At 32.4% G+C, this 279,724-nt stretch overlaps 13 protein-coding genes across 15 annotated transcripts; 8 read left to right on the forward strand and 5 right to left on the reverse strand.

Annotated features, from left to right (window-relative positions):
• Window positions 1–5,875: 5,875 nt before the first annotated feature.
• Window positions 5,876–7,898, reverse strand: LOC132722368 (UDP-GalNAc:beta-1,3-N-acetylgalactosaminyltransferase 1-like). The gene has a single exon (XM_060706864.1). The coding sequence runs from the start codon at window positions 7,555–7,557 to the stop codon at window positions 6,166–6,168; it is 1,392 nt and encodes a 463-aa protein (XP_060562847.1). The 5' UTR covers window positions 7,558–7,898; the 3' UTR covers window positions 5,876–6,165.
• An 18,918-nt stretch (window positions 7,899–26,816) lies between these two features.
• On the forward strand, window positions 26,817–46,964 carry LOC132722370 (TRPL translocation defect protein 14-like). Its single transcript, XM_060706865.1, has 12 exons — window positions 26,817–27,016; window positions 29,022–29,089; window positions 30,165–30,202; window positions 35,660–35,697; window positions 37,128–37,256; window positions 39,777–39,976; window positions 40,247–40,324; window positions 41,615–41,710; window positions 42,345–42,441; window positions 42,571–42,662; window positions 42,984–43,099; window positions 43,713–46,964. Exons 1-12 carry the CDS (start codon window positions 26,833–26,835, stop codon window positions 43,948–43,950), a joined length of 1,374 nt encoding a protein of 457 aa, XP_060562848.1. The 5' UTR covers window positions 26,817–26,832; the 3' UTR covers window positions 43,951–46,964.
• Window positions 46,965–50,333: 3,369 nt separating this feature from the next.
• Window positions 50,334–56,131, reverse strand: LOC132722371 (leucine-rich repeat-containing protein 47-like). Its single transcript, XM_060706866.1, has 5 exons — window positions 55,132–56,131; window positions 54,597–54,713; window positions 53,592–53,710; window positions 52,990–53,092; window positions 50,334–51,649 (listed from the first exon to the last, which is right to left on the reverse strand). Exons 1-5 carry the CDS (start codon window positions 56,104–56,106, stop codon window positions 51,311–51,313), a joined length of 1,653 nt encoding a protein of 550 aa, XP_060562849.1. The 5' UTR covers window positions 56,107–56,131; the 3' UTR covers window positions 50,334–51,310.
• A 1,712-nt stretch (window positions 56,132–57,843) lies between these two features.
• Window positions 57,844–61,542, forward strand: LOC132722372 (ADP-ribosylation factor-like protein 6-interacting protein 4). Its single transcript, XM_060706867.1, has 5 exons — window positions 57,844–58,166; window positions 58,959–59,167; window positions 59,614–59,728; window positions 60,437–60,506; window positions 60,827–61,542. Exons 1-5 carry the CDS (start codon window positions 58,003–58,005, stop codon window positions 60,884–60,886), a joined length of 618 nt encoding a protein of 205 aa, XP_060562850.1. The 5' UTR covers window positions 57,844–58,002; the 3' UTR covers window positions 60,887–61,542.
• A 3,159-nt stretch (window positions 61,543–64,701) lies between these two features.
• On the reverse strand, window positions 64,702–102,425 carry LOC132722373 (mediator of RNA polymerase II transcription subunit 13-like). Its single transcript, XM_060706868.1, has 29 exons — window positions 102,218–102,425; window positions 100,321–100,573; window positions 91,860–91,950; window positions 91,322–91,402; window positions 90,475–90,620; window positions 88,789–88,959; window positions 86,957–87,230; window positions 86,401–86,487; window positions 84,398–85,186; window positions 83,024–83,267; window positions 81,858–81,933; window positions 81,097–81,236; window positions 79,830–79,920; window positions 79,470–79,654; window positions 78,927–79,090; window positions 77,380–78,104; window positions 76,623–76,745; window positions 75,462–75,632; window positions 74,708–74,805; window positions 73,933–74,242; window positions 73,586–73,714; window positions 72,983–73,209; window positions 72,194–72,379; window positions 71,697–71,926; window positions 70,976–71,118; window positions 70,046–70,578; window positions 69,564–69,731; window positions 69,085–69,191; window positions 64,702–68,691 (listed from the first exon to the last, which is right to left on the reverse strand). Exons 1-29 carry the CDS (start codon window positions 102,284–102,286, stop codon window positions 68,559–68,561), a joined length of 6,144 nt encoding a protein of 2,047 aa, XP_060562851.1. The 5' UTR covers window positions 102,287–102,425; the 3' UTR covers window positions 64,702–68,558.
• Window positions 102,426–102,467: 42 nt separating this feature from the next.
• Window positions 102,468–148,868, forward strand: LOC132722380 (protein hobbit-like). Its single transcript, XM_060706877.1, is given in 52 exon segments — window positions 102,468–102,664; window positions 103,491–103,614; window positions 104,371–104,420; window positions 108,397–108,541; window positions 108,757–108,875; window positions 109,497–109,557; window positions 110,330–110,425; window positions 111,214–111,259; window positions 112,133–112,216; window positions 112,623–112,737; window positions 113,371–113,468; window positions 114,773–114,837; window positions 115,340–115,512; window positions 116,138–116,295; window positions 116,817–116,980; window positions 117,495–117,774; window positions 118,134–118,237; window positions 120,303–120,498; window positions 121,041–121,173; window positions 122,114–122,225; window positions 122,957–123,045; window positions 123,400–123,469; window positions 124,036–124,137; window positions 124,759–124,912; window positions 125,552–125,762; window positions 126,747–126,919; window positions 127,617–127,715; window positions 128,359–128,625; window positions 129,633–129,729; window positions 130,029–130,148; window positions 130,665–130,776; window positions 131,369–131,710; window positions 132,073–132,131; window positions 132,848–132,914; window positions 133,430–133,609; window positions 134,049–134,201; window positions 134,866–134,944; window positions 136,321–136,490; window positions 136,892–137,062; window positions 137,656–137,766; window positions 138,489–138,578; window positions 139,785–139,850; window positions 140,258–140,355; window positions 140,575–140,656; window positions 140,836–140,870; window positions 141,215–141,548; window positions 141,550–141,679; window positions 142,283–142,345; window positions 142,619–142,746; window positions 146,707–146,778; window positions 147,065–147,205; window positions 148,815–148,868. Coding segments are annotated over 52 exon segments (6,507 nt in total). The 5' UTR covers window positions 102,468–102,599.
• Window positions 148,869–153,949: 5,081 nt separating this feature from the next.
• On the reverse strand, window positions 153,950–170,429 carry LOC132722374 (cell division control protein 45 homolog). The gene is made up of 17 exons (XM_060706869.1): window positions 170,284–170,429; window positions 168,835–168,894; window positions 168,135–168,227; window positions 167,378–167,472; window positions 166,537–166,654; window positions 165,854–165,975; window positions 165,309–165,357; window positions 164,391–164,563; window positions 161,366–161,551; window positions 160,818–160,916; window positions 160,059–160,170; window positions 159,443–159,498; window positions 158,381–158,519; window positions 157,719–157,802; window positions 157,011–157,129; window positions 156,453–156,529; window positions 153,950–155,685 (listed from the first exon to the last, which is right to left on the reverse strand). Exons 1-17 carry the CDS (start codon window positions 170,332–170,334, stop codon window positions 155,621–155,623), a joined length of 1,698 nt encoding a protein of 565 aa, XP_060562852.1. The 5' UTR covers window positions 170,335–170,429; the 3' UTR covers window positions 153,950–155,620.
• A 52-nt stretch (window positions 170,430–170,481) lies between these two features.
• Window positions 170,482–182,245, forward strand: LOC132722375 (ubiquitin recognition factor in ER-associated degradation protein 1-like). Its single transcript, XM_060706870.1, has 12 exons — window positions 170,482–170,592; window positions 176,624–176,738; window positions 177,192–177,224; window positions 177,403–177,524; window positions 178,012–178,142; window positions 178,536–178,608; window positions 179,258–179,326; window positions 180,181–180,255; window positions 180,559–180,594; window positions 181,059–181,147; window positions 181,499–181,583; window positions 181,903–182,245. The coding sequence occupies exons 1-12, from the start codon at window positions 170,590–170,592 to the stop codon at window positions 181,978–181,980; spliced, it is 909 nt and encodes a 302-aa protein (XP_060562853.1). The 5' UTR covers window positions 170,482–170,589; the 3' UTR covers window positions 181,981–182,245.
• Window positions 182,246–188,063: 5,818 nt separating this feature from the next.
• Window positions 188,064–211,200, reverse strand: LOC132722377 (dentin sialophosphoprotein-like). 3 transcript variants are annotated; one of them, XM_060706871.1, is made up of 3 exons: window positions 210,906–211,200; window positions 205,800–207,458; window positions 188,064–189,888 (listed from the first exon to the last, which is right to left on the reverse strand). In XM_060706871.1, exons 2-3 carry the CDS (start codon window positions 207,301–207,303, stop codon window positions 189,521–189,523), a joined length of 1,872 nt encoding a protein of 623 aa, XP_060562854.1. In that variant the 5' UTR covers window positions 207,304–207,458; window positions 210,906–211,200; the 3' UTR covers window positions 188,064–189,520. The 3 variants fall into 3 exon arrangements, with proteins under 3 accessions (XP_060562854.1, XP_060562856.1, XP_060562855.1); XM_060706873.1 differs by lacking the exon at window positions 210,906–211,200 and adding an exon at window positions 210,759–210,899; XM_060706872.1 differs by lacking the exon at window positions 210,906–211,200 and adding an exon at window positions 208,032–208,537.
• A 15,220-nt stretch (window positions 211,201–226,420) lies between these two features.
• Window positions 226,421–230,691, forward strand: LOC132722378 (uncharacterized). The gene is made up of 2 exons (XM_060706874.1): window positions 226,421–226,700; window positions 227,632–230,691. Exons 1-2 carry the CDS (start codon window positions 226,618–226,620, stop codon window positions 230,474–230,476), a joined length of 2,928 nt encoding a protein of 975 aa, XP_060562857.1. The 5' UTR covers window positions 226,421–226,617; the 3' UTR covers window positions 230,477–230,691.
• A 4,926-nt stretch (window positions 230,692–235,617) lies between these two features.
• On the forward strand, window positions 235,618–240,544 carry LOC132722379 (uncharacterized). The gene has a single exon (XM_060706876.1). The coding sequence runs from the start codon at window positions 235,892–235,894 to the stop codon at window positions 238,787–238,789; it is 2,898 nt and encodes a 965-aa protein (XP_060562859.1). The 5' UTR covers window positions 235,618–235,891; the 3' UTR covers window positions 238,790–240,544.
• Window positions 240,545–246,246: 5,702 nt separating this feature from the next.
• Window positions 246,247–258,508, forward strand: LOC132722360 (uncharacterized). Its single transcript, XM_060706857.1, has 8 exons — window positions 246,247–246,450; window positions 252,334–252,555; window positions 252,861–253,064; window positions 253,564–253,707; window positions 254,020–254,154; window positions 254,500–254,637; window positions 255,342–255,462; window positions 258,221–258,508. The coding sequence occupies exons 1-8, from the start codon at window positions 246,393–246,395 to the stop codon at window positions 258,471–258,473; spliced, it is 1,275 nt and encodes a 424-aa protein (XP_060562840.1). The 5' UTR covers window positions 246,247–246,392; the 3' UTR covers window positions 258,474–258,508.
• A 2,622-nt stretch (window positions 258,509–261,130) lies between these two features.
• Window positions 261,131–275,047, forward strand: LOC132722381 (ephexin-1-like). Its single transcript, XM_060706878.1, has 12 exons — window positions 261,131–261,305; window positions 261,709–261,812; window positions 262,304–262,390; window positions 264,211–264,386; window positions 265,025–265,177; window positions 267,097–267,313; window positions 267,531–267,620; window positions 268,609–268,766; window positions 269,211–269,399; window positions 269,904–269,968; window positions 270,759–270,860; window positions 272,899–275,047. Exons 1-12 carry the CDS (start codon window positions 261,131–261,133, stop codon window positions 273,039–273,041), a joined length of 1,659 nt encoding a protein of 552 aa, XP_060562861.1. The 3' UTR covers window positions 273,042–275,047.
• Window positions 275,048–279,724: the final 4,677 nt, after the last annotated feature.

A 279,724-nucleotide genomic window follows, 5' to 3' on the forward strand; every position in this document is an offset into this window, starting at 1 on the left:
TAGTTATTTGTTTGTTGTAATATTTGGCAAATGTTTTAGCATTACTCCAACCGGCGTTTTTCACAATATCTGTTAACAACGCGCCTTTGCTATACGCATAAGATGTAGAAGCTGATCTGGTACTATGTGGCTTAAATGTCTCTGAAATACCGGCTGTTTCTCATTATGAGTTTGACCCAGCGGTGCAACAGTTTGCTTAGATATTGAGCCATGCGGTTTAACCGTGGAAATTAGCAATGAATCTGTACCATTTCTAAGTGGCTGGGTTCTGTCAATGTATTCCTTGACTGTTTCTATTATACAGAGTTTTTTATTTTGATAGTATGCTTTTAATATTATTGGATCTAAATGCACGCCTGGTCGTGTCTGTTTCAAAACGCTAGATATATTAATCACAAGTTTGTCCGTATAAATGTTAATATCTGAGATTTTGAGCGCATGTAAAGTCTGGCATCTCTGTGCTGTAGTTAGTAAAAACAACAAACACAATTTTCCGGACAATAATAACAATGATGACGTATCTATGTTTTCCAGGTATTTCAAAACAACTTGAACGTCCCAAATTGCGTTATACCGGGGCAGTGCAGGCCGCTCGTTGAATATACCTCTCATAAACCTGCTAATTATCTCATCAGAGTGTATATCCACTTTACCCGTTATCTTCACGAAGGTGCTAATTGCCGACCTTGCGGTATTAATTGCCGTATAACTTAAACCTCGCGAGAATAGCTGAGCGAGAAATTGTACTACTGTTTGTATATTATTCTGGTTCCCGGCATCTAACAAGTATTATATTGCGTAGCGAAAGGGGAAGGAACTCCAGACTATTTGTATATTAGGTTTAAAGGGATTTGTTTGCCGTTCGCAAGAATGAAGCCATTTCGTAATGTACGTATTATATTGTTTTCTTGTGCTGTCCCGCCAAGATTTAATAATGAGTTCTTGAGCGACTTGTGGTATTCCTTGCTTTCGAAGGGCTGCCCTGATATATCGAAAGCAATCAGATTTGTTTTTGTCAACGGATATTTCATTTCTGGTTTGTGTTCCAGTTTTAATATGTTTTTTGGTTGTGGTAGGAGATAGCACGGTCCTCTTACTAAGTTTATCAGAGTTGGCCACCATGCCTGTGTAGGCCAAACTGGTGCTATGATGACTGCCTGCGTTTTGTCTTCCTCTATCTTTTGTAGGATGCGCCCCATCAAACTGAAAAGGAGCAAATATGTAAAATAATTGACCTGTCCATGTCATGGAAAACGCGTCCACGGCGTATGCATCTGGGTCCGGATATCTAGAAACGTAAAAAGTTTAGTTTTTTATTTAACCTGGATGCAAATAAATCAATTTTCATACCGGGAAATTTATTGAACAGACTCGAAAAAAATATAAGGATCGAGCGACCATTCGATGTCATCATTTCCAGTTCTACTGAGTCTGTCAGCGCGTGTGTTTGCAATTCCAGCTATATTGGAAGCTGACACATGAATGTTTTTATTGATGCACCAAAACCATAGCCGTTGTGCTAATTTGTCAAGCGACTCAATTCTTCCCCCATAATTGTTGATATATGCGCAACTAGTTGTATTATCGGTATATATTCTGACATGTGAATTAGAAATATTCTGACAGAAAGTGTGTAAACCTATTTCACAAGCTCGTAATTCTAATTCATTGATATGTAATTGTTGTTCCTTTGTTGACCAAAAACCATTGGTTTCAATATTGTGAGTTTTATTGTAAATCCGTACATTTTCTGAGAAGCAATCAGTATATATAACCATGGAAGGAGTCTCCACTGAAACAGGTTTACAACTATTTTTAGCATTAGTGATCCACCAGTGTAATTTGTGTATTTAAAAGTTGTGGTATAGTCATAAAACTATCAAAATTTCCGTGATGTAATTTTAATTGATACTCTTTTACCTTTTCAAACGGTCTTATATACAACGGAGCATGTTTAACCCCCGGTTCTGCTGCATTAAGTTTTTCCAATCAATTTTGCGAACCGGCGAATAGTTATTCTTCTGTTATGCAGTATGTCTGTGCACAGTGAAACGATATCGTTTATCTTTTCCACTGTAAGTCGAACAGTCATACTTACTGAGCACAAGATAAACCCTAAAAATGTAATTTTTGTACAGGGAATAAAAACCGATTTGCTCAAATTAACTGTTAGTCCTAATTGGTCCATTAATGTTTTACCGTTTCCCGGACATTTTTTCAATCATGAATGGAAATTATCAGCAAATAACCAAGAAATCATCAATAAAGTATACACTCGTGTGACCTATTGACCTTAGATAAGCAAACACTGGTTTCATTAATTTAGTCCAGAATTCTGGGCTGCAGGAATAACCCATTACTAATACAGTAAATTGGTACTTTATACCATTGAATAGAAACCTAAAGTATTTACGATCAGTTCCCGGATTTTGATAGAATAATAGGCGTCCGAAATGTCAATTGAAGCCATATATCCGTCTTTCCGCATAGCATTAACTGCCGATCTCAATGATTCCATTTTAAAATGAAGTTTGCTAACATACCGTTCATTAAATTGTCGGAGATTCAATATAATACGCACGCGTCCGTCTTTCTTTGGTCTAAATAAAAAATGTAGAAATAAATTCGTTACGCGTATTGCTTGGTGCCTGTTCGATAATGCCGCATTTTAAAAACCGATTTAGTTCATTTCGTATTTTCTCTGTTTCGTCTTTTGAAAATTTTATTGGAGTCGGAATTAAAATTTGTTTAGGTTTTTCTGTTATTTCGGCACTGCAGCCCTTAATAGTGTTTAAAATCCAATCATCTGTCGTAAGTGTCTCCCAAAAAGAAATATTATCAGCTGTTTTACCCGCTTTCTTTTATCTTTTAATTGCTGCACGTAAATGAAATACAACTTCATACTAACCCTGTTTAGCCCTGACAATGCCTCCGAGCCATATACTACTCATTGATTGTTCGGGAGTATCAAGTAGAAGTTAGGGTCAGATCATAACATAGCCAAATGGTCATGACGTAATCGCATAAATTGTAAAAACAGACGACATTTCATATGAAAAAATACAAAGATTAATGTAAAGTAACCCGTACTTGATTGTGCTATGCACCATTATAAACTCATTAAGTTAATGCTCATTTCCGATTCCTCGTAGGCAAGACTTGTTTTATTGCGAAAATATCTCGTAAATTAAATGTTTAAAGGCATAGACAATATTATGTAAGTAATATATATTGTCCGCCTAAATGACACATACTTTATCACTGTAAAAATGCAACCCAACGAATATATGTATATATAATTCTTATGATCCTCATGCCAACTTTTTTACTAATGATTAAATTGCTTTTATGTTGAAAATGAAATGACGAATTCCAGTTTGATATAAAAGGAAAAATATTTGTTGTTTTTTTATATTCCATCGAAAATCATAGCGACGCAATCCCGTTTTGTGGTCAGCAAAGATTTAGTGATATGGATTTAGTGATGATTGATTTCGTGACTATTGCAATCTTACATTGTTCAATGAGCGTTTACATGACGAGATGTTTTCCTTACTCCAGGCCATTATGATGCAATAAAGGTGTCGGCCAGGTGAATTTTCGTATTCTTTGTTCTATAGTAAATCAGTCACATTTGTGGCTTAATTCTGGATTCCACTGTTCTTGATGAATTATATACTGTCTTCAACTTTAAACATCAACACTATCTAAGTCAAATGGGGCCCGAAATATAATAGGTTAGCCATCTACTTTTTTTCCAGAAATCTTCATTCTGTTTTACACTGTTTAAATTCGCCACTTTGAAAACTCCTGACTGCTGGTTGGAAGTACATATTTAAGCCTTCCGCCAACAAATGAGTTCCTGGAGAATACACAAAAAACAACTTTTAAAGTCACCATATAACACACAAAAATTATACACACATGCAATAAATACACTTTAATTATGACCAATCTAACTAGAGATGACTTAAATTGTTTTAAAGAACTATTTTCGAGACTACAACGGTTTGGGTCTAATTCCGTACCGGGTTGAGACCTTAAATCATTTGCATAAGACACGGAAAGTGCTAATATAAATTGTTATGAACGCGTACCCCGCGTATTGATACAAAGTATCAATCTCCCACGCAGTAATTTTCCTTTAAAAGATTTGATCTCTGCCATCTCAAGATTTTTGACAATATCAATTTTTTTCAATTTTGATATTTATTTTCAAAAGTAAAGACGGTTTTGCAATGGTTCAAGACCGTTAGGTTTTAGATGTGAAGTAAAATAAAAATAATTTCGGAAACATAAATATTATGAAAATAATTTTTTAACATCGCATCGTTTATTTCCAAAACAACAAGAGATAATACATATAAATTACAGTTCAGTGTGTAGTGGCCGTAGCGTAACCGGTGTGCGGAGTTTGACAAAATGTAACAATGATATGAGTCTATCGCAAGAACCGATACAATGTTTGTAATATATACCTCATACTTTACAAAAGACTGATTTACCAAAATAAGAAATATATATAGAATTTTTTGTATGAACCGTGTAAACGGAAGTGAATGCAGTTAGTCCGCTGACATCCGCCTTTTAAATTGTCAGAATTATCACATCATGTATTCGTTGGCTTTCACCATGAATAAAATGTTCCATATTTTTCCCATTATAATAAAAAATGTCAACTTCTTTGGACGAATAATTGGAATCAGTGATAAAGGAAGTGCAAAATGCTCATAACATACTTATATTGTATAGATTAATATCGTCCCCTAGAATTCGCTCGTATGCCAATTGCTTGATGGATAAATGGATGATATTTATGTTTAATGAGGGTCCATCCGCCCGTTAATGCACAAAAAGAAGCCTTTGCTATCTCACATGTCACCAGTCATTCCCATAAGTTTAATTTTAAAGCGCCTGATGGTGATTATTAACCTCCGTGCAATTTCAACGGAATATTAGACCCTTCCTCGTCGTCCCCTTCCAACTGTAAAGTCCTTCTCTCCTCGGCTTCAATATGGACATTGGCAGCTGGTTCGTACAATGTGGTACACAATGTGGTGGTAGGATCTGCCCTCTGTGTACAAAAACAACGCTCGGATCTTAACCGGTCAGGGTGTCCTTGGTCCAATATCGAAATCTTTTGCCGATGTCCACGACGTGCATGCACCGATGGGTGAGAGAAATGCTAAATTGTCACGTAAAAGAGATTTATAAAGATATCTTGTTACTATAAATAGGTCATTATCAATCACGCAAAGCAGTGAACCTGTGGTATATTATTACATATCACCGCGACAAAGAGGAAGTATGAGGAAATTACACCTAACACAGGTAATTAATAATATTATGTTAAAATGTTTATTTAATTTAAATAATTGCCATGGTGGGCTGTAAGTGCCATTTCCGTCATAAATTCTTTTACCTTGAACGTTAGGCAGATTCGTATTTTTTGTTATAATTTTTGTTTTAATTGGTTTTCATTTTGCTTAATTGTCTAGTGTATTATCATAACAATATGATGTCTGTATTCAGTCTAACTTTGATATTGTGCATAATTGCACTCGCCCAGCATTGTTCGTCTTAATTGCATATAAACGCCCAAACAATTTAAGTTCAAAACATTTTACAACTCCCAATTGTAAAATAAATGCCATGTTTTTAAAGAAAAAAAACGTATGATCCTTGCTTGAAGGTAAATGATTTACAGATCTTGTTCATGATAGGGATGCTTTAATTTATGAGAGCAATGTCACTCAATACTGAATATATATGAAACATAGTGATATTTAATAGCATCCGCAGATGGTAATGAATAAAACGATGACCTCTCTTATGCAACATATTCGTATTATTTTGTAATAAGACAAACAGCGACTTTTTTTTAGAATCAAAATATTTTTATTACAACGTGTATTCACTTGTAAGGACAACTAACGAACAATATATAAATATGGCATGACAAGAAATAAATAACACGTGACATAAGTAACAAGCAGATGAGAAATAAAATAAATCATTCCGGTAAAACATTCTATTATGTATTTAACAAATTTAACAAGAATGCTGAAGTTGAGCTAATGATATTAATAAAATGGTTTTGCAAGAGACACTAAATTCATTCTGAAACATTGTCGTCTGTATATAGGCCTACTTACACGCCGAGTATCATATATTTCCGTTTCCGGTTTCTAATTTATTTACCAGCTTTCCTACAATAAGTTGTTTACCTTTCATTATGAGATCGAGTTTAGCTTTTTCATCTGAAATTTGTTTCACAGATTTATTATTTTCAAATGAACTAGAAGCTGTGCTTGTATCATACTGAAAAGTTGTTTGCTCCGTCGTCAGTAGTCTCTTTTCCATGAGATATTTTTGGTGAAGATTGACCATATTTGACCAAATCTCCACCATAACTTCACGTTTTCCAGCACCTGCTACCAGAAAGTCACAAGCCCGAGAAGCGTTTCTATAGCATTTAATTGCACTTTGGCCATTTAACTGATGGCTCCCTTTCTTTAAACCATTATAATGTATCCCCGGTACATTTCCGGGAGCCAGCCCATATAAATAGACATCGTCAACCCAAAAAAATGGCGTCAGTGACGCAGATCTATAAATGGCCGGTATGACGTCATTTGTAAACATAACCATAAAACCGCTGCAATACCTGGGGTAGAACTTCTGTCCTTTAAAATGGCTTTCGTCGACATACCATTTACTCTTTCGTTCTCTAATGATTAACATTGTTCCTGGGTAAATATGATTACATAATATTTGTTTTGTTTTGCCTTTATACTTCGGCAGATATTCTATGAAAAACTTAAACATATTTACTATCACATCATCGTCTACTTTAAGGATATATTTTGCATTTCTACATTTCTCTGATATCCATTTGAATCCCATAACACCCTTGTGTGTCAAATTTCTATATGCATCAATAAAGTCACCTTGAAGTAAATCCCGATGCGCTTTATATTCCATTTCTAATTTCATCTGAAGCTCCTTGTTTTTAACACGTCCTAGCAAGAAGAGGACGCGCGCACTGCCCAAATGCGAATAGTACGTGTCGTTCAGCCACGTGTCCCTCATAGCTTGTCTTCTTTCAAAATGATCTGGTGCCGTGTGCACAATCACTAGAACTGATAAATTCCGAACTGACGTACAAAGTTCCGGATTTTCCATCATGTACGGAGCGTTCACAGTTAATGGATATTTGGTTTTAGTAGCATTTATGAGACGTTTTAAATTTGGTTTAGGAGTTATTTTAGATACGAACGAGCTTGTAACGACCTTGACCTTTAGCTGTTCGGTCGGTGCTCTATATACTGGGTTTACTCTGGACAGCACTCCATTGTTTGCGGTTGTAATACTAGCTATTTTTCTTGAGTTGAAGATTAAAATCTGTCTTTTCTGGGTTTCATTTATATATTGTATCATTAACACCATAGCAAACATTGCCAGAAAGCCGACAACAATTACACATTTCTTAGAATTGCGTTTAAAGGTAGACAATAAACACGAAATATTCGACACTGTGTTAATCTTGCCCTGCATTTGTTCGTTTAATATCGAGTTGTTTTGCTTATTTAATCAACATGGTGAATTAGGAAATAGTTCTGCGTCAGCTCCTTGAAAAACAATGTGGAAACGTTTGTTCTTTTAACCACCTACAGTTGTCGGGAATTGATTCGAAAGTCGGCGGTTATTTTGCTATACACCTATTTACCAATGTCTTACTGTGTACCGAGAAGTTTGGTAGGTTTGTTGTTTGGATAGGTCAGAATCTGAAAAATACAAGACATTTTTATATTAAATTCGTCATGTACATGTATAAGGATTTTTTAGGAAATATGGTTTAAAGGCCCATTGTGCTTTTACTTTTATTTTTCAAAAGCTTTCTTTATTTTTAATGTCCTGTTATATTTTCTAATTAACTGAATCATCTTTTGCTTCTTGATACTTTTTGGCAAAATTAATTAAGTACAGTTATAAAAACTTAGTATTTTGTTTGGAAGTCAAACTACTACTTCATTACATTTTGCTACTTTTATGACAAATTATTTCTTATTCAGCGTCACTTTCTTCATTTGAAAATCATCTAACACACTCTAAAAACCATTATTTAACAGTTATAAAACTCATATTTGCCCTTCCTAAAGAAGTAAGATTTTACACACAACAAAATAAAAAGTTTATGAGAAATAAAGGTAAAAGCATTATGAGCATTTAAAACCTTAGCGTGCTGAATTTGTGTAAAGATTTGTCCTGCTTACATGTATTTGATTCGGTCCATTCCAGGTTTCAGAGAATACTAAAAATATCAGGAACAGTATCTATAGAGCCCGGTCAGACTTCATCGATGAGATAAGCTTAAATTTGTATCACTACTCACCAGTTATAATTTATCAAACCAGAATACAAGATCTTGAGATTTTTATGATGATGATGATGATGATGATGATGATGATGATGATGATGATTACTTTTTTTATTGTTATTATTTTTATGTATTTATTTATTTATTTTTTTATTCATTCATTCATTCATTCATTCATTCATTCATTCATTCATTCATTAAAAATTCTGTTTTTATTTGTTTGGGTCGTCAGACCAAACAAATAATGGTAGCGAAATTTCAGACTCTAATGCTGTTTATTGCAAATGCCGAAAGTAGTCCGCTTTTTTAAGCGGTTACTTCCCTTTATATGTACACTAACGCCGAAAAAATCAGGGGAGATCACTGCGTGAAGATGGTCAAATGACAGGCGCATTAATTTTCAAGCAAAATAATTCCCGAATAATCGAAGATTTCTAATATTGTTTTATTCTTTATAGATATACATGCTTATAGTAAGCTCCATGATTATTTACATCTGTGTTAGGAAGCGAGAGGTCTGGAGTTCAAATCCCAGTTAAGGCAACTCTTTTTTTTTTCAAATTGTTTAAGTCAAATAAACACTGGATTGAATATCAGTGTTGCAATTAGTCTTATAGCCAATTTACTACAATTAAAACGCTGGAAAGCATTGGTGGCACTATACAAAAACAAATTGGTTTATAATCTCACAACCTGCACCTTTCTTACATTCTGAGACCCAAACAAATTCAGCGCCTTCTGTGCTTTGATTTGTAATTGCGGTTGTATACCACACTTAAGTGAAAGTATACATATATGTATATAATTATGCTTATAAAACAATTTTCAAACATCGAGGAATATGTAAAATATGTACTGCAAATATATACATATTATATGTAATCATTAAAATATATGCATTCATTTCTTATTGAAAAATTTGACTTAGACTTTATAGAAATAATTTTTTTTATTACCTCCCTTTATTTACATGAAATGTTAAATTCGGTAATATCTTTATAAATAATGCTTTTTATAACTTACAAAATTGATAAATCTTAATTTGAACATCATATTTGTGATATAAAAGCATAAAAAAATTTGTGTAACAGGATCTTTAATTTATTTATTAATTAAATCATTTATTTATAAATTAATTAATTAATTTATTTATTTATTATTAATTAATTAATTTATTTATTTATTTATTTATTTATTTATTTATTTATTTATTTATTTATTATAATTATCTTTATTAATATATTATTATTATTATTTTATTTATCATTATTATTATTATTATTATTATTATTATTTATTTATTTATTTATTTTCTTGACGGAGTTTAGAAAAAATAAAACGGTATAGGTTATAAAACATTGATGAAAGTATTATATTATGAACATGGATTTAAATTACCCAACAACCATTTGACACGTTTAAGACATTATTAACAATGTCTAGCCGTGACAATTCCGTCAATATAGACTTTAGAGCTGTCATTACTTGTCATCTGAACATATGTTAATCAGCGTGTATACCTTCACAATGTTATAACATATTCTTCTTCTATGTGATTGATGTATCGTATCGTATAATAATAAAACCATCATATGAGCTGATATCTACGTCTATATTTAAATATTTAGCTGAAAAAGCCATTAAGCGTTATATATCCCCTTTTCATATAGAACTTGGATGGAATTCCTTTTTCCCCCATTTTCCCTCATTTTGGACACTGACATTTTTAAATTTTGGAAGGTGTTTGAGTCTCTTACTTTAAAGACAAAAAACCTGTTGCCTTAGAATTGTGTCAATGTTAATGAAATGGAATTAAGTCATTAAAAACGTACTGTGTCATTCGGCTGTTTTTGCCCCATCTTTTCATCGATTGTTTTATTAGTATTTATTTAGAGTCACATTAAATTCCGAAATCGGTTGTCGTAAATGTTCCGTTATGACATTCGGTAACTTCCTTAAGAATGATTATTATTATTAGATCTATGACTATTTTTCCTGTTACGTTAATCGACGATATTTGTGCCGCGTCATGACAAAACCAACATAATGGGTTTGCGACCAGCATGGATCCTGACCAGCCTGCGCATCCGCGCAGTCTGATCAGGATCCATGCTGTTCGCTATCAGTTTCTCTACTTGTTATACGGTTTGTTAGCGAACAGCATGGATCCTGAGCTGGATTCATGCTGGTCGCAAACCCATTATGTTGGTTTTGTCGTGACGCGGCTCATTTATATTTTTCATTTTTGTCACACCCACATGTGCATCATATATGTAGGTTTAAAAAGTTGCCCCTTTCTTCACTTCAGTGTTATAATATTTTTTCTGGTCCTTCCAGTACATTGAATATCGCTTTAGCCGGTGCTAGGGTGCGTGGGAGATGTCGCACTTTTTCATTATCTCATGTACAGACTCAATCAAACCGAGTCTGCAATTTTCATATAATTGTATTGTTTTCAGTGATCCGAGAGATCCCCTCTTTTCTAGATTTTAGAGGTGTTTAAACAATACTTCACCCACTGAGTAAAGAAAATAAAAATGTTTATTGAAATTTAACAAAAAATTCTCATTTTGTCTCTTATTAAATAAAAAAAACTCTGTCATATAGGTTGTAATTTTCTAAAGATAAATAAATAAATCAACCACAAAATTCGAGACTACAAATAATTTTGCACATTATTAATTAATATTTACAATAGGTTTTATATATAATAAAAAAATAACGTAACTTCGGTTTACGGCATTTTCCGTCGTACGGTGTTATATTGTATACGGAAATAATTTCGTATAAATATATGCGTGTGTAGCAATTAAAACTGTTCTCATATAAAATCATTGTCATGAAACGCCTAGAAATCGTAAATTAATTCAGACTCATAAAAGTAAAAATTCGTTACAGTTTTATTTTCTTTGAATTCAGTTATGCATATGGTTTACTTTAGATATTAAACCATTTCTAGTTTTAATGATGCATTGCAAATTTGTCATTTATTACAATGTTTAAGTGTATGGCTAAGAAAATTACATTATTTAGCGTGCAATTTAATTAAATTTATGTCATAGCAACGACCATATAAATATTAATACCAACAGGCACTTCATCATAATAATATGACTTTTATAGCTTATTGTGGCCAACTGAAAATCTATCTAAATTGAAATGCGTTAAATACTTTTTTATTCTGGATTATTTTCAAATAAAATGAATAAATATAGTAAAAATTAGTAGTAAAATATATAATGTGTGAAAAGGTTTTATCTTCGTCATATCTGGTGCCTACCATATTGTCGCTGTTGATATTTATTTACTTGAACAACTTACTTAATTAATCAGAAGTTTAATTAATGTCACAATTAAACGTGTACCTCTGTTTATTTACTAAGACTTTAACTCAACTGTATAGGATTAGAACGTCAAACACTTTAAGACAAATTTTAAATGTATGCAATGTTCTTTCTGGTGATTTGATTTAAACCCCTGTTAAATGGATGTTCCTCGAGAACACAGAAAAATTGTAGACTCGGTTTAAAAATTTATGTTCATGAGAGATAATTAAATTGCACAAGCATCTGGCATGCCCCCTAGCACCGGCTACGGTATTAATCAATCTTCAGCATTATAATTATTGGAATCAATGCTGAAGGGCTAGAAAATTGTAACAACATCATGAAAGAGATTTTTAAAGGGACTCTACTGAGGTTTTTTTGGCATGAAATATTTTACCAAGATTTGTGTACATTTTAATGTCGGTTTAGACCAATAACTTGTGTGCAAGTTTTCAGATTATTCCTTTAACTTTTTTTTTCCAGAATCATTTATGGTGCAAAATGTCTCCAAAATGAAAATCAATGCTTTTTGTTGCTTTTCATTCAAATCGAATTAAGAATCTCACGAAATGTCGATATTCGATTTAATTTTGAGCATATTTTCATCATCCTTTACTTTAAATGCTTCACTTGATCTGAGTAAGAACTAAAAACATGTTTTAAGGTTTTATGACCTCAGTGAAGTTCCTTTAAGCATACATAAACTAATATAGACAAACAGATGTGCCTTTGTTTAACGATCCTGTGACGACTGTATCATTTTAAAGCGATATAAATAATATTACTTCTGTCAAAACAAGCTTCCAGGCGACAACAAAACAAATATTTTAAAAACAAGCTCTATATATCAAGATTTAGAGAAATGTATTTACGCTTTATACATGCTATATGTATATGCAAAAACTTGATTTACTGTTTATATATTTATTTAGTTATAACCAAAAGGAACACCTTTGCATATTCAATATGCAAATATTAAAGTGGATCGATCTATACAATGGGCACATTTTCCATAAGTATTTCATTGGAAATGTATCATTCTTTCAAAATATTTCTTGAAAAAAATATTAAAGGAGTTCGAAGTGATTCAGTATAAAAAATTTTATGATAAGTAATACAATTGTGTCCGGGAACAATTCATTATCTGCAATATTTTATATCGGATCATGTATCTCACACTTTCCAAAAATAATCCATGTATGATTCGTTCGTGGTTTGATTTCATGTATGTTACCAAATACTATCAACATATTTATTAAGCATTTCAGATCATCCATTACATATAGACCAATTCACTTTAACGGATAATTTTACAAACATGAGTGTAACAAATATACGTAATGTTTTCCGTTCAACATTTTTATGAATCAGTTTATAATATGACCTTTTCCTGTAAATGCATAACCTGTCTGTGAAAATAATGTTTTTTATTATATACTTATCAATGAAATATTGAGAAATATTGATGAAATAAAATGCGTATTTTCATTTTCCGTATTTTCACTGTAATAAATTATTTTTCACTGCAGTGAAACATATTTTCCGTATTTTCACTGGCGTTTTGCCGGACTACTTTTTCTGAATTCAGCCAATACACAAGATTTTAAGGGAAATCTTACAAATTGTAATATCAAAAAGAAAAATGTATATAATAAACAGAAAATTCAAGTTTTTTTTCTATAAATACAGGATTTATTTTCATCTTGTGGTATGAAAATTTTCATATTTCACTCGTGGCTACTGCCACTCATGAAATATTTATTTTCATACCACTCGATGAAAATAAATCATGTATTTATAGAAAAACTTGAATATCCTCTATGTATATTACGTTATGAATGGGCTTGAAAGACTTATTTGATTGAAAAATATTGGCATTTAATTGCCATGGACAATATACTTGACTTTATGTACTATATTCTCCCTTTATTTTTTTGTATTTAATTTATTTATTTAATTAATTATCTATCTTCTTTCTTTCTTCTATAACATTACATTTTCACACATGTCCTTAATGTATTGTGTATGTCAAACGAATAAGAAAAGAAAAGCGTACTTACTTACATAATGAATGCATATTTTATTTATTTGTTCAGTAACGTTCGCAGAACCTTACGTTCAAGAAGTAAGGATGTGTGTATAAATTGACATTACGAAGTTCATTCCGTACACAGCGTGCGTGATGGTTGGGTTAAAAAGTGAATTATGGTATTAAAAATAAATGTATGTCCGGTAAAATGTCCGCACCCCAATGGCTGCTCTCCGTTTCAGCATCGCTCAATTACGCAGAAAATGCTTATTTTTATGAATAGAAAAAATATAATAATAAAACATCGAGCATTCTTATTTGTCAAATAGATTTGGAGATGTCAGCTTGTTTAACATATGTATATTTATGCTGGTGTGTTGAAAAGTGTTACTTTAACGTATAAATTATGGTTAAGTCAAACTGTCCAGAAAACAGGTCAAAAATTGTATTAAACCGGACGGCAAACTAATTCATTCATTCATTCATTCATCCGTCCATCCGTCAGTGCGTGCCAACATTTGGGGTCTATGTGCTTTTTCTTTGATTTTGTGTGGCACTTTACCACATAACCCAGTAAACTTACCGGTTTACTTTCGTTTTATGCAATGTCCTTCCTTTTTAACTAAGATTATGAACGGAATAATGCTCATAGACCATTGGATGTTTGCCCATCCATCCATCTATTCCATTCTATTCTATTCTATTCCATTCCATTCCATTCTATTCTATTCTATTCTATTCTATTCTATTCTATTCTATTCTATGCTTTCTTAAAAAGGAGTGACTCCGAGGTTCCTTACGTTATATATACGTAACTTGTTGACATTTATTTACACATCATGTCAGATAAAACAATACAGAAGTCGATGTATGATAATTTATATGATTTTTAATGAATACTACATCATCGTCGGTAAACATTATCATAACAAGTCAAAGTTAATTACTCATACATTGCACAGACGTTATAAACAATGCAATCACTCCCACTTACATATGTACATAAAAATACATTCAAATAATTCGTTAAACATAATGACTAAAATAATTACGTAGAAATGTGAGGTGTGGTCATTTCGCGTATTAATAATCACGTTCGAGTTTTTGTCTAAGGTTTCTTCCGGTTCGGATATTTTAGTTAAAGGCACATTATGCCTCCGAAATTAATATATTTTTTCTTCTTAAGAAGGGATTATCATATGTTAAGCAGTGTTTTAAAGGCCATTATGCCCGCGAAATGCTTTCATTTTTATTTCTCAAAATATGTTTATTTTTGGTGTACTTTTAAAGTTTCCATGGTCATTTACCTTAACTGTCTTCTTTTTCTGTTGCTTTTTTGACAAATGTTGTACTATATTTATATTGACTTAGTATTTTGTATGAAGGTCAAAATACTACTTTGTTTACATTTTGCTATTTCTATGATTTACTGCTATTTCCTTTAGGTAAAAAGCATCTAACATGCTCTAAAACCATTATTTAAACGTTATAATACTCAAAAATAGTAAATAATTATTCATTACTGAGACAAAATGTTCCTTTTGTAACAGATTTAAAGCATACTAGATGGAAGGAGCGCTGAATGTGAATAATTTATCATAAGGGTAACAAAACGCAAACAAAGTGTTATTTTGACTTACATACAAAATACTAATTAACTAATAACAAAAAGCAAATGGTACAGTTATATGGTATAATGAGTATTTTTTCAGAACGTGTAATAGTACAGCAAAAAATAGAAGTTTTGAGGAATGAAAATAATAACATATTTGGCCTTAATCAGCCTTTGAAATTAGTTTCAAATTATTCTTACTGATTTGCGTTGTTATATAAACGCCCATATTACACAATTACATAATTTGTTACAGTTGTTAAACAAATACTATACCAACATGCGTTAAGGCAATCAAATGGCCGACGTTTGAATAATTTCCATGCCTAATAAACAATATATGTTTCAGACGATGAACTGTATTGACCTTTGATATTTTGATTCATGTAGTCTAAAATGTTTGCAGAAGATATTTTTGAGAGCTCTTTAGCTAAACTACAGAACTAACAAACAGATTTGTTCGCTGATATCACAATAGATAACGATGATAAGAACGATAATAGTTTTTAATGATAATATGATGATGATGATAATAATAATAATAATGATCGTCGTCGTCGTCGTCGTCATCATCAATTTAAGAATTAAAAAAATAGTAATGATAATAATATAAAATCATCATCATTATCATAAACATAATTATAATAGTAACGATTATCATCATAATGGTAATTATTATAACAAGCAATAAATCACTCAACAACTTCTAACGCTGAGCCCCTCCTTCCTATGTTCAGCAATGACTTACGTTTTGTAACATTATATTTTCTATTCTTATTTTACTTCTTAAGCATAGATTTTTCTATCTACAGATATTACCATTTTTTGGGGTCATAACATAAAAAGTTATGCTAATATGACCCCCAAAAATGGTGGTCTTAAAAATGAAATGGACTTTTTTGTTCCATATTTTTTATAAGAAAAAAAAAAGAAATCTACCATTTACATCATTTTAAAATTTTAAAGAGATGTAAGTTAACAACACTTTGACAATATTTAACAGAAACAATTTTACGACACCAGGAAGCTGACTAGTATGCCCACGGAGTTAACCGTTCGAACGGTTTTGAAATTAACGGAATTACATGAGATGTAAGTCAGCATGTTAAAGAATTTTACCCAAAATGTATTTAAATATTTCTTTTATTTCTTCTTTCTTTTCAGTAAAAAAAACCCTCACAGTTCTTCAAGCATCAGTGCATGGCTTATTATAAACTGACCAAACATACCCACGATTAAAATATGTCCGTTTTGTAATATTAACATTTGAAATCTTATAAGTAATATGTTTCATTTATTTTAAAACAAACAATTCTGAATTCATACGATTACTTTAAAAACTCAAAATGTTAGTACTTAAGATTTTCTTGGTGTTTAATTAATTTCTTACTCAGGTGCGATTATAATTATACTGTAAGCACTATGCGATTTAAGTTTTTTACTCACAAAATTTAAAAAAGCTAATATTATATGTATCATTTAGTTATATTATATTATATATCGGATCAAATCATAATATAGAGCATTATCAAATTAAGATAATCCCAAAACAGAATTCATTTAAATTGAAAACAATGATTTAATGAATTAAGATAGGTTACCCCGGTGTTGTTTTTCTCGGTTAAATCCCGTTCATAAATTGTAGTAAAATTTCAGAAAGCACCAAGGAGAACATTCCGTGTTTTAACCTAACGTTATAATACTGAAATGGTCGCGCTAAATAATGCATTCAGTTATTCATGTAATAAAGAATAGCTCGGTGAGTAGGACAGTCGTATGTCAAAACGGTGATGACAGCAGAATTCGCCTCGAGCCATACCTTGTAACAAGTTTTCTTGTGTTTTTTTCTCTATATTCAAATATACCTGACGATGATGTTTATTAAATATGATATGATTTATGAATAATTTCCTATTGAAAGACAATTCTTTGGGGCTTTTTTAAAACCAATTTTTTAATAGTTTATATGATTAGAAGCTGGAAGCTATTAACATCACCAAAGGCACCTTTTTTTCAAAGAAAATCGGAACATTGATGGTCAATATTTGTAAGACAAATAATAATTATCATGTCAGTTTGCCGGTACCTAAACGTATCAAATTTATGATTTTTTTAAGGAAAATGTTACTTAAAAGTAAGCGAAATGTAATCGGTAAAAATAATGAGAAGCCAGAGATTGGTTTAACTTCAGACACAAAGGTTATAGATTTTTACAAGTGATCCAGACTACGCGCCCGACGCCCCATATATCACAACCGTAGACACTGAAAGTATTGTAAGGAAGGAGAGATAACTGGTTTAATAATTTATCTACCCCTAAGGTCAGATTGATTCCCCTGAATCCGGGAAAATTCTGCATGGGGAACTTGTCAATGTCATTTAATACACTGTAATATAACAACACGGGTTTTACATAATTACTTTTACATGTAACATGGAACATGTATTAAACTGGTAGTTTTGAAACTGTTTTGGCGTCACAAAATTCAATATCTTCTTAAGGAAACAAACTTAAGGAAACGTTTGTTTTGATCATTGTTCAACTTTTGAAAGACAACGTGTCTTCTCGATACACTTATTTCTATCATGGTTCAGCAATTTCGAAAACTAAAAACAAAAGATGCCACGGTGAGGTGTGTCACGCTCATCAATAAGAACATCAACAATTTCTCTGTAGAGGCGAGGGAACCTTCAATTAGTCTTCGTTCACCAATAAAAATTTAAAAAATATCATTTTAGGTTTAAATCCCGCTAGGGACTTTGGATAAGGTCATGACCACGTGTCCTCATATTAAAACAGTTTTGGGCAGTTCCAGGAAGTAATGTTTAACATAAATAAATACATTCTAAAAAAGATGAACCATGGATAAACCACGTGTGTACATGTTTTAATATTGTTTAAAGGATTTTTTTAAAGACTCGTCTCAGCTCTGCGAAACAACTTTATTTTTTACAATAAAGCCAGACAGCCATTTATTATAAGTTATTTGATGTTTCCGAAAAACGTTTGCTCAAATCCACAAAATTTCACTTCCAGCCTCATTGCGTCATAATGTGGGCATGATGTCAAAACGGCAATGTCTGCATGTCAACAGTCAATTTGTATATAAATAACGATGTTCAAAATATTTGCTAAAACAGGGACATATTTAGTAAGTTATATTAATAGAGTAGTGTTCAACGGCTAATGTTCACTATGCAAGTGGGGTTTAGTGGGTAATGTTCACTATGTGAGTCGTAAAAAATTGATAATATTCACTATGTAAGTCATAATAAATGGCAATATTCATTATGTGACTCGTGTTTAGTGGCTAATGTTCACTTTATGTGTTATAATAAATGGGTAATGTTCACTATGTGTGTCTTGTTTAGTTGGTAATTATCACTATGTGTGTCGTGTCAGTGGGTAATGTTCACTATGTGAGTCGTGTTCAGTTAGTGATGTTCATTATGTTAGCCGTGTTCAGTGAGTCACATTCATTATGTGAGCCGTGTTCAGCTAGTTATGCTCATTATGTGAGCCGTGTTCAGCAAGTAATGTTCATTAAGTGAGCCGTGTTCAGCGAGTTATATTCACTATGTGAGCCGTATTCTGTTAGTATTGTTCAATATGTGAGCCATATTCAGTGAGTAATGTTCACTAGGTGAGTCTTTTTCAGCGAGTTATGCTCACTATGTGAGCCGCGTGTTCATCGAGTAATGTTTACTATGTACATGAGCCGTGTTCAGCGAGTTATGCTCACTATGTGAGTCGTGTTCAACGAGTAATGTACATAATGTGATCGCTTTCATTAGCCGTGTTCAGCGAGTTATCTCACTATGTGAGTCGTGTTCAACGAGTAATGTACATTATGTGATCGCTTTCATTAGCCGTGTTCAGCGAGTTATCTCACTATGTGAGTCGTGTTCAACGAGTAATGTACATTATGTGATCGCTTTCATTAGCCGTGTTCAGCGAGTTATCTCACTATGTGAGTCGTGTTCAACGAGTAATGTACATTATGTGATCGCTTTCATTAGCCGTGTTCAGCGAGTTTATCTCACTATGTGAGTCGTGTTCAACGAGTAATGTACATTATGTGATCGCTTTCATTAGCCGTGTTCAGCGAGTTATCTCACTATGTGAGTCGTGTTCAACGAGTAATGTACATTATGTGATCGCTTTCATTAGCCGTGTTCAGCGAGTTATCTCACTATGTGAGTCGTGTTCAACGAGTAATGTACATTATGTGATCGCTTTCATTAGCCGTGTTCAGCGAGTTATCTCACTATGTGAGTCGTGTTCAACGAGTAATGTACATTATGTGATCGCTTTCATTAGCCGTGTTCAGCGAGTTATCTCACTATGTGAGTCGTGTTCAACGAGTAATGTACATTATGTGATCGCTTTCATTAGCCGTGTTCAGCGAGTTTATCTCACTATGTGAGTCGTGTTTCAACGAGTAATGTACATTATGTGATCGCTTTCATTAGCCGTGTTCAGCGAGTTATCTCACTATGTGAGTCGTGTTCAACGAGTAATGTACATTATGTGATCGCTTTCATTAGCCGTGTTCAGCGAGTTATCTCACTATGTGAGTCGTGTTCAACGAGTAATGTACATTATGTGATCGCTTTCATTAGCCGTGTTCAGCGAGTTATCTCACTATGTGAGTCGTGTTCAACGAGTAATGTTCATTATGTGATCGCTTTCATTAGCCGTGTTCAGCGAGTTATCTCACCATGTGAGGCGTGTTCAATGAGTAATGTTCATTATGTGATCGCTTTCATTATAGATGCAGTTCTAAGGACAAACAGTTTAGACTATAACCGACCAACAAAAATGCCTTGTCACATTAAAAAACAAAAATTCAAGTTTTGGCAATTGGTTAGTTGTTTGTTATTAATACATGAAGGTTTCAGTGAAGCCCATTGGCCGAAATCAGGTGAAAAAGAACATCTAAATCATTCTGTTGCTGGTAGTTCCTCTTGATAAATCAACTTTAAGGAACTGTTCGTTTGATAATTTTCTGTCCAAAATTAAACAGTTGATTAGTAAAATATAAAGAGGGGGGGAAAAGTCGTTAATATATTTTGAATTTATCAAAATGAAGAAGACTGAATATTGAATAAGTTTCTTGGATGATCTTTTTATGAACAACAAAAATTCTCAAGATTTTTTAAACAAACATTGTAAAAGTTTAAGGTTAAAATTTCTATGACTATGGGAATTAAGCAAGTTACGGGTCGGAAAGGTTATAGACATATAAATGTCAAAGAGGAATTACAATATGTATATATACTTACTAATATTTTGAGACAACAACTGCAGCATCCAGTATAGTCAAATTGGTAGTTTGAAATCTATTAGATGGGGATCAATACTAGTATTATGCAGGTTTCTGAGAGAGGGTTTCATTTTTCTTTAAGGGAAGATAGTAGTCTATAGAAAATGGGTTGACTTTGCTGTAGAATGGTCACCGGGGTATCATTATTCTACGGTATTCACTTTACTTCGTTTGTGAAAATAGCAGCGTAAATACAGCATAAGGGGCGGGGCATTTAGCGGGATTTTAACCATCTGACTAACTGTCCTGCCAGAATGGTGCCTTTACATATGAGCTAGAAAATACAATACCCGCTATTCCCCGGGTTTGGGGCCGTTCTACTTTTGATAGTGAAATTTTGAATGGCTTATTTCTTCTTGCTGACGTTACTGCACACTTGACGAATGATGTCGTAAATTTGTATTTCTCCGTTTAACATGACTTCCTGGCAATACGCTTGTCACCTGTTTGCAAGGGAAGACTTGTCCAGTACACTATGTTTAAAGTACCATTCACTACACCTTATCGCATTTACTGATATAAATCATAAAGCTAAGTGTATTTTATTAGACGGTATACGTATATAATGGTTTTCATGGCTGGGAATCAAAACTGCGTCGTATCCTACAAAATGTAAACAAACGCCGCCATCTTTGAACGAAAAATGTATGTTTTTGTTTATAACTCTTTTTGTTGGAAATGACTGAAAACCAGATATATGTATTAACACGCTACACTATTTTCCGCTTCGTTCGGTATATGTTGCTTGCACAACTATTTTGTAAAACAAAAGTTATAGCGAACTTGCAACTCGAAGCGGGGCAGAATTTTTATTAAAATGTGTGGATACGACGCAGTTCATATTGTTTTATCTATCGTTTTTTTCCTTCAAATCAATTATATATTTGTTTCCGAGTCACCATAAACTTTGAAATATAAATTTGCATCATTTACTACAATTTCATTAAAAAGAGATGTTTATTTTCTAAGAAAATAATGATTTTTACGAAATGATACGACGCAGTTGATAATAAAATATGATACGACGCAGTTGTATTTTCATTGCAGGCTGCATATTGGTTAAACTATTTTAAATTATGTGCTAGGTATGCTAATAACGTCCAACAACATTATTTGTTTACGACTTAAGTCCAAAAGATGAGGTCACTCATTGGTTTCATAAAAATGGAAATGTAATACTATTCTATTAAGGCTGCATTTTTCGTCGCATTTTAGTACCTATCATAAAGCATCTACAAATTCTTAAAAGCTGTATCAAATGCAATATACATTGAAACACGTGATCGCACACACCATATGACAACGTGTTCTAGTGTTGCCTTAGCATGCTTATATAAACTTGTTCCCATGAGTTCGAAAATGAGAGTGATTACTATTTTTGATACAAAATTCAATATTCCAGTGTAACTCTCCTGGACCCTGTAATTAATCAGGAATGACCTTCTTTTTTAAAAAAGAGAAAGAATTACAAATTTTGAAAAGGTCTCTAGCTATCGGGAAATTGCATGCCTACCTTTGTTACTTGTAATTAGCAATTATTTCCGTCAATTCCGTTATTACTTATGTGTCTTTTACGTGCCGATTTTATTGTATTCATTTTCTAAATAATCGGTACAGGACAGATGAGATTTATTGTTTGAAACTGAACAATAAATTTTTAAAGTTATATTATAAATGGTTCAGCTACAATATATTTTTGCAAGTTGGTTATGCGTTCCGTTTAGTCATTTTATGTTCAGCGCCGAGAACTTTACCGCTGATATTGTCGTATTGCATTTCTTTATCGCCGTTGGGAAAGGTCTACGGAATGTATTTTTATATTTGCACTTAAGTATCATTCTTCTCCATCAAAAACTTTAAATTTTCAAAATCGTGTTACATATGATACAACTACAAATTATTTTGTAAAGAAGGTGTCCGTTTTGCAAAGGTATTTTTAAGCTGTGCACCGATAAATTTGATACAGATATAGGCAGACATGATCTTTCAACAGTATTGTAGAAGGTTTTCACAATATTGAACAGAAAATTTAGGTCAGATTATCGCAACCGAATTTTCAACAGACTAAAGACATGACATCTTAACATACCTAAAGTGTGATTTTTATTTGATAATGAATTGCCTGAAAACTTAAACAAAAAGTTTTCAGAAAATGACTTCACAGAGGATTACCCCCTGTTTACATGGAAACATACTCTGTTAGTCATACCGAAATAAGAAATTTAAATGTTATTCTCTTTATAATTAATTTCAAATATGTATAATCTTAAAACTTCACGCAAGAAGTTAATAAAAAAGCTGCTTATTTGTACAGCTGACGTTAAACAAATTTTGTTGAAAAAACAAATCAGACAGGTGTGTCCGACCGAGGCCGAGCTGTTTATGTTTACTGAATTCAAATCACTTGAACTGAATTGCTATGAATTCGAAAACCACCAGGGACTTTTTATTCTTTCATGTGGAAAACCTATCAAGCTAGTTTCAAAATGTCGATGGTTCTCTGCAGGTGCAGCATTTTGCCTGAAATAATGCACAAGGCGCACCTGAGGTCCTCGCCCCTAGTAAAGCTAATGTGTAGAGTGAAAGTTTGAAAAGAAACCACAAAAAAGCAGTCATTACCCAGAACATGCAGAACCACAGTTAACTTAGAGCGTAGCTAGCCAAAATGAATTCAAGTTAATAGATTTCTACATATTTTTGCGAAAAAAATTAGGGATAATATTGAACATACAGGAAAATATAAGAAATTATTTCAGATATTATGATCAATTAGGTAACATGTTCATGTTTAACTGAAAAGTAGCTTCCGCAATGTAAACTTTCAAATTATATGTTATATTGGACATGACACTATGTATTCTTAATAATCAAAAGCAAAAGAACATTGCTATACACTGCAAATGATCTGGTGTTTTTTATCTAGCGCAAGTGATTATTCCATAAAATAGAAATATATTGCCAAAATTATCCCTGTTGAAAAGACTGCCAAAAATACAACTGCGTCGTATCATATTTTATTTTCAACTGCGTCGTATCATTTCGTAAAATCATTATTTTCTTAGAAAATAAACATCTCTTTTTAATGAAATTGTAGTAAATGATGCAAATTTATATTTCAAAGTTTATGGTGACTCGGAAACAAATATATAATTGATTTGAAGGAAAAAAAACGATAGATAAAACAATATGAACTGCGTCGTATCCACACATTTTAATAAAAATTCTGCCCCGCTTCGAGTTGCAAGTTCGCTATAACTTTTGTTTTACAAAATAGTTGTGCAAGCAACATATACCGAACGAAGCGGAAAATAGTGTAGCATGTTAATACATATATCTGGTTTTCAGTCATTTCCAACAAAAAGAGTTATAAACAAAAACATACATTTTTCGTTCCAAGATGGCGGCGTTTGTTTACATTTTGTAGGATACGACGCAGTTTTGATTCCCAGCCCTGGTTTTGGCCAAAGGTCCTGTCTACAATAATTCCATATGTCAATTAATCAACGCTTTTAATATCTATGCTACTTACCTTTTTTATTTAACCAGCTAACCTCTCAAGACGAATTAATACATCATAATCTTATATTAAACCATTTACAGTCGGACAAATTTCAAATTGGGCACCTACTTTTTATCATTTTAAAAATTAATTTATGACCGATTTGAAATAATATTATATGTTTCAAAGGAATTGAGGTGTTTTTCACATAACGGCACTGGAAACATTTTTCGAGATTTGTGTACCATTTTATCAAAGCCTGAATACAGCTTGTGTGCAAAATTTCAGTCCATTCGCTTGCTCTATTTTTGCAGTTAATATTTTTTGTCAAAAAGTATCTCAAAAATAAAAAGCGTTATTTCAAAATCGGGCAGCTAAGAATGGCGCAAGTTACGATTTTAATTGAAATAGTTGTGTATTCTAGCCGTTTGCATATTTTTCCGTTACCCTAGTATATTTATGTAAGAAATTTAAAATTTATGTTTTTAGACGGAGTTCCTTTATATGATATATTGTTTCACTTCAGTTTATGAACGGGGAACAAAAAACAAAAAGAAAGATGGTTCATATGGTAATCCTTAAAGGTCTCTGGCCAAGAAATAGGGATGCTTTTCTGTTTGCCATAGATTTTGATACGTAGTTAAATTTAACAAACTTTAAAAATATACGATTTTTGATTAAAAAAAATTAACGGCTGATCAGATTTCAACGACTTTTTACACCGGCACAAATAATTCCGACGTTTCAGGGTTTACCGTAATGTTCATTCTTCATAAAAGATAATCAACAAAGAACAGATATACCAATTACAACAACTACCACGCTGTGCACGGGGAACGTGAGCAGTAAGGCTACTTTCTCATGTTTTTTCTTCTTCTTTACATGGTGTTTGCTATTCTTCACCTTTATTGATGATGGATTTGCTGGATTGGTTGTTTCGTCTGTATAATATAAGTCTCTGGTTATGTGCGATACTAAAATGTCACACCTCTACTGTAGTTAATGCATTTATCATATTATTTTATATATTTTCGGCTTAAACCTACTTTTAATCTTAATTCTAAATGTTGGGTATAAATGTTGCAGGAACCAATATCATTGTAGTTGTACGGAAATTTGTCTGGGTCCCTGTCTACTATATCGTATGGTGGCTGATTTGTGCCATTCGTGTTTTCGCCCCGCGACCCCGCCAAGCGAAAAGTCGAAAATTAACAAGTTAAAATGGCGGGACGCGCAGCGAAAACACACTAATTAGCGGGGGCGCGGGCGAAGTTTAATAATACAATACAATACAGTTTATTTGCTTTAAACATTATAACAACGTTTCTAGCATAATAATAGACAGGTAACATAGTTATTAGCAACAATATGCAGATTTCAGATTTTATTTTCAATATATGCAAAAGTCCCACAATAGCGGGAAACATAAGCAAATTGTGACATACATAAATGCATATATACATACATAGAATCACATAACATAATGTAGTAGAAAACGGCTATTGAGATTTCCAAGAACAGAGCCTAACACATTCATATTTATTTATTAATAAGCGAATTTTGATCTTGTTTTAATATGTGTACCCAATACTTAAGCATATTTATTTTTCTATTACATTCCATCGGTAATCGTCCAGTTTCACCATATAGTGCACATAAATTGGTTGACTTTTTGACGCAAAGAACCCGTCTTAAAAATTTTGTGTGTACAGCTTCGATATCTGGTGCTTTATGACTGCCCCATATTTGTGAATCAAAGTTAAGAACGGAACCGACAAGAGTATCAAATAACGAAAGCTTTTGGGACATTGAAAATTCGGCGTAATTAAGTATTTTAAATAAATTAAATAAAGAAAATGAAGCATGTTGCGAAATACTTTTTTGGGTACGAAACCAGTTACCATTTTTAAACAAAGTTATTCCTAGATATTTAAAAGAGGGAACTATTTCAATTAGAGTGTTGTCAATGTAAAAATCAAATGTCGTATGTCTGCCACGTTCAAAAATCATAGCTTTTGTTTTAGAAGTATTAATCTTTAATCCCCAAATATTACAATAATTAACGACATCGTTTAACATTAACTGTAAGGAAATTGGCGAAGAAGAAAATAGTGCCTGGTCGTCGGCATATAGAAGTAAAAACAGTTTAAGCTCGTTTAAAGTGAAAATCCCATCAAGGTCTGAATTAATATATTGTGTTATGTCGTTGACGAACAGCATAAAAAGAAGAGATGAATAAATAAAACTAATTTTAACACGTTAATTATCGACTTTTCGCTTGGCGGGGTCGCGGGACGAAAACACGCTAATTTTCGAGGGCGCGCGGCGATGTTTTATTTATTTAACTTCGCCCCGCGCCCCCGCTAATTATCGTGTTTTCGTCCCGCGACCCCGACGTTTTATTTCTTAAATCTCGCTCCGCGGCCTCGCGGGCGAGGTTTTATTTATTAAACTTCGCCCCGCGCCCTCGCTTATTAGCGTGGTTTCGCTGCGCGCCCCCGCCATTTTAACTTGCTAATTTTCGACTTTTCGCTTGGCGGGGTCGCGGGCGAAAACAAGAATGGCACAAATCAGCCACCATGATATCGAAACAAAATGTCAAAAATATTTCGTTTAATCCGATTCTTAATTTATTTTGTGCAACATTCGGATTACTTCTATGTTTATGGTTCATTTGCTATGCTATATATTTATGCATTTTCGGTGGCTATTACCGCTTAGAAATGCTCTGTGGAACACACGAGGTACTACAAAGGTGACACGTGCAGGTACAAAGAAACCAAGAATGTCGCAGAACATTGGTGACAACAAGAACAAAGTGTTCAAGGTCGTTTTGACGGGAGGTAAGGCCACTAAGGGTCATTCTTTACTTATCATAATGATAATCTATTTTTGTTTTGCACATGTGTTTGTTTACATTTTAGTTTACAACCACTGCCGATGATGCAATGGCATATGATCAAAATGAAAAACAAATACCTATGTTTTAGGTTTTATTCGTTTGATTATGCCTTGATACTTACCAACAATGTATCATTTTGATAGATTTGCCAAAAAAATTCAAAAGAGTTTTTCAATCGGATTTTTTTTTATTTTAATTTATAATAACTTCAACTGGCATGGTGTAGCTTGATCTAAATAACTGATTAAAGTAGATCTAAATAATGTGTACAGTCAGTAAGTCGATGTCCGTATAGGGTTGGGTGTATAAATTTACCCAGAAAGAAATTGTTTTTGCCAAGGAAAGTCAGAAGTAGATCTATGGTTTTAAGTTTATAATTAATTATTTGATTATTTAGTAGATCTTTATACCTGTTCATTGGATTATTACTATTAGTCTGAATATTATTATATTTTGACTGCAAGACTGACCAGTTTTACAAAATGATATTACAGCATGGCTCCCATTTACTGGTACATAAACTCTCAAGACATGTAGACTCTACATGAGTGATTTTATGCCCCCAAAGGATGGCATAATATAATCGCACCGTCTGTCTGTCTGTGCGTCCCCACTTCATTTGTGTCCAGACTGTAACTTTGTCATACATTGAGGGATTTTGAAATAACTTTGCAAAAATGTCTACCACATCAGACGATGTGGTGTGTCCTAGAACCACGTCCCTACCTCAAAGGTCAAGGTCACACTATCATTTTGAAGTTTCACATTATTGCAATCAGAATTAATAGGTACACACAATCGTGTCCGGGCTGTAACTTTGTCATGCATTGAATGATTTTAGAATAATTTGGCATAAATGTCTTCAACACCAAGACGATGTGTCGTGTCCAATAATCTTCTTCCTACCTCAAAGGTCAAGGTCACACTTTCACTTTATCACAATAAGAATTTATAGGTACACACATTTGTGTCTGGATTGTAACTTTGTCATGCATGGAAGGATTTTAATATAACTTTGCATAAATGTCTACAACATCAAGAGGATGTGTCACGTTCAATAATCACGTCCCTACCTCAAAGGTCAAGGTCACGCTACCATTTGAATTTCATTTTATAACAATTAGAGTTGATATGTACACACATTCGTGTCTGGGCTGTAACTTTGTCATGCATCGAAGGATTTTAAAATAACTAGGCATAAATGTCTACCACATCAAGATGATATGTCGCGACAAAGACCCATGTCCCAACCTTCAAGGTCAAGGTCACACTAAGACTTATAGTTTTGAAGGTACCCATTCTCTCGAGAAGGGTTTGAAGATACACATTCATGTCTGGACTGTAACTTTGTCATGCATGGAAGGATTTTAAAATAACTTGGCACAATTGTCTACCACATCAAGACAATGTGTTGCGTCTAAGGCTCATGTCTGTCTGTCTGTGTGTCCCCACTTACACAACAATCATGTCCAGACTGTAACATTGTCATACATTGAGGGATTTTGAAATAATTTGGCACAAATGTCTATCTCATAACAACATTTTGTCGTGTCCAGGAACCACGTCCCTTCTTCAAAGGTCAAGGTCACACTTATATTTTGAAGGTTCATGCTATCACAATTAGAGATAACAGGTACAATCATACAAAGAACAATATTCAGCAATAAGTTACTTTCATACATTTTTCATAATACCTGCATGCTTAAGAAACCTTTTCGGGGGCATTTGTCACTTGGATGACAGCTCTTGTTCCTCCCTAAAGTACATAACATGGTTTGACACTTCAGAGCACAAATAATACCAATCTCATCACCAGACCCACTTACAATTGATATTTCATGCCCCAATTTACATAATTATACATGTACCAAAGTGTCAGTACCTTGAAAAGTTATCAAAAAAGAGTGAAGAGAAATCTTGTTTACAGTTTTTTTTATACTTTTCAGGACCATGTGGTGGAAAAACAACTGGACAAGCTAGACTGAGCACATTCTTTGAAAATTTAGGATGGAAGGTATGTGACAATGCTTAATAATGGCACCAAAGATTTTAACATTAGATAAAGGAAACATTTGATTATTTATTTACTTGTCTTAATGCAAACTTTAAGATGCTTTGGAAAAAAATATATATGATTTTGATAAGGAAGAGTCTGTTTACTGCACCGAAATAAAAAAGAGAAACAATGTTATTGAAAGTTTCAAAGTCAGTTTTTAAATCATTAACATGGGACATATAAGTAGACTTGTCAGTTTATTATTAAGGGCTGTTAGAAAACCCTGTACCATTGAGATGATTATTTTTATGCAAGAATATCGGGCTCCGGCTTTAAATGTGTCCACAGCCTCTGCAGATGTTAATGCATGAAAAGAACTACATTAACCCACTATTGAAAAAAAGCATTCAAAATGAATGAAATATGCTTATTTTGTATCCCACTGAAAAAATCTTATTTTCCCATTTCCAAAAGAAAGTACATGAAATCAGTTTTTAGTCGCTTTTCCCATGAAATATTCAACACTGGATTCAATATCACTGATGAAGCTTGTTCAATTACCATTTATATTTGTATGTTAGATATATTTGGTGTTAAGGGTGTAACGGTTTACCGGTATACCGATATATTGCAATATGAAAAAATGAATTTCGAACCGCGGTACGATTTTTGGAAAACCGGTATTTTATAAAAATCATAATTTTCAATTAATTGCCTTCTAATTTTGTACAAATTTCACATAAAATCTTTAATTGGCAAATTTTGTTGGCACCAACGTAAGATAAAAGTATCCGACAACTAGTACACTTAAAAGTCAATAAGCGGCCCAGATGTGAAAGGTTACACTCGACTAGTTTTGTTTATCAAATTGTGTGACACTACTTTCTATTTATTCCTTACATTTTTATTAAGTTTCTACTAAAAATATATACATATAATAATAATATATAAATTTACTCCATCTTTACATCAAAACATATACACGACAATACGTATTGCAATATATTGCAATACGCTTCAGCAAAATGGCAATTATTTGGTATTAAGTGTGTTTATGTTTTATTTTGGGTATAATATATGTTAATTTTCACAGGTTTACCGAGCCCAAGAAACAGCTTTGGTTTTAATGAGGTAAGGAATTGCTATTATAGAAAGAAAGAAAAAAGAAAAGGTGTGTACATGTATATACTTTTCTGGTATGGACCTTTTCTGTTATACCAATTTTAAAATACATGTATACATTGTACCAGTATTAGAAATACATTGGTGTTCCAGTGTTGATACTTATCAATAATAAAATACAATAATAATAAGTTTTACAGGAAGGTAAACAATGAATTTCGAAGACCAAGTCCCAATGTTTTGTGAAATCTGTTTTGAAATTGTGAATTTCTTTCGCCATTTTGTTAAAAAAGGTGCAATTTTGAATTGTGAAGGGTCCAAACATCAGTCCCTGTTATAGAAGGAAAAAATGCCCTGTAATGGATTTACACATTAAACCTTTATACCTGGACCAGTATATACTGTTTTATTGAAAATTTATTTCATTTTACCATCTGGAGGCCTTAGCTTACTGGTGGCAACATATTTTACCTATGTAAAACAATATACGGAGAAACACATGTAGTATTATTACCCTTCCAGATTTTTTTCCGCCTTTTTGATTGGATATTGATCACCCGAAAGAAATTGATATAACCGAGCCAGACGGGTAATATACACACTAAATTTCCCCGTTTGGTACCCAACGTTGAAAACAATATGCGCTGAGGTGATGCGCGTACGGTTCGATTTTACGCGGTGTAAATTCCGATTTAAAAGCACTTTTTAACTGTCAAATGATAAATATTTACCAAAGTTGAGTAATGATACATATAACCATCAGTATCGAAAACAAATATGACCTTGTGAAAGCTTGATATTAATTACAAAAAAGTGCGTTCAACAGACTACTCCTATTCTATTGTTTACTTTCGTAAGGTACGGGAAAAATACGTCATGTATTTATGTGACGTCATGTTGTGACGAAGAGGTATCCTAAAGGGACTCTTATTTCGACGTTTCATTTGAAACAGCAATGATTTTTTAAAAAATCGTCTAAACTCGGCAGGGGAAGGATAATAAAATTATTATTTTGGTTTTGGAGTGATATATGTGGATATATTACCTGTCAGGATAAAATATCACCCGAGCCGTTAGGCGAGGGTGATATAAAATCTTAACAGGTAATATATCCACATATATCACTCCAAAACCAAAATAACATATATTGTCAGTGTATTGTCTGAAGAGATTTACTTTAAAACTAAACAGTGAAAGGTCAAAACATAACAGAAACATTTTGGGCTAGAATGTAGGCTAGAATATACATGTAAATGAAATGTTCATTTCTAAACATGTCTGTGTTACATTTAAATGTCATCATTTATTGTTATGTAACTATGTAAGGCTTTTGTAAAGTGTAGAGCATTCCAACATGATGTAGGTGTACCGGTACACTAACATTGCTTTTTTTCTAAAGAGAAAATAAATGATATTTTATTGCCGTCTGGTTTGATTAGTTATTTTTTTTATACATGTATGTTTTGCATTTTAATGTTGTGTGACTGTCATGCTAGTACTTACAAAATTTAATTAAGATATAATGTAATAAATGTTATTAAAATGTAATACATTTACATTTATGTATATTGAACATTTTTGAAAATTATTCTAAAATGCCAGAAAGCAATTTATGACAGCTGTTTGTTTTTCATGCCAGACTTTTCGTGCTGTTTTATTTTATGAGTACATTGCCAGCCAATAAGGTAATTTTTCAAGTGGCCAGGGTAAACAATCCTAACACACACATGGAGGAGGCAGGACTTCTTTCAAGCAATCTTTAAGAAACACAAAAATAAAATATTTGGATTTGTCGGTATCAATAATGAAAAAAGGGAAAGAAACTATATACTTTTCAATGTCCTTTGGCCCTTTTTGAACTTTGCAAATTCTTGGTTCAAGTTTTTCCTGCAACATTAATCCCTAAAGCAACTTAAGGTATTTTATTTTAAACTTAATACATATATGTGGGATCATAATTGCAGGTCATTGTCCAAATCTCATAACTCTCACACAGATTTTGACTGAATTATGACCCTTTTTAAACTTTGAACACTCTTGTTGCAACCCTAATCATCATACCTATTGAAGGTATTTATATGAAATTTAAATAAATGTCTTTAGGATCATAAATGGAGGTCACTATCCAAGGCCCATATTGAAATTGACATGGATTTTTACTGATTTTTGGCCCATTTTTGAATTTAGAAAGTTTTGGCTTATGTTTTACTTGCAACCCTAATATTTAAAAAAAACTTCTGATTGTAAACTTGATTCATGCTTTTGAATTTCAATTCAAGATTACTTTCCAAGACCCAAAATTATGATATGGATTTTGAATGAATGAAGGCCATTAATTTTGTAGACTTAACAGAATTCATCGGTCTATATCCTCAAAGACTGATAACTATTTTTCCTCTGTTCATTCTTCCATCATCCAGGCTCTTGTTTCACACAACAAGCACTGAAAGTAGTCATGTGCTTTTTTTCCTGTATAACATTGTACATTGTTATACTGCATACATGTACAAAGTAAAGCTAGCACAAAATCCATGAAAAGAGGCCATAAAAAAGAAATTAGTCTGCCTATAAAATGATCACATTTTATAGGCAGTCTGTGGATTGTATGGGAAACCTTTGAACTGATATTGTGAGTGCTCCATGTTACAGTGTTTTTGAGAATAATTGTTTGGGTTTTTTTTGCATGCTGCTCCATGTTATACTGTATCTTTATGGTGATGAATACAATTGTTGTTTTGCCTGTTACTCTATGTTAAAGTGTAACAACTTTCAGGACATACTAACTATAGTACTTGTTGCTCCATGTTATAGTATATCTGAGTATTGCCTGTTGTTCCATGTAATATTGTATCTTTATGGTTTTCTTAAAAAAAGTTGTTTACCAGTTACTCCATGTTATATTGTATCTTTATGATGATGTTGAATTTGTCTCTTGCACCATGTTGTAGTTTCGTGTTTTAGGAGATATTGAATATAATTGTTGTTGCCTGTTGCTCCATGTTATAATATATCTCTGTTGAGAGACTAAAATATAATTGTTGTTTTGCTTGCCTGTTTTAGGAATCAATACTAACCATATTAAGTCAAATGTCAACAACACTTGATGCTGTTAAAGTCAGATATTGCCTTGCTCTTTCATTCTCACTTTCCAGTATTGTTTTTCCAGGAGAAAACTGTCATATGTTGAAGGTTATTCTGTCTGGGAAATGTTTTTTTAGACAAACTAAATTTATTATGTTAGATATTATATTATGTCACATAATGTTTATTATATTATATGTAACTGTCCTAATAGCTTGAAATAATAGTTTTACTTCTGTAAAGTTTCATTAATTTTCATGTTAAAGAAATAGAGGGGTAGGGGCTTGTGGGGTGGGATGGGGTTAGAATTCTTACTGATTCAGTTATATGAAAGATCTATATCTTGTTACATAAGGAGTTTACTCATGGAAATTGGGGATGGGGGATCTTGATATGAAAAGGCCCGCAGTATGCTATTTTATCCAAAGCATATCTTCCATTTGCATAAGGGTTTTCAAAGTATTACATTATATTTATGTTCACCCTTATGTTGCATGCATGAACCAGGCCTCTAAATCAAAGGTCAAGGTTACACTTAGAAGTCAGAGGAAAAAACATGTCCGGAGCAAACTTCTACATGCATTAAGGGATTTTAATAGAACTTGGCACAAAAGTTCACCAGTTTAAATCGGTGTTGCAGACAAATTTATCTCCCTGTGGCATAGGTCAAAATTACACATGGAGGTCAAAGGTCAGATACAAAATATGAAAATGCTTAAAATTAGAGATTTAATATAAAAAGATGTTAACAGTCATGAGATTGAGTATTGCTAGCGTTTTTAACATATATATTTAATTCAGCCATATTTTGTTAAAAAAGGAAAGCTTTTCATATTTATCAATTCCATAATCGCATGATATGCTTTTCTTAAGTTTGTTTACACCTCACTCTACAGTATGTAGCCTTAAAGTTACCATTTGTTATATAAAAGACATGTGACAGGAGTTTCTTTTGTCCGTGTTTGAACTGTGTGAAGATTGGTTTTATCATATAGATAACATGTTAATAATAGATGGGGTAAATTTATGGTTCTGCCTGACTTAAATATACATGTATACACTGGTATGAAAGTAAAATGGGATACTGTTATTAAAGTAAAGATTAATGGGCCATCATTTACTGAATTTCTCCCCATTTTAATCTTTGTTAAAGACCCTGAATCAGAGGTCTTTTGTTGTTTACATTTTATTGAAAGATTCATGACACCAACTGGTAATAACTGGTATTTTTGTCTGATGAATGGTCATTCTGTGGGAAAAAAATGCTGTAGACAAGATGTGAAGTTTATAGTATAAGTCATGAAAGTGATTTGTCACATTTAGCATTCCTAAAAAGTCTTAAATAAAATAAAATCATCCTTAACCCATTACTTCATGAGCATTTTGTGAAAAATGGCTGTTTTCATTGAAAAGTCTCCCGTTACAAGTTCAAATTGCTATAATACTATAAAAACTGCTTCAATACTAATCAAACTTGGCACAAATGTTGACTGGACCATTGCCCTTGCAACAACATGCTCAGGCTTAAATTTTCTGTTACCATGGCAACGAGGGGACATCTCAAAATTGCCAAAAATCACTATTTTGCGTTGATTTTTTCCATCATAATTGATTTCAAAGTGCTCCAACTTCTCAATGGATTGAGATAGAGTCAAATGCCTTTCAGCGTTGGTTACACGTTACCTTATGATCAATCTGAGGTCATTTATAGCCTCTCACAAGTCCAAAATTTTTCTTGGCGATGAGGGGGACTCCGCCCCCCTTCAAACCCCCCAAACAGAAGGGGGCACGTCCCCCTTCTGGCAACCCCCTGATGTATCTTTTGGTTGGGGGGCCGCGCCGAAAAAGTGGTCACTTTTTTTAACAACATTTCTCAAACAAAAACAAGTGTTGGGGGCCTAAATAAGGCATTTTTTCACCATTTGAGACAACAAAAAGGGGGGGGTGAAAAAGGCGTTAAAAGGCGTGTATATGAAGTAATGGGTTAAACATTGGTGGATTGATAGCTCAGCTTCTGGATTTTTCCAGTTAAATATATATTACAATTGAACTGTGTAGAGATATCACCTCTGTACAACAATAGTAACAAATCTTCTCACAATAAATTTAACCTCTGTAGAACAACACCCATAAGTCACAACTAAAATCTTTGTCTTTCAAAGGGAGTTGTTTTGCATAGGTAGTAATGTACTTTGTGTTTCTTATTAAATTGTCTTTCAGCGCTATTCTAAAACGTATTAAAGTACAATGACTTGATTAGTTGTTCAACGTTTTTGAGGTCAGCCTTTTTTCGATGATTATTGGTTTTAAAAAGAAATGTATAGTAGTTAATTAATGTAAATTTATTGAGTGAATTTACTGTAAACTACTGTGTTTTATTTTCAGTGGTGGTGTCAAGTTTTCAGAGCTGTCACAAGAACAAGGTACATGATTTAATTTTACTGTAATAAAATACCATTTTACTCTTTTTCTTGCTGAGCTTTAGAGATAGTCTTGTCCGGTATTTCTTTTTGAACACTTTAAATTTATGGATGGAAAGATAGTCAGCCAGCAGTATTGAGAAAATTTAGGTTTGATGGCAGAGGTCACCTAAGGTGTCACATGAAAACTGACCACAATTGCTGTCAGTGAACATCATTTCAGTGACTCAAGTATTCAATACAGTTAGACCTGTCCATTTAGACTTTGTTCAGGTATAAAAAGAATGTTCTTCAGGTTCAGTAAAAGTGGAGGTTGAAAAAAAGATTATTGTGGCATGTTTTTTGATGGACATTAAACATTTTCTTACTAGTTGTCAAGAATGTATCAAGAAAGATGAATCATTTAATAGCAGTCTATGATATACAATGTACACCATTATTTCAAACTTTTTGAAATTAAACTTCAAAAACAAGTATATACATGTATGTTTATAATTAATAGTAATGAAAGCCTTTTTAGGCGTTTTTACAAGGACTCGTATAACAATAGGCCACAAACTTTTTGTTCTTTTTTTTTATATGCATTCTTTTTCAAAAATATACCTAAAAATGGCTTAGATTAATGCATATTCATGTATAACCTTTAATAAATAGTTTTTTTCTGTAAAATTATACATATGTACTTAAATGCTGGACAAATGAACACTTTGCTTACATTATAAATGATTAATTAAGCGAGATTTACCTTTGGTATAATGAACTTATAATGACCATTCACTGGGGTTTATATAGTTACTATGTACTAAGAGTGGTGTTCACACAGAACTGTGTGTTTAGTATGCAATAATCTTAGAGCAAGGTATATTGTTAAAGGTATACTAAATTTATCTCTATTTTGTTGTTAGAAGTGTTTATGTCCATGTTGTTTTGATTGCTAACAGTAACATAACTTGCCACATCCACTGTGGGTTCAAATCCAACAAAATCCTGGATTCTTTAATGTGAGGAAGTTATTCCATTTATTATTCTATTAACTATTCCATTGGCTTATAGTAAGCTATTCCATTGACTTACAGGGAGCTATTCTGTTGGCTTATAGGAAGCTATTCCATTGACTTACAGGAAGCTATTCTGTTGGCTTATAGGAAGCTATTCCATTGACTTACAGGAAGCTATTCTGTTGGCTTATAGGAAGTTATTCCATTGACTTACAGGAAGCTATTCTGTTGACTTATAGGAAGCTATTCCATTGGCTTATAGACTATAGACTGGAGTTTCTACTTAATATGTGTTAGTTTGTACTGTAAGTTTTAGATTATTAAATAATGTGAAAAGAAAGTTTGCAGTGTTGTTGGTGTGCCTTAAAACCCAACTAAAGAAACATAAATGTTTGTCAGTTAAAGATATTGTATAATTTCTGTTGGGTTTTTCAGCTTATGTCTTTCAAGAGAATCTCATTAAAACAATGATGCAAGTAGAAAACACATACTTTGATTTGGCTCAAAGTTGTCCACAGAATTGTCTGGTTATTTGTGATAGAGGACTGATGGACGGTTCAGCATGTAAGTTAAAAACATAGCATTTTATTTATGTTGTCATAAAGAAATCAACATTTTTAGCTCGACTATTCGAAGAATATGAGAGCTATTGTAGTCGCCCCGGCGTTGGCGTCCGCGTCTGCGTTGGTTAAAGTTTTTTGTAAAGTCAAATATCTCAATCATTACTTGAGATATTCAATTGAAACTTACAATACTTATTTATAGTAACAAGGTACATCAGATTGACAAGTTGGATAACTCTGCCTACAATATTGACAGAATTATGCCCCTTTTTAACTTAGAAATTTTGGTTAAAGTTTTTTGTAAAGTCAAATATCTCAATAATTACTTGAGATATTCAATTGAAACTTACAATACTTATTTATAGTAACAAGGTACATCAGATTGACAAGTTAGATAACTCTGCCTACAATATTGACAGAATTATGCCCCTTTTTAACTTAGAAATTTTGGTTAAAGTTTTTTGTAAAGTCAAATATCTCAATTATTGCTTGAGATATTCAATTGAAACTTACAATACTTATTTATAGTAACAAGGTACATCAGATTGACAAGTTGGATAACTCTGCCTACAATATTGACAGAATTATGCCCCTTTGGAACTTAGAAATTTTGGTTAAAGTTTTTTTGTAAAGTCAAATATCTCAATTATTGCTTGAGATATTCAATTGAAATTTAAAATAATTTTTTATAGTAACAATGTACATCAGTTTGCAAAATTGCATAACTCTGCCTGCAAAATTTGAAGAATTATTTGCCCCTTTGAAACTTAGAAATTTTGGTTAAAGGTTAAAGGTCTTCAAAGATATTTACTTGAAACTTTACACATGCACTTAGGGTCATAATTGGAGGGTCATAATTGTATGTCACTGACCAAGTTCCATAACTCTATCTTGCATTGAGGCTGATTCATATCCCCTTTTCTACTTGGTCTCTTGGTTAATGTTTACATGCAAGTTTTACATATCTCAATAACTATTAAAGATTTTTATTTAAAACTTCACATATGCATTTAGGGTCATAATTGTAGGTCACTGACAAAGATCCATAATTCTATCTTGCATTTAGGCTGATTTTTCTCCCCTTTTTCAACTTAGAAATTCATGGTAAAGTTTTGCTTGTAAGCTGTTATCTCAATTACTACTGAAGGGTTTGTGCCTTTTTTTGGGACAATTTTATGCATTCATAATAATAAAGCAGTGATTTACTTGATAAAACATCTTAATTAGAAGCCTTTGTACCTTTTCTGTCAAATTTATGTATTCATAGGTAATAAGTATTATTATACTCAATAAAACAACCTTGTGACATTACCTTCCGAATAGTCAAGCCAATACTGTATAATTAGACTCTCTCTAAGGCCTATAACATGAATTTATTAAAAAAAAATTAGACCTTTTGTGATCATAAAAAATTTAACATTATCAAAGCTCTTTTACTATCAAGCACTTAGAATAGTCGAGCGTGCTGTCCTACCGACAGCTCTTGTTTACTGTCATGGTGGTTGTTGCTATGAACTTGACTGCTAGTTAAAAAAATGTGAAAGACTGCTTGTTAAATGTTAAAAGAACGTACTAGAAGTACATATGCAGGGTTGGAGTTTCATAGCCAAGTGCTTTCCCACCAAGGCCATAATTTGACTCTTCTTGTGGGGAAGCTATTTAGCTATCTTAAGGCATGTCAGTGGTTCTACTCAGGTGCCCATTCATGCTTGAAATAAGGCACAGAGGGGCTACTATGGTCATGCTCCACTAGAGTAAAGCTAGAAAGTTGCTATAAGTCTATTACAGTGTTGATGTGACTTAAACCCCGACAAACAAAAAATATGCATGGCTTAGGTGTAACTGTGTTTATGTTTCTGAGACAGATTTTTTTCACATATTAAGCAATTTATCCTGAACTGCATATTCATTATGTATGTGGATAACTTGTTAAGAAAACAGTCGAGAACTGATATATAGTTAAAGAATACATTATAGATAATTACTAGACAGTACATTACTGAAATATTATGTAAAACAATCACTTAAGCCAAACTATTCTTTCCATAACTCATTGTTCTGCGGTGCCTAATGGTGAACTATTTATCTTCCCCAATAAAGCTGGCGTGTCAACATATGACATTGACAGTTTCATTGTTATTTAGAACACAACCAAAACAAAAATTCAATCTTCGTAAAAAGTTTAATTTCAAAAGCTTGGTTTTTAGCTTGAATATTCGAAGAATATGGAGAGCTATTGTGCTCACCTCAATGTCAGCATTGCATTCATACTTTGGTAAAGTTTTTGTGCGCAAGTTGGGATCTCCAAAATTGATGAAAAGAATGGATTGAAACTTCACACACTTGTTTTCTGTTTCTTAGTTATGCCCCTTTTCTTACTGCCAAGCACTGAGAATAGTCTAGTGAGCTGTCTTATGGACAGCTCTTGTTTTATGGCAGACATAAGACGTTATAAATTTATCAACTTTGTTTTATGGCAGACATAAGATGTTATAAATTTATCAACTTTATTTCATGGCAGACTTGCCACCAGATGATTGGGAGAGAATGAAGCGGGACAATGGTTGGAGTGAAGTAAATTTACGAGATAATAGGTATAACCAGGTGTTACATATGGTGTCTGCTGCCAGTGGTGCCGAGTCTTTCTACACATGTGCGGGACATAAAACACGTAGTGAAGATCTAGGTGTGGCACGGCATTTAGATGATTACACATCTCGGGTAAGGTGTTTTATTCCTAGAATATTTACCCTTAGTTTGAAATTTCCTGAGTGGTTAAATTTATTTTTTTAACTTTTAGAAAATCAAAAATTGAAATTGATGCAGGCTTGGCTGTCAACAGTTTGTCTTCTGTAGATGAAAACTGTTGAATTGTGTTATGTAAGAAATTTACACTTAATACCATTGTTTATTAATTTAATCAGTATATGATTAATTTGATGCATGTTTACAAACCTTGCCATCCTATACATGATGTGTATTTTATTTCAGGCCTGGGTAGGACATCCATACTATGATGTCATAGACAACTCAACTGACTTTGAAGAAAAAATAACAAAGATGATACATGTAAGTGTCCGTTATAAAGATAAAACTCCTATTTTCTCAATCCAGTTCCTCTGTGGCTGTGTAGTTAAGGTCACTGACTTCAAATTATCTTGCATCTCACTACGTTTGGTTCATAATCATACCCCATCTGTGATTTAGGAAAAAGTTATCAATTCTGAGTGCATTTTTGTAGAATAATGCACGGTTTGAGTTCAAATGCGTAGTAATATAATCACGAAGGCCGATAGGCCTGAGTGATTAATTACAAAGCATTTGAACGAAAAACGTGCATTATTATACAATAATGCACAAAGTATTGATACCTATTTCCATTCTAATACGTCAAGAAAAAATATTATTATTATTATAAAGTTGGACTTTATGTTTGGTGATTAAATTTGTTTTCGCCGCAGAGTTTCCAATAGAAACGTTCTTTAAAGGCTGTTCCAGTGGGTTGAAAAAAATCTGTTGTTAAATCTACCGTGTGTAGAAACATTTTGAGAATAACGAATTTTGAAAACGTTGATAAAACTTTGTTTATTTATTTTATTTCACTCTATAATTTTTCAAGCGAAATACAAATTATTAAAAGTGAAATAAATGTAAAACTTAACTCGTTTGCGACATTAAAATAGCATACTTGACTTGATTGTTTTGCACGTGCTGTTTGGCGCTACATTGTGACGTCACGTAAACAACACTTTAAACGTCTGTACAGCGTTAACGACTGAATTAAAGATATTGGTGTTCGGATTCATTTTCTTAGTTAGACCATTTTCTTTCATTCTAGATAGTTTTCACAACAAAATTCGACAAAAAAATTGTTTTTTATTTATCAGATTTTCAAACAAAATGGCGCCCTCAATGTGAAAATACACAGGGAGATAATAAGAACGGCGAGTGCATTGTTGTAGAATAATGCACGCTTCGGGCCTTCTTTGTTTATATAGAAAAATTTCCGATAGTGTTAGAATTTTTATTCTCTCATATGAGGGAACTATCCCAATAAGCTTAAGGGAAGGTCAGTTATTCTGCTTTGTTACAAACATATGACTGCAATAATACACAGAAAGGCATTTTAACTCTTCCTCATCACTAAAACCATATGACTATATACATGTACATACTATTGCAATGATTTGCCATCTACATAGTTATTCTGGAGTAAATATCAAATTCTTAGAAACCTAATGTATGACATGTAACTTTAAGAAATAATACCCTAATACCTTACATGAAAAAAATCTCTCCTAAATATATACATGAATGAAATGTCAAAGGTAAATGTAAGAAGTTACTATCTGGTTTCAGGCAGTATGTAACAGATTAGGAATAGATGCCGGTGACAGATTAGAAACTAACACAACCAAGAGGAAATTCCTCGTTCAAAGTCTGCCATCAGAAGATGTAAGTATAGTTACATGTACAATGTAAGTATTTTTACATGTAGACTTGATCAAAAATTTATTTTCTTCAATTCAATGCTTAAAGCTGCATGCCACCAGATTAGTAAAAATATTTCAATAACATCAAACTTGAGAAATATGTACTGAAATTTTAGGAAAAAGTAAAGTGATTCAAGATTCAAGTAATATTTTACGTTATGTGTTATTAATGACTGATTTTTCAGTATTTACAACTATATTTCTACTGCTTTACTATGGCAGTACTTAGTACATTTTTGTCATGTGAGAGGGTGATTCCCACTGTGACATCATTATTTCAGAGAATGCCAATATGGTTGCTTGTGTAAATGCTCAATAGTGTTGTAATCGGTAAATCCTTAAATAGGATTGTTTTTTTCATGGTTTTTGGAATTGGTCTGGATCAGTAAAGTTGGGTCATTTCTGAAGTAAAGAAATGTATGTAAATTGAATAACAATAAAAATTAGAAACAGCAGAGAAGTTTTTAACAATTCTGGAGAAAAAGTTATTTATAGCAATTAGGAATGGATCCATTTACTTTTACAGATATGAAAAAAGCCTTTTTAGGGAGGTTCTTTTCACATTTTAATAAAATATTTTCTATTACTTTTTGTAGAAATTTCCACCATTCCAAGATTTCACTGTCATCCACGATTACTTGGTTACACCAAGCAGGAAAATGCAGGCAAGGCTCAGGAAACGAGGCCAACACGGTGAGACTATTTCAATATTCATGTCTGGTCTGAACTCTAAGATTTCTTCATTTTAGTTTTGTTTAAACAAAAGTGAAAAATCAGAAAATTGTATATTGTTCCTTTTAACATTTTGACTGTTACTTACAGGTGTATGGACATATACTCATACTATAAGGAGACCAGAGATTAACAAACAGAGTGTTGAGTTGAGAATGGCAATACATTTCAAAGATTACAGCGTATGACGATTATTGATTTTATATACCAAGTTTTACATGCTAATATTGATTTTATATACCAAGTTTTACAAGCTTATATTGATTTTATATACCAAGTTTTATGAGCTGATATTGATTTTATATACCAAGTTTTACAAATTGATATTGATTTTATTTACCAAGTTTTAAGAGCTTAAATATTGATTTTATATACCAAGTTTTACAAGCTTATATTGATTTTATATACCACATTCTAGAGCTTGTGTTGAAGTAATATAAGTATCGGGGAGTTTATATTTTAACCATATAAATAATTGAGTTCTGCTTCTATTAAACTTTCAGATTTTGTTGATGCAGCGTGATGAAAATCATGACACTATAAATAAACTACGACGGTGCTTTCTATGGAAGAATCAGTACTTCCAGATGGATATTTACACAGAACCTTGTCCCGACAAGTTAGTAGAAAACGAAACGTTTATCCTACTTTACCCTATGCTGCATAATGCACATGTGAACACTACCCAAATTTCCATGAGCTCTGCACTCGCCTTTAAGGTCATTCATATCTTGCCGTATGCTCAACTCCTGTGTATGATACGCAAGAGCTTTATCATACTGAGTCAGCACCCTGTGGGCTGACCCCAGCGCGCCATTGGCAGATGCCATCATTATTCATATCTTTGCTGTTACACTGCTTTTCTTTAAGAAACCATCCAGCTAATTATGGAAAAGTATGATTCTCCTTGGGTGGGATAATGCTTGGAGGAACAACTGAGGTTAACGTAAACAAGTAAAACTTATTTGAAAAAGTGATCATATGCCATTGACTGTGTAGGTGTGACTTAAATTCTTAATGAAAACCACAGCATAATTCTGTCACTTTGTATCTCGTTATAGAATGAATTTTCCAGCGTACAATTTTTTATAGCAAGGGAAATTTTGTCTCAATACATCATTAACATTCTTTGATTTTTGGGAAGATATTTTTAATGCCATGTAAAATCATGAGATCATTCATATGTGTAGAAAAGAGAATATATAAATTGAATTTTATAAATTTTCTTACAGGTGTAGAGGTCTGATTTTACTCGAGACCTACACAACAAAGACAGCTGACGAGCTACATTTACCCGATTTTCTACACATTGTAAAAGAAGTCACGGAGGATCCAAACTATTCCATGTTCAACCTGTCCCTGAAAGACAGTTTTATTGGCTCCCCATCACGCGTCAAATCACTTCCAAACAACATTATGAACAACTCTCACGAGCTCACTAATTCTCACGATGTGACTGGCGATAAATAGTCCATTCCTGATCTTTATAACCCTTACCCTGTTTGATATTGATAATGGACTCACCTAAATTTAAATTTGGAACAGAACATTGCTACTTAAAGGGATTACAATATCAAAATATGATATATAAAATCAAATCACCAACACTTTTGTCGTGCAGCACGGATGTGCTTACTGGCTGGATTCTATTTTTGTGGTTAGTTCATGTATGAGTCGAGATTTGTCACTTTATTTGAAAAGTGTGCCCTCACTTGGTTGGGTTCCAAAATGGCTGGGGACATTTGTATCAGAAATGTGAGTAGGCTATTCAGCAGCCTTCCTCAAATTTGATGGTTTTGTTCAGGTTCTACTCACACTGTAAAGTATGGATTCGAAATGACAGCCACAATTTAACGTTAGCAGTGTGACTTAAGAAATCCAATCAAACTTCCGGTAAAACATTTTCGCCGGAATAGGTGAGCCGTTACCAACAGCAGACTATTTACAGGGTTAAGGAAGATATAAATATACCAGTGCTTTGTTTCTTTGTAAATAATATGTACATGTATATGTATGTCAAATTATGTGTGTTAGTGTTTGTGACATAATTTAAGTTTTTTTTTGTAAATGGATATATCAACAAGGTGCTTTTACATTTTTGATGAAGTAAGCATGAATAATGTCAACAAATTTGTGATGTGAAGTAAAAGATTGTTAGAAGAAAAATATTTTCACTACTGTGCCGGTAAATTTGAATTTTCTTTATTAACTAAATGAATTTGTAATTCTAAAGCACTGCCAAGTGGGATGTAATGTGTCAGTTGTCAAGGCATATATTCCCAAGTTTATTAAATACTGGTATTTTAAGTATTCTTTTTTAGGATAAGTGTACATTGTTTTTTGCTGGCCTAATATAGCAAGTTCCACATTTATCGGGTTTTGTTGCACTATACATTAAGATTTTTTGTTTTTAGTAGGAAAAACAAAGGGTATATGATGTTGCTTTCTTAAACGTAGATTGTTTTTTAGCTCACCTGTCACAGAGTGACAGGGTGAGCTTTTGTGATCGCTTTTCGTCCGGCGTCCGTCCGTCCGTCCATCGTCCGTCCGTAAACTTTTACTTTAAATGACATCTCCTCATAAACCACTAAGCCAATTTCATCCAAACTTCACAGGAATGTTCCTTTGGTGGTCACCTTTAAAAATTGTTCAAAGAATTTAATTCCATGCAGAACTCTGGTTGCCATGGCAACCGAAAGAAAAAACTTTAAATATCTTCTTTTTAAAAACCATAAGAGCTAGAGCTTAGATATTTGGCATGAAACATCTTCTAGTGAGTGTCTACCAAGTTTGTTCAAATAAAAGCCCCGGGGTCAAAATTGGCCCCGCCCCAGGGGGTCATTGATTTTCCCTATATGCATATAGTAAAAACTTAAAAAATCTTCTTTTAAAGAACTCAAAGAGCTATGGCTAAGATATTGAGCATCAAACATGTTCTAATAGGTGTCTACCAAGTTTGTTCAAATAAAAGCCCTGGGGTCAAAATTGGCCCCGCCCCAGGGGGTCATTGATTTTCCCTATATGCATATAGTAAAAACTTATAAAATCTTCTTTTAAAGAACTCAAAGAGCTATGGCTAAGATATTTAGCATCAAACATGTTCTAATAGGTGTCTACCAAGTTTGTTCAAATAAAAGCCCTGGGGTCAAAATTGGCACTGCCCTTGGGGTCATTGATTTTCCTTATATGTGTATAGCAAAAACTTAAAATCTTCTTTGAAAAAACCCAAATAGATAGAGTTTAGATATTAAGCATGAAACATCTTCTAGTTAGTGTCTACAAAGTTTGTTCAAATAAAAGCCCTGGGGTCAAAACTGGCCCGGCCCCAGGGGTGTCATTGTTTTTAACTATATGTGTATAGTAAAAACTTTAAAAAAATCTTCTTTTAAAAAGCCCAATGAGCTAGAGCTTAGATGTTTAGCATGAAACATCTTATGGTAGTCTACCAATTTTGTGCAAATAAAAGCCCTTGGGTTAAAATTGGCCCTGCAACGTTGGGGGGGGGGGGGGGGCTATATACAGGTGAGCGACCTCAGGGCCATCATGGCCCTCTTGTTGTTTTTTTTTATAGGAAAAACATGTTTTATTGAAAAGAATAATGCCAAAACAATGCAAGTTATCAGTATGTGTAGTATACATTAAAACTCATTTTATGTACACTTGTTCAAGTAAGTTAGTTATAAATATGTATATTGAGATTTACATTTAATCATTTCATCTTTGTTTCTTTTTAGGGATGACAATGAGTAACCTGTTAATTGAGTACTTGATCAAACGTCCATGTATTGGTTAACAAAATTGATTATTTAGTATACCAAAGAAAAAAAAAGAAAAGAGTCCTATAAAATAAAATAGAATTTCTGAATTTTCCCCAAGTTTATTCTGAGGTACTTGTAAGGTCTTTTGAGCTTTTCTAGTACTAGTCAATTCTATATATCAAAATAGAGAACGAAAGTAAATCGCTGACATTGTCATTCTTATATTTATGCTGCCGTCTTCATTCTTGTGACTGGTTTTGACCAAAATGGAAAAATAGGATGTAATTGTTATGCATTTTACAAGAACTAAGAAATCTTCAGAGTAACCCCATGTATTTAATTGAAAGGATGCCCAAGTACTGATACTGGTATTTGTTGCTATTTCGAGCTTTTGTCATACATAATTATATTTGTCAAGTATCTTCATGTAGAATGTTTTGCAAGGGTATATTTACATGTATCTATAATCAATTATTGTTTTGTATGCTATAACCCATCCAACCTTACACAAGCTATATATTTACTGGATTGAAAATGGACACACTATTATTTATTTATTGGAAACTTCAACTTTAGGAAATCCACGTTACCCGGTCTAATTATCAATACATGTATTTCATTCATTGCCATCTAACTGATAGCAGGCTGTCGTAGACTGAGACAAATCTCATTATTGAAAGTTCTTACGATCTTCTTTTAAACTGTCACATTTTCATTTTCTTTTTTTTCTTAAATAGTATTATATTGTTTTACATATCATTATTCAAAATGGACGTACTCTAAAATTGTTGCCTCTGCTTGGAGATTCGGTTGCCGAGACTAAAAATATATTAGTAAGGCAACATTTTTAGCTTTGTCGAGGCAATGTCAGGGAGCATGTATCATTGTTACAGATATTTTTGTTTTATCTTTAAGTCATATTTGTCACAGATCGTGAAATTCATTTATTTTGACAGATCATCGATAACTTGTGACATAGCTTTTATTTTGTTATATCTAGGAATCTCGCGTAATGATTTTGGCATTTACTTTGTGAGATTATTTATGTTTCGTATGAAATTATTTTAGGGTAAAATACTGTTTATATACTTTTGATTTCTCTTATGTTTTTTTTTTATTATAGAGATTCATGTACATGTATTTTGGTATTTCTGGTCTAATGTTGTAAAAACACACAACAACAACAATTTTGTCCAAATATGAGCTTGTAATGTAAGTTCTACAATAGGTCTGTGCCTATGTAAATTGTGTAACTTTTAAAGAGAATGTATAATGAAATACTTCTACATGCTTAACTAGTCAGATTAAAAGTGTTACTTTTAGCTCTTCGATTCTTATAAAAATTGTCAGTTTATTATAAAAGTGATTTTGGTTGTATTTAGCAGTTGTTTTTATGTCTTACAAAGGACCATAGTGTGGTTTACAACTACCGGCATAATACAGTGTTACAACACAGTAGGATCAGGATGTCTCTCGGATTGGTTAATACAAATTTGAAATTGACCAATGATCAGACTTATATTGTTGAATCATCTGATTGGCTGATTCAGATATGAAGTTGACTAATGATTAGACTTGTATTATTGAGTCTGTTCAAATGACTACACTTGTATTAAAGAAAGTTTGGATGATACTTAAAGGCCCAATATGTCTTAGAAATGCTGTAATTTTTATTTCTCAAAAAATATCTATCTTTAGTATCTTGCCACATTTTCTAAAAAATACTTATTTGCCATATACATAAACTATTCTTTGCTTATTTTGCTCTTTTTGCAAATGGTATATTTAGTGAATTAGTTTTTTATACGCAAGTCAAAATACTAATTTGTTTGCATTTTGCTTCCTTTATGACAACATAATTGCATTGTTCAGTGCTACATTTTTTCAGTTGTTGAATATCTATAATGCTCTTAATTCATAATTAAAATATTATCAAACACATGTTTGGCATTTCTAAAGAATTACAAAAATATGGATTTCTGAGGCATAATGTGCCTTTTATTGTAGTTTTTGCATTACTGAGAATTAGTTCTTCTTTTAAGTGTACATTTACTAATTATACATGCATGTATTATTTTACGTACTTTTTTGACCTCTTTTGTATTTTTATTTGTTGTTTATGTTTGTTTTTGATTGAATGTGTTCATAAAAGTGGAAAGTTGATTTTAAGCAGTAAGTTTTTTAACATGTACAGCTAGCTCTTCAAAAAATTGTCAAAATTTGACTTTTAACCAATTTTGATCATTTGACTTTTTGAACTGTACAATAAGACTGTTTAAAATGGAAGGAGAAATTGTTTGCAACTATATATAAGTCAAACAGTTAATACTGTCAATAACCATTATGAAAGGAGTTAATAATCAGCTTCACTTTTCGAAGAAAGAAAGTGGTACAATTCTCAAAAAATTTCTAAGATTTTCACTTTAAACTTAGAATACTTGTTCACTATCAAATTTGAAATACATTTCAAAGTGGCATATAATCCTGAAAGCCATTTTTGCATAATTATTTACCTTTTCAGACTTGGAATATTTTGCCTTTTGCTCAAAAACTGTCAAAGGTATTCACTTCAAACTTGAAATACTTGTTGACTAACTAGGGTTGTTTAATCTGCTATTTATGTTTGCAGAACTATTTCCCGTTTTCTATGTTGCTTGTATTTTCTATCCAGCACTGAGAGAAATGGAGCAAACTGTCTGTAAACAAGAACTAGTCTTGTTTTACAGAATGGGGTCAAATCTGTTGTACAGATAAATAAGAAACAAAATCAGTTTATTGCCTTTCCTTTTGAGTGTTGCAAAGATTTAGTCAGTAAAGGGGAGATAATCTAGTTTGAGATGTTTTTATCTTACTGTTAGCCCGTGTATTTTTAGTGCAGCTTACTTTCTGAAAGGAATCTCAGAAGTTTTATCCAAAAAAGTGTCAAGTGTTTAGAGCAAAACAGTTATTTTTGGAGTAAAGAAACAAGATATAAAGGTTTTGCTCTTAGACTGTAGTATGAATATATATACATTTGACTGTTTTCTCATGAGCGGTCGTTATACACATATAGTGAAGTATTTGTTTTAGAATGCTCCAAGTAAAATTGACATTTTAAGTGATTTTTGTATTGTATTAAATTCTATGTAACTTCTATAATGAATTTTTATTTGTGGTAAAATAAAATACTGAAAAAAAAAGAAAATAATTTGTTATAGTTTCACTTGGTTAGTAATTGTCCAGTAATGTAAGTGGCAACATTTTTGAGGGAAAAAAGTAGTGTTTAGCAGAGGATGAAGAATATGTAATACAGTTACTGTACTGCATATAACGGATGGGTTTTAGCTCCACTTTTCAAAGAAAATTCTTGAGCTTATATGTTGGCTTTGGTTAAGTTTTCATATACAGTATGGCCATTAGCTTCTATACTTACAAAGCTAGAGCATTCAGAACTTTATATGTCAAGGGTGTACCTAGATGAATTCCACCTGCCACACACATTTTCAGGTCAAAAAGTAAAGGTTAAATCAAAGAGCATTAACCAATCGGCTTCAACTTGGTTTAAATATGTACATTGATCCTTACTCATTTTCAGGTCAAACTGAAAGGTCACTGTAATTACAAAACTAAAACTGACCATTAAATCAAAATGCCTCAACTGCGGGAGTTCAATTTTTGTACATAGATGCACTGATTAATTTCTACCCGGGTTTACAGGTCAAGATCAAGTAACACGTTGAATATTTTCATGTAGTTTTTGTTCATGGTAAATAACTTATTTGAAAACTTGATAATTATTTAGATACATCTAGCTCTGCATGACATGCCTATTTAAAAGTCAATATGTCGAAGGTCAAGATAACCAATCCCATCCAGTCATGTTACTGCTTAAAGCTAAATTCTAAATTTAGGATTATTTGATTTTATTAAGGCTTTCTTTATTTAACTTTCCCCGAGATGCAATGGTATTCACAAAGTCATTAAAATGAAAGTTTATAAATAGGCATATCACAATGAACCATCTTGTAATTCTTTAATACACTTTTCATTTGAATGCTTGCCAAAGTGTCAGCTTTATAGCAATATTTATTTGGGAAAAAACAACATAAAATAAAATTGTGATATTGCAGAAGAATTTATTTTAAAGACCGACACATAGCAAGTTGTAGGAATAATACGACATACATACAATTTCAGTTGAAAAAAAAATCACTAACATAAAATTTTTAGTAGCAGATATTTTTGTGAGGTCAAAATTTAGCAAAATTAACATCTTTGAAATTAAATATTTATGAATTTCTAATTTTAAGTTCTGTAAAATTTCTTGGATACATGATAAAAATTTATATTCATAGAAATCTTCAATTGGTAAAATAAGTGAAATTTACTTGAAAACTTCAAAATCGAATTGCAATTACTCACATAATTGTCAAGGACTTGAAACATAAAAGCTTCTGGACTTTATCTAATAAGGTTATTAATCAAGGCATTTCCAACACATTATTTCAACCTTTTCCCCATTTAGTAGCTAAATTTTAACAGTATGATTACTATGATATAGGTCTGCCTATATTTATAAATAATGGCAATACCGTGCCTAAAGTTCCCTGGACCCATTCACAAAAGACTGGGATTTATGGGTTAAAGAGATTTAGAAGTTAAGAACCAATATGGAATTTGTCCAGAAATTGTGCAGCTTAAGACACTGAGATTGCCTGTCTGCATGTCCTCAAAATGTGACAATCATTATATTTTAAACATAAATATCCTTCAATGAATTTAGGAGAGATGTGCAGCAGAATGGAAATATTAACCAAACCCAAAAAAAAGCTCTTTTACTTTAATAGCACATTAACAGTTCAATGTTTACAAGTTATGGGTTTGTAAAAGTGGGAAGTTTTTGCATTACAATAGTTATTACAACAATCAATATTTTACCAATAACATGTATATATGCATCTTAGCATTCATTTGAAAATTCTTGTATTCAAGATTACATTGAAATAAATGATAACCTTAATAAGTCTTAACCAAAGAAGTAGTTCTTTTCCATTATTACTGTTTCATGTTTAATTTTGATTTTCCTATTTGTTTTATTCACGTACAACCTCAATCAAATCCGAGGAAAGATCAGTTCTTGATGGGTACAGCACTTTTAACGTATCCTCTGAATCTACGACTTTGACCTGCTCGACAATCAGCGTCTTAATTGCCGAGGTCAACCTCAGGTTCTGGAACACCACTCCCTCGTCGCTGTCCTCACTTTCAGAGTCGCCTCCCTTGGCCGTGGCACCAGCTGCCTTTGGTATGGTTTTACTGGCTATTCCGGCAGCTAACATTTTATAGAGCAACTCATCCATGATCTTTTTACAAGTGTCGAGACTTGTGGAGCTCGTTACTTCAACCAGTATATCTGTGGTCTCCATACAGATCTATATTATAAAAATTTATAGAGTTAGAAACTTTTCTTTGTCAACATTTTAGTAAAATCAATAGAAATTTTCACCTCTCAAATAAGTAAAAAATGTTGACTGTGAAACATTGTCTACAAAAATATCTCTGATTTAATATTACATGTATGTAACAAAGTCCAGCTATGATAAGCTTATACTGCACCATGTTTTCAATATTTAAAAGCTCAAAATATTGTCTCGGGATTCTAGAGCAAGGGATATAATATCCAAGCAAATGATGAAATTTTGAAATCTATAGTCATGTTGACTTAAACCATTGAAACTTAACAAGACCAAAAATATTCATATGTAATATATAACATAATGTTAAGAATATACAAGAGCGATCAGTAATCACATGTGTCGCCTCATAATGGCCAATTTCATGTTGGGACAAATTTTGTGACAGACGGACAGACAGACGGACAGTGCACAACTAGACTTGGTACTGATCAATCATGTAAAGTTTGGATAAAATTGCACCAGTAGCTTTTGAGGAGTAGTCCGGACAAGCTTTTGCGTATCTGGCAACACACAGAAAAAAACACCTTTTTATCAAAGGGCCATAACTCAGCCAAAAATCATTCAACCGGAAAACCCGTGCAATATGCGCAAGGACTTGAGCTACAGATCAATCCTGTAAAGTTTCATTGAAATTGCATAAGTGGTATAAGAGAACTAGTCCGGACAAACTTTAAAAATAAAAATTATTAAAGGGCCATAACTCTGACAAAAATCATTGAACCGGAAAATGCTGACAATATGCACAACTACACTTGGTACTGATCATTCCTGTAAAATTTGGATGAAATTGCACCAGTAGTTTATGAGGAGTAGTCCGGACAAGCTATTGTGTATCTGGCAACACACAGAAAAAAACACCTTTTTATCAAAGGGCCATAACTCGGCCAAAAATCATTCAACCGGAAAACCCTTGCAATATGCGGAAGGACTTGAGCTACAGATCAATCCTGTAAAGTTTCATTGAAATTGCATTAGTGGTATAAGAGAAGTAGTCCGGACAACTTTTAAAATTAAAAATTATTAAAGGGCCATAACTCTGACAAAAATCATTGAACCGGAAAATGCTGACAATATGCACAACTAGACTTGATACTGATCATTCCTGTAAAGTTTGAATGAAATTGCACCAGTAGTTTATGAGGGGTAGTCCGGACAAGTTTTGTGACGGACGGACGGACAGACAGACAGACAGACGACGGAGAAGTGATCCCTATATGTCGCCACTACTCCGTAGAGGCGACACAAAAATACAAGCATAATATTTTTACATGTATAATAAAACTGTTTTCACTCACCTTAGTTTTATCGCTGTTAGTTATTGGTGGGAATGAAATAACGATAGCTTCTTTGTCAACCAGGCAAGGGTATTGAGTTTTGTCTGCCAATAGATCCAAATACCTGTAAAGTAAAATAAAAATAAAATCAGACCTTAGTTTATATGTCATGCATGTAGAATTATGCATTATGAAAGTCTTTAACATCTGAATTATTTATTACACATACTACTGATGCATATTAACAAGGAGAACAACCATTGCTTCATGATAATATGTTTAAAAGTTATTGTCTATTTACCTCTGTTGGTCATTAAAAAGGTCAGATTAGTATACATTCACAAAGTAACAAAAAAAAATTTGAAGTACAATTGACTAAAACATTTACACAGACAATTGTTACGCTGAACACCATAGTTGCAACCACCAATACAGCTCATCCCGAATTTCACTTCAAGAAAACTAAATCTCATTACAATAATCCTAAATTTTCACTAACTTCTGAGACATTATTGATGAATAAGATCTTACATGTTTTGTTTTCCTGTCACAAATGCAACTCTAGTTACTTAGTTCATATAGCAAATACCAGTTCTACATTGGTTAATTAAATGAGTGCATACTTGTGTATTCCAGAAAAAGTGTTCCTCTTCTTTTCCTTTCTTAATTCTTCAGCCTCTTTTCTTAAATCTTCAACTAACTTCTCTCCAGAGACTTCCTTATGTTTGAACAATGGTACAATCTGCAGCACAAAACAAAACCTTTATCCATCAAAAATTCTAAATTTTTACATCATGTTCAGACAAGTTAAATAAAACTTAAAAACAAATTTAGGTTTGAGAAAACTATATGCATAGTTCTTAAAATGATTTAAGAAATGTATATATTCATAATATTGGAAAAAAATTGAGTATGTTAGTATAGTATGTTAATATGAAAATATAACAGAATTAACTATATATCTGTCACTAAAATAATACCCTGTAAGGCTGTGACTAAAAACAGTCTGCACGAAAAACTTCTTATGGTCATAGACATTCAGGCTTTGTCCATCAAAATATCATATAGCCCAAACCAATTTTAACTAGCCCAAAAACTCTAACAAAGTTTGATGCCAATTTACTTAAATCTGGAGAAAATAATGCAAAGTGATATCACTTGATTAACATTTATCCTGATATTCTTAGACAAGGTTTACAGTAGACTGAAACTCAAGGGTCAATGATTTCATTTAGCTTATGGCGTCGTAGCTTATCCAAAAAAAAAAAAAATCAATATGTGTATCCCTCTTGGTCATTATAAATACAACAGGTGTAAATGATTCTATATAATAATCAATCTGGAAAATTTTGGGCTAATAGTAATACCTTAAAAAAAATCAACATTTCCCTAAGTCATTGCATATGTATTTTTGTGGATCTCAAAACATTGCTAGACTGTTGGACTAAGCGCCCTACATTTTATGCTATCCCAAACAGAATTTTACTAGACTGGGGCTTGGGCTATGTCTATTTTTCGCAGACTGTAAAAAGGTATGAAAAAAAAGATATCTCTCAATTTTTTTAATGTTATAAAGCAACTATTCATCTTTATACAGGAGGAGGTTTAATCTACTGTGTAGTGTATACCTTTAACAGTTGAGGATACATTGCATTGTATGTCAATGGTAATTTGACATTTTTCAGGTCATGTGTTGCAATTGTTGCTGCCTGTCGCTTCTGGCACACTGTATCATGAAGTTTTGTCTGCAATGAAAGTATTTAAACTACAGACTTTTTAATCATGTTATTGTCTAGGTAAATTACAATTTACATGTATCTTCATAAGAACTAATAATAAATAGAAATAATAACTTTAAAAATTTCAAATTCAATCCATCTAATTTTAAGTAATGCACATTCAATAAACCAAATTATGGGCTAGCCAAATTATGAAATAATCTCTGAAAAGTTTCTTTTAAAAAATACTAAAAACTTCACATTAGTACATGACAATTCTTTATTTAAATGAATTTACATTAACAAATTATAAATTATATTTCATTTATGACTTAACTATGTTGCTTTAAACTTTGACAGTATTTTATTGAACATTTAAATGAATGGTATAAATTTTCAACAGTCAAACATAAAAATTCTACAGACTTGTTAGTTATAAATCTACCTGTAATGTTATAAATTCTTTGAACTTGCTGGAAAGATCAAGATTTCTTATCACACAGCACACTATGTATGGACGCACACTTGAAACAGCTGGTAACACCTTTATTTCAACTCCAGTGTCATCCTTCGGGTAAGATTTTACAGATATTGAATCTTTTTCTACATCTTCAGTCTCCTCATTCTTTTTGCCTTTCTTCTTCTTTTTCTTCTCATTATCTTTAGCACCTTTACCAGCTTTCTGGTTTTCCTTTTTCCATTGATTATGGAGATATTCCAAACAGGCTTTGGTTTGACATTGCTCAACCATTTTACCAAACCTTCTATCCTTCAGTTTGTTACCTTTAAGATTCAAATCCTTCAGTTTCGGGCATATACTCAATGATGTGGATACAACAGTTAATTTGTTATTAGAAAGATCTAAAACATTTAAATGTGGCAAGTCTGAAACTTCTGGTGCTAAATCTGTGATTTCATTATCACTCGCTAAAATCTGACTTAGATGGACAAGCTCTGAATCAAAGAGACCCTCAGGGAGGGATGTTAGTTTGTTGTTTGCTGCGTTAAATACATGAAGACACTTCAATTTTTCTACTGAGGGAATTTCTGTCAATCTGTTCATGCTAACATTCAAAGTATCCAACTCTGACAGCGTACTTATTTCAGGAGGTATATTCTCTAAATGGTTATTTGAAAGATTGAGTATCTTCAATTTCACAAGTTTGCCAATGTCTGCTGGAAGAGATGTCAACTTGTTATTGCACAACAGCAGTGATGTCAAGCTGGTCAATTCGCCGACACCAGATTCCAGACTTGACAGCGTAGTTCCTGATATTTCAAGGTAATTAAGGGTGGTCAATTTGAATATATTAGTATCAAGACCTTTCTTGTCTATTCTTTCACTAATTGTCTTTCCCTGTAGAACAAGCTCCCGGCGTTTTTCATTTTTCGCTACAGAAACTTCTTCCCATGCGGCCATCTTGTGCAATAATTGAAGAGTATTCAATGAATTGACCCAAAGAATTGAGACTGTCGAAAAGAATAATTCGTTGGTTACTGGACTATGATCTGAATTCAGATGTACATCGCCCTATTGAATTTTGCATTGACTCACGCAATTCTATTTCAAGTTTGTCAAATGTTATATATAAAGATGTAGAAATTGTTGATGAGGATCAAGGCGTTAAATCTATGTGGGTTAAAAGAAGAGCTCCAAAATTTATGAAAGAATTTGAGAATGATGTCATAGATGATATTCATGTATATCTGTCTGACTTACATGTATATATTAGAAAAATTATAGTGAAGTTATTGTTAATGACTTAACTGAAAAATGTTCAAGAATAATTTATGATGCTGCTAATAAATGTGGTTTTACATGTTCCCAATTTTGTATTTTATGTCACATGCATGTTCTTATGAAACATGGCAGTATTGAATAAATCTTGAAAAATCTTAGGCAAAACTCACAATTTGATTACAGAACATTTATTGTAAACGTAGTTCTAACTACTGAAAAGAACATTTAAAAAGCGTTCTGGCTTTAATCTAAGATATAAAATGACGTATGTCCCGGCTTAGATATTATATTTATTTTATTTTTCCCATGCAATATTTTGATAAGATTGACATTATTAAAGTGAAAAATGAATTGAAATATTTTGTTTTGAAATGTCTAAATTAACAAGTGTTGCTGACTTCCAATATTTCTTTTTATCCAAATGTTTGATAGCTTTCATTCGCTCCTCAAATGATAAATTACCGGTCCTCCAACGATGACAGGTTTCACTTAACAATACTTTGAATACAATTTCAATATTTTCGCAGGAAATCCTCACTATTTTTTTCAGTTATAAGTGATATCATGATTGAAATTCTAATACATCTAATTTTTGAATTTCGTTGATAACAGCTGTTGAGACACGACAGTCAACACAGGTCTACAAAGTCTTTTCACAAAATGCATGTTGTACGACAAGTGGAAAATTTTAAGAATTTACTGTATAGATGTTATACGGACAAGTTTCGGTATTTTAGACAGTTACTGGCCGTTTATCTATTACACATGTAGTTTTGACATTAATTTGTGTTCAAGGCGCGGGAAAATTATAGCTATTTTGTGCGCATGCGTTATTTTGACAATTATGTCTCGTCTGCTTTGTTACTGTATCGGATCTTTCCTCTACTCACTCTTATAAGCGGGAATTGATGGACATATCCGACACAGCCTATGAATATTTCCCGTGCATGCATATATCTATGATATATGTTCCTATATGTCATTTTAGTTATGACGGTGTATTAAAAATATATGAGAAAATTTTAGAATGAACTTTTATTATGAATCTAAATCTCAACTGAAGCCTGCGATTTTATTTCATAAAATATCAAATTTTATAACATTAAGTTAATTTTTTTTTTAAGTTATTTTCAAATATATATTAAGATCCTGGGTGATATTTAATATATGTTTCATTAATTAATTGAAACTGAAATTTGTTTTCTGAACATTGTAAATGTTATATTTTTGTGTATGGATTTTATTGTGTTTTAGGTTTTCTGTGCAGTGTGCACAGGTCCCATGTCACACTCAAAAAAGGAAAAAAAAATCGATGGCCTATAATAACTTTGTGCTTATGTTGATAATCCAATGACTTGAATTATTTGTTTTATTTATTTTCAATATCTACTTTTTGGGGGTAATTTTGCCGATGTGCGTCTACCGCCGAAAATCCGTTATTGGAAATAATTTCGTTTAAAATGAATTGTGACTATTGATAAATCAACATGTCAGCCTCCATGAATTAACATTTTACAATTTTATAAATATTTCAAGTAATTGTTCGAGTTTAACTTGACATTGAATACAGACATTATGACGAAAAGAAAGAGGAGTAAATCCAGGTCTAGAGAAAGAAGAAAGTCGTCAGATCGCAAACGCGAAAGATCAGAGTCTGGAAATAAAAAGAAAGAAAGACGAGAATCAAGCGAGCAGAGCCACAAGAAACGGAAACACAGAAAAGAACACAAAAGAAGAAGGTACCTTTAAAAAATAAGTTTACAGTTTATATTTCTGTTATGTCAATAGGTAAAACGTTGTACTGTCATTAAGGCGACGCGAGTTCAATCATGGACGGTGCAGGTCAGTTTTGTTGTGATTTATCATGAAATCCTAAGGGTGATTGCAATGTATCTCTGCTCTGGCATGTGCCAAAGTTATCAGTACCTTTATAAAAAAATGAAGGCAACTAGTTGTTCACAAACAGAAGTTTTGTTTTGTAATTTATTAAAGATTTATTGTTACTCTATAGAAAGATATTTATTAGATTAGTTATCAATAGTTTGATTTATTTCCAATAAATTATTTCCAATCACAAAAGTAATATTTGTAATTGATTGGTTCCAAATGTGGCAATTATAATATCATTTTATGATTTTGTTCACTTTGTCCGTTCTCTCTGAAATCTCGTTTAAATTTTCTCTTATATATGCGTATTTCAACTGTTACAGCATTTGCTTTTATTGTTCTTTGGTTTAAGTTTTGCATGCAACATCGATCTACAAAACAACTGAATTCACTTAAAATTTAATACATGTATCAAAGGTCACTGTCTAAGCCCAATAAATCTAGCATAGATTTTGATTGAAATACATGTAGTTAATTAAATAGCTCTTTGTGATCTGAGAAAATTCTTGTTTAATCTTCAAAACTACTGAAGGTAATTATCTACTAATACATGCCTATGGGATCATAATACGAAGCCTAGTAGGTAATGAAGCTTGAATAAGCTGTAGAACATTATTTTATCACATTTTGTTTCTTCATCACAGATCTTCAAGTTCGTCCTCAACAAGTTCTTCTTCTTCTTCTTCTTCATCATCAACGTCCTCATCATCATCATCGTCAAGAGAGAGAAAAAGAAAGGAAAAGAAAAGAAAGAAGAAGAAGTTAAAGAAAAAGATGAAGAAGAAAGCAAAAGGAGAAAAATCAAACCTAGCTGGGCCATCTCCTGCTTCTACGTCAGGCAGTGTTCAAGACGGTAATAGGTATTATTCAAGACCGAGAAAAGTTTTGATTTCAATTATACTCATAGAAATTTTTTTATTAACATCTTATTTTCTTTTCGCAAGAAAAAAAGGCATGTTAACTAGTAGGCAAGAAGTCATCCCTTGAGGTGATTATTTTAAGAAATCAAAATTGAACTTTATTGAAGTGATATTGATGATTTACTTGAAACACTGGATTTTTTCTGGAATATTCTATAAATCATTCCATACAATGATAAAAACTTGTAGTACGTTGTGTCATACGGTACTTCATTGTATCCAAACAATAAGAAAACTTCTCATCAATTACTTTTATTAGAATCAAATACAATGTATCAGATTCTTGGTCTTATATTTTCAATCATGTATATTGCTTTCTTGAAGCTCTACCTCTTTTTATCTACTTTGACAATTTTTTCATTGTTAAGCTGTATTTCAGAGAACCGTGAAGCCCAGGCACGTGCAGCTGCGATGAGACCAATGACCAAAGAGGAATGGGAAAAAAAGCAGAACACAATACGCAGAGTGTACGATCCAGAAACTGGGAGAAACAGGTCAAGTATTCTAGGATCTTTTTGTAGATTTCTTTTAACATATTGAGGAGTCTAACTTAGAAATTCCTATTTCTCAAAAGTCATGAAGACTATAAATGTGATATATATAATATTTGGCATGAAAGATTGTCTTGTGGACCTCTTCCACGTTTGTTCAAATTATAGCATTGCGGTTTAATTTTAAGTTCAATTTTTGACCTAGATTTTGACATATTGACCTACTTTTTGTATTGAAAGCTACAGCATTGAAAATTGATTTACTGCTGACAGATTCAGGAGCAGATTTGAACTTTGATATCAGTTGACCTAGAATTTGACCCACTGACCTACTTTTTGTAGCTGGAGCTCTGTGTATGAAATTTTTACAACATGAACAGTTCCAGATGCAGATTTGAACTTTGATAGCAGTTGACCTAGCTTTTGACATAATGCCTATCTTTCATCTAGTTAACAATATCATCAGTCCTCTGTTATTTTGAGCCTTTACACTTGTGTGAGGGATACAGTGCCATCATGGATGTCTTGTTACTATATTCGATGGGTTGCAGTTTTTATGTAAAAATATCTTTTATAAAAACAAAAAGGAAACTGCAATTGGAACAGCATCTTTAATTAATCGTTAACATCACAGAGCTTTATTTAAAAATGTAATAACTAGGTTTCAAATTACATGTAGATAGAGTCTCAATTTCTATTGTCTTTTGGTAGATTGGTGAGAGGTGATGGTGAAATTATTGAAGAAATTGTCAGCAAGGACAGACACAAAGAAATTAACCAGGTATTTAACTACTATACTGTAAGCAAGTCAAGTCTTGTCAAAAAGTACATTGCCATATTCATGATGCATAGCAATATGATTATTTATTTTGATATATTTTAACTGGACATTTCAAAGAATAGAAGGGTTATCCTTCAAACCCAGGCATCGGCTAAACACTGTGGTTAAAGTTTTGCATGCAACATCATATCTCATCAACCACTGATGAGGTTTGTTTATATCTTCACACATGGAATGTTATTTAAAACCGTATTATTATTGTATCATGTACTTATCTTATGTAATATGTAGTGTAATATAATATTGACTTGATTTTTCAGCAATCAACCAGAGGTGATGCAGCTTACTATGCAATGAAGATGGGAACACTTGATAAATGACCTTGTATATTGTGTTACTTTATGAGGAAAGAAAAATCCTTTATCATTTATCACATAGTATTATAAAATATATATCAATCTCGACAGAGCTTTCAACAACTGTTCCTTTATTGCAATTCCAAATTTGTTATTTTGAAATGTAAATGTTTTTTATTTGCAAACTGGCATTTATGGTTCATGTTTCAAATAAATCACAATCTATATAGACTGTGTAGTATGGGGAAGCAGGAAATGAAGGTGTCAGATTTTACCAGGTAAAACGGGAAATTGATTTTGTATCCTATTGTAGCAGGTGCCCTACACAAAGGTGATATTCCCAAGTTTTATTATAAAACTTGGTTAATCACCTTTCTAATTTGTTGTACTGAATAACTATGCAACCTGATTGTAAACCTTTTTTTCTTGTATTTTGTTTGTTAAGCTTGAATGCAGTTATTACTATTTGTTACATTTATTGGGTATTGGGTGTCATTACTTATCTTTAACTTCATTACAATAAAGAAAGGAAATAATGGCGAGGGTGTATTCTTATCATTATTACATAGAATATATAGATCAGTTTTGAAGACCTACATGTATTTGCTTTTGATATTGCTATCAGATTATGTTTTTATATTTTAAGTGTATTTTACACCCGAATAAATTTTTGGAAATTACCGGTGTCTTCTTTAATTTCCTTTCAGTACAGTAAACATTTACATGGGTGCAAGTTGAAAATATGGAAAAACCTGAAAACTGTAATTTAAAACCATTTTCCTTAAAACATGGTGAAATTTGTCACCCAAAATAAAAATCTGAACTTATATGCCTGTAATCTTGCATCCATGCAGGTAAAAACATTTATATGAAGAATTTTGTCCAACATCATGCATTTAGTTTAAAGTAGCATTATGCCCATCCAAGTGTAAATGTTACAGGTAAAAGTCAACATAACATTACAATATATGTTTCAAATTTCATAATGTACTTTTACAGAATGTTCAAAAACCCACATAGTACTAAGAAAATTTCTATAAATATTAGTAACACTCAGTTGATTGAAGGAGCAGGACAGTCTATATATTTTATGATGTTTTTATATTTTAACCTAAATATGTGTAGTCAGTCACCGTTTAAATTGGGGATACGGACAAAAGCCCCCCGGACGAAAGCCCCCCCCCCCCCCCCCCCGTCTAAAAATGACAAGGTGGACAAAAGCCCCACCATGAAATTTACACATAGGACAAAAGCCCCCCCCATAAAAAGTAAAGGTAGGACAAAAGCCCCCCCCCCCACCCATGGTCGATCAAATTTACATATAGTGTATTAAAGTTGTGTTTTTTATGTGTTTAAAAGATATGTATGGACATCACATGTAGGTGACATAGTGCTAAGGATATTAATTTGATCCCTTTACAAAAGTGATTAAACATTACTACTCTTCTGACCCTTGTTGTGTATATGAAAAGCTATGAATTCAGTATCGCATGCATGCATTATTTCATCTGTTATCATATACTTTGTTATCACTTCAATATATACATTATAAATAAACATTAAAACAAATTCTTTTCATTTTTATTTAAAAGTTTGGGTGAAATTTGATGAATTTGAGCACCTGTGCAAGTGAAAAAAGATGGGGGGGGGGGGGCTTTTGTCCTACCTGTATTTTTGATGGGGGGCTTTTGTCCTATGTGTAAATTTCATGGGGGGGGGCTTTTGTCCACCTTGTCATTTTTAGACGGGGGGCTTTCGTCCTACACTCTTTAAATTGTCAATCTTTTGAAATGTATATCTATCTCATCACTAGAACTCCGCGAGTCGGATGTGTCGCCTTGTGAACAATGTAGTTTAGGGGAAATGGCCAGGACAAAAATGAAATATAAAAAATAACAAAGGGCAATAACTAACAAAATAATAAGTGCAGAGCAGCAGTTTCCGGACACTGCACTTCTTATCAATAAGATCTATCATTCTATGATGTTTCAAGTCCATAGCTTTCATACTTGAGGAAAAATGACCAGGACAAAAATAAAGTAATAAAAGCAACAAAGGGCAATAACTCAAAAATAAGAAATGCTGAGTATCAGTTCTTATGCACTGCACTTCTTTTTAATGAGATCTATCATCCTATGAAGTTTCAAGTCCATAATTTTTATACTTTCAGAGAAATGGCCTGGACAAAAATTAAGTATGAAAATAAACAAAGGGCAATAACTCAAAAAAAAAGAAATGCAGAGTACCAGTTCTTGTGCACTGCACTTCTTCTTAATGAGACCTATCATCCTATGAAGTTTCAAGTCCATGGCTTTTATACATTAGGAGAAATGGCCCGGACAAAAATAAAGTATGAAAATTAACAAAGGGCAATAACTCAAAAATTAGGAAGTGCAGAGTACTGGTTCTTGTGCACTGCATTTCTTCTTAATTAGATCTATCATCCTATGAAGTTTCAAGTCCATAGCTTTTTTAGTTGAAGAGAAATGGCCCGGACAAAATTAAAGTATGAAAATTAACAAAGGGCAATAACTCAAAAAATAAGAACTGAAGAGTACCGGTCCTTGTGCACTGCACTTCGGGTTATTGAAAGAAGCATGCATACCAAGTTTGAAGTCAATCAGACTTATAGTGACTGAGTTATGCTCCGGACAAGCTTTAGCGGACGCCGACAACGACGCCGACACAGACGCCGCCGCCGCCGCCGACATAAGTAACCCCTATATGTCACCTTTTCAAGGCGACACAAAAACTTGACAACAAAGAAATGTGCATGTCACTTTATTGACTTTAGGCCTAGCCAAGGATTTATAGTGAGTGAACCTGTGAAAGTCTGATTAGGTTTACATTTTGATAATTCCTTTCAATTTTATTATTGACTTCACATTAACGATAAACAACTTGCATGACCCGAGGAAATTTCTGTAAAAATACATTGGAAATTACCTATAAAGTTGAATTTATAGAGTTGGGTAGATATGTTTTATCCTAAACATTTTCCAAAAGCAACTGTTGGTCAATCACCATTATAACAGTCGATCTTTTTAATATAGTCATTTCAGCTCAACAAAGAAATGAGCATAATCAAATGTTACTTTCAGATGCACTCTTTACATGTACAAGAGTTCCTTTAAAACTTACAACTCAACCAAACAGGAGTATGTGCAACATTATTCGACGATTCCTGCATGTTTCTTTTAAAAGTTATTAACAAGCTTTGATCAGAAACTGTTTTTTAGCCAGTGACCTCGACTCCATTTACCTGAATTTCCACCCCAAAGTTAAAGGTGTCAATATAATAAATGATAGAAAATGTTCCAAACCAGCAATACATGCTCCATTGAAAGATTTTGTGGATCACAACACTTCTACGGCAAAAACTTTTGGGTAAATACTGACAAATGCCTAGGAATAAATAACATTTTAAGTGTTGTCTTCCGAATTCCATTAATTAAATTATCTTGCCTATGTTCTATTTGGGACATTTACTATATTGGTTTACACACTAGATGCTTGACATACTTTAAGGTGTTTTTGAACAGTTGACTTCTTGAATGTGTTTCATTGTAGTGTATAAATGTTGAATACTGTTTAAGATGTGCAAGGGGTTGTTGACTGTAACTTGCAGTTAAACCACTACCATCTTTAACAGGCTCAAACTGAACCTGCAACATTTTCAATTTCGCTTTCTTGGGCATTCCTTAAGGATCCCTTTTTTTTCCGCCTATTTGTAAGGTATTCTTTTGAGGCAATAGTTGGTCTACTTGACACATCATCAACGTGATTACATGAACAACACATATATGGTGATTTAGGAGAGAAAGAAGCAACAAAAATCGTTTTCAACTTACTTCACATTTTATTCATCATTAGCCAGTGAAAGGTTATTTTTACCAGCATGATTAAAATGTGTAAATTTCATGGTTTAGTTACATATGACTGCAGTAGTATCTCACAACATTTTTTGTTTTCTAAACTAATATATACAAATACTTACTTTCTTATATACATAACAGTTATCTCTCCCTTATTTTCAAAGGGACACTAACAACTAACGATTTGTTTAACAATTGATATTGACTATTTAGCTGCTATGTTGACAAAAAAAAAGTGCTTTGGTATGAAATAAAAGGGAACTGAACAGTGCAAGGGTTCAATAAAATGGTGAACACTTTTAAAAGTGTGTTTAACTTGGAAAGAAAAAAAAGAGAGTAAATTTAAAATGCTTTTCAGTACTATGAAGACCATCCATTTTTTATTACAAACAGACGATGGACTACTGGCACACATCTATAGGCAAAAATATAAAATGACAATGAGAAAATGTACAATGTTTGATCATAAATGCTTATTCCTTGAATACTTTAGACCAGATTTCAAGTTCATTCAATAAATCTAGTCTTATAGAAGGTCAAAGATAACAATATTGCTTCTGTACTGATGTAGTTTGACAATTTTATTACCAGATCAATGATAATACCTGTAGATGCAAAGGTGCACAATGTGTTAACCACAGTAGCTTTTTAGATCAGTAAAATTACACTGTAAATTCAACAATTTAAGGTGTCTTTTTGTAATCTTATAGTGATATACATGTCATGGCTTTCAACATTAATTCATTCAGAGAGCCTCTTAAACACAAAAAGTATGAATTTCAGACATATTCAATAGATAGTTACGATAACTAATAATAATCAGTTACCCTAAATCTTTCTTTTTTTACTGCATAAAAAAATTACTTTGAGACATAATTGTTCCATTCAAACAAAATTGTGACCCTGTTAACAAGGCAAAAAATAATAATACAAATCACACAACTTAAAAGGTTTGTTTTTCAATTGCAGTTCTACCCAAACACAAGCTTGAATTGGAAATCTCATTATCAGACTAGAGGTAATTTAAATCACAAGCAATCTGGAAGCAACAGCCATTTTAAACAACACATGTGACTCTCAACCTTAGGAATATATAGTCCTAGACTTTACTTCATAGTTGCCCACCTACAAGGCCGATATTTTACTTAAAGACTTGTGCTACTAGTCTTTCTTTATTGACCCAAAAATAATTAAATTTTAACAGTACTCTCCGTAAGTCGACGACAGGTTTTTTTGGGGGGGTCCTATAAAGAGACCAAACTTTTACATGAGAAAATATGACAAGAAACCCCGACTTGTAAGTGAGTAAATATGACAGATGACAACTTCAGTCAACACAAAGAGAAACTGATCAATACATACATAAACAAGTTCATTTTTTTGATAATATATACTCTTGATTTAATTATGAACTGTACAATATAATAAAATATGTATAATTTATTTACAATAAGTGCTTAATAAAGGAATGAGAACAACTCAATGATATATATACAACAACAAATAGGTTTTCCATTTTCTTTAGCAAAACTATTTAAAGTTAAAAAACACACACACACACAGTACTTATGTCAAAGGTGTGCTTTCCAATAAATACATATTTCTCAACACTTTCTTACATATATATAAAATATAAAGTCTTTATGGCAATGTTAAAACTATGTAGCACTTGTCTATATATAAACATGTCCATCATATACATTCAATGCATGCCATACAGCAACCTGTGTGAATAATTTCACAGAAATCGTATTAAAAAGTTTTATTTCAGAAAAAAATTGATGTCAACAATCAAAATAAATCTGAAATTCATCAAGACTAATGCCATTATCTTCATATTATATTGGTAGCAATAATACAGTTTTCAATTACAACCCAATATTTGCTCATTAAACAGTACGTATTGAAGCCTACAAGAAAAAAAAACTTGTTTGAATTTTTTTTGACAAACATAAATCTTTTGTAAAAGAAAAGCATAATTTCTGCCGATATAACAATTTAGATCCCCCCACCCCCAATTTTTAGTATAATCATAATCCTTCTTTCAATCTGGACAAAACCAGTCATTATTCTTAGGAATTTTCTTCTTCAAAAAATTTACTGACATGATTAACAAACAGAGCTGACCATAATCAAACAACATCAAAGTGCTGGCTAATAGTCGGCACTGGTTGTATGGGTAAATTCAGTTGCCACAGAAGTTAAAGGTTTAATCAAATAATTGGTTAAACAAGACCATATTCCATTCCTATCCACCAACATGCATCATTTTTGGACAGTAGAAAGGCTTACAATTAATATACACATTTTATGTACAGAAAATTGATCATACTGTAATAAATACTTGCAAAAATAAATACTTAAATACATCGTTCAAATACAAAGTTACTAATGACTTTTATAGATAAGTAAAGCAGATTCATCATTTACAAAAGGATATCAATGATTCTAATTAAATTATGACACAACCACTTTCAGTATGTGTTCCAAAGTACCAAACGGTGATTTTCCAAGCTTAAAGTTTCAAAAAGTCCCAAACCCCCCACCAAAAAAAAAAAAAAACCTTTTAAACTTTTCATGCTGGTTCTTTATTATGTAAAACATGAGCCCTGACTTAAAATACATTATGACATAAATATGTAATTTCATCTTGTTTATTAAAATCATCAAATAAAGGTTTATTTTATACAGATTGGCATAATTGCTATTAGAATCATCCACACCCCTTTGTTTATACTGTTCTAGGTTTTGGCTTTATCTGGTCAATACATTTCTATAAATAAACATTTACAAAAAGTTAAATTTATTAAACAATTCACAATTAAATATGTCAGTGTCATACAACAATGCCATCAGTAATTTCAGAAAACTGGTTCCATTTATAATGGAAGTAAGAATCATTGGTTGATCACAAGTTCAGATCTGCCATTATAAATAGATCTAGACATTTAATACATAGACAAAATTATATTTATGCCAACAATGCCCTATCAAAGTTTTAACATACAAAAATCTTACAGGCAAGATTCTTATTTTCAGACTTCACTAAATGGAATTTTTATTCTGGTCTTATCTCCCCTTAAATTGTTTCAACAGAAACCTTGGTGTACCTCTGAACTTTTTTTAACATTTCAAAAAATATTTGATATTAAAATAAAATCTCCAAATACTTGCAATAAATTAATGTTCATCAATGAAAACTTGTAGCTTTATTAACATAACTCTGTTAACATCTCATTCTTTTTTTTTAAAACAAATACATGATATAAAAATTTCAAGTAATTGTGTATACAATCATCAGAACCAGTTCTGACAAGAAAACTAAACAAATCACAGGCATGTTAATTATTATACACAGTTTTTATATATGACTTAAAAACAAAATAACCCTTACAGATACATGTATGAACAGATAATACTAACAATGAACCTTGCGGACTACCCAGTTAAGTTTTCAAGGTATTTATATCCATTGTTTAATTTAACCCATAACCTGTTTGGACTGAAAGTCACCAGTCTTTGGCATATCTATGCAGTCTGAGCAAGTTCTACAGTGTAGGTAGCTTTAATTTTTGTATTTTGATATTGAAATCCCTTATAACTTAAAATGAACTGTTCCAGATTCACTGCAGGGCAATTCCATTACAATAATTCAGCAGGTCAAATGGGTTAAAATATGAAAATACTAAAACTGAACAGCTGTTCGGAATAAAGATTGATCAGACTGTAGAATGGCCCAACTCAGTACAGGAAGCTCAGGCCTATGTGTAATTGTTTGCCTCTAGTGTTCTTACATTACAATGGTTGCTTAAGGTTCAGAACTAAACATAAGCATTCATGGCATGGTACAGCTGCATTAAGACACTGAAATGTAACGGAAAACAAGACTGGCGATCATTCTTTACTGGGTCAAACGTGAGCCATGACAATGAGTTGTATTTCTCTAACACATATCTGAAAACAGAAAATTATATGAATGTGTTCATTTTCAGACAACAACAAACTTTTTATTCCACTCTTCTTTAAATTAAAAAAAAAAAAAATCTTAATCATTAAATTGATGTACTTTTAAGTAGTGATGGAAGACGATTTTATTTTAGCTTAAACTTATTTGTCCAGATATTTAAACAGAAGTAATTTCATTAACTGTTTATCTTTATTCACACTAGATAAATTGGTCTATGCTGATGATCTAAACAGTAACATTAAAAGGCAATCTAATCACCCATCAAAAGTAAACAGGTCATCTTAATGTAATTTATTAACTTATTCAGCATTTCAAAAACTTGCAGTCCTTTCATGCAAAGAAACACCTTAGTCATATTATTTTCCTATTTCTTTTCTTACCTGAGCACATCACAGGTGAGATTTGAGTCGAGGGGATGCGTGTTTCTAGAGGATGTCTGATGCATAAAGTCATCCATGTTTGTTGACACATGAATATGTAGAGCCGACTGAAATATACATATGGAAATATATAGTACCTAAAGACCTTAGATACAAAAACAACAATTGAAATAAGTTATGACTTAACACAAAAGTAGGAAAATTGTTTTTTCTAACCTAATAATTTCTTTTTAGTTTTGTTTGGTTTTACTTCACTCTAAACAGGTAGGTCATATGGCAACTTTCCAGGTGGAGGAAGACCTCAGATGCCCTGTGCATTTCAGGCCCGTACGGGCACCTGAGTAGAACCACCGATTCCGTTAAGCTAGCTGGATAGATCTAACATAAATGAAAGAACCTAAAGTCCCTGTCAGGATTCGAACCCACAATGGTGAGGGGCTGATAATAATTAAACAAGATCTATGAAGTAATATCCATACCTTGAAGCATTTAACAGGTGAGAATTCATTTTCTGAGCAGGCTGACCAGAACCAGCGTGGAAGTGGTCCAGTATCAGCTGTGGAAATGTAGTATCCCATAGCGAGGGGCTGCTGGAGTAAATTAGGGGCATCATCTTGAGGGTCACTGGTTGTACTGCTGTTGTTGGTCTGTAATTCATAATTATCATTAATATAAAATTATTATTTTACCACTTTAAAGTTGGAAATTAAGAGTAAGGTGTGGTTTTAATCTCCTTAAATAAACTGTAGCCCAAGCAATGCATTAAGTGCATGGGTAGAAGTGGACTTTTTCCGAAATGTTGTATGTTAAGGAAAAGAAGTCGAGAGTCAGCAAATGTTTGTTTAGGATACCCTATTAAAATGAAACATAACCTTGGTCTTAGCATACTCAGAGAGGTACAAATAACATAGTGGTTTATGACAAGAGATTCACTAACTGCCAATTAATTTTTATCACTCACCACAGATGCACCGTTCAGTTTGTTTGGAGATGTTCTGCCAAGGTCCATCAGTCCTGGTGATCCTGGATTATCTTGTCTCGGCGAACCTGGTGGAGAATTCTCTGTCATTGATACAAATACATCCATTAAACTGCCAAAATCATCAGTATTATCACCAAAATCATTGATAATATTTGTGTCAGAAAGATCTACGCCAAACTCTAGATTATGACCTCCAAGATCAATTCCTCCTGTCGAATCAAGCTGTATTTGATGCATATTTGCCTGCGCTGTTGCCGATGTTGGGAAAACTAATATGTGCGAACAAGACGCGTCACGCGGAGTTTGTAATGGACAGTTGCTACGCTGCTTCTCCTCTGACTTGACACAGTCAGGCATTATACTGAAGCTGCGGTGCTGTTCGAAGGAAATCAGACAAGCACTGACTATGGTAGGATGCTCGCCTTCAGACTGGTACGAACACTGTGAGCACATGTCCCGCATTCTTCTGCTACAGCGCTGAATATTTTTCTTGCTCAGTAAACCAGACCATCCTGAATGTGACAAAATTTAAAACACACCTTTAAAATTCAGTTTAATAAAATCTATTTATTTTGAAAATGACCAACTAAAAATGTTTCTGTATTAAGTATAGCAAAAGAATGTCAAAATTGATTTTTGTGGGTCAAACACTAACATAGGACTACTATTAACATTTTTAATTTCTTAGTTTGAGCAAGTACTTTTTTTTCCATGTTAACATACAGTAAATCAAATCTGTGACTATGGTATTACAATACAGCAACACACATTAAACATATAGCTATATTTATAACCCTTTCACTTAATAACCCTTTTACTGTCAGTTCCAATTTAATTTCCAGAAATTCCTGTTACATATATATATTATTTTTTTTCTATCTGCTTGAAGTCATGGTGCTTTCGACATACCTTTTAGTTCTCCGTGCCCCATTCTGCCAAACCGGCCAATTACTATTCTACAAGGCTTTGATGACATTGATATAACACCAAGTATGAACTCCCACAATTTACCAAGACCAATTTTCCGTGCAGATGTTTTCTTTCGCCGGTGTCTGAAACAAACAAAAGAATCACTATATTGTCTTAAGTATGTAAAAACAATGCAAATGTATTATGCTAAACTATATCACAAAACAACAACTCTTTATTAAACTTGTGTGCTGCAACTGTGAGGCTTTCACTTCATATTTTTTATTAAATGTTGATTGGTCGTTATTTAAGTGAAAATGACTCTCATATGGTCATGCGCCTACTTTTCATCTTACACTGGGACAGGGAGACTAACTCTTCTCTCTGTGTTACAAGTAAATACTGGAGAATGAGCAAATCTCTAACAGACTGAATAGCCTCCTTACAAGAAATTGTTCAATATCAAGTCACTTAATTATACAGTCTATACTAGAACAAATAGTATTTTCCCACCATTTCTGAGGAAGCAAGATCACAAATCACTCTTTAAACTTTCAGGTTAGAACCAAACTTTCTGTAAGCTGACCGCTTTGTGATCTCACTCTAAGACTTATGTTCCTTTTAAAAATCATAATGAAATGCAGCATTAAGCTTGAAAGAATTCTGTTCCCTTTCAAGAATTGACAGACAATGGCCGTAATTACAATTTTTGTTTACATACCTATTTGGAATATCTATATTAATTGTGCAAGTTTCCACAGTCTCCCCTCTATCGTCCGTGCAGGTTGCTAACAACCATCTCTGATCCTCGGACAAGCAATAAACACACATCAGTATGGTACTGTTTTCTCGTTTCTCACTACACGACTCAGCCAGCTGCTCCTGTTTATCTTTCAACGGTGCCAGGACAAATGGAGGATTGTACAGCTTGTACTGGCCCATTACATCATTCTACAAACAAATCATATCCTATCAAAACATTGCTTTATTTTTTATAGAATTGCCACTGAATCGTCTAACTTAAGTGTTGTACTATTAAAGTAATCACAGTATACAGAAGTAACTTCGGCACATTCAAGAAATAAATTGTACAACTAAGCCAGTATCTCTTAATTTTGCTTGTAACTTGTGAAAATTACCAAATAAATCATCATAATCATAAAACAGGCCATAAATAAAACAACTGAACCATTCAGTTTTACACTTCAAATCACTTACCGGATCTTTCTTCTTCATGAGTATTTCGGCTGCTGCTGCCGGACCAAACCCAGTTAGTGACCGACCAAGAACAGAATGGGAGAGATTCCATCTACAGCTTGTGAATACAGAAAATGCGATGTTCTTTAGTAGCTGGAACTGATTGTTACTTTCCAGTGCATCAATCACTGTCTGTACTGGTATAATCTGTAAAATATACACAATATCTCACATATTCTTTTATTTATTTCATTACATCTTCCAAATGTGTTGTCTAAGTATACTCTATATACTACAATTTGTTTACAGTTCAGACTCATTTATTGTATTTTCTGACGACAATAAAAATACTGTTCTTATCCACCCATTTTGGACCAAGTATGTAATTTTATGTTCATGAAATGAACAAGAACTCCGGTCCAATTTGTCAACAAGGAATAATCATTGACACTATTTTGTGAAAAAAATATTCCTTTTAAGTATCTTAATTTTATGAACTGTACTATCATTTGTCTTTCAAATGCATATGAATATTTAAGAAGCAAAGTGTCTATGATAATAAATACCTACAATATTTGTCACATTATGCATTATAATTTAGTTGGAAATATTTTTTTCGCTAATACTGATGTCTGACTTGCTATCTAAAATAGGGATTAGCAATGATTCTTCATATACAACACTTTCATTTACTAATTCAAATTTAGGTACATTGGTATGATTCTAATGATAAAATATGACTACACTGCCAGTTTAAAAACATTCTATATAGCTTAACCAATGATGTGAAGAGAAAGGTACAATAATTACCTGCAAATAAACATTCTTCTGCATGTGTTCAGGTAGTTTCTGTACAATTTCCTGGTAACATTTTAGAAGACCAATCATTGCTAATCTGTTCAGATCATCCCAGTCCTGATGGCCGTACGTGAACGGGTTAACGATATATATCACGATAGCTGGACCATCCCCATTCGTGCTCATGTCTGGGATGTCTTCATGAGTATCACGCTGGGTACCGTCACCATGAGATCCTTCTGTTGATATAAATAAATATGTATGCTTCTTATGATAAATCGTTATTTAAACTTGTTGGTACCAGGCTGTTTTTACCCTTGTTGGTACCAGATCATTTTTTCCCTTCCAAGTATAGGGTCTTATTTCATCTTGTTTTTACCAGGCCATATTTACTACACACACATATCAGAAAACAATTGTTTTGTTTACAAATTATAATGGCTGTCCACTTAATTTAGGAGATTGGAATTTGAAAATGTCTACAATGAAGTAGCCAATAGTAAAATCATGTCTTGTTGTCTACCTTTAACAAAGTGCAGGTAGATTGGCCATACAGTGACAACATATATCATTCATAGTAATTATAAGCATATGAATCAGAATACATTGTTATACCTCTTTCCTCTGATTGTGAATTGAGATTCTCCGTTGGCGCCTCAGGAGGTCTGTGATTTGAAGGCCGTTGACTAGCTGCACTCGCTGCAAACATTGTCTTAAAGTCGGTCTGTTGTGCCAGGAATGGAACTGGAATAAGAAACATCAAATATATTAACTGTCATTAAAAACAAACATAGATAGAAGTGAAAAGTTGAACAATATTAATATACACTAAAGAAATTTTTTGGGTGTATAACAAGCAACAATCATTTAGCAGATGTACTATGAAAATCACTAAAATTTCAACTGATCACACAAACCAAACAGACAATTTGTTTTTAAGTTATCAAAACTTTTTTGCTTACCTAAATAATGCTTGCATGTCTGTGCGTATAGTTTCAATTTTGATGCAACTGGACTTTCACCTAGTAATCTGAACCAATCATCTACGTCCTGATCACCAAGTTTCTGCAACATTGTCCGACCAACACGCAGTATACCATCCCGTAACTTTTCTGATATGGGGCAGTGTCTACCAAGTTTGAGCCATTCATACATTGTACTTAGCTCTTTGAAGAATGGTTTCACAAGGCTCATGATAAAATCATTTTCTGGCGTCACAATAACATAGGCGACATCTCTCCTGTGTCCATATGGCTCAAATATGTTCTTATCCTGCAAATACGATCAACAAAATCACCAATTAATGAATGCACATCTAACTGTAATTTAAGGCTCCAATCAATTGTCTGACTTAATTTCTAATTAAGCTTTAACATACTAAATATCATAAATATACTTGTCTGTTTTTCAATCTTGACAGAATCATTTATCAATTTTAGGCAAAATCCAAGATACTAACAACTAAATGAATAGCAAACAGTGCAGACCATCATTAGGCTGCAAGGATGTGACAGCTGATCTTTGTCTGCACTGATCACTTGGGTCGAATCTGTCACAACTTTCCAACTAACCACTACTTGGATCATGTCAGGAACCATGTTTGTTGTCTTAATGACCTCTAACCCGTAATCTCTGGACTGGGAAGCATACAACCAGCTCCCCCTGCAGACTTTACAAAAAATTAATATGCTTGATTCTGTAATTGGAAACCAAGAAAATCATTCCAACATTACTTACCCAAAACCTGAGAGCATAAGGCGAGACATTTGCTGCATCTTTCTCACAACCCAGCAACAATGAGGGAATAGGCTGAGGCTCACTGTTCTCATCTGAACCTATAAATTTATCATACAATTCAGTAACAAAATAATATGCCTCTTTACAACATCAATATTGTGAATAAGGTATTACTAAATAACTGCAATTCTTCCAGGACACTTGTCAATACACTGATATATGTAAATTAATTTGTAAAACAGTATAGTACCTAAAACTTAAAAATGCCGTTGTAAATATATCTTTATTCTATTAGCTTGTAACTTAAACATGAATTGATCCAAAGATTTCACCATCTTACAATAAGTATGACAGGTGCCAAATCATTCTATAAACAACAATTGTAATTTATAAATCTGTTGAACGTAATTTTATGCTCTATTTCATAAACCTCCATGATAATCGTAAGGGAATAATAACAACTACCCTACTTTATTTGTTATCAATGTTTTTTCTTGCTTAATTGGGAAGAGGCCTTAGCCTCTTGATCTTGGGAAAAATTATCGCTAAAATTGCTAACTTGGGAAGTAAAAAAGCTGAGGCAAGTTAAGATTTTTGAGAAAATTTCAATTTGGAAGAAGCCTTTTATAGGCCCTTTTATATAATATAAGGAGGAAAATCACTGATTATATTCAGCGAATTAATAAATTATTAAACACAGTGGATTTTAATGTAGACCTATCTGAAATGTGAGCATGACAAAACAATACCATACCTCTGCCAGCTAACTGATGAAATTCTATCCAGGTTAGGGGTCCCTGTAGCTTATATGTATGTTCCCACAACCTGGTGACTCTTTTGTTCTGAATGGCATCTTGTAATAATGGCTGTAAACCTTTCAGTAGCCGCACACACTCCAGAGAATTCTGCGGTATCTGAGTAGCACCTACAACATTTAAATCAATCAAATTATTTCTTTTTAAGTTTGGTTTCAAGTCATAAAAACTTCAAAATGGCTACATTCTATGCAATATTTCAGCCACAAGCTGGCATCTAAGTAAACCATTAACATTCCATAGTAAGCAAATTTAATGTTTTGAGTTTAACTTTCTTCTCATTTCATATCTCCCCCCTCTTAACCCCGGCCCCTTTTCTTCCTCAATATTTTGGAACGTGACCCCCTACCCTTAGATTGGGAATTTTGACGTTACTTATAGAAAGTTTGAAATTGACATTATGGGTGGGTGTCTAGATTATTTCAAAGTATTAAATATTTTCTAACCTGCAGATGGCACAACAAGTTTTATCCAATATTTAAGATATTATGTATTTTCAACTGATATGTATAGGACACCATATTGGCTTAAAAATCAGTCATTCTAAATAAACTTTGACAAGCAGTTACTGGAGTATCTGCCCTTGAATCAATGCAAATGATAGAATAGCAACATTTTGTGGGCTTAGCAGAAACAAAGCTGTATCTCCAGTACAAGATTGACAACTGTTTTGTACTTTCTGTGATACATGAAATCAACTTTTCAGTTGCATCATTCTTTTCAAGTTTATAAAAAAAGGCAACTTGTGTTATTAATACACAATTGTTTACTACAACACTGCCACAAAATACCACACTAACATTATCAGATTGTATAATAAACAAGCCAGCTTGTGGGTGTAGGAAAATATGCACAGCTATAAACATAGGGCAGGAATGCCAAACATGCATCTTTCAAGTGCATTGGCCTAAATAAATATAAACAACTGTTCAGGAACCATTTTAAACTGAAAGCAATGAATTATTATGACTTTACTATAAAATATGTGCTAAATATAGCAGTCTGACTACACAGATGAGCAGTCAGGACTGATATTATAATGTTGGCCACAAAATATTTGCTAGTTTTCAAACTATAAAAGGATTCATTCGAAAACATACCCTGTAAGAAAGTCCAATTATGTAAACATGTAGACTTCATTCTATTATCTTCTAGTTTGTTCGGACAGTGCTCCATGGCTTGTCGACCTTGATCGAGGGCTAAATAGGTCACATCATTCCCATCTGAAACACAAACATATATTATATAGTCATCATTTATAACACCTTTATAATGAAGAAACATCCGAGTTATGGATTATTGATATTAACATTATTTTTAAGCCTAAAAATTCAATAGTGACAATTTCAATTACTTTTTCTATATCAAGGTTTAAGACTGTTTCAAACTGCATTTAAGAATACAAGACCAGTCTTGAAACCTAATAGTTTTAAAATTCTACTATTCTAATACTGAAGTGCTGTCCGAGAAAATTATATTTACTTCTGTTCTAGTAAGTCAGTCAGCTGATTCTAGAGCTACAATACATAGTTTTTATCATTTCAAAGGCAAAATTTGTTAATCTCTGAATATCTGTCAGTCTGTCACCTTCAAAATCTTATCTTGATTAACTAACAAAGTTCAAACGGACAATCAATGCTAAAATTCAAGCATGTTTTCAGACAAATTTAAGCACTTTTTAAGATAGTTACCATATTCAAGGACTTTTAAGGTCTATTTTGGTTGTTTGTTAGCATTTTTTAAGAGAGGGACTCAAATTAAAGCATTTTTAAAGACATTACAAACCCTGACAAACTATCAAAAGTATACCTTTCCTATTATAAAAAAAATGGAGATTCAAATATACAAAATAATCACCTTGCACATGCATAATATTCACAGGATCACTAGCAAATGTTTTCGACCTGAAACTCAGTTTTTGCAGAAGTTTCACTGTAGAACAGGTCGGATATGGAACACAGAATTGACCGATAAGTAACTGAATCACAGCTTGAGACACTTCCTCCACATTTGGCATCACTTTCACGCCATTTTCATCCACTTTATTTGGATCTAACGTCAACAAATTTGATTTGCGCCTTTCAAAACGATTGTCTGGTACACCAGTGATTTCTATTTCGTCCTCATAAAACAAGCCGGCCAAATGACCGAACCTTTTGTTCATCACAGCACTAAAACCACATGTGCACTTATATTCCTGTTCACCCGTTGGGTTTGGAATATACACACCTAGATCCGACCCTTTAATTGTCATATTACACACACAAATATTGCAACTATCAAAATTATGATCCTTGAATAAGTTAAGAATAGAATCTGAGAGCACTATGTTCACAAGTAAGCTATGGGCTTCCGGTATTTGATTATTTGTTCCTATATTATGATTCATGTTCGAGTTTGGCGTTTTGTTGAGGTACGAAGATGCATTTGAAGCAGGAGATTGCAGTTCATAGCTCATCGGCGTCTTTTGTTGTCCGACACTGTTCTGAAACATGGCTGGTGAAGCCTCTATTGTACTGGAAGGCATTCGTGTTGATGGAATACTTGGCAGATTCTCAACTGAGGGGATATTGATGTAATGGCTGCAAATCAGAACAATACACATGTAATTAATATAAATGTAAGAAATTCAAAAGAATCTCAATATGTTTCTCTAGTATATATAATTGCTGAAATGAAAGAATTCGAAAGTATAAATGTCAAAATGGAATCGAACACACAATAACCCGATCTTAAACAAAAAATTTGAACAGAAGCATCACAAAGCTTATGTATGCCATATAACTGACCTGAAATATGCAATGAGGACAAAAGATCAATTGCAAAAACCTTATCTTATTTATTGCTGCAATTAAAAAATAGACACAAAAGTTTACTAAAATTCTATATCAAATTGCTTTTAAACTAATAATTATGACCCCTATAAAATTGACAAATGATTAGAACTAGCTTCTTTTGTTGTCCGATAATAAAGCTGTTTTATTTCATTAAGATGTGCACACAAAAAAATATATAGTACACAGGGGTTTAATTAAATAATTATTACAAAGGTGGGTAAATTTCCAAACTCCATATGGCTACAATTAGCAATTCCTTTACATTCCTTCCCACTTAGTTTAACTACATCCTCCTAGTTAATTAAAAATAAGCCAGCATATTTCAAACATAATGAAAATCCCAAATACATCAGTTTAGCAGAAACATTTTTTTCTTCTACATTTTTACTGCTGTTTTTTTTTGTTTTGGGTTTTACCTCACATTGACACAGTATAGGTCATATCGCGACGTTTCAGCTTTACTGGTGGAGGAAGACCTCAGGTGCTCTTCCATGCATTATTTCAGGCACGAATGGCACCTGAGTAGAACCACAGACGTTCCGTAAATTACTGGGATACACTACACACCTGACATGTTTATCTGGCATTGACATATGATACTGCCATGAAGGTTTATATTCTGGCACATGAGGGGGAGGAGACATCTGGGAACTGTATAATTCTACTGGCGCGTATTTTGTTGAACTAGGAAACTGAGCCCGCTCATCTGGTGTGTACACTGACAGTCCATCCTGCAAGAAACAAACAATTAGTTACTCAGTGCAGTCTATTACCTTATTCAAAATATTCAATAATGGGATCAGAAATCTGTATTACAAGCTAAATGTAAGTAAAGTCATCTGAAGGTCTATCCATGAAAGAACTCCAATACTTTTATTAACAGTTAAAAAGTAAAAACACCATTGCTTTGAGGGTTGCTTTATCTATGGAATGGTGTTTCTGCATATTTCTACCTTTTGGCATTTTAGCGTCTTCAAGATTGACACAAAAATCAAAGTTAATAAGATTCAAATTTTCAAAATTTGTCACTAAAACCTTGTTTTTCCTAGAGCTGTACTATATATGTTTAAAATACAGTAAGAAATGAATGTTCTTATATTATGCCCCCACCTTGCTGAGCTGTTCCACGAGTGAGTTGGCCGCTACAACCTCTGTTTTAATGCTGCTGATACTGATGCCCTCCATGGTCATGGTGTGAGACTCCACCTGACTCTCCGCACTTGTCATGGGTGACAAACCTTGATTGTTCTCCAGGGAAGGTGGTGTGGGATACATTCGCGCTAACTCTGATGGAGCTATAAAAAGAAATCAGGTTCATAGCATATAGATATTTAATTTGTAATTACCAAGATATAAATATATTATCAAGTTTGTTCTTAATTTAGCAATAATGTAATTCATATATCATGATACATGCAGATTTTCAATTTAAGAAAGAACAGAAATATTTGTAAGATGATAGAAGATTACCTATTATTTCAATTGCATCAACAGGTGTGGTGTTAGGAAGTTTAGTAGACTTCAGATCTTCTACACTCTTTGGAGGACTTTGAGGAACAAACTGCAAAAAAATCAAACAAACATATACACACGTTTTTGTTTTGAAATGTGGGCATTTGGATTGATATGGCAAAGATTTACGGCCTATTTTAGAGCTGTTGTAAGGCTCCACCCCTCGAACATTTTGAAAGAAAAAATATCAATTTAATTCAAAGGCCCCTGGGTAAGAAAAATGAAAGACATGGTGTATGGTATAAGCAAACCATTTTATATATAAGAATATGAGATCTTATTATCAAAAATCTGTTATCTGAATTTTTTTCTCAACAGTGGACCTGGTTACCAAAATGTTGTAAAAAACACCCTTTACATGGAAACTTGGAAGTTTTACTGGCAAATGAAGACCCAAGATAGATGATACACCCAACATTTATTCAGCTTAAAGGTAGATCGTGGGTAGAACTTTTTCTTTTCAAGATAATTACTTTAAAATATTCCATCAATAAAAGGCCCCCAACCAAGATAATAACCTGCCGAGTTTTTTCATATGGAAATTTAAGCAAATTATGCTTAGAATTTTACATCTTAAAATATGTTTGAAGATGTCCTTCATTACATATAACCTACAATCATTCATTTTCAAGAAAGGCAAATAAAACCCAGCACAAGTGGAATTTTCACATTAATCTAAATTGACTGAGAAATAATACCAAAGTAAAATTTCAAACTGTCACGCAACAGGCGACCAAACTATTGATTTTCGTTATTCTAGCACACAAATTACATTAAACACTAAGTAATTTTCTTTATTCAAGCAAACATTTCCCATTTACTGCTAAGTGTTCTAGTCAAAATTGTAAGTACAATATGCAATTCATTATTTATGTGAGAACATTTGTCAGACTCTCAAAGGACTAGGCAGGTATAAGTTACATTACTTACCTACAGAAAAACAGCTCTTTCTAATAGCCCAAAACTTGTTCCAAAATGAAGGGTGATAAATTCAACAGTTACGTAAAGTTGTTTACTCTCACTCCCCAATGTGACCCCTATCCCACCAAAAACTAATCTTACCATTAGACAGATGGACCTTTGAAAATGTTTTTTCCCCTTTTTATATACTAAGTTCATGGCCATTGTTTTTAAATTTTTTACCATACTGATCCACATTAATGAAAATTTTACCACCAAAATGATGAAAAATCCTACTTGACCTAAAGAAACTTTATTCACTTACAGCATCATCATTAGAATCAGAATCTGACTCAAACAGATTGTCCAGATCGGAGAACTGTGGTTTCAGATCAACTTCTCTCGTGAGACTACCTCCCATTTGGGTTCCTGGTGTAGTCGGTGGGGATGTTATCGAGTTAAAATCTGCAAGGAACATGTTTAAATTTTAAAATAGCTAATTATAAAACAGTCAAAATCAACATGCACAATAGATGTGATTTATTTTATTTGAAAGAAAAGGCGTCATTTCTTAAAGCAGCACGCCTCCAGATTCATGATAATTTTCATGAAAATTTGAAAATGTATTTAACAGTATAATATTTTGAAGTTAACAAAAGAATGCAGTTTACACATTATCAATGGCACTTACAACCCATGTAAATTGCCATAAAGAGGTCAAATTATGCAAAAATAGCATTTACTGCGTTAGTAACGCAGTAGAAATATAGTTATAAATTTTGAAAAATCAGTCATTAATCGTACATAACATGTAAATTATTACTAGAATTTTGAATCTTTATACTTTAACTAAAATCTTAGTACATTTTTCTCAGGTATGATTTTATCGAAATATTTTTGTTCATCTGGAGGCGTGCAGCTTTAAAATTCGAACAGCCATAGACGAATGTTAAAGAATATTACCAAAAGTAGCCATGTGACTTACTACATGTTGCTACGTCTTGGTTATAATGGGTTGTATAGAATCAAAATCATATTTTACTGACAATCTACTATTTGATTACTGAATATATATATTAAATATACCTGTGTTCCCACGCTCTTCCTTGAATCCAAAACTTTCTCCTGTTCCACTTCTTATCAAGTCTGGTTTTTCATCTTCCTATAAGTGAAACAAAACATGCCAACATATGTTTTGTGTTTTGGTAGGTAGCAAAAACCATTGAGTTATTACACTGTTAAAATTAGAATTATTAAAATTCACAACATTGAATAATGAAAAATACTGAATTCAACATCTTTAAAAATAGCCTTTCTGTTAAGAGGGAAGGGGGAGGGAGTTGGGAGTGGATGTCACACCAACACTTACACTTTCAATCCATATACAAATATTAAACATGATTACAAGTATAAAGTCATTCAAGTTTGAATTCTTGAGAAAATATTTATCATTTACAATTATAAAATATGGTTACAATTATAATTAAAACTGTCATAAACCCTTGAGGCTTGTGAAATGTGCTGAACATATTAATTTTCATTAAGTTAAGAAATTCAAATTGGGTTAAAACATTGAAATCAGTTATAAGAATACAATGTGCTATCAAGTTCTTTAGTACTTAGACAACTATTAGACTTGGTTACAATTAAAAATGTAGACAAAAGTCCTTGAAGTTTGAATTATGTCAGCTTATTTATACAGATCAATAGAAATTCTCAGCATTACCATATAAAGGCAAACATTCACCTCTACTTTACCACAAAGGAGACAGCTTCATAATGCCAGACTGATAAATTATTTAATCTTTCTCGGAACGTTCTCGTGCAAAAGCGAGTGTTTTAATTTAATATGTGCTAATAATCTCTCACAAATAATTATAAAACAAAGTAATAATCTGCCTTTTAATATCATATGACATAGATTGGTGTTTTAACTAGTGATTTCAGAGAGAAAATTGACTAAAATTTTATCTATAATAGCACAAATATTGATCATATCCTCCACAGCTAATTGTGAAATTAATTGAATGTAAGAAATCCACTAACAGCAAAAAACATATTCTTTTGTGGAAGACAAATACAATGTAACATAAACTGCTGTTGTTTTTTTTTAGTCTTTTAACTGTTTTTTTTTTACCCCAAAGCAAACCCGGTCTGGAAAGAATTTATAAAACATTAAAAACAGTCTGTTTGCACTTAAAACACACAAACCAGCAGTAAAGACATTTTAAAATTAAACCTATCTTACTAACCTTGAAAGGTGAATGTCGTTGGAATAAATCGTCTCGACTATTCCTCATGGAACCACGTGATATTGTTGCTGGAGTGCTTGACGATTCATCTGAGAATGCGTAAGGGTCTGGGGCGGGAGGCTGTGGGGACACCGATCTTAATGGACGATGATTTTGTCCAGAATTAGAACTTGATCTCAAGTCTTGTATGCCGTTCATCATTTCGGACCTGTCATAACACACTTTCTTCAATGGAAAATCTGACCTGAAGAAGGATTTAAACAATATTATTTATGTTTCTTATATTATCTTTGCTCTGGATAGTTATGAAATTTACAATACACTTATGCAAGTCAATTGTATCTGCCATTTAACTACCAGGGCATATGAAAATGAACTGAGTTTTTAACTTCTGCCTGTATGGTTTTCAAGTTCTGCAGAGCAGTGCTTGGATAATGTGCAGGTTTTGTACTGCTGTCATATTTAGTGGAGCATATACCTAAAATGCAATCAGAGCAGTCAATGAATGTAAGATTTTGAATTTACTAGCCCAAATTCCAATTTTGAATTTATTCTACTATATATTTAACTAAATTTTCACTGGCGATGGGCCACCGGGCCAGTACTAAATTCGATGACTGTCGGAGTGTGGTTGCATTTAGCAATAACTTTACCATCTGGCTGTCCCTGCAAAACCAAGCTTTTTTGAAAATCTAAGTCGCCTTTTCCCATGGCTAAAATACTGCCTAGGGTGCAATTGATTGGAGCATTACCATCACCCCAAATTTTATATGTTTATAGACCAAATATTTCTGTTTTGCTGACAATGCACCTATCATTTTTCAAACCATGTTATTCAAAATTTACCATCATAAAGTTACTGTCATATATACTAAGAACAAGAACACCAATAACATGTTAGTGCAGTACAGAAAATTAGTCTACTCAGTCAGATATAGGCAGTTTCCTGCTATAATTATGGAATATGATTCTTAAGTAGACAATAAATGAACAAGTCCAATATCCCTCTTGTATTTATCATGTAAGTAATATTTCATACTAATTATCTTAAATCTTGATAAACAACTTAGGATATCAAAGAAGTATATTTTGCTTAAAATACAGACTGAATATTATATGGGCATTTTCCCATTTGGTTACAATGATGAATCTTGAAAATTACAAAAATATTTCCAAAATCACCTGAACATTTTTTTTTTGTAAATGAAAAACACAAATTACACAATCACAATGTTATGATCTTAACCAAGAATGTTATATAATTTTTTTAGGGTCAAATTTCCCCCAATTTCCTTATGTTAACTACACTTAAATTTCCCAATTTGATGTTGCTAAGAGTAAAGAATCACATTTGAAATAGATTTATTTACTCACCAGTTTGATACACTATCAAAATTGTAGAGAGAATCTGTAATGAGCTCGTCCTGATCCTCACCTGTGGTCGGCAAACATGGCCGCTTAAAAGATTTGTGATCTACTTGCTTTTGTTGTGATCGCAACCAACTGTTTATGTTTGCCTTCGTACTTTCCAAAGACTGATGATTCCATGCTAATGGATGATTTAATGTATTATTTTCATGTTTTAACACAGTATGAGGTTTATGAAATGATATTGATTCACTAGTCACTCCATTCACTAGCACATTGCTGTTACTATTATTCACATTTTGGCTTGTATTTGGGTCACTTTGTGGTATTTTTGGTACTAACTGATCCTTTTCAGTGTTTTTCAAAACTGGCGGATGCGGACTTAAGGTTGGCATGGTTGGGTCCATGCTGGCCACGTTGTCCATATGTGCATGGTTATGAGAATCCTCAAGTGGCGATGGAGCATTAGAAGCCGGAGACTCGATACTTGTACTACTTACATTCGCACCCTCAGTGCCAGCACTATTTTGAGACTGGGGCTGCTGCCCCTGTGTAGTTCCTGCCCCAGATACCTGAACCCCAGGTGCATTTAAAACTCCACTGTTACTGGTGGGCACCCGGGGCATAAACATATCCATGTCATAATGAACATAGTCTTCTATTGTTTGATTTCTACGATGGAATGGTGTAGTGCGTGATAATCTAGACTGCTGTCTCTCCAGTAGTTTATCTCCCTTTTTCTTCTCCAGTTGTTTGCCGGATAGATTTGAGCTTGACTTGTTCTTACCACGTAATCTGTAAGGAAAAGAAGAATGTACATAATATGACCACTAGGACTCTCTGTCAGCATTCCTTTAATGCTTCTGTTCTCAGATTTTTTTTTTCAAAAACCCCTTCCACTGATAGGCATATGATAATGATATCATGTAAGTGACTCATTCAGTTTAACACTGCTTTACAGTAAGGACACATTCCCTGATAATTGAATCTGGGTAAAATATATAGATATGACACCCATGGACACTTATAAATAGTTACCACAAAAGTAGAAAAACAATGCCCAAGTCACAATAACTTTGACTGCCATCAACTTTACAAAAAACACTAAGGTAGATTCATTGTACAACAAATATCTAAGATACTTGTTAATACAAGAGCACCGCATGCTGTGTTAATGTTAAGGGCAAGGACTATTATATTGCCAATTATTATTTTTTTCTTTAAAAAAAAAAAATTAAAAGGGGGCATAATCCTGTAAATATAGCTTTTAGAATTATGTCCCATTGTCTTACTGCACAATTAGCAAGTATTCCAAGTTTTGTGTCGATACCTTTTAAAATGTATTTTTAATCTTTTTTTTTTTTTTTTTCGTCATTCACTAGAGAAACAGAGTGACAGAAAAACTTAAGTAATTCTACATTAATGTGCCTTAATGCTCATGAAACATAAAAAGCCAGTCAAATACTAATGATATTCAGTTAATGATTAATGCTACAACAATTAATATGTCTTTGCTCATTGGCAAACTTGACAGTCTATACAACAAAAGCAACCTTGAGAAGACCCCCAGATTAGAAACATGGCTAGCATTCCTGATTTGCAAAAAAGTAAACAAAGGAAACTTGCATGATTAGCTCTCTTACACAGATAACTGATAAAACATTCTAATTGATAGAAATGGAAAAATCAATTCTAACTGATTGGATGATCAATTAATTTCTTTAACACAGTTATCTTAATTACTTCATTTGTGATCATAAAAATAACTATCATTTTCAAAAAATAAAAAAAAATTAATTATGCAAGAACAAATCCAGACCTAAATTCTGTCTAGAAAGTTTTAAAAGTACGAAAACACAATGATTAAAATCAAGAGCTTGCACAGACAAAATTTAACTTTTTGTACAAGTTTTCTATTCCAAATTTTAATCAACCAATTCTGTAACAATGAAACAGTAACAAGTTACCCAAAGAAAAAGTTCTTGAATCAGAGCATGTTAACAAGTTACCTTGAACAGTTACAAGAAGTTCTGGCAGTAGGATCTGAGAAATCCCATGTCCCTGTTAGTAGCTCCTCTGTCATATTCTCTGCATGCCTATGTATGAACAATTATGTGTAAATTATGTATATTCTGTTAACATGATGAAGAATAATAACAGTATTACATGTACTTCTGATTATAATCTTTAAGACAAATTTCTTAAGGCATTTTCATCACTGTATTTCACAAGAATCCAAAAAGATATACAAATTAAAATTTCAGGAAATAAGACATTTTCAAAGTATGCCTTTTTATTTTAAATGAAACTGTGATTTTATCCTACACTTTTCCCTCTCCATGATCATGTAACTATTCCCTGAACAGCAAAAGAAAATTCACTGTAAGTTAATTCAAAGTGCTCTCTTCATTGGGCTGTCCCTCTGTGCAATTGATAAGAAGAATGTAGAAATGCCTTAAAAGACAACTCAAATGCTCAAATGGCCTATTTCCTATAATGAAGAGCATAATTTAATGCAAATGAATGAAAAAATCACTGCATGCACAATACCAAATGTACACTCACTTTTTTGACAGGCCAGCAGTCAAACAATTATCCTGACCAATCCGATCTATTAGTTTGGAACTGAAAGCCCTGTTGGTTTTTGACGTCAGATCTGAAACTGGTTCTAAGGTTCGACCTCTTGTGTCTCCAAGCAGAGCAGCTTCCTCGTGCAGCCCTGTAGAGCCGAGTAGCCCGCCATGATGCATATTGTTCGGTCTGGGCATTCCTGTATCTAGGACAGGCCTATCATCCACTAATAACACAAAACATGATGGGTACTTCATACGTACCCCAGCTGAAAAAAAAAATTATGATAAAATGTCTTAGACCCATTTCATAACAATAAATCTTTTTTGAAATCGTACCTCTAACTAAACTAGAAATGTGTCCATAGGACACGGATGCCCCCGCACGCCACTGTTCTGTCAATCTTATGACTCTAGGTCAAATATTTTTTGGTCTAAATGTGCCACAAGTTGAAAACTAAAAATCAACAAAGGGCCATAATTCTGTTAAATTTGGTTGCAGCAAAAATTCCTTCCTTTACTGCCATCTACACATTAAGGTTGTTCATCCCTGGAAGTTTAAGCAAAATCTGCCATCAGGTTTAAGAGGAGTTGCATTCACAAAATTTCTACATAGTATATAGTGAAACTAGAAATGTGTCCATAGGACACGGATGCCCCCACACGCCACTGTTCTGTCAATCTTATGACTCTAGGTCAAATATTTTTTGGACTACATGTGCCACAAGTTGAAAACTAAAAATCAACAAAGGGCCATAATTCTGTTAAATTTGGTCGCAGCAAAAATTCCTTCCTTTACTACCATCTACACATTAAGGTTGTAAATCCCTGGAAGTTCAAGCAAAATCTGCCATCCGATTTAAGAGGAGTTGCATTCACAAAATTTCTACATCAAAGTATATAGTGAAAAAATCATCAAAGGGCCATAATTCTGTAAAATTTGGTCACAGCAAAAAATTCCTTCCTTTACTACCATCTACACCTTAAGGTTGTTCATCCCTGTAAGTTTAAGCAAAATCTGCCATCCGGTTTAAGAGGAGTTGCGTTCACAAAATTTCTACATAGTATATAATGAAAAAATCAACAAAGGGCCATAATTCTGTTAAATTTGGTCGCAACAAAAATTCCTTCCTTTACTACCATCTACACATTAAGGTTGTTCATCCCTGTAAGTTTAAGCAAAATCTCCCAACAGGTTTAAGAGGAGTTGCGTTCACAAAATTTCTACATAGTATCTAGTGAAAAAATCAACAAAGGGCCATAATTCTGTTAAATTTGGTCACAGCGAAAATTCCTTCCTTTACTACCATCTACACATTAAGGTTGTTCATCCCTGTAAGTTTAAGCAAAATCTGCCATCCGGTTTAAGAGGAGTTGCGTTCACAAGATTTCGGGACGTACGGACGGACGGACGGACTGACTGACTGATGGATTGACGGACGGACGGACAAGTGCAACGCTATATGCTCCCACATTGTGGGGGCATAAAAATGAACTAAATTAAGTGTTCTAAAAATCTGCTTCATATCTTCCTATATATATTAAAGTTTCAAAAGAATGGTACAGCTTTTTATGCATTATCCATATTCGATCACCCCGACTTTAAACATTTTTAAGAGTCATTTTAAAAATTGTCATAGAATAAGAACTTCACAAAGCAAAAATTTAGTTCATCTTGAGCAAGTTCACAATTTTTTGAGCTTTCATCAAGTGATTAGGGGGCTATGTGATTCAGGTTTTGTGAGGAAGTAGTGGTTTAACAACATGTATCAAAAAATTCATTTTGATCTAAGTAGAACAACATGACTGTATTATAGTTAGTCATACCAACAACAACTTCAACAACATTTGGCAGTTTATTTATATCTTCTTTGGCATCATCTACTCGAACTGGATAGAACTGTTTCCATTCATCTAAGTGTTTTCGGGTTGTCGGGTCCGTATCTCTATATGTTACACCAGTTAATGTGCCATTCAAACCATACGGAGCCAATATTACTGGAATAAATAACATCCAAGAATGTACAAAATTGTATATATTTTTTTTTGCTTTTGAAAAATAACATATCATATGACCAATTTGAAATGAAAGTCAAAGACTAGTTACTTCTAAATGTCTTCAATAAGCTAAAAAAAATTGTGCAGCCTTATGTATGTCCTGCATATTTGCTATTTTCAAAAGTTATAAATATGAATTAATAATATGTAATTAAAATATTATTTGTTTGGAATGCCATTATCCCATCTCAAGCAGATTTCTTTAAGTATAAAGTTACTTTCAACAAATGACCTTATTTAATACATTTTTTTCCTCTTTTAATAATTTCTTTACTGCCACTAGGAAAGCATAGTGCAGTATTATGTAATATAATATGAGAAAGATACATCATTTACGCTACATTTACTTGCTCAATAGATCATTCTCCTTACATAGAACCAAAACATAAATCTTGTACAGACAGAATGGAAATTTCTATGTCTCAAGTTCTTTGTCTTTTAATTTAAAATGCTAAGAACTATACTATATATGTCAATAAATCTAAATTCACTATAAATCATTTATTATTTCAGATATTTTAACTAAGTAAACACTTTGATGCAAGAGGGAACCTGAATGAAGTCAATAACTTTAAAGACAGCTGATTTTGCATTATTTAATATAACTAATCCAGGGGTGTGGAAATCCCATGCCCGACTTGTCCGACTCGGGACTTTATGCCTGCGGACAAGTACATTTTTCCAAAGAACTTGTCCGTGGACAAGTGAAAGTCTGAGCCAGTAGGAAAAACAAAATACTGTATTTTTGTTGCTTATCAATGGGGAACATTTATTGTAGTAAGTTTAAAGTTATGATTCTTGGTTAACTACGAGGAAATACACTTTTTCATCCCATGGAGGAACTCTTGTAGGAAAGCAAGCTCCTTGATACATGCAGGCCATATGGTGGCAAAACCACTCTTTAAAGTAAATTTTAAAATGCACGTTTGGTAACAATTGTAAAGTTGTTTTGGTTCAAATTTTATCAAAAGGATAATTGTTTGGACATCATTCATTGCTTTATAAGAGTTGTAGATTATTTCCTTAAACTACAGAAATGATGTCTGGCTTTTACTCAGCAAATCTGTTCACATCTTTCTGTATGGAAGGACACTGCTACCTCTAATTAACTTTTGTTTAAACACATGGCCAATGTTTTGTTGTTTTTTTTGGGAAAGTACATTTAAGCTGCGGACAAGTAAAAATTTCTGGCCAACTTGTCCGTGGGCAAGTGGCAAAATTTCAAATTTCCAATGGTGTAGCCCATAGAGGCATTATTTGTATACAATACAAACTCTGTTCAGCAACAGCCTTTGGAAGACAAAGATATTGGAAGTTGCTGAATTGGGTTGCTCTTTCGAGGTTAAGTATAATATGAAGTCTCAGTTTATGAAGAATTAATACTTTTGTTAAAAGAATTTTGTTCCACAGTGGTCTCACTGTAGTTAGGTTTCATAATATACTAGATACACTTACCACTGAGCTGTGAGCCATTTTCCTGAGCATGGGTAAGGTGATGAACATTCAAGAACGTAACAGGGGGATGCTGTTTAACCTCAATACTTGCACACACCGTACTCTCACCATGTAGGAAAAAGTTAAAACAGAATGACAAGTTCACCCTGGAAAAAAATAACCACATTTTTAAATTTATATACAATCTGCAGTCATGACTGAAAGTTTTCTTATAGACAGTATATGATTTTTTTCAAATTGGGTAAAGTTTCCCTCGCAATGCTGATGAACCTTTTAATTCTTAGCCTGCTTGTGCGATAGATTCTACCAATGTGAAAATGAGGCAACTAAAGTCAGCCAGCACATCTGTGGTGCTAATCATGGTCTCATTGGTTTGCACTGTACCTATTGTTAAAGTTTTCTTACAACTGAATGATTTTGCTGAATTAAAAGATGGACAAGTCCACTTAAGATATTTGGCATGGTAAGACTTAAGCAATATGATACTAAACATATTCTGTGATCACATTGTAATAGCTTCTTTTTACAATAACATGATTACATTTATATTAGGTATGGCAATGAGTACCAATTTCAGTACTTCAGATTTTTAAAGACTTTTAAAATGTTTCATCATTTTCTAACTACTTAGTATCTTCCATTTCTGTCAAATCAGTCACAAGAAATTAGACGGTTATTTGTTTATAAGAATGACTACATCAGGGTGGGTTTGATTACACAAGTTTTGACTAATACTCGAAAATGTAAAGAATATACCTCATATATATTTTTTAATTTGTTTCAAGGGTCAATTACACAAATCTAAATCTAATCATATCAGATTTAGCACGTTGAAACGATCACTTACCCCTGTTCAGCACCAGAAAGAGGATCATGAGGCTGTACAAACCATCGCCCTAGTCGAATAAAATTCTTGCCCAGCAAACATCTAAAACAAAACATAAAATGTATATATAAAACAAATTATTATAACTTTAAAGAGGACCAAATTAAATTTTGTATGTTGACAATTACAACAAAGATGATCATCAATTGAACAACAGTTTGCACTTCACTTTTTAAACATATAAACATCACATAAATTCATAAGTAAGGTATTGATTACCATATTCATAATATTAATGCCTTTACATTAAATGTTTTCCTGGCCTAATATATTAGTGGTTTGCAACAGATGGGGGAAATATGTCCGACAACAGATTTCTTATTTTAAATGCTACGTGTACAATGGTCTAACAAACATTGTTATATTCCTTTCTTTGCGTGAATATCTAAATCTCAATTTTTAGTTTAATAACTGTTAAATTACACCAAGATTTATCTATTTTACACGATATAGATTGTAACCATGATAACAAACATAGATATAAATTTAAATAAACTACCTCTCAATTAGGTTGTGTAAGGCCTTGAAGAGAAGAGTCCTGCACTCGTATGACATAACACTGTCCTTTTCCCAGGAGCCATACTCATTTTCTGAAAATACAAAAATAATTGGTCACAGTACATCTGCAAAAGAAAGTTGATTACTAACTTATGTTAGTTTATATACCGATTATACCCCACATCCCCATGCTTGGGTTTGAATCATACCAAAGCAGCCAGTTATTAATTTTGTATGACAACTGGCAGAGGAACACAACAAGTGCCCTCTGTGCATTACTTTAATCAAAAGTGGGCTCTACCAATGGCCTGTATGCATAAATAGCTTTCTCACAGTCCCTCCAGATTGAACTACTTACCATACAGAGCCTAGTCAGACTGCGCTTAAGTGCAGGCTGGCCTGGCTCTATACTGGTGCCAAAGACCAATAACTTTTGATTCTTGCAGGTTAAGGGTTAACTGAATGTTTACGATAGCTAGCTGTTTATGATAGCTAGCATACCTATTCTCTCTCTCTATAAACTCTAAGGAGACATTACAGTAACATTATGGCATAAAATGACAAAATACATTGTTTATTAATCTTCAACCTGAACGAAACCTGAAACCTGTCTGGGTCTGTTCCATTGGGAAAAGTTTTGAGTAATGAATTAGGTAAACAAACATGCAAAACAGTGTAAAATAATGAATTCTAACCAAACAGGAATTTCCTGCAACTTGAGAACAACATTGAACTGGTTTTAAGATTTGTCCTTAAATAGGAATATTATAGTAATATTAATACAAAAACACGCACAAATTCACTCAAAGTTTACAATAATTCATGATTTTTCAGGTCACCATATGTTCGCTCAGTAATTATAAAATATGCACAGGTAGACAATAAAGCATTACTCTATATCAAACAGACTATATCATATCATGCTATAAAAGATGAATATTAATGAGACAGGTTGTTACAGTTAACATGTTAATTAACATATTTAACTGTTCATTTGTAACGCCATTTGCCTACCACATAATCTGTCTCTTGTTACAGGAAGAATTCTCCCCTCAATACACAACTATTCAGAAATAGATTGCGATTGATTTTTAAAATAAATTTGTTTTACAGTGAACACAGTTCTAGACAACAAGTATTGTTAAGTAACATCTGTACCAGTGGCAGTACCAGTAGATAAAATACTGGCAATCATCATTTAGTAAAACCTGAACATTATTTTTTTTATACACAAGCCTGGGGCAGTGTGGGGTATAGTGGGGGAAAATGCATATGTTTTGAAGGGACAGCATGTCCAACTTACTGTGTGGGGTCATTTCAAGAGATTTTACCATATGACTCTAGTCACATTATATAAGTATGTTGCTTTATAAGTACTTAGCCAAATCATTAAAATTACAAACATTACTGACATGAACTTCTTGATGGGTCTTTAAACAACTCCTGATAATAATCAAATCCGCATTTTGCAGCTTTAACATCTAATAATTACCACTTTATAACTCTTGTGTTTAAAAGCAGAAAGCATTTTTACAATTCTGTGTATCATTCTATTTATTCATATTTTACAGACCTGTATATTAATAATATCTTCAAAACCAATGTTGTAACCTGACACTTCAATAAAGTTGCAACACATTTCTTCGATGAATACCATATGTATGATGTCTACTGTCTAGTGGGTTTTCACGTAATTTAGATGCCAGAATAAGCATGTTGTGAATGTTAATATTTTACTTTTTTTACCCAAGCTTTATTGTGAACTACGCACAAACTTTAAGTGGGCAACAGACAGTTTAAATACTGTTTAAAATGTCACTAGTATTATTGTAAGTGTAAATATCATACATCATACATTTTACAATTAAGTGTTTGGTTAAGTAGGTCACGATTAACCTATCCTACTTGTGTACACTCTGAATCTTGCCAGCTACAACTAACTACTAGCTTGTTGAATGAAAGGCTAACAACCCTAAAATAACAATGATAAAAATAAGCTGACAAATCCCAATAGATTTCAAATCAACAGAAATACTAAGTTCGGATGAAATAAGATAGTATGTCAATGGGTTTTATGTACAAGTAATTAATTATCAGGGATAACTTCCCCCACCAAAGATGTTTTGCTACTTGTCATCTAAGAGAAAAGTAATGGGCACTGGCTTTCCCCAGAAATGCTGAAAATCAATGCTTGAAAACTCAATTAGCTGAATGGGTTCTATCCGAGAACAAACTACGATTCTTTCATATGTTAATGTCGGCAACTTTTCTGTGTTTTCCATCATCAGCCGACTAAGAGGCATGTACATATAACACCTACACGATAGATATGTTTCATGTACAGTACAGCCAGACATCAATTAAAATGTCACCCAAAATGTCTAGATTGTAAGTTATACAATTATAAGTCAATGGATACATATGTCGCTTTTTTAACTTTTTCAATTTAATTCAATTATAAAAAGATTCTCTTAAGAACCATAAAACTATTGAATAAAAGCAGCAATAAATGTAGTCTAAGCTGTTTTTAGATGAAAAACATATTAATGAAAACATTTTTACACTGATATACTCAAGTATTTCCTCTTCAAAATGTAGTTAAATCTATGGAGGCTTTTAATAAAGACAAACACTTGTGTTAGGCCATCCTTAAAAAAATGTTTGTTTGCAGTAACGCGACCGACTCACAAAATATGCCCCTACTCAAATTTTTTTTTCATGGTCAGGATAAAATTTTATTTTTTTTTAATCAGAAAATTATGCCTTGTGCTTTGTTTTGTTCTTTTAAAGGTTAATAGAAGAAATAAAATGTAGGTCTTATTAAATTAGAATTCAGTTATCAATTTATTAATTGTTACCAGATAAACAAAGCATATATTGTCCAGCATTTTGAAATTCCATGTTTATTTTGAAGTACAGTTCAATAAAAAAAAAAAAAAAAAAAAAAATCGACCTACCTACCCACCTTGAAAATTCTGGGTCGGGTTACTGCAAACAAACATTTTTTTAAGGATGGCCTTATAAAAAGCAATGTACATTTTTGGGGTCATATTTTTGTAAACATTAAGCAATGCCCTTTACCTACATGAACTTGTGGACTGGGTAATGGTTAAAAAGCTATTGTTTCTTTTATTTTAATTTGACTCAATCACAGACAACCTTTGATAATGAGGTATTTTGGAAAAGCTGACAAAGAAGTTTTATTATAATGAAAATGTTGCCCCTGGAACACACTCTGAAATCATTTTTATACATTTGGCAAGTTCCAGTATTTAATTACTCTCTTATACACTAAATTGAGGTGGGACAAAGTTGCCCGTACAGACAAAGTGGACCTGACATATATATGCTCATTTATATAGGAAACGTGAATACATTCCACTCCAAAACAAAAGGCTTACAGATTAACCGGCCATAATTATTAGAATATATATAGGCTCTCAAGTATTAACAGAACTTTACTACTGGATTATAATTACGTTGTTTACCTTCCGACTGATTACCTGCGTAAAAACTGTACTGCAGTTTTTGCCCCAGATTTACACTAAGCTTATTGGCCAGACAATCAATTATAATCAATTAAGACACTAGTAATATTCAGTAAAACAGAAATGAATAACTTCACTGTAATCTGACAACAGGTATAGATAAGTTGGACACTAACACACACTCTTATCTACATAATTGATGAACAACATAAACAGTGGCTGAGAAATACTCAAGTAAAGGTGAAAGCTTGCAAGTGTGTTACACATCATAAACAGTAGTCTGTCTACATTCTTTATCATGCAAGGGAAAATATCAAAGTTTTAACTCTTCCTGCTTATTTTGTAAGATAAAAGAATTACAAAGTAGTTCTTTTTACCCCCTTTATAAAGGTAGAATGTTTGCCACTCCAATCAAATATTTGTTTTATTACAGTAGCCTAAATGAACAGGTCTAGTCTATTGCCAGATTAATGCATGATGCAACCATATGTGTTTGATGTGTCAATTGGTGTATTTGATGTGTAACAATCTATCATAACATGAATCTTTGAAGACCAATTACTTGAAATGTATAGAATGGTGAAGTGTGGCACCTATACATGTAACATTCCTAGAAGTATCCTGAAATCAAAATGTTGATGTAGACACTGGTTATTCTTGTATATTTTACATTTATGCCCGAAATTTTCAAATTTTCAGTGGTACAGAAAGGAGAAAAATCTCTGCTCTTGATGTTCATAATCTTTCAACCTCTGTTGATGAAACAGACTATTACCAAAGTTATGCAACATGCACTAAATATCAGGCATTATACTAGACCTTAATACCTAGATCTCAATACAGTGTTTTTTTCACCAAAATATTTGGCGAAATTCTCCCTATTCCCCCCTCAAAATAGTATGTTTTTTCCCCCCCTCAAAGCTGAAATTTCCCCCTATAATATGGCAGCCCAAATCTGCCTGCAATGAATATCATTTTTTTGCAACTTGCTGCAGAAAAATGCTTTATTTTATGCCTGTAAGACTTACTGTTAAGCAAGGTTTTTCATATAGGTAAGGGGAGCTACTCCTGGTATCCCAACAAGTTTATCATGTGACACATCAATATTTTAGATCCGTATAAAAATCCCCTTCCTATTGCATTTTTCCCCCTCCAATGGGCACCGACCCCCTTCCCCCAAAAGTGAAAAAAAACACTGCAATACTGTATCAGCATTTTTATTGCCTTGTATGATGGGTACAAGGGGTCCCATTCCAAACTTTATACAAAATATTAATAATTATGTTCTCACAATTCAATTTAAATTGAATTTAAATTTCATTAAAAACCTTGGGTGAAAAACATCAGGAAAATGTTCATGAATAATATAAATTTATATTATCAGAAAACTTTTTCATTTAACAACTGTTAAATTATCTATGACCCTTTCTTTCACTTCAGATCATAGAAAGTACTTTATATATAATCTCTAAAATAACTCGGGGAATCTGAAATCAGTGGATGTGATTTATCAAATGAAAGCCCTGTATGTAATAAGGAAATTTTTTGTTTGAAAACAACCAAACTTTCAACAAAAACCCCCCAATAAAACTGCTACAGTTTTTGCAGTATAAACTTTCACACATAAAATATCTTAGTTATCCATCTTTTCACTTTATCAAATGAAAAAGTCACTTGCTATTGTTAAACTTTAACTACTGATTCAGTGTAAACTCTTCATTCATCGGACTTAAAAATCTGATTTAAAAAATCAATACCAAACAATTTCATACCCTTGTTATCTTAAGAAATAATCTGAAATTCAGTCCACTGTTTACAAGTCAGGTGAGAGGGCCCTTTATTTGTTGGGGCATCAATCGTTCATGCTATTTATACAGTTAACAAACAGTATAATAATTATATTGCCAAAAAGAAATCCTATACCGATTCTGATTTGTTTGTCTTTTTTAACACTGCCAGTCTTCAACTGACTTTGGCGAATACTCCTGCACTGTGGTTTTTTGCATAAAATAAATAATATCACTATTTTATCATAATTTATGGAAAACACCCCCTTAAACAAGTATGTTGGTTATTTACAGCAACTATTTCCAGCTGTTGAATAAAGTTAAGTTATGGTTCGTTAAAGGATAGTACTACCTGTACCTTTTTTTTTGTTTTGGTGAACATCCATGGTATTAAATCAAGGGTGGGAAGTTCATAATGAATTACTTTCATTAACATATAAAATACAATTAAATCAAAATTATACTATCAATACTATATGATAGTGCTGTGCTGTCCAAATATATGGTTACATTTTAATAATATGACCTGCATAAGAGGTCAACAATTTAAGCTCTCAAGACATTGTATTATATTCATAACCATATTGTGTCAATATCTGAAAGCTCTAGCTCAGTAGCTGTACTACAAAAGATGTTGTGTTCAGTATTTACAAAATACATCAGGCACATTGGACATTACCAGTATATTTTGAAAGCTGTCAGCATGCAGGATTAAAACAACATGCCAATATTTAATTGAATGGTAATTAATGACATAACTTTTAAACTGCTAGGATTACTCCCTGATGTAATGGTTATGTCACGACAAAGTATTTAACAATAAATTGATGTGATGGATCGTCTCATGCAAAGTAATTAATCATAAATGGCTATGAAAACAATAGTGTAAATTTGCCTACAAAGGACACTTTGTTAAATGATAACGCTAATAAACATACCTGCTTTTTTAAGATGGAAAATAATGATCTAGAACTGTACATCAAGAATAAACCTGGTAAACAGTATTTAGCTGTATCCCTTGGAGACAGTTTTTGCATAAACCTTAAAAATGTACCTCTTGACTTACAGTTAGGCCACAGAAAATTAATTTTTAGACTCTCATCCCCGCCCGCCCGTATCAAAATCTTTCCGCCCCAAAATAATTTATTTTCATAAAAAAAAAATTTTTTCATTTCCAGGGTTCCCTCTGGGTCAAAATTAGTTTCATCTTCACATGTTCCCGAAGTCAGGGTTGTCATTAACATTTTCTGAAGAAGGTTTGTTTTGAATTTGAGGCGGTCATTTCTGTCTTTATCATGCATAACAAAGAGTGTTTTCTTAATTTTGAGGCGGCCCATAATGCATTTGAGACAGGCATTTTGGCCTCCTGCCGCCTCTTAATGACAACCCTGCGAAGTGTCACACAATTGATAATTGATTATACGGTACCCGATTATACAGTTTGATAAACAAACTAATAGTGCGTGACCTTTCACATTTGGGCCGCTTATGTAATTGACGCGGCCGCTTATGACATTTAAGTGTACTAGTTGTCGGATGCTTTTATCTTACGTTAGCGCCAGTTAAATTCGCAAATTAAAGATTTTATGCGCCAGAATTAATATTTTGTCGCATTTGAAGCCATTGGCGATCAACAGCGGGAACCCTGCATGTCGCAGACGTCTGTGGACGAAAATTCGTCCGAAAATCGTGGTTGAATATTCGCAGGAGGGGCGGGACGAACACATAAAAATCAGACTGAGGTTTACAGCGTCTAGTGATCAAGATTTTAAATACGTTTGTTTTCGATCAGTAAAATTGTCAAAATGTTCGTCATATGTGAAATATATGATGAAGTAAACAAGAAAACTGTTTGTGATTGGTTTGGGTTTAGTTTTGATCAAAATCTGGGTGGAAATGATGCGACGTTCATCAATATATTCATACATTTCTGTTTTTTTTCCAGGTCTTAAAAGTGATGGATAAAATAAATTATAAATTCCACCCACCCGCCCCAATTATTTCTTGAACTTGGATGAGAGTCTAAAGATTAATTTTCTATGGCCTTATAGAAAATATAGTTGACTACAGTGAGACTGAGGTCTCATCATTGCTTATTTGTTATTTTAATCAATCTTAAATAAAGCTTTTATACATATATATTACATTAAATATTATACATTACAATCTAACTTAGGCTTTGCCTATTTTTGGCAGACTGCAGTACAAAAAGTGCAATTATTACTTTGTTTTTACTCTGCTTACTTTCACCAAAACTTATAAACAATGTAATAATTTATCCTTTTTTCAATGTTTTTTTAACGTGTGTGTCCCACCATTATTTAGCTAGCTGTATATCTTCCACATGTTTGAATCCTAACTAAGTCTCTGACGGGATTGGAACTTACAGAAATAAAGAATAATTAAAGTGGCTAAATAATTAAAGAGGCTGAAGTTTTTGAGAATATGCTTAAATTTTTTTTCCAAGAATGTTATTTGCCAACCTTTAGTGAGGCCAATCAAAAAGTTTGTAAGTGAAAGTTGTTCAGCTTCTTTTATTTCATTTCAAACTAGCCATTCTTGATTTTGACACTACCCCCCCCCCCCTTGCTAATGACAATTAAATATCATTAAATATCAAAGGACACTGTTTACCAGGTCTTGTGGTACTGCAGCAATTTTATTTTACTCCACACTTTTTTTATTACTTTAAGCATAAGGCTTGGTAAACCTTAACATGCACCAAATATCCTTTGATGACCAAAGCTATTTGAACCAATCTCTGATCAATGTCATATTGCCAGAGAGCTGTTACTTACTATAAAGACAAGCCCCTTAAAGTTCCAGGTATAATCCCCCTACCCTAATGCTGGTAAAATCATTAAAATGTATTTATTTCCCTCTTAACTTCTCAAGACATAGTTTGATGTTCATCTCTGTTACCAGTTTCTACTTAAAATATGATCTCAATTATACTCATCCTAAACAGATAGTGTTCATATGCCTATGCTTAACAATTGCAAAATAAATCATTCTGAAAACAATATTATTTCAGTAAATTGCACATACAAGCAAATGTTGTCCCTTGAATGAATCATAAAATGGTTTAACAAGATTTTAAACTATAGTCATTATCGGGGGTTATCTAAATTATAAAATATAAAAATATTAAAGTTCTACATAATACAAAATGACAATTGAATCTTACCTTTCAAGTCTGGTGACAAGATACTATCCAATACAGAGGGTCTATCCCCATACCAGAATATCCACAGTTCCTTTCCAAATGAAATATCAGTTGGTCTGGACTCTGAATGTTTTGCCACTCTTCTCCATACACAGAGTATATCTTCTTTAAGACATTTTGCATATGAACTCAACACTGGGTCCTCAAGTGGATCAATGTGGGTCTGCAACGGATCTATACACAACTTCCGCCATTTAATCCCACAAATGTCCGTCTGAAAAGAAAGGGATAGTAAGATATAAATACTAGAGGTACAAAGTTTCCAAAAATGTGATGTGATTTTCTTTCCTTTCCCAACTGAATTATTTCATGCATTTAATCCAATGACAAGTGATTACCTTAGTACCTACATATCTTATAAAATAAAGATTAAGGAACCCAAACCACTGGCTCAATCATGGTTGTTGCCAGTACTTGGGTATCATGAAAAATAAATCACTAAAAGAAAGATTATCAGAGGTGCATTACCCTGTACTGAATTGTATATATTACATATGATTCACATTTAATTTTTTACCACTATTCCAATTCTAATATGTAAAGTAAACCTAATGACACTACATTTGTGGCTGATTTTTTTACTTTGCAGAACTTATCAACATGATGCAGTCATGCCCCTCCTTTCTTTGACTCATCCGAACCAACATATATAAAGGTGTAAGAACTTTGTCATCATAAATTAATAAGAGAAGCAATGTAGTTACTTTTGCCATTACTTTGAAAGTTATGTACAACAAAAACTCTTGGGCACCAATCCAAAACAAAAACTCATTTAAGCCATAAATATGCACATTGACTTGTCCCAATAAATATTTAAGTTCAAATGGCAACCCAATGAATAACTACACAAGAACCTCAGCACCATAGACTAGTTATCTGATGTTGAATTGGTAAAAGAATTCTAGTTTTCATGTTACCCGTAAGTGTCACATTAAACTTCTGATGATAAGAAATTAGAAAGGAATAAATTTTATTTCGATTCAACTTTTTCAAGTGCCCTTTAGGGCATAAACTCAATGTCAATATGTATTAAGGAATCATTCTTCTGTGCAAGTTTACATGAAAATCAAATAACATCTTATACAAAATAACAAAGTTAAGTGTGCTGTTAACAGAGCAAAAGTTCATGATGTAAAGATACATATATTATATTTAGCTTGGGACCCTTAAGTCTAAATGTTTTGATGTGTTTTTTTGTTGGAAACATTCCTGTGTCTACTTTTTTCCTAAATTTAAATTTTTTGTTTCTTCCAATGAACACATGTAGTTATATGATGTAGACTATTATGGGGAAAGCACACATGGATATTTTATTTTAGACTCTTCGGTACAGATCTGTAGTACATATATTTCATTCATCAAATTTGTAGGAAATACTGCCAATTTATACAAAAGTAAACATTACTGACTACCTAGTGATAAACAAACATTTTTCCCTTCCTACATAATCAAAACTTGTTCTGTAAATTACTAAATCTAAAACAAATTATCATAATAATAAATTATTATATCCTGATTATGCTGCTGTCATTTTCAATTTCAACCTTATGGACTGCTACTTATGTATGCAACATAACCTTCAATACATAATCTGTGAAAGTGCAAAAAATATATGTCACTGCTCTAAACAATTGACAGCAACACATGTGTGCACCAAAACGAGGTCAACCTCAGTTCACACTACAAACTTTTTTTGAAATATCAACACCGTGATGTCTGATTAACATAAAACGCATATACACTGGTTGCCAACTATATCAAATGGCTTATATACTACTTATCTACAAACTGTACCATAAACATATCATATAACAATAGAAAATTATGAAATTCATGAAAGGTTTTGAAAAATACCGACCAGGGCAAAAATATTTGTGTAACAGTCTTCTAGCGTGCAACTGTTGCCGGTAGGAGTCGGCCCGCTCATCTTTAATCCATTATCTTTCACCAAAGCACCGAACTTTACCTCTACAACCCTTCAGTAGCACAAGCTAGCCTGTAATTTTAATTTCTTCCATTAATTGTTAAAAACCACCATAATATGGCGACAATGATGGCGACTTCTGGGAACAACAAGGCGGCAAGGGAAGCCGAATCTGATTGGTCAACTCAGGTCACATGAACATTGACCTACTAATCATGATCATGGTGGCAGCTAGGTGCTTGCAGTGGGTGGAAATTCCAAACGTTTCCAGCTATTTATTTTTCTGACACTGTTTATTCCATTTGATATAACAGATATGTATATTCCGTCGATAATATGGACCATTCTTTACATCATTGTTGGTCTATGGCTCTCAATGAGGTATGACAATCTGACATTGCTTGTTTCCGTACCTGGGGACAATCTCAAAATTATTGAAACCGTTTCTAAAAATAGTAACACATTGAACATGAAAATGATAGTAAGATTTTTTAAAAGTTAAGCATACAGATTCTTATAACTTATTATTGATCAAGTAAAAATCATTAGAATGTTGTATATTTTTCTTGTCTAATTGCCTCGTAAATTATTTCAATCAATGATAATTTGTTGAACTTGAATATTGCAAAGCAGCAATACCAAATGGTCTGACATGCAGATGAATTTATATATTTCAGCAATAAGATTTTTTAACTGTTTCTTTAAATGAAACCAGAGATCTAGCTTGATATTCAAAGGACACTTTCGTGTGTGAAAGTCTGGTAAATGACATTATCATGAAGATATTTTGCATGCATGGATTTACTCCACTTTCAATTTTGACAAGTTTGTCAAAAAGACATCCATATTTTTTTTAACGCGCAAACCAATGGTCAGACAGTAGAAAATAAAAGTTAAATGGGCCAAATCTTCTTTAGTTAGGCTTAAAGGGGGTCCAATCAATAATTCATGGTGTTTGACTGATTTCTCTCTACTGCTTTAATGTACTAGATGTGCTAAACTAGTCGTACATGTAATTAAGTGTTTTACTCTTACTTTATCTTACTCATGTATATATAACAAAAAATTATGTACTGCAAGGGTTTTGACTCTTGTTATATTATTAAGCAAGATTTGTTAAGCTAGCATTTTATATTTTATGCATCCATTTGGATGCAAGAGCTTGAGCATGTTACATAATTATTTTATATTCTTGCTATTTTTGTAGGGTCCTGGCCTTGATTCTTCAATTTGTCATCAAAAGAAAGACCGGTATACTTGTCAGAATTGCTCGTACAGGTTTTGGAGCCTTTCACAATATTCACATCACAATAAGGGAAGGTCTACAAGTGGTAATTAATTTCTCTGTTAAATTTTGTTTCCTATGAAGTTGATTTATCATCGCATACACATAGACATATTAATATTTAAAAATAATTCTACAATTCTAAAAACATGTATAAACTGTTAAGTTTTTTTCTTTTAGAGTGGTATTGAAATAATTATTCAATTTGTTATTTGAAGAGGCCACCATTATCTGCCCATTTGCAATACATATCAGTGAGGAATAAATGTTGCTTTATTTAAAGACGTTGCTGTTCAGTAAATGTGTGAAAGATTGAGGTATATCAATGTATCTAATGGATTAGAAATACCGCCTCCGTGGTCGAGGGGTTAGAGTCGATGACTTCTAATCCGGTTACCTCTCTGGCGTGGGTTTGATCCCCGGGAGATGCTTTGGTAGTTTAGCACGGAGGAAGGTAGTCTAGTACTGGTGTAACTCTCCAGGATGATGGTTAGGAAACTACCCGCCTATATGACTGAAATACTGTTGGGAAAAGGCGTAAAATGACAAACAAGACAAGGATTAGAAATCTTTAATTATTTAAGTCAGAGACACTATAAACCATTAGTATTATATGTCTCTGTTAAAGTGAATAATCAATTAACAATTTGTCACCTTAGTGCAGTAATGGGTTAACTCTTATTAAATTATATAAGGAGTTTATTTGTTACTGCAAAAAGGTGACAAATTCAATGTTTTGTGTTTTTAGTTTTATAGTCACATATGCCAGATAAATAAAGTTTTCAATATACATGTATTACAGGAAATTGACAAGGTTTGGTTATCTAGCTGTTATGTCAATGAGGAAATTAGGTAAGTATATTTTTTACCTTTATTATTTGAAAAATAGGGAGAGCTATTGATCTCGCGTTGGTGTCGCTGTCACACTTAAATTTGGTTAAGTTTTTGCATTCAAGTTGCCTTGGTATCTCCAAAAAAACTAATAAAGGGAATGGGTTGAAACTTCACACTGTCACACTTGTTTTCTGTAATTATAAAACATGATGAGCATAGGTCCCATAACTCTGAGTTACCTTTTAAAAGAGTTATGTCCCTTTTCTTAATTGTCCACCTGTAACACATCAGTAAGGCTCATGTTATGCCCTTACACTGCTGGAACTGAAAGTGAATAGCCTTTGCCAACAATATAGAGCCAGGCCAGTCTGTATATCCATGCAGTCTGCCAAGGCTCTTTTATATTGATGTCCCCAACTTTGATAAAAATGGACATTTCCAAAAATAGAAGATAGACATGTCCATTTTAAGAAGTTTAGCAGATCCAGGGTGAGAATGTTAGTGAAAAAAATGACAGTTCAATGTCTGTGTTATTGTTACTTGTATAGAGCCATGTCAGCCATTAGGCCCTGGGAGTCTCCCCTCACTCTGTTGTCTGCTTATATTTTAAATTTCAGTATCAAAATCGATGATGATTTTTTTGTTATGGATTACCCTGCTTTGAATCTGGAACATTCCATTCAAAGTTAAAGTTATTTGAATATCAAAATTCAAAAATTGTGCTACCAACAGTTTAGAGCCAAGTCATACTGCATGACTGTGCAGACTGACCTGGTTCTAACTTCTATACTGGTGGCAAAGGCTAATAAGTATTGGTGCTAGCACTGACACCAGATACAGATACAGTTGCAAATCCAAAGCAGTGCATATCATTTACACAATTCAGAAGCAATAAACTTTAAATGTTAAGATGATATTATACTAAAGAAATTTGAAATTTTGCTAAATTTTCTGATGATCAACATTTTACTAGAACTTATTTTCTTCTTTAACAATCTTTCATTTATATGGCAACAATATAACAGTATATCAGTTTGAAGCAGGGTGCACAATATCCATCTTTATATTGACGTATTACTGATAAATCTCTCATTACATTATATATAGGCATGCAGTAATTTGTTCATGAAGCAGTATGCCCAACTTTATCATGAGACAACTAGTTCTTAAATTAGCTTGTAATAAACACAACTTTATAATGTCACTGAAAAATCACTGCTGATATATATCTAGGCATTTATTTGAGCTTAAAGTAGTGAGGGCTATGCCCCTCTTTATAGAATTATGTTACAGGAAGATCACTTTATAGACACATTGATATACCATTGGCTTGCATTAAATGGATATCAGACTTAGTCCACAAAGAAACCCTTGCCATGAAAAGAATTGTTGACTATTGCTTGAATGATATTGTAACAAATCTTAAGAGATGAAAAAGATTCTCTTTCTCAAAGAAAACAAAAAGATAACTTGTGACAGTGTCTGTGCCTGGTAGTACAAACAATTTGGCAAAATGATATCTGATTGTTAACCTGATAACAATAATGTTAATTGTGAAGGAGGAAGTAAACTGCCTACAATATTCTAAATTGAGGGAGAAACCCGATATACAACTTGGTGTATGCAATCAATGAATTTATCAGGTTTTAGTGCACTGAATATATTTTAGGGGAAAATCAAATCTGTCTTTTTGATTTTTGATTGCCAGTGGCAATAATATTACAAACTTGCACTAGAAATAGATCCAGGCTTTCTCCTACATCTTTTTGAACGGACCAGTCTCTGTATTGAAATTCTTTCTACTAATCATCTTTTGTGCAATGTTAAACCCAACAAAAGAAAATAGATGGACTGATCCAAAGTCATAGCAAGACTAGTTCATTATAGAAATTAAGTAAACTGAGGGTTAATAAATGTTTTAATAATTTACACTACAACTGGAAGCTATTTTCTTCTGCTCTTGGGTGTGGATGAGGTGGGGGATACAGTTTCTTTGAAACACTTTCAATTTGTTACACTCTTGTGATCTGTTTTTAGCTCACCTGTCACAAAGTGACAGGGTGAGCTTTTGTGATCGCTTTTCGTCCGGCGTCCGTCCGTCCGTCGTCCGTCCGTCGTCCGTCTGTAAACTTTTGCTTTAAATGACATCTCCTCATAAACCACTGAGCCAATTTCATCCAAACTTCACAGGAATGTTCCTTTGGTGGTCACCTTTAAAAATTGTTCAAAGAATTTAATTCCATGCAGAACTCTGGTTGCCATGGCAACTGAAAGAAAAATCTTTAAATATCTTCTTTTAAACAACCCTAAGAGCTAGAGCTTAGATATTTGGCATGAAACATCTTCTAGTGAGTGTCTACCAAGTTTGTTCAAATAAAAGCCCTGGGGTCAAAATTGGCCCCGCCCCAGGGGGTCATTGATTTTCCCTATATGCATATAGTAAAAACTTAAAAAATCTTCTTTTAAAGAACCCAAAGTGCTAGAGCTAAGATATTTGGCATGAAACATCTTCTAGTGAGTGTCTACCAAGTTTGTTCAAATAAAAGCCTTAGGGTCAAAATTGGCCCCGCCCCAGGGGGTCATTGATTTTCCCTATATGCATATAGTAAAAACTTAAAAAATCTTCTTTTAAAGAACCGTAAGAGCTAGAGCTTAGATATTTGGCATGAAACATCTTCTAGTGAATGTCTACCAAGTTTGTTCAAATAAAAGCCCTGCGGTCAAAATTGGCCCCGCCCAAGGGGGTCATTCATTTTCCCTATATGCATATAGTAAAAACTTAAAAAATCTTCTTTTAAAGAACCCAAAGAGCTAGAGCTAAGATATTTAGCATGAAACATCTTCTAATGAGTGTCTACCAAGTTTGTTCAAATAAAAGCCCTGGGGTCAAAATTGGCCCCGCCCCAGGGGGTCATTGATTTTCCCTATATGCATATAGTAAAAACTTAAAAAATCTTCTTTTAAAGAACTCAAAGAGCTAGAGCTAAGATATTTAGCATGAAACATGTTCTAATGAGTGTCTACCAAGTTTGTTCAAATAAAAGCCCAAGGGTCAAAATTGGCCCCGCCCCGGGGGTCATTGATTTTCCCTATATGCATATAGTAAAAACTTAAAAAATCTTCTTTTAAAGAACCGTAAGAGCTAGAGCTTAGATATTTGGCATGAAACATCTTCTAGTGAATGTCTACCAAGTTTGTTCAAATAAAAGCCCTGGGGTCAAAATTGACCCCGCCCCAGGGGGTCATAGATTTTCCCTATATGCATATAGTAAAAACTTAAAAAATCTTCTTTTAAAGAACCCAAAGAGCTAGAGCTAAGATATTTAGCATGAAACATCTTCTAATGAGTGTCTACCAAGTTTGTTCAAATAAAAGCCCTTGGGTCAAAATTGGCCCCGCCCCAGGGGGTCATTGATTTTCCCTATATGCATATAGTAAAAACTTAAAAAATCTTCTTTTAAAGAACTCAAAGAGCTAGAGCTAAGATATTTAGCATGAAACATGTTCTAATGGGTGTCTACCAAGTATGTTCAAATAAAAGCCCTGGGGTCAAAACTGGCCTCGCCCGGGGGGGGGGGGTCATTGATTTTCCTTATAAGTGTATAGCAAAAACTTAAAAATCTTCTTTGAAAAAACCCAAATAGCTAGAGTTAAGATATTAAGCATGAAACATCTTTAAGTAAATATCTACAAAGTTTGTTCAAATAAAAGCCCGGGGGTCAAAAGTGGCCCTGCCCCAGGGGTGTCATTGTTTTTTACTATATGTGTATAGTAAAAACTTTAAAAATCTTCTTTTAAAAAACCCAATGAGCTAGAACTTAGATGTTTAGCATGAAACATCTTCTTATGGGTGTCTACCAAGTCTGTTCAAATAAACAAATAAAAGCCCTTGGGTAAAAATTGGCCCGGGGTGGGGGGGTCCTATATACAGGTGAGCGACCTCAGGGCCATCATGGCCCTCTTGTTATGTAAAGGTTTATGTTTTCACTTGCAGGCAGCCAGTTGTGTTGTGTATGGGAGAGGTCAGGATTCAGGCCAACACAGATGGGTCACATGACAGAAAAAAGAAGACAGCTCCTCATCCCTCAAGTGTACCATCAAAACAATTTGCTCTTCCAAAATTTGCTGCATACCTCCAAGTTAGATTTATTAACTATTTGCTTCTTTTTCACCATTTAATACTTAATATTAGGCTAGATAATATAAGATTGTTAAATGTTAAACCTTTAGACATTCGCGATTGATAAAGAAAGGATTTTCATTTTGTCACTGTCAGGCACTTTTGGTTAGAGATTAAAAGATTTGTTACTTGCAGCATTTTGGGTCAGAGATTAAATTATTTTCTTTCTTTCAGCACTTTGGTTTAAAGATTCAGAGCTTGACAGTAATGCTGTTAAAGACAATGGTAGCAGACTGTCTTATTCATATTGAGGGAAATGAACTTGGTCTAGATATCTCATGCATTGAGGACAGGTATGTTAAGGAAATGAACCAGGTTCATATAAAATAAATCTTTAGATGCAGTAGTTTAAAAGAAATTAATCATAAAATTCTAAACATGTTCTTGAAGGCAAGGATTTATGATTTGAACATACATTGTAGCAATGCATTTGTAACAGATTGGGGAGAAATTAAATAGGCTTAGGAATATTATAATTAATGTTAGGGACAGAATGGTTGAGGGAAGTTTCAGAAATTTAAACATTTCATGTAGTTTGGTTAATCTAATGCATTTGAAATATATTTATTGAACGATAAAGAGTCTTGGTAATGGGTGTGTTTTGGTCAGATAGGTATTAAAAGGAAAATACATCAGAGGTTGTCATGTTTATTTAGGGAAAAGTGCCTCATAAACTTGAAACTGGCTTGATAATTATAGACATTATACTCTGTCTTATATCAGTTGACTTACAATGACAATAAACTCTAATTATAATTATGCATATTGAGATAAAAAAAAAGAACAACCACAAACAATTTGGTATAAAAGTCATATAATGTCATTAGAAAGTAAACAATGCCTTTCATATTTCTCACATTTGATAAATTTATTACAAATACATGAAAGATTAAATTTGAATATTATATTTTTAGTTTGCAGTTTATTATCAATGCTGGAAGTGTAAACAGTAAGGCCTTGAAAAGTGTTTCTCAGGTAAGCTCAGAAATGATTTCTTGTTTTGTCTGAATGTGTTTGAATTGTTATTTATTATGATTGCAAGTCTTGTGCAAGCAATATTTTATTGTACTTTTTATTGATTTTATAAATAGTTGGGTATTGTACTCAATTTTTGTGCAAGGCTCTTGATATGCCATCAGGCACAAGGAATTTCCATGTCTTAAAGCTCTTGCTTGTAAACTTTTTTTTTTAAATATTTTTTAGTAGTTTACTTACAAGGAGATTTTGAGTATAGCCTTGTCAGGGTCAAAACATAATGGTATTACAGTTAAATCATGACAATCAAAATGAAATATGTTTAAATTAAACATGGTATTTATATAATAAGTGCCCTAACCTTATGGGTACAAGTAGTATTCCTTACATTTATGGAAGCAAGCATGGCTCTATTTCTGGCATAAATTTGTTGATCATCACCCACTGGCAATCAGAAATATAGATTTAACCATGCAGTGCATAACCTGGTGAACTTGCCTGATTCACCAGCATATGCAGTGCATAACCTGGTGAACTTGCCTGATTCACCAGCATATGCAGTGCATAACCTGGTGAACTTGCCTGATTCACCAGCATAATATCTGTACATGTGACCTGTCTGTTTACTGTCGTCTGCTCATTTGAAGTACTTTGATACTAAATCACTTTAACCTGCTAATGGACTGTTCCAAATTCAAAGCAGGGCTAGTCCATTATACAAATTGAGCACAATAAAGGTTAAAAGAGCAAAAAAAATATTTTGTTTTTTTAGACAAATGCGGAGGCAGAAGGTCAGCATCTGGCAGAAATGTCGTTCAGCTTGTATGTTGATCTCAGTGTATATAGAGACAATATTAAAAGAGTCAAGGTAAGCTGTTGTTTAGGACAGAAAAAAAATCAAAAGTTAAATTTTGTGTTACAGTAATGCTTGGTCATTATTTTGTTTATTTGTTTTGAAGGAAAAGTCAAGCTATTATGAAATCTGCAGTGTCAACACCATTGTTGTCACCATGCTAAAATGTAGCACATTACTCGAACCCTTTACAAGGTATCAACATGAAACTCAGAATACTTGGATTATCATAAGGCTTAGTTGTAAGACAAGGGACATTATTCTGACAGCTGTGTTTATGGAGCAATGCCCCTTTTTAACTTTGTTAAATATATAGGGTTATCACTTTGACAGGTAAAGATTGTTTACTTCAAATCACTTGTCCCTCACCACTTTAGGTTCGAATCACACCAGGGACTTTGAAAGAAGCTATTCAGCTAGTTTATTGAACATCATTGGTTCTACTCAGGTGGATGTTTGTGCCTGACATAATGCATGGAGTGGCACCTGAGGTCTTGTTCCACCAGTTAAGCTGGAAGTCACCATATATGACCTTTGCTGTGTTGGTGTGACCTTACACCAACCCAAACCCCCCCCCCCCCCCCCCCCAAAAAAAAACAAAAAAAAAAAAAAACCACACTTTGAGAGCTATAAATTTTTTTCTTACATAAATCAATGATTTATTACCTCATATATAATTGTTAATGTGTAAAAGTCTTCCATTTATACTTTATCACTGTATGTTTACCGGAGGTGCACTATTGTTTTCATAAAAAAAACAAAATTTGCAGTTTTACCACTAATTATCTATAACTGTATTTCAGGGATCAAGATTACTGATAAATAAACCACAAGTGATGCTAACAGAAGGTAAGGTCAATGATTTCTTGCATGTAAGACTTGATTTTCTAGTGTTGTGACTGTTTCTGGAACATTTCATCATTCACTCCTGTGTATGATAAGTCTTGTGTTATTCTGGTGTTTTTGTATGTCCCAACTTAGGTGTCGAGGGGGGCATATAGAATTACCCTCATCAAGTAACCCTGCTATCACACTCTTTGTCCTTAGACTGACAAATCATTGGACTGTCATGGCGTCTTTGTCTTAGGCAAAAGAATCAAAGGCTTTGGCCACAGATAGGAATGTCTGTCTCTCGGGTAACTGTTGAGTGGGAACTTCATTAATGTCATAAACAGTTACACTCATTATAGTCATGCCAGATATTTCAAACAGTATTGGAAGCCAGTATCAAATTATTTATCCCCCTAAATTTTGGTTTCAAAGTTATACCTAGGCACATTATGCTTCAGAAATCCATATTTAGAAATTTCAAACATGTGTTTAATGATGTTTAAATAATGCATTTAGAGCATGCAAGATGTTTTACAACTGAAGAAAGTAGCCCTGAATGTGAAGTATTATGTCATAAAGGTAGCAAAATGTAAACAAAATAGTAGTTTGACTTCCATTCAAAATACTTATTCATTATAATTATACAAATTACCAACAGAGCAAAGAAAGCAAAAGATTGTGCATCTATGTGGCAAATGAGTATTGTTTTGAAACTGTAACAAGATACCAAATATAAGAGGGTTTTGAGAGATAAAAAATTACAGCCTTTCTGAGGCATAGTGGGCCTTTTGTTATATGATTGGAATACTATTTTTTTAAAGCAAATTTTTAGGAAATTAAAACATGATTATTATTATATCTGAAATACATGTATATATTTTGTTTTACTAGGATTACTATCGGGGGCCTATAATCTGCAGGAAAATAAATCTTCTCCACCACAACAGCAACAGCAGCAGCAACAACAGCAGCCAGGTTTGTAAAAAATGCAGAATTATAAATGCTCCTGTTGATTGAGTTTACTGGTGCAGTGCTTTATCAGAATAAAAACAGACGTTTAGTTTTAACTATTTAAACAGATCTTTCATATTTATTTTTTCGTTTTTGATTTATTTTAAATCACAAAAACACTGTTGCACAAAACATAAAGAAAACATCCAGAGAAGGAAAACCCCAGATGTTTTTTTCACAATTTATTACTAGGCATGATAGGGCTCATTGATTAAGTCTTTTAGGTTTGTATTGGTAGGAGAAATACCACTTTTGGTATAATTTTACAGATATATGATGGTGCCTGTTTTATGTTTTAGGCTTTTGGAGTTCAGTGGAGCCCCTTTAAAAGTTTCATATTATGTAAGGATAGGTTTTTATATATTTCCAGGAGCAGATACATCTACATCAAAACCGGAGTATAACTTGAAGGAGATTTTACCTCAAGAACTTGGTGTTGATATCACTGAAGTGGATATAAAAATTGTACGAGAAACTAAACAGAGGTTTGTTTATATATGTACATGTATTATGTGTTTCCAAATTTACGATAACTGTATTTTCTCTTGAAAAAAAAAAGTGATTTTGGTAATAATATTTCAAAGATAAGTATTTTTGATAAATCACTTACTTTTGAACTTATGACTGCTGTTGATTTGAATCATCCAGGGACTTTCATCTTTCATTTGGGGGAGAAAACTATCTAGCCAGCTTACTGAAGATTAAGTTGCTCTTAAGTTGTGCTGGCTTATATTTGATCATCCACCAGTAAAGTTTAAAATTTATCATAATTATGATCTGTAGAGTGACTTTTAACGTGACTTTAAGAAAAATTATATAAAATATCAAACCATTAAAATAGCACACACAAAAATTCACATAGCCATTTCTCAGTATTTGCATATACAACATTTGCTCACTGAAATTATTATTTGTCCATCCTGCTGTCACACTGTCTGTCCATAGACCGTCAAAACAGTTAAATGTGGGGACGTCCGTGTCCTACAGACACATTTTTAGTTTCAGATGGCCGTTTTCTTTTGTCTATCCTTTGTGATGATGGATAATTATTTCACATTAGATTGTAGGTAGTTAATAATTCATTTGAATAATTTTTGCTAAATGTTATTTTCTTTCAGGTCACTTGGCGTTGGAATAAAGAATTTCCATGTAGATATGATTAACCAAACAAATGAAGACAACTCTCATGAAATTACCTGCACTCTTCTTTTAGAAGGTAAAAAAAAATAGTGGGTGCTCTCCAAAACAGAAGATATAAATGATGTTACTATTAATAGCATTTAAACTCCAGGTCGCGTGTATAAGTCTAACTTGCCCATGCGACCACATGTATTAAGCGACTTTTGTCTTATGCGGCCACTTTCAATTCCCCCCGTTCATTTTCTCTCTATATCTTTAATGTATTAAGCGACTTTTGCTCAACGCGACCAACAACCACTAATTAGTCAGCTTATTGAGATCAATCTTTTTATTAAACAATCACTTTTACCTGTCAAGTAATTGTGTTTTTAGAGAACGCCGCCTCGTAATGGCATAAGTGTCGACAATCAAAACACAATATATAAACGTGTGAAAAACTATGCCAAACCGTTATAGTGAATGCAAATAAAGGTAAGTATACGTGTGACGTGTATTATCCAATAATATCGATAAAACAATGCAACACTCCGCCCCTACTCAGATGGTTTATACGCTTAGCTGTTGATATTTAGACCTCATTGCATTGACCTTGAACTTGATCAGAAATTAAATTTATCGTTACAATCAGATGTAGTTTGTTGATTTCAAATGAAAAATGCACAACAGAAAAAGCTTCACTTATCAGGGTTTTCGTGTTGGAGACAAGGAAATACAACGGAGAAGTTTAAAAATTCTGGAAAAATGTCAAACATGTACGACGTAATGGATCAAAACTGATTTGTATATAATTATCTGAAAGTTATTTTTTTACATTACGTCATTAGCATCCATTTAGATTATCGGAGCGTTCTAATTATTAAACATTTATATAAGTGAAGTTGAAAAACATTCCCACCGCAAAAGAAAGATGTCATGTATAAATTTTGACTTTTAATCATGCTTTGTCTTAAGAGACCGTTTCATTAAGCGACTGTTTTGGGTGTTTCCCTTGCGCGGTCGCTTAATACAAGTTTGACTGTACAAGGATAAAAGATCAGAATCAAAATTCACATTTCAGCATTTTTCCACTTGTTTATACTTAAACATTTATACTCAGTTTCAAAACTGAAATGTCATATAAGTAATATATGATTTTAAACACTAAGCTGATTGATTAATTATCTGTCATTTAGACACCAACATAAGACCTCTTTATCTAGTCGGAAAATGTTTGTTCGATTAAATTTTGTCCCAGTTTTTATTCATTTTTTTATGAGAAACTGAAATGGAAGCAAGGGTAGCATATACATCAAAATTTGTCTTTTTGTTCTTAAAACATTTATGAAACTTTTTTTTGGATTATAATGCCTGTAAATCATAAATATTTGGCATTGTTTTCAGATTTTAGTACAAAATCTCAACAAGCAAGATTTGCTGATCTGTTAAAACTAGAAGTCAAATCCATGGTAAGGGATGTTTATATGTAAATTATCTATATACAGATATAACTATATTTAAACTGTATTTTCATCATCATACAAATTTCGCATCATTATACTAATTTACAAATAAACATCAGGCCTTTTGTTCAGCTTGTTGCATGCAAGTTTACAAGAATACTGTCAGCAAGAGATTCTACCAATGCGACCAGTGCGGCTGAGCTTTGTTGGCACATCTGTGCCCTGCACAGTTTGCTCTTAGTACAAATATTCCCCAAAAAAGTCAGCAATTGTTATACATTTATACAGATTGAAAGATAGGCAAGTCTGTTTAGTATGTTAAGTGTAAAAGCCAAATCACAAGGACAATAACAAAAGAGTTTACAATAAAAATGATACTGGTATTTAATCTTTACAGTTCTGACATGGTGTATAAAACAATGATAGGGTTTTTGTTGATGTGACTGTTTTTAATTTGATCATTATTATTATTTAACTTTTTACATAGGATTATGTTAACTTTATTTAGATGTCAAATGAAGAAATAAAGATGAAAACATTGATACAGAATGCCTACTTTCACTATCATCATGACGAAGTCCAGTACTGGATGTTAGTCATGGCTCAATTCTCACAAGGAAAAGATAATCAAACAGTCAACTCAGAGTTGTCTCCAGTTGAGAATAAGGAGAATGATGAAAGGTAAGGGACACAACTCCTGTCAGATTGTTTTAAAACTTTTTATGGCCCTCTCTGACATTACTTGTTACGATGACCAAAATTTTGGGGTGTAGCAGCTGCACAATGTTGCTATTTTGTTCCTCATCCGTTTTGTCACACCAAGTTACTATCAACAATAACAACAACAACAAAATTACATTTATTTAACCCAAATCAAGGGGACAATGATACAAAAGTGTACAATAATGAGTGTGTTTTATCTTTGTAATTGTGAAATGGTGTCAACATTTGTTAATATTTAAAAAAAGAGATGAAAAAAAAGTATTACATTAGTAGTAAAAATTGCTCGTAATGACTGATGTTAGATATTAGATTTGTTGGTACCTATAATGGACCTCTAATAGACCTTTACCCTTTATTAGTGTTTTAGTTTGATTTTGGCAAAAGTCATGGTCACCGAGGCTAAAAATAGATTTTTTTTTACCTTTCAAAGGTCAAGGCCATAAGAAAAGATAAAAGAATAGCAGAGCAGTTATCAAAATTAAATTCACTGAAAACAAGGAACTTATATTTCCACACATTTCCACCCAAATTGAAATGATCTCAAAAATAGTCTTTTCACACAGTCTATGGATTTATTTTACAGTAGACTATCAAAGCTATTACAGGAGAGGAAGTTAACGATTGACACAGAATTATTGAACATATCCACATCATTTTCTACAGCATCTTGTCCCGGGCTGGTCCTCGGCGTGTCACGAGTCAGGAAACATTTTATGCTGAAGAGAAGTGTACATGAAATAGGTGAGATGATACACTTTGCAAGGGCTTCTTTTATTTGATTAAATTCTAACATGACTCATGTGTTTAGTGCGGTACACAAATAAAGAAGAAAGCATGATATACCTAGCAATAAATTTTCACTCCCTGTGAGAAAATGTATAAGGAAACTGTGGACACAATAATTAAAATTTTATGTTTTGAAGTTTTAATCAATTGGAAGAACTTGAAGAGGTTTTATCATTAAGGAAGTATACAGTTACTAAAGTTCTTATATTCTTTATAAATTTGAAAAAGATAAGCACTGTTTAAACACTGTTTTCAGAATTTAATTTTTTTGTGGAGCTTTTAACAATATGTAAATAAGCAGCAATAGTTTTATAGGCTTTAAAAAAATCAACATATTGCAATCTGTATTGCAATAAGATTGTATTTATTGCAATATATCAATATTTGTTTGATTATGTTTGGCACCCCTATTTGATAGGTTATTAGCGTTTTATTATCACAGCTATAAAACATGCACAATTATTATAAATTTTCAGAGAGTGGCTGGTTGCCATGGTTAGAGTCACATGACATGTCAGTAGAGATGGAGTTAGACACGCTATATTGTACACAATCAGAAGCCCAGATACCTGTATCAGAACTGAATGGAAACAAACATTTCTGGAATCATGTTCTCTATATGAACATACTTATGATAAAGGTATAGTACTTCCCTAACATTCCTGCACACACTGTGGTTATCTGAACATGTGCTAATTTGCATACATAACTCCACCTACAAACATGGCAGACTTAACCTAGATGTTATTGTTTTAAATCATTGACTGCAACTTTGAAACAGAGTCACATCACACGTTTGAAACAGTGAAATTTATAAGTTTAGTTCCCATCCTATACATTGGAAGGCTTAATAGGGCTCAATGTATGAAGAAAAAAAAGATTTTGTTTATCTAAGTGACACAGTGAAACAAGAAAAAAAAATGTTTATATAATAAATTGTCAATATTTCTACCACTGTTACTAACTGAGTATTTCTGAATATTTAAATGATTTTTTGGGTTTCTGTGTAGAAAGTATGTTTGTAAGTATGGCTAAAATTATGATATTTAAACATATGGTAAACATTTTTATGCACTCTTTTATACAAATAAGTATGAATCCCAAGCTCTGTGTACTGTTTTAACAGTTAATCTTCTTTAATTTATATATTTCAGATAAACAAACTTGGGGACGAGTTACGTGTACAAGGGATGGAAGATCATTTACATATAGAGTGGTCATCCAGTACAATTAGCATAATTACCTCCCTTCTTCTGACACTGTCCAAGGCAAAGTTATCTGCCCCTAGGAGGATCTCGAATGCAGCTTTGAGACCTGTGCGCAAGAGAAACAGACAAGTTCACTTCGAACACAACAGAAGGGAGACAACTTTATCATTGTTGTTAAAATTTGATATCACCAATACAAACATTTTCATGTGCAATAATTATAATGGTAGGTAAAGTTAGATTCAAATTGATATGTAGCTCTCCTAAACAATTTAAATTCAACTTAAATGTAACTTAAATTCTCAATTTACTTGTAGCTTTCCTAAACTAAACTATACTGCACCTGCATGTAGCATCTTAATTCATAATAGACCTTACTGTGCATAAGAAATAGCCTGATGTGTATTTACTGTCATTTAAAGGATACTTGAATAATTTGAATAACAGTATTTTTATCAGAACTTGGTAAGGCAATGATTCTTTTGCAGCAACAATAAAAAACTCAAGTTTTTTATGCATGATGAAGTTTTCTGTACATATCTGCATGTTTGTTATCATTCTTAAGTGAATTCATTTGTATTTCAGTTGGTTTAATGTTGCGGATAGATTCAGCAGGTGTTCTGTACAGACAAAATCTTGAGATAACTATAGAAGGGACAAAACTGAAGTACATGCACATTACTGATAAGGTATGGTCTTCTTTGCTTACAGTCAGAGCTGCATTACTGGTACTGGTACTGGTACTGCAGTACGTACTGCAGCGATTTTGCAAGTACTGGTACTGATACTGAATTACTCTTACAAAATTTTGCTACTACTGGTACTGGTACTGCATTACTGTCTTAAAAAGTGGTACTGCTACTGCATTACCCAGTACTTTTGGTTTTGAAATTAAAAATAACATCAATTTTTCTCATAAAATAAAGCTGTAAAATACATTAACTATATTTTATTTTTGTGAAAAAGTAAGTTATCAAATCTAAAGATAATTTGCTGCAATATTCCTTCAAATGTTAACATAGTATTCATCATAAAAAGCACCAAAGACTTTAAGTAAAAATTAAATTAAGATAAACAGACTCAATAACTCTTTTAATTTCACTCTTTACCCTAAAATATCCTTATTAAAATCTTTTATTACTTTGTATTTATTAGTAAAAGAGCAAAATAAACACTTATTAATTTCTTCTATTCTAAAAAATCCCATTTCAAGTTAAAAAAGTGATATTGTTAGCACCATAAAAAGTTGTTATTTACTTTGGTTTAAATTGAACAGAGGTGTGAAGGTGTGAAAGGCAACAAAAGACTGTTGTGTTTTAAATGAAAGATGTTTCCATTGTATTTATACAGTTGACTGGTTACTAAACAATTAGATATGACATGAATATATGTTGTAAATATTGTTTGTAAAAAGTATGTTAAAACTATAAAGTTGTAAATCTGTTATGTTAACTTTAAAGCAGCACGCCTCCAGATTCATCCTAATTTTCATGAAAATTTTGAAAATGTATTTAAATAAATGAACAAAGAAAGTACTTGACACCTTACAATCGGCACTTAAAGTCCATGTAAATTACCAAAAAAAGTCAAAACATGCATAAATAGCCCCTACTGCGTTAGTAACGCAGTAGAAATATGGTGATAAATACTACAAAATACAGTCATTAATTGCACATAGGATATAATTTATCACTTGAATCTTTAATTTGTTTACTTTTCTCAAAGTTTTAGTAATTTTTTTCCAAGTTTAATTTTCTTGAAATATTTTGGGTCATCTGGAGGCATGCAGCTTTAAAGTAAATAATGATTTTATTTCTTTGCTGAATAATATTTGCTATTATTTGTTTGACACTGTATTTATTCAAACTTTGATGAATATATAAAAGTAATGGTACTGATACTTAATTACTTCACCAAAAAAAGTACTGGTACTGCAGTACCGAGCTAAAATCTAGTACTGGTACTGGTAATGGTACTGCATAATTTGCCAAGTACTGGTACTGGTACTTAAGTACTACACCCTTAGTACTGATGCAGCTCTGCTTACAGTATCCATTAATTTTGTTCATTGTCTTTTTGGCTTACAGTATTTGTACCATTTATGCATTACAGTATTTGTATCATTGTCCAGTACAGTATTTGTACCATTGTCCACTGTCTGTCCATTGTCTTTTATGCTTTTGTACAGTATTTGAACAATTTGTCTATCTATCAATCCTTCCTTTTTTGTGGGGTTTCAATATTTGAATGATATACATCTGTCCATCCATCTCTTTTTGACTTTCATTATTTCAATTATTTGTCTTTTTGTCTGACAGAACCTTTTTTCCATCATTGTCTTTTAGGCATACAGTATTTAAACTATTTGTTATTTAAACTATTTGTCCATCTGTCTATCTAATGTCTGTTTAGCTAACAGTACTTAAACCATCTGTCCATCTATTGTCTGTTTCGCTTATGGTACTTAAACCATCTGTCCATCTATTGTCTGTTTTGCTAACAGTACTTAAACCATCTGTCCATCTGTGGTCTTTTTTGGCTTACAGTATTTTAACCATATGTCCATCAGTCCAACCATTGTCTGTTTGACTTTGTTTCTGAATAACCCTCATCATAAGTTTTATGACTTCGGGGGCATGTATGTTTAACACAAAAACATTTTGTTATTACATTATAGATGTAATTTCATGCTATAATAAAAAACATGTACTGTATGGTATAAATATTACATTTGTTCTACCTTTTCTTCTTCAGTTTACACCCATTGCAAGATCTTGTGAGCTGGATCACCCAGTTGCAAACCTTGAAGACATCAAAATGAATTGTAATGTCAAGGAGAAGACATTTAATATTCAGTTATTTAAAAAGCTATATTTTGATTGGTCGACATCATGTCACATGTGTATAATACAGGCAATAGAGGATGTGAAAGAGATGAATAACAAAATAAGTAAGTTTTTATTCTCAAAATAATCAAAATTTGAAGGTTTTTTTTGACACCACGTTGTTTTTCAGCTTGACTATTCGAAAGTAGTTGGCTAACCTACTTACCCTGGTATCGGCTATGTTATTATAATTGGATCTACCTATGTCTGTAATGATGAATATATTAGAGCACCTATATGGTCTTTTATAAGAAAAATGTGACTGGCAACACATTCTAAATTTATATATATGATCAATGTGACTTTAGAAGATATAAAAAAAATTAAAAATATGTTGGTTTTTTATTTCAACCTTTATCTTCCTGGAATAATAAGTGATTAAACTTTCAGTATAGAGACAGGCCAGTCTGCACATGCTTTCGGACCAGGTTGTTTAATGTGGTTAGTCTAACTATTGTATTTAGTTATTAAAATCACTAAAACTATGAATGGACTGTTCTAATTGTAGCCATTTAATACCAAAAAATCAACAAGTTAAGAGTTAACATATTTGTGCCTGATGTATCATGATTCCAACTTGTAGTTGTTTTGTTAATGATTTTACTAGGAGGTGAAGTTGTTGGCCAGGAACCAAACATTCCTGTGAGGAAAGCTTCTGTCGAGGAAAATGTCGGAATGTCTGTTAATGTCATGGTAATGACACAACTCACGGTCAAGTTACACCTGTCGTCAAATCACAGGTAAGACTATTATGCTGGGTGAGATTAGGCCATTCTATTCTATTGTTATATAACTTTTTAACCAAGTTTTTGAAAGAAGATACTAGCTCTTTAATTAGTGGATATCAGCAAGCTGTGTACAACTACTCCAGAGTGGTTAAAGGGTCATAGTTTTCATCAAACAAACCTATTTAGTACCAAAATTAGTATAATGCCTATAGCCATATTGTAAAATATCACATAATGTGTGTTGTATACATGTTAATAAAAGTAGTTAAGTAGTCAAATTAAAGTCTTCACTATTATTATTATTATTATTATATACCACATTTCTATAGCACTCTTTTCATAAATAATAAATGTTCAAGAGTGCTTTACATAAATCCGATAAAACATAATCATATATATATAAGAGATAATGTACAACATTAATTATGTAAACCTATTAAACAATAATGATAATCTAAAACCAGTAAAGGATGGTAAGAAATACAGACACATTTAGTTTAAAATCAAGGCACTATATAATCATTTTGACTGAGTTACTTAATCATCAAGGGCTGAATAGCTTAGGTCGTTGACTTCAAACCACATGCCCTTCATGGGTCTGTGTTTCTACTCAGATGCCTGTTTGTGCCTGGAAGAGCACCTTCGGTCTTCCTCCACCAGTAAAGCTGGTCTTGTAGTTAAGTATTGGAAGGTTAACTTCGAGATCATGGCTTTGATGGGGCATTTACAATGTTGACATGTGATACCAGTATTGGGCAAATCAGTAGACAGACTTGTAAAAGTGATTTGAATAATTTTACAGTCTTCATCATGATCCTGATATTGACCTCCACTGTCAGGTAATCAAACCTGAGTTGCCCTATTCACAGTCCAACACTCTATCTATTGACCTAAAAGGACGGCTCAACAAAAATACATTTAAATCATATTGTAATATATATTTATATTTCAGTGTAACACTAATAGGAGATAAAGTTCTACTGGCCCTCTCTCCACATGAGATTGTGGCAGAACTACCAACATTAAACATATTCTGTGATGAAGAAAAAGTTTTTACCTTTGAGGTATGACTCTTAACTTACTTAATTTTTAACTATATTCATTCCTCCTTATATTTTAACATCATTGAATCTTGTTTGCTAAACAGTATTGAGGATGGTTCTGGCTTGTACTGTAGTTTTGGGCAATATGGTAGACTAGATAGTATTAATAACTTACCTTTATTATTACAGTCTAATTGCCCATGTGACCATGTGTATTAAGTGACTTTTGTCTTATGTGACCCATTTCAGAAAATTTTAGCAGCTATTTAGATTATGAGATGAATAATTGTTATACATTTATAGAAATGAACTGGAAAAACTCCCCTGCCACAAAGAAAAGATAAGAATAAATTTGAACTTTTTCTCATGCTTTGTTTAAAGAGACTGTTGTATTCAGCAACAATTTGTGTGGTCTCTTAATACAAGTTTTACTGTATTATTATTATTTATCTGTTTAGTATCAATTCATTATATTGTGATTAAATCATTGCTTTCAGGACACATGGCAACAAAGTTTAAGTAAATTATTTAAGACAGTAACACCTACTTCCATTGGTTAGTCTTAAAGTTTATAAGTGGCACTAAATATGGTAATAAGTACATTTTGATTTACTTAGTATCATCATAGACATGGTACCAGACAGGACAATCTTATAGTATTATACAAACATAAGTTAGGGAAATATTTTTTTTTTAAAGTTTTCTGGAAATGTTGTTGGTTTTAATATACATGTATATTATTTTTATTCCAGCGTGTGGTTATTGATAGCCTTCATGATCATACACTTAAAGAGGAAAGAAAATTCTTTAAAACTTTGACTTTGAAAACAAATAGACTATGGTAAGTACAAAAAAATCTATAAATGCTTTTGACAGTTTATATATTACAGGTTATTTACTGTATAACTTTTTACTGGTTACTGTTAGGTTATATTAGCTTACAAGCATTTATACTGGGCCATTAAACCTTTCAAAATTATATTAGTTGACAGTTATAGTGCCTTTAGATATATCAATATTGTTTAATAGTTTGGCAATTTACTGTCATATTTAAACTGTAATCTGCAATGTTTCTATTCCATCATTAAGAATGAGATACATATTTGAAAATTTAGTTAATAAGCATGGATGTATTGATAAAACCAAATAAAGCATGAACATTCTAACTTATAAATGTTCATATATATATATTCAGGAGGGTTTCTGTTGATCTATTATCCATTGTGTTTCCATTCAACTTTGACTTTGCTGCTTGCTTTGAAGAGGTATGTATTTGATTGTTAACTGTCATTTCTCACCCATATGGTCATTTTTCTGAAGGCGAGGGTAAACAAACCCAAACACACACACATATGAGCCACGTCACGACAAAACCAACATAATGGGTTTGCGACCAGCATGGATCCAGACCAGCCTGTGCATGCGCAAACCCATTATGTTGGTTTTGTCGTGACGCGGCTCATATTATACGTGCCTGTGAAAGGAGACATATAATGATTGAATCATCTGTCTGTGTTACCTTATATCTGCTGTGTTTATGTTTAATGTAGGACACATGTTGGCTTCTTTAAAAAATGTCAATATTGAAATGGTCATAAGTGGTTATTTAAGTAATAGTGCTGAAAATTCATTGGAATATATAAAAACAATTATTGGAATATGGTGAAAGTTAGTATTGATATGTTATTAATATGGAGAAAACTGACTTTTGGTTGCTTTTAATTTTGTAATGTTTGCAGATCATAACTTTTCTGTAATACATACCGTAACATAAATACTTGTCATTTAATCTGTCTTAAATAAACATAATGTATGTATTTGTTATTTTCAGTTTGTTAATTTTCAAAAATGGCTCAAACTTGTACATAAAGTTAAAAAGAAGGCATTTACAGTTGACAGCAAACTACCTCCAGATTTGGATATTAGAGTAAAGGTAACACAATAATGGTCAACATTGATTTAGTTTTATATTGTTTTAGTGTACACACAATATTCAGTTTTTCATAAAAATACAACATTATTATGGGCTAACCCCTTTTATTGATACAGTCAGTGAAATGTACACTTATATAATTTGTTTGTTTGTTTGTTTCATTTTACGCCTTTGCCCAACAGTATTTCAGTCATACAGGCAGGTACCATTGTTCCTGGAGAATTACACCAGTACTAGACTGCCTTCCTCCGGGCTTAACTACCGAAGCATCTCCAGGGGATCGAACCCACATAAAAATACTTATAAATGGCCCATACATTTTGTGGTGAAGCAGGTCTCTGACTCATTTGCTCCTTTTCACTTTGGGTATAAATCCCACTAGGGGGATATTTAATTTTATCTCTTTGACAGTGTTTTTCTGCTCAGGTTCCAAGTCATGTCTGAAATATTGCATGATTCTTAGCTAGTAAGTTTTGTTTTAAGAGACTTTAATAGTGTTGGTTTGACTTAAATTACAACTTTCACTGTCCCTCCGCCCTCAAAGAAAAATTGTCTTGCAAAGAAAAAAAGGAAAAACAAGATTCTTCAATGAATGAAATGGGATGTTGTTTGTGGTTTCAGACATTTAAGTTAGAGATAGGAGATGATCCGTTTGAAGTTAAACTTGGTGACAACTATGAACTGATGAAAGATGAATACATGGAAAGTGAAAAAAGACGTACAGTGCTGGACCAGAAAGTTCAAAATTTAAAGAAAGGCTATGGAATCATACCAGGTAATTATGTTAGTTATTTAACAAAAAGAAAATTATGTAGAGTTTTTATTAGACAAAGTATCATGCAAGTGAGACTTCTGTATCTGACATGCCACATATAAAATGTCAAAATTTCCCATAAAAACTGATACCCAATGCTTTATGCACATGAAATTATATAAAAAAAAAAGTTATATTGAACAATCACACAAGTCAGTTGGAAGCTAACTATTTAGCTCTCGGAAGATCAGTGGTTCCACTCAAGTGCCTGCATGTTCCTGAAATGATGCTCAAATGGACAGTTGAGGTCTTATTCAATTAAAGTTGGGAATACACCATATGACATGACAGTGTTTGTTTGACTTTAAACTCAACAAAATATTTTCATTATCACAAACTTTTTAACTTGTTTTTGATGTATGACCAAGCAACAGTGATTCTACTTCCATGTAATGGCCCTGATATTGCTATTTCATGCATCAATGAAATTCAACATTTTATTGATATTAGATAAGCCTAAAATAAAAAGATTTCAGGTTTAAATCTAGTAACATGTAAATGGTTTGTCTACTGTCCAAACTCAGACTTGCAAGTGAAGTATATGTATGTTTAATTTAAAAGTAACATAATCGTTTAAACAATCTTTTGTTCACATTTCAGCACATAAGATAGACGAAGTGTACGCTTCTCTTGCGAAGAGTAGCAGTGACATATACATACAGAGATCCCGTCAGTTGTACCAGATCACTCCGCTACGTACCAAACTGTTTACCTGGAGTATGGAAAACCTCGAAATAACGGCCATGGCTGATACATCCATACACGGAAAAGACAATGTGATTACCCATATGAAAGAGATTGATAAAGACAGGTTTTAAAATTAATTGATTATAATGTATGATATTACTGAGTATTAAGATTATTCAGTGAGGAAATGTTAAAATTGTTACGTTACTAAGTAAGCAGTTGGTTACTTGCGGAGAAATCAGTAGTTACTGGTTAGTTAACCAGGAAAGTAAGTGCGGTGGACTTACAGCAGAGATATAACCAATTATGTGTTGAAAATTTGAAATCCCTATAAACCAGAAAAACAAAATGTGTTGAAAATTTTGAAATCACCGCATAAGCCAGACAAAAACAAGTACTAAAGTTAATTAAGTTACTGTGTATTAAAATTACATTGTATTAGGTAAGAAGGAATCAATAGATCTCATATGATGTTTGCATGGTGAAATATACATGTATTGAGATTTACATTGAAACTAACAAATATTCTCTGTATCTAATAGAAATTTACACATTTGTTCAACATTGAGTAAATGTTTGCTAGTACAATGATGATCATTTGTAGCTGATAGCTATCCAGCTAGCTGGTAGAATTTCAGTGATTCTACTCAGGAGCCTGCTCATGCTAGAAATAATACACAAAGGGGCACTGGAGGTCTTTGGGAACCAGTAAAGATGAAAAGTCTCCACATTACTTAAATAGTGTTGATATTACTTAGAATTAAAAAAAAAGATATGTATCTGATAAGTTAGACTGTTTAACATGATGTTACAGTATATGTAATAATTAGATTGTTTTGCATGGTGTTAAATTATAAGCAATGGTTATATTGCTAGGAATATATGATTAAATAAGGTTGTCTTATGTGGCAAGTATCATTTATGAATGATGAAATTTAATTCATTGTAATGTATTGATGAGATGGATTTTTTTTTCACTTATTATGGTTAGACCTATTGTCAGACGTCTTTGTTTTTTGCTTTGAACTCCAGCTTCTCTCAAGTTGTATTTTCTCTATTTTTTTTCCCTAATATGCTGCTAGAAAGTCATTAATGTTTTCTTTTTCAGTCCATATCCAGAAGAACCAGTGGAGTACTCCACACTATGGTGCAGGTATATAAATGTAAATGTTAAATCATGGACTATAAAGTTCCGAGACTTTCCTCAGCTAGCCCTTGATGTAGCAGATATGGCATTGTGGGGGCGATTGATTGGCGCAGAGATAGAAGGGGCTAAAAGAGGTATAAATTAATGATGTGAATATGATTATAGACTAAATATCATTCAGTGTTAGCTTAAGAACAATCTATAGTAAAGTAGTTATGATAACTATTTTTTGATTTCTTATCCAGCATAAATATTGGTTGAAATATTGTTTAAAATATTGAACAATTTCTTCAATGATTTCCAGTTTCTGATTATTAAAATTTTTAGCTTTGTTGACAGACAGGTAGTAGTCAAAACTTAAGTTACTATTAATTTTGCACGAAGAATGATGAAAGTGTGCAGTAGTGACTTTAAGTGATATTTGAAGAATGGTGAGAGTTATCATACTTGTTTGTATGTAGGCAGTGGAGTGTCTGCACGAATATCTGGACCAAATTTTGTTCAACCTACATATTCAATACTGCTTTGAGATATTGCTCTGCAATCTTGAATGTTTATCTATGTGTTTAGTACAACCATTTTAGAGCAACTCCCATTTGGAGACACTGATTTTAGTTGCTCTTGAGACATATTACTCTTAAGAGGGGCTAAAGTTATTGTGAAGTCAAACTTTTGGAAAAATTGTCACTCTTGCAGAGAGGTTATTACCAAACAACTATGTAGAGATTTTACTGTATTATTTATTAATGAATAACTTAATCAAATACTGATGTTTATGAAGTCTGTATAGGTAAATATTTACCTGTTACTTATTGCCTTTAATAATTGCAGCTAAACGTTCATGTACAGTAGAAGTAGCACAGCCTTGGGGTGATCAAACAGTACAGAGAAATCTCCCGGCACTCAAGTTCTTCCATGACTTTAGCGCTGGTACGTTGAAACTTCAGAAAATACATCAATTCTAATATTTTTTGCTTAAATTGTTATTAAGAAAAATATTTTTTTTTGCTCTGAAAAAGCTCTTTGTTAAATGAATTGTGTGACAATTTTTGCAGTTTATACATGTAAGTCTGTCAATTTTTGGGGGCATGGAAATAGAGGTTTTCATTGACACTTGTTTTCTTAACCTTTACCACACTTAACATCTTAAATGGACTTGTCCATCTTTTTATCTGGACAAAACTATTCAACATTTTTAGGGAAAATCTTAAAATAAGTTCTGACTGAATAACAAGCAGTTCAGATGGCTAAATGGATTTATTTGCCATTAGCAGGCTAAGAGTTAATACAAATTCATTTCATGTGCATTCTGGTTTGCGTCTGAAATAGGTGAGAATACCAGCAAGGTAATCTTAATGAAGCTAAATTCTGACCAAGTCAGAGGGAAATAAAATGACATAAAACCTAATTTCTGTTACTGTTATGCACTATGTGAAAAAAAAATGTAAAATACATTTTATTGCAGCAGTTAATGTTGTTTTGTGGAGACTTATTATTGTATGTTTGTTTTGATTGTTGCAGAAAAATTCATTTGAAATTGTTTTTTTTCCTTATCATTGTCTATTTGTTGCAGATGTGGATTCCTTTGAAATGGCACATGGTGCATGCTGGGAACCTGTAGTAGCTCAGTTCAACCTTGCCCTTGACCTCATCAACAAACCATCAATTGACCCCAGTCGACCTTTACCATGGTGGGACAAGGCACGTCTGCTGTTTCACGGTCGACTGACTATGACTGTGGTGAGAATGAGCTGGTTATATCATGCTTCACTGGATCCGTACAATGCTACAGAAATAATGGACTGGACCTGGACTGACCTAATTTTAGACTGGACCAATAGTAAGTAATGGTCTTTATTTTCACCATGAAAATATGGTCATTTTCATTAGACTAATGCATACAAACACATACAGATCAAATTCCTGAATTTCACACTCTGTGTTCGAGTCGTCACATTGGGACTGCATATAATCTTTATATTCCAACTCCAGGCATATATTTTCATGTCAGTAAAGACAAGCTGTCTTAGCTCTTGAGCACTGGAAAATGGTTATTGCTACTTAGCATTTAAATGATTAAACCAATTTTGAAGACTTCTGTTACGCTGAATCCTCATGATTCAACAAAGAGAGAACTCTCTTTAGAAATGTTACAGAAATTGGTTATAAGTTCTCTGAATTGTACTGTTTAAAGGCTGTGAGATGCAGAAATACAGTTTCTTCATTAACCCTTTACCTACTGAAATAATGCAATGGATTTTCCCATGCTTTGAATTTGGAACAGTCCATCTAAGATTTAAGGGATTTCAAAATCAATAAACAAAAATTGAGTTGCGCTCAGTTTAGAGCGTGGTCAGACTTCATTGATGTGCTGTTCTGGCTCTATGCTAGTGGTAAAGGCTGCCGGTAGTCACATTTGGTTCTAGCAGTTTAATGGTTATATGCTTTTTGCAGCATTAACTGTTAATATTTTTGAAGTCTTAACATTTAACCTTTTCAAAGAATGAGACCTATACAATTTAATGTAAACTCTAGCACCTTTTAAGAATTTACTTTCAGCATGATTTTATTACAAAATGCTGATATAGTCTTGATTTTTTGGTCTGGTTTACTTGGTTGATATCAGCCATTCATAGCCACTATTGTTAATATTAGCTAAATGTCTAAATATGATTATTGTACTGGAAAATTTGCCTATCCAGCATGATTACAGAACATCAGCAGTTTACAGAAAGTCACTTTTTGACATTTACAGTGTTCAACTATTGGTGTGACTCTAGATCCAATAAAGTAATTAATCAGTTTGAAAAAGGTGGCAAATTTGTTAATGTTATCTCATTATTTCAGTGAACTTTCTACTAAAAGGTGACCTAGATATATATGTGAGGACAGCTTCTAAATATGATGATGCTAGAATACTGAAACTGCCAAATCTTCAGTTTAAGTAAGTTGTTTGTACTATGATTATGTTCTTTATACAAATATTATTTATAGTAAATAGTCATGATATTAGATGCTTTTCATAATATATGTACTTGATAATTTATGTTCTTTATAGTTTATGTTCTTTTTTCAGAATATGATACATTCCTCATACAGTATGTAACGTTCTTTATGATCTATATTCTTTATACAACTGGTTACATCTGAATTATGATTCTGGAATTTTCTTATGTCATGTCATAATAATAAAATAGACTGGTTCTGTCTAGGTTATAATATTGATTTTTTTAATCATTTCAGTGCAAAAATAGACTGGTTATGTCTAGGTGATCCCAATGACCATCATCAGGTGATGCCATGTGCTCCAGATAAAGTACCAGACTATTCCTTGGAGGAACATGACTCATTCAGGGCATTTAGGTATGTGAAAGGGAAATTGATGCACTATATTTTGCAAATCTTATTAAATTTTGCCATGTATTATTTACACCTCTCGATAATTTTAAAATCAAACCAAATTAGGAAGAATAGCAATCACTCATAACAAAAGCTTTTTGAGTTTTACACTTTGATTATTATCATTAACAGCTGTTGAGCAGAACTAGATGTAAACAGTATTATTACCACTAATGTACATGTATTTGCAACATTTCATATTTACAGCATTTGAGCCGCGTCATGACAAAACCAGCATAATGGGTTTGCTACCAGCATGGATCCAGACCAGCCTGCGCATCTGCGCAGTCTGATCAGGATCCATGCTGTTCACTATCAGTTTCTCTGCTTGTAATAGGGTTTGCAAGCAAACAGCATGGATCCTGATCAGACTGTGTGGATGCGCAGGCTGGTCTGGATCCATGCTGGTTGCAAACGCATTAAGTTGGTTTTGTCATGATGCAGCTCATTTGTTTTTACTACATGAATTTCTTTTCACAGATCTCAGAATTTTAGCTTGAGTATCACATTGGAGACACAGAAATCAAAATCTTCTAATCATCCAGAGTTTGAGTTTTATGCAAGTACTTTAAAGTTCCTTGATAAGATAAAGGTAAGTTTCTCTTGTTTGATTGTTTTTCTCTAACATAACAGTTTAAAGTCTATTGCCTTCCTTTCTATTTAGGATGTCATTGAGTGAGTGGTTTAATGGAAAATAGATGTTCAAATGCATGTAGTGTATTGTCAATAACATATTGGCATTAATGTCTTATTCTAGATTTGAGAATATTTTGTATCACTCTTAATTTTCCAGTAAATCAATGCAATAGTACTGTCTTATAATACGGACTGCACTTCTTACCCACATTATCCAGTATTAAGCTTAGAGGTCTCTGTGGCAATTTTGTTGACCTGAATTTGAATTTCCCTATGTTAAGAAGCTATCAGGCTAGCTGTCAAACGGTTGATGGTTCAGACGGTTGATGGTTCAACTGCAGTAGCTCACTCATGTCTGAAAACAATGCACAGCTGCAAACCTAATTGTGCCCCTGCAGCAGAATAGAGATAGTCGCCATTTTACATTTTCATGACTTTAAAGTCAGTTGAACATAATAACCTTGCATAGCATATTATAAGACTGCCTCAAAGGACTTGGATGACATTCATGTCTAAGAAGTAACCATATATTTCCTATATGTCTGTAGATGTGCCTCGGAAATGTAACTCGACCAATCAGACGAGGGCAAGTGTTTCAGAATTTGAAAATAAGAAAACCACAGCTCAGTCGCCATTACAAATATGCTCAACTGTCTGTGAACTTTAACCAGTTTGATATCTCATACTGGATGTCATTCTCCATGCAACATGGAACAACTTTGGAAGGAAACTCTTTCATGTTAGAGTTAAAAAATGAGTTAACTCTACGACCAATAAATGATGGACTGATTCACAGACCGGATGCTGACTGGAGTGTTATATACCTGAATTGTATTTTGACTGGTACAAAAATATGGCTGTGTAGCTCACAAGTGCGGCACGAAGATGAGGTGAATTGTTTTTAAAGTATTTATAAGAGACTCCCACTTTCTGCAGGAGTATTTTCACAAATTAAAAAAATCTCCCTTTTTTTGATGTCAGAACTTTCTTCTTTGTTTATTGCAAATTCTAAAATCTCCCATTTTGAAGAAAAATCTCCCACTTGATCATAGAAAAAAAGTTCACATGTATGTATTTGTAGAGATGTGTTGATCTTTCTCCACCAGTAAAGCAAAAATAGTGTCATATATCATTTAAAAGGTCGGTGTAATTTATGATGCAAATACAGTAGTAGTTACAGCAGCTTTTAAATGTAAATAGATGTACATCATTGTATGATTCATAGTATTAATACTTTTATATAATTTTCTAGTTGGATGTTTCAACTACAGGAAGACCTGTGTTGACGAGCTTTTTTCTCAGTCTCTCAAAGTAAGTAAGCGTATCTTATAGCTCATGATTTTGCTTATTTTTACTGTAATGTTGTACCTTTTAAGTATTAGTTTTGAGTGCATTGTTGTAGAATGATGCATGGTAAAAGTTGATGCCCAGTTACACATGTACATATATAATCATTACTTACAGTAGGTGTGATTGATTAATTACATAGCATTTGAACGATCGTCCATACATTACTGTACTACACAGCAATAAAATTTTCCAAAATTTTCATTTTTGACATTTAGCAGAAAAGTAGTTCACTTTACAACATTTGCCTTATTAACATCAAATCTGACGTCATAGGGCATGATAATATTCTCTATTTTGTGAAAGATCACTTACTTGAAGAAAAAGAGAGCAAAACTTATTTCATTACTTTAGAGTTAAACATGTATCTTAAAAGTTAATATTTATTAAACAATATATCTTTAAAGTTGATATTTATTTAACAATATATCTTTAAAGTTGATATTTATTTAACAATATATCTTTAAAGTTGATATTTACGTAACAATATATCTTTAAAGTTGATATTTACGTAACAATATATCTTTAAAGTTGATATTTACGTAACAATATATCTTTAAAGTTGATATTTACGTAACAATATATCTTTAAAGTTGATATTTACGTAACAATATATCTTTAAAGTTATAAAGTTATAAAACAATGTAAAGAAGTGGTAATCACTTTGTTACTTTAAACAGAGTATCATATCAAAGATCTGCTACAAAGAAGTCAGATGGGATAATGGAGGAAGATAAATCTGAAAGTGTAAGTATTAATAAAACTTTGACCCACCCTTATTTGTTACTCTGAGTTTGAATATTTTAAGAGAAATTGAATTTTTGAAGGAAGTGCCTTTTCAGCTATTTTACAGAAGGTCCGAAGTTTAGATTACTGTCTCTCAGGAATAGTTATAGAAATGATGTGAATGTTCTGATAATGAGAAAAATAGTTGTTAATGGATTTATAACTCCAAAGGGAATAGTTTGAAATTAAAAAAAAAAAATCCCCTACAAAATGTATGCCATGAGATTGGGTTAAACCAAAAAATATGTAACTGTATACCTCCCATAGATGTTCTCTATAAATTCTGCTGACTTTTAATTACAGGGTGACATTTTAAATTTGAAGGGGAGATATTTTTTAACTTTTTCAGTTAGATTTGAATTTGGAATACTGAAATTAAATTTGCAGTCTGAAAATTATTTTTATTTTACGCATTTATGAGCAACATAAATGCCCGAAAGGAAGTTTGAAACAATTTTGTATTTTAATTATTTCAGAAAACTCCTATCCACAACTTACAGGTATATGATTTAAGGGGATCTTGGAACAATCAGAATAGAACAGTTCTGATTGGTCTGTATGACAGTTACATGAAGGCGCAGTCACTGAAGCGTAACTTGTCCTCAGAGGCCCTGAAAGGGTTTAAAGTGGAGGGGAGTGGAAATGCCTCAAGCAGTGTAAGTTATTTTTCAGACAATACAGTGAGCAGATTAGAGTGGGCTTGGTATATATTTTTAATTATAAAATATTTTTTTATTCCGATTCATGTCATAAGATTGGTCATAATATTGTATATTTTGATTTGATATTTTGTATTATGAAAAAAAACAACAACAAAAAACAGAAAGTGAGATTGACAGGCTTGATCACTCATGTCTCAGTGTAATTGTTCACCTAAATGCTGGGGTTTACATGTATAACTGTATGTCAATAATGGAAATATACAATCTTGCTGAGTTTAACTATTGGAATTTCTTCTTGTCTTCTATTAATAACATATTTTGCATTGAAGCCTAGTTTGATCTTATTGTTTAGAGGAAGGAACATTATAATTGTAAAACAAAGTTTTAGAAAGATTAGAAAGATTTCTAACATTTATGTTATATCTATTAACAGAAATCCAATATAAAAGGCTCAAACTTATCAATAGATGCTCAAGAGGTAGCCACACCCAGTCCCTCAACCAAGATGCAGACCAGCCACGCCCACTCCATGCTCCTGAAACTAGTAGCCGAGTCTGACAGTAAATCTGTTGCCTTTACTGAAGAGGTAAGTGCTTAAAAGTTAATTTTTTCATTGCATACAAGCATATAAATACACATCTCCACTCACCACTCATGGTTCCGCTGGTTTACTTTTAATATACTGTTTATGTAGAGTCCACCCACTAGCTCAATAGGGAGAGCATCAGATAAGCAATTCAGTGAATGCTGGTTAAATCCTCTGGCATAATTTTTCTGTGACAATCTGTCCCGGATATTGAGTCTATCTCACTGCTGATCCAAAAATCATTTGGGATTAGTTGTCAGTCACTTGCAGAGGAATTGGCAATTACTGGTTAGTTATCCAGGAAAGTTGATCAGGTGGATTGATCACCAAGATATGACCAAAAAATTGTGTTATAATCAGCCAAGACACAGAAAACATACAATGCAGTATGACAAAACACTGCATTGCCTCTCAAACAATACAGTATGACAAAACACTGCATTGCCTCTCAATTATTTAATTTTGACACTTAAAATTCCTCATACTATTTATGGATGTTCTTCATTCAGTAGATTAATTATGATATTATAAATAACCTTTTCTGAGCTCAGAATGAAATATTAATTTTAAGAAGCGTTTTTATCAATATGCAGTATATGTTTGATGATGTAGAAAATATAAATATATAATTTAGAGTCAAATTGTTATTTGGTTTTTATTTCAGCCATCCAGTACAAACATGGACCAGCTACAGGGCGTGGCTGCCTGTCAAACTGATGATGTCATACAGAAAAAATGGCTGAGTAAGCATATTTTCTATTTAGAAATTTTAGCTCAAATAGAATTTAATTCCTGCTATTTCATATCAGTGTTGCATTCATTTTCTCATTTGTTGATTCAATCACATTTACCGATGAAGACAGAATATTGCTTTATTCTGTTGACTTAGATAAATGTATTTTGCTTTTACAAATACAGTTGATAGATAAATTTTATTATATAGATTGTCTGCAATTTTCACTCCTTGCTTTGTCTTCACAGCTCTCTATGTTTCTTTTCAGAATTGGTTGAAACTTCACACACTTATTAAAGAGCACAATTTGAGGTCCATTATATATAAGCCCATAACTCTAACATTATTTTGAGTGAACTATGGCCCATGTTGAACTTAGAAATTTCTGCATTATCCAGACTCTTGTTTAAATATCAAGCACTTCTACATTATCAAGGCTCTTCTTTAACTATCAAGCACTGAGAATAGTCAAGCATGTCATAGACAGCTCTTGATTTTATTGTAAGGTGCACTGACAGTTTACTATAATGATTATTTTACAGCCAAAAGAATAGACAAAACACATGCCTTGGAACAAATTCATGTAAAATATACAGTAGAACTTCTATGAGTCGAACTTCGATAAGTCGATTTTCTCGATGTGTCGAAGAAAAATTAAAGTCCTGACTTTTCCCCCTATATATTCCTTATAAAAACCTATTTATGAGTCGAGATTTTATGTGTCGAATTTTTCGATGTGTCGAGGTTTTTTCGTGGTCCGTGTTAAGTAAATCTAGTGCAATTTACCACAAATAAGTCGAAGTTGTTCGATTATTTTGACACCGTCGATCTCGAGACATTTTTCACACCTTATCTGGCTGCGAAGACGATTTCCAATCAACTTGTGTGACAGGTGTTAATTACACAGCCGTGTGTTCAAACAGCCTTTGTTTGCGATAAAATGTGTGATAAAATGCTTTAATCGTTACTATTTTAATTGCCGTAGTGGTATTTGAAAGTAAACAGTAAGAACTACTTTCATTTGATTACATCCTTGACCCGGTGTCGCGTGAGAATAACACGCGAAATATATACTATAAGTTGGTTATGTTATCGCCCTTTCGTATTGTTACGCCTTTTGTAACTCTATTGTATACGTCAACGGGTAGTCCAAATAATTAGCCGTGAAAAACGTTATTTAACATGCTATATTTATCATTGTAAAATGTGAATATCAGATTAATGATGGAAAAAACATGAAATAGGTTTCGTTATAGACTAGTCACGGGTCGAAATTTTGTCATGGAATTGAGAGCGATTCATGAGTCGAAGTCCCGATGTGTCGAAGTTTTTACGCAAGTCCCATCAACTTCGACTTACCGAAGTTCTACTGTATTTGTTTTTCAGTTGAGCTTCACAACAGTCAGCTTATAGTACAAGGTTGTGAGACACAAGGGTTTGTTATCGTGGCTGCAGCCAAAGCAAAAATTCTCTCCTGCGATCATGCACCTATCTGGGTGCGGGACAATCAGCTCCGAAGCAAGGATACCTGGGTCGGGTCTTTAGATTGTATGCAGGTAAACAAAAATAATAAAAAAATAGTTTTTGTCAATGACTTGAATAGTCTGAGAAGATTTGTTTCAAATTTACACAACTATTAGCATTGATCAGAAATTGTCTAGCTTTTCTGTAAGAAAATGACTGAATGTGCCTCTGATGGAATAGTTTTTCTAAATGGTGAGAACTTACAACCGTCTGTAGGTTAGCTAGATACCATGATCCTGTCAATTTGAAGATAACATATCCATATAAGGGTTTGAACCCACAATAATTAAAGGCTATTTTGAAACCTTGACCTTAGACTTTGAATAGACTATTGCTAGATTTAACTTGCTTGTGATATGAATTGTGTTAATGTATAAACATGTATTTTTAATTTTTATGAAATGTATAAAAACGTTATTTTGTATAATTTTAGTATTATGCAACAGTTGATCCAGGTCATGAATTCAGTGATGAAAATATACCCTGGTTATCAAAAACTCATGTCGAGGACCGGGCAGAACCTGATCTGTCCAGTCTGCAGGAAATGGCAGGTAGCGGACACAGTGTGGGCGGAATTGTCAACATCAGTTACAGTGGAAACGATGTAAATAAAACTCTGATTCAATTGAAATATTAATATAATAGTTTTCTTCTTGGCAGCATTGATAGGCTATATTTTATGCCTTTATTCAAATTTATTTTTAATCAGTTTTAATTTTTCAAAGTTACATTCTGTAATAGATGTTAAAAATAAATGTACACATATACTGTTACAGGTAATTTTAATACCTGTATCAATATATTGAATGTCATGTAGTTGTATGGAAGGGAAAAACTTGGGTTTGTATGACACATAAGATTATCCCTGTCAAACCATTAAAGGCAAAAACAACATTCTAAGTGAGGCTACTTTTATGAATTCCCTATGAAGTTCAGTTGATAGGACCACTGGAATATTTCAAAATAATGCGAATTATATAAATTTTGTAGAACTGAAAACTGAATTATGTGCAAAAATAGTCATTAATAAAGACCATCTCACAATAGAGGCCACCTTTTTATGTGGCCAGCCAACTTTTTAATTAGTCAGCCATCCACCAGTTTATATGGCCAGCCACCATTTATGTTTTCAGCCACCATTATATGTAACCTAATCAGTAGAACTTAACTGTATAAAATGGTACCTTGTATTTACAGAAAAACCAGACAGTTCAGATGCAGAGAATCATATCAAGATGTAAATGTCAGTTTTTCTATGTGAACTATGGTGAGGCTGATCCATCTTTATTACAAGAAGTTCCTCCTCCTGTAAGTTTATTTTTGTAATGATGCTTATTTGTAATGTCGCTTTTCATTGGATAATCATAACGTTTATATAATCTATATACCCAGCTGCTGTCAAGTTATGAAATAATTTAATATTTTCTCAAATTTGTTGTATAAGTTTGCTGTATTATAAATTTGATATAAAGATTCTTGACAGGTTATATGGCCAAATATAAATGGTTGTTTTCAATATAACCCTTGCACAAATAGCCATTAATATAGGGCCATATAACCTTTCAAAAATCTTAATAACTTATAATATAAACTTTGATTGTCAAAATACAGTATATGGTTAAATTACAGAAGTAATATCTGTCATATATGTCAATAGGGGATACACCAAGGAGTAAATAACAACTAACCTGTATGCACAAGTTTTAATTAGCTTTGATTAATTTTTAAATTTGTAAATATGAACAAATTGATAATAGCTGTTTGATTTACTTTCCATTTCGTCCATATATATTGAGGTACAGTAATAAATGTTTTAGAAGTAGTAAAAATACATTGTATGTCAAGTCCTGCAAAGCAATTTTCCAAGTGGCGTAACAATATTTATGAATAGCCACTGTATAAGTTATGACTAATAAAGTTATTATTTGCTGAAGAATATTATCTCTTTTTTATTGGAACATTTACAATAATGTTTCTAGTATTATCTATGTAGATTATTTTAACCCGTTTATTCTGTCTAATTTTTCTAGCCGTCTGATGATTCTGATATGATGCAGAGAGACGAGGGTGTTGATACATTTACACTGTTACATCATGATCTCAATGTTGTCACTAACCATGTAAGTTATATAACATTTTATATTACCATGGTGCAAGAGTGTAATAAAGTCATTTATCACATAAACCGTGGGGCGGAGTGTAATAAAGCCAGTAAAAAACGCCAATATTACTCTAGTGTAATAACACTTTGAAGTAGCGTCATTTGCATTATATATTAATGTAGTGTTAAATCGTGCTGATGTTAGCATTACATTATAGCCGCGTCAATTAAAAATTACACTTTTTCATTGTAAACTGTTCTTAAATTTTTTATATATGTGATAAAAAGAATATTATATTTGTGTAGATTCAATACTAGATTTATGGAACTCTTTCAATGAAACAATTTTACGCTCGCCAGTAACATTTCATTAAGTACATTGAATTTTAAAATTACATTAAATACATTTAATTTTTAAATTACATTAAGTACATTAAATTTTTAATGTACATTGAATTTTTGAATTACATTAAGTACATTGAATTACATTAAGTATATTGAATTTTTTAATGTTCATTGTAATTTTGAATTACATTAAGTACATTGAATTTTTAAATTACATTAAGTACATTGAATTTTTAATGTACATTAAGTTCATTGAATTTTTAAATTACATTAAGTTCATTGAATTTTTGAATTTCATTAAGTACATTGAATTTTTTAATGTACATTGAATTTTTGAATTACATTAAGTTCATTGAATTTTTAATGTACATTAAGTTCATTGAATTTTTAAATTACATGAAGTTCATTGAATTTCATTAAGTACATTGAATTTTTAATGTACATTGAATTTTTGAATTACATTAAGTACATTGAATTTTTGAATTACATTAAGTACATTGAATTTTTAATGTACGTTCATTGAATTTTTAAATTACATTAAGTTCATTGAATTTTTGAATTACATTAAGTACATTGAATTTTTGAATTACATTAAGTACATTGAATTTTTGAATTACATTAAGTACGTTGAATTTTTTATTACATTAAGTACATTGAATTTTTAATGTAAATTAAGTACATTGAATTTTTAAATTACATTAAGTTCAATTTTTTTTTAATTTGAATTGTGTTAAGTGTAGGTATTGTCGGAAACATTTCATATGTTTAAATTTACTCAGCTTGCTATCTCAAACAACAGAATTTGATGGAAAAAAAAAACAAAAACAACAACAACAAACAGACCAATAAATCATTTTAATGAACATTCTCTCTCTTTCAGTTACAGTATTCAATGATTTTAGACATAGTAAACAATCTTTTACTACATGTAGAGTTGAAGAAAAGGGTAAGTGGATATGTTTTTGTGTTAAATCCTTTTTATCATACAATATTTTTAAAGCCAGAAAACAGCAATACATGTAAATGGTAAAATCTCTTTTTGACACCATTTTTATTCCATTGGAAGTTATATAGATGATGCCAAAATATAATATCATTGACTTTCACTCAGAATATTCATATTGACATATGCATTATAAATACATGTACAAGAAGTGTAAAGGAAGCTTTTAATTGGTAATGGTATATTTTGCAATTAACAGGTTTAGCCATGCAATTCCTGTTGAGAAGTGATTTGTCCATCATTAGCAATTGTTAATCATTTGTATATGGTTGTTATAGCTTGAAAATATCTATACATGTATGATACTGAAAATAAACAAATGTTATGTGATAAAATTCTATGTTTCACAGGAAGCTACAGAAAAGTTACAGAGTATGAGATTTCAGCTGCAGTTATCAAGAGTTGAAGATCAGAAAACACCTATTCTAAATCTACAGGAAAATGTGAGGTAAATATGAACACATTTTGTCAGGCATCAAACATCAGTAGTGAAGTATTATGGTATGAATTCACTGCACCATTTCTATGGTGAATAAATGGTCCATTTTAGATGCAGCAGACTTTCTTAATATAATTTTCATGAACACAATTGGTAAACATTTATATCAAGTAACAACTGCTATCATATAGAATATGTATGATGATTTATTTATTAATGTGGTTTCAGAAAACAAACAGAGAAGTTTAGATTCTATGAGAGGGAATTATTTCATGTTATAAAAGCAAGGGAAGAAGAAAGGAAAAGAAAGGTAAAATAATGTTAACAGTAAATGTTTTCTAAAACGTTTTTGGAATGTCAACAAAAATTTCTTCTCCGGGTTGCTTCTCCCCCAAAATTATTTCCCCAACCTTTTCCAAAATTTCAGCTGAAAAAGTTGCCTAATGACCCTTTTTTTTTAAATACCTGTTTCGGACCTCTTGAATTCAGTCAGCTTTTATAATTAAGGATAAAAAATGTGAAAAGTTATATTTTAGACTTTTAACAATGTCAAATATTTTAAAGGTACATTAAAGCCTCAAAGGAAAATTTTTTGAAATAGAAAAGGCTAAAATATGTTTCATTCATGTTGGGTTATTAGGATTTAGAAAAATATTTTTTCGACATGGCTAATGTGGTCAAAAGTGCTTAAAGGGTTGTTGAACTTCAAAACCCATTTCCCCTTGCCAAATGTACCTTTGAAATCCCACAATATGACTTCTACTGTGTTGGTGTGAAATAGATTTTGCTGTTAAGGCTAGTAGATTACCATGATTATATCTTTATTATATTTTTCATAAATAAACTTTCTTTTCATTTGTCTATAAAGTTACATCGAAGAATTAGATGAAGATCGAGAAGCCCTAGAATCCAAGTTACGACAATGCAAGGAACGCATGAACATTTTAAACGAGGAATTGTCAATACGTATCAGTTGCTTCAAGGAAAGTCAGTTACAAGTTCAGTCAACGTTACAAACAAAGCAGACGCAACAAGCCTACGTTATCAGGAGAAACGAAGTTTGCTTCAAATTTGCTCAGTGGCGTTTAACCGAACCAGACGGACAAGTAGGAATTGCTGATATAGCTTTACGAAATTTTGTTTACACAAAAGTGAATCGGAATAACGATAACCTGGAGTCATCAAAAGTGGATTTGGGCTGGGGTCAAGGCCACTAATTTACTGCCAAATTCAATATATAAAGATGTACTTGCACCTCGTGACCCACCTGGGCGGGATAATAACAGACAAATGACCTTGAGAGTGCTTTGTACTGAACGACCTCCAGGTAGATGTTCTAAAATTGTTTTGAAGCTTTGAATTTAATGATTTGAGTACAAAATGTATATTTCCTGTAATAAACTGTTAATAGCTATTAAAAAAGCATTTATGTATGTACAACTTTCATACAAGAACTTTCGTCTATATATCTGACACTTTTTTATTCCTTTGATGTCTTAATACATGTATACCGGTATACAAATGTACATGTAGGTGCTTCATACAAGGTTTATCAATTTTAGTACTTGATGAACATCATAAATATTAAATGTGAATGAATACTTATTTATCTATAACTCAATTCAACACATCATTCACAAAAATGTTAATCTCAAGTTAATATAGAAAGTGAGAATGTCTCTGTTAGATACCTCATTGCCTTGCATATTCAAAAACCCACAAATAGTCGTGTTTGATAGAAAAATTCAAGATAATATTATTAATTATTGATTTTTATTTTCAAGTTCTTTCGTGGTATAAAATTGGCGTAAGAATTGAAATGATTTTAACCTATTAATCAATTTCAGTGGGCGGTAATAGCAAGTGAAAGGAAACCATTTTTGAAGTGAATTTGGTTATCCCACATCACTAAACGCAGATTCAACATGACATTCAGCGTTTTTAAAGAAAGTCATGGAGTTCTTCTTCCCTGATAAAAACATTGATAATGAAGACCAAGGTTAGTAATTCACTGAGTTCTTCTTCCCATATATAGCTATATAGATATAGGGATACAATAAGGCCAGTTGAGTAATTCATAGATTTCTTCTTTGATTTATTCAAGAATTTTTTTTTGAAGAATTTAACAATTTGAAGGCCAGATATATAATATGTTTTTAAATAACAACAATACCAGAAATAGTTTTTGCCTTCATTAAAATATTTAGGCCACAGACAATATAAATCCCTTATAGTTTGATGCCTTTAGCATATGAATAGTTTTTTTTTACAGAGGAAGAAATGGAAGGTGCTTGCGCAGCCCAAAAAACATTCTCCAGGTCAGAGAAAAGGTCATCACAGAAAAAGGAGCTGAAGAGATCCCCATCTTTCACAGCCACTGATGATATAGATAAAATGAAGGTATGATAATATGAATAGATAATTAGATAATAGTTTTCATCACAGAAAAAGATTTTATTATTTTAAATCTTTTTGAGCAAATTTTAATTTGTGAATGTAATCAGCCAGATAAATTGATCGAACCTCCATCAGAGGTCTTTTAACTGTTCCTTTTCTGACTGATCAATCACTATAAATAAAGGGTGAGTATACTCACATTTTATGATTGTCATAATTTGTTGACAAGTAACCTATTATGATTGGTCGGTTGTATTTCATCTGATGTCCATATACATGTATGGTTGTTGACATTCTAGAGGTCTCATTTCCAACCGGATCTTCATTAAACTGTGTATGATTGTTTGCTTTAATGATATTTTAAACATAAGTAAATATTGATGGTCTTAGCATCAAAATTTAGGTCACTAGTTAAAATGAGAAGAAAGCTTTGTTTAATTAAGGAGAAATCTGTAGCTAATAATTTGTACATGTTTTTAAAATTTGTTTTCACATTTTCCGCCTGTAGATTGCACTTCTTTTATCGCAAATTAGTCATAATGTCATAACAAAAAGCTTGTAGAATTCAGCAATTGCATTTTGTGTGGGCTTACTCCAAATTAAAAATATCAAGGGTTTTCCCCCCGCTTAAAATGTGGGGGGAGGGGGGGTTTCAAAAAAAGTTAAAAAAGTTTAAAATTTTTACAAAAAGTGAAAAGGTGGGTTGATCTATTTTTGAACTGTAGTGCACTATAAACTATAAAGGGTAAACTTTTTGTACTAGATAATTAGCTTGAAAAACCCCACATTGGTTGAGTTTTGGATATTTCTTTTTGAATTTTTTTGACTTTGTTGCATTTTTAGGTTGCTACACTTAGATTAGATTTGCTTGTTTACTAATGCTATTTGAGCCGCGTCACGACAAAACCAACATAGTGCGTTTGCGACCAGCATGGATCCAAACCAGCCTGCGCATTCGCGCAGACTGATCAGGATCCATGCCGTTTGCTATCAGTTTTGCTACTTGTAATAGGATTGGTAAGCGAACAGCATGGATCCTGATCAGACTGCGCGTATGTTGGTTTTGTCATGAAGCGGCTCATTTTAATTTACATTGATTCTGCGTGTTACTATTTTATTTGCATTTTTATTATACAATCCATCAAATAATTCTACATGACTTAGAAATAGCTATTTGCAGAGATAATGTACATGTTTGTTCTAGCAGCAGTATTACATTTATATAGCAATACGTGATTGAAGTCTTGGCTTAATATTATTTTACAGTTTCTTTATATTGTTTTTGTGCATTCGTGAATTTAGTGATACAGTACACTAAAATATGTCTTTTATCTCATCTATTGTTAGTAATAAAATGCTTCTTAAAAACATGTATTTGCAAAAAAATGAAACAATCGGCACCCCATATTATATACAGGTGCAGCTTATGGACAAATATTTTATAATGATTTGAGCCGCGTCACGACAAAACCAACATAGTGCGTTTGTGACCAGCCTGGATCCAGACCAGCCTGCGCTTCTGCGCAGTCTGATCAGGATCCATGCTGTTCCCTATCAGTTTCTCTACTTGTAAAAGGGTTGGTAAGCAAACAGTATGGATCCTGATCAGACTGCGCGGATGCGCAGGCTGGTCTGGATCCATGCTGGGCGCAAACCCATTATGTTGGTTTTGTCATGACGCAGCTCAAATATTTAATAATGATTTATCTATAATCTAACCTAATTTGCTTTCTCACCTGTCAGAGAAAGCCTTTGTACCTGCGACGTTACTCTACCGTATCTTTAAGGAGTGGAAAACATTGCTATATCTCTACAATGAAGGTTTGGAGACGTCCCCCCACCCCTTAAATTATATATATGTATATTTATATATTGATTTGTTATAGATGTCCATTCTTTGTCAACTTTATACAAAAACTATTCTTTTTTGTACTCTTATTTGCATGTGGTATTTCCTTTGAAAAAAAAATGAAATAAAAAGGTTATGTCTCTTAAAGTATTTTTATGTAATGACAATGTTTTAAAACTTATATGGTAATGCATCAGTCATTTGTAAACAAGCCCACCTGTCAGTCATTAAGTAAACCCTGTTTTTACCCTCCCACACTGGCTTGTGCTGCCTGCTGTAATGTAATAGCAGTGTTGCAAGTGATTGATGTAATCTCTCTCAAGGAGTGCATTTAGCAGCTTCTTTCAGTTTAACAACAAGTTTTGTATGCGCTTTTGTTTATTATTTGAAAAAAATGTTGGGAAATTCTAAAGAGTAATGGAAACAAAAAAAAGATATAATACTTCCTATGGGTGACACATTTCTGCCAATATCAGTTATTGCCACCTATAAATATGGCAGATTGACCTAGTATGATTGCTTTTTATTGTTGACAAGTTTTATGGACACATATAATGAAATGTAAAGATAAAACAGTTTGATACCAGGTAAAATAAGTTGATGAAAGAAAGTCCTTTCAATTATTAAAAATTTACAGAGATTTTAAGTACCTGTGTTATTTGGTTTGTTCATATCGATAATTTTACTTATACTAGTTTAGGCATAGTGGAAATACATGTTAACTTCCAAACATGCATGGTTTTTTGCTAGTTGTAGTGAAGGATATGACGTGTTTTGTGTCCCATTAGAACGCTTGCATGACAATATTTATCCTTCCATTTTTCTTATTATTATACAATGAAAATAACAAACAAACAATAAAACATTGCTTCTGGTTATTTTTTGTTATTCACTCTTCTAGCTGAAATGTTTGTCTAAAATTATTACTCCATGTTGATGTTTAATTGGCTTGTCTGTGACTTTTAAACAATACATTTGAAACAGCCTTTCTTACAGGCATGAATTAGTGTAAGTGTGCTTGTTTTTGAATTTGCTCGGCAAAATCTTTTGTTCAGATTTAGTTATTTCTATAATATACTTGACATTGGATGGTGTCTGAATAAGGCCTAGTTTTAATCCACTTGTAGGTCAAACGAAAAACTTAGAGAAAAGGCACATGTACTTTTTGCTGACTTGCTTGGATATGTCATACTAGAGATGTCTGAAATTACAGAACCAGTCAATATGGCAACCTGTCAATCTATTTTGTTCCAACTACCATAGTATCTGAAATTTTGAGATGGCAAAAATCACATGAAAGTAACTCTCGTAAAAACAACACCCAAATAATGTTGTCTCCCTTTTCACTGTGTGTATGTGTTTACCCATCTTATTTTCAAAACATTATCTAAAAAAGTATTATAAGAAAATGATAATTAAATAGATAAATTTGGAGGGATGGTTAAAACATTTTATGATAGATCTATTTAAAAAATTAGAAAAGATCAAGAAAATGATTTTCTTTAAGTAAATAAAGTTTAAAATTTTTACATTTGTTGTATTGGCTATATTCAGTGAATTGAATATTTTGGAAAAAAAGTGTGCACATACCCACGTACCTAATATGAATACATAAAGCATATACATTTAACATCAGAAGCAAGTATTGTATCAATATCTTTATGTCTCAAACTAAAATCTTTACATATATGTGCATTATAGTAATTTATTAGTGACATAGACTAATATTGTTGCTCTTTACTCAGAAGGAAGGGTCATGTATATCAAAGAAAACTAGTATTTGGTCATATTATTAAGTAAACTTTCTGTAGCTCTTCAGAACTTGAATATCAATTAAAGGTTGAAGTGAACAGTACCTTATAGTGGTTAAGGGCCAACCTCTCAACTTTGGGATTAAGGGTTTGAGCCCTACTTGTGTCAGGGCCATGTTTCTTCATATGACACCAGTACTGATTAGTTCAAGAAAGCTGACTTGAGAGTGATTAATGTACTAGTATATTGTGAGAATTTGTTTCAGAATCGAGACTAAATAGATATGAATAAAATACTAATTAAAAGTACTCATTTTCTTTACACTGTTTGATATTTATCTCTATTTGTTTTTTTTCTTTCAGGAGAGAGCTGCAAACAACAATACATTCTTGTATATAAAGATACCAGAAGTGTCATTAAGAGTTTCTTACAAGGTATGTCTGGAACCATTTACGTTGCTAAGATACCAGATCACAAATTTTGACATTGATTATAATAATAGAATAAAATTTATTGTGGCTATATTGTTTATAGGGGCTCCACTGGGTTTTTTGACACAATAATCACAATATAATCAAAATAATTACAATATAGTCACAACAATTACTGGTAGATGAAATTTTGTCAGTTTTGATAATATTGTACTGAAGTAAATGTACATATTATTGCATTATATTACAGGTTTTATTAACATGATTATATATTGATTTTGTTATACAGGGAGAGAAGGAGAAGAATATAGAAGATGTACATGACTTTAGTCTAATATTACCTACGTTAGAATATCATAACTGTATATGGACATGGTTTGATCTTCTCATGGCAATGAAAAATGACAGCAAGAGAGTGCTCATATCCCAGGTAACACTTATTAACTCCTTGAAAGCTAGTGGCAATCAGGGATTTTTATGCTCCCCGAAAAATTTCGGGGCAGCATATAGTCGTCGGGTTGTCTGTCCGTCCGTCAGTTCCTCCGTACGTCCCGAATCAGTTTCCGATTAAAGGGTAAAGGTCACATTGACCTTGTAGGTAAAAACGGTTTCCGATCAATAACTAAAGAACGCTTATGCCTAGGAACTTCAAATTTGGTATGGTGATTGGTCATGACCAGCAGATGAATCCTATTGATTTTGGGGTCGAGTGGTCAAAGGTCAAGGTTACATTGACCTTGTAGGTAAAAACGTTTTCCGATCAAAAACTAAAGAACGCTTAGGCCTAGGAACTTCAAACTTGGTATGGTGATTGGTCATGACCAGCAGATGACCCCTATGGATTTTGGGGTCAAGGGGTCAAAGGTCAAGGTCACATTGACCTTGTAGGTAAAAACGGTTTCCCATCAATAACTAAAGAACGCTTAGGCCTAGGAACTTCAAACTTGGTATGGTGATTTGGGTTGTTTGTACAATTTGAACTTTGTCTGTGACATAACTCTGACACTACAAGCGGTATAGCTTCCTGTGTCCAAAACCTATTCGGGGAGCATCACCCTGTTCAACCAGCTCTTGTTTTCTTTTATTGCAGATGCTGCTTAAGGGCTGCTCAATGGGAAAATTCTTTCAAATCATGCAGTTTCCTTAACCATCCCCTTTAGCAAAAATTTTGTGTTATCCCCCCATCATCCCCTCCAAATTTATGGGAGGGCCCCTTCTCCCACCTGTGAAATAAAAAAACCCTGGTTAAAATAGGTATTTGCATATGCCAACAGTATAGATTGCGGTCAGCCAGCAAATTCTTATTTCTGACCAGACTCTGTACTGCTGGCTGGCCAATATCGATTTCCTTAAAATAATCAATTTAAATTGTGCAAAATTAAAAACAGTAAAGAACCATGATATAAAGTTGGCATTGGTTACAGGCCCATAACGACTGTTTTGTTGTCCACTGCTGATGACATGACAGGGAGATAATCAAATGAAGTTTAACAAATTTGTCCTATTTAGAAATTTGGGTTTTTCCCGTTTTTATACATGTATAGAAAAGATAAATAAGGCCCAAAAAAGTCCATTTTTGCTTTCTTAATGAACAAAAACCTGATTATTTAAAATATGTTTTATTAGTTCTAATTAAAAAAAATTGATAATCTTTTGCTATTTTAGGCAAAAAAAAGCAGAAATTACACATGGGAAACGTCTGATTTAAGATCCCCCTGTAAAAAATTACAAAAGGAAAGAGCAAGGGGTAAAATGTACTGGGTCTAAAATTCTGGGAGCATTGTCATCTATCTTTGAAGTAGATTATATTTGGGAAATTTTTTTTAACCATTAGTACATTTGCAATGTACATTGAAGTGACCAAAATTAAACCATTCCTTTTTAGTAATGTAAAAAGATTTTTTATCCTTTATTTTCACCATTAGAGTTTGAAGTATCTATACAACCTTCATCAACATGGTGTGAATAAAAATAACATCACCAAGTAAAAGATTATAAATGAAGTTTATAATGATAAAATTTTTATTTTTTGTCTTCAGGCACCCCAAGAAAAACCTGCGAAGAAAACATTGTTTGGCAAGTCTACAAAATAGTTATTAACAATACATATAGCAGTCTATTATTAGGCACTTAAAGCTGGTCAATGCCAGTTGAGGAAAGTTAAACTTTAGAAAGTACATTATGTGCTAAAGAGATGTATAAATATTAACAGTGTAATAAATGCCGCTTCTCTAATACCCCCCCCCCCCCCCCTGGAAAAAGTAACACCCCTATAGTTTATTAGAGTATATATGGTATGATACTTTGAATGTTTAAAGCATAATATTGCAGAGAATTTGATAACTATTTCACTACTCGTTTTAGTTTCTAAGTTATTGTTTTACTTATTTGTGAATGGTTAACTGTAAACACTGTGTTTAGGAAATAGATATCAATTTTGAGTGCATTGTTGTAGAATAATGCAGAATTTGATTTCAAATGCGTAGGAATATAATTACAAAGTATTTGAATGATAAACTGTGCTTATTATTCTATAATGCACTTGATTGCCCTATCTGTTTGGTGAAGCAAGTTAGAATTGAAATTTTCTGATGTAGATATGCATTTAAATACATGTTCAGATTATGGGTAATATTTAAAACATCATTTTTTGCATTTGTTCATGTAAATTACTTGACACCTATTTCTTATAACAATTCCTGTAAAATATTACAGGTATTTTGTTACTTGCATTTATATACATCAATAATACATTTTTTTCCTTTTGCCATAAAATTTAGTATAAATAAGAATTCTGATACTTGTGAGTTGTTATAAGAATAAGTTCATATTTTGGCAGTGCAGAAATTAATATTCAAAAGTTTTGTTTTTGTTTTTTTTTGTTTGTTTGCTAATACTTATTTATTGCTTAATTGTGATACTTAAGAATAACTTATCTACATGTATGTATAATTTCAAACTTACAATTACCTAAACCTTCGTGTACGGTAGTTAATTAAGGTGTTGCTATGTGAAAGGCACACAGAGTTACCAATATTTTAACATACAGCAGTAGATAAAAGATTTAACTTTCAAATTGTGTATAATATAAAAGGGTCAAATGTACATCCATTAAGTTTTATTTGCTACAAAATGCCTAATTTTTCACTTTTTGATAGGCATGAGTGATTTTTCAATGGAGTACATATATAGAAGCTGCTTATCTCTGTTATCTACATCTCTGATAAAAACCCTGGAATAATTTCATAGCAGAATTTATTAAATAACTTGTATATTGTTGCATTAATTTGTCTTTCATTGTAACATTGTTTAACCTATAATCACCTGAATTTGTGTAATGGTATTTGCCCAGCTATGAAATTTTAGAATAGCCCATTAAAGTTTAGGGGATTTCAATGTCAAAATACAATATTTGCAAAATACAAAACTTGAGTATTCAACAGACCTCACAAGCTGGCCTGACTCTTTACTGGTGGCAAAGGCAGTGATTTTTTAAATTTCAAAACAGCCTGTGTCTTAAGGGGAAAATATAGAGTGATACTAAGTAAATCATAAAATGGGGAACTCAAATTCCAATAACTAAGAATGGAATTTAACCCACACCTTTTATAAAATTTTCAATTTCAATTCCATTTAGAATGCATGGTTCAAGGAGAGGCTATCTATTGGGGCAGCTTTCTGTTTTCTAGCTGATATAAGTCAGCTTCTGATAAGTCATGGTTCTGGTACAGGGCATTTTAGGGATTTAGCTTTTTTTTGGGAATATATACCTATTTTGGGCTAGGGGAAACGGCCTTTATTCGGCTGTAAAATACAGGAAAAGATCACTGAAAGGGAAATCAGTTTTATGTTTTGGCAAGCTGGCATGGCTCTGTACTGGTGGCAAATGGGTTCTGGCAGGTATAGAGTTAAATATACTATGACTTTTACATATCATACTTTATCACATACCCGTGCCACTTTTGCGGCTCCGTAAAAACTTTGTACGGTTGTGCATATTTTGGCATTAGGTCATTTGAGTTATACATATACATAGCATAAAGACGTGCCAAATGAGACTAAAGTCTCACTCTATATGTGCATCAATAAAAAAGTGATTCTTTTTCACTGTAAACAGTTCTTATTTTGGGTATGTGATAAATAGAATATTATATTCGTGTAGTTTCAATACTAAATTTATATAACCTGTTGGATAAAAATTATGTTTGCCTAATAAGACAATATTATGCTCGCCTCTTATTTTATTAAACTTGTTCAATAAATTTAGTATTAAACCACACTTGTTCAATATCCTCTATGGGATGATATTTCACTAAATTTACATATTTATTAACTTTATGGGTATTAAAAGTTGATGTATTATCTTGGGCTATTATGTTTGCATGAACTTGTATAATTGACTGTATAGCTATCTGTATTAATATATATTCCATGATTAAATGTGCAATATGTTTCCTTTGTTATTTTCAAGATTTGTCACATGTATATTTTTACATGTAGTTTAGAAATGAATGGCAAGAGTTGTCTCCCTATTTGGTAGTGCAATCACTAAAGGCATTGCTTATTCATTGATTTTACATTATACATTAGTTTTTATAACATTTAGTGATGATTTATATGCCCTTTTTAAGTAACAGATAAATATGATTTTGATAATCTTGTATATTGTTTCTTGTTAAATGATTTTGCCAAAAGAAAATGTGTTATACTTAATGTTAATATACAAAGCATATATTATTTATTAATACAGATTAAAACTTTAAACTGAAAATATTCGTTTCCTTTTATTTGGACATGTCATTCTTATGAACTTCAATTGTAACAAGCCCACCCCAATCATAGGGTAGTGTGAGAATTGAGAAGTTTTCTGTCTGTCCTCATTCTGCCTTGTCAATGACGTAATTATATTTTGCACTGTCAGTGAGGGGATTTTACAGTCAGACGGTCCCGGCAAGGATGAACTTTTACCGGGAATTTGAAAATCCAAAAGACAAAATATCCTTTTGCCAAAGTTTACGATTAACTGGTACATCAGTATAATGTGCTTAAATAACTCTAGTCAGGCTTGCTAGGCTAGTAACTTGTCAAGTTTTAAGTAATTAAGAAATTGATTTAATCCTTTGGACACAAATCAGAATGAATCATCTTGCATATCAGACTGGTGTTTCTGTAAGTATTACCCATGCAGGAAATTTCATCAGGCATGGAGGTGACAGATGAGTTGCCTGCTATACAATTGCGTCATTTTGTGAGTGAACCGCGTTAAAATGACATTTTGGCGTATTTAAGAATGAAACTGCATGCCTAGGATGATGTCATTTCGTCGTTATGAATGAAGTTGTAATGTAAGAAAATAGTTACGGATGAAATGACATGAAAAATTGTTTGAGGTAAAGAATTTAAAATATGATAGAATACAGTACAATATGCAAGAAAAAATATCTGTTTGCGGTTCACATCAGAATATCCATCCCGAGGGAACCCATCCATTGGACGAGAATGAGGCTTGGCAGGATAAGACATTATTAGAAAAAATTGATATTTTATCCATGGAAGTAACCGAAGTAAACCACTAATTCAATTTTCAGAACAAGAATTATTTATGTGTCACAAATGCATTTTGTCTTAGCAATATAAAGGGATTTTATATACATTTTTCATGAAGGGGTAAATGTTTCACAAACTGTAGCGGTTATATGATATGGCAACTTTCCTGCTGGAGGAAGACCTCAAGTGCCCCTTTGTGCAAATTTTTCAGGCACCGATGTTCTGTAAGCCAGCTAGATAGCTTCCTCACGAACCCGTAAGTGATTCGAAGTCAGGACCTTAACCACTTGACCAGGGACAGCCATTTTACATACATTATTTTTTTTTAACTTAATTGAGCTTTCCAGGAAATTGTGCATTGTGAAAAGTATTTTTTATATAAAGCATCATAACCCATAGTGTTCTTTTAGTGAAACTTGGTGGAAATAGTTTCTTTTTATATCACAAATAGAGCAATTATTCAAACAACATGCTCAATTGTTCTTAAAGCTGGATAGGAAAGCTAGAACCTAGATAAAACATCAATCTTTTTATACCTCCTTTTGTATATAAATTGAATAAATGTTCGTAAAACTACACAATCTTTACATCTGGCATATAGGTTGATCATGACCATAAGGTGACCCCTATTGATTTTGAATTCACTGGATCAAAGGTCAAGGTCAAAGGGGCCTTTAGTTCAAAAAGCTTGTGCTCTCAATTGTTTCCGAATGCTTTGGTCATCAGTCTTCATATTAATGGTACCTAGGTTGGTTATTACTACTAGATAACCCCTTTTGATTTTATGTGACTATGTCGAAGGTCACGGTCAAGGGGGCTTTTACTACAAAGCTTGTCTGCTTAAATGCTTAAGGATGCCTGTCCAGTGTATTGAGTTTGACATTTCACATTTGAAGCCTATAATTATGTTCTCATAAATTCATCATAAAACACCCCCAGGCAAAGCTGGGGTGGGGGGGATTTAATATTCAAGTCATGCAGTGGCAGTTACAGTTTTGAGGTCAGTAGAACCTATAGAATACAAAACAGCTCTAAATGACCTCTGTTGATTCTGACAAAGTGGTATGGGGGTATTCATACCATGACACTGACAGTTCTAGTTATATTAATGAAGTGGGATATTTTTGTGAATATGGCAGCTGGTGCTAATGTCAATGCTTGCATTCCTTATAGGCACGTTATTATTCCCCAATAATGCTTTTATTTTTAAAAAGCTTTTTATTTTTGGCATAGTTGTAGTTTCCATAAAGGGACTCATTGACCAATTACCTGAACCATCTTACTTTTGATGCTTCTTGACAATTAGTACAATTATAGTTAGTATTTTGTATAGAAATCAAAATTCTGCTTTGTTTACTTTTTGCCACTTTTGTGAGATATTTCATATTAAAAACTACTCTCTTCAAGTAACAAGCATCTAACATGCTTCAAAATTATAATTTAAATATTATAAATCATGTTTTTTCTTCTAAAGAAGTAAAAATTTATTCATTTCTGAGGCATAATGTGCTTTGTGACACCAAAAACAAATAATAATGTTATTTCAAGTATGTCCCTTCTGTGGTTAATGAGGTAAGGTGTACACAATCCCCACTTTTTTCTTCAAGTAGTCAGTTTAAAAACAAACTGCAAGTTATACAAATTTTATTCAATAAATCAGCAATTCAGTATTATAATATAGTACTTTGCACAATTCATAACTTACAAATTTACATACATTCATTTAATATAATACAAATATATTTTCAATATCACTTTGCAGCACTTCATGATGAAAATTAAATATTGTTGTAAACATATGAAAAACATGAACACAATGTTTGGTAAAATTATCAAAATTGTCAATAAATGAACAAAGAGAAAAATAATTTCAAATAATGGGTAGTAATGAAAAGTATCTGGGAAAACAATGCCTGGTGAAGAATAATAAATAAAAATTCATTACAATTTATCACTATTATAAATCAAATAGTCACTCGCCAAATAATGACTTCGTGAAATATAGGAAATCGGGCTTTAAAAACGAATATTTTACTTTCCTAATAGAACACATATAGGGCAAAATTACCCGAGCGTAGGACCCACTTTTGTACAAAGACTTGATAAAAGGTATAACATGCATGAAAGGTAGTGACAATGTACCGGTATATTGTAATGTAGGGCCACTGTCAGGAAATAAGTATCACAGTACCCTTGTACAATAACTGATAAAAAAATATACTAACAAGTACTTTTATCAAATATTGCAACCATATACAATCAAATTAAATTTATTTTTTGTTATAGTTTAATAAAAACTCAAGTGTTGTAAATATTTAACTTTCATATTTAAATTAAAGTGTGATATTTAATAAAAAAAAACCCACACAGTTACTTTCAATATAATAAGATGAACTCGAGAATTTATTGGAATATATACAGGCTGTCCTTGTTGCAATATGGGTTTGACCATATGTTGCACAGCAACCTTGGTTAAATGTTGGTTTACCTTCACATATGTCTACATATAAATAATAAATAAAAAATATATACCTAAAGCTTCAAGTAAAGTAAGGTTGTCCTTAAAGTAGCATGCCTCCAGGTTCATGTTAACTTTCATGAACATTTGAAAATGTGTTAAAAGGTAAAATATTGTGAAGTGAACAAGATGGTAATTTTGAAGTGAACAAGGATGGTAATTTACTAATGGCAAACATAGCTTATTTACAATCCAAAAAGAGGTAAAAAAATGCAAAAAGCCCATACCACATTATGGTGATTGATACTGCAAATTCAGTCATTGATCTCACACACAAAATAAAATGTAATCTTTTCCTTTTTTTAAATCTTCATACATTTTTCTCAAGTTTGATTTTCTTGAAACATTTTGGCCCATCTGAAGGCATGCTGCTTTAAAACTTTATTATTTTGATATAAACTCTATATTCTAATTTCATTACATGTGTAGAATGATTAGTAGTATTCCATGAAGATTTTACAGGTTGCACTTTGTTTTCTACTAATGTCCAATGAATATCACAATATTTAAAGTGCACATTCTTCCAAATGTGTTAACAGTTCTTAATATTCCTTAAATTTCATTTTGGCAGGTCTAGTTTATATCACAGTGCCACATACAGAGTAACTGAATGATTCTGATAGGATGTTGTTTATTAAACTATAATTTGAAATTAACCAATGAGTTTGCTGGAAATTTTGGGATGGTTTAAACAAGCCAATGAGATCTCTGGAAATTTTGGGATGGTTGAAACTGACCAATGATATCGCTGGAAATTTTGGGATGGTGTCCAACATCTTCCTAATTCAGTAAACTGATGAGAGCATCAAAGAATTTACTTCTGTCTTCACTTTTCATCTCCATAACTGCAAAACAAACATTTTAAGTATAAATTTCTTTAAGCTGGTGATCTTGGAGGCAATGATAACAACAATATAAAAATTGCAGACTCTGCTAATGGGAGTTAATGCAACGTATCTCATCATGCCTCCTGCCCTGGCAAACAGTTTTCAATCTTCAACAAATAAGTGAAGTAATCAATGATCCCAAAGGATCAGAAAAAATATATCACTGAAAAGTGAAGTATGGGGGCAACTTTTTACAGCTGCCATATAAAAGGCATTTGACCTGTTGTTGTGAAATATTGAAGTCTAAAAAAAGGATCATCCCTCGGAAGCAATGAACAACAACATTATATGAGAAGTCAGTTTATATTTACAGCAGTATAAATGTGTATTTAAATATAACGGGAATTTGAAGATTTCCTTAAAAATATTACATCAGATCAGATGCCAACATTTATCACTTCTAAAGGAAAACAATAACTACTTTCATCAATTTTCATTTCATGTGGCAATTTTCACAAAAGCTTCATCCCAGCAATGACATTTTTCATCACTATTCATGAAGAGCAGAAACTATGTGCATCCCTATTCATATTATGTACTTGTAGTGGCAATCATGAAATCAAGGAAGCAAGAACAATTTTCATCACTATTCATGACACATACATATCGAGAACAAATTCAATAAAGACAGCTATTTCCAAAATTTCAAAATGAATATTCTAAATTCACAACGTTTTTAGCGTGAAAGAAAATGGGCATGAAAAGCCAAACTTTTATTTACTTACTGAATGTGTCAAACAGGTCATGAAATGTTCTGCAGTTTGTACTGGCTGCAGCCTGTTCAAAAGCTTTCCCGAAAAAACTGTAACAGAAACAAATAGAATCATTAAATCTTCCAGTGGTAGAAAAGATACATGTACTACTGATAATAAACTTTAATATTACAAGTATTTGTCTTTTAAAACTTTTAACATTTCATGTCTAAATTTTGAATTCTGTTTAAGCCAGTGCTAGGGGGAGTAGACAGTAGCTTGCACTTTTTAGTAAAATGTATGAACAGGCTCCATCAAACCGAGTCTGCAACATTTTCAAATTGCCATTTTAACGCTCTATTTTAGTATCATGAATTTGTGTACTTTATTAAATACTACGGAATATTGAAGAAAATGAGTTGTTTTTCCCCCTTAAAATGTATGCACTTGACTCACTTAAAGTTATGACCTATTTAAACCATTCTGCCTAGGTTTTGTGTTAAAATATCAAAAATACTTTTAGTCAGACATTTAATGCCACTAGATACTTACAGTGTCAACATGCATGTATTTTATGTAAAATTTTCTTACTTTTTCCTCTCGTCATCCATTGAGAGTGGAGGTATACCTATAACTAAAATAGTCCCCTTCTCACTATCTAGTGGCACACCTAACACCAAAGGCAAGTTCCTGGCCTTCTTGTTACGGCTCTGAAAAGAACAAAATAAACATTCACCCTTGCAATTGTATAATGGACTTGCCCAGCTTTGATTTTGGAATATTCCTTTACTTTCTTTTTTTTTAAGTCCCAGTAAAGGTCATAAGGGTGCCCTATCATGTATTATTTCAGGCACGAACAGGCACCCATCAAAGTAATAGAAATAATTTTGATACCAAACTTGATACCAAAATAGTACTATTTAGAAACGGACAATATGATGTCTGCTTATATTTGTATGTAATATTACATGTGTTTGCAGATTAGCATGTTTGTTTATTGGTGGCCTTGGCATATGATTATCACAGTAGGCATTCAAAAGGTTGAAGGCATTTTGCTGAGCCTTTCACCTGCTGAATTTATGTATTGAATTGGCCTTGCTTTAAATTTGTAATAGTCCATCTAAAGTTAAACAAAATCTTATTTTGGTAATGGTTAAACAAGAATATTATGTGACACTGATAGAGGCCCCTTGATGTTGCTTAAAGGATAATGATTTTCACCCTCAGTGACCTTACCAATCTGATATCCAACTATAGGGTAGATGTAAATCTTCATTAATATATTGACAATGTACTTACCACTGAACAATGGGCTTCTAGAGTAAATCTTGCCATTCTCATCACACACTGTTGATGTGCAAACAATTTTACATCTGGTGCACCCTAAAATAACAAACAACAAGAGCTATCAGTAGGACAGTATGCTTGACTATTCTCAGTGCCTGATAGTAAATGAAGAGCCTGGATAATGTAGAATTTTCTTAGTTCAAAAAGGGTCATAATTCTGTTAAAATCCATGTCAGAGCTAAAAATGTATCAGGTTGGTTCAATTCTTTGAACAAGGATGTTAAAAAGTGCAAAAATGCCTAAGCTAATACAATGAATCAATACATAGGATAAAAATAAAGAAATGCAGGAAGTTGGATAGTTTTACATTATATCATGATCTTTGCCAGTGCTGCTACTTTATGTACATGATGAAATTGTATCTCCCTTCATTCTATTTCCATCGTCATGGTATATTATGAAAATTTTACTTCCCCAGTATTGAGTATTTCTTTAGCATAAGTGATTTTCAACATAATATTTTATCAAGGTAAAGTAATCCTTAAGATAAAATAAAGTTTACAATTGCAGAAAGTAAAAGCAGTGCAAAACAGAATAGTGATAAACTTAACAGTAGTTACATGTAGTTTTAAAGTATTTTCAAACGTCAATTTAGGCAACATGACTTAGCATACCTCTTGCATGAAAGCATAGAGAAATGGTCCTGCAGAAATCACTTGATGCATATCCAGGAATGTTTGCACCTGTGTTATAATTGCCTGTAACTGTCGCTTGGCTAACTCCAGACCTTTCTCCATAGCTGCCGTGTTGGATCTGAAAATAAATCATAATACAGTAATTTCATGGGTGTTTGTGAAACAGTCCCAAGGTATCTGAAATAAATTATAATAAACTGTTGTAATGACAACACCAGAACAAAATCTTCACACGTCATAACATAAATTATTAAGCTTAAATTATCAAATGATTGTTACCTGAAAATTGGGCAAATTGAACAAATCTATTAAAGCAGCATGCCTCCATATTCATTGTTAACAGACATTATTCGAACTCGGCAAAGTGGGTTTTTCCCAGCTAATATGTACTGTAGGTACAAACTAACTTTCATCATTTTAGCTTCACAGTGCACTACCCATCACAGTAGATTAGTCAACCTGTTTTGCTTATTTTCTAAAAGTTTGTTTGTACCTACGTTAATAGCTGAGAAAATCCCAAATATTCTTAATTCCGAAATAAGTCTATTTTCAAGAAAGTTTTTAAAATGTATGTAAAAGAAAAATATTGTAAGTGAACAAGTTATTATATGTTGCAAACAGCACTTAAAATGTACAAAATTTATCAACAATAGGACAGATCATGCAAAAATAGCCCTTCCTGCCTTTGTAACACGGTAGAAATATGGTGATAAATACAATAAAGACATTCATTAATTGCAAATAACATGTAAATTTTTACTTGAATTGTAGATATTCTTAAAATTATTGTTAATTTTTCTCAAAGTTATTTTCTTGACATATTATGGCTCATCTGGAGGCATGTAGCTTTAACATGTTCACTTTTTTCAATATAATTGTATTAAAAAAAATTTACAATTAGCTACATAAGCCTAAAAAGTTGAGTAAGATTCTTGGCAGAAATCTTGTAAAATTTTGGGATGATTAAACTGGAAATTTACAACAAATTTTTCATTTGGTAAAATGGCCTGTTTTTAGACTAAATTTTATGCTTTTACATACCTTGATAAAACATCCATTGCTTTTAGAAAACTGTCTGTAGGTGTTTTACCTTTTTCCTGAAAGCCATAATAGATTAATAAATGTACTCCAAAAGCAAACCAATAAATCATTTTTGTAATTTTACAACACAGCAAGTCACTTGTGAGCAAAGCAATTACAAATGGATGAAAATCTGTTATATATTTCACATTGAGATTCATAAAACACATATAATAACATCAAAGTAATATATATGTAGTATCACAAAAGTAAGATTTTGAAAAAAATATTGTAGTAAAATGATGTATAAAAGTAACAAGTTTATTCAATTCATCTTTTATTTCTGGTTTTAACTCACACTTGACATTATTAAGGTCATATAAGCTGTGAAACAAAACCTCCGGTAGCAATTCTTACTGTATGAAACCTTGCGCAGGACCCTGCACTTTAATGTGAAAATTGATGATATTTAAGCTAGCTATTTAACCCCATGCATGAAAGTGTTACCCAACTTTCTTCACCCACTCGACTGTTTGATTGAAATCAGCAAAATTTGCAATACTGTCTGATAGATTCATTTTATACCAAAATGTAGGTAAAATACACAACATAAAGATAGAGTAAAAAGGAAACTTACAACATGTTCTAATATGGCCACTGTTACACAAGTCACATCAGTGGCACATAACTTGTTCTTAAAACCATACTGTGCAAAAAATGACGGCAATATAACATCCTCGTCAACTAATCTGTAAAATACAAACATTACAAATAATTTATCACTTAATGCTTCAACAAATGACCATGCTGAAATTGTTGAATGGACTTGTCTCTGCATAGATTTCATAGTATAAAGTGACATGCTCAATTTTTCATTGTCAAGCTGAGCTAAATCAACAATATATTTCAAAAGATTGACTGTTATAATGGTGATTTACCAACATTTGATATTAGAAAATGTTAAGAATAAAATATAAATCTACCTAAAATAAGCCACACTCTTTTTGTGAATTTAATGTTTTAATGAAAATTTGGGTGGATATTCATTGAAACTTCCATAGGTCACGTGAGTTATTTATCGTTCATGCAGACATAATTACAAAATTTAACAGATTTATGTCAGAGTGACAGATGGTTACATAAGTTAAATATACCTAATACTGTAAAAGCTGATTTTCAAATTTTTTTATCAAAATAATTGCCATGGTTTTTATACATGGCAAAAAATACTTGCAACCTATGCTTTTTTTTTCATACATACAATCAAACTCAAATACAAGCTCTATATTTTCAGATAATAAGTTATTAATAACCTGAAAGTTTCCTTTAAATGGTAAATGCAGCTAGTTATAAATCAAAATTTGACTAAGCATATCCAGATAAAATGAAAACTTACCCATATTTGTTCATATTTTCTTGAATCATGGTCCTGATATTTGTTTTTAGACTGGAGTCCATTGATGCAAATTTCTGTTTACATTGTGTAAGTGGTAATCTGAAATCATGTGTAAAATGATAAAAGATAATTTAAAAAACTTTATAAAACAGAGGTCCCTTTAGAAATCATGCAATGCACACATCATGAAAGTCAAACTTGATACATCATATACAAACATCTAGGACCAACCTTTCACATACATTCATGCAACTTCTGAGATCAAAATTCCACTAGTCCACTAATATTTACCAGTAGATGCAGGAAAAGTTTCAAATTGTATTATGGGACAGTTTGAAATATTCTGATGCAAAATATACTGCTAGAAATCTCAATCAGTTTGTTTACATTTAACAATGGAAAACCGGAATCAAAGCTTGTGTTTTAGGGTTATCTTAAAAATCACACACAAAATGCAGGACGAGTAGCATAGCATGCAGGACAAGTAGAAATTTGAAGCTACCTATCTGAATTTTTATTTTCGATCCCTGACCTTATCTATAACTTACCCCATTTCAGCCAGGAACTCATGTAATCTTTTCTGTCCTTTAAGTGTCCATATTTTGAATTTACATGCCATATTTATAGAGTGACATATACTGTCAAACAATGACCAGTGTCTATACATTGTTAACTGAAGCTCATCATCGTACATTATCTTCAAACAGTTTATTGATATAATATCCTCATCATCTCTGAAATAAGCAAACAAAAATAACAAATTACATGTAAATGATGGGACTGAAAGTTTAACTTTATTCATTACTTTGAATATATAGTTTTTTTTAAAGTTTATATGTTTATTTAAGCTTGATAGTAAAAAAAAAAAGGCTCGAAGCTTAACTGAAACACTGTCTGTCTTAATTCAACTTCAATGAACTAACTTGTTGAAGTTAAGCATCGTGGAAGCGAAGCCTCATAGACGAACTGAATTATCTGTGTAATATTATTTTCTCGATCTATTTTCTCAAACTTGTAGTCAAAAGCAACATGTAAATATAAAGTTGACATGTTTTGGTACAGAATATTATTTGTTTTGAATAAATAATTAGGGATGTCATTCGGAGTCCGGATATCCGAACGTTCGGATCACGATTCGGTGTCCGGAGCCGATTTTCGGATCCGGATGTTCGTATAAAATATTTCAGAATATTGAGAAAATGTGAAAAATACATGTATATGCGTTGAGATAATCGACGTAGACATGGTGTTGACACTATATTGTATATTGTACCTTAATTTGACAATTCACATCATAATCTCTGCAGACCACAAAAAAATATCAATAATTACTATAATAATAACGATTCGGGTATGACACATGTTGTTAATCTACATGTATGTTAAACACCAAACAATTTTAAGTTTTGTAGGATTCAAGATGAATATTCAAAGTCCTGTGCGATTGTCATCGGCAACGATTTTACATTATTTATGTCAAAATTCAAATATTTAATTAGGCTATTTTTAACATATATTTCGGCTTAGCGACCCGTCGACTCCTTATTTTGAGAAAATGAAAAATCTGCAGAAATAAAATTAGCAAATAAAGAAATGCACTTACGAATAGTAATATGTTAATTATCACAGCTTTTATTGAAATTGATACGATAATTATCCGACAAAATAACTTTCTCCTTTAGTATTAATCAAACATGTGCCTTTTTTTAAAAACAATTTTTTCACAGTTTTTTTCACTTATGAACACTTAAAATGTGTGTAATTCATGTAAGTTTCGGCAACTTCTTTGATGATTCGAATCAAACAGCCAGGGCTACATGTTGGTAAACATCAAAGATTGGCAGATTCTTTTGAAAAGCCGGCTACACACCTGTCAAAGGTCATCGTGTGTAAATTGTATGCATGTTATTGAACAATGGAAACTTTTAATTTTTTACGGGTGTTATTTTGTTTTCACAAATGTGAGCAAGTGTTATTGTGTATTATAGCACTTATTAAGGAATTTAGACAATCGGCGATGAATTTCATTTTCATTTCATTTGAAATCGTAAGTATCATACGCACTTAATTTATCGATAACAGTCATATTCTATATAGAAAACAAGAATAAAATCAATACTGAAATTATTTTGATACGTAACATTCAATTAAAAAGGAAATGAAACGAAATACTACACTTTGAAAAAGGTCGCGAAAAAAGGTTACGTCATATCAGCTAACTAAGAATATAGACAACGATCATAACAAGGATCCGAACATCCGGATGTTTGATTCGGATATCCGGATGGCCGTTTCGGCTCCAGATGACATCCCTATAAATAATGTTTGATTATTGTCATCCTGAAAATTGCCTTCATAATTACACATGATGTAAAACACTAGAAATGTGTCATCATGCCACGGATGCCCCCGCATGCAGCCAAAATTTCAGATGGTGCATTAATTATTTTTTTCATTTTAAGTTCAAAGCCCTTAAAACTTTAAAATGTTAACACAAACCATTTTCATACAATGTTCAAGACACTGAAATTATTCAGTCTTAACCTTTTAAAAATAGCATATTTCATATTTGTAGCCAAAATAATGGCTAAAAGTATGAGTGCTGAAACTGAAAGTACAAAATTTTTCCAACATTCAGGAAAAATAAGTTTGTCTAAAATCATTGAACCACAACCAAATTCATACTTAAACTGCTTATTCCTAAGATGTATCTATATTATTTTCAAAGTGAAAGGGACATAACTCTGCAAAAAAATCATCAAACCATGACCAAATTCCAACTTGACCTGCCCATTCCTTTGACATATCCATTAGTCAAATTAAAGTTGAATATGTAACACTGTTGGGTAGATAATGAACAGAAACTGTAAATTTCATATTATTTTCAAAGTGAAAGGGGCATTACTCTGCCAAAAATCATTGAACCATGACCAAATACCAACCTGGCCTGGGCATTCCTTTGACATATCCATATGTCAAATTTGAGTTGAATGTGTTGTACTGTTGGGGAGATAATAAACGGAAACTGAAAATTTCATATTACTTTCAAAGTGAAAGGGGCATAACTCTGCCAAAAATCATTGAACCATGACCAAATTCGAACTTGACCTGTATTTTGTCATGACATATCCATATGTCAAGTTTGAGTTGAATGTGTTGTACCGTTGGGGAGATAATGAACGGAAACTGAAATTTCATATTATTTTCAAAGTAAAAGGGGCATAACTCTGTCAAAAATCATCGAACCATGACCAAATTCGAACTTGACCTGTATTTTGTCATGACATATTCATATGTCAAATTTGAGTTGAATGTGTGCAACCGTTCTTAAGATAATGAACGGAAACTGATGATGACGGAATGACAGAATGACGGAAGGACAGAATGACGGAACAGGGTAACACTATATGCCCCGGCCATTACATGGCGGGGGCATAATTACAAAAATTTTCACTTATACAATACTTATACAATTGTCTATGATCTAGATCGCAGAATTGTGTTTATTTACAGAAATATTCTATTATTCTGATTTCTCACAGAAAAACATCAAATCAATAAAATATCACATACTTGTGATTAAGTCGAGATACATGTGATTGAAGTGCCATCACATCTTCAATATATTTTTCCCTCGGTGTTTTATAATGTATATACTGATCTGTAACACCAATTATTGCCAGCCATAACAAATCATTAGAATCCTTTGAGATCTTCCAGGCCAACTCAAACATCAATAAAGCTGACTGAAATATCAATGATAATACATATTTAAATCCAAGCTTTAATTCGCTTGTTTAGTTTTAAATATACAAATTCATTGTAGTTCATTTATGTTTGAAGCCATAAGCTTATTGAAATACGAATCCTTTCCTGAAACCAACCAGTACTGTACTAAACAAACAATGTAATGGTTCTCGCTAACAGAAACAAGTGGTTCCCACTCACAGGGTTTGAATCCATCAAATCAGCAACACTTAGACTACAAGTTAGACGTGCTAACCATTCAGTCACGTAACCACTCAATTACCTTGATTCATTAACCAATATTTGGTTACATTTCCAATTGATACTAAAATGTATCATCTATGGACAAATATTGTCAGACTTTCAACATCCTATTAACATTGCGACCTTCTAAATAAAATAAAATTAAAAATGAAAATATTAACAGAATAAGGCCTCTTAATGCAGCTAAAATGAATAGACACTATGAGGAATGCATTGTTTAAGTTTCTCGGTCATCGTCCAAAAAGTTATAGAAATTTTTTTGGAAAAGTTCAGAAATAACACTCAACCTACATAGTATTTTACTTGCTTTGTGTAAAATTTAATTTGGATCCCACTAATTTAGGAATTCATTGCTGATGCATTATGGATCTTTTTGTTACAAAATAAAATGTTCAAAACCAAATAAGTAACAGAGCAATTTAGTTTCTGAGGATGAACAAATTCAACAAAATTATGAAAATTGAATTACAAAATACTTACTGATGTGCCGTATGTTGAAAATTGCATGTATTCAAATAATACTTTATTTCTGTAAAATGGATAAAACATAAATTATTATTTAATATATCATACTACAGTTTAGAAAAAATCAAATATTTCATTTGCATACAGAGTAGCACTCTAAAATACATGCACTATAACTCCTTTGTTCAGTGTGTCATGTCAGAGTAATGGTATAAATTGATATGCTACACATTGATATGTGTGCATGATAAACAGAGAAATATCTGTTATATTTTGGTGTATGTATTCCATCTATATACATGTATATCAGCATGTCCATGCTATTAATATTATACCTTTTTACTTATAATCTTGTCAGCAGGCCTTTATATAATTCATTTTTTAAGACAACATTAATGATCTTTCCTGACCCATACTGATCATTTGGACAGGGAGAATGAATGGGGTCATTCTAAATATTGGGGCCTGAAAAAAAAAAAACACTAAAAAACATTAACCATGTCAAGGAAAAGTTTTATGACTGCCAAAGAGAGTCTAGTCAAATGTGATATAAAGTCTACCTATTTTCTTCCCATTTCCTTTTTTCCATTCGTCTCTCAATAGCTGCATCATCAAATTTTTTTCGTTTCCGTGAGGACTGTGTCTCTGATTCATCACTGTCATTTCCCGAATCCATGTCTGACTGGAAATAGTAAATAAATTGGTGTCAAATCGAGCCGCAAAATTGTTATTGCTTAAAAAACTGCATTTTAAGAGAACTGAACAAAGGAATTTCTGACTGAAAATTTAGGTATTTCATTTATTTATTTATCTTTTGTTAGGGTATAAGTCATATCAAAATGTCAAAGGTCACATGGCAACATTCCAACCTCAGATGTCCCTCTATGTATTATTTCAGCCAAGCACAAGCAGAAACCTGAATAGAGCCACTAATTGTTTTAAACTAGCTAGGTAGTAGATAGGTGCCTTTTCATCAAAGAAATTCAAAGCATGAAAAATTTCTCCTTATTTTGACAAGTAAAAGGTATATACTGTATATTGTAAGTTTGTTTGTTTTTCAGGTGCACAAACACAATTTAGTTCATAAGGCACAGGACAGGATAGATGATTGATAGATAACCTTGGTTGTAACAAACTTAAAACAACACCAGGGGTCAAAACCATCTCACCTGCTGGAGCTATGAGATGCATAGTGGCAAACTCCTTTAAACCTAATAAAGGAAAGATACATCTTACTGCTTACCTCCTCATCATCATCCCTGAAGACTTCATCATATTCAGGAACAGACAACTCTGAAGATCTCATTAACAACTTTATTTGAACAGCATTAAATACATTATGTACATCAACTGGCCGATGACTGAAAGCAGAAAGTATAAATTTATATATAACTTTTTTATTGGCTTTCAATAACAAAGGTAGTTTCATAAAACATTAATGACAATTCTTCCACTGGAAGCAGTAGCCAAGTGGTTCACTAAGATGCCTTTGAAGTCAGATATCATGGGTTTGAAACCACTGGGGTCACAATCATGTTTTTTTTAAAGACACTTGCAGTGAACAAAATCCAGATTTGAATCCACTAGCATGGTCGGGTTACCAGATTTGAAATATTAACTAGCCCCATAGAGAGCTAGTTCCAGGACCAGGACTCAAAGAGTGGTCATTACAAGCTACTATTAGGTTTCTTCATAATCAAGCTTAAGCGCTCATTTTTATATTATTGGCAATATTTCCTCATTAAACAAAGTAATATGACATTCACACTAAATTAGGAACTTTTACATGTCAAATGACATCAATAATACAAATTATGTCAAATAAATCACTTTTCTGCTTAACATTTTTCAACAAACTTATACTGATTTTTTGTGCATTTTTCATTTCCTTTAATCACTATTTTCAAATAGAATTAAATGGCAATCACTTGAGAGTTTTCTGAAGTCTTGGAAATCTGAGTACAGGATTAGTCCATACATTTTATAATGGTAAAGAATAATTAAAAACAGTTTGATGATGAACATGTTAATTATACTTCATTTGTGACTTCATTTGTGAGTAAAAAAGTGTTTTTTATTCATACCTATCACAGATATAAAATTTGATATATTCCTCAGGTTGTAGTTCTTCTACTATATCAATATTTGCTCCGCAGTTTATCATTATCACATGCTTAATCTGAAAATAGAACAAAATAAAACCAAAGTTTAAATAAGAATATTATTAACACCAATGCAAAACTCCAAAATGTTGCTTTAAGTCAATAGAAACTCCATCTAACTACGTTCTGAAGTAGAGAAATCTAAATTTAGCCTCACAGGCACTGAAAATATTTTCAGAGTCACTCATCCTGCAGGACGAGTAGCTTCTAAATGTGATGTGCAAGCAACATTTTTCCACTTGTCCTGCATCAAGTTCTCTTAAACTCTACTCGTAATTACGAGCAGACAAGTGGCATTTTCGATCTCAGCCTAAATGACCTAAAACCTATCGCAACATTGAGAATACATACTAAATCATATAAATTCATCTTTACTACACATTTTAAATTACCAAACTTTGATTATACTAAAAGAGGGCTAAGAAAGTTTAAGTATTGCTAAGTTCAAAGTTTGCATGTACATAATAACATTTATCAGAAATTTGATAAGAATACATCTAGAACCATTCACATTATACATGGGTTTACATTTCTCAGGATAATATATATATATTTTTTAAGATGTCAAATTACAATTAATTTATAAGTTATATAACAAGAGGCAAATGGCAGCTAAGACCTTTTTTTAAATAATTGCAGGATGAAAAAAACAAACAAAAGAAATAAATAGTTTAATCACCCCTTCTGAATTCTCGATGAAGGCCCTCTCTAATTCCTCCCTGCCTGACACAGGCACTATTGTGTACAATATCTGATCACATTGAAATAAACTCTGAAACACAACAAAATTAACTCTGATATTCATAATAAAGGCCATGTTATCAATCTATTGATTATAAGATGTATATACATATGAATAAAAAAATTATCTTTAAACTAGAAATGTGTCCTCTTGAAACACAAGTGCTCCTTCATTCCAGTATTTAGTTGATGGACAGCAAGACAGTGTGACAAAACAAAACTGGGTTCGTACTCTGAGTGCCTGAAAGGGTGGATGGACTCTCATTAATATACACACAGTGTGACAGGAAATCTATATCCTCAAAACCTAGCACTTCAGTAGAACCACTGATCTTCTAACAGTGGAAGGCTTTTTTGAAAAAAAATTATTTACCAAAATCTTTCTACATTGAAAAGACATTATAAATATAAAGTTAAGTTGTAACCCGCACAATAGATGTTATATGTCAATGGTACAAATAAACTTTTACCATTATAGCTTTACAGTGCACTACCTTTCACAAATTATAAAGTCAGCCACTTATTTTCCTAGTGAAAACTGTACTGTAAAAATTTGTTTGTACCTCTGGATCAGCTAGGAAAACTAAAAAAATTATTGCACAGTGAGAAAGTCTATTAGGAATGTAATCAACAATTACCTGGAGTATCTTGCAAGCACATATTGCATCCACATCAAATGCTACCAATACTAGCACTCTCTAAAACAAAAGATAAAAAGATATTTCAAGGGGTGTTTATCTTTTCTTTTTTTTAGTTGCCTTTAATAGGCTGGTCACAAAAGTGACAGTAAACAAATATTTTTCTTTCTGTTTATGTCATGTTTAAACAAACAAAGTTTAAATGAAATATCTTTATTTTTTTCTAGAAATATGATTTTTTATGTCATTTATAAGCCCGATCAGTCATTTTCACCAGCCTGTTTAACATTTTTATGTCATTTATAAGCCCGATCAGTCATTTTCACCAGCCTGTTTAACGTTTCACCAACTCAGTTGGCAACTTTCCAACTTTACTGGTGGAGGAAGACCTTGGTTATTATTTGGTGCAGGTACCTGGATAGCTACCTCACATGATTAATTCAAAATCCCTGTAGGGTTTCAAACCCACAGTGGTGAGCGCAAGTGGTTTCAACGACCTTAACCACTCAGCCAGAGGCAGAGACATTCCTATTTCAAGTGCAGTTATCAACTTATGATATGGTATTTATACAAGGATTAGAGTGGTTGGACCAATGCTCGGCGCATACCAATGCTCGGCGTAAAAAATTATTTTTTTTAGAATATCTGAAAATGTCTCCAGTTATCTCCGATTTAGGTCACTGGTGCTTTTATTTACATCTTTCACCATTTTATCCTGGTGTGGTTCACTGCTGGTAAAGTCATGTGACAATGCTTATAGCTGACGAACAACCGTATGTAATCCCCAACATATAAATTATTAAAATCTTTTAACACTAGAGTTCTGGGGCTGTAAAATTTAAGCTAAAAGTTGAGTACTTGTAAATGTATGAACTAAATTTGGTTGTTACAATTTATTCAATATGTTTTCTTCATAAGATAAAAAAGAGATTTTATTCGAAAAACAATCCTGCATCATGTAGTATTGTACGCCGAGCTATGGTACAATTTCACGCAAATTTCACTCTTGTTTATCCGGACTATCTATAGCTCCAGCTTTGCACATCATTATGTGATTAGCGAATTTTACACAATGGCTATTTAAAACAATATCATCGGTCTTGAAAATGGACATATAACATTGCGGTTTGTTGATGTACGTTGATTTGAATTTGCCATATCAAATATAGTATTTTTACGCCGAGCATTGGTCCACCCACTCTAATTTTGTTTTACTGTAACAGTATATATATCAGATATCAGAAGCAAAAAAAGAGGAATTTTGTCTGTCAACAACAATAGAGAAATTTACTCATAAAATTTTGTAAAACAAATTTTAATCCCACCTCTGTCCTCTTAACTGATAAAAACTGCTAAAGCTCTACACTTGAACTATTGAAACAGACCAAGAGGGATATATGACAACTGTTGACAAGTTTCTTTATGAACAAGATTAAGATTTAAATATACCTGATGTTGAATAACATCGTAGAATTCCCTTCGAAAGTCTTTAATAATCATTTTTCATTTCTTATTGTTTTCCTTGTTTTGATTATGGCGCGGTGTAAAACCCGGAAATTACAAACTATTCCAAAGGTAACACGTAACGATATATTCGATTGGTCTATTTTTTGGATTTTCCAAACAGCTATCCAATCAAAATTGAATTTGTAAAGAGTTGAGAATCTGTCAAATTTATTTATAGCAACATATATGTCAACTTCCGGAGAAGAATAGGATAAAATTTGCTTTGTCACTAAATTCTCTTTTTAAATAATGGTAATACAATTAGTTTTTAATTTTAAATGTAATGTTTACAAGTATTTTACATGAAAAAAGTAATTTTAAGATATTTTAGTTATACAGAGCCATTCTTTCTGACAAAATTCAACATTGCATGTAAAACTAGCCTAGTATCCAACTGCAACAATATTTCGACTGGTTTCAATTTATTTTTTGAAATTATAGATAAACTCTCCATTGTATGACGACAACACCATAATACCTGTTATACGGTTAGATCTGTTCACTATTTAGGAAAGTGTGTAAGCGCCAGATATATCAGTCGTTAGAGCAGCGGTACGTTATTCTGAGGGTCCCTGGTTCGAGTCAATGTCAGGTTGCACATTTTTCTTACCCTGTGGCATTTGGCGCCGTAGCAGGACCATGACTGCATATAGCCCACAGTTTAATTAACATTTCTCTGTAACCCTGAGAAATTTGGGGAATTTCAATAAAGAGGGGAGTATGTCATGGTTCAGAACTGTGATATTGACAAATTAATGCTAGCTTTACTTGTAAGATAATAGCTTTACTTGACGTTGACGACGTCACTTGGAGATGACGTCATCTTTGTCTTATATGTATTCAGATCAGTTGAATAAACTTTATAATCATGAATTAGAGTTGATTAGTAGAAGACATAACATTGGCGACGAGGATAAACAACTCCAGTAGGTTTTATGATGCTGTTTACTTGTTGATTTACTTAACATCATGGCTGAAGGAGGTAGAAGCTTGAGGATTTCTCCGTTTACTGTGGCAGAAGACCACATAGCAACGGGTGATAGGTGGGATGATTGGTTAGATGAACTTGAGCGTGAAATGAGATTTTTCCGCATTAAGGAGCCTGAAGACAAGAAGGATGCAATGCTGATATTTGGTGGTGAGGAGATAAGGCGATTGAGTAAGAGCCTCCAAGACCCAGGTGAGGGTGATGTTTATACAAAGCTAAGAGATAAATTATCAGATTATTTCGCACCGAAGAAGAATGTGCACTATTCAATATATATGTTTTTGAAAATGAGACCCATGGAGGGTGAAAGTACACTAGCATATGCAGCGAGATTGCGAGAAAAAGCTGTGAATTGCGACTTTCATGACATTGATGCAAGAATATTGGAACAAATTATTCAAACAACAGATAACGCAGACCTTATACGCAATGTGTTACACAAGAAGTGGACACTTCAGGAAACTTTGACTGAGATGCAAGTCAAAGAGGATACTTCGATGCAAGTCAGAGCAATGGGTCAAAGAAATACCCATGATGTTGCTAAAATAAGCAGAAAGAAAACATACGAGAGCAAGCATACAGATTCAAGATCAACAGATAACAATAGACTTTGTAAATACTGCAATAGGATACACCCACGACAAAAGGAATTGTGTCCTGCTTATGGTAAAATATGTAGTAAATGCGGGAAAAGGAACCATTTCGGGGCAGTTTGTTTCTCTAATGCACAGCAGAAACATAGATCTTTTGGCAGACAGACCAGAGGAACATATAGTAGAGATATTCGATGTGCCACTGGTGAGTCAGATACAGATGATTCAGATATTCAAGATCTTGATTTTGTTGACGATTCGGTAAAACATCTTCGAATTGGTAAAGTAGAAATTCACAGAGTAGGTGATTTAATAAAAACAGTTCCAATTGTAATTAATGATGTCATTGTTCACATGGAACCTGACAGTGGAGCAGATGTTAATGTTATGGACGAACATCATTTTCGTAAATTACTGCGTGATTCTTCAGAAAATATAGTTCTTGAAAAATCCAAACTGAAATTAAATACACTCCAAAACAGACTGAAGGTATCTGGTGTTTTCAGAGCTACAGTAAGGAATGAGACAAGAGGAACCGAAACAACATTTGTTGTTATTGAAGGGAAAATAAATTCTCCACCATTGTTGAGCAAAAAGACACTTTTTGATCTGGGCATGTTAGAAATACGACCAGATGGGTCATTGAAGGAACCTAATGAATTGAGAATTGGAAATAATCACTTAGTCAATTCCATTCTGAATATACAAGCGCGATCTGAATTGGATGAAATATTGAACTGTCATCAGGAAGTTTTTCATGGCATAGGACAAATTGAGGATAAGAAAAACAATACAGAATTTCTTGTGAAATTTTCGATGAAGGAAAATACTACACCTGTTGCACAAAAGCCTAGACCAGTGCCATATTACCTTCAGGCACCTTTACGAAAATGGTTAGATCAGTGCATAAAGGAAGAAATCTTTGAGTGGGTAGATCCAGGAGAGCCTATAACATGGTGTTCACCTCTGGTTGTCCAACCAAAGCCGAGATATTGCAATATGAGCAAAGAGTCATTGGGACCGCATATGATAAGGGCGTGTGTAGATTTGAGAGTACCAAATAAGTATATGGAGCGAAACAGAATTTTACAGGCACCAGTTATTGAAGATTTTACTTGTAAGTTTCATGATTGCAAGATATTTTCAAAAATGGATTTAAAACAAGGGTACCATCAACTAACACTTCATCCAGAGTCAAGAGCTATTGCTACATTTAGTACACCATGGGGTAATATGCGACCTAGGAGATTGATATTTGGAGCAAAATCTTCACAGGATCTTTTTGATGAGGCCATGTTTAGAATTTTTGGGGATATTCCTAAATGTCTGAACCAAAGGGACGACATATTCATTGGAGGTGTGACTATGCAAGATCACAACAAAACACTAAAAGCTGTACTTGAACGAGCTAGAGACTTTGGTATCACATTCAATAAAGACAAATGCCAATTTGGTGTACAGGACATGGAGTTCTTTGGATATCGATTTACCAGCGAAGGACTTAAGCCAACTACAGAAAAAGTAAGAGCTGTTAAAGAATGTAAAGCTCCAGAATCTAGAGAGGCAGTAAGAAGTTTTCTAGGCATGATTGGATATCTGTCAAAGTTTATTCCAAGATATGCAGTTTTGACAGCACCATTGAGAAGATTGACTGGGCAAAATGTACCATTTCAATGGGGTCATGAAGAAGATATGGCTTTCCAGAAGCTGAAAGACAGCATTACAAATGAGAATACAATGGTGTTTTTCGATCCAAGGAAACCTATAACTGTAAGAACTGAGGCAAGTTTCCATGAAGGATTATCAGCGGGATTATTTCAAAGGACAAGCAAAGGTTTGCAACCAGTGCATTACATCAGCAGATCAATGTCAAGTGCTGAAAAGAGATACAGTCAAACAGAGAAAGACGCATTAGCAGTGAAATGGGCGAAGACACGATTTTCCATGTACTTACTAGGCGCACCAAAATTTAAAATAGTTACAGCACATAAGCCTCTTATTCCTATGTTCAATAAAGCATGTGCTAAGTTACCTCCAAGGATTGAGAAATGGATCATGGAAATGCAAGATGTTGATTATGAATTAGTGTATGAACCAGGTAAAGATGCAGCAGATCCGATGGATTACTTATCGCGTCATCCACTTCCAGAAACAGATATGGATGATACAGAAAAAACAATCAAGATGATTATCAATAATGAACATGGTGTGGTTTTACAGACCATAAAGGAAAGAACTGCATCTGATAATGTTCTACAGGATGTTCTGAGAAGAATGAAATGCAATGATTGGGAAATCCATAAGAACAGACCAGAGATGAAACCATATTATCTCATTAAGCATGACTTATACCAGTCCCAAGGACTACTTCTGAGATGCAAGCAGATAGTAATTCCAGAACGGTTACAGAAGAATGTTATAAAAGCCGCACACAGCATGGGTCATTTTGGCATGACAAGAACGAAACAGATGTTGAGAGCAAAATATTGGTTTCCAAGGCTGAATACCATGGTTGAAGATGAGATATCACGGTGCTACCAATGTCAGTTATCAACTGTTGAGCATAAACAGGAACCTGTTAAACCATCTGAAATACCAGAATCAGCATGGCATACTATTTCTGTAGACTTTGGTGGTCCATATCCTGATGGTCACTATAATTTAGTAGTTATTGATAAGCGAACAAGATTTCCAGTTGTTGAGCAAACAACATCAACTTCGTGCAAAGTTACCTGTGACAGATTGCGTAAAATATTTGCCACACATGGAATACCAGAAAGGTTGGAATCAGATAATGGTCCTCCATTTAATTCCAGTGAATTTACAGAATTTGCAGAAGAAATGGGATTTATCCATCATAGAATAACACCTGATCATCCTCGAGCAAATGGGGAAGCTGAAAGCTTTATGAAAGTATTGAATAAGACAGAGAAGATTGCACGAAGTGAAGGAAAACCAAGCAATACAGCCATACAATACATGTTGATGGGATATAGATCAACGCCACATCCAGCAACAGGATATTCTCCATATGAAGCCTTAATGAAACGAAATGTCAGGACAAAGCTTGATTGTACTAACCAATTCAGACCTACAGATATACAGAAAATGGAAGCTGAGATTGCAGACCGAGATAAAGCATACAAGAAAAAGTGGGAAAATCAAAATAGACATCCAAAATCTATGCAGCATGAATTTAAAATTAATGACAAAGTTTTGTTTAAGAATAGAGAAATGAATAAATGGTCTACACCATATGAGAAAGAACATTACATTGTCACAGAGGTTTTAGGTTCGAGTATTAAGGCACAACGAAAATCAGATGGACGTATCATTTACAGAGATGCTTCGAAATTTAAATTACTACATGAACCAAATGATGACCGTTGGAGACAACAATTATTGAGTACCCCAGACAGAAGTAGACATTTGCAGCCAAATAATTCAATACAGGACGAGAGGGATCAAGAACCAAGGACTGATGGAATTGAAAATGAAGCTGAACAATCCAGTAGTGACCCAAGGGAGGTTGAACAACATCAATCACAAAAACGTGAAGTTTCAAAACGTACCAGACGTTTACCATCTAAATTCAAAGACTATTTTTTGGATTTAAAGAAAAGATAGACAAATTAATATAGATACAAAACTTTATTTTATAATGCTTAATCTTATTTTCCTATGGTATACTTTTAAAATTTATTTCTTTTAAAATATGGGAGAAATGTGATATTGACAAATTAATGCTAGCTTTACTTGTTAGATAATAGCTTTACTTGACGTCGACGACGTCACTTGGAGACGACGTCATCTTTGTCTTATATGTATTCAGATCAGTTGAATAAACTTTATAATCATGAATTAGAGTTGATTAGTAGAAGACATAACATTCACTATTTTGGGAAGCGGCCAGATACCTTAGTTGGTACAGTCGCAGAACAGTATTCCGAGGGTTCCCAGGTTTGAGTCCCAGTCAGGCTGCACATTTTTTTCACCCTGTGACATATGGCGCCTTACATGGGACCTTGATGGTATATTTAAGTCCGAATCCAATTTCACATTTGAATTATTGTTCTCTGTACCCATTAGATTGTTGAGGATGAATTTCAATATAGCGAGGTATGTCACATTTGAACTTTTCACTATTTAGGGGAGATAGTGTATAAGCACTTCGTGTGTAAGCCGCTGGATAGCTAATTAGGTAAAGTCACGGTATGGTATTCCAAGGGTCCCGGTTTGTGTCCTGGTTTGACTGAACATTTTTTTCATCCTGTGAAACCTGTAAACAAAATCGCATTTGTATTGAATCTTAAACTTGGCTTTCTGTTAAGTATCAAAATTATTCTGCCAAGTTTATAGTATGGGAAAACAAAACATATGCAGACTCAGCTCAGGATTTTCATTGGTTAGTGAACATTCTGTGGGAGTTTCTGAGCAATCAAATACCTGAGATCTGGTTTTAATCTTAGAAAATTCCTTTTTAACCTCAGATACTGACTAAATCCTGGTCATCAGACTTTTGGTTGAATTTTTCTACCACTCCATTGTTTTATTGAACTTCTGCTTTGAAACATATTTAACACTTATCCAGGACTATCACCTTATGTAAGAGAACTTCAACTACATTTCTTATATATTCAAACATTGTGTTACTGGCAGCTTATGTTTATTTCATTGTTGATGATACTTTTCTTATTTTTAGTTTCAGTTTGGCAGGATGTTCCCGGAGATGCCGGGTAGAAATTTCAATGAGACTTATCGTTGTTATTCTGTGTCCATGCTTGGTGATAGGGAGGATGTTGAGAGGGGTGGAAAAAGTAAAATAATTTTCTTCTTAAACTTAATTAATGTTTCAGTTACATAACCAAAATGAATATATGTGTCTCTTTCAGTTTAGTTTTGATGAAAAAAAAATCACTTAATTATTTTACATCATTCTGTAGTTTGCTTGTTGAATAAACATGCAATGATACTTTAAAGGAAATACATAAAACTGATATGCAAATGATTTTTTAATGTTTTGTTTAATGTCTAAATGGAGTAGCTTTCTTATATCCATTGAAGAAATTAGACTAGAGATGTTTATTTCTTCAAATTAAATAATAGTAGCAAATAGAACTATGTTTTCTTGTTAATATATTTGGCAGTCTCTTTTATTCATTTTGTCCAACTAGAATTTATTAAAGGCTATACTTATGCTTTAAACTATTGTAATGATAGTGTTTTTGCAGCCTTGCAGTTTTTATTAACAATATTTTACTTTGTTTCAGTTATCATGCCCCCATCTGCTTTGGATAAACTTAGTAAGTACTTTGAATTGTTTATTTACCCATAACCTGTTGAATTTATATGTACATTGTATGTACATTGTATGTTCATTGTACTTTTTCATCTCCCATTTTCTAAACTGTTCATTATTAATTTAGAGATAAAGATAAAAATTTAAAATTATATAAATTATGGTATTTTATTCTTTAACAGCACGATTACACATACAGTACCCAATGTTGTTTAAATTGACCAACAAGAAGATGAACAGGGAGACTCATTGTGGAGTGTTGGAGTTTGTTGCAGACGAGGGAAGAATTTATATACCGTACTGGGTACGTATTTCTTGTTCAAATAATTATTTTTAGCTTCTCTCTTTCAAAAAGTCAAGCTTTTATTTAATTTTCAAGGCTTTATTATTGTTACAGATGTTGAATTTAGCTAAGGAGAGTGGTTCTAATCTGGTGCTTGCTTGTGCTTTAACTGATGCATGGCGGGGCACCGGAGGTCTTTCTACACCATAGCTGAAATGCCATCCCAAAACCTTGAAATTGCTGATGTGACTCACCAAAGTGCACAATTGAAACAAACTCTTCTGACCAACAGTACTTGACTGTAATACTATACAGAAAATGTTCTAAAACTTGCATTTTTTTTGTAGACTAACCTTTTTTTTTCACAATCCCGGTCATTATAAGACATGCAAGTGATACATTTAGTATGAGAAGCTTATAACTGTAGGACACTTAGTAAAAAATATTAAGATTTTTTCCTTACTTTTATTCCTTTGCGCTATTAAATATTTCTGTTTTTATATTTTAGATGATGAAGAATTTACTGCTACAAGAAGGGGATCTGATACAGATTGACAATGTATCTCTACCTATAGCAACATTTGCCAAGTTTCAACCTCAACATACAGACTTCCTTGATATCTCAAATCCCAAAGCTGTGTATCCTTCTTTGATTTACAAAATATATTAACTGAGTCATAAATAAATTACTCTTTCAGGCTCCTTATATCCTATATGATTATGAAAAAAGTATTCAAGAAATAACAAAACTATTCATAATTTTAATAGTTTCGAAAATTATTGAGTTTGTTGTCATTTTTTTTTAACTTTTTTTTATTTCAACACTGCTCAAGGATCATGTATCACTTTTTAATATAGGATTTTAATATTCTGATGAACACATTTGTGTTTATCATAGATATGCAACAGCAAATGTCCTGGAAAATAATCATTCTGCTCAGTGTGGGAGTTTAAAATTTTGACCACTTATATGACTGTACATAATGCTTTTGATAATGGAACCATTATTCCCATCCTTAACACTGTTTCCAGCTTGGAAAATGCATTGAGAAGTTTTGCTTGCCTCACAGTGGAAGACTTGGTGGAGTTCAAATATAATGACAAGGTATATTTGTTTTGTTTAATTTTGTTTCTATTAAATTCAAATATAATGACTAAAGTAATTACTGTTCTTTTTGTTAGTCAAGTTTATGCCTCATGTGGTTACTTGGTCACTTTGTTTAAAATGAAGTAAAGAATCTTTTCGTTGGTCTCTCATGAAAGCAGCAAATTCTACATACTAAGGTCCTAAATACCTGGCATTGCTGTCCAACTGTTAAACATTTTCTCATCCACTTCTAAACACATAATCGGTTGTGTGGAGGCTAACACTCTTGGATCCTTTCCTGGAACCAACCAGTACTAAGCAATGAGTGTAAAGTTTCTTGCTCACAGAAACAACGGCTTGCCCCTGACTGGGTTTGAACCCACACAGTCAGCAATCTTAAGATTGCTAGTCCAAAGTGCTAACCACATAGTAATGTCTTGGTTTAAGCTTTGTTCAGTCTACAGTGTAGAAAATATTATATTTGATTAATGACCTTGAAAGACCATAGAAATAAAATGTTCAGCACTGATATAGCTAAGTTAGGCATATTACTTGCTCTTAAATGACTGTGTAACAATTAATATTTAACTTAATTTTATTGTTGAGAAGCCTATAGAAATGATTCCATGACACTATTATATGTATGTGAATGTTTTCTATTTAACAGATATATGAACTTCGGGTGTTGGAAACAAAACCAGGAAGAGCAGTGTCTATCATTGAATGTGATATGAATGTATGTACATAGCTGATTGACCTGATTCATTCTTCATTAACCTTGAACCTTGAATTAAAAGTGATAAGCCTTTGCCTCCAGTATAGAGCCAGGCCAGCAGGCAGATCCGTGTAATCTGACCAGACTCTATACTGTTGGTAACTCATTGTTTTGTAATTTAATATTGAAATCTCTTAAAAGTTGAATTGACTGTTCCAAATTCAAAGCTGGGCAAGTCCATCACAAAAAATTAGCAGGTTTAGGGTTACTTAAGATAAAATTAATTCATGACAGTTGTCTCCCTTTGAATTTTGTCTAAATAAACATCTGGTCAGTGAAGATTATTTCCCTTTGCATTTTTCTGCTAATTAAAAAATATTGCACATGGTTGCAAATTTTACATGTGTATTTTAACAAGATATTTAACTCTTTAAGTTTTCATTAGTTTGGGTTTTGTATTTTACAGAGTATTGTGGATAATTTGGTTTCCAGTTTCATTAGAATAAATTAGTGAAACTTTTGCTATGAATTTGAATAGAATAATATACCTTCTGTGATATTCATTAGAAAAACAAAGATTTTTGCTCCTCCACCATTAGTGATATGTTAATATTAAAGGCATATGAATATAAAGTTATTGTACTATCCTGTTGTAATATTTTAGAAATACAAAGTGTAAAATGTGGAAAAATTGATCTAAATGTATAAATATTCCATCAATCAAAGGTTACCTGGTTGCCTTATTCTCTTCAGAAAACTTTTAGGTATTTTAGAATTAATTTTTATGGCAACATCTCATCATATGAAAGATTGGTTAATTCAAATAAGTTCATGTAGTATTACAATTTAAAACTATTTTTTCTATTATTTTACAGGTAGATTTTGCACCGCCTTTAGGATATAAGGAGCCTGAAAGAGTAAGACCGCAGGAATCAGAAGATAAAATGGAAGTATGTTAACAGAAAGGATAATATTTTATCTTTAATGTTTTAAAATATGTTTTGATCAGTAAAATGATAATGTTTTGATCTGTCTGTTTAAAGAGAATCAAAATTCTTGGCACTTATTCCAATACCATAACCATAGCCCATAATAACCATGGTGCCTATACCATATTGTATTTTCTGCCATATTCCAATTTTTTTTTTGAATATATGAAAAAAGAAGAAAAAAAAGAAAAAAAGAAAATATCTGAACTTTAGTGAAATTGTATTACTACATTAAATATATTTTTATATCTGTTATTTTTTCAGCATGAGGATATGGATGAAGAGGACAATTCATTTAAGGTTGTAGAATTTGATTTGTTTATTCTATGTTGTACATTTTTGAGCGTTGTTCTTTTATTTATCATCATACATTACCTCAACCCCATTCCCCCATATCTTATGGCAAAATTATTGTTACTATGAATAGATCCAAAAATGGTCAATTACAAATACTATAGTATTCATTTTATTTTCTTTTTTTCTTCATCCAGAAGATTATAACCACTGAGAAGGCATTGTAAAATTTTAATATAACTTTTAAAAAGCTTGATGAATAAATATACAATAAAATGATTGAATCAGTACTCATTAAGGTGGCCTCTATCTTTAAACAGGGCTTATACTGCAAAAATTCTTTATGTTAAGATACATTTGTTTTTAAATCAGCCAAGTTGTTTTTCTGAACACTAGACCAACAAAAAGAGAAAGGAAAATAGAAAGTCTATAATATGAAGTTACATACTGATACAATTGTTTGTTTTTAGATATTTCAAGGTAAAGGTAACAGGTTGGATGGTAAAACTAAAGGTTTGGAGGTATCACAGAGTCAGATAACCACTGGACCACCTAAAAGGTTAGGGGCAGATTTCTACTTTTTATTAACCCTTGTATGACTGTGTAATGTTGTATGACTTTATATGTGTTCATAATTAAAGTGACATCAAGAAAGGCTAAAATGTGAGATTCTGTTCTGAGGTTTGACAATATTCATGTCACATGGATTTGTGATTTTATATAACATATAGTAATCTCAGGAAACAACTATTGTTTCATTCTGATTTTAGTCAGTAATGTTTTGAGAAAAAGACTGTGGTAATGTTTAGAATCAAATTAATAGGTTAATTGCCTAGCAGTTCATGACTTGATTTTTGTTGTGAACATTTTTTAAAACTGACCAAAAAACTTATTTTTATATTTTTTCCAGAGGCATACCTAACTATAATTATAAGAAGCACACCATCACTTTCATCAGGAATTCAAAGAAAGTAGAAAACGGCACTTCACTCGAGGTATGGATTTTATTTAGTTAGTTAGTTTTTAGCTCATCTGCTACAAAGAAAAAGTCTATTATAATTATTCAAACATTTTAAAAGTTAAATATCAAAATGGAACTTGGAATACATGCTTATCATGACAAGGTGCAGTTGTTTGACAAGGGTCATAGTTCTTCAATAGTTAGATGTTGGACGGAAAGATTTAAGCCAACATTGAACAAATAGCATGAAACTATACCTGGCTAGAGTTGTAGAATTGACATGCTATTTTAACAGTCAGATGGATGATCATTAAACATAGACTACATACATGTTGACATTATTTATTTTTCAGGACAAAGACTCATTTGAAGCATTTTCTGGTTCAGGTCAAAGTTTACGAAATAAAGGCAAAAGTAAAGGTCGAAGGTGAAGGGTTTATTCAAGTGTATTCATTGTTCTTTACCAAGTTATTTATTGTAAATGCTGAGAGAAAACACCTATTAGCATCTTCAAAATTGTCAATTGGACATGTGACATTTAAGTTAAACTTAAATTTGATTGAAATACTAGACAGTAAAATGAATCAGAAATTGGAAAATTAACATTTGCAAAATTGCAAAAATGTTTTCAGATTTGTGTTAAAGAATTATATGTTTGAAAGTGCAATTGGAAATTGTGTATATTAGAATATGTAATATAAAGCGTATTTTAAAAAAAATGTTAGGGTTTTATTTTTATATTTCGAACCTACTAAGTGTTGGAGGATTTATTTTACGTCCACCTCAGCTCCAGGTGAGGTATTGTATGGCGTCCCTCCAATGCATGTATCTCCATTTCTTAACCGGTATGCCAGAAGTGATGATACAATACAAGTATGATCTTCTCCGATGTTGCTTAACAAAAATACCTATCTTGTTTGGCTCACTGAAATATATGTTCTGCTTAGTAATTAGCCCTTGCCTCTAGTATAGAACCAGACCGGCCTGAGGTTAAACCATTTGCCCCTCACTGTGGGTTCGCATCCGACAGGAACTCACAATTCTTTTATGTGAGGAAGCTATCCAGTTAGCTTACGGAATGTCGCTGGTTTTACTCAGGTGCCTGTTTGTGCCTGAAATATGGCATGGAACGGCCTGAGGTCTTCCTCCACCGGCAAATCTGGAAAGTTGTCATATGACCAGTTTTGTGTAGGTGCGCAGAAAACCAAACAAACAAAAAAAGGATTTCTTCTTAAAACTTTTGACTTGCTAAAGCCCTGGGGTATTGTATTACCTTTCAATTGCCTTTTTATTGGAATTGGTGTACTGTGGAGAATAAACAACAACTACAACAAACAGAAATTAACTGTTACACTTTTAATAATATGCATGATCATTTGTTGGTTTCTAAAATGCACTTGTTGGTGAAATGAAACAATTTTAACAAGCAATAAAGTCGATCTAAGTTATAAAGATAAGACATGTTTTCAAACAACTGCACTAAACAAGGCAAACAAGATAATGTAATGGTTTATGACAGCAGCTGAATTTTTTACAAATTCTTTGAACAGGACGGAATAAGTAAAACATGGTACACAAGTAAATAGGACGGAATTATAAGAAAATGGTGTACAAATACAAGTCAAAAGGACAGAGTAACTATAAGAAAAGTTCCTCTTTCAATATTGATACATTGGTGTTCATGATTTGAATAAAAATGGAAATGGCAGATTTCTGTTAAAAGCAGATAGGTAAATTTTACAAACTTGGTTTCTTTGGGTCAATGTTTTGATAAGAATAAGTGAAGTAAAGTTATTTCCTTTAATGAAGTTACCTCCCTTGTTGTATAAAGTCTGTATAAAGTAACCATCCTTGTCTTAGTCTGTATGCAGTTACCTCCCTTGTCTTATTATTTGTATGAAGTAACCTCCCTTGTATGTTTTCTGTATTTAGTTACCTCTCCCGTTTTAGGAAGTCTTTCTGGGGTAACTTCCCTTGTGTTATGCTGTATTTAGGGGGTTACCTTCCTTATTTTATAAACTGTATGGGTTAATCTCCATTGTCTCATAATGATGAAGTAAACTCCCTTATCTTTTGAATGTATCTGAAGTTACTTCCCTTATCTTATAAAATATATAGGCAGTTACTTCCCTTGTCTTATAAAATCTGTTTTGAAGTAACTTCCCTTGTTTAGAAAGTCTTTATGGTCACAGTTGTTTAAAACACAAACATTTGTTAATGAGATTTGTTAACAAGAAAATTAAAACAACATAATGTAATAAATTAAAAAGTATATGCTACAATTAATTTTGGCACAGACAAGAAAAAGCTTGAAAATCAATAAGTTAACACATTTATTTACTGAAGAGCAGAAACAAACATAGCTATGGTGCCTTTAAAGAGCATCAGTTCACAAAATGTATATTTTTCTATATTATTTGGGCAATAGAGTGGTTCACATTGAATGGTCCTTCTTTACATTTTAAATGGTTCTTAACACTTTACTGGTATAAATATCATCATGGCAAAGATGTACCAAAAGATCATGGTCTTCACTAGTCACATGGATGTATATTCAATTGCAGGCTAATTGTTCAAAGGGCTTGTGATTTAACATTAAAGTAACTCGCCTCCAGATGAGCAAATAAACTATTTTATAAAAGACAAACTTAAGCAAGAAATTTTAGTGTTTGATAGGAGATATAAATACATGTATCTAACCTTTTTAACCTTGTATCCACTTGATTCTGATATAGTATGTGCTATTTTTGCATATTTTGTAATTAAAACATTGATAAATTGAAGGTATTCTTTGTCAAAAGAAAGTTTTATGTGCAAATGCAAATCATTTTATTCATAAAGTTCATGAAAATTTTACTATTTTCATCAATTCCTAAATTTTCACATTTTAGTCAGGGATCTAGAGGTGTTCCCCTTTAAAGAATGTCTGGTTAAATCATTTAAACATATGTGGAGAACTATTTTTTTTATACCAAAAGTTATAAAATAAAAAAAAAGTATCCAGTGATAAAACAATTTCACAAGTAACATTAAAAGTTCTTGTTCAGTACTTTAACCTAATTTTTGACATTATTTAATGACCTAAGGCTGAACTCTTTTTAAGTACAATCTTCAAAAATAGTTTCCATTTCTGTTTAAATTTATAACAGTACATTAAAATCATTTTGAAGTTCAGTTCTCTAATATTTTCACTTCAAGTGTAATACAACGGCTAATTGATATTTGAAAGACCAGCCATAAACCATAATTTAACATAACATTTGGTGAAAAGCACTTATGAGTGCAATTCAAAATCAAAGAGAAATTCCTTAAGAGAAAAACTTGGCTGATAATATTTTAATCTAACTGATAAAATATTTGTTTTTGTGAAATTCTTACATTAAATTACCAATAGCCATAAACTCTTTGATTGGCATGTTTTTAAATAAAACTTTAATTATTTTTCACTAGTTTTATTTAGTAATGTCCAATTTTTTCATTGTGTTAAATTTTGCTACATCATCTGAAAAGGCCACAGAGGTGGCGTTTTTATAATTGTTATTAGAATTGTTGAAATTCTTGAGTTGTCTAAATAAGTGTAATCATAGAGCACACGTGCAATCGAAACTGTATTTTAGTGGCCTGATGCCCTATAATTTAGTTTGGACACACTAAGTGGTTTTAATGGAACCCATGCATTTGAAATCGGATTTGAAATATGTTAATCATTTGAAAATAAATATACTGATCTGCACATGTTCTGGGTTGTTAACAGTGAACTTTTGTTTAATTGAGGAAATCTTTTGGAAAAAAAAAACTGTTCGGCTGAAAAGGAAAAAATAAATTATGATACCATTTTTTGTAACAACTTAAAATAGTGACTTTTTTGTAGAATGGTAATATATCACATTGATATAAATTTAAATCAAAGTTGATATTTTGTTAGAAAATCTATAAGTAGATTGTGTTTTTTTCCAGGAAAAATGATGTACGAAAGTGTTTCTATATTTGTCTTTAAAGGGGGCATACCTCCAGATCATAAAAAAATCAAGATCAAACAATATAATGTATATTTTTAAAATGTATGAATGTATGTAACTATCCAGTTAGTTTTTTTAATTTATCGTTAAAATATGACGTAATTTACTAGTTTTATCCCTAATAAATATACCATATGATTAACAGACATTTTGAATAATTTGACATGCTAAAGGCAATAAAAAAGTTCTGTAGACAGTAAATCGTATTGTTTAGCTTTAATTTTGTACATTTGAAAACATTTTACTCATAAGAACAATTTTTAAGTTTTTTTTAAAATAAACACAAATATGGAGGCGTATTGCTTTAACACAAATTTTACTGTTACAGTATGGGTGAGGATAGTGTTATACATTAATTAACATTTACTTTGACATACCGTACAGTCTGAACGTACGTTCTGTACTGTCGTCTGACAATATTCAGATTTTCATCCTGATATCCCTACATTTGATAATGTGATATCCCTACAATCGATAATGAGTAGTTCCAAAAATAGAAGCCGGACAAGTCCATTTTTGAAATTCAGCAGATTAAGGGTAAATGTGCAAATTGAGATAATAAAATAAATGCAATTCCGGTAATACTTGCAATACTTTTAAATACTTTCGATGTTAAAGGAAGGCAGAGTTATCATATAAATGCATATGTGTTCTTGAATGTGTACAGGTGTAAGAGAATAAAACTATGTCCGTGTATATGTCCGTGTGTAGAAAACAAATTATTTGTTTGAGACCACTTATCACCATCTTATGACCGGATTCAACAAATCTAATGAGCAACATAAATGAATCTAAAAATAAAATTGATATCAAAAAATCTTATTTCAAATGAGGAATTTACTTTTTTTCTCTCCAGTAAACAGTTTTTACACAATGTAAGGACTTCTGTTACAGGAAGAAAACAATTTTGAAAAATAAAAATGTTGTTAATGACTGAATTAAATATTTTTATAACAGATTCAGGACAATGTGTTAGTTTTGTTCACACTTTAGGATAGTACATCCAGCACAATCTCGTGCAAAACTCCAAATAATTTGCCAAATACCGATAATTAGCTACTGCCATAACTGGCAATATAAGATAGTAATATTATGGTAACAAAAATCGGGAAAAAAACTGACAGAACATTGATGGAAATGATGAAATACCGACATACAGCTGGATTTGCACTGACAAAGTTAATTTTTTGTATGGGTATTTAATAATACACTTGTCCAAAGTTTTCACCTCGACTAACACATTATCCTAAAGCAGCTATAGATACAATGTATTTTTTTGTTACTTTTTGTATGGACACTTTGTGGATTTTTCATAAAATAATGTATCACAGAGATAGATCAAAGCTCTATATTTGGCACTAGTGACAAGATATAACGAGTGATGACTGAGAAAAGAGTAGGTAAATATGTAATTTACAGCTTTGAGAAAAAAAGCATGAAAAAAATAACACGCAATAAATAATGTTCGTATGTACACGTTCAAAATCGTAAGTGGCAACTAATAAATTAAATATAAAATATCACATTACAGGGGGAAAATATCACTATGTAATATATATAACATTTACATATATTAACGATTTTATGGCATATATTATACTTCAATATTCAATAACGTCAATATATGAGCATTATTTACAATGGAATTTGAACAGCAGTAAATTTCATGTAAAAGTGCCTCTAACTAAACTAAATCACATCTTAATCACAAAAAACCCATCTTGTATGAAGTGTACATAAAATGGGAAGAAAGTTTACAAGATCTGTTAATATTACAAAAATTTACGTACGAGAATTATAAATAAAATGTGCCTTTGTCATCATAGCAAACAAAATAAAGTGTTGAGCGTACATTTCTATTCATAGACAAATGAATAATTGTACCCGGATATCATTTTTTCTTCGAGATATAAATATATTTTAAAGCAGCACGCTTCGTGATATATGTCGTGTAAAATTGGAAAGTATTGTAAATAAGAAGTCTATAGCCAAGTAAACGAAATCATTGGCTCAAACTAGCCTAAGCTTTGGCAGTTTGCAAAAAAGCGAAAACAAAAATATATTGACGCAGTTTGGAAAAATAGCCATCGATAGCAAAGCAAAAACATGAAAAACGTCTTGCCAATAATCTATTATTATATTTATTTAACCGTTAAAATTTTCTTAAGTGTCATATTTGGAGTTAAAAATGTATACTTATCTGAATGCAAGCTGCTTTAATTTTCAATGCTCTTTAAATGCACAGTTAAAAATCACGAATGTAGTAGATCTGGGTGATCAATTACTACAAACGCATTGACATATGATTAGTCATGAGCAGCATAAATGATAGACCTTTAAACATGAACAGCATAAATGATAGGCCTTTAATCATAAACAGCATAAATGATAGACCTTATGTCATGAACAGCATAAATGATAGGCCTACGTGATTAAGTACTACAAATGTACAGTTATTTATTAACGAATGTCGAAGGCCTTTGTGTTTTATTTCTGCAAATGTACCTGAATGGTTCAATTCATGCAGTATTTCAGATAAAAACATGCAAAATCATTTGAAATTGGTCCCAATTCTTACATGATCATAGAATATAGAATGTCTAAGGATACATGGAAATACATTTCTTGGAAAAGTTAAAACGTTCTAAGTTCTTTGGCTTTTTGCTGTCATATCCGACTTCATGCATGTTTAATTTTTCCATTCACAGAACGGAAAACGTATGTCTATCGTATCTTACTGGCATCTTTACTTATTTTCTTGTTAATGAAAACCATTCTAGAATATCGAACCCTTTCAAACTATCAAAGCATTGATAGCATAGAAACGTTTCAGTATAATTGTTGTTAGTGTACAGATCTATATAATTATTCTATTTCTATGTCCATATTTAAATTCGAATAAAGATTATCTTCTGTTTTTTTTGTCTGTTAAAACATCATTGACTTCGCTCAGTAGTAAGAAATAAGTCGGTCATAACTTTAGTCAGATTTAACATGTAGGAAGAATGAAAACTTTATAGCTTCATGCAAAATTCAAATAAATTATACTACATAGTTTTTTTTTATTCCGCATATAGATATAAACACTTTTAACGTGAATATTGAAGATTGACACTGAAAACGCCATGATATATGTCTGTATTCAATTAAATAATTTCCAGCTACAGATCGAGTTTTCTTTATAATAAAGCTGATCTCTAATTGAAAACATCACATTTTAAACAATACAAAAACTTATCAATGTAACAGACATATAACTAATGTTCAACTTTGTTTCTAATTTTCTCATATAAACACAATTTTAAGATAGTTAATAGCTATAGATCTCAATTTGCGTACTGAAAAATGTGCTATCTAAAAATTATGAACTTTCTATGTTCAGAAGTGTATGATGAAAGAACCAAATGAAATCTCGGGTGAAAAAATGTTTCTTAGTGACTTGTGACATGAAGAAGAGCAGATCGATCCTGTGAGCGCAGAAGAAAAAAAAACACTATGTTTCTCCATCAACCTAAAAACAACCCAACAACGTTTCTTCTTTCTCACATTTTGAAAAATGTATCACCCTTATAGCGGTATTTTTTGTAGTCACGTGCTCTTATGAATTATCAAATCCTTAGCTCTCAGAATACGATACGCAGTGATGAAATAAAACTCCATGAAAAAAACTCCTAAGAATCATAGCATTTTCAGCAAAACACTATATTTGTCGGTGAAATAAATCATTTCTCAATGAGAAATGTTTTCTGGACGGAAACGAAGCACTATTTAAACTCTTGTGAACAATATATGAACATATTCGAGAAAAAAATTTCCTCGATCACCTCCTGTACCGATTTGTCGTTTGCTTGAAGTACTGGCCTGGACGTACATAAACATGCGGTAAGAAACCGAGTACACCTCCTGTCCGAAGACTATGTTAATAAATAATAATTAGACACTTCCATTCCGTCTAGGAATCGTCCTCGTCTTCATGCTTCTTCTTTTCGTGCTCTTTTATCTTAGCTGGGGGTAGGGTTCCTCCAAATGGTGAAAAGGGTCTTGTTTGCGCGTTCTCGGGCTGCCCGGATGGAGCCCGCCACATTTTCTTACTGAAATGAATTCCGTATTTCCCTGAATCTGACACCGCACTGCGCTGGCCATTTGAAACAGCTGTTCCAATTGGCTGATTTGTCATTGTGTCATAGACATGTATTGGTTGAATCGGGTGTCGCGCCCTAATTGGTAGCGATTTCCCGCCAATCGGCTGCTTTCTTGGGGAATTTAGGTCATGTAATGTTTTTCTTATGTCTTTATCATCTTTGGCTGAGGTAAGTTTTACTGCAAATACAGAAAAGATGAAAATGAAGTAAAAACATCAGGAGTTTTATTTTATATATAAAAGTAAGCATATACAGTACAGAAATACTTTAATATAAATGCTGGAAATCTCCTTCACGTTTGAACGCTGACTACATAGCTACTGCAGAATTTCTTTAATTTATTATATTCTTTCTATATGGATCGATATATTGCACAGCATTTACTATACTTATAATTCAGTTGAACAAATTGCTGTCACCTGACTTAAACAGTCAATGAGTGTTTCGTGTTTTATAGCTCTGTTTTAAGTGTAATTTAGCATGTACACACTAAACAGGCCCTTAGTACAAGTGCTCTCAAAACAAAATGAATCAGTTCTTGACTAAATCCAGCTGTTATTGCATATTCAGCACGTATAAGAAATTGTTTAATTTGCTTTTATGTTATGCAACAAAAAACAACCAAACAAAAATTAAATGAAAAAAAAATATATGAAATAACAAAGAAACAAAAAGGTAATATAAATAAATAAATAAATGGAAATGTCGCATTAATGCATTAATTGAATTTGTATTTAGTGTAACATTTGTATCCCTTATTGTTTAATCTTAATTTACGTTCCTAATTTGTTCTAACCACGGTTCAATTTCGAAATTTAAGTAAATATCAAGTTCATCATCATCGTCGCCATCGTCATCGTTATCATCATCATCATCATCGTCATCATTATTGCCCATAATACTTATTTGTTATACATAGAAAAACTTAATAATTTAATTTGAGTACTGTGTGTATGTGAACAACACTGAATTTTCAGAATCAATAAGAGCTTTTTTTTGGTAAACTTTAAGGTTGTTCTGAGGAACTGAGTTTGGATCAAGCAAATACAATAAAATGGAAAATGAATAATTTTTATTTAGAGATAATGTGTTCACTTGTAAACTGAACAGCAATAGTACAATATTTCATAAAGAATAGAACTTCTTTTAAAGTTTCAATCGTTTCTTTTCTTATGATCCTTGAACAATGTTTCTTTTGAAAGAATCAGACGAAATTTAAGAAAGTATCAAGAATAACTGGGTCACTTTGACAAATATATATGTAACGTCAGCCACTGCATGCGTGATACTTGTTGAATACGAGTACACAAAAGGACATTAAAATTAACGTTTGTTTGTTTGTCATGATCACAAAGGAAAAATCTATTGACACTATAGTACAGAACTATTTACCCAGACTGCAATTTTATTATAAACCATTGGTGCTTTCGATTTTTTCCTCCAAATTCTAAAGGTGTAGATCTCTTTAAAGTCGAAACGACATTTTTTTTGAGACTATTTTGTATACAAACAATTGAATTAAATCAGTTTACGTGTATATACAAAAGGTTAGTTTAAGCAATCATTAATTTATATGGATGACACATAGTATATTGTACAGATATATCCCATAAAGCCGCAGAAGTCTTTGCCAACAATCTTTACAAATTATCACATTTTGAGATGACAAAATGTTGGCAAATAATTGCCCCCTCGTATCAGCATTTAAATAAACAATGTTTGATACTATTTAGCCATTTATATATAATCTCCTTTAAATATATTTTGATCATTTCTTGGAGTCCTCCCAAAAACACACTGGAAATATTTATTATGATTAGGTCCATATATAACTGACGTCATTCAGGGTCATAGGTCCTTAAACTGAGTGGAGAAAAAAAGTTAAAATTGACACTGCTCTTTGAATAAGTAAATTGCATAATAACAGGTGCTTAATGAATTTGAAGCAAAAAAAAAACACCACCGTTTATGGAATGTGCAAAATCATTTCAATCGCGATATTAAATAAAACATGATATGCATGCAAAAATCAATTGAAAGATATATTGATTTTTGATTGATTGATAATTGGGTAAACTTAATTGGTTCACAGCAAATATAAATACATGTATATATATTTCTTTAAAGTCAAAACGACATTTTAAATAAATGTCCGTAATAAATTTTTCACTTTCTTATGTGTATATGTATAGCCAAGACCTTCAACCCATATGGGCGACTCTCTCTGGAAGGTTGTATTTGTTGTTGTTGTTTGAATAAAAGAGTTTCCTAGTTCCTAATGTAGCTACGTTTTCATTCACGTGTATCAATGTAATGAACCGCACGGGGGAGGGGCGGGAGCGGTTTCTTTTTAATCCCCATTAGAATAGCTGTTTTGTACTTTACGTTAAAGTAGCGGGGGACGAAACTCATAATCCCTGGATTTTCAACGTCAAACTAATGCACCAATATGATTCTGCAGTATATCTGGACATGATAAAGTGTAGAAAAAGCGACATAGGAAAGACACGCGTTCCACAAACACATAGTGTAACAATAGAAATGCACAAAAGAAAGTATATGCATACAACAAACTCATAATTTGACCTATCTAATCAAGGTCATGCCATCATAAAAAAGATCAAAGGAGAAAAAGCTTAATCTAAACAATCTTAAAAGTTTAATGAGGAGTATGAACTCTATTGTGACCTTGTTTAGTATTTGTATGTATTTGTACGTACATTTCCCCCTTCTTCAAAAGTAATATAGATAAAAAGATACTTTTTTGTACATGAACAGCTTCCAAATAATTTTTATAAAGGATATTTGTATTTTTGACGTAAAAACTGTTCCATTTTGTCTTACGCTACTTTCATAATCTTGATAAAATATATTTTTTAATGTACAGTGGTCTCGATATTTCTTAAAGTAAATATCCTAACATAGCTGGAACCGGAAGTGATTAGCCTTTGCCATTATTTTAGAGTATCCTTGCCATTATTTTAGAGTGTCTTTGCCATTATTTTAGAGTGTCTTTGTCATTATTTTAGAGTATCCTTGCCATTATTTTAGAGTGTCTTTGCCATTATTTTAGAGTGTCTTTGCCATTATTTTAGAGTGTCTTTGCCATTATTTTAGAGTATCCTTGCCATTATTTTAGAGTGTCTTTGCCATTATTTTAGAGTATCCTTGCCATTATTTTAGAGTGTCTTTGCCATTATTTTAGAGTGTCTTTGCCATTATTTTAGAGTGTCTTTGCCATTATTTTAGAGTGTCTTTGCCATTTTTTTAGAGTCAGATCAGAAACCACTTCCGTGCAGTCTTTGAACTTTTATCTTGATATCCCCAGCATTAGGAATGGACAATTCCAATAAAAAATATGAAAACTAGACAGCTGGACAATTCTAGTTAAAAATTCAGCAGGCTAAGTTTTTTTCTCTCTGCTGTATTAAGTACGACTTATATTTTATTGTTTCATAAATTCGGACACATGATAAATTCGGACATCGGTTCTAATCCAAACACACATATCATCCTTTTACCTCACCCACGCTCGTTTCCTAACTAAATATTACATAAGAGTCTGACCTATTCCCGTTATCTTGTTCAACATTTCATTAAAATAGTTTTCCTTTTATACCGACAGCCCTATTTTCTCTTTACATTGAAAGTCGATAGTTTAAATCCCCCCGACTGATCTGTCAACAACTGGCCCTAATCTAACCGCATGTAGTCTGATTCAATAATCTATTCCAAAATTGTGAACCTCCGGATTAGCGGTAATGTGATTATCGACTTTCATAAAGCGGTGTCTAAAATATGTTACGTTTGTGACTGAACTTTTCAGTTTTGAGGGGACTGAATGTTGGTATAAGAAAAACGTCTGAATAGATTGAACTTTATGAAAAATAACACATGTTTATAAACAGCTGCGTCTATTTGAACTTCAAACACGCAACCCGTACTTAATAATCCAAAATCGTTTTGATTAAGAGTTTAAAATTTTGTCTTCTGCAGAGTCCAGAAATTCATCTGAAAGAATTGTGAATATCAAAATGTTTTCATATATTTGTATGTTTACTTATTAAAACTGTCTTTTCCCTGACCATATTATTTTACATGTTGTAATTTGGTAATCGTTAACTATTGTTTGATAAAATTATAAATCAACTGATAATTTATTAAGTTATCGATCTATTGATTATATAGATTAAAACAATGATATGCAACTTTTCATCGATGGCGTCCTGGGTTGACAAAAAGGTCAACCATCCCGCCGAATGTACAATTTAATCACCAAAATTCCTTTAAATCATCGTGTTTACATTCCGGTGGCTGTTTTGGGGGTTAAAATGGCCAGAAACAGTGTTTTGTTTTGATGTCATGACATTTTCTTTCCTACCTATACTGTCTGACGAAAATAGCACTTGTTTCACTCGTTTCGTACATACTATCATATGCAAAACCCTCTAACTGCTGTAACCAAAAGTGATACGTTTTTATTTTGAATAAATTTAAATGTTTATGTCAATTAAAGAAATCCAACAAGCTAAGGGCTAACAGAAGGACTAATTTCAGTTAACGGATTGAATAATATTTATATGTTTAAATTGAAATTCTTACATAGATCTACTGGTACAATCAGACTGATACACATAGAATTTATTTGAATTCGATTTTTTTTTTGCGCAATTCTTATTGCGATTTGAGAAAAAAAGCGTCTAATGGTTAATGGTTAGCACATATGAACATAATATGCTCATCCAAGGGTATAACGTAAGTGAACAGACGAAAATCAAAAGAGGTGTATATCATAGCCTATAATTCCTTTAAATTTTATAATTTACTGCATGGGTATGAACGATAAATAACTCACGTGGCCTAAGGACAACTCTGTAAAAAGGCAGCAGAATTAACTTGCAACGTTCAATTTATAAAAAAGACTGGGGCAGTCTTTTTGTATTTTAGTTAGATTTATATTTTTTCCTAAAAATGTTATAAAATCAACTGTTTCTCAATCACCATTATAACAGCCAAACCTTTGAACTGTATACTCAATTCAGGTCTACTTGACTGTGAAAAAAATGAGCATAATGTCACTTTAACACGTGATACACGTGTGGAACACGTGCTTTTTATATTAGTAAAAAGTAAAAGAAAGGAATCTGATAAATCGTTCAAGTAAAACAAACCTTAGTGGAGTCTTTAAAAGTGCAGCAATTAAAGTGTTGTTTTTTTTTATTTTATTAAATTTTTGCTGAAACTTCTTTTTGACATTTTATTTATTGCCATTGTTATCGTTAAAACGTGACAGATCAAACTTTACATTTTCATGCAGACAATCTTGTATAGAAAAACGTGTTGTAAATTTCGCCAGAGATTTGTTACATGTGACAATTTTCTTTAAATCGCCTTGTAAATGCTTTTTTATGAACTCACAAGTCTTGTCAAATTCGTTGTTTATTATCTTTAAATGAAAAGATCAACCGCAATGGACAAATTTTCTCATGCACATTATCTCAGTCTTAACATTTCTGAGCTAAGTAACAGTGTTGCTGTTTTAATCAGGCATTGCAGACGATGACGACCGTTTATGTTTTTTTTCTCTAACTTAATTGTAAATTGTAATGGTTTTGCTCTGCCTTGAATGAAATTTAGACTGTCGAAAATGATTGCGATAGGATTTGAGTTTAAACTGCTAACATCTTACAGCCATCTGTATAGTGTTGGGCCTGGCCAGACGGCACATGCGTGCGAGCTGACAATGCCCTGTACTGGTGATATTGATAATTTATATTCAATCTGGAAACAGTTATTTAGTTATTTGTGTAGAAGATGATAATTTATAAACAGCATAATTGAGCCGCGTCATGACAAAACCAACGTAATGCGTTTGCGACCAGCATGCATCCATGCTGTTCGCTTACAAACCCTATTACAAGTAGAGAAACTGATAGCGAACAGCATGGATCCTGATAAGACTGCGCGGATGCGCAGGCTGGTCTGGATCCATGCTGGTCGCAAACCCACTATGTTGGTTTTGTCGTGACGCGGCTCATATATTCTATGATATAATAATGCACTAAGTTGTAGTATAACAGTTGTATTCATTAACTTGTGAATTATTTATTGCTACTACTTGTTTAAACATTCAGCGGTAAGTATATCATGGGTAATACGTCATTACTTTTCTTTAAAATTTCGCTTATATTTAACTTTTATATGTTTTACAGGGTTTATTAACCATAATTATCATTTTAAAATGGAAATTCATTTTTCAAAGGACAAAAATTATATTTTTTTCCATGGTAAAACTCATTTGCCATGGCAATTTCATTACGTGATAAATTACCATTTTGCCATGACATTTCCCTTTCTTGTCATGGCACAAATCATCATAATATCATTTTTTGTAATGGCAATACCAACTTTACTATGACAATACCATTTACTATAACAATACCATCTTACTATGACAATACCATTTTACTATAACAATACAAATTCATCATGACAATGCCATTTTTCTATGACAATACCAATTTTTGTCAAAAACAGGAGGCGTTAAGCTGGAATATGAACTAAGGGCATTTCTTTACTGACATAAAAGGTGTCATGTATTTTATTAGTGCAACTCATAATTTTCGAAAATTACTGTTAAGAAAAATAGAGGAAAGGGTTAATGAATGCTATGTATTTAAATTCGCGACGATTCTGTTAAAAATTCAAGCGACAGGCGTACCATGCAATGTTCGTGACCTGAAAACCTTATTTTAAACTGACACTGAAAAAAAGTACAGAAGCTTTGTTTATATTTCTATTTCATAATTAATTTCGTTATGCTAGCAAAATATTGACTCTCATTGTATAAAACATTCCCGTCGAAGCGCTACAAAAGAAATTTCCCTTTTGTTTAATAATTTCATTGTCTAAACACAATTTGCCAATAATGCTGACGCGGCATTATGACTGAGGATATACTCAAATAGGCATTCCATTTGACAACATTGGTTGGGGTAAAAACAAACAGAATGGATTCTCGCATCGACTTTTTTTTAAAAAAAGTTAAATCATTTAGATTCAACATACCACATTAGGTCATGCAAAAATATAAAACATGCAAAAATATTTTGCCTACGCAAGTACATTTTTACATAATTTATATATGTTTGACTTTAAAGTTTGACCGGAAGATTACGGATACTCTTCATTAAAGATGAAATGGAGGTAGAAAGAAAACTGTGCGTAAAAACAAATAGGTCATTGAATATCATTTAAGTTTTAAATCGAAATGTATCAAATGTGTAGGTGTTTTTCTATTTCGTACGATAACAAAATTGAAATGAAATGATTAGAAATACACTCGAAGTCCAAATCACTTATAGCGCACTTTTTAAAAAGAAAACTTGTTCTGGCTTTTTGGCTTTCTGCTATTATATATTTATATCAACTATAGAATTATTAAAAAAAACAACAACAAAGAACATTTGATAGTTTATGCATAGAATTATTTTTTGTATTACGTAACTTCCGACAGTATCTCACCATAGAGATAGTTCGATAAGCGTCTATCTCATCCTGATTTCGGAAGCGGAATTGCTCAACTCTTATCAACGCTTTACAAAAGATAAAAAAAACAAGTTCTTCTTCTAAGGGTGACGACAAATATTAAAATGTTAACGAACTGCTGGTAAATATAATCTTAGATATAAACCAAATAAATTGAGTCAACTGTATAAGTTCATTATAACTATCAAGATAAAGCCTTAAGAGAAATATAGACTAAGTCAACAAACTGTAAGTCAATCGGAAGAATTACAAAATATCAAATACTAAGATTTAATCCATACAATTAAACATGAAGCACGCATGGTTTGAATGTTGTTTCACCTATAAAGACCTTGATCGGTGATTCAAGATTGTGAAAACTTGGCACAAATTCCGTAACATCATATTATCCGTCATTTTGTAAAATTTGATCAGTTGCCATATATATGTTATCTAAATTTGTCCAAATATTTGAGTGGCCATTAAAACTGAGCGTGATGAAAAAATTCTTATTTTGAAGCAATACGTTTTCTCCACGTTTGAGTGCCTTTTTTCCTTTTAAGTGCGAACTTTCTTTGCCAGCGAGTTTTATCAAAGGAAACAACGTCCCTGGTTAATTTCCGCTTCCTAAACATGGAAATGTATGTAATAAGTGCTCTGATTGGCTAAAACCTTTATAGGATACATATCGATGACGTATGTTACTGACGAAATAATTAATTATGGATATGGCGTTTTAATACTTAATTATTAATTATAGTCCCATATTTGTCCTTGAATATCGGTTGAAAATAAATTACAACTATTATATTATTTGGCGTTTTGGAAATAGATATACATACTGTATACATTACCTTTCATGTTTTGTTGTTGTTGTTTTTGTTTTTTTTGTTTTTTTTTGTTTTTTTGCAAGCGATTTATTGAAGCCATGTAGCAAAAGAAACGTGTAATAATTTGTAGACAAATATTTTCCCTTCAAAGAGATTCTGGATAATGCATTGGTTCAGATTAGTGGTGAGTGTTTTAAGCCTTTTATAAAATCTTTTATTGCATTTACTAAAAGAAATATAAATGTATAAAGGATTTGAGGTCTCTGACTTATTTTAGTTTTTTATAACGCTTTTATAAAAACAATGCAGAGGTGTGTGGTATTGACTCATTTCCTTTCCTTCTATAGAAAATTAGTCAACATAAAGTAAAGATAAAATAAATAAACTTTGGCACAAATCCGCAATTTTGCATGTCAATTTATCGTCAATTTGTCATAATTTATCTATCTTTGGTAAGGAACTTTGTATGAAAACCGCGCTTTGTGACCGTTCCTGTTAACAATATGCACCAATTTGACCCACAAACAATGAGTATAAGATATAAATAAGTTCTTCCCTATTTTTTTATATGAAAACTAAATAAATTCCTTAATTTGGGATATAATAAATCCTTATGTCCTTATGAACATCGCTAGAAAGCTTTCATGGCTTAATTTGAAGAGTTTCACAACAAGAAGTTCGTGATTAAGCCATACAATCTTGTATAAATCCTCAAGTTACTTGGAGTGATCAGTAAATATGACATTTTGAGACGTTCGAAAGAATGTACAGGAGGTACTCGTATATTTTGAAAAATGCATTTGTTTTGTTTTGTCGGATCAAACGGCAGTATAATCATATAACTATATTTCAGTACTTTATTATCAAGCAAATAGATAAAAAGCGTTCCTTGATTCTATGCAAGTATTTGTCTGTGTTGCCACAAGTAAACACCAAGCTACCCACATATATCAATTCAAAAAGTGATGGAGCATAAATTACATCAGAAATGGTATTATATTATATTATCATCATATTATCATATCATATACAATGTTATATAATAATATATTATACTACATTATTGTGAAATTAGTTTATATTATGACTCTTTCATGAATTTCAAATTTCTATATACATGTATAACAAAAAAATCGACAAACTCAAAAATCAGAGATACCCCTGCACCAGACCTATACAATGTTTGAAGTTTGAAAGAAAAATCAGCACAAACACTTTACAGGTAAAAATGGTCGCTAGATCTCAATTAGCTAACTAATTAGCGGTCGCTGGTCGCGTTGAGCAAAAGTTTCTTAACACATTAATGATATAGACAGAAAATGATTGGAGAGGGGGCTGGGGAAGATGGAATTATAGTGGGGTGGATCGGATAGCAGTTGGAAGTTTTTATTACTTTAATATGATGAAAAGCAAATTTATGTGACATATTCCATGCACTCTTAGATATCTTAATGTGATTCATATAAAAGGATTTGAAAATTTCCCACACACTTTACCACTTGGTACAATATGACCTGACTATATTTCGGATTGTGCAAACTGGACATAAAGAAAATTTATTAGAGTGTAATAAAGGCCCAGTCCAATAACTTCCTTTATCGACGCTATTCATGTATATTTAGTCCGTCAAGTAAACAAACTTAATTTCAAATGAAGATATTTTAAATATTTGATAAAGGCATTTCAACGAATGAAATGATTGTAGATAACAGAATGTATCCGTATCTAGGTAGTGCTATATAGATATGTTTGTTTACCGTTTTGACAAATACAACAGTGTATATCTAAGAAGTAAATTTTGAGACTACTGTAAATAAAGGCTTAATTAATCGATTGATTGCCCCATTATTCCAAGTTATCAATCATGAAAACTAAGACATCTCAAATAAAGTAATATTTACAAAACATGATTACTACGAAATCAAACATTGGCGAATAAGTGACTTTTTGAACAGACTGTATTTTTGTATAGGCCATAAAACTTTAGGTTTCTTCTTTCACTAGATAATGAGCTGGAAACAACTCTTTCATAATTAAAGACACATATTACCATTACTTCAAAATAAATTGGCTATTTAACATGATATGAAAAGTTGCAATTTTCACCATTCATACAAAAAATCATCAGCTAAGATCCAGAAATAACTCTTAAAATGACTTAAAGGCACATCAAACCAAATATTTTGTCTTCTGAAGAAAAGGGAGCCGGGAAAACGGATTTAGAGCTAATAAGATGTCAACCGCACCACGTGGAGAAAGCTCCTTTTCATGTCAAATTATTGGTCATTCAAATGTAAACAAAGTAGGTTTTTTTTTGTTTATCCATACTAAATGTTACCTCACCTAAACTTTACTAATCTCCAGAAGCAAAAGTCTATTTAAAATGATTACCTTTTCGGAAACTGTAACAGAAACACCAAAAATAGAAATAAATGTTTTTCGAAATAAAAATTGATAGCATTTTCTAGGCTTAAAGGGCCTTTAACAGAATAACACGGACTTTTTTGGAATATAACTAATGACAGTGAAGGGCGGAGCCTAAATAAATATACATAAATTAATCCGCCTAATGTGTTTATTACATATGTTTATTTACATTTAGTGTGTAAAAGCACTCCACTTATGCCATTTTTATTATGTATGTCTTTTAATATAACGAGGCGTGTTCAAATAAAATAACTATTTCTATTTATAGCCTACGAGATACGCCCTTTTTAATATGTACATTTATTTATTTTCAAAAAATAACAACAACCCAACACGTGCGACCGATTTCTTGACGTTTGCATTTTCGTAATCCGTGCAATAAAACCCGACTGACATTTAAAACTTAAGCAGTGAAATAATTTAAAACGCGTTTGTACAAAATTTATTAAACTGAACTTAATTGCATTTTTATGACATGTCACTTTATAGAAATTATTTATAGCCTATCTTAACAAAATGTTTTCTATGAAAGCAGAAACGCGGAGAATAAATAGCAATGAAGGGTCTTGGGCTAGTATTACTTAATATGATAAAGTCAATTTTTTCTCTTAGATTTGATTGAGAGAAAACTTTCGCCTACAAATACCCAGTGGGTTTTGTACGTGATCTGTGTAATTTATCGTCGTTGGATGTACAGCAAACCGGGTATCAAAAGTCAGTTTTGTTTATATAAACATCACATATCTCTACAGTTTAATACTATTTAAATACAGAAGGATAAGAAGTCAGTCCGTATTTATGTCATGCGTTTCGATCAGGGTCTTTAAAAGGCATGTAAGAATGTCAAAATGTATCGTAAGATTGATGATTGATGGAAATGAATTGAAATATACTTAAAACACCGAAATATGAATACATGATTTAATCAAATTAGCATATTTGTTCTCAGGCTCGATTTTTTTTTCTCACGTATCAAAATAAAAACAAGGTTTAAGGACAGGTACTACATGTATATATTGAAATGATCAAAGTACTGAAAGTATTTTATTATTATAATTTCATAGAAACATATAAATATGTTGAAAAAAAATGGGCACTGAATGTCTGAATGTATCTATAGTTTATGTGTTTGATTAATTTCTCGGAAACAGGGGCACAAGTAAATTTCCTGTCATAACGAATATTTATGGCCCTTAAACTACCCTAATATTTCGAGTATAAAGATCTGCCGGAAATTTGGAGCCAAAGTCATCAGAGTTTATAGAATCATTCTGTCAACCCAGGAAGGGTGAGACTTATGCACCATTACAGGCTCAGAACATGCTCAATATCGTTATGTAATCTCCGTTATAATATATTCAAATATATATTGTAAATTTTAATTTTCTACTTGTTCAGAAAAAAATTCCAACTTCTAAAATCCGGGGGAAAAATTCAAAAACCAACTTTTTTTGGGAGCCCCCAAGGTGTTCCCGGGTTTTTAAATTTACACTGTTTTTTATAAAAGGTTAAAAAGGGGGATGACATGGTGAACGCCCTTAAAAACAGACTTTGGAAGAAACCACCCTCTTTCAAAGATATTGTATACCAGATATCAAATTTAAAAGACATCCAATTTAACTACTTGCATTCTTTAAATAAAGGTAAACAACAAATCTTTTTTGTAAACGTTTTTGAGAACATAATTATTTCTGTAAACAAAGCTATAGAAATGGGATAAATTTTGTGAAGATTTCCTATGTATTACAGCACCCTATTAAGCGTACAATACACTACTTTAAACTGTTTTTTGACTTTTTGAATTTCAATAAAAACTTTCACTTCCATAAAAGCAAATAAGATTTGACCGTGAAAGCATTTTGAGTACATGGTAAGTAAAAAAGTAAAGATGATTATTTTTAGAGAAAAGTAGACCAAATAATGTCGGTTATTTGTTGATATACAATGTAAATTATAAGTCTTAAATTTTGTCTCCTTTAATACTTTCACATTTAGTGCATATTATGAGATAAAAATAATAGTTTTTTATTCTTAGTTCCCAGCTTAAAGCAGCATGCCTCCCGATTCATACTAATTTTCATGATTTATCTTTAAAATGTATTAAAAAGTTAAATATTATCAAGTGAACAAATAAAGCAAATGATTCATTTTAAAAGGCACTTAAAATATACGAAAATTGCCAAAATACATGTATGTCAAAATATATAGAAATAGCCCTTACTGCGTTAGTCACGCAGTAGGAATACGGTATTTCTTGAATTGTGAATATTTTCACATTTTTTAAAATCTTAGCGCATTTTCCTCAATGTTGAAATTCTTGAAATATTTTGTCTCACAACGAGGCATGCAGCATCCGAACTTAAGGAATAGGTTTTCAGAATGTGCTTTAAATATTTAGTTTTCAGTTCAAGGATTTAGATCCCAACTTGATTCCTGGAATTCTGCTTAATTTTTTAGGTTAAACTTTATACTAGTTGTTGGCAGTTTGTTGTTTAAGTTTCGCACTGGAATTCTTAATTTTTAACTTTAGATTTAAAAGTAAATTCAAAGCCCATTAAGCTCATTGAGCATCTTAATTTTGGTGTACATTAATAGTACCCAAAAAGTTACTTACTAGCCAATTACCAGAATCATCTTTTTCATCTGTTGTTTTTAATTTTTACAATATGTACAGTTATAGTGAAATAGTACTTTGTATGGGAGTCAAAATACTACTTTATTTACATTTCGCTACTTTTATGACAAATAATTTCCCATTTATTCTACTTTTTTAGGTAACAGAATCTAACATTTCTCTTATATAAACATGATAAAATTAATGTCTTGATCTTTCTAAAGAAGTACAAATTTATTTGTTTCTGGGGCATAATGTGCCTTTAAGGTTTGAAATCTCAATTATAAGTTTTGTTGTTGTTTTATGTAGTCCCTACACCAGCTTTAAGGCCTTATTCATCTTACTAATTTTGTTTCTGATCTAAATGTTCAATTTATATTACACATACGTGCGATTCAGTATCTACAGTAAGGCAAGTACTCGTAAATACGACTCTGTCAATAAAATAGGAATTACGGTAACGTAAATAAAATTTCAAGTCTTTGTAATGTATTGGCATAGTTGAACGCAGAAATGAAGCATAATGTTCGTCCGTCTGTATTTAGTAAGTCTTAATGATAATAATAATGATAACAATAATGATAATAATAAATACATTCGATACATTCTTGTACAAAAGGAAGATATTAAAGAGTATATATGTATCTGAGTTAAGTTATACTCGCCACCGGTTGTCCATATGGGCGAGTACTCCAAAATAATATAAGTCAAGGATAGTGCAAGATACAGATACAAAACGATGCCAAAATTCCAGAAGCTTCACCTAGTTCTTTAGCGTGCTAAGTGTTTAAACAGTCATACACGGGACCTCGATTAAAAGTCTCATTCGAAAGACTGTGGCCAGCCCGGGAATCGAACCCTTAACCGATTGAGCTATGCAGGATGGTTTTTATATTAAAAACTAAATGTAAGCACATTATATGCAATTCGCAAGTAGTTATTCACAAACATGACCCTGAAAAAACAAGTAATTGTATTACATTAAAATTTATTGACGTCGGGAGACACTTTAAAACACTTATCTTGTTGGTTTATTGTAAAAACCGTGTCTTAAGCCAGGTAATGCCTCGCCAGCGATAAATATTTCTTCATAGTTATTAACTACAATGGTAGGAAATCGCCTCTCTTCTTTGCTATAGTTATAAATTATCGAGTTTGTAATTTATAATGCTTTTCAAAAAGCCAGGATAACATACCATAGATTGTTTTGATCCGAGGTAAAATTCAAACCAGGTTAAATCAATAGCGATATGAATTGTTAATAATGACAGTGATTATGATCTTACTATAGAGATCTATAACTTCCAAATTCTTCTCCATTATTCACTGTATATACACGGACAAAAACAAGGCCGTCAAAGCTTTTGAAACTATTAAAGAAGTTTGCACCGCGGAGCTATTTACTCCCTATTTAACTGAAGTTTATCTGGGGGAGTAATCTAAGGGTTTTTTAAACTTGTAAATGTTACAAATGTTTGGCTCAATGTTTTGTTTACATTCCATAAAAATACCTGTTAAACAATATCACTGTTTAAAAACAATGCAATGCACTAGTCATTTGAAATAACGACCCCCAGTCTCTCGAAATAAGCTGGGACTCTGACTTTTGGATTTTTAAATCCCAAGTAAAAGTCCCTCCGTACGGAGACATACAGCTGCTGATTAAACCCTCACTTAAAGTCCCGATACTGTGATTTGGAAACAGTGTAATCCATTTGACTTTCAGACAAAAGCATCGTCCCGGTAGTGCTGAGAAAAATCTCTCTACCCGCTACCCACCGTACTTCTCCTGGATAATGGGCCGTAGACAACATTGACTGGTGCATGCAGTTTATCTGCAGTTAAAATTAAAGACTCTTATTCTTGCCACTGTTTCTTTTTTTTTTAAATATCCAGACTCAAATCAAAAGCAAAAACAATCATCTTTTATCTTAACCTACTATCGAATTTCGTTTCGCAAGACCGTTTCTGTTCTATCTAACTAATTATAAACAGTCTCTTCAATGTTATTGTTACGAGCACTAATGCCCTCAATGTATGTATCAAAAGTTTGAGTTGAATTCAGATACGATTTTTATTTCATAAAAAATAGCAACAAGTCAAAGAAGGGTACCAGTAAAAAATACTATTTGTGCGCTTTGGTGTTTATAATGAATTTGTGTAAAAGAAGACTAATGTATGCACTTCTATATTGGCCAGGCATTAAAAGAAACCTAAATAGAAGTTTATATCATGGATTCACACATATTCCATTCACGATTTAATATCATTTCAAAATATACCTAAAGTTGAGAGTGACCTAAACCAACGATGAAAATGCCCGTGAGGATCATGTTTGAATTAAGGCTCAAATTTAGACCGAACCTTTACATTTTGTGTACTTTTGTGGCACTAATTATGTACATACTTAAATATAGGGTAATATTCACTATGTGTGACCTTGGTTTCCAAACGATTTGTTTTGTTAGGGTAGATTTATGTTGATTTAAAAAATTAAAAGTCTTAAGGCTTTCTTTTACTTTTAATCAATGGCTGTTGATGTTTAGATAACCACAGCAAAGTCATGTTATGATCATTTATGAATTGTATTGTATTTTAACTAAAAATATTTTTGCCATAGCCAACCATATGACATCCAAGATTTTTTCCTGCCCCACAAAATTATTTAATTGTTAATTGTTGTTTACTTACCGTTAGGTCCGAGTCCCAGACTTTTTATGTCCCTTGGATTACGAAACTGCGGTAGGGAGTTGCGCAAAAGCCGTGACCGTGGTGTCATTTCTTGACCACTAGCGTCGTTTTGTTGCAGTTCACTTCCAATAGACGTTCCTAATCGTGGAACATGAACAAACGCTGATGTCGGGCTAAGAATTTCTTGCCGACCACTTGCTTCACAATTAGCGCCATCTTGTGGCGTAGAGTCACTTTTGGCGGCAATGTTATTACTTGCTGATTGCGGAAAAGATTTACCACATACTTCAAGTCCATCAAAGTTATTTTCCACCATACCCTGTCGACTGGTGTGTCGTAAACTGATCATAGACTCACTTACGGACTTCCGGTACTGTATCCTGCCATTTCCCGGTAAAGGTGAATGCGCGGTCCACGCCGACCGCTTCGCATTTTGCTTAGAGCCAACTGAATTATCAAAAGGTAAACTAACACAAGAATTCGTTGTTTCGTTTTTATCGGCACCATTATTGTTTGCTTCACAAGATACACATTGCGTACTATCACTGTCAGCAATAAGTACTTCGTTGTCACTAGTCTGTGTGGTACCTAAAGAATTAGAAGAATTCGAACTTGCACTATTTTCTGCACTTAATGTTTGATCGTCACTATTGTCCCTATCTTGTGATGGCAATTCTTCAGATTCCTCTTCGTTTTCAATATCAGTCTGATTTTCACTGGCATCTTCAGTGTTAGAAGCTAACACATCATCGTCATTTGTGAGCTCAGTCTCGGTTTTAGAGCTTACACTAGCACTCGCACTATGACTGGGTGGGGGTGACCGAGGATCGGCCCGCTCGTCACTACTGTATCCCGAGCTGGACCGGTCCCAAGTCGTGTTGCTTTTTGGGGACGGAGAACGAATACTCCTTTCGATTGATTTTGTCGTTGTTGAATCTGCTGACATTTTGGCTGTCATATTAGCCAGTTCACCAGATGAGCACCATTCTTTAACTTTCAAATTAGTTAATCCAACCGAATCATACAATTTATTTTCGTTAGACAAAAATTCACTAGTTACATTAGTACACTCAGTTTGTGACCGTACCGATTCATTTTCAGTATTTTTCTGTATCTCATTCTCGTTGAAGTCCTTTTTACGACTATCTGATCGCCCGGTCGCTTTACCGTGTAACTGAAAATGTGTCTTTAGCCTATCTACATCGATCAGAAGTTTAGGTATTGTAACTTTGTGTGAAGAATTCTTATTTGCATTTTCACTTTTACAAGATGGATTAAAATCCGCCCGCGAAGAAGTTTCATTGATCACTTCGTCTGCTTTAAATTCAGACCCATTCGTCTGCTGAGAGTTTCTTTTCAGTTTTGGGTTATCGGGTTGAGCCGGTAGAATTCTTTTGGGCTTTATCAGTATTCCTTTGAAAGCGGAGTTTGTATTGGCACCACTCGAAGGTATTGGAAGCTTTCGTTGCGTCGAAGCTGATGTTGACACTGGGTTATCACCCATGATCTAAATCTTCAAAAAGAAGGTCACGGCAGTGTGTTAAAATTTGTGCGATAGTTATAAATTGAATGACATGATCCCGCACTATGTTGATTTATACGACTAAAGTCATTTTAAAAGCTTCTGTCGCACTCGAGAACACTGAAATGTTTATATCCCTGGAATAAAAAATAGAAAAAAAATACAATGTAAAAGAATATAAGCTGAATTAGATTGCACAATATTTTAAAGCCTTTATTGCAGGAAGGAGACGGGAAATCACTATTGCCTATTATAGCTGAATGAAAAATTAATTTAAGCGTAGAAAATTGTTTGAAACTACTTGTAAATAATTGATTACTGCGTAAAATGTAAAAGCCGCATATTAAGTGACATTATGGTAAATTGATCTACAGTATTCCGTCAAAATGGGTTTCTGTTAAAATTGAAATCTGCCAATGCAGTTATGATATAAATACCTTAGGACGTAGATAACTATGTACTTATACCAATTGGGTATGTCATATTAAAATGTTTATAATGCTGAAAGAGTAATAATTTAAAACCGCTTTACAGGTTTTTAAACCCATCGAAGTTCAACCCATTGAAATTATATGAATAATATTTTTTGCTCAAGTGTAATTAGATCTGAATACTAATTCATTCACGAGAAATTGCAAAATTCTATTTTAGATTCTTTGAGGGGGATATTTTCTTCTATATTAGATATCAATATATAAAAACTAACCAACCTGTTCATTAAAATCAATCCTACCAAAAAGCTATTTAGAATAATTGTGATCACTTATTTGAGCATAAACGTTAACTAAAACGTCCTAAAGTTTATTTCGCCCACGCTGCTTTGTCGTTAGAACTCATCTTCTTTTCTGTAAACGGGGTTTTCCTTATTTGCTAAACTTTATTTTAAAATCCATTTAAACCTTCTATAAAGATGTAGTTGTTTATAACATATCTTTATATGAACTTATTCCACACAGCCACGCGTTTAACATAACACAGTAAAATACTTAAACAATTCAAAAATCTTTTTTTTTACATTAAAAAAGATCCCTTCTATATAGATTTACAACTGTAAAGTTGTGGCCAATAAAATGTATATCGGATTAAATCGCGACTAATCATTTTAAAATCAGCTACCTTCGCCAAAATCAGACTTAAATGCCAAAACTACGACAATGTATATTCTGCAATATTATAAATTACCTTTGAATGTCCTAATAAGTTTAAATTATTAATGTTTTAGCGCCACATCATAGCGGTAAATCTTTTCAAGCATGACTTACAACCCAACGTATTGGCACGGTGTCAAATAATTTTAACCCAAGTTTTTTTTTCCTTCAAAAAGGCATTATTGGTTTTTGTATTTGAATTTAAACTACATCAATGACTTCCAATATCATTTTATTGATACGGATTTTAAATCCATAGATATTTTTTGCCAACTGGCCAAAAAATTAATGTTCCTTTAAATTAAAAGGCGCTCATGTGAAGCAAAAATCATCTTCAAATAAGTTCGAAGCGCAGTTTGTAGAGTTTACATTTAAAGATTAGTAATTTGCATGTTCATTGACTTATATAATTCTTTAGATTCTAAAATTCATTTAAGGTTTCAAGACACCGTTCTATTTAATTTCTCTCTTTAATGTCCCGTTCTTTGATCGTTCGTAAAAACATCAGTTCATATAAAACAACCGAACGACAGACTGACCGAAAACTGGTAACAATGTTATATAATGCAGAGCTCAATTCTTTAGTCAAAAATACCCTGTATATTTGAAATAAAGTTAAAATTTCATTATTCCTGTTATGGAACATTTTAAGCAGAGAACATGGAACATTTTAAGAGAGATAGTTATAGACGGGATGATAAATATTTATAGAGGAGATGGGACATTCATAGAAGGCAAGATGGAACATTTATAGAGAATATGATAGAACATTTATAGATGAGAACATGGACCATTTATAGAGGGATGAATGGAACATTTATAGATGAAAACATGGACCATTTATAGAGGGATGAATGGAACATTTATAGATGAGAACATGGACCATTTATAGAGGGATGAATGAAACATTTGTAGGTGAGAACATGGACTATTTATAAAGGAATGAATGGAACATTTATAGATGAGAACATGGACCATTTATAGAGGGATGAATGGAACATTTGTAGGTGAGAACATGGGCTATTTAGAGAGGGAAGGCTGGAACATAATTATATAGATTGAAAGGTGGACCATTTATAAAGTAAAGATGGAACATTTATAAAGGGTATGATGGAACATTTATAGAGGGAAAGAGTAAGATTTATAGAGAAAAGAAAAAGATGGTAAATATAGAGGGAAAGATGGGAAAATAATTTAAGGATCGGTGGAAGATTTTTAGAAGCAAACACGGAATATTCATAGAGAAAATGTAACAATTATTCTCGTTTTTAGAACTGCTCGCCATCGTTTCTAAGAAAAGAACCCATTAAAATATAAACAAGAGGGCGTTTACACCGTTTGTGTTTATAACGAAGAATGAACATGTTCACTGAGGGTGGCCTCTCAATATTTTGTTTCTCTTTATGGTGTCCCGTGTCCCGATTCAATTTAGTTTCTCGGATAGAAGCGTGAAGAGGTTAACTTAAGGTGTCCCGACTCAATTTAGTTTCTCGGATAGAAGCGAGAAAAAGTTAACGTAGTATAAGGTGTCCCGACTCAATTAGTTTCTCCAACAGAAGCGAGAAAAAGTTAACTTAGTATAAGGTGACCTGACTCAGTTTAGTTTCTCGGATAGAAGCCTTAGGGTGTCCCGACTCAATTTAGTTTCTCGGATATAATTGTGAAGGGCTGTTTATTTAAGTAGCGAATATTCAATTTGCCAGAAGCTTGAACGGATGAAAATACGGCACGAATTCAAATGTGTTTTTAGATAGAAATGATTCTGAAGGCATTGATATGAATATCCGAAGATAGCTTCGAAATATTTCCTTTCTTTACAGTATCTTTGTTAAACTTATACTTGTTAAATTCTGAAAAAGTCTTTAAACCGTTAACCTTAAGTGAAGTCATAAAAACCTATTAAATACAAATTGAATATCCATAAACAACCTTTCGTATTATAAGATTTTCTCTTGCCGCTTTTATATTATACTTAAAGATGATTCATAGCTGTCGTTTGAAGACAACCAATTATTAAATTCCTGGTCCGACTTTTTTGTTAGTAACACTCTTTTGATGTACGGACTTTCACAAGCCTTCTAAACATATAATATGATAATTTTACTTTAACTGTCGTAAATAAGAAATTGGCATTTAATAGCTACCTTCTACCTACCTATGAATTTAATTTTAATCAATTGAAAATTTGACAACCTGAAATTGAAACCGTTGTTAAACTACATCCTCGTAATTTAAGATACACAATTCAGAACAGAAAACACTTTGTATTCCATGACGTTTTATATCTACCTGTTTAAATCCACACATTTACCATTATGAAGCCCTTTGATTTCAATATGATCAGCATAATTTAAAACTAGCCGCGGTATAAACAAATCCATTTATAAAATAACCGTTTCACTTAAACGCTTTTATGCTTAAATTAATTGTTTTTACCTCGCTCCTGCCTATATATTGACTCGTCTGTCATTCCAGCGTTTCTCTTATAAAACATAGAATGAATTTCAAAAACTAGAGTCGATCAATATAGCATATAGATAAAGCTTCATGAATTTAAAATTGCTGTTCAATATTTACCAATCCCGGCTATTTATACAAGTTTTATGTAGTGGAAATGGTCGAAATGTTTCGTATTTACCGAGTCAATAAATGACAATTTCCGATTACATGACACTATTATTATTTTGGACATTATAATTCGACGTGGCTTAATTTTGTATTTAAACATAATTCGAGAGTTAAATTATTTTACAGGCTCACGGGGACACTTATGTTTGTTTGTTTTTTTTATTTTGATACTAGTGCAACAATTAATAGTCATAAATTCCTTAATAATTCGACAGAATATAAGATTGAACGTAAAACGATGTTAATGAATTTTGCGGACATATTACATTTTTTTTTCTTTTCTTCTGTTTTAACTACTACATGTACGAGTATGTACGACATATTGAATGCTTTATGCAATGTTTTTATACGCCGATCGCCATTGTTTTTAAAGTAAACAGAATAAAAAAACTTATTGGAAACCATTCTTTGATGTTCACAATGTTTACAAATTAAGTGCATTTCCACGTTTTAAGGGCATAACTCTACCACGTATAACAGTGTTTGTATTAAGTGCATATTCCGAAAGGTTTAATTCAAGTTGTTTGTACTAATGGCAAGCAAAGATAATTCCTTGTCAAATATTTAATGTTTTAGACAAAAAAGTATAATGTAAAATCATGATAAGGTAGTAAAGGTTATGTGCTCAAAGGGTCAAATACGTTCCTTTCCTTTCATTTTACAAAAAAAATGTTAACAGTAAATCCAAAGTATGCCGAAAAAAACCCTTATCAATAGGAACGACAACTCAGTAAAGATAATATAAGAACGGAACAGCAGTAACGTGACGTAATTGTTATAAAAGTTGTGGTCCGACAAGAGCAACCAGGAGAATTTGACCGAATTGTCGAAAATAATCCATGAAATGAAACCATGAAATTTCTTTTAAACAAGTGTTGAAATTTATACTTTATTCAAAAAGAGGCTGAAATCAGACAATATATAATTCATTATGTTCCTGGACATTGGTTTTATGACAAAGAACTTACGGTCTACTTGTGAACACGACTATCTGGATTATACAGATAGAACACTATATCTAAACAAGTAAAATGGTAAAACTATTTTTAACATTATTTGGGGGGGGGGGGGGATAAAATAAACGTTTGTATCAAGAATATAGTTGACAATAATCGATCAATATAGAAGAAGGTCTTTGAAAACTGGTGACCGTTGAAGACCGGAGAAGGTCGAACATAAAACGATTATTTCTTTTTAAGAAAATGATTAAATATGCCTACCATTTTATGAATAATTCCGAGCAAAAAATAAATAAAGTAAACACACAAGTTTACGCAGAAAATGTCTCTATTTATTATGGCAGATGCCAATACGAATATTTTAATTTTGTAGATTTTCAGTTTAAACAATTTATTGTTTGTAAAATTTGAGATAGATATTAAAGAAATATTGATAATTTTCAAACACATCATTCAAGTTTTTCCACCTTAAACGGTAAAATAATTATAGAAAATTAGAAGTATCACGTAATAGTTTTTTTGCTGTCAATTAGGTATGATTCGGACTAATTCCCTATAGGTAAATCCGTAACGTACCGGCAAACGGTATTTAGCTGGGTATTCGAAAAGGTCAATTAACCAATCATATACGGTTTACAGATCACATGCTCCTCCATGTACCGAAAACAGGTCACGTGCTCCTCCATGCCCCAAAAGTTAAACGCGTAGCAATACCCTGCGGTTTCAAGACCGCAGGGAATGATATGTTTGCTAACAAAAGTCTCAGTTCTGCGAAGACAATAAGCCAGCTCCTTGTGCACTTGTGTGTTAAAGACTCCTTTTTGTGAAGAGTAGTCGTACATGTTGCTGCAACGAATTTTTTTCCACATATTTTCTCATTACACGCAGGATGACGATTTAACTCTTGCCGGGTTTTGCCTAAGAAATGCTTTTATCTACATTTCTCAAAAGTTGTTATTTTTTGGTATCTTGCTATAGTTGCCAAAATCAACCAATAAGTCAGTTACCTTGACAATAATCTGCTTTTGTTGCTTGTGTGCAATTAGTACAGTTATAGTGATTAAGTAGTTTGTATGGAAGACAAAATTCCACTTTTCATACTTTTATGACATATAAATTTAGCGCTAATAAGCGCCTTCCATTCTTTAAAACCATTATATAAACGTTCAAAAACTCATGTTTGCTCTCTCTAAAGAAGGGAAACTTTACGTAATTAGGCATAATGTGGTAATAAAAAACCCAACGGACTCGGCAGTAGCGCGAGCTATTTACGATAATTGGTTCGGTCACATCCGAGCTAAATTTTGCTGTTTACAAATGACATTAAATGCTGTAATACACGACCGATCAATGCTTTCAGCGCCACGTGCATGCATGCGTGATTACAAATGATTTAACTAGCTTGTTCTCGCATCATTTTCTAAATAGATATGATCATTGTTAAAATGATAGAAATTGAATTTCCCAGTAAAGCGAAGTCTCGTAATGTGTAATCTCGCGTAGCATTATGGCATTTTAATATCGAAGATCTGTCAAAGCTAATGAATTTTGCAAGTCTAATCTGCAGCTTCACAAATGCATTTAGAATTTTTAATTTACGTTAAAATGCTAGGTTATTTCTAAACATATATAGTCTGAATAGTGTACATGTATGCATTTGGCCAATGCTTTAATGTGTATATGAGGGCCACTACAAAAAGGCTATAAATGTAGTATTGACCTAAATCTAGGATGTAATGTTCATCGATGAAATGTGATAAACACTTGACTTTAATTTCTTGAAAGTTTTTCAAGAGGTTTAGAAGATAAAGATGATAGGTTGATGTGGCCGGCAGTGTTAATAATGTCTTAGTTAGTATAACCTATAATAGAAAGGTCGTCGTGGTGGGCAGTGTTAATACCTCATTAGTTAGCAAAACCTACGTGCATGATGATGTGGAGGCATTGGCGAATCTATCATTAGATTATTATTAAAAAAGACTAAAATATTATTAAAAAAGATCGCTGTTCATTAGCTTGACATATCTATGTGTAAGAAAAGTCGATGTGGTGGCCGATGTGAATCTATCATTAGTTAGCAAAAACTACGTTTGATAAAGGTTGATCCATTCTTGCATTTGCTAGAAAATCTACGTTAGTTCAATTCGATTTGATTGTCAGTATGAATGCTAGCAAAATATATACTTCTTTCTTTTTCACGCGTTACCAAAAAAATGGTGCGAAATGATATTCCGTCCGTTTTGCGTTGCGATCCTTTAAAATGTATAAAATGGGAACAAAAATTCTATATCTCACTTCCTTTTTAAACAGTTGATGACTTATATTTCACTGACATTTTTCAGTATCTCATTGAATGGCATGAGATAAACAGAAATATGTTGATCGTGAATTTTAAAAAATGCATTACTCTTTATATGTTATCAGGCAGAGATGCCGGCCATTACATCGAGATAATGACGATAATGACGACGATGATGATGGTGGTGGTGATAAGCTGCATACTGAAATATGCATCTCTTTCACTGCTGAAATTGTATAATGGACCATCCCTCTGAATTAAATTTGGAAAAGTTTATTAGAAGTTGAAGGAATTTCATTACCAAAATCGTAAGGCTGTGAAGTCTGTTCAAACTGCGAGCATGTGTAGGCTATCTCTATACTGTAAACTGATGCCAAAAACCTTTGCCGTTTCGGTTCCAGCATGATGGCAGAAACGATTGGTTGAACAAAGATCCATTTTTGAATATATATATTTGAATGTCTGATATCTCTGTTAAAGTACAAATTGAAGTGCGAAGAATAATTGTTAAAATATTTCCATTTTATACAAATACAGGAAGTGGCAATATCCGTTTGATTGAAATTTATAAAAGTTCAACTACAATAAAAATCGTTCTTTCAAATTTGAAAATATGAGACTTTTTATTTCAAATATTTGTTGACGTTTTTACATCAGTGTCGACTGTACTTGATGGTGCTATAAACACATTAATCAGAAAACTTAGGTCGATAATATTTGGCAAACTATCACTGACCTTAGATGACCTTCTGATAAATTCGCCATCTTCGGAAAATTAAGATAAAGCAACTGAATCATATATCGCATGGAAAAATTATTACTTCCGGTAAAGTCTTCCAGCGCGCGTGCTCTTACCGGATGTGTCTTGTTCATTTTTGTATAACTGTTTTATAGAACATATGGAAAGAATGCTATGTGAAGATGCCAGTCTAACTGTATTGTTATGACGACATAATGCGAATTCCAACATGGTCACGCAAACAATATATTCCTGGTATATTTATTGATATATTAACACTGACCAATTAGATTCGATCTGTGTAAAAACACAAGTGTACGTTTCCGTTTTTTTAATTATCGAAATCGCCTTCGATCTTCAAAAAAGGTTTTAGTCATTTAATGGAGGAGAATAAATTGTCGGCCGTCCCTACCGGCCACTATTTTTGATTTTACCATTCACACTAGCGTTAAAACAGTAATAATTCTATTTGATTAATAAAGTTGATAGATGTTCAACTATTTAAATATTTATAACGTTTTCTGGATCTCTGATATAAGTCGGCATCCGGATGACTTTAAAAACAACTAACGCAAAAACATACATTCATATTCGAGACGGCAGCTTTAATTCCGATTAATCGATCGATTGTTGGATACGATCATTGCCTGATTTATTATAAAGACAGGGCGAATTTGATAGCCTTTTGTCGTTATGCCATATGTATAGAATATATGGTATAAAATATATACTGTAGGACATTAAATATAATCAGCGGTGGTTTTTTAAATCATCAGATTAGAGGCAGTCTTGCAGAATGGGGAAAAAAATTCACAGACAAAAATCATACCGACAATATATAATTTCCTATGCAAATATTTAAACTGATCATTTTATGGATGAATGGAACACAATATACAATTGTCTGAACCTTTTCCCATAACCGATTAAGGAAAGAGATGCCTTTTGTAAGGCATATCACCGAATATTATATAATGGATATTAAAATTAGTTTTGTCATTCGATATACGGATCAACCCATCTTTAATGATAGCTCTAAAAATGTTTATTGGACCTTAATGGCCTAATCGTAAATGACAGCAGTTACCTTGCAGTACTTGTCTGCAAAACGTATAATTATATGTAAATGTAATTATGTACATAATACCTGACAAAACATCATATCAGGTTTGTTGTTTATACAAAATAAGTTTGGGAAAATTTGGAGAAAAACAGAACAAAACAGATATTTAGTGCTCTTAAAATTTCTGTACTGCGCAAGGCCTTCTAGGTGGCCCACACATCGCAATGAGTTTATATCCCGAGTTTTATATATTTAAATGCGAAATTGGTCCAAGCTTAGTGTTGACTTGTCTTCTTGTATGCAAAATGTGAACCGAAACTGAAATTTCCACCCACCATAACAAAGATGAAATTTGCGTTAAAGGGGAAATAACACAAGAAAAATGAAAATTCAAACCAAATTTGACAAAAAATCACAAACGCTATGATTTTGTCGGTCCATGAGAGACGCTGAAAAGTAAGAAGTCATCGCATGCTTCCTAGCACCGGTGTAAGTACCATTCTATCAGCTGGGATCAATGAACACGAAGGACAAGAATAGAATATCAAAGAAGTCGCTATCGGGCGTTAACATACAAGAAAATAATTTGTTTTTATTATGTTTATGACATGCCAATTAAGGTAAGACGCCAACCAAGGACAAACTTCGCTTAATTAACTCCTCTGACGTAACGTACTTATAATTCTATACAAAATAATGACAAATATAAATAATGATTAACTTGTGCATATACTTTTTCATGTAAAGTGCACATTACGCCACTTTCTGGTCTTTCTGTCCTGTAATAGGTCAAGGTCAAATGAGCCCAAGCTTTAATAATATCAGAATGATGCTGGCATCCTCAGATCCGTATGAGAGGAACGGAGGAGGGTAAAGGGGGTGGTGGGGGTAGAGGGGTATTAAACAAGGTAATCTCAAGCTTAATTTATAAAGTTGTATAGTGGACTAAAATTTCTAGATTCGACCCGGAAAACAATGGGTTTCAGTTAGTCTTTCGCGTTGCAAAGGACATAAACTATGTGAATTGTACAAAAACATATTTTCTTTCCCTCCGATTTAGTCTGAAATAAATAAATCAATCAATAAATCAATACATCAATAAATAAAGAAAAAAGAGAAATAAACAACAAATTTCCCATAAGAAAAATGTTTTCTTTTTAACTAATTATTGTTCACTGTGAATTATAGTATTATTACTAAGCAAAAATGTGGAAAATGTATAAATTTCTAATTTCTTAAAACAGTCGTCAAAGGTACATTGTGCCTAGAAATGACTATTTCTTTCCTATATTAGAAAGAGCAAATATTTCGTATTTGTTTTACAATTCATTTACATTATGTTAGATCCAATTAACCTGAAAATAAATAAATAAATACAAAAATGTAAATAAATGAATAAATAAATAAATAAATAAATAAATAAAAAAAGTTTTAAGAAACTAAACTTTAATCGTTTAAGGGCTTCATGTGCCTTTAATAAAAAGCACTTTTTCTGTATTTCATGAATTTTTAAGGAAGAACCTTAAATATTCAGCGTGTACGTAGCAGACGATGACAGCATGGTTTGACATTAATTACCTCCCCTTGCATGTTAATACGTGTATGATATTGAATGAAAGAAATCAACCATCATATTCACTTCAACAAAATATTGCAATTGGTGATTTTAGTCCTAATTATGACTTTGCTTATTGGACAGATAGATAGATACTTTTATTTCCTTCACAAGGGAGAGCATAACATATTTACAATAGGCACAACATAAAATGACATCTTGGCAAACAACAACATTAGAATATATAAACAATATACACACGTACGCAAACATTACATCTTCTATACGAAATGAATGACATTAAGTAGAATAATTAATATGCTAAATAAGATTTTGTCTACTAAGATCAATTACATCAGTCATTATATTTAAAACATTCAATTGACAAAAATTAATGACCTACAGAGAAGTATAACTGCAGGAATTTTACTGACATGGATATCAAATAAATAATACGAAAGTAAGATGTAACTTTTACTTTAAACAATGTAGTTTTATAATCCGCTTACATGTTAATACGTGTATGATATTGAATGACAGAAATCGACCATCATATTCACTTCAACCATGTCAACAAGATATTGCAATTGGTGATTTTAGTCCTAATTGTGACTGCTTATTGGAAGGAATAAGGGAGACAATTCAATTCAGAAATATAAACAAGTTGTGTACAGTTGACAACATTACTGAAATGTAAAATTATTAAAGGGAATGTAAATGTAAAAGAAGGAAGCATATTATGTCCCGAAGATTTACTTCCCTGTAACTGATTAAGGGCGGCATTATATTCCGCATTACCATATATTTAATTATTTAGACGGAAATACATTATAATTCTTTTATTTAAGTGAGGCGATTTTATCTTGCAACACATTATAGAGAACATACGGAGAATTTAGGATCGGTCAGATAACCGGAAAATGATTAATGATAAAGACCAAACCTTAAAATCTACAATGCGGTGTTTATCTTGACCCTATGAAACAGATATTTCAAAAGTCATGATACAGCACGAAAATCCCCCTTTTTTAAATTATTAATCTTGACAACCGAAACTTTATTGCAAAATAGCATGTGTTTTGAATGATGATAAAGATGTGAAAGACTAAGATATTCATGTATTTATATTCAGCTTTCTTTTCTACGGAATACAGTTATGGTCATAATTGTGATTGTCAAACATGTTAATAAGGAAATGTTGTTTTAAGTATTCAATCTTAACATAATTATAAAGGGAAGTAATTTAAACATTCCACACGCAAGTTTAAAAAAACATACTTAGAAATTGATGATCGTTATATACATGTATTAATAATTTTAAATTCTCAAGCATATTATATGAGATATTAAGGGAAATAATTTATGTCGTTAACTAACAAACACTAGTCAGATTTGCCTTTCATAAATAATTACTAGATTGATAAGGAAAATGGATTTTACCTTAATTGAATTCGGAGCTGACCATTGTTAATGGTAAAAACGTGATATAAAAGTGCCAAAATTAAGCATACTTTACTACATGCAAGTTATCTTCTCCAAGGCGTACACGTCGCAGAGAATGCAAACGGCAGGTGAAGGTCAAGTTATTCTAAGTACCAGGGGTGCCTACAAGACCTGTCGTGCCCAACTCGAGAGTGTGTAGCCTTACAGACAGCTGTCTGAAAGAACGATGCCATCCGGATAGATTTTTCGAGACGATTAGAATAGGAAGGGCCTTTATGGCAAGGAATGACAGCCTTTCAAGACGCCGCCGATGGTTTATAGTAAAGGACCAGCAAGACGCAGATACTCTTGTCCATATGGGATTTTCCCGGCACAAGTATAAAGAAACTCAATTTTATCAACATAATTCATTACAAACGTACTATAGTGTCCAACACGTGAATGGCTGGATTGGATTCAAACTGTACTAGTGGCTAAAACGAACCGTTAGTGCCGCTTTACTTAAGTGGATTAGTGGAAATAAAACATAAATTTTAATAGCATAATATCAATATTACCTATAAACTTTAATAACCCACATTGCGCCACACGATCAGGTAACTTAAGATTAAAATGCATTATAATGGCAGTATTAAGACATGATCTTTTCGGTCTAGTAGATTATAGAACATTTGGATAGTATCATATTTCCCCATGCAGCGCTGCCGAAATGTAAATTGTCGCGTCAGTTTGTCTTTAAAACCATGTCCAATAGAGTGTATTGACGTGGTGTAGTTTCTGTTTGTTATTTCGCATATAAAATAACTAATCTTTACACGAACTTGTTTAGATTGCAACCAAACTAAAAGAAGCGTTATCTCTAAATCATTTTCGTTTTTTATCCTTTATTCATAAATTATCCTAGCGGGGTTGACAACTTCAAAAAGGGATAGTATTTTTTACACGTGCTTCGTAAGATATATCTGCAATCTTACTGTGTTAAATGATAACGGAAACCATTCAACATGCAGAAAATATGTTTAAACGGATATATTTTAATTACATTTTGTATTTTAAATGTCAATTGTCAAACGGATTTACCAGTTTTGATTAACAACAATACACTCACCGGAGATAACGCACTATATAAACCAACAGTTATCGCAAGTCAAATTTCTGGACATATGATGTTGAAGAACTGTTCGTTAGTTCCGAAGTTCCCGGAAGTAAGACACCTGATTTCAGCATTAGCCTTAGAGAATAAGCTAATCAAGGTCAGAGTCGAGATAATTGGTGAAAATGGAGCTTTGAATGACACATATCCGGTGTCTGTGTATAATCCGCACCAATGGGTAATATCAACAAGTTTAACTGGGAATTCCATGCTCATGCTTAAGGAATATTTCGACGCCATGTCGCTTATGACATTAGGCCACGGTGTTGCTAAGACCCCATTGGTACTGACACAAATCCCTGAAAATTGTCTCAGAGACGCTTACGTTGAAGAAATAGAGAATTCTCTGCGATATCACTTTTTAACAAATTTCGAAGCTGAGGATAATGCGTTACCGGAACATGCAGTGATTTGTAATGCGCATGTGCACCGGGTTGGGAAATCAACCGGAAGTATCGTGTACGTCTGCTGCAGTCGGACTTTAGCCGACAAACTCGAATGTTCAGTTTTGAAAGAGGGTATCTGGTTTACGCTACTGTTTGCGTTGATTTCCGTCATGCAAATCCTTATAGTGTTATATAGTCCTTATCTACTGCCGAGCTCAATTGCCACAGCTAAAAGCATATTTCTAAAATACGTATTCGAAACAGAACCTGGGAAAGTATTAAAACTGAATGTAAAGAAAGTAACTGAAGTAGAAAGCGTAAACATTGGTTTTGTAAAGACAATTCAACACTCATTTTCACATCTAAGTAATTTTAAACATCACCTACAAACAATGGCTCCTGGAAAAGTATATACACTCTACGTAAAAGCTGTTGATGTATCGGTGCGAGGCAGTAAAATCATTGCTGAAGGTAAAGCACCCGTGAGTGTTGTGAGTTTTATAAGGAACTTTTTTATTCGATGTAAAATTCGATTTGAAATTTCTTCTGTAGCAAAATGTTGTAATCAAAATATGCTTGTGCGATGGCCTTGCTCTGTGATTTTACCGTGGTATCGTTGTTTGGGCTTTTTAATGATGATAATAATGGGGGTAGTAATAGTCTGCCCTTGGTTACTCCGAATTTGGTTTTACTATACATACGAAGAGGCGGCTATTTTGCACCAGAAGTACGTGTTACAAAACAGAAATCTCACATATCCTTATCCAGGCAGTATGCTATCTTACCTGTCACCTTCCCACATCATCTACGTCATAATGTATGTATTCATCCTCATAGAATTTGCTCTTTATATTGTCATGCCTGATAAAGTAAAGCGGAAATTAAAACGAACTGTCCGCGCATGCGTACGTGGTATGAATAATACTCCGAAGCTTGAGGCTTGCGGTTTCTTTGCAAGTCATATGCTCTGGCCGCTACAAAAGTTTGGAGTTTTGGGTTGCATAGTGCTTCCACTTTGGCTTTTAGTTTTACCCTTTTGTCTGCTATTGCTATCTCTTGAAGTTTTGCCTATTGCAAATTTGTCGATACGACTTCTTGTTAATGCTCTATATTACACTTTTAAAACGATAAAACCCGATATTTTTGATGGACTTAAGAAAAAATCGGAAGGAACGGTAAAGAATTGGGCTCAAAATAGAATTGATTCAATTCTGGTCATAGATTACGAAGACACTAACAAAAGGCGAAATCAGATCATTCAAGCAGTTTCGCTGATACTGAGTTTCGCAACGATGTGGGTAGTTCTATTTATCGTTATTGACTGTATATCTTTTTATGTTGAATGCGCGGTTTATTCATTAGTTGGGTTTATCTTAAATCCAGGTGACACGATGAAATATGTCTCCCTCATTCTGCTGATAGCTGTTTACGGCAACGAATGCTTCAGCGGAGTTCATAATAAATTTGCGGCATATAGTAAAGCAATCAATTCTGAAATACAGTCCATGATAGGTGATAAGATTACCGAACAGGCGGCCAAACCTGAAAGTGAACAAGAGAACGTAGCGTTTAGAGTTCCTAATCCTGATATAGTTACAGAGAGAATGCATCTAGAACCGGGGTCTGAAGGCTATCTTAAATGGCGGGCCCCACGTCTTATCATGTTTTTAGATAAAGCTGATATTCCTTATATCCCAAAGATATTCTTATTCGAAATGGCAAAGTTAAATCATCATTTCTGCCCAGGAATCCTTCATTTACTATACCTAAAAGCTCTTCTGGACTTCTGTCTCATACTTGGGTTTCTCATGTTTGTTTTTATTGTCATTTTTGCCTTTGGCCAGGCACAGGACATATCATCCGGGGGACAAACAGTGGCGGCGTTAGGTAGTGGATTTCTTCCGCTAGTCCTCCGGAAATTCTTGTTTCAAACGCATGGTAACTCAAGTATCGATAAATCGAATTTAAAATGGAAATATATGTTTGTAAATGCAGTTCAAAAGTTCTCAACGCGATGGAATTTTACTGATATCCACGTGACTCATGTTGAAGAAGCCGACTTAATAGCAAAAACTGACGCGCCAAGTGGAGATACTCGTACAGATTTCGATATAGAAACTGTAACTGAATCAATTGGCACGAATGACAATTCGAAAGTTTTAATCGAAAGGACACACGCACTCACAGAGGAAAATATTCGCGGCCATATCGACCTTATAGTAAAATCTGGTTTGGACAGAGAAGGGAAAGAGACATTATGTTTCTATGTACCTGACAACTCTGTGCAAGATGCAATAAGTGATGCGGAAATCATCATTGGTGAAAAACTACCAGATGACGAATCAATTGTATGAACAAGATATAACTGTTAGTTTGGAACCTTTTCACAATATTGCAATGCATATTTTACCTATTATATAATAATGTAAAATGCATTGTACCTCTGTAGTTAAAAGCTTACTTGATTGCTAAATTATCTAAGGAAGATTTGTATATGTTAAATTTGACGTTTTGTTAATTACACATTTTGATTTCGTTCCTGATGTTATAGTGCACATGTACCAGTATAAGTGACTGTTCTTTTATAAGATGGATGAATATTCTGAAAGTATTTAAAAGTTTTTATTTGTAATATATCTTTTTAACAATTTCAAATGTACATGTAAAATCAAAATCGTTCAAATATCATTTTGCAGCCTCATTGTATTTGTTTAATTTGAGGATCAGAATATTTTTGCAAACATTTTAGGCTTTATTGCATAATGATTACTTTATATTACAGAAGAAGAAGAAATATGTTGAATGATATGTCTAAAATGTTAAATTATATATCTACAGTAAATAAAACAAACCCCGTCAACATGCACCAATATAACAGGCAAAATATCAAATGCACCGTTAACTGCATAATATCATAATCTTTTAAATCGTCACATTCCCACCGTTGTTAAAAACGTTTCTCAATAGCGAATAATAACGACAAAAAAAGAAAAAAAATCAAATCAGAATAAATCCACCAAACATAAAAAGTTATGCCTGAACAGTTATCTTTTGTTTCTATTTATAATCATACCTGAACTATGGTCTTTTATTACTATCAGACGAGATCTGTTTATGCATTTCATTGTCGAACAATGTTTTAATGCACATTTTACATTTTTCTTTTTTTTCTTTTTAGATCTCTTCTTTTTATCAATATTGTTTAACAAAACACCGAGCATGTTTTCAAGGACAAATCCCATAGCAAAGTCAAGATTCAATGGAATAGATAAAATTGAACTTTATATATTACACAAATTTATTTTAAATACATTTAATTGCACGAATTAAATTATGGTTTTGATATATTTCATTTTGGTCTTTGTTATTTTGAATTTAGATTTAAACTTATTTAATTTTATTCATTTTATTCTTCTGTAAATGTTTGGATTGTATTGATTTATTAAATGAATTTTAAAGAGTTTAATTTGTCTATTTTCATGATTTATTACGTCTACAAAGTGCACTTTCTTCGTTAATTCTACATTATAAATGCATAAATTATAGAGTTAGACCCGAAAAGTGCTACATGCTAGTAACCTCCCTTAGGTCTGTAAAATAAGATTAAAGGGAAGTAACTTTTTAAAAATGAATTAAATATTTACCAACCAGTGATCTCCCCTTACAGGTTACTGTCCGTTGCGTAACCGCTGCGCGGAGTTTGAAGCATAACACTTGTAAGAGTTGTTTACCTTCATAATAATCCTGGCAAAGAAATAATAAGTAAGGGAGTTTCAAAACTAAAAATGTGGAGAAATATATATATAAAAGACAATATTAGGCTTCATATTTGTTTTGATGTGGACTTGAAAATATGCGACTTTGTTTTTATTAGACAGGAAAGTTAGTTTTAACTTTAAAGTTAACATGTTTTGCAATTTTTGATAACATGTAAATGTACCTGGTTATTCAATTTTTATCAATTTTCCCTCGCTACACAAGCTTATAATGGAACCATGGTTTGAATGTATAATTAGAAACTACATGTATTTCTAAATATTGTTAAAAACTTATTGGTAAAAAACAACAACAACTAAAGGTTGAATAATATATATAAAGCAGAAGCAAAAGAAAATGATAAGAATTATTAATTAAATGATTAAAATGATATTAAAGTTGAAAAGAATTCAAAACTAAACAAAAAAGATATACAAAAAACCCATCGTGGTTAAATTGGTCACTACCTATTGTAAACGCACCGATACAAATTATTTTTAGATTACCCTCTTTTTTGAAATTGCCTATCTAAAACTTCTGTTTGCGAAAGTTCTTTATCTCCATTTTCAATATTGACATTAAGTATAATATTCAATAATATAATAAGATATAAGACAGTTATGGTGAACTCTCTTTTAAAGTTTTCATATCTTTATTTTCACCTACCCTCCGTAAGACACTCACCTTGTAAAAGCAATAACTTTTTATATTATTCGCTAAATTACTCTCAATAAATATGAAAGATAAAAGATTGTTTCTAAGTGATGCAATGACTTACCAAACAACAAATTGAGGAAATGTTTTAGGCTTAAAATTAGTTACAAAATACAAAAAGAAAAGAAAAAAGACACAAAAAAAGACGGAAGAATAGCAAAATATATGGGACAATAGAACACGTTAGCATATCATAGCATAGCATAGAATAGCATAGCATAGTACTATAGCATAGCATAGTAATATAGCATAGCATAGCATAGAACTATAGCATAACATAGCATAGCGTAGGGCATGGCATAGCATGCATACAGCACAGCACAGCACAGTACAGCATAGCATAGCATAGCATAGCGTGGCAATAGCGTAGCGTAGTATAGCATAGGGCATGGCATAGCATGCATACAGCACAGCACAGCACAGTACAGCATAGCATAGCATAGCATAGCGTGGCATAGCGTGGCATTGTATAGCGTGACATAGTATGGCATGCCATGTCACAATACCAACTCACTGCAACTCATCGAAGCTCATCTTAACTGAGCTCAGCGCAAATTAAATCACATCAAATCGAAAATATTGAAATACTTACACACAATTTTACAACATTTAACAATATTGGAATAACTTGTGTTTCATTGAAAATCCAAAACAATTAAGATATTCAATTTTTCGGTAGCTCGTTCAATTTGGCTTTCTTAATAATTTAGATATATACTGGGAAAATTTCTTGGCTAAAAATAATGACGAAAATTTCGTTGATATAATTATGTCACGTTGACTCATTTTTGATGTTTATGGGTGTCGAAAAATGCCGAATAATGCCGAATATTCCCGCGCCTTTTACTCGCTTGAAATGACAAACTCGGTAAATGAGTAAAGGTTGTCCAAATATATCTGATGAAAATTACATATTAACTTTTAATCAACATGTATGCTTAACTAAAGAACTGTTAACTATTTGAATAACGACTTATCGAGATGCTTTAATAGCCAACAATAAGACAATAAATTATAATATGTCTCTTGAATAATAACAAGTTAAATACAATTAAGTAATTCAGCGACTTATCTAATACAGAGAGAATACTAGATTAAATGGATTAATTTAGACGAAATATTAAATAGATTTATTTATAGAACTCGTTTAAACATATTTTGCAATTATGCGTTTAAAAGTTAAAAGAAAAATCCGATCAATCCATTTTATAGTACATGTACACGGTCCGGTGAACAGCTTAACATGTATAAAAACTTTTCCGTGTCATTGATAAAGCAACCTTGGAGTTATAAATAATGTATATATAGTTAGTTATTGGGAACTAACGAGAGCAATATCGATCCATATACATCCACCGTATCGAAGGTAAATAAAAAATAGACCAGTGTTGTATATAAGATATTCTAACTGATGGCGGATGATCAGAAATGAAAGTTGCAAGTGAAACAAAGAATGGTACAGAAGAAAGGAAAACACGGTATAAGAACAGGAAATACAATTAGAGCTGTCAATACAAAATACGTCAGACGTTACAGGTAATTGTTATTTCAATATTTCTGTTTTCATTCAAAATCGATTTTTCCATTATTTTATCTAGCTATATGTGTTACTTTTGGAAATTTAATGATTTTATTTAATATTAATAAAAACTAATGCAAAATGCTTAAACGATCATTATAATGACAATATAAGTTAGGAATGTTGTTCATATTAACCGGATTATTAAATGCCTATTTTAACTGCAAACACTGAATATTAAAGTGCATAATACAATAACAATAAAATATAAGTATTCAAAGTCAAACTAAACATAAAGGATTTGTTTAAGATATATACATGTATATAAAGTGATATAGACCCGATCCTAAGTTACTATTCTGTAAGTTAACATTCTATAAATAACACATGGGTTTGTGTGTAACAGTGAAAATATCATCCTGAGGAAAATACTGTTACCCGAGGGTAACAGTATTTTTACAAGGGATGATATTTTTACTGTTTCTCACAAACCCATGTGTTATTTATTTTATTACCACGAACAAATACTGTAATCTTTAGTATTACTTTTTAAAGGAAAAAAATAGATATGTGACCAGATTTTTATACTGTTAAAAAGTGCTGTTACCCTGTAACAGTATGAATTTCTTAGTCACGTGATAAACTTTCTTTAACAGTAAGAATAACTCCCAGGGAAATGAACATTACAAAAGAGTGAGGGTAATAATATTTGCTATACAATTGTAAATGGCTTGTACATATTACTTACACTGGAAATGATTGCATTTGTTTTTCAAATCAATTTCCATCTTAAGTAGGGTAAAAAGGCTTAGCCACTGATTAACATTTTCATGCAGTGTTTATGCATACATTATTCTTTCAACTGTAAAATTTTCACCTGTACAGGATGCAACTGTTCGCTTTTTGTCATTTTAATTAAAAACAAAATGAATTTAAATAATATTTCAGGAAAGATGCGCAGATTATTCAAAGGGAGGCAACGCTAACGTTCAATGATCACACTGAAGGCTCAACTGACGTCATAGAATTGGCTGATATATCCTGTACTGATTTGTTCTTTTCTTTGAATAAGAAGAAACGATGGTTGCTACCAGAACTTTTAAAAGACGAGCATGCAGATGTGGAATTTGGTCCTATCAATTTTGAATTAGTTGAGAGACATAAGCTTCTGAAAAATTCCAACTGTCGTAGAATATTTAAATCTTATATCACCTCAGATGAAGATGAAACGATTCGCACACCTACACATATAATCCCAAACAATTACTATGTTGATGCAGACAATATTTTGAAAACCCAGTCTATCTATTCTAGACACTTTAATAGACTGGTTTTTCTACACCTATTTCAAAGCTCATACCCTGATGAAGATGATATTGGAACAGAAATTTATAAAACAGTATCTAAAAAAGACGAAGACTCCACTATTAAACAGGAAGACGATAGTTGTACTAAGGACGTGAAAGATGAATACCCCCGAGTTCGCTATGAGGTATTTTATCCATGTGAACTGACAAACGTTCTTACTAAAAAGCCAAAGCAAATTGGAAACGATACGAAAAAGATTTTCAAATGCCGCAATTATAACCGTAGACCATGGACCCTTCAGGGCTACCAGTTTAAAAGAAGTCGAGCCAAAGATAAAAGAGATGATATATATGATGAAATCAGAGAAGGGCTTGAAGATTACAGTCTTGAACGTGATAACTACAAAAAATACAATGTAGTTGAAGAGAATAAGAATGTCAATAGTCGACTTCTAAAAGAAATTAAGAATAATGCTGCTAAAGCTCCACTGCAAACAGAAACAAAACTCTTGTCTGCAAATGAACCAATAAGTGTCAACTTGGCTAAAGATAATACAAATTGCAAACGTTATTTTAACAATGATAATGAAAGGGCATTGCCTAACAATTTGCTTTTACCAGAAGAAAAAAGAAGTATATCAAAATCTGAGACACAATTAGACTATGACGATGAAGAAGAGTCAACTTTCTTTCCAAGAAAAATTGTTTTGTTACCAGTATGTGTTCTTCTTAGACAGGAAGAAATCGATGTCAGTGAACTACACCGTCAATATGGAGATGACGTTTTAGAGTGCAACAGTAGTCCGCGACGATTTGTCATAAACATTTCAAAATACATACAAGATCTTGATCTCGAAGGTATAGGTTCAGCATACAAGCTTCTTCGAATAATGAATAAAATCTTGTTATCTTGGCTAATTTTTGCACATGATCCAATGAACAAGCTCAACAGTGTAACTGAAAAAGCATTTAATGTGAGTCTTAATGCAAATTTTACTGAACATATAACACGGGTAAGGATAGAAGGCCTTGTTGAGGGCACCACGGTATCGATTGCCACTGTTATTGAAAAAACAATCAACTATCTCAAAAATCTTCCACGAGAATCCATGATATTTGAAAAGAAGCCAAACGTAACAAAATATCGTCCAATTGTTAAATCCGATAGTTTACTTGCAGAAATGAAACGCTGGTCATGTTGGACATACATTCCTGATAATTTCTACGTCTTGAAACATGTAATGGAATCTTCTATGTCCATTTCCGAAGAAAAGGAATCAGTCATACATGAGAAGGGTGATCAGTCAAAGAAAAGAATTTGCAGCATTTGTTACAAAAACAAAAATGCTATGATTGCGTTACTGTCATGTTTCCACGTCTTTTGCAATGCATGTTGGGAAGCATATATTCATGAAAAAATTGAACTGGGTTCATATTTGATATATTGCCCTCAGGAAGATTGCAGTAAACAAGTAGATATTGGTACAATTATGTCATTCCTAAGTGTAAAGGAAATTTTGGCGTTTGCGAGACGATATCATAATAATACAGTAGAGAAAAATAAATTAGCTAAGTGGTGCACAAACGAAACGTGTGGACGGGTTATTATAGTAAATGCATCGCGTTCAAAATTAGTTAGATGTCATTGTGGGGAATTGCTTTGCTTTGTGTGTCTCGGGACTCCGCATTGGCCTCTACCGTGTAGGAAGTATTTAGACTATGTTCAGATCTTATTAGAAACGCGCGACAAAAATATTTCTCCCAACGAATTCGTAATCAAGTTTGATGTCAAGTATTGTCTCGTATGTTTCAAAGTCGTCAAACATTACGATAGATGTATGACCATAGACTGTCCTTGTGGAAGTGTCCTTTGTTTCCGATGCTCTTACCTTTGGCATGCTAGAAAAATGCCTTTCCACCAATTTCGAGAAAACACTACCGCAAGTACAAAATCACGCGATAGCTACATTGCTGCATTATCGACGACACAGAATAACACTTTCTCTTTAAATAAGAGGACAAAATGGTACAAACTTGCAATGAAACATCGCTTAAATCAACATCCTTACAGGCTTGCAAAAATTCAGGCTAGTTCCAAGCTTCTCGCGAATCGGATTAATCACTTCATTTTGCGGGAGGAGAGAAAAGGTACCTACGTAAATATAGATTTTGCAGGCGATGATGCGTCATTTATACGAGAGTCGGAGAGAGCAACAAACTATATGACACACATTGTAAACATGTATAAAGAAACGAGTAGCATTATTGAAAACACAGTCTTCTCTTTGAATGAAGAAACTGGCGAAGACCATGAAGCAAACGCATTGTTACATCGACGGGCAATGATAATGTCCACCTGTGCCAAGACCATTTTTGACTTGATTAAAGATGGTGCTTTTTTAAATGCAAAAGTTGTCATCGAGCGATTGAATAGCACAAGAAAGGAAATAAGAAGAGTAATGGAGTGTATCGTAAAAGATTTATGAATGCTTTGCAAAACATCGAGATGCTGACAGAAATACCAACGGTACATTACAAGCTGACCATTTTTACACGAAGAAGTAAATGATCAAAATGCCGTGTTACTCGTAATCCGCTTTTTACTTAAATCCTCACAGTTCACACTATATTATATCTTGGTCTATACTACCTCTAGTACCACTTCCTTGTTATATTAAAGTTAAAATAAATTTTTAAAATATAGTTTGTTTTGTTAGCATATGCAAACCATTTCAGTTATTGATAGACATATCAACACTTAAATATTAAACATGTATCAAGCGGATCGTTTATGTCTTTAGCCCTTGCCTTTATAAACAAGAATTTGTAACAGAGTTACCAACGTCCCCCGCCCCGGGAGTTTTATATGAAGCATAAAATTGTGCTATTTCAAAAGATTGAGGTATGGATTTCAGGACATTCAGTCCAAAATTATGATCAATGCTAGATCTGCAAATGTAACAATAAATTTGTTAAAAAAAATAAAATGAAACACGGAATTTAAAAATCTATCATGTTAAGCTTTGACCTCTAAGTGTGACATTGACCTTGGAGGTAGGGGAGCAGGTGTTGTGCATGACATAACATCTTATTATTGAGACTATTTGTGCCAAGTATTTTCAAAATCCCCTGAACTATGAAGAACTTATAGATTGGACACAAAATATACCCTATAACAGACTATGTAAATCTTTGACCTCTAAGTGTGACCTTGACCTTGGAGGTAGGGACACAGATGTTAAACATGACATATCATCTAATCATTGTGACTATTTGTGCCAAGTATTTTCAAAATCCCTTAATCTATGAAGAAGTAATGGACGTGACAAAAATATACCAAATAACAGACTCTGTTAACCTTTGACCTCTAAGTGTGACCTTGACCTTAAGAGGTAGGGGTGCTGGTGTTGTACCTGACATATCGGCTTATTATTGTGACTATTTGTGCCAAGTTATTTCAAAATCCCTTGAACTATGAAGTAGTTCTAGATTCGACACAAAATATACCCTATAACAGACTATGTTAATTTTTGACCTCTAAGTGTGACCTTGACCTTGGAGGTAGGGATGCAGGTGTTGCGCATGACACATCCTCTTATAATAGTGACTATTTGTGCGAAGTATTTTCAAAATCCTTTGATCTATGAAAAAGTTATAGACCGGACACAAAATATACCCTGTTACAGACTATGTAAGTATTTGACCCAAGTGTGACCTTGACCTTAGAGGTATGTGACCGGTTTTTGCGCATGACACATCATCTGATTATTGTGAACAATTATGGCAAAAGTCCTTCATAGATAAGAAAGTTATGGACCGGACACGACATATACCCTCAAATACACAATGTTGACCTTGAATGAGCAAGTACGACCTTGACCCTGAAGGTACGGGTCTGGTTGTTGCGCATGACACATCGTCTTATTATAACAAACATTTGTGCCAAGTTATCTCAAATTCCTTTGATAAATGACAAAGTTATGGACCGGACACCAAATATACCCTGTAACAGACTATGTTAATTTTTGACCTCCACGTGTGACCTTGACCTTGAAGGTAGGTGACTGGTTGTTGCGCATGACACATCATCTGATTATTGTGAACAATTATGGCAAGTATTTACAAAATCCCTTCATAGATAAGAAAGTTATGGACCGGACACAACATATACCCTCAAATAGACAATGTTAACCTTTAATGAGCAAGTACGACCTTGACCATGAAGGTAAGGGTCTGGTTGTTGCGCATGACACATCGTCTTATTATAACAAACATTTGTGCCAAGTAATTTCAAATTCCTTTGATAAATGACAAAGTTATGGACCGGACACGAAATATACCCTGTAACAGACTATGTTAATATTTGACCTCAAAGTGTGACCTTGACCTTGAAGGTAGGTGACTGGTTGTTGCGCATGACACATCGTCTGATTATTGTGAACAATTGTGGCAAGTATTTACAAAATCCATTCAAAGATAAGAAAATTATGGACCGGACACGACATATACCCTCAAATAGAAAATGGTGACCTGCGACCTTGACCATGGAGGTAGGGGTCTGGTTGTTGCGTATGACACATCGTCTTATTATAACAAATATTTATAACAAATATTTGTTTCAAATTCCTTTGATAAACGACAAAGTTATGGACCGGACACGAAAGTGTGACGGAAGGACGGACGGATGGACAGACGGACGGATGTACCAATTTTTCATGTTTATGAGCTATTTCCATTGTTCTTTTTTTGTTTCCTTACGGGCTAACTATTATTTCCTTATGAGCTAACTATTATTTACAGAATGAAGTCCTTTGTTCTCTTTTGTCCAAGTGTACCGTTAGTTAGCTCATATACCTAAAATGTTTGTGCGGATAGACGGACGGACGGACGGAGCCTATTTCTATATCCCCCTTTTTTCTTCGAAAAGGCGGGGGACAAAAAGGCACAATATCTTTTAATTGGTTAAAAAATACTCAAAAAAATATACTTTAGCTTTTCTTTGATGAATGATTCAAAGGTGATTTAACCCAATGGGTATCACTAGCACCGGTTTTAAACTTTTATCTATTGATTGTTTAAAAGGGAGTGGGTCAAAACTGTGCTTTTCCATTATCATATTCGGAAATCAAGATGAAAATTATGTAAGTCAGCCAAAAGAAGAGAGCTTGTTCAGACTGCATGGAGATGCAAACAGGCTTGGCTCTTAGCTGGTGCTAACCCAGTTTTAGCAGTGAAAGGGTTAAATCGAGATCCTCGAGATTACGGTGTATTGAGGTATGTAGATAAACCTAGAATTAAGCTGTGGCGAAGACATAAAACTTTCAGTTTCATTTAGGTAGAGTTTTTAGAAAGAAGAGAACCTAACAGCTATCATGTTATTATTCATGTGACGAAAGGTAGAAACCTGTACCACTATGTATCCTTCCCTGCTTAAGTAATAGAGGATATTAACTACATATAGATCTTAAGGCTCGTACAGTATAATTAAATAAATATTGTACGGAAGAGCATAAGTGCCATGTGTGTGTTTTTATCAACTCGAAATTTCGAGTTACTAACTCGGAATTTCGAGTAACTTACTCGAATTTTTGACTTACTAACTCGAAATTTCGACTTACTGACTCGAAATTTCGAATTATAAACTCGAAATTTCGACTAAGTAACTCGAGATTTTGACTTACGTGACTCGAAATTTCGACTTATTAACCCGAAATTTGACTCATTAACTCGAAATTTCGACCTACATTGCAAGGCTTACATTGGTTGCCGGTGAAAGCAAGGATTGAATTCAAGATACTTTCTTTCATTAGTAGCTGTTGCTCATTGACAGAGCACCTCTGTATTTAACAGAACAATTAAATTGGATCAAATTGTCCACAAAGACCGAACATATCATTCCCATTTTCTGTGATTGCATTTTTTGTCGGGCAGGGGTGGGGGGGGGGGGGGAAATAATCACACTTTGTTAACCGGATGTTTCTTGTGTCAAAATACACGAATAAAATATTTTATTTATCTTATATGCAAATGAGAACTATTTACAGTAAAAAAGAATCACTCACTTTTTATTGACGCGCTTACATGGTAACGCATATATTTAGCGCGTATATAATGTAATGTTTTTATAATTTAAATGACGTCACGTTAAATTATATGGACGGCCATGCAATAACTTTTTACAAAGACGCAAAAGCGGCACATGTGGATGATAAAAGGATCGTTGTCATAATTCGCAATTAAGGCGGGAAAACAATATCCTTTAACACTTAACTACTTTACAGCCAAAAAAAAAAAAAAAAACAAGCAAAAAAAAAAAAAAAAAAACAACAACAACAAAAAAAAAACAATAACAACAATAACAACAGCAACAACAAAAAACATCACGACGAATATCCGTCATTGCAGTGAGATGTAATTGTTGCAGCAGACTTATAGGGAGTCCTGATTTATCGAGTTTTAAACGATTTAGCAATATCAGGGGTGAATTTATATTTGAATTAACTACACATATTTGCTTGCATTGTCTGCTCATGAATCAGGGCATATTTCGACTAAACATGGTTCCCTACTTCAGTTTTATTTATTGTAGCGCATTGAATTCAAATATACCTGTTATATTCTCTGTTTGAAATGTTGTGGTATTTTTATGCTCCCACAAAGTGGGAGCATATAGCGTTGCACTTGTCCGTCCGTCTGTCCGTCCGTCCTTCCGTACGTCTGTCCGTCCGTACGTCCCGAAATCTTGTGAACGCAACTCCTCTTAAACCGGATGGCAGATTTTGCTTAAACTTCCAAGGATGAACAACCTTAATGTGTAGATGGTAGTAAAGGAAGGAATTTTCGCTGCGACCAAATTTAACAGAATTATGGCCCTTTGTTGATATTTTCACTATATACTATGTAGAAATTTTGTGAACGCAACTCCTCTAAAACTGGGTGGCAGATTTTGCTTAATCTTGCAGGGATGAACAACCTTAATGTGTAGATGGTAGTTAAGGAAGGAATTTTTGCTGCGACCAAATTTAACAGAATTATGGCCCTTTGTTGATTTTTTCACTATATACCATATAGAAATTTTGTGACGCAACTCCTCTTAAACCAGATGGCAGATTTTGCTTAAACTTGCAGGGATGAACAACCTTAATGTGTAGATTGAAGTAAAGGAAGACATTTTTGCTGCGACCAAATTTAATAGAATTATGGCCCTTTGTTGATTTTTTCACTATATACCATATATGTGTTGTCAGCGGGGGCAACCGTGTCCTTTGGACACAGTTCTAGTTTTTATAGATTTTACTCTTATTCAGCCTAAAATGCTTTTTTGGTGTCCTGTTGCAAATTACGAAAATAAGTACTCGCTGGCAATAAAGCGAAACCTATTTTCTTCTTCTGTAAAAACAATAACAATGATTTTAGTATTTTGTATGGAGTTAAAATACGACTTTGTAAACATTTGACTTTAAGAAATGAGACTATTCATTGTAAAGGCAGCACGTGTCTTTATTTTTCCCGGTTTCATTCAAGTTGAAACAAGTTAGTGTGACATAACAAACAGTATCATATTACATATACCAAGTGCACCACTTTATTTTAAAAGATCAAAATTTGATATTATAGATTTGTAAAGATATTTTCTTTTTGTGCACATTATGCACATTGATTTATTTCTATTTGGTAGAAAGAATTTACATTTGAAGTATATTACAAGAGTAACGCGAGGAATTAAGTCATAAGTGGTAAATTTTGTTCCTTTTGGTTTTAATGTATGTTCTCGGAACCATAATTTTGAAGTGATCAATTAATCAAAAAGGAACATAAATCAACTATTAAAATTACAAAGGATTATCAAAGTTAAACTATATAAAAACTGGAGTTAAACAAACAACAGCCCTAGAGTAAATATGTTTAATAATAGTATTCAGGCTGTAATAACTATGTTCTATCTTATAGAATGTTTCTTCTCATGTGGTTGTTTTTCTTATTCTGTCGGAAATGTTTCACTTGCGTTAGAAAGTAAAAATAATGGAGATACTAATACAAATATGCTGACGACAATGACAAACTGCTCACTATATCCAAAATATTTGGATGAAAAGGAAAATATTGCTGAACTTGTGAACGGAGGTTACGCTCTTGTTAAAATATCGATTGAATTTGAGGGAAGTAACGGACCATTTAGTCAAATAAAAAAAAGCGGCCACATGTTCCGACCATATGACTGGACTATCATAACAAGCGTTACTGGTCAAAGGATGCTTTTGCTAAAAGAATATTTTATTACAATATCGATAAAGGCACTTGGTCTAGGCGTTGTGGATGCGGACTTAACATTGGGTCAAAGTCCAGCCGACTGTCTGAAAGACAAATCCTATGAAGAAATTGAAAATAGCCTTAGACATTTATTCCTAAGGAATTTTGAACCAAAAGGACAATTATTACTTGATGAGGCTGAAATTTGCAACAGACATGTGAAAACGCATGGAAATGTCGGTCAAACTGTTTATGTGTGTTGTCACGAGAAATACTCAAAGAATCAAGAATGTTCTGTTATCGAAAAGAGCAATCTCATGCGGATCTTATTTCTGTCTATTTCGATTCTTAAATGGATCAGCATTTTCTGCTTTCCACTTTTTATTCCTTACTATGTTTATGAAGCCAAAAATGTATATCACGATTATCATGTATACGATATGACGGGGAATGAAGATTACAAAATAAATATTATGAAGATGACAGGTATAGAGGGTGTAAAGGCGGAAAGGTTTGTGAAAGCCAAGATACAGTCATTTACAAGTATGGCACAATTTAAAAAACAAGTCAAAGAAAAGGTTACAGAAGTAAATAAGAAATATACGTTTGGTATTGAAGAAATTCTTATTTCTGTGCGAAATAGTAATATAATAGGAGAAGGGTGTGCCCCAGTGAGTGTTTTGGGGTTTTTGAGTAATTTCATTGGACGCTGTAAGTTACGCCATGTAATAAACAAAGGAGATGACTATTGCAAAGGGGATGTTTTTCCGCGTTGCTGTAATTGTAACCTTTCTTGGAATAAGTGCATGCAGGGTTTTATGGTATTTATTATGGTCCTTGTTTTGTTTTTACCATTTGAATTAAGGCTATTGAGCTATTTCTTAATTGAGCGGACATCTGTACGAGAACAAATGGAACTGATGAAAGGGCGAAATTTAAGCATGTATACAGCTATCAGAGATAAATTGGAATATCCTATAACATATGCGTTGTCTTCAGATTTGTGGTTTATAGTAATCATCATATACTCCTTAATATTATCGGCGGTTATTTTCTTCTACAAATGTGTAATTCTAGAAAAAACAAAAGAAGACATAAAATACATCTTACGTAAGAGTATTCGCGACATGCGACTTACAAATAAAAGTGAACTATGTAGTACATATATTGGAAAATCAGTATGGCTCTTAAATAAAACAGGTATAGCTGGTCTCTTAATTTTTCCGTTTTGGTTTGTCGTAATATGCATACCACTTTCAATTGAATTAATTCCAACTTTCAGTCTTATCGGACAAATTATCATTAATTTCAAGGAGCCAGAAAATAAGAACACATCTAACCAGCCGGGAAATAAATTATGCAGTGGGATATTGCTTGTTTTCATAGTAGTTTTGATTCTATTGCTTTCCCTTGTACTTGTTATGGAATGTTTGTCTTTTTATGTTGAATTGTCAATATACATATTAGTTGGTTTTATACTGAATCCATATGTGTCACTTAAATATGCCTCTTTGATCTTTCTTGTGGTTCTCTACGGGCATGAATGCTTTAAGGGCGTCTACAATCGGTATGTGTCTTACAACAATACTGTTATTGCAAAATTAAAAACTATGGTTGGAGAAAGTCTACAAAATGTAGCATCTTTATCAGAAGCAGAACAGGAAAATACTGTATTTACTATACCAGGAAAAAATCGGCAAGCAGAAAACATGAAAAAATATACTCTGAAAGGTCGGAAACCAAAGAAAACAGAAAATATATTGTTTCCATTTATGCGAAAACCTGTTGAACATAATACTAGGTCACAAGAAAATACAAGAAGAAACCTATTCTCACTTGGATCGGAAGGGTTTTTGAAGTTAAATATTCCACGACTTGTGCTTTTTATGGATAAATCAGACTTTATCTTTATACCAAAGTCATTTCTTTTCAAAATGGCAAATTTACCTCATAATCTATGTCCTGGGTCAGTTCATATGCTCTACTTTAAAGCTGCTTTTGATTTTTCTTTAATTGTCATTTTCCTTGCGTTTGTTTTTGTTATCATAATGGCGTTTGGTAAAGTGCAAAATATATCTACTGGTGGGCAGACGATAGCTGCTTTAGGAAGTGGTCTCATACCATTGTTTTTGCGACGAATCCTTTTTAGATCTCATGAGACTCCAAGTGTTGACAGTTCAGACCTCCAATGGCAATATTTGTTTGAAAATGCAGTACAGGAGTATTCTGAAAGATGGAATTTTGTTGACATTTGTTTGAAACCTGACCCAGACCAAATATCCAATACAAATTGTATCGATGGTGATTCATCTAAACAAAGTGATGATTCGGTTGCTAATAGTGGAAGTCCAACTGCTGCCGACTCAGATATAGATAAAAATAATGATGGTCCAGACGAAAGCACGAAATTTTTCCCTGAACAGAATACAGAGACACCAAACATCGAACACATCGACGACATCGATTTGATCTTTGTTGAAAACGAAGACGACAGAACAGATCTTACGTTTTATGTCCAAAAACCATTTGTTTTTACTAAAAATGATTAAACATGAAAATTATATTTATACTGTAGCCTTAAAATGTGACGGCTTAATGTAATATATTGCTATAATTGTTTTTTTTTTGAAATTCTTCTCTGTAATCAGCCACTTGATTAAATCTTTATGTTTTACACGCAAATTCAGTGCTACTTAGTACATCTGTAAAACCTTTTTTTATCAATTGTTGTAATTATGATCTGTCAAGATGGATTTGCTATTTAAAAAATTGCATGTATTTTTTTTGTTGAATCTTAAATATTGGTTAAGACAGTAATGGAGAGAGGTTGCAATTTTAATTATTTGTAAGGAACAGATTGAATGAAACTTTTTAATGTAATAGATTGCAAGTGACCTTCACATATTAATATGTTTACTTTGCTTTCGCGGCATCTCCCATTTTTGGCTCCATTTTTTTTAAGAATATATATTTTGGAGGTATTGTTGGCGTTGATTATTATTTTTGGTTTGGCTTCCGTTTAAGGTCATTAATTAAAAAATATAAGTCTATAACATTGAAACTTCATAAGTAGATACAATTTAATTAGTTCTACTTGTCACATAATTTTGAGGTATAAAACTTGAAAGATCAACATTGTTTTTAGGTCGAAAGATCAAAGGCCAAGGTCATTATGACCTTTAAAATGTAATAGGTTAAGGCCAGTTGTCTAAGAATTTACCAACGCTATTCACTTGCTCACTTTAAAAATCAAGGTGTATTTTCTATAGGGTAGATAACACTGAATAGCATTTTTTGCTAAATTATCACCCTTTTCATCCTTTTATATTTTCAAATATTCATCCTATTCCATCATCACAGATATTCACGTCACACTTTAAATACTTGTTGAATATCAAGCGAAAATGTTTGCCAAACAGAATTATGCCCTTTTTTCTACTTTGCTTTCATCATACTAACAAGTACTTAGAAAAATGGAGCGGGCTGCTTCTGGAACAGCTCTTGTTAGACTTCATTTCTGCTTTCTTGTTTTTTGAATATCAAAATGAATATGTATTTTATCTTTTGCCGTGATTTTTTCTTCCCTTTTAACTGTTTTAAATTTTACTTCACTTATTTTAGTAACGTTTAATTAAATAACATGTTTTTTTAGTAATTTTTCATTTTTATGTAGTATGTGGATGACTAAATGGCTTTATTTATCTATTCCATTATATCAGTGATTGACTCATATATTTTCAATAAAAAGGAATATGTATTTGTCATTTAAAACTCACAACATTTTCCCTTTCATAATCTTCACTGTAACCTCCAATAATTTTCACCGCGAGCAAGATCTAGAGATTTACATCACAAGTCAATGTCACACATTCAAAGAAATTATTTGATGAAAATGCACTGACATTCGTGCCCGATCAACAATTTTGTCATTCCTGAATGGATTTTAGAAATAACTATGCAGTAATATGTTGAACATTTCATTATTCCTGGATATATCTTGAAATTACTAAGTCAAAGGTCATGGCTCCTCTACTAGACCCTGCTTTGGAACATTTGTGTTTCCAACAACATGTCTTGTTTTTGTTGTTCTTTTTTCTTTTTTTGTGTGTTTTGCTGTTGTTGTGTTGTGTTTTTATTTTATTTTCTTTGACGAACAGTTGGGGTTATCTTAGTTTTATCATGTAAAAAGTGTTATTAAAAATTAAAATTTTGATAAGAATTGAATGTCTCCTATAGCATTGTACAGAATGGTTATCTTTTACTGATATATAGATTTGCATAGTGTAATATTTTATGTTGTAACTTTGAGGAGAAAATAAACTATTGAAACTTTGTATTATATTAAGTGATTTTTTTCTTTACTTAAGTATCCAGGCAGATTAATTAAGTAAAATTAAATTAAGGACAGGACATTTATTACGAGATACACATACGTCTACTTGAATAAATATTTTCCTTCTTTAGTGTGACTAGAGGTACACGAAAGTAAGTTTGCATGAGGAAGTGAAATATCTATTCTGACATAAAAAATGGCCACAGTCTCTTATTTGTATTGCATTTACTGTTATTCTAAATGGTAAAAAAATACAAATATAAAAAGAAAGATATAAATGCAGTTGTATTAAAATGACATGAACGTATTGGTAAAAAGATAATATCAGCCTCTGCGCGCATTGCATATTCACTTAAGGTATGACTATCCTGACGGGTACTATAAGGAATTGAAAAATTTGCAACATGGTTTAGATATATAACTTTAAAGATACCTGCATGCAAAATTTAAACAAACTGTACCGTAACGAAAATCGAGTTATGGTAACTTTTCTGAACTTAAAGTGACATTATGCTCATATTTTCATAGTCAAGTGGAGCTGAATTGACTTTATATATCAAAAGATTGACTGTTAAAATGGTGTTTGACCAACAGTTGATAGTGGAAAATGTTCAGGATAGAATTATAAATCTGCCTAAAATATAAAAAGACTGTCCCACTCTTTTTATAAACCAAGCGTTATAGGTAAATTCTAATGGATATTTACAGTACATGTAATTCCATTTGGATATGTGAGTTATTTATTGTTTATGTGAACTTAATTATAAAATTGAAGGGAATAATGACAAAATGAAAACCTATTTTGATCTTCACCCGTTCACTCACTATATACCATTGGATGGGCATAATGTCACTTTAACATTGAGTCTTAGAAGGGCCCTTTTTCAGAAATAAGGAACCTTTAAATAATCTCCAATATCATCCTTATGAACAATGTTTTCCCATAAAATTTTGATAAGAAACAAAATGTAACATTCAGCTTACAATCCGCATAAGCAAAATGATTATCTCTACTCAGAATTTATGAAATATGTATAAAAAATATTACCCCATCCCATTTTTAACACGTGTTTGACCATTTTCCTACCAAGAAAGCCTAATTTAAAAAATACCTTAAATTTACCAGAATGAATGTCTGATTTATATGTTCTCCTTTTTTTTTTCAAAAGTTTATCGGTTGATCTTGTAAAATATTAAATACTTTATCGTAAAGTTTTGACTTTATTACACTTTGAAAATATCAGGTACCATATTTGTTATTAGATAGATACATAGATACATAGATAGATACATAGATAGATACATAGATAGTTACATAGATATATCACATTAATGAAGGGTATCATTTAAAATTATCACAATTTAAAATGTGATGTAATGTAATTCATTAAAAGTCAGTATCACATTAAAAAATAATCACGTGCATATTAAGAAAAGATTACATTAAAAATTATCACAGTTTAAAGTATTATTGGAATTTATTATCATAGGGACCATGGTAAATGGTAAATTAAGAGTAACTAAAATATGATCATACAGTTATGAGTATGTAAGGAAAGAACACGCCATACACACATATACACTATTAAAAAAAAGAGAAAGTTTTTAAAGCCTTAATAAAAAAAATAATTAAATAAATAAAACAAATTTCAAAAAATGAAACGGTAAACCTGAGCGGAAAAATAATTCAATAAAAAAAATATAAATGAAAACATATAAAATTTTCTTACAAGAAATTTTAAGAAAAAGACCTACATGCTACTTAAAAATTGACTTTTGATGGCTACCTTAAAACGATGAAATTTGTTAATTACAGTCATACAAGTTGTAAGACTGTTCCAGAGTTTAGCACCAATAAAACTAAAAGACTTTGATCCAGAACCTTTAACTTTAGGAAGACAATACTCTCCTTTTTACTCAGTCTGGTGCAATAAGAATGCACCTGAGAAACAAAACAGTCACTTAAGTACTATGGGGCCATTTGGTTTTTAACCATAAAAGCATGACATACCATAATTTGTTCAACTCTCTTACAAACTGGTAATCAATTAAGGGATTTAAAATGGGAAGGGCCAATATGAACTCTGGAATCAAGGTTTAGAACAAATCTTATCATTTTATTGTGTGATGTCTGTAATTTATTTTTCAAGACCTGGGTTAAACCATTATACCAGACACAGCAGGCATAGTCAAAGTGACACCGAATTAAGGAATTGACAAGCAGTTTTTTGGTATGCTGTGTGAGAAAAAATTGCTTACGGTAAAGGAACTTTAACCTGGCGTTAGCCTTATGAATAACTGCAATAAAATAAGTGCAACGATAACTTATTAACGATTAACCATTGACTTACTGAAGACAAATCTTCAGATACAGAAATTTCTACCTCAGATAAACTTTTTCCAGAAACAAGTATTCCAGAGTCATCAACATATAACAACAGTCTATTTTTCACTACCGCTAACATGTCATTGACGTAAATTAAAAAGAGGAGGGGCCCAAGGATTGAACCCTGGGGGACACCACATGTTATCTTGAAGTAGAAGAACAAATACCTGACACATCAACAAGCTGTTGTGTCTCAGAAAGATATGACCTTAACCACCTTATGTTGTCATCACCAAGACCAGACGCTTGAAGCTTCATTAAGAGAATGTAATGGTCAACAGTCAACAGATTTAGAATTATTCAGCCAATTTATACCTATATTTTTGAATTCATGGCCCTAATTTGAATGTAGTTAACAGTAGTTCTAGCCTATTAAAATACTACGGTGACACAATGATGACATCTGTGCGTTTTTATCTCGTGCGCATGAGATACTATCTCGTGGTCACGAGTTACTAAGTAATGCGCACGAGATAATTAAGTGGTGCGCACGAGACACGAGTTACCAAGTCCAGGGAACGAGATAATTAAGTGGTGCGCACAAGTTACTATGTCATGGGAACGAGATGATTAAGTGGTAGCCACGAGGTACTAAGTCGTGGGCATGAAAAAACTATGTCGTGGCTACGAGTTACTAAGTTGTGGGAACGAGACAATTAAGAGGTACGAACGAGATACTATGTCGTAGCCACGAGCCATATTAGGATGGTCATACCTTAAGCGTTCGATGCTTTTATAAAATTGTACCCAATATTAAAGTATGCTTTTGTCGTGTGGACGGTATCATCTGATACCCACGGCCGATCCATTAACGTTTATCAGCCATAGGAATTTTGGCCGATACCCTGTCGATTAGAGGGGTGCCAAAGACAGCTATTTCGTTAGTTGCTTTATGATTATTTGAGGCGGGTATAACCAATCAAAGCGCTCGTTCTTTACAGCGTTCGGTGATACAGAACCATTTAAATTTAGCTATTAAAAATGTGATCTATTTCCAGCCAAAAAGCCTAGACAATTTAATGTGAGTATTTTAAGGAGGATGCTGAGCACTATTTATTTTGTTTCTCAAAGAGTCAAAAATGTAACTAGTACTTTTTGTCAACAAAACGTTGATTTTTTTTATTGCAGGGCAGAAACTTGTTAGATGTTGAAACAATGAACATGTATAAAGTGCTGTTGAAACATTTATCATTTATCAAAACTACCGACCGTTTTAACAACACCTGATATTTTTTAATCTCATTACGTTATTGAAATACTACATCACCTATACTCTGGTTTCAGCATGTTTATCATGGAAGAACGAACCCGGATAATGCTGGATAATGAATAGACTGGATCCCTACACCTAGTTGATTGCTTTTAATGCTAACTTAATAAAGGCTAGTTCTAACATCTATTGTATTTCCTTTTATATATGCTTAATGTACATATGCATGTTACAATATCGCAGACTCTAAAGTGCCATCATTTCTGATCAACAAATTATATGTTTTATGTTTTTCTTTGTGAAAAAGCCGATCGCATATTTTGAAGAAAAAACAAAACAAAACAAAACAAAAACAATTGCAAAATTTAAATGATCAAAAAAAAAAAAAAAAAAAAAAAAAGGGAAAGAAAAATTGCAAAGAGGGAAGAAACAACAAGTATCTTTAGAAAAGATATCCGTGCGAAGTAACCTTCTGTTACTTGCAGAATTTTGTATACATCAAGAAATAGTGCTCAGCAATTGTTAATAATGATAGTAATTACTTGAGAAAATTCTCAGTTGTTTAGGGCCGTTTTTTCGACTTGGAAATTGAATTATCAAACATTATATAAATATACCTTTATTGTATATTATAGAAGAACTTGCCTTTTATACAATATACTTGTATATGTGCATATTCCTTTTACATTTGTCTCTGTAATCAAAGTTGTAATCATGTGCATATGTTAGCAGTGACATTAAAACATACTTTAAAAGGTGCAAGATAAAAATGAATTGTATTTTCAACAAACGCATTAACCCCTTATTTTTTATTTAATGCAATCAGTTGAAAAGGGTTCTTTTAAGCATTATTTGAACACACTGTACAAAGAGCTAATGACGTGTTTTGACTATCACCAGCGAGTCAATCACTTTTTATCAGCCAAATCAGTTTCTTTATAATTCATGAATGCATTTCCCCGATGATCTGTTTTTATTGTACATGTATACATGTAGTCTGATTCAACTTTTGTTTTATCTTGTAACTTAGCTGAGAGAACATAAATTATGTAAATAATTGGTGAAAAAGATACTTCATCACGAATATTATTTGTATATTCACCCTATGTTTACGTATCCGAAATAATGAAATTGCAATTTTTAAAATGTCCCAAAACAAACTTATTTACTTCAGCTTTGTAGAACTATAAAAGAGAAAAAAATGTGTGACGTAAATAAAGGGGTTGATCGGATTCTTTTCTTCAAAATTTTCACTTTTATGAATTGCGTATGAAGATGTCCTATTATGACGGATTTAAATGACCACGTGTAGTCTATAACCGAGCAAGCCTTATCCCAGTCTTTGACTTCCCCATTAATATATGAATGAATATCGTAATTACATGGCATTGTTTATTTAATATACAACAATGTTGCATTCATCAACTATAAGTCTGGTCATTTCCAATTAAAAAGTATGGCACCATTGTGTATAAATGTTTTTTTTTTCATTCGATAAATTTTATAACAGAATTTTTGATAATGCAAAATGTTTCACGATAGATAAATTTTACCAGATCTTCAACTCTCATGAGTCCAGCTCACTCCAACAGTTGATAAGTGCTATGTGACAGATGTAAGAAGTTATCCCATGTCCTCTCAGTTTACCAAATTTGTTTAGGTTTTTCGGATTTATAAAAATCAGTCAAATCGCTATTTTGTACTCATTTTCCCCCTGCGACTGCAAGTTATAATGTCAGTTTTGTAGTTTGAAGGCACAATAAATGGACAAAACAGTGTTTTGTTCACCCATGCCTCCTTCTGTACCGTTATGCCACATATAATGAAATCAAATTTTTAAGTAATAAATATGTTCCTGTTTCTTTTCGGAAGGTTTCTTTTCAATCACAATATTTAATAAAAGGGCTGGAATGTAAACATAATCAATGACTAATCTTTAGATAAGACACATAATTCATTGATATTGCGAATAAAAACATCCCTTCCATTTTCTGTTTTGCTTATTGACATGAGTGTTTAGATAAAATAAGAAAGTTTACCTCATGCAAAGAAAAAAATCTAAGTAAAGAATTTTGATGAAGTTCAATATATTGATTATTAGTTTACAAGTACCAAATATTTGTGTGGTCCCGTCTTCGCTCAGACTATTTTGATCATACCTTTTATCTGTGAACTGTGTTTGTAATTGGAGACGGATAATCAGTAAATGTTTATTCTTTCATTATGGGCAAAAACGCTATTGTTATTTTCGTCATTATAGAATTGGCGTTTACAAATGCTGGTGAGTAATTAAGATGCATGTTTCTCTTATGAAATGTTTATTGAAACTATTTGTACTTACGAAATTAATAAAAAAATGTACATAGCGCACTCTGACATTGTCAAAACAATTGTTTATCCGCAATAGGAACATTATATAAATGTTATAATTTTACAGCAATAAAATGTTCAAATTAATTCTCTTCTGAATAAGCTGTAGAAGGAAGGAAATATTAAGTTGTAAACAATCAAGAGTTTTTTAATTGTTCCTCGCCTTTTTGAAGAAGAAAGGGGCATATATAAATAGGCTCCGTCCGTCTGTCCGTCTTTCCTCGCGTCCGTCCGTCACATAGTTATGTCCTGTCCATAACTATTTCAATTATCAAAGGAATTTAAAATAACCTAGCACAAATGTTTGTTTTAATTAGACAATAATAAACGAAACAACCTGACCCCTACCTCCAAGGTAAAGGTCACACTTGGTGATTAAAGGTCAGTATTGTCTCTTTGAGGGTATATGTCGTGTCCGGTCAATAGCTTTTTTATCCATAAAGGGATTTTTTCAAATACTTAGCACAAATGTTCTCAATAATGAGACAATGTGTCATGCGCAAACAACAGTCGCCTACCTCCAAGGTCAATGTCACAATTGGAGGCCAAATATTAACATAGTCTGTTACAGGGTATATTTTGTGTCCGGTCCATAACTTCTTCATTGATCAACGCGTGTTGACATCATTTAATTATTTAGAAAATATGTTCACAATATTAAGACGATGTGTCATTTGCAACAACCAGGCGCCTACCTCCAAAGTCAAGGTTACAGTTGGAGGCCAACGATTAACATAGTTTGCTATATAGTCTGTTATAGGATTTACTTTATTTCCAGTGCTTAACTTTCTCATTCATCAAGGGATTTTGAAAATACTTGGCATAAATGTTGACAATGATAAGACAATGTGCAATGCACAACACCAGACTCTTATATTCAAGGCCAAAGCTTAACATGGCCCTTTATAGGGTATATTTTGTGTACAGTCCATAATTTTTAGATCGACTATTCTATAATAATAAGTAGAGCTATTGTAGTCACCCGGGCGTCGGTGTCGGCGTCGGTATCGGCGTAACCACTTATTGTTTTTGTGATACGTCAAATATTTTCAAAGCCCATTGACATATGGCTTTGAAACTTTGCACACTTGTTCACTATCATGACTCCAACCTGTAGACAGTTGGAGGTAACTGTATCAAGAATTATGACAGAATAATGCCCTTTTTCGACCTTGAATTTACGTAATACCTAAAATATTTTCATATTTTATTAACATCTGGCTTTTAAACAAGTTAAAATTTTATACTCTTCTATGAGAGCATAATATGACATTCTCCAAGGCCTTTAACTGTTACGTGGATTTAAAGAAAATAATTGCCCTTTTTTAACGTAGAAAATTTTACATTCTAAGGCTCTTTTACTATAAAGCACTAAGTCGAGCGTTGCTGTTCTACGGACAGCTCTTGTTTTTATTGTTTAAGGTGTTTTGAAATTACTTGGCACAAATGTACACAGTAAAGGGACCATGTGTCATTTGCAACAGCAAGACTCCTACCTTCAATGTCAAGGTCACACATGAGGGCCAATTTCTTTTGATTTTATTGTTACTTGGATGTGCAGATCTAGCATTGATCAAAATTTGGCACTAAAAGTTCAGATCCATACCTAGATCTTTTAAAATAGCTCAATTCTGTGCTTTATGTAAAACTTCCCTTAGGCGGGGGACATTGGTAACTCTGTAAAGTAAAATGTGTCAACAAAAATTAAAACGAAGCAATGAATATGAATTTATGTTGCATGAATCAGGTTCCTGAATTATTGCTATATTTGACACTTCATTAACAATCTATGAAAGTGAATATGTTTAGGTTGTTCTAAAAATGGACATAGATAGTAATGACAATATGGAGAACGATATTTACTTCGGAAACATGTCACACATATTCTCATCTTATTCAATCATTCAACAAGTATAAGTAAAAAAGAATCGCATGTTTTTCTCATGCTATCTTTTCATACTTAAATATTTTCACACAAGCTCAAGTTTTTTTTATCTATTATTTAGAAGTTAATACTTGGTTGCTACTCGCGATTATGCGAAAATGGCCTGACCTGACGACCGCAGGCCAGAAGGACATTATTGATTCAAGCTAGGAACCTCCGACATGATAAAACAAAATGAAAATGAGAAAATGTTGGTTGAATTATTGTTGGTTATATTCATAGATATTCTTTATTTGTGGACATTATGAAATTGTGTACATTCAAGAACGAATATGATGTTGTCAAGTGACAGATTTATCTGTAAATGCCCATGTATTCAGATCTATTCTCTGACTTGTTGATGGCTCTAGCTCTCCCTTTGGGGCAAATTATCTTGAAATTTCTTCAGATCTATCTTGTAGCTTAGATCTTGATTTATACATGACGAATTCTTAAGTATCAATATTGTTTAAACAATTCATCTGTTTTCATATCCATGCAGTGGCCTATATGTACCGGCAAACTGAAGTCATTTAGAAATTTTCTATGTTCACAATTTTGCTTGGTCATAGTTATTGGATTAATTAGGTTATATTTCTTTAATTAATGTAAAGCTTTGTTGATAGCGATTGATTATGTCATCAAAACTTTAAATTTTGTGTGCACGTGACAATAGTTCATTCATGAAAGTCACTGAAAGTTTATTATGTCATACTGTCTGTGCCCTCATGCACTCGTCTTTTATGGAAAAATAATGCCGATTAGCAAGGCGGCCAAAACTGTATGACATATATCTTGCCATAATACTCTAAGTTGTGTTACTATATATAGTACATAGGTATAAATCAAATATTTCAGCAGTTGCATATTGTCAAAATAAATTGCAATTGAATGTTTTCAGGATTTTTTTAAAAATCTTAACAGATTTTTATCTGATTTTTATTGTTATTCAGTATATTGTGAAAAACACGTCGGTATCTCTTCTTCATTTTAAATATTTGTAAAGATACGTTCGATTTTTATCTCAAAATTTATAAGCCCTTTATTGAGTTTGTTGGTTTGAAAATGTCAGGTAATCTTAACATTTCAATTCAAGTTTAAAAATTGATTTTTGTGCAAACTCATTCTTTTAACATGGGGTATACTTTTGAAGTAGCTAACACTTTAGAAATTGATAAACATATACCATTTACATTATCAATCAAAGAATATCTGATAAAATTCACATGGAGACGTTACAATTCGAAACAGAAAACAAACTATTTAAAGCAGAATCATATTCTTATATTTAATATTATTTCATATACGAACTTGCTAATACCACAAAGAGCAATATAAGTAATGTTAAAATATGAATACACGTACATGTATAAAAGTAATTTTAATACAATACATTTTAATGGGCGTTTTATGGACCCCTCCCAAATATCTACAATAAAGATATATGTATTTATTCATTTTTTCGACCCATACATGTTTAAAGACGTTTCTTACTTTATCATGAAGCCTAGACTGATGAAGAAGGTAGCTCAGACAAGAAATCATCAATGCGCAAAATATTAGTGGTTATCTTGTACAAGACCCATAAAATGCCTGTATATGTAATTGAAGAAGTCAATGTCGTACAAAAAAATAAAAACCGAAACAAGGTCGGAGGATACCACAACAAATTGACATTAAATTATTAAGACATACCTATTGCAATTCAGGAAGTAATGGAAGTTAAATAGTTTATCGGCGGTTCTAACATTTATTTATACATTATATGACTGAAATTTAAGAATTGTCAGTAAGGTATATTGGTTTTATTTGACTTTATTACAGTACTTGTTTATCAAAGGTTGTAGCAGTGAATTTTTGCTTGCTATCTTATATCCTATTTAAGTAAACAAATGTAGATAAGTTTAAAAATGTCTTTTTGAATAAATTATGACATATTTTGGATTTGTTATCAGTCACAGGAGATACTCTTGAGTAGCGCAAAAAAACTTGTATAAATTTACACAAATAAGTTACGATTGCAACATTATCATTGGTTTTTGTTGAATGTAAATATTTTTTCCCTAATAAAAACGTTTATTTTTTATATATCAATATGATTTCGGGTTATAAGACCTTTTTTTGTTTTTTGCTTGTTTCATTTTACGCCTTTTCCCAACAGTATTTCAGTCATATAGGCGGTAAGTTATAAGACCTAACAATATCTTAAGATGAACAACGGTGTACGGGTAAATCATCAGAAAATGTTACCTATTTGTATCGGGCGTTGCGTCCTTTAAAAATATATAAAATAGAACACATCCTTAGATAGATTAAGAACAACGTTAGCCTATCCTGACATGAATAATCTTGCTAAGATACGAAGGAATGAATAAACACGATCAATTTAACTGAGGATAGCATTCATGTTTAAATAATACGCAAAACTTCATTTTAGCCACAGGTTTGAATTTGTCATTTTAATAATCTTTGAGATCGATAAGGCGATACAATTAGAAATAGAACAGAATCTTAGTACAGTAATGATTGCAATTAACACTAAGTAATGTAACTGTATAGTTCGACAGGTATATGAATTACTGAAATGTCATCAAATTGAGTTCGATAATAGAAAGAAAAAAACAAACAACAAAAAAAAAAACAAAACAAAAACAATAACAAAAAACAACAACAAAAAAGCAACAACAAAAAAACAACACAAATACAAACAAAAAACAACAACATACACAAGTTATAAATGTAAAGCATGGATCAGTATAATCATCGTTTATTAAAAGAAACCCTTCTATCTGATTTTATAGGTTTTGTTGACAATAGAAAAAAGACATTGAAAATGAGTTTCTTTTTTTGATATCCCTATACGTCCATCCAAGTAAACGTGGCACTGGAATGTTATTGCTTGCATGGAGATGAATGACGTTGATAGGATTGTTAGCAGCTAACCTAAAGCAACATTGTATACGAAAGATTTGCCACATATCTGACGTTCGCAAATCACAATGCCTGGTCTACAGCTATACCATGAACATACTTTATCATTTTCAAACTGCTATGCCATTGCTTATTACACCCTGGTACATATAACAACCAAGTTTCTACCAGAACTGAATGCAATCGTCTGCCTGATGTTGGTCCACGTGGATATCGTCCTTACTTTGACTGTGTATTGACAGGATGTTAACGCGTAAATCGTGTTACTTGGGTTCGTACATACTATCGCCGGATAAGGCAACAATGGACTAGTGCATACCTCTTGTCGAAATCTATGGATATTTGAATGCCAACGCTACCGAGATGAATTATCTTGCAGGCATTATATCCATGTGTTTCAATGTGATGCAAATATCACTCTGTTTCAACAGGATAATTTCTCAAGTCCTTCAGCATGAGCAACTGTGAGTTCAATCGGTATCTGGTCGAATAAAGTTGCATTATTTATGCCTGGCCCGCCCAAGAGAAGTCCAGTTCTGATCCCATCGAACACCCGTTGTATAATTTTAACCAGCGTGTAAGACCTAGGTCTTCTTCACCGTTGAACATCAGTGAACTAACACAAGCTTTAAATCAATGAGAGAAATTACATTTCAAAAGCAGAAACAACAAACTTGTCATTTCTATGCACATATTTACTTATATTTCCATATTTCCGCATACCTGAACTTTAAAACGGACAATGTCCTTTTTTGTTTAGCATATAATACTCAACATCGTTAATAAGTTAAACTTAATCTTTACCGAGACTCCTACATTCCCAATTTTTCCGTTATAGACATTCTTAAAGATATATATTTTGAACAGCTTTTTTATGATAATAGGTTGCGCATCGAGTTGCAGTGATTCGAATTTTTTACAATTATAATTTTCTTTTAGAAAACAGCTTAATAACAGGGAGGAATGAAACCTTTCACACAGAGATGTCTTCTGTAGCGTTCAATTGGACATCAGATAAAGCTATTGACGGACAGATCGGTAATGATCCTGATACTTGTGAATGCTGCAGCGGGACAATGAATAGCGCAACATCTTGGTGGACAATTGATCTTGGAAAGATGTATCCCTTAGCGAGAGTGATCGTTCAAGGTCGAGAAGCAGGTAATTTCAACATCTTCTTCGCCTGATTTGACCTACTGTTTGTTATATATACAATACTTTTACCGACTTAAATGATAAAATGACCATTTTCCACTAATATTCTTTTCGTAGCTGGTATTGATAATACGAAATTATAGAATAATTCAAAATGCTATATTAATATAAAAATATAAAATAAAAGTATCATGTTAAGATTTTTTTGCGAAAAACTAATCTCATTTCTTTGCATTTCGATTATAACTTTGGTAATTAAGATAAAATAAACTGTGAGTAGTAATCTACAATATGGAATAATTTTCTTACAGAAAACAAATTCTTACAACTTCAAGGGTTCCGTCTTTCTTTGAAAAATTCTACTGACCAAAAGCAACAATTGTATTACAACGACGGTAATGTGCTGACATCAGACCAGAACACAACTGTTGAATTGTACAATGTTTTAGCCAGGCATGTAACTATAGAAAGATCTGGTATACTTACGATATGTGAAGTGAAAGTGTATGAGGGAGGTATGAACTGTTAATTTCTGGTTATCATTAGGCTAAAATTCATTTTATCGATAAATTTCTATGCATGAGACAAGTCTTCTATTAACATTGAAAATACCCAATACTGCATCTGAAATCTGCATCAAATTTCGTATCGAACATTGTATTATTTAATAAAACATGAATGCTATGTTCAAAAGTGATAATGTAAAATATGTACACGTTAAGAAATATATAATGTTCATATATTATATAACATAAGTCTTGAACAATGATATTTAGTTTTCTTTAACACTTCTTTGTTCATGTCTTGGCCTTTTATCCAGGTATACTGCTTTACTGGATAATCAACCAGTAATAACCATTTTCTCTGCAACTGTTAATCGCATATGAAATCTGTAAGACAATTTGGTTTATGTAACATGTTCTTTGTACAGTGAAATTTCATTGTAAAGGAACCAAGATTCAATTCATTATATGAGTTCAGATCTGGTTAATAATTTTCAAGTGTTGTCTGAAGATTGTAGGCTAGGATCGTATGGTGAGGAGTGTTCTAAGGAATGTCATTGTTACAGCACAAATGATGGAAACTGTAATAAATCAACTGGACATTGCAACTTACCATTCTGTAAAATAGGTTGGATAGGACCTGCATGTGACACGAGTAAATTGCAATTTTGAAAACTATACACTTTAAAAAGTATTCATTTTTCACAAATATTAAAAAAGTGTGACATTGTGACACACATACATGATGCTGAAATCAGTATTAAAATTTTATCAAATTGCTAACCAATATTTATTATTCAACACTGTTTACCCAATTGTTATCAACTTAAAAACAATTCATTAGAAAAAGAAAATACTAGATATAAATAGAAATAAATTACATTCAAAACTGAATAATTCATGATAAATTAAACAATCATCTTTATTATATAAAATGAACATAGTTTTCATTTATTTACCATTACAGGGTGTGCAACGGACACATTTGGTGAAAACTGTCGAGAAGAATGTTTCTGTGAAGGCAATACTACATGTACAAGTGACTATGGAATTTGTGAAGGTCAATGCAGAAAGGGTTATCATGGAATTCATTGTAACAAAGGTCAGTCTTGAAAAATATATATTTTCTTGAAACATTTTGAAATTTCAATAATTCAAAGGTTAAGATTTTGGCTTTTTATAACAAAACTTATATACTCTTGATAGAAATTATTCTTTCATTCAAATGACAAAAGAACAGCTAAAAACAAAACTCTTTAAGCACAATTGAATAATTAATAAAAAGCCAACTGGCCGTTTAAATGGTCACACATTACGCACACATTTCACTATTTTTTCAAGTAGAATCAAACATAAGTAACTAAAGACCAGGAATCTTATAAGATATGTTTAAATACGGGTTTGCGTCATCAACAATCCTTTATTTCTTCTAAAAATGAAAAAAAAGTATGTGAGGATGGAACCTTTGGGACTAATTGCAATGGAAACTGTTACTGTGCCGCTGGCAACGGAACTTGTACCAAGGACGAAGGAGTATGCCCCGGTCCATGTGCTAAAGGCTACAAGGGAGTTCATTGTAACGAAGGTGTGTAATTGTACTGCAGGATAATTTAGGCCTTTTATTTCATGCAAATTTATGCTTAAACCGTTGCTGAGATGTACTTATCCATTTTATTACTTCAACATCCAAATAAAGAGAAATATATAATCCCTTAAGAACGAACAAAAGACAAAATTTAAAATATGTTAAAGGTTCTTTTTAACTGGGATTGTTAATGGACGATACTAGAAAATACAAATTAGCGCCCCGCCTTAAAGCATCGGTGTAAGCAATTTTCGAGATATTAACACGAAATGGTAAAATTTGGAAATTTGAAACATCCAAAGATTTGTCTATACGACGGTTTTTTCACGGAACCTTCAATATGACACTTCCTTGCCATTCCACGAGAAGCAGCATATGGTCCCCAAGTAAAAGAATCCGTGTACCCTTAAGAAACGAGAAAACAATTGACGTTACTATAGATGAAAAACGCTTATGCTAGTATATTACATATAAAATATAATAAACATGAAGAGTTATTATAACTACATGTATACTGACGTCGTTTAGATTTGTTCTTTCCTATACTATTTAAACAACGAGCACTATTGATTTTTTTCAAACAAATGAAAATACATGTAGGGAAACTAAACTGGCCCGTTTAATTAAAGCAAAAATATTTTTACATGTAGACACACCAGCTAATAAACGCATCATTATTAAAATGCGAACTGTTTCTGTTTTAGAAACAAATGAAGAAAAAAGTCCGGTACTAACTATCGTCCTTTGCAGTGTTGGCGGATGTGGTTTTATAATTTTTATTTTCGCCATAGGACTTTACGTGTTCAGAAGGCATCATCTAAGCAGGTTTCTTATTGAAATTTACTCTTATTTCAACAAAATTTAATACGTTCAAGAAATGGATAATCTTATGAATTATGAATTAAACAAATTTTTTCAAACGTTTTGATGAGCTATATCAGTTTTACAGTCAGAGCTATATTTCCCTAGCTGCACATTTATATACATGTACTCGTACATATAGATATTTATACTAGTATATCAGAGAATAAGTTAATTGTTTTCTTGACAAGCAACAATAATTAGTTTTATTCACAACTATTGTTTTGACTGCATACAAAGTGTCAATCTTGAAATCTATTTTAAAAAATATCATTTTATGGTTCCCAAACAGCCTTTCTTAAAGCAACATAAAGTGTCAATCTTGAAATCAATTTTAAAAATATTATTTTATGGTTCCCAAAGATAGTTTTTCTTAAACCAACATAAGATGTCAATCTTGAAATCAATTTTGAAAAAATTTGTTTTGGTTCCCAAATAGCCTTTCTTAAAGCAACATTAAGTATCAATCTTGAAATCCATTTTAAAAATATAATTTTATGGTTCCCAAATAGCCTTTCTTAAAGCAACATAAAGTGTCAATCTTGAAATCCATTTTAGAAATATAATTTTATGGTTCCCAAATAGCCTTTCTTAAAGCAACATAAAGTGTCAATCTTGAAATCCATTTTAAAAATATTTTTTTATGGTTCCCAAATAGCCTTTCTTAAAGCAACATAAAGTGTCAATCTTGAAATCCATTTTAGAAATATAATTTTATGGTTCCCAAATAGCCTTTCTTAAAGCAACATAAAGTGTCAATCTTGAAATCCATTTTAGAAATATAATTTTATGGTTCCCAAATAGCCTTTCTTAAAGCAACATAAAGTGTCAATCTTGAAATCCTTTTTAAAAATATTTTTTTATGTTTCCAAAATAGCCTTTCTTAAAGCAACATGCAAGATTCATGTTCATTAATGAATCATTTGAAAATGTATTTAAAAGTAAAATATTGTGAAATGAAGAATGGAATTTACACATATGAACATCTTACAATTTATGTAAATTACTAAAAAGTAGTCAAAACTTCCAACAAGCATTGCTACGTTAGTCACGCATTTAAATATGGTGGCAAATACTGCAAATCAGTTATTGCACACTGAATATTTTACTTTTCGTTAAATCTTAATTAATTTTTCTTTTCAAATTTTATTTTTTCGAAATATAATGTCTCATCGGGAGTCATGCATTTCAAGACACTGGAAACCCCTCGAGTCGACGAGCACTTCTATGTGATACACGTTTGTTATACATACTGGCAAAAGTGCTTTCCTTATTTTCAAAATTAAATTAACCATTGCTGTAGAAATAAGCTAGCTAGTTTTATATCAGTTGTGCAACTTTTTGATAACTTTCTAGATTTTACAGTTAAGCATTGTAAGAGATATTTTATGAATTTTTCATCTGATTACTGCTAAAGTTTTAGCAGAAAATCAATCTAGTAACTGTGCTATATTATTTTTATTTGGTCTAAAGATATCACCAATTTCACCGACAATTGTAAAATACACATCTACAGAGTATAAGAGTTAATTGTAAGAGCAAATTTAGAACTTCTATGATTACACATCCCTTGGCCTAAAATACACGTAGTGTAATGAATAAATTAATCCGATAAATATATCTTGTAACGCAATATAAAACAGTTTTTCTTTGTAAAGTTCACACATATGTATCGTATAAGTACCTAATCTCACACCCAACCTCTTCTCAAACCTTTCATTCATGTGCTGTTATTTTTTTACTAGAAGTGACTATGATGTCCTGAACTTGTGTGCATAAAAGCTTAGTTTCTGACAGACATGTCTGCTGATGTCAAATGAAAACAGTGCATAGGAACAAATATTTACATAACATATTTTATTACTTAGCGTAATTTCATACAAATTGCTATTACCTTTGTAAGTCCCATAAATACACCATTTACTATTTGTGAAAATGAATATAATAGACAAAAATATCTTAAAGTAGGTAACTGCATTGTGTAGGGTACTTTATTGTCATGTGATAGTCGTATAACAATCACTTCGGTGGCTAAACTAAACAGTAGAATTTTAGAGATACTTGAAGGGGTTTGAGATAAGGTTCTTTATTTTAAGAGGCCATGTAAGTTTTAAAACAGAGGGTTGTGCTTTTCCAAGATGAAAATAGAGCTTTTTTAATAGTTGAATTTCAGTCAAATTTTACAGAAATGTTACATAAAGATTAAAGTGTACATATGTAAAGTATTTTTATAAAGATATAATTTTTTTTTTACATTAAAAGACCTCTTGAATGCTAAGAGGTTTGAGAACTGGTTAGTCCACGATAGTTGAAATAATGATTTTGATATGGAAGCAGGTCTGTCGTCAAAGTGTTTTGTTCAATAATTGGCATATTTTCCATGATACATTCAAAATAGAAAAAACAATAATAAAAAGGCATCATTTCGTATGAGAAATTCCGTAAAAGAAATAAGTTATAAAAGTTATAAGTGATTTAGTATGAACATTTATATGTTGAGTAATATTTTTTTTGTTCTAGAACGTTTTTATTAAATGCTACATAAATATATGTAATATCGTTTCATATATCTCACACTTGCAAACAACATCCATAATTATATAATTCTTAAGTTATTTGTTATTATGTCTTATACTAAAAACTAGCCAATCAACTTTATCACTTAATGGGTCTTTTGAAATTTTTATTCTAAAACAATCGTATACAGAAATCATTTTTTCAGGAGAACACTCACCGATCACACGGCTCAATCAGGGGACAGGACAGAGGTACTAATGACTATAAATAAAAAGAATATATTTTATATTAATGATATTGTTGTAGACGTAAGGTATTGTGTAAATGTTTTCGAAGATGATACCGGCCTTAATTTAACTGTCGATCATCCACTATCTGCAGCTGATATTCTTCATTGTGATATCAATAAAAAACTCTTTTGGGGCTGGCAAATAGCTGGTGAAGTTCAATCCCTTTAAATCTGAAACAATGTGACTCACCCATGGAAGATCTAAACCTATACATCCCATTCTTCCTGTACAAAACCAAATAATATCTGCAGTTACTTCTCACAATCACCATGACTTACATTTATTGATTGGCATATTTTATTAAGGAAAGAGCTTGGAGCGTAAACTTAAATTTCAATTCGATCGTAGATCTTTAGAAATACTCTATCTGTCATACATTGTCTTACATTAGATATATTTTAGAATACACCGATGCTGTATATTTTATTCAATACGAGAAAAGTGAACTTGATTAAATTTAACGCGAATCGTCTAAAATTTTCTCTGGTGCGTGCAAATTTGTGTCTCTACATGAGCTCCAACGACAATTCACTTAGGAATGTTTAGAGTGTAGAAGAAGGAAACACAAAGTCATGCTTCTTTACAAAATGAAAATTGTACTTTCTCCAAATTGCCTATAATAGTGTTCTATCCGCCCCTTCAGTAGGTGAGACACAAAGAGACACATCTTCGCAACTCAAACGATATAAACGGCAAAGTGTTTTTACGTACAAAGAATACCTCAGTACTGTAAGGCTTTTCTTCCTCCATCGCCCTACGAGACTGGAACAACCCACCTGCAGAACTAAAAAATGAATCTTCATTTCCTTCTTTTAAATTTCTACTGAACAGTAACTTAACAAAATGTCCAAATATTATATACCGTTATTAGAAAATGACAAATATACCATGCACGCCTACGAACTGAGTGCACTCCTGTCAACCATCACTTATTACAAACTCACCACTGTATCAATAAGGTTTTCCAGAAACAAACAACATAATGTATGTCCGATATAGAAAACAATTTTCAAAGTCCTTTGTAAACTCTACTCCTCACTCCATTTACATACCAAATAGAACTTATAATATCTTTTTACTCAGTATTTTTGCTTATTTCTATTCTAATATATCTAAGTCATTTGACATAGTATGAATATATCTCATCCTTTTCAGACTAACAATCTCAAAACACTATACAATACAATATTCTCCCCTGTATACACTGCACAATAGAAAGAAGACAACATGTAAATAAGACGACGGCATAGTCTTTATACATAGACTGAGAGTATTTGTCTGGCTTATATATCTTATATTTAGTAAAGTCAAGGTTATGCTTTTAAAGAATTCATATAAAGAATCCTGCTAATAAACTGCTGGCCATGTTACAGCTTAACTTTACGAGAATTTTGATCCGAAATAACGTCATTTTACACGTGGTTTGACGGATTTTTGTCCCCGCTTTTTGACGCATCAAACAGTGAAAAAATGCCCTAGGTCCAAACATTGTTTTTTGTTTGAGAAATGTTGTTAAAAAAGTGCCCACTTTTTTGGCTCCTTCCCCTTTCAAAATGTTACATCAGGGGGTTACCAGAATGGGAATGTGCCCCTTCTGTTTGTGGGGTTTGAAGGGGGCGGTAGTTCCCCTCATCGCCAAGAAAATTTTGTAAATGTGACAGGCTAAAAATGGGGTCAGGTCGATCTTAGGGTAATTAGTAACCGACGATGAAGACTATCTCAATTCATTGAGAAGTTGCAGCACTTTGAAATCAGTTTTGATGGAAAAAGCGGTGCAGAATAGTGATTTTCGGTAATTTTGAGACGTCTCCCCGTTGTCATGGTAACAGGAAATTTACAATGGAGCATGCTGGTACAGAGGCCTTGTCTACACTTTTGCCAAGTTTCATCAGTATTGAAGCATTATTCATAGTTTCATAGCAGTTTGAACTTGTTACAAGAGGGTTTTTATTGAAAACGGCCATTTCTTGCAATATGCTCATGGGGTAAAAGGTTAATTCAAAAAATAAAAAATGTCAAAAAACAACAACTTTTCACCATTACATTAGGTGTAAGGGCACGTGTTAACATGAAAAAACTAGTTTTTGGGTAATTCCAAGGTTTTTTTTATCATTTTTTTTGTTAAGATATAGGATGTTTCAGTTAGCATATTTTCGAAATTTGAGTAACGCTATTTGATTTATATATTATCGGAAGATAATGAGCCTGACAAAAACTCACTGGCTATTTATAGATGCATTTACTATACATTTAACTGATGTTTGTTCCTTCGATTCTACGGTGTTCTTAAAAAAATCTAGTCCTTCATTGAGTGATCTGAGTGATCTCAGTGATCTCCCTCATGGTCTTGTTTAAGGAAGCATAATTAACAATTGGCTGGTCCATAATTGAAAATTTTAAGATAAAACAAAAAGATGTAATGGTTTAACAATTGGTATAGTCTATTATACATATACATTATACATTATATTGTATTGTTATATTATATTTTGTGTATACAAGCATTGCTTGTTGTTGATGAGAAATACTAGTGATCACTTTAGTTATTTTTTTACTGTTATGTTTACTACTTCTGATTACGTATAGTAACTTTATATACTTGTATATATAGAAATTTTAAACATGTAAAGACACAAATAAGATAGGATAACGTACGTGATAATTAATTATTCTAGGATTTTCAATATAAAAGAATATTATTTTGAGAAATAAAAGATAAAAGTAATACAAAAGCTGTCAATTATATCAATGTCCACAATTGTGTCATTATTATACATACAATTTAATATATGTTTGACAATTCAAAATAGCCACAACCAATTGTTATGGGAGAACCAGATTATACAAGTAAAGATAGTGCAACTGATTCAGGTGATATGCCTGAAGCGACAATTGCTAAAACGTCAGATGAAGTAAAATACACAACTGCCTTAGAAGCGGAGCATCTTTATCAATATTATGATAAAGAGATACAGAATCAACATTTGAAAAGAGGATTAGGTATTTTATATTTATAATTTCAACGACCGGATATCATGCCACATCGGCTATGTATTGTTACAGAAAGCTTCTTATCAACTGCGTCAACCAAGCTATACATCATGTGTACGCCAAAACGTAAATTATTTCAATCACATTATATTTAGGTAAACATATAGTGACAGCCAAAACATTGGCTTACTACGAAGCTGACATGCATAGTAGAATATTCATCTTAACTAGCTGTAATCTATACAACTGCCAAGGACAATTGAATTGAAATGAATCTGCTCTATATTATGTTGAGAAGAAGCATTGAATTCATACAACAGAACAATTAATTGGACATAATATAATTAAAACGTTCATTACTTTTGAAATATCTGTTATTCAAATTATTTGTAGATTTTGTTGTAATTGATAGGTGATCCAGAGAATTCTGACGACGAGACAGAAGATATATATGATGAATGCGATTTACATTATGAACCTAACACCTGTTTTAAAAACTGGATAGATAAAACCGAGGTATCATAAACTAAACACTATATGGACACCCCCCCCCCCAAAAAAAAAAAACCCAACAAAACAAAATTACAACAACAACAAAAACAATACAAAAATCAACAACAAAAACAACAAACAAACAAAGCAAACAGCCATACTTTAATTTGAAAATTGATAAATTGTACGAAAGGTATCCTTTAGAAAGTTTTAAATTTTTTTATTGTCCTCGTCAAAACCTTTAAAAGATTCTTTTGCTGAATGAATAGGTCAGTTAATGAAGACAGAAGGGAACGCAATATTTCTAAAATATGGGCAAAGTAGGATAAAAAAATCCTATCCGGGGACACGCTGCTTCACAATTCTTAGTTTTGATAAGTATATCAATTAAATGCAAAGAAAAATGTTAAGCACAATTCTTTATGACTTTCAAAAACACATGTTGAAATTAGTTTTGTTATTTACTGATTTACTGATCGAAAGGCCAAAAATACATATATCATGAATATTCACAGGTAAAAATCAGTGATGCTGTTGAAAATTTTATAAAAGAAGAAAAAGAAAAAAAAGGCAAAAAAGAAGAAAAGATAATGTTACAAGAGGTACAGCATTTTTATTTCTCTGATTTTGTACAAATGGCCGGTTGTTTTATTTCTTTACTAATCTAAATGATTGTCAAAACAGTTAATTGGAATCACCCTGAGTTGTTTTATTTCTTTACTAATCGAACTGATTGTCAAAATCACTTTTGAGTCCGCTTTATGGAACTTAGAAACAACGGTCTCAAATAGTAAAAGTTGGGTTTGAACCCACGATCGCTATTTTGAGAACGAAAGACACCTTTACTACTAGGCTGACACTGCACCTCTCAAAATTGCCATGCATCTTCAGATAACATATTAATTGGTGTATTGTTTGCTAATTTAATATTAAAAATGAAATAAATAACCCAACAAGTTAAAATAAGAAATGTTTAGATGTCAGATTTACATTTGTAATAAGTGAGAGTTATCGTAAACGACCTCTTACACCAGCTCACGCAGAAAAATGTTCATTTATATGGCAAATTTTGTAACAAGTGACAATTTGGATTTAAAAAAAAAACATTCAAAAATGTGCTAACAGGTTTATATATCAGTCATCTTTAAACATACTAGGATATTTATCAATTATTTAGTTATCATTAATATCAAAGCATGGACACATTTTCCTTTAACATTGTTTCAAGGATTGTTCAAATTGGAATGCATCTAAAATTTGATTCTTCAAACTTAAGGTTTCATTGATCTGTTATTTTTTTCTTTTGTTAAAGGTTAAGCCTTCAATTATATAAATTTTCATTCTTTGAGGGAATTTTCATATCTTTTAAGTATATGACGACGGCACTCGGTTATCAGAACATATAGTTTTGGATTAACATTCTTTAGGAACAGCAGCACGAATGCCGAACCCTGAGTTGTAAAGGAAATGGCATATTTTACCTTCTTAATACTAATTGTCCATTTTACAATGCATGGTCTTTTACCAGAATGTGAATTCTGGATTTTATTTTGGTATTTTGATTTTGACAAGGTTACTCTGAAGGGAAAACATGTATATAAGATTGAAATATGACGGCTGGTGGGCGGACAGGTGGACATAAACAATGTCGTCTGAACGCATTGGCCAAACTTTCACAGAAATTTGTTCATAAAGTGTTCTGATGAATATATCGAGGTTTAATAATTTGATCATTTATAACCCAATTATGCCTATTGTTCTTTCCTTATATTATATATGTTGAGCAATTCTTCTGTACGCAACTCGTCCTAAATGACTCAAGGGATGTAGAACAAATTTTTCACATAAGCTTTGTCATCAAGTTTTCCGGTCAGTAACCAGATTTAGGAATGATACTTTTATCAAACTTGTAGTATATTATTCCTATTTGAAAGCCTCAATTGGGATTACTGTTATTACAAACTGCTTGCTTTTTACTTTCGTTTTCCTCATAATTATCATTCACATTGCATATACATTGAACGTTGCGTATGAATTTTCCATGACTACAAAACTTTTCATTCGCTGAAAACCTGGTTTAGTTGCATTGCAATGTCTTTGTTGCACATAAAAGCGAATCTATGTTCCTTCACCAGGAACAACCTTTGCAAAAGACCGTGCATTGTATTTTTGTTTAAATGTTTAAGCAATAACTTAACGCAGTGCACGGAGCCTTTTTTATTTGCTTATCTCACAACAAATGTAGAACCTAGGCAGAAACCTTATTCATTTTCAAATCATGTTTGAGCATGATAAGAGCTGCTATTATTGTGCAGCCAAACCAATTGCAGTCATATCTTTTTCTTCTCATTTATTCAATTTTCGACACAATTCAATGTTAGATTTTAAATGATCCCCCTTGAATACTTTCATACATTCACAGATGAAGTTTGAAATGATAACGTCTGAAGCCTCTTATTTGCAAAGTATAAACACTTTCATAGATGTGTTTATGAAGTCAGAGTTATTTCGTCGCATGGAATCAGGAAATGACGAATCTAAACGCGACTTTCAAAATATCTTTTCTAACATAGCTTCAATCCAAGAAACAAGTGAAAAGTATTATGTTTTAATCAAAGTGAATTTTAGTTATATAAAATTACAGTTAAAGGACTCCACTGAGGCATTTTGACATGAAGGGATTTGAAATAATTTTTCGAGATTAATATTCCATTTAGTGTAGGTCTTGACTAATAAATTATATGTACAAACTTTCAGATCATTCGCTAACTACGTGTTTTAAGAAGAAGATAGTATTGTTAGAAATTCTACTCCTTTCGTGCTAAGAATTTGTCAAAATATGAGTTTCAATGTTTTTCTTGGCTGTACAATTCTTAATTTTTTTGCATATCTTAAAGTAAATTAGTTTTTAAGTGCCCTGCAGGTCTATGAATGAAATTTATATTTTATGTTTTTTGGCCTCAGTGGATTTCCTTTACGAATTTCATTTTTAATCATTATTTAATAATCTGTTAATATACAAGCAATATAAGCAATCTTCATTAATTACCTTGAGATTTAGTAACAATAATGTTTCTAAAAGTTTTAGAATATTCGCGGCATTCATGAATTTAAAGTACAGTTTATTTCAAAATATTCATTCTGAATCAAGCTTACTGTTTTGCATTCATATTATGGTCAAAATTTAGGTGAATATCGACTTTAAAGTGTTATATTGATATAATGAACATTTGCAGTTTATTGAAAGAATTAGAGAGTCATTGGAAGAAGGATATTCTCATACCAAATGTTTGTAAAATTGTTGCCAACCATGTGGAGCAGCATTTTGAATGCTACGTCGAATATTGTGGGAATGAACATCGTCAGATAAAACGATTAGAATGTTTGCGGTAAACGTGTATTTTATTGTTAGTTATTGTTTGAATTATACATGTAAGTGCAAAATAATCTAAATTAGCGAAAAAATGACGTTTATGTTGTTCTTTGATGTAGATTTAAAAATATTAGTAGTATATATCTTTTACTCTAAAAAGATACTTAAAGTTTTTCGAACGACGCGTGTTTCATAGCTCAGTCGAATAAACTAAAATAAACTAAAAATAAAGATGAAACTATAAACTGAAAATCCATTTTTAGCTCGACTATTCGAAGAATATGAGAGCTATTGTAGTCGCCCAAGCGTCGGCGTCAGCGTCCGCGTCGTCTATTGCGTTAGTGAATATGCGTTGCGTTTTTTTGTAAATTCAAATATCTCAGATTGACAAGTTGGATAACTCTGCCTACAATATTGACAGAATTATGCCCCTTTTTAACTTAGAAATTTTGGTTAAAGTTTTTTGTTAAGTCAAATATCTCAATTATTGCTTGAGATATTCAATTGAAACTTACAAAAAATATTTAAAGTAGCAATGTTCATCAGATTGACAAGTTGGATAACTCTGCCTACAATATTGACAGAATTATGCCCCTTTTAAACTTAGAAATTTTGGTTAAAATTTTTTGTAAATTCAAATATCTCAATTATTGCTTGAGATATTCAATTGAAAGTAACAATACTTATTTATAGTAACAATATAAATATCTCGTATATCAGATTGACATGTTGGATAACTCTGCCTACAATATTTACAGAATTATGCCCCTTTTTAACTAAGAAAGTTAGTTTAAGTTTTTTTGTAAATTCAAATATCTCGATTATTTCGTGAGATATTCAATTGAAACTTACAATTCTTATTTATAGTAACAATGTTCATCAGATTGACAAGTTGGATAACTCTACTTATAATATTTACAGAATTATGCCCCTTTTTAACTTAGAAATTTTGGTTAAAGTTTTTGTAAATTCAAATATCTCAATAATTTCTTGAGATATTCAATTGAAACTTACAATACTTATTTATAGTGACAATGAACATCAGATTGACAAGTTGGATAACTCTGCCTATAATATTTACATAATTATGCCCCTTTAGAACTTAGAAAATTTGGTTAAAGTTTTTCTTTGTAAAGTCAAATATCTCAATTATTGCTTGAGATATTCAATTGAAATTTACAATACTTTTTTATATTAACAATGTACATCAGTTTGCAAAATTGTATAATAACTCTGCCTGCAATATTTGCAGAATTATTTCCCCCAATGAAACTTAGAAATTTTGGTGAATGGTTAAAGGTCTTTAAAGATATTTACTTGAAACTTTACACATGTACAGTACTTAAGGTCATAATTGGAGAGTCATAATTGTATGTCACTAACCAAGTTCCATAACAGTAAATGCATTTAGGCTGATTCATCTCCCTTTTTCTACTTAGTCTCTTGCTTAATGTTTACATGCAAGTATTACATATCTCAATATCTATTAGATATTTATTTAAAACTTCACATATGCATTTAGAATCATAATTGTAGGTCACTGACCAAGATCCATAATTCTATCTTGCATTTAGGCTGATTTTTCTCCCCTTTTTCAACTTAGAAATTCAAAGTAAAGTTTTGCTTGTAAGCTGTTATCTCCATAACTACTGAAGAGTTTGTGGCTTTTTTTGGAACATTTTTATGCATTCATAATAATAAAGCAGTGATTTACTTGATAAAATATCTTAATAACAAGCCTTTGTACTTTTTCGGTCAATTTTATGTATTCATAGGTAACTAGCATTATTATACTCAATAAAACACCCTTGTGACAACATTTTGAATAGTCGAACCAATACTGTCCTCCGACAGTTCTTGTTATATTATCGAATACATTTTACTTTTTACTGTTACAATTAATTAAACCATGAGTTAAGTCTTATCAAATTTCAGTAAAACACAAAATGACTTCAATACTGATCTAACACAATTGGAAAAAAGCAAGGCTTGCCAGGAAATGGATATTACATCTTTCATAAAACTTCCAATGAAGAGAATCACTCGCATTTGCATCTTGACACAAATAATATATCACCAGTCTTGTAAAATCTACGGAAATGAAAGCGAACCGAAGAAACATGCAAATTCTGCACGTAAAGCAGCTGCAAAGGTACGCAAATTTAAAATAAAAATCAAATGAGCTGATAGTTTGAAACTTTTGAATAAAAAGAGTAAATTAACATTTATTAATTAATTCAATTATTTTGATAAATGCATTCTTATGTACTTTGTAAACCTAAAGATTATATCTAAAATATTAAATTTTCCCTTTAAAAGAACAGTTTAATGATTTAGACAAATTCATTTTACTGAGTTAAAAATTTCAGATTTCAAAAAGATGCAATACAACTGCTGCAGTTGAACAGGGAAAAGATAACATGGTTCGTGCAGCTTCTGAAATAGAATTCTCAAATAAGGTAGGTGTTACAAAAGATATTTTTATTACAACTTAGATACATTTGTAAGCGTCAAAGTCGGCCTCAATTGGAACAAGATTAAAATTTATAATGATATTCGAATATGTTATACACAGTGTTCCGAGACAAATGTGCTCCTACACGGCTCTGTTTTTTAAAGCATGATTAAGGTATAACCACCCTAACGGGCACTATTAGGAACTGAAAAATTGATATCATAGGTCATATATATACCTTAAAGTACACCTGTATGCAAAATTTTACCAAACTTTACCGTAAGGAAATTGAGTTACGGCCACTTTTATGAACTGAGGCTAGGGTGTATGAGGGCCCTTTTTCAGAAACGAGTAACCTTTAAATAATCTGCAATAACATTCTAATGAAAAATGTTTTCCCATTAGTTTTTGGTAAGAAACAAATAGTACTATTTAGTTAACAATCAACATAAACAAAATTATGTTTTCCACTCAAAGTTTATAAAATATGTAAATTTTTTTATCCTACCCCACCCATTTTTAGCACGTGTTTGACAATTTCCTACTTAGGGAGCCTTATTTAAAAAAATCATTAAAGTTTACCCAAGTGAGTGCCTGTTTTTCAAAGTTTCCGTCAATTTTTAAAAAAGTATATTGGTTGATCTTGTAAAATATTAAATACTTTTACTGTCTTGTATTGATTTTATTACACTTTGAAAATACCAGACTCCACATTTATTACTAGATTTAGCATTATTTAGCCAATTAATACCTATATAAATTAAATAATAAAAAATAAACACTTTTTTACCCAAAATGGATGGAGAGATACATAAATAATGTTAAAAGAAAACAAGAAAGAAAAAAAAGTTGACCTATCTGAGGTCTGAACCCATGACCCTCAGTTTCAATGTTCTAGCCTATTCGAATACTCTTCAAAGCAGAGGTAAGGATAGTCATACCTTAATTTACTAAAATGATTAAACGGTTTTAAGACTTTCGCATTTTTTCAGGATGAAGCAGACTTCGAAATTAAAAAAGACAAGAGATATCTTGTCTGGGATTCGGATGTTTCACGAGTTATGACAGAAAAAGATGAGACTATCAAATCTGAAGAGCTTCGATTGTACTTTTTCAATGATAAAGCAGTGTTTACTAAGAAAAAAGAACGGTCAGTTCTGTGATACTTTTTTTAGACATGTTAAAGAAATTTTTAGCAGAAGACCACATGATAGAATTTTTATTCATCTCGAGGAACAAATGTTGCATGACATTTGTGAAAGTTGGCACCTTGTTTATCTCCGTCTATGAATGGTATTTGCTTGTTATTAGAATTTCAGTTATGGGAAAGTCTTATAGACTAACTTTCAATGTTAACTTTAGTTTGTAAATTTGAGAAATGAAACCACGAATTTAAGTTGCTTTATTAAAGGTGATAAAGACATGAATTGGGTAATTTCCTGTCAGCATCATGTTAAAGTATTTAAGAATAAATAGCAAAAAGTAGCTAATTTATCTATAATCTGATCAATACAATTATAATAATTATAGTCTGTTCAACAATATTGGTATGAATTGATAGCCATTTCGCAATCATTAACATATTTTTTTTCAGACCGCCATATACCGTAGTCGAGCATTGTCCACTACTTGCTTTAAAATATGAAAACGTTGACGAGAAATATATTGGTAAATTCAAACAGTTCCTACCTGAGAAAGATCCAGAACGGTTTTTACTGCATCTTGTTATTTTAAACGATCACAAAAGCGAGAGATCAGAGCTTATGCTCTTATGTAAAAGGAAGTACGTTTTTCAATATACTTTTATGATTTAACGCTGGAATAATATCTCATCCATGAAAAAGTTAAACTTATTGCACTTAATCTGAATTTTATATATTTTGTATTGCATGTATTATTATGAGCTTTCAAAATGTTTAAAATGCATAAAAAGTACAGAAAGTAAAATTACACCAATAACCCTCAAGTACTTTCGTAATGATATTGCATGATATACAATATTATAATATTATGTAATATATGATGATAATATAAACAGTAGCGTGATGCATTTCAATGTAATAAATTATAACCAAAGAACACTCATAGATTTACATGTAATGGCCATCAACGGCGATATTATAGCACACAATAGCTTAAGAGTGTTGTAAGGAGTTAAAATAGTTGCTATTTCTGATTTACTCGTCTTGCATTTGCCACAAATTACATTGAGGACCGAAATGATTTCATACCTTGAATCCTGCCCCTTCAGAAAATACAACAAAACAAACAATTATTTCTTTTACAGGAGAGACAGAAAAGAACTGATGAAACTTATTGTACCGATGAAAGAATCGATTTATACAGTTTACGGTATAACACTTATTTTTTGTTGGATAAGGTTCGGTATTAAAACTTGGGTTTGAATTTCTTAAAAGATATTAAAAAAAACCCCAACAAACCTTCAAAACTAGAAATCTGTTTAAAAGACAAGGATGGCCATCTTTATATGATACGTCACCCAATAAAATGATAAAAATTTTTAAAACGGAAAGCATGGTTGGTATTTCATTTTTTATACAATAAAATACTTTTTAAGATGACTGAGTGCTGTTGATAAAAGCATTGAAAAAAATTAAGATTGACAGAACACCACACGTACCAACTCGCACACGGTATGGCGGACAAGGGTTTCTCTTAATGTCATTTTCATTAGGGCATAATCAAAATCACATATTTAAATGAAATTAAAATCAAAATAAATCAAACAAACAAACTTTATCAGTATCCGTTCAATTATTTTATGTCATCTTGTCGTCTTATCTGGATTCTATGAGTAAATTGTCTAAATTTTTAAAGAATTATGCAGTTGACAATAAGTCTTTAATTCAAGTAGAATTGTATTATATAATCTACAAATATAAACATAGTTTTCTACTTTTGTATTTTTTGATTTTTATTTGTGTAATTATATGATCATGATTAGACAAATTAATTATTGAAAGTTTAAGAAAATAGAAAACTTTCTACACGTTGTCATACAATTTGTTAACATATTCACGAGCCTGAAGAAAACCACTGTTACATGTGTATATCATTAAACTGTTGATATGGGCTACGGCTTTCACGATGATGTGAGTTATATGTGTAATCCATGTTTTAGATTGTCCAGTTGTGAAGTGCATAAAGGCATACACCGCAAAAAATGATGATGAACTGTCGTTACAGATATCAGATGAAGTAAAAGTAAAAGTAAAGGAAAAAGGTAAAACACACATCATAGCATTTCTTTGAAAACATGTTGAATATTTAATTTTAATAATATACAAATTGAACGAGATGTGTTAAATATATTCGCGGAAAAGTGCTGTAACAGTTGTACTTTTGATACTCTTGGGTTACAAAGAGGTAATGTTTTCACAAAAATTCAATAAAATTGAATACATTTTTATTACAATATTACATGTATTTTAAGGTTATTCCAGTTTTAGCAATCCAACGCCATCAGGACGTCACGTTCAACGCATGTGCAAGTGTCACTCAAAACACGCACATTGTCAATCTAGAAATATTCCCCGTGAAAAGAAACGCATTTTTTACAACGGTAGACCCGTGACAGGAAATCGTCAAAGTATAAATCGCGATTTATCACCAAAATTGCACATTGCACTGCGTAAGAAAGCTCGTGCACGCCATTGAAGTATTTTTACTGCAGAACTATTTTTACAGTAAAAACTAACTAACGTGACCACCGAAGGGCCTTTGCATATCTGCTTTTAATAGCGGATTGGTCTCATTTATGAGTTTTGTCAAACAGAAAAACCGACAGAACGTTTACAGGATTTTCTACACACTGTACAAGTATATTTCTGGACTGTTTCTTTTAAGTTTTCTCTAACGAGAGAGAATAATGTAAACACTTACAATATTTATACAAACTAACATAAAGTGGATGTGTACAGTGGATGTCGTATAATGCCGAAAAACTGGGACAACTTTTGTTTGCATCACGTGTCTAAAGGATTTTGCAATATTCATGTGTGAAAAAGTTTAGTTAAGTTCAATAATATTTTATTGCAACTATATAATACATGTAAGATATGAATTACACAAAAAAGCAACACATGCACATGTAAGTATAGTGCAAATGGGTTGGGTTACAAGTTATTACAACATTAGCAACAGCCCTTCCAACAGTCAAACTTTATAAAACAGATATTCCGGATTGTTTCACAAGTAGATTTGAGAAAAAATCAAAACGCACGCACACACACACACGCACGCACTCACACGTGCGCACGCACACACAAACATATGTATTTATATATTTATTATAATTCAACAATTTTGATCCCAGAAAGTGTCTGTGGTTGTATTTAGGGGTTAACAAATGTACAGAATTTACCAAACAGGACCGAATTAACTGGACGGAATTAACGGGATGGTCTTGAATTCGGGGTTGGCGACCATTAAAATAAAGAATGGAAAAAAAACGCGTCTGAAAAAAACCGATCTTATAAGCGAGTTTGTCTCGAAATCGGGGTGGTGGCAAAACGGGGTTTCACTATATATAGATGTATGGATCTGTATTCACCTTAGATTTATACTTCACCGTCACTGTCTGACCAATGGGTACTTGTCTCACTATCAAGCCGTCGACGTCAAAGAAGGCAATGAACATGCATCTTGTTTTGCAGATGGGTCGACTTAATACTTCTTAGGTGAAGGTGATCTCAGGGTTTTCCACAAAACAAAAAAAAACACTGTGATTTCCTTTCAGGTATAGGCTGATCCATACCTCATAAACAGTCAGCATATGTTGCAGAACACGTTCACCTTCCCTTTGATATTTCTGAGAAACTACAACAATGCACCCTTTCAAATGTTTGTTCATCGGTCAGCATGTTTTGAATCCATCTGACACACATGCGTCTCATGATCAGCTCTTTGTGTGTAATGCTAGTTTTGTGCCGATACTACAATCCGATCGTTTTTCGCGAATTGTAATGCGATGATCATTGTCGAACAGCTTCTTTACCACAGTGACGTGTTTTGACGTTACAATCTTGAAAGATTTAGTGTGCTTGCCGTGTACATTTTCAAAATATGTTTGTCTATGAAATGTTTTAGTTTAATTCAGCTAACTTAAAAAACAAGGAAATGACGAAACTTTTCCGCTTAATTATTAAACACCCCTCGTATATTATTTACAAATATCAATCTTATCAGTTACAATAGTATTCATATTTTGCTGGAAAATGTCAAGCTATTTTATCGATAAGTGAAGTATATATATTTTTTAGACAACTGGTTTGGTGAAAGGATTAAAGATTTCGAGGAAGGCTGGTTCCCCAAAAGCCACGTCGAGGAAAATAGTGATGATGAACATATTGAAATGAAACATCGCCTTCAACGCTATCTTCTGATGAGGAATAACGCAACATGAAAATAGTTTTATTTCGAACTTCATGTAGTAATTTCATGATTTTTGCTGAAGCCATATCATTGTTTGACATATTTCAACTGTACATACTTGGATACGCAATTACAAAGATAATACCTAATTTTCAAGCACCATTGAATAAGGTTTGCGAAAAATCAATTTCAGCAAACTGTATATGCTTATTAAAGTTCTTATACAAATCATTTAATTTATGTTCTACACGATTTTGACAAATTAACACTTCTGTACTTAAAATGCATATGACACATAAAGTTTTTTCTTTGAAAATAGATACACACACTTTTTCCAAGAAGCTTGGTGTGCTTTCATGTCATGTTACCTTCTACTTATAAAACGACCGAACAGCAAAATAATGATAGCTTATGAAACTATCATTCTTATGCTTTTCGATCGTTTCATATTATCCTTTTTGGAACTCGATGGATATGTGAATATCTATTTTGCGAATTAGAGATTTATTGAATTTAATGGCCATATAAAAAGATAGGACAGCGTTAACATGAAGTCAAAAACTTATAGAATATTTTTTAATTTTAATTAGTTTAAAGAATATGCTATCCTTTCTCAAAAGTTACACTTTAATCAATTAACATTAACCTTAAATGAATTAGAGACAAGTACAAACTGTCTTACAAGACTATAGAATCTTTAACTGGCTGCCGGTAAAGAGCTTTAGGGCAACTGTTTACTGCAGTAACGAGGCTCTGCCGAGTTTCCGCTTAACAGTTATCCGAGAGCTAGATATTCCCATCCGTACCGACAGCTGGTGTTTGGTTCTTTTTCATGCATATTACATATCAATTATCTTCATTACGCACTTTTCTTGTAGAAGCGTATGAACTAACAACTTCATTCATAACGGTAAAATGACGTCATCCTAAGAACGCAATTTATTCATAAATGGCGCGCGGCAATGATGTTATTTAAAGTACGTGACATGTCTTACATCAGGGGTGTAAGACAGGTTTTTCTAGCACCGGTGTAAACAGAAGATTATCTTGTCTGATATACAAGAAAACTACAAAATGGCTTGACACCTAAACAATAGTACATTTACCTGTCACATGCCTTTGTGAAAAATCATGATGCCCAATTGATCGAATTTGTTAATTATATATATTTTTTAAATGTCTATAAGCATAATTGTATATGTCGCTGCCATTTACTTTAGAGAAATGTGAGACAACATGCCTAAGTCTCGTCAATGAAAACAGTAGCTTTCTTTCATTTATTTTTTTTAATTTATCTTTATTAAATTAACTTTAATATCATTACGTTCTCGGAAAACTCATTATCAGTTATTATAACCATGCCGTCAAAATATATCAGATATCAAAATTTCATGATTTCGTCGTGATTAATCATTTTTAGATATCCTTTTGTTTCTGGTTGTTTCTGTTTTTTTATCTAATTGTATAATTCACACTTTGTCCCTCATGCATGTGGTTTTTGTATACTTGTGTAAACAGCAAATAAAGGCATATTTAACCTGCATTGTCATATTATTACAATAATTAAATGTTGATCATCATGCAATGCATTTGGGCAAAGTACAGCATGCGCAATATAAACTGTCACGTCACATCAATGAGTCAAAATTGTTTTCTATGGCAACGATATGTTAGACAACAGAAATTGGTTGTTTGGACATGCTATGTAGTTATTAAATAAGATATATCTATCGTTCCCTATTTCATTTGTAGGGTAATATCGACAAAACCTATAACATTGAATGTCATTCTGAATCTGTAATCATATGTGATCATTCTGGATCAGATCGAAGTAATAATCCTATTTGATGAGGATATGACGATACAGAGGGTTGCAAAGTACCAAGATAATATCAACTAATTTAAAATAGATAAATAACAATCAATGATAACAGAAAAATGTTTGTTTTGAAATATTGACATGGGTATCGATATAAGCGTCCCTTTGTGTTTTTCTGAGGAAAGATGCAGACCCAGTTAATAAGATAACACTCTAAATGTCTGTAAATTGAAAGTGACAATAATCAGTATGTCCTGTATAGTCTTCATTCAATCATTGGGAATCCAATTCCATTTCAGATCATAAATATATATTCTATAAGGAGGGAATGATTACAAAACTTTTCACAGGTCTGTGTTATGACAAAGAGTATGTCCAGATTTTATGAAATTTATTTCCTTTGAAATCCCAGACGTATTAAAGATTTTCATTTCTTTCGTCGATATCACATCGTGTTATTATCAGTTTGCTAGCATTTAGTCTTCGTTGACAGAGGGTAGTGAACTAGGACGACTATGATCAATTTCACTTCCCTGCAACATTAGGAAGAATATACAAAACCTAAACCACGCCTACTTTCAGAGAGGCGATTTACTCTGTAACTGTACTTTGCTTAGATGTACAAAAGCTTATGACACTATCATTCCGTAGCTGTTTTATCAGATCGTTTTATATTTTCCCTTTTTTGGTACTCGATGGATATGTTAATAATTATTTTGCGGATTACAGATATATTGAATTAATAGCCATATGGAAAGAGGACAGTGTTAACTTCAAGTCAAAAACTTTCAGAATATTTTCTACTTTTAATTAGTTTAAAGAATATGTTCTCCTTTGTCAATAGTAACATTTTAAACAAATAACATCGACCTCAAATGAACTTAACGACAACTACAAACTGTCTTTAAAGACAACTAACACCTTATTTAAATTTTTAAAGCAAAGTACATTAACCCGTCACATGCCTTTGTGATATATCATGATGCTCAGTTAATAATATGTATATATTTAAATGTCCATTTGCATGAATTTTTATGTCATAGGCATTTACTCTTGTTAACTGTGAGGCAAAATGCCCTAGTCTCGTCTTTCAAGTATTTTTGACATGTTTGTTTACTAAATGATCTTAAATATGATAACGTTCTCGGATAACTCATTATCAATTATTATCACACCATGTTTTCATGATATATTAGACATCAAAATTGCATGATTTCGTCTTGATTTATCATTTTTATTTGAATATCCTTTTTGTTATTTTGTTCATGTTTCTGACTGATTCTGTTTTTCTTTTCATCTATTTTCATAATTTATATTAAATCGCTCATGTATGTGATTTTTGTATACTTGTTTAAACAGAAATAAAAGCATAATCGACTTTACATGCATTATCATATTATTACAATCATAAGAATGTTGATCATCATGCAATGCGTTTGGGCAATTTTAGTTTTCGTTCATATTTCTGATGTTTTTGTTATTTTCTTCTATTTTCATAATTAATATTTCATCGCTCATGTATTTGCCTTTCGTACACAGTTTGTAATCGGATATTTGATTTTACTGTATAAACATAGATAAAAGCAAAACTAAACAATCATATTATTAAAAGGAAATAAATGTTGGTCGTCATGCAATGCGTTTGGGCAAAGTACAGCATGCGCAATAACTCATTTACATTTCCTGTCACGTCACATTAATGTGTCAAAATAGTATTCCATGGCAAAGATATGTAAGATAACAGGCATTCGGTGTTTGGACAAGTAAAATAATTATTTAATAAGATGTATCTATCGTTCTCTGTTTCATTTGTTGGATGTTATCAGCAAAAACTATAATAACATTCATAATGTTATTCTGAATCTGTAATCATCTGTGATCATTTATGATCAGATCGAGGTAATAATCTTGTTTGATGAGGATATAACGATACAGAGTGTTGCAAAGTACCGAGATAATATCAGCTAAATAGAATATACATCACAATGAATGATAACAGAAAAATGTTTATTTTGAAACACTGACAAAAATATCCTTGTCCCTTTATGTTTTCTGAAGCAATACCCAACGTATTAAGGATAGCACTCTTAATGTCTGTAAATTGAAAGACACAAATATCAGTCTTTACCAATCATTGAGAATCTCATTATCATGACAGATCATAAATATATATTCTATAAGAAGAAAAAGATTACCTGACTCTACGCAGGTCTGTGTTATGACATTAAGTATGTCCAGATTTTATGATTAATTTCCTTTGAAATCCCAGAAGTATTTAAGATTTTCATTTCGTCGATATCACAGCCTGTTATTATCAGTCTGCATTACATTGCTGGTAACAATTGTGTTTGACAGATTATATTTATTCACTATGTGGGCAAGATATTGCAAGACATCAAACAATAAATTTTGATTCTACAACAGATGTTATAAATTGAATAAAAACTTATGTCATAATCTAAAAATTTTCGAAAAAAGAAAATTATTCTCTTCACTAATTATTCAGCATTTGAAATAGACTATTGAGCATCAAAATACAAGAATGATCTATATTTACTAAATATACTATACTTTAAATTTTGTTATCCTTGTTATTGAATAAAATAGTAATTGAAAAACACTTTTCTAACAATTTATTTATGAAAATGTGCTGAATTAGCTATATACATGTATCTAAATAGATTAATAATTATATTTGTGATTAATAAACAATAAATGATATTTGATTTTTAAGAGCAAATGAAAAAGTTCCCTATATTTAGACTGCACCAACCTTTTTCTCATTTGAAAATTACCGATATATTTTGATGGATATAAAAAAAAATTGTGTTGTCACGTGAGTTATTGATTACTCATGCAAACTTAAATAAAAAACTGAAAAAATACAGGACAAAGTCGAAAATTATTCTGACTATTACCGGTACATTCGCCATTTACACTTGAATGGTCATTATATAATTATTACTTTAAATCATTCAACATACTTGATTGTCTAGTTCAGACGTTTGGAGCAGTTGTCTTCGTAAGAAAATTCAATGGAATCATACATTCCAGTATTTTGTAGAGGATAACATCAATCGCTATTTGATTTTTAATATAACTTCTAATCGATTTTAGAAACTCAAATCAATAAAACTGGAGGTAACTCTTTGTATAAAATTCTTAATTTATTAGTTACAGTAACTTCCCTTTGTAAATCATAACATTTTTGTCTTATTGTATTATAAAAGAAATTTGCACCAAGGGATTGCGTGCAACAAGCATTATTATTGTATATTAAAATATAATTTTGCATCTTATGAATTAATGATATAATTGTAAAATTGTGTTGACATGGACCTAAAATAATATTGAAATTCAAAATACTTATTTGTTTACGTAATGAATACGTTAACCCATTACTTCATATACACGCCTTTTAACGCCTTTTTCACCACCCCCCTTTTTTGTTGTCTCAAATGATGAAAAAATGCCTTATTTAGGCCCCAAACACTTGTTTTTGTTTGAGAAATGTTGTTAAAAAAAGTGACCTCTTTTTCGGCGCGGCCCCCCAACCAAAAGATACATCAGGGGGTTGCCAGAAGGGGGATGTGCCCCCTTCTGTTTGGCGGGGTTTGAAGGGGGGCGGAGTCCCCCTCATCGCCAAGAAAATTTTGGACTTGTGAGAGGCTGTAAATGACCCCAGATTGATCATAAGGTAACGTGTAACCAACGCTGAAAAGCATTTGACTCTATCTCAATCCATTGAGAAGTTGCAGCACTTTGAAATCAATTTTGATGGAAAAAATCAACACAAAATAGTGATTTTTGGCAATTTTGAGATGTCCCCTCGTTGCCATGGTAACAGAAAATTTAAGCCTGAGCATGTTGTTGCAAGGGCAATGGTCCAGTCAACATTTGTGCCAAGTTTGATTAGTGTTGAAGCAGTTTTTATAGTATTATAGCAATTTGAACTTGTAACGGGAGACTTTTCAATGAAAACAGCCATTTTTCACAAAATGCTCATTAAGTAATGGGTTAAGGCACATTTAAGCTTCGCCCAAAATTCTTTTCAAACGTTTTAACCGACCTTTTAAAGCACTTTATGCTGGTATTTCTATTACTTGAAATATTTAGAAATAGGAAATGAATAGACGACCGTAATCATCAATAAATAAGCATCATATCAATATATAACCAATATCTTCTCCTTACATTTAAACCATGTAAATATGAATACACCGGTTTCATTGAATTTACACAGTTTGAAACAAAGTTTGTAGAGCTATAACTTGCATCGTCACACGTTAAGGCATATGAAAAACACACCCAACAATTTATTTCAAAACACTTTTTTTCTGTTCTGTGAAAGTTACATACATGTATGAATGGGTATTTTTGAGTTAAAACCAATAAATATATTTGTACTTTACATTTTCTTTTATTTAAATATTGTCTGCACATGCATTTTAAAAATGATTATACAATTTCTTTGCTTAAAAAACTAATAACAATAACAAAAACATGTGCGTCGACTTTGATACTTGGCATAAAGAAATGTCTTGCACTGTTTTGACACACTGATAAGTCCATAGATATATATCAGACTCATGATAAATTACTTGTTCAAAATATACAAATTATTTCATAGTTAATAGTAACGAACATAATAAGGACAGAAAAACGTAACAACTAGGTTATACATTAGTTCGATGTCTCACAGGGTGCGTTTTCACTCGCCATGCGCAACTTTACATTCCGTGGAAATTACCCTAACCCCTTCCTAATTTAACTTTATTTGTTTATGCTAATAATCACAAGACCGGTATGTTGATATAACATATTGTAAATAACAAATGTACTTCAAAGATGGTGAGCAAGGTTATGATATCGGAAAAAAAGTTTGTTTCCTGAAA

The sequence above is a fragment of the Ruditapes philippinarum genome, unplaced genomic scaffold (assembly GCF_026571515.1).
Source record: "Ruditapes philippinarum isolate M1 unplaced genomic scaffold, ASM2657151v2 ctg2596_1_1_1_1, whole genome shotgun sequence".
NCBI lineage: Eukaryota > Metazoa > Mollusca > Bivalvia > Venerida > Veneridae > Ruditapes > Ruditapes philippinarum.

Excerpts from the sequence above, each read along its gene's own strand:
- LOC132722368 (XM_060706864.1), bottom strand. The coding sequence starts at position 7,557 with ATGCAGGGCAAGATTAACACAGTGTCGAATATTTCGTGTTTATTGTCT.
- LOC132722370 (XM_060706865.1), top strand. The coding sequence starts at position 26,833 with ATGTTTATGGTTCATTTGCTATGCTATATATTTATGCATTTTCGGTGG. Across the intron at positions 39,977-40,246 it reads TAGATGATTACACATCTCGG|GCCTGGGTAGGACATCCATA; the intron begins GTAAGGTGTTTT and ends ATTTTATTTCAG. Across the intron at positions 41,711-42,344 it reads AAAGTCTGCCATCAGAAGAT|AAATTTCCACCATTCCAAGA; the intron begins GTAAGTATAGTT and ends TACTTTTTGTAG.
- LOC132722371 (XM_060706866.1), bottom strand. The coding sequence starts at position 56,106 with ATGGCCGCATGGGAAGAAGTTTCTGTAGCGAAAAATGAAAAACGCCGG. Across the intron at positions 53,711-54,596 it reads TGTATCCTCAACTGTTAAAG|ATTGTACCATTGTTCAAACA; the intron begins GTATACACTACA and ends TTTGTGCTGCAG. Across the intron at positions 51,650-52,989 it reads CTAACAGCGATAAAACTAAG|ATCTGTATGGAGACCACAGA; the intron begins GTGAGTGAAAAC and ends TTTATAATATAG.
- LOC132722372 (XM_060706867.1), top strand. The coding sequence starts at position 58,003 with ATGACGAAAAGAAAGAGGAGTAAATCCAGGTCTAGAGAAAGAAGAAAG. Across the intron at positions 58,167-58,958 it reads AAAGAACACAAAAGAAGAAG|ATCTTCAAGTTCGTCCTCAA; the intron begins GTACCTTTAAAA and ends TCTTCATCACAG. Across the intron at positions 59,729-60,436 it reads CCAGAAACTGGGAGAAACAG|ATTGGTGAGAGGTGATGGTG; the intron begins GTCAAGTATTCT and ends GTCTTTTGGTAG.
- LOC132722373 (XM_060706868.1), bottom strand. The coding sequence starts at position 102,286 with ATGAGCGGGCCGACTCCTACCGGCAACAGTTGCACGCTAGAAGACTGT. Across the intron at positions 91,403-91,859 it reads TTACACAACCTAATTGAGAG|ATGTTTGCTGGGCAAGAATT; the intron begins GTAGTTTATTTA and ends GTTTTGTTTTAG. Across the intron at positions 87,231-88,788 it reads TGTTGTTGAAGTTGTTGTTG|CTGGGGTACGTATGAAGTAC; the intron begins GTATGACTAACT and ends TTTTTTTTTCAG.
- LOC132722374 (XM_060706869.1), bottom strand. The coding sequence starts at position 170,334 with ATGATTATTAAAGACTTTCGAAGGGAATTCTACGATGTTATTCAACAT. Across the intron at positions 164,564-165,308 it reads TTTCAACATACGGCACATCA|TCAGCTTTATTGATGTTTGA; the intron begins GTAAGTATTTTG and ends TTGATATTTCAG. Across the intron at positions 157,803-158,380 it reads TCTATGCTTTCATGCAAGAG|GGTGCACCAGATGTAAAATT; the intron begins GTATGCTAAGTC and ends TTGTTATTTTAG.
- LOC132722375 (XM_060706870.1), top strand. Across the intron at positions 178,143-178,535 it reads ATCTCAAATCCCAAAGCTGT|CTTGGAAAATGCATTGAGAA; the intron begins GTATCCTTCTTT and ends CACTGTTTCCAG. Across the intron at positions 179,327-180,180 it reads TCATTGAATGTGATATGAAT|GTAGATTTTGCACCGCCTTT; the intron begins GTATGTACATAG and ends ATTATTTTACAG.
- LOC132722377 (XM_060706871.1), bottom strand. The coding sequence starts at position 207,303 with ATGGGTGATAACCCAGTGTCAACATCAGCTTCGACGCAACGAAAGCTT. Across the intron at positions 189,889-205,799 it reads TCTGGGACTCGGACCTAACG|TAAAACTTACCTCAGCCAAA; the intron begins GTAAGTAAACAA and ends CTGTATTTGCAG.
- LOC132722378 (XM_060706874.1), top strand. The coding sequence starts at position 226,618 with ATGGTACAGAAGAAAGGAAAACACGGTATAAGAACAGGAAATACAATT. Across the intron at positions 226,701-227,631 it reads AAATACGTCAGACGTTACAG|GAAAGATGCGCAGATTATTC; the intron begins GTAATTGTTATT and ends ATAATATTTCAG.
- LOC132722379 (XM_060706876.1), top strand. The coding sequence starts at position 235,892 with ATGTTTAATAATAGTATTCAGGCTGTAATAACTATGTTCTATCTTATA.
- LOC132722360 (XM_060706857.1), top strand. The coding sequence starts at position 246,393 with ATGGGCAAAAACGCTATTGTTATTTTCGTCATTATAGAATTGGCGTTT. Across the intron at positions 246,451-252,333 it reads ATTGGCGTTTACAAATGCTG|AAAACAGCTTAATAACAGGG; the intron begins GTGAGTAATTAA and ends ATTTTCTTTTAG. Across the intron at positions 253,065-253,563 it reads AGTGAAAGTGTATGAGGGAG|ATTGTAGGCTAGGATCGTAT; the intron begins GTATGAACTGTT and ends TGTTGTCTGAAG.
- LOC132722381 (XM_060706878.1), top strand. The coding sequence starts at position 261,131 with ATGGGAGAACCAGATTATACAAGTAAAGATAGTGCAACTGATTCAGGT. Across the intron at positions 264,387-265,024 it reads ATCCAAGAAACAAGTGAAAA|TTTATTGAAAGAATTAGAGA; the intron begins GTATTATGTTTT and ends GAACATTTGCAG. Across the intron at positions 267,621-268,608 it reads AAATAGAATTCTCAAATAAG|GATGAAGCAGACTTCGAAAT; the intron begins GTAGGTGTTACA and ends GCATTTTTTCAG.